At 45.0% G+C, this 245,574-nt stretch overlaps 1 protein-coding gene across 1 annotated transcript; it reads right to left on the bottom strand.

Annotated features, from left to right (window-relative positions):
* Positions 1-2,356: 2,356 nt before the first annotated feature.
* On the bottom strand, positions 2,357-145,018 carry LOC116739114 (antizyme inhibitor 1-like). The gene is given in 3 exon segments (XM_032603268.1): positions 2,357-2,413; positions 144,073-144,307; positions 144,309-145,018. Coding segments are annotated over 3 exon segments (1,002 nt in total).
* Positions 145,019-245,574: the final 100,556 nt, after the last annotated feature.

The raw sequence follows: 245,574 nt of genomic DNA, 5'->3' as shown, positions 1-245,574 counted from the left end.
GTCACTTAACTTCCCTGTGTCTCGTTGGTTAAATGTGGACAATAATCGTACCTACCTCATAGTAATGATGAGAAGTAACGTGAGTTAGGTAAGGTGCTTAGAATGTTGCTGGCACTTAGAGAGCTAGGTAAGGTTTTTAAAACTAAGAGCACTGGAAGATGATTAACAGGAGAGAAGGCCTGTTGAGTGCTGAGTGCCCAACTCCTCTCTGAATCCCAGGAGCCTGGTACATGTCATTGAATGAATGAACTAACAACCATAGGAAGAGACCACCAGAGATCAGTTAGTCTACCCCCATTTGCACCATACAGGATGTCCACCAAAAGCAGGTAGGTAAATTCCACCATGACCGGCACCGTCAAAAAGCACCTGTTGCTAGCCTAACATCTAACAACTCAGTCTAAGGCAAGAGAGAGAAAGACATACAGATCACAGGACATGCAAACATGCAGAATAAACACTGGCATCCGAAGGACAAAGTCCCTGGGTGGGATGTAAATCTGGAGTGACTGAGAATTAAATAAAATACTATTTTCCTCTACTTTATGACTCCTAGGAATAAAATCCCAGTCCCCAATAAGCATCAATCAGGGTAAAGGTAGCCCAAGACAGAACACAGATCCTTTTGCTCTACACAAAAAGATCAGAAATAAAGTCATGGGGGGGGGGGGGGCAGTGGGGAAATCCTGGTCAATCTCTTCTATCCACTGAAGACCTGTCCCCAAAAGTAATCATTCACTCAAGAATGACACCAGAAAGAGGAGGGTTATAGCAGCAATTCCGGAGGGAAAAACGAGATAGATGCTTCCCAGTTGGGTGGATTCTCCATGGTTTATAGAGCTCCTCTTCTCAGGGAAGCTCAGGGTGTGAATCAGAACCCAGTGCTTTCTGCCCAGGCTCTCGGTAAATTAGGTGTACTTCGTGGGGGGATGGGGAGGGCGGGCTCCAAGTGAACCAGCTGTAGGCCTCAGTGAGGCTCCGTGCAGCCTAGGGCTGATCAGTGAGCTCAATCGGGTCTGACCTCAGGGACCTACCTCGGAGGGTCAAGCCCCTCTTTGGCGGGAGCAGCGATAGATCCATCTGCCTCGCTGGCCCATCCGTTCCCGCGGGACCACCGACCCGGTCCCCACGCCCCCTCAGCTGCTCCCTGGCCACCAGCCGGGCTGACGCCGTGCTCCCCAATCCCGCCCGCCTGGTACTCACTCCCACTCCTTGCGCCGCGCCTGCGGGGTGCTTTGCATCTTGTGCGCCTCGTGGGCCTTGATGATGTCGCGCTGCTCGATAAGACCCCCGCGCCGCCGCTTCATCACCTCGGGGCTCACCGGGAGGAAGGGGCTGGAGCCGCCCTCCCAGCCTGGGCCCTCGCCCTCCTGCACCGGGAAGAAGTTGTCGAAGCCGGCGGCGGAGGCGCGCGGGGAGGCCGGCAGCATACCCGCCTCGTCCGAGGCTTCGGCCTCGAGCAGGGCGCACTGCTGGGGCCGCCATGCCTCCTCCTCGGGCAGGGCCAGGACGTGGCGGTGGCGGCGGCGGCCCTCGGCCCCGGGCTCAGGGCTCCCGCCCGCAGCCGGGCAGAGGGCGGGCTCCAGCAGCCTGCGGCCGGGGCTCAGTCCACGCATGTCGGGCACCATCACAGAACATTGCTCTGCGCGGGAGGTGGGCGAGAGATAAGGGGAGGGAGGGCGGGGAGGGGAGGGGTGGGCACGAGGGAGATAGAGAAGAGAAAGAGGTTAATGACTTTGTCGTCCAGGGCAAGGCTTCCAGCCTGGCCCAGAAACGGGCACACAGTAGGAACTCAATAAATGATCGCTGAACTCAGAAGCATCCATTATGGACCAGGCTGTGTGCCACGTGCTGGGTGTCTAGAGTCAAACACAGTAGACTGGATTTTTGCCCCATGAACTTCAGTCTACCGCAGAGGACAGACGTTCAAGAAATAACTATGCAACTGTGATAAATGTCTCAGGCTGCTGCTATCAGGAGAGGAGAATGCCAAAGGCTGTCCTTCTCAGCCCCTACCTCGACAGCTACCTGGCTCTCCTGGCCCGTTGTGGTGAAAGAATCCCCCTAACCCTCTCCCCAACTCCTCTGGGGAAGTCCTACCCACCACCCGCTGCCCTAACTCTCACACTGTCTCCCGCAGGACTGCCACAGGCAGGCTGTTCGGGAGAACTGGGTCCCGTACGCGGGTTCCTTCCTCCTTTCCTTATGCTCATTCGCGCAGGATCTGGGGAGCGTGTGTGGAATCAGGTGCCTCGGCGGGCTCCGTTGAGCCTCATTCTCCTTTTCCATGCCAAGGAGGATGTGGCCGGATTTGCCTCTGAAAGATGCACTCATTCAATCAACGTTAACTGAGGGCTTACCACGTGCCAGCCGCTGGGCACGCCAAGATGAGCTGGATGTAGTCCACATCCTCCTTGTGGGAGAAAGAGGAAGAACGTGAATTTGACCACACAACGCGATGTGCTAGGATTGATCGCTACGTGAGCTCATAGGAGGGGCCCCCCAGTCCACTTGAAGGCTTTGTGGAGGAAGGGACCCTCAGTCTGGGTTTACGCAGAGCCTGCCCGGCGAGGAAAGGGAGAGGATTACAGGCAAAGGGGAGAGCATGCGCAGAGAGGATTTAGGGAAACTGAAGGATTCAGGAAGAGTTCCCATAGCAAGTCCGAGGTCTGGGGGACAGTCCTGACTTGAACTTAGCACCTTTTCCAGATCTCTACCGACTGTCTCCCTCCCAGCCAAGAGCCCAACACCTGAATTCCCAGCCTCCTCCCATCCATGTTCCAAACCACGCCCCTAGTGACACAAGTGGCACACACATGCCCCCTTGGCTCCAAGAAGTGCCATTTGCTCTACACGCTGGGAGGAACCCTGGCATCCAAATCACTCGTACAGGGCTTAGTGAGCACCCACTACGAATTGAGGGCTATGCTGAGCCCCCAGGGGAGGCATCTTCCCAGAACGCTGCCCTCCAGACCCCGCCCCACCTTCCCCAGTCTGGACTGCCTATCAAATCGCAAGTCACAAAAACAAAGAATATTAAAACGGGCAGGAATCTTAACGGTTGAGCCATATCATTTTACAGGTGAGGGAACTGAGGTCCAAAGAGGCAGACAGTCTTGCCCAGGGTCACACTTAGCAATAAAAGTCAGAGCTGGGCGGGGGCTCAGGTTTCAAATTTAGCTCATAGTTTTTCCACCGTATTGATCACACTGCTTCTACCCCATGAAGCAGAATCCCTAGCTGCCTCTCCAGTCCCCTCCTCATTACACTAAGGAAGCAGGTAGAAAAGAAAAAGGAAGGATGACCTTGGCGCATAGGTGATCAAGCCTGACGCAAACATTAAATAGACCCTGACCTCCCTGGAGAGAGGGTGGGAGATAACTTCTTTATTTGTCTCCTCCTGCATTTCTAGCACCTGGACTGGTCGACCCAGCCCTACCAGCAAACATCTTGGGAATACTGGGCTGGAGGCCCTGGGAATGTGCTGGTCGGCGCTAGATACTCAGCCACCAAGCTGGGTCAAGAGGACAGGGCCAGGGGAGGGAGCTTGGTAGGGAGGAGAAAAGGAGAAAATAATTTCCAATCCTGCACGCGGTTGGGTGGGTCCCTAGAAAGAGTGACTCATGTTCCTCACGTTGTCATTCTGTCTCAACTCTGCTTGATGGATTTTAAATTTATCCTTCATTCCTACAATGTTTAAATGTCTCTCCTCCACCACACACACGCACGCACCCCTCCCGGGCAGCTCCCACTCGCTCCGCAAGCTTCAGCACCGCCAGAAAACCAAGCAGTCTCAGGTTCTGCGGCCTGCAGCCTCCTCTTCCTCATGTCGCCCTATGGCAGAGGCTCCTGGGCCACCCTCTCAGCTCCCACCAAGGCCACCAGGACCTGGCTCCTTGTCTCCGCTTCCTGGCCCACCCTCTCCCTCCCTCCTGGATTTCCCCTTCCCAGACACTCTGCCAAGTTGAGTCACATCTTTGCCAAAATTACAGCAGCAATAATATGCACCACAGCGCTCCCGCTTCAACTGAATCAATTTTACAAATATCAAAACATGAAATTATCTCATCTTTCCTTTAAGAATTCCTGTTAAACAACCCTTCTATTATTGATATAAATGTTCATCAGGGGAATCTGTCGCTCCCACTGCCTGCCAAGCTGGCCAGTCCCCAGGTCTGGCTATCATCAAGCTGAGAAAACATCTTTCATCTCAGGCAATTTAGACAAGACACAGTCTACATCTTCCAGGGAAGGACATTTGAATCTACTCTATACTTAGATTTCCCCCAACCCCCCAATTCTGGCATTCCTTGAGTTCCTTGAGATCAGGGATTTTGTCTTATCTTTCCATATCCAGCCCCTAGTACTGAGTTCAACACATAGTAGATTGCTGTGGTGGTCATTGGTACTGTTGGCCCAAGAGTCTGGTTAGGATATAATAGGATGCACTTCCGGCCCCCTATGGTTGAGCAGGGTCAAGTGACCGTGCTGCCTGGTGAGTTGTGAGTGGAGTATGCACGTCACTTCGGGGCTAAGCACTTAAAGCCAGTGCGAGATCTCTAGATCTAGAGGGACAGGCAAACTTTGTCTGTAAAGGACCAGATAGTAAAATATTTTAGACTTCGCAGGCCATGCGATCTTTGTTGCAAATACTCAGATTCTGCTGTTGTAGCCTGAAAGCAACCAGACAATATGTAAATGAATGTTTGACTGTGTTCCGATAAAACTTGACTTATAAACTTCTGTAAACTTTGCCCTTTCAAGTGCACCTCTTGGACACCATCATTGTCACTCAGTCTGTGCCCACAGGAGCAGGTTCTACAGAGCAGCAGGCAAAAAGAGAGGATGGAGATCCACAAAACAGAATCAAGGGTGGACACACCAAGTAAGAAGCTTCCTGAGGGCAAAGTTGCCGTCCTGTGGGCCCCAGCCCCAGTCCCTAGGGTAAGGAAAACAGGTCCCGCTGCTCTGAGATACTGACCTAAGAATGAGCTCATGAAAGCCCCGAGGGCACCTGTCTTATTCCTCTAACGTTGCTTTCCACTTACCTCTCTTCTCTTTCTTTGTTGCTTTTTTTTTGGCTAACGCGCAGGGGATGGGATCTTAAATTATAGGGGTCCTGAGGAGGAAGAGGGCTTAGTGACACATTTGCAATCCAGCAGCTCCATTGAAAACTCTTCCTTTGCTTGTCAGGCCACATGGGGTAGCAGGGTAAGTGTTCTCCTTTCCACCCCTACCCCCAAGTACCCTGCACTGCCAAAGATGCTAGAGCCAGTAGTCACACTCCGGCCTGCCTCTGAAACCTTCTCCCCTCTCTCCCCTCAGAGCCGAAGTCGAGATCTTCCTCCACAAAGGAACATTATGTTCTTTGCACCATCTTTCCCTTTATATCCTATCAAGAGTTTTAATTTTATTCATCTATTTTTGATTGCTTTAGTAATAACGGCCCAGGCATCCCCTTGGCCTCTCAGGCCCAGCAGGTGAGTCTGCCATGTTGAAGACATGCATCTTCCTCTCATTGGGTTCATGCCCATCCCACCCTCACCCCTCACTTTCTAATTCTTCCAGAACATGTGCATCTTCCAGCCACCTTCTGAGAAATGGATACACTAGGAAGTCACAATGTTCTTATGAAGGTACTGCCTTTATACCCTGAAAGTTTTGAGTTCAGCAAGGAGGAAGAAATCACCATGGAACACACCACCCAGCAGCATGGGTTGGGAGACAGTGAGCAGAAATGGGACTGACAGGCAGTAAAAGGTGAGTGGTGGGCACACATATGTGCCTGAGCTGGACCTGACATATCCCAGCCCTGTGCCCTTTGTCTGCCCTGGGCAGGAAGAGGGCAGAAAGGTCCCCATCCCAACTGTAAGAAATGAACAATCCCAAGAGGACAACACTTTTCAAAATAAGATACTACACAATTGAGATACCGTTCTGAGTTCTTTTCTAAAAATGATGCTCTACAGAAGAGAACTGACACAATGAATGGGCTTCCTGCCCAGTGAAAGAAAAGGCAAGGAATATCTACTCTTCATCTTCACCCACCTGCTCAGAGAGGAACATTCCTGGTATAGTGATAACTATTCATCTAGGGATTCTTATCTGAGCCAGCTTGTTACCTGACTACAAAGGAGGAGTAAAAGCTGGGTTAGTTCATTTGCTGTAACCTCCCAAGGTTGTGGTTCTCAGGCTTTAGTGAACCTCAGAATCATCTCCATTGCTGGTTTTACAACAGAAGATTCCTGGGACCTCCCTCCAGAGATCCTCATGCAATAGGTCTTGGGTGGGCTCAGGAATCTGCAATCTTAATAAGCACCACCCTACCCCCGCCACCCCCAGGAATCACGTCTTGAGAAACAGTGTCCTAAAAGCAGCCTATAGTCCTGAGAGGTTGTGCTGAGTTGGTAAGAAGTAATGAATTAGGAGGTTAAAGGCCCGGTAGGTAGGACAGTGTTCCTTTCACCCATTTTCAATCTACATCATGAAGTGAAGGGACCAAAAAACATCCAAGATGAGTTCCTTGACCCACCCACACTCCCTGCAAAACTCCATTCTCCCCTCGACTGGCGTCAGTTTTTGCCCCTCCCACATCCCTCTCCATATGTCTGTGTTGTTATGGTGACTGTTCAAGGATGGGCTAATGTCCAACAGCATTTGACAGCTGGTGCATTTTGAACGGAAACCAAGACCCAAGGAAAACACACGACTTCAAACATGGAGTGATCGCTACGTCTGCTGCACTGAAGGAGGGAAAAGAGCCTCGATTTGGTGTCAGCAGCTCGGGGCTCGGGGTATAGTTCTGCCATTTGCTAGTCAAGCAAGATTGCTAGGTCAGTTTCCTCTCCCGAACAATGATAATAATAATCATTATGTAATTTATGTTACATTATACAACAGTTAATAATAAATATATTCTATAATTATATAATATATTGTCATGGATAATCATATAACCTGTCTTACAGAAGTCTGTGGTGAGAATCAAATAAGATAGCCCCTGGGAAAGAACTTGGAGATGGGAATTATGTAAATATGGAGCAAAGAAGAGAGTCTAGGAGTTAGCATGCTGAAACCAAGCTGCCTGCGTATGAATCCCAGCTCCCCTCTGACCAAATGAATTCCTGGGCAAATGACATAGTCTTTCATTTCCTCATTTTTAAGATGTCACTAAGAGTAGATACTTCATAAGGTTGTTTTGGGAACTGAATATATAAACACGTAGAACAGTACCTGGTAGAAACGCCCAATAAATGTTAGCTCTCATTTTTTATTATGCAAATGACACTTTATTAGCGTAAGTAATGCTAGTAACAACACCAAAATGTCTGTGGTTTAATACAGTAAAGGTTTCTTTCTCTCTCATGTCATAGTCTAATAATGCGAGTTGGCCTAGAAGATGAAAAAGAGAGACTCTGCTCCGTGGTGTCATTCTGGGACCCAGATTTATTTCATTCAGGGGCTCTGTCATCCCCTAAGGATGGCATTTTTTTTATTAAAGGTCTGGAAAGTAAATATTTCAGGCTTGGCAGGTCGTGAGTTTCAGCTGCGGATACTCACTGCTGCCTTTGTAGTGTAAAAGCAGCCATAGATGATACATAGGCAAACGAATGTGGCTGTTTCAATAAAACTTTATTTACAAAAACAGGCAGCTAACACCTGAGCCTAGAGCCTCAGTCCTCCATTAGACTTTTTCTCTCCAGCCTGGAGACAAAGAAAAAGAAAAAGAAAAAGCACTTGGGGGACATTGCAAAAGGTCTTGAGGCCAGACCTGGAAGCGATGGATAGCACTTCTCCCCTCTTGCATTAGCCAGAACTGTCTCCTGGCCCTCCTCAGCCGAAGAACAGCAGAAATGCTGTCTACCTGAGTGCCAAGGACAGGGAGGAGAAAACAGTATTGATCGTCTGCGTCACACTATCGCTACTTGCATTGTGATATAACCACACAAGCGAATCGAAACGCAAATGCTCACAAGTATGTCAAATACATGGAATATTGGCCAATCCAATGAAGTATTAATCAATTGCTGAAAATCAGCCACATCATAATGTGCACAGAGAGAGATAAACAGACATATTTTACACAAAAGGAAAAGGAGAAACCCTAAGGGGTGTGACAATCAATTCACCAAAGGATCCTGATGATTCCGAAAACAAGACCTCAACAGTGCCAAGTGTTGGTGGGTCCTAATCAATTATGCAGCAGGCTCATACCACAGACACATCTATCTTTACAGTCCTTTGATGAATGACCACGCCCCCTCACACACACACTGGTCTTCAAGCTACATAGAGGCAGAGGCCACAACGACTTTATCCACCGCTGTATCCCTGGCACCCAGCGCTGTAAGCATTCAATAAAGATTTATAAAAGGAAGGAACGGGGGTGGGGGGAGAGGAGGGAAGGAACGTAGGGAGAAAGAAAGACACTCCGCAATTTCCCATACCATAATTTTGCTATTGTGGTAAATTAGTCCTCTTAAAGATCTGGCTTCTGCAGAGATCCTTACAACTACATTTGAGTGGGTAGGAGTGGGTTTAAGGGGCTTTTGCTTGCAACTTTCCAATCTGCTTGAATATTCGCCTTTACTGTTCTGCTTTAAGAACTGCTTACAATCTCTCCAGGACCTGCCTGACTTGGAGAAGGGAAGGGAGATGCTTTAACATGGGAGGGGAGACTTAATACACCCCTGTGCCCATAGAAATGCCCATAGATTCATTCAACAAACATTTATTGAGCACCTACTATGTGCTGGGGAGTGATAAAGGCACTGAAAATTCTTTACGGTACCACAGAAAGAATCCAGAAAGAAACCCAAGGGGTGAGGCCCAGTACAGGCACTTTTTTTTTTTCTTACTTTTTTTTTTAAACACAACTACTTTGGAATGTAGACCAAAAATTACTTCCACAGGAGTATCTTAAAATTCCTTGAGCATTTGTGACTTTTCCAGGGTTTGTTACTTCTGTCACTCCTTCTACTTCCCTAAGGCACCCAGACATAAACAGACAGACAAAGCTAAAAAGGAATGCATATGTTTTCTGAAGATTTTAAGGGAAGTAGAAATCTAAGGACAGAATACTGTTCTTTGGATAGGATCTGGAAGGAGTCAGTTATGATGACAGCTGGAAAGAAAGCAAATGCCACAACCCCTTGGACTTGCAGAAACAGAGTTGAGATGCCACAGTTGTCTAGCCTGGGATGGAGAAGGGCTGGGGGGCTTCCAGGAGACCACACGTATTCCCTGAAAGGTATGTGGCCAAGCCACTGCAGCATCAGGCTTGGACAGCTGAATCCAAAGTGCTGCAAAAACTCCTCCAGTACCCTTGTTTCCGTCAAACACTTGTCAAGTGTCAATTCCAGGAGCACTGTGGGTCTCCAGCTAGCGCCTAATAATATCCCTCCTGCCCACAGAGACCAAGACGACTTGAGCTGATTTCCCTGGAAGCTGTCTTGTAATGAGGAGTAAGTTACTGCCACAGCAGAGTTTGGGGTGGGAGTCAGCACTATTTGTGCAGCCAAACGGCATCTCTTCTCTGAGCAGGATTCCAATTTCGTTACAGGCTCTCAGAGGCACTAGCCCAGGAGCAGTCCCTCACTCTGCGGATTTAAGCAGGGAGCATGGTTTGCACTGAGAGAGCCGGTCTGAATCACCACCCACCCAGAGAAATAAGCACAGAGCCCCGAGTCTGCATTCAAGGCTTCCACAGTGTGGCCCCAGGAAGAAGGACAGGCCTACAGCCCTCAAGGCCTTGCATTTTGGCCAGCTGTGAGCCCCTGTGGTGGTGGCTGTCCCTTCCAGATGCTGAGCTCTGCCCCATCTGTCTGCCAGTGCTGGCCCCTCCCAGGGGTCAGGCCCCCCGATGTCAGACCTGTCTCAGAACCCAGCCTTTGTCCGGCCACCCACTCAGCTGTGGTCAGACACATGGGAAGTGACAGTGAAGCCTGCCAGCAAGTGCAAAGTCATGGCTTCTGAGCTGGATGCTTAGGCGCTGACGGAAACAGAAGGATGAACTGATGCCTTCCAAGCGTATCTGGCCTCTGAGAGCTTTGACACTCTTTCCTTCATCCCACCTTCATCTCTACACTCTCTGCACTGTTCATTTATGCTTTTTTCCTTCCGGTCACTTACTGTATATTTTGCCACATAATTATTAATAATGATATTATAATTAACTTGTTTTTTAAGCCAAAGAATTCATTGAGAACAAAATTTGCGTTTCCAGGGATAACATGACGTGAAGGATTTTATGCTCAATACACACGCACAATGCACAATGTCGGCAAAACCAGGTGCGCAGCTCAGACTGGTGGCCCCTGGAGTTGTGCACTAGGACACAGGGCACTTGTGAGATTAGACCAACAATTACAGCCACGCTGAAAGTGCCTGCGCACCGACAACAAGCTAAAAAGAAAAACTGTAGTGGGCATTGTGGTTAATCTTCCAGATCCTTCCATGCCCCACCCTCATGCAGTCTCTATTCAACCTGGGCAATGGGCTCCAGCACCAGGGTGGGTTCTAGTTAGTCTATGCCAGTCAAGGTAACCCTAACCCTTTGCCAGTGACTAGTTAAGGGGAGGGCACGTGACTTACTTAAGGCCAACGAAGGAAGAAGACAAGCTTACTGGGGCTGTGGAGAGAATTCTCCCGGCTTTTAAGGAAAGCTTTTAAGGGAATTGCCTCTGGACAGTGCCCTACACAGATGTGAACCATGGAACTGCTGCCACCACCTCACTGCCAACCTGAGGACAAAGCTGCCACATGGAGGAGGGCAGGCCACAGGAATGGAGTCACCAGATTCTGTCAGCCTGGAAGCCACCCACCTCTAGACCACTAGCAAGATGAGGCATCACAGCTCCTGCCTGATGGCTGCAGCCCATGCATCTGAGTTAGATTTTCTGTCACTTGCATCCTAAGGCTTACTAACTGTAGAAGCCCCGTAACCACCCGTACAATGATAAGATGTTAACTGTTCCACGAGCCTGCAAGACCACTGAATTGTTTTGGTCACAGCAGGGCGAAAGTCACCTCATGCTCCTCTACATGTTTTCTGGTTGTAGTTCATCTTTTATACATAGACACTGGGACTTCAGTCTTGCATAAAATTCTTGAGAGTGAGATTCTAATTCTAAGATTCCCTGGTATAATGGGGAAATGACTCAACTTAAACGGAATAAAGTTAAATTCAACTGAGCAAGCAGTAAGTTTTAGGTGGGGAAGGGAACTGAATTACGTGGAAAGGACTTATTGCAATTAAGTGTAGTAGAAAAATATTTAGTGGTCCTAGTGGACACTGTCATCATGATAAATATCAATAAATACAATGGTTAATATTTATTGGATTTTTATTTTATTTATTTTATTTTATTTTATGCTGGATACTGTATTAAGGGCCATTCATGCAATAGATCCTTTAAGATTTCATTTAATTTTTGTGAGAAAACTGAGACTTCAAAGGGTTACGTAATACTGCAAGGTTAGGGTTACATAGTCATTAAATGGTATGGCCTCTAACACATGTCTGACTGACTCCAAATGCCCTGTCGTCATCCACTTCATTGCCCTGGCTCTAATGACAGTAATAATACAACAGTAATAATGCTTTATGACAATAACTTTCACTTATTGAACACTTACGCAGAGCCAGAAATGCATGTTTATTAACCACCGTATAAGGTAAGAATTATTACTATTCTCATTGAATAATGGAAACTCACCCAAGGTCACATCACCAGTAAACACTGAATCTGGACTTCAATATCAGATTCCTCCCCCAGTGTCTCTCTGGGCAGCTGTACTTTGCAAGTGGAGCAGACCTCACATGGGCCTATCCCCAGGCCGTCTGCATGTTTTGGTGATTGCATATACATGTATGTGTCGTGATTGCATATACATGTATGTGTCGTGATTGCATATACATTATGTGTCGTGATTGCATATACATTATGTGTCGTGATTGCATATACATTATGTGTCGTGATTGCATATACATTATGTGTCGTGATTGCATATACATGTATGTGTCGTGATTGCATATACATTATGTGTCGTGATTGCATATACATCTATGTGTCGTGATTGCATATACATCTATGTGTCGTGATTGCATATACATGTATGTGTCGTGATTGCATATACATGTATGTGTCGTGATTGCATATACATTATGTGTCGTGACTGCATATACATTATGTGTCGTGACTGCATATACATTATGTGTCGTGACTGCATATACATTATGTGTCGTGACTGCATATACAGTATGTGTCGTGACTGCATATACAGTATGTGTCGTGACTGCATATACATTATGTGTCGTGACTGCATATACATTATGTGTCGTGACTGCATATACATGTATGTGTCGTGACTGCATATACATTATGTGTCGTGACTGCATATACATGTATGTGTCGTGACTGCATATACATGTATGTGTCGTGACTGCATATACATTATGTGTCGTGACTGCATATACATTATGTGTCGTGACTGCATATACATTATGTGTCGTGACTGCATATACATTATGTGTCGTGACTGCATATACAGTATGTGTCGTGACTGCATATACATTATGTGTCGTGACTGCATATACATTATGTGTCGTGACTGCATATACATTATGTGTCGTGACTGCATATACATGTATGTGTCGTGACTGCATATACATGTATGTGTCGTGACTGCATATACATTATGTGTCGTGAGTGCATATACATTATGTGTCGTGATTGCATATACATGTATGTGTCGTGATTGCATATACATTATGTGTCGTGATTGCATATACATTATGTGTCGTGATTGCATATACATGTATGTGTCGTGATTGCATATACATGTATGTGTCGTGATTGCATATACATGTATGTGTCGTGATTGCATATACATGTATGTGTCGTGATTGCATATACATTATGTGTCGTGATTGCATATACATGTATGTGTCGTGATTGCATATACATGTATGTGTCGTGATTGCATATACATGTATGTGTCGTGATTGCATATACATTATGTGTCGTGATTGCATATACATTATGTGTCGTGATTGCATATACATGTATGTGTCGTGATTGCATATACATGTATGTGTCGTGATTGCATATACATTATGTGCCGTGATTGCATATACATTATGTGCCGTGATTGCATATACATGTATGTGTCGTGATTGCATATACATTATGTGTCGTGATTGCATATACATGTATGTGTCGTGATTGCATATACATGTATGTGTCGTGATTGCATATACATTATGTGTCGTGATTGCATATACATTATGTGTCGTGATTGCATATACATTATGTGTCGTGATTGCATATACATTATGTGTCGTGATTGCATATACATTATGTGTCGTGATTGCATATACATTATGTGTCGTGATTGCATATACATTATGTGTCGTGATTGCAGATACATGTATGTGTCGTGATTGCAGATACATGTATGTGTCGTGATTGCAGATACATGTATGTGTCGTGATTGCAGATACATGTATGTGTCGTGATTGCATATACATTATGTGTCGTGATTGCATATACATTATGTGTCGTGATTGCATATACATTATGTGTCGTGATTGCATATACATGTATGTGTCGTGATTGCATATAAATTATGTCGTGATTGCATATACATTATGTGTCGTGATTGCATATACATTATGTGTCGTGATTGCATATACATTATGTGTCGTGATTGCATATACATTATGTGTCGTGATTGCATATACATGTATGTGTCGTGATTGCATATAAATTATGTCGTGATTGCATATACAGTATGTGTCGTGATTGCATATACATTATGTGTCGTGATTGCATATACATTATGTGTCGTGATTGCATATACATTATGTGTCGTGACTGCATATACATGTATGTGTCGTGACTGCATATACATTATGTGTCGTGACTGCATATACATTATGTGTCGTGACTGCATATACATGTATGTGTCGTGACTGCATATACATTATGTGTCGTGACTGCATATACATTATGTGTCGTGACTGCATATACATTATGTGTCGTGACTGCATATACATGTATGTGTCGTGACTGCATATACATTATGTGTCGTGACTGCATATACATTATGTGTCGTGAGTGCATATACATGTATGTGTCGTGACTGCATATACATTATGTGTCGTGACTATGTGCATATACATTATGTGTCGTGATTGCATATACATGTATGTGTCGTGATTGCATATACATGTATGTGTCGTGATTGCATATACATTATGTGTCGTGATTGCATATACATGTATGTGTCGTGATTGCATATACATTATGTGTCGTGATTGCATATACATGTATGTGTCGTGATTGCATATACATTATGTGTCGTGATTGCATATACATTATGTGTCGTGATTGCATATACATGTATGTGTCGTGATTGCATATACATTATGTGTCGTGATTGCATATACATGTATGTGTCGTGATTGCACATACATGTATGTGTCGTGATTGCATATACATTATGTGTCGTGATTGCATATACATTATGTGTCGTGATTGCATATACATTATGTGTCGTGATTGCATATACATGTATGTGTCGTGATTGCATATACATTATGTGTCGTGATTGCATATACATTATGTGTCGTGATTGCATATACATTATGTGTCGTGATTGCACATACATTATGTGTCGTGATTGCACATACATTATGTGTCGTGATTGCACATACATGTATGTGTCGTGATTGCATATACATTATGTGTCGTGATTGCATATACATTATGTGTCGTGATTGCATATACATTATGTGTCGTGATTGCATATACATGTATGTGTCGTGATTGCATATACATTATGTGTCGTGATTGCACATACATTATGTGTCGTGATTGCACATACATGTATGTGTCGTGATTGCATATACATTATGTGTCGTGATTGCATATACATTATGTGTCGTGATTGCATATACATTATGTGTCGTGATTGCACATACATGTATGTGTCGTGATTGCACATACATTATGTGTCGTGATTGCATATACATGTATGTGTCGTGATTGCACATACATGTATGTGTCGTGATTGCATATACATGTATGTGTCGTGATTGCACATACATTATGTGTCGTGATTGCATATACATTATGTGTCGTGATTGCATATACATGTATGTGTCGTGATTGCATATACATTATGTCGTGATTGCACATACATGTATGTGTCGTGATTGCATATACATTATGTGTCGTGATTGCACATACATGTATGTGTCGTGATTGCATATACATTATGTGTCGTGATTGCATATACATGTATGTGTCGTGATTGCATATACATTATGTGTCGTGATTGCACATACATTATGTGTCGTGATTGCATATACATGTATGTGTCGTGATTGCATATACATTATGTGTCGTGATTGCATATACATTATGTGTCGTGATTGCATATACATGTATGTGTCGTGATTGCATATACATGTATGTGTCGTGATTGCATATACATTATGTGTCGTGATTGCATATACATTATGTGTCGTGATTGCATATACATTATGTGTCGTGATTGCATATACATTATGTGTCGTGATTGCATATACATGTATGTGTCGTGATTGCATATACATTATGTGTCGTGATTGCATATACATTATGTGTCGTGATTGCATATACATTATGTGTCGTGATTGCATATACATTATGTGTCGTGATTGCATATACATTATGTGTCGTGATTGCATATACATGTATGTGTCGTGATTGCATATACATTATGTGTCGTGATTGCACATACATTATGTGTCGTGATTGCATATACATGTATGTGTCGTGATTGCATATACATTATGTGTCGTGATTGCATATACATTATGTGTCGTGATTGCATATACATGTATGTGTCGTGATTGCATATACATGTATGTGTCGTGATTGCATATACATGTATGTGTCGTGATTGCATATACATGTATGTGTCGTGATTGCATATACATTATGTGTCGTGATTGCATATACATTATGTGTCGTGATTGCATATACATGTATGTGTCGTGATTGCATATACATTATGTGTCGTGATTGCATATACATTATGTGTCGTGATTGCATATACATGTATGTGTCGTGATTGCATATACATGTATGTGTCGTGATTGCATATACATTATGTGTCGTGATTGCATATACATTATGTGTCGTGATTGCATATACATTATGTGTCGTGATTGCATATACATTATGTGTCGTGATTGCATATACATGTATGTGTCGTGATTGCATATACATTATGTGTCGTGATTGCATATACATTATGTGTCGTGATTGCATATACATTATGTGTCGTGATTGCATATACATGTATGTGTCGTGATTGCATATACATTATGTGTCGTGATTGCATATACATTATGTGTCGTGATTGCATATACATGTATGTGTCGTGATTGCATATACATTATGTGTCGTGATTGCATATACATTATGTGTCGTGATTGCATATACATGTATGTGTCGTGATTGCATATACATTATGTGTCGTGATTGCATATACATTATGTGTCGTGATTGCATATACATGTATGTGTCGTGATTGCATATACATTATGTGTCGTGATTGCATATACATGTATGTGTCGTGATTGCATATACATTATGTGTCGTGATTGCATATACATTATGTGTCGTGATTGCATATACATGTATGTGTCGTGATTGCATATACATTATGTGTCGTGATTGCATATACATGTATGTGTCGTGATTGCATATACATGTATGTGTCGTGATTGCATATACATGTATGTGTCGTGATTGCATATACATTATGTGTCGTGATTGCATATACATTATGTGTCGTGATTGCATATACATTATGTGTCGTGATTGCATATACATGTATGTGTCGTGATTGCATATACATGTATGTGTCGTGATTGCATATACATGTATGTGTCGTGATTGCATATACATGTATGTGTCGTGATTGCATATACATGTATGTGTCGTGATTGCATATACATTATGTGTCGTGATTGCATATACATGTATGTGTCGTGATTGCATATACATTATGTGTCGTGATTGCATATACATTATGTGTCGTGATTGCATATACATGTATGTGTCGTGATTGCATATACATGTATGTGTCGTGATTGCATATACATGTATGTGTCGTGATTGCATATACATGTATGTGTCGTGATTGCATATACATGTATGTGTCGTGATTGCATATACATTATGTGTCGTGGGTTGTTAAGTTCATGCACGTTTGTGCCAGATTCTCCCTGGCCCCTCACCCGGGTCTGGCTCTATGTCTTTACGCAGGACTGTGCAGAAGAAGCAGAGCTATGGGCAGTGGCACTTTCTAAATAAGCACAGCATGGCACGGGGGCAGAGCACACTCTTGGCAGAAATGTCCCAGGCCTCCCCAGGCAGCACCAGGCAGGATCATCACAGAGCAGGCTCTGGGACTGCCCAGAGGTACGGAAAAGAGGAAGTGAGTCATCAGTTGTGATCGTGTCATCACCTGACAAAAATCAAGTAACAGCTCTGCTCTGGGATGAAACAAGGAAAAAAATGGACAAAATGAGTCTTGGGACCTTTCCACCTCCTTTCCTGGTCCCTAGGCTCTCTCTTGCCACCTTATAACCCCATCCTCCGGCTGCCAGGGTCCTTATACTGCCCTTTGGCTGTTGCCAAATTCCTGTCTTCACCATAATTTTGTCCCAGAAAATCCACTATGATTATGGCAACCTTACTTTTCAATCCAAAAATTAAAACTGGTCTGAAAAAAAAGATTTACTCGAAAAATTATGTATAAGAAACATCTCATATAGTTACCTATACTGGAAAAAATATAATTATACAAAATTGGGAAGCACCAGAAAGGCTGGACCATCTAGGCATCAGACACATGCTCCAAGATAGTCTATCCCGCCTTTCTTCTACCTCTTTTTCCCACCTTAAACTTGAGTTCCCCCAGCAGCAGGCTCTTAGAGGTAAAATGAAAATCACTTAAATACATTAGCACATTCTAAGATGCCAGTGTTGCAGGGAGCTGGGCTGCATGACAGCCAGTCAGTGATAACAGGAGGTGAGGCAAGAAGAGGGGCCTCTGCTAGTCGTGTGTAAGAAAGACTTGATGCTGTAGAAACGTGGCACTGCCCCTTCCATCCAATGCACATTTTCCAAACATTTTAGTCTGATATTTTTATACAGTTCTCCGGTATAAAAATCAGTGCCATTTTCTCTGGGACTAGCTGAATTCTAGACAATACAGAAGTTCCATGGCAAGAAGCCCTCCCTTATCATACAAATTATAAATTCCCTCTTTTTGAGCCAGGCACCATGCTGAAGGCTTTACGAGCCTTCCAGTTATTGCAACAATCTTTTTTTTTTTTTTAATGAACTGAGTCATTCATTCATCCATCCAATCATTTATTTCTTCCACACACGTATAATGAGCACCTAGTACGTGCCAAACATTGGGCTAGGCGTCAGGGATAAAAACAGACCAGTAAATAGATTCTGACACAACACTATGATAAGTGCTTACATGAGAAAAAGAATAACAAGCTTTGGGAGTCCACAGAGGGCACTGGGGAGTCAGGGAGGCTGCTTGGAGGACAGGATATTTATTTAAGCTGGGAACTGTACCTTAGGTAAGAGACGGCCATGTGCAGGGTGGGGAGAGTTGGGGTGGGCTGCAATTTAAATAGCCTGGTCAGGGTAGGCCTTCTGGGAGAGGTGACATTTGAGCAAACTTGAAGGAAGGAAAAGAGTGAGCAATTCAGATCTCTGAAAAGACAGAAAAGGCAGTGCAAAGGCCCTAAAGAGGGAGCAGGCCTAGAACATTCCAGGAGCAGGAAGGAGACCAGTGTGGCTAGAGCAGGAATATAGCAAGAGATAAACTGAGAGAGGTAACATGGAGGGACTTTGCTTTTGCTCTGAGTGAAACGGGAAGCATCGGAGGGTCTTAAGCAGAGCTATGATACTATCCTACTTGGCTGGTATTGAGAATAGGCTCTAGAGAGCAGGGGAAGAGACCAGGAGCCTATACTAGTTGGAAGCTATTAGAGCAATAATACTGTAAGTGTGCCTGCTTCCTCTCTGGAACCCTGGGCAGAGACAGCCAGTAGAAGTTTCCTGATCAACAGGAGCTCAACGTGCCACAAGGAAAAGTAGAGGCAAGGCAGGACAGAGGAGAGGCAGAGGGAGGGCCTGGGATGGCCCCAGCCCACCCCTAAAGCTCGTGTGTCCTCCAAGCGGTGCAGGAGAATCTCTGAAGATTTCCCATCTTCAGCACACACTCCTGCCCACAGAGAGGAGTGGGGGAATCTTGCCCCTGTCCTGAAGGGGCCTCAAGGTTCGGGCAAGGAAGAGACAGGAGACTAGAGGCATGGCAGGGCACGCAGAGGCTCCAACAGCTAATGCAGTGACACCAGTGCCCCCCCACCGGAGGACACCTACACTCCAGTCACAGCCAGTCTGCAGCCAGCCCCGCAGGCCACATACCCCACACCAATGTCAGGCCATGTAAGCTCCAGGAAAGAAGGGGTAGGAGACAGAATATTAGTTAACTGTATATTTAATCAAAAGAATGATAAATCTTGAGCTAACTAGAAAATCTCTGGCTAGAACCAAGGAAAAACATGACTTTGGAAAATTCAAGTTGCTCTCCATTAAAGTGACTGGGGATTCAGAAATCAAATAAGGTTCTAGAAATAATGCAAACCATTTCTGAGTTTTGTGGCTGTGCAAATTCAAATCTGTGTCACAATGGACCCTTGAAAAGAGCACTGAGATACAGCACAGAAATGCTGTACATACAATTCTGTATTATTTATCCAGATCATCTGTACAATTCACCCTTTGGACTAGTTAGAGCTGAAATTCATCAACGAAGGTTTTAAATGTTCAAGGTCATGCCTTAGGACCCCACCTGTAATTTGTGCAGTCTTAATGTGGGTTACCATGGCATTGATTGTCTTAGCTTCATCCTAGGCAATGATATCCATAAAATCTTGATTTGATGTGCTGATTCTATTTTTACTTTTTTTTTCAGTTTTTTAAAAAGACTTTTTAGAGCAGTTTTAAGGTTCAAAGCAAAATTGAGAGGAAGGCACAAAGAGTTCCTACATACCTCCTGCCCTCACATATGCATAGCCTCCCCCATTGTCAACATTCCCCACCAGAGCGGCACATTTGTTACTACTGATGAACCTACAATGACGCATCATTATCACCCAAAGTCCAGAGTTTACATTAGGATTGATTCTAGTTGTCCTGCATTCTATAGGTTTGGACAAAACGTATAATGACAGGTATACAGCATTATAGTATCATAAGAGTATTTTCGCTGCCTTAAAAATCCTCTGTGCTCTGCCTATTCATCCCTTCTTACCCTTTTGACCGCTGGCAACCATGGATCTTTTTACTGTCGCCATAGTTTTGCCTTTTCCAGAATGTCATATAGTTGGAATCATATAGTATGTAGTCTTTTCAGATTGGCTTCTTTCACTTAGTAACATGCATTTAAGCTTCCTCCATGCCTCTTCATGCTTTGACAGTTCATTTCTTTCTAGTACTGAATAATATCCCATTGTCTGATGTTCCAGTTTATCCATTCACCCACAGTAGGACATCCTGCTTCCGAGTTTTGGCAATTACGAATAAAGCTGCTAGAAACTTCTGTGTGCAGGTTTCTATATGGAGATAAGTCTTCAACTCCTTTGGGTAAATACCAGTGAGCATGACGGTTGGCTCATATAGTATGTTTAGTTTTGCAAGAAACTGCCAAACTATCTTCCAGAGTGGCTGCACCATTTTGTATTCCTATCAGCAGCGAGTAAGAGTTCCTGTTGCGGGCTTCCCTGGTGGCGCAGTGGTTGAGAGTCCGCCTGCCGATGCAGGGGACACGGGTTCGTGCCCCGGTCCGGAAAGATCCCACATGCCGCAGAGCGGCTGGGCCCGTGAGCCATGGCCACTGAGCCTGCACGTCCGGAGCCTGTGCTCCGCAACGCGAGAGGCCACAACAGTGAGAGGCCCACGCACCGCAAAAAAAAAAAAAAGAGTTCCTGTTGCTCCACATCCTCGCCAGCATTTGGTGGTGTCAGTGTTCTGGATTTTGGCCATTCTAATAGGAATGGAGTGGTATCTCGTTTTATATTTTTCCTGTTTTTAATAGTAAATTCTTCACCAGTGAAAATCCTCTAGCATACCACCACGTGGGAAACATTGTCCTGGTCAAGATGCAGGCTCTACCTAAAGCGATTGTCATCCAGGGTTTTAATGTTGAACACGAGACAGAGGACATTAAGGATTACCCAAGCTACCCTCCCAGTCATCACTTGAGACGGCCCTAAATATTCCCTGCACAGTCACTCAGCCTATATTTGAACACCTGTATTGATAGGGATCTCACTGCTCCCAAGGCAACTCTTCCAATTTTAGACAGCTCTATTAGGATGCTCTCTCTTATCCTGAGCTGAAATCCATGTGCATCAACACAGAAATCAATAAACTGTGAGGAAGAGTAATTCATTCACCTCTACCCAATGCTGACAATCTAGAAAAGGAGGATATAATCAGCCATAAAAACAATGAAGAGAAGCCAAAAATCAATGTGTCTACTGTTGGAAGAGCTCTCCACTAAAATAATTCAGAATTTTCTCAATTGACTCAGAGGACAAGATTTTTCAGTTGCTTCTTTTTTCTTTTTCCACCTCTTTTCCTTTAAAAATACATCTCTTTGATCTTTCTTCCCAGTGAAAAGCTAATTGTAACTTTCCTAAAAGCCATTACTTTTTGATTCAGGATATTTCAGGAAGAGTCAGCTCCCACAACTTCAGAAGAGCAGAAAGGTCACAATATGAGGACAAATCTTTAAGCGATTTTGGATGTGGGCTGAGGGGGCTCATTGAAGAATCAAGGTTCACCTAGAATCTGCAGAGGAGGTTCTCCTAACATGTATGTCCTCTTGGTGTAAACAGAATTTCTGAAGTGCTGTTTTTGCACAGCAGGACCATGTGAAGGGGAGGAAGGGATTCGTTTCTAGTTGGTTCTCCATTGCTTTTTGCCCTTTGATCAAGCTAAAAGGCTGATTTTTAAAGATGGGGCTACAGACTTCAAAGAGGTACTTGGTTTTGCGCGATGAAGTGAAACCCCTTAGAAACATACTAGAGTAGGTCCAGCAGTGCTGCTAAGACATTTTCCTGAAAATGAGACAGAATGAAAAGCTGACACAGTGAAAGGTGATCCAGCTGAGGCGTGGGGGAGGCACAGAGGTGCTGGTGCTCCAGGAGCCCCACTCTCCTTCAGCGAGGTCTGTGGAGAGAAAGCACTCTCCAAGCTGCCTGGCTCCAGCTGCCAGGAGGCTTTCCTCCAGCATTTACCTTTGCTTTGAATCACCTTTTACTGGCCTTTTATCTTCTCCTTCCTCTGTTCCTAGCTTTGTCATTTACCAGCTTAATGTCATTGAGCAAGTCAGCAGCCTCTTTCGGCCTCAGTTTTCTCATCTGTAAAATGGACATAATTGTCCTGGCCTCCAATAGACTTATTATGAGGATTAAATAAGATAAAATGTGAGAAAGCACTTTCTAAGCTATTAAGCGTACGGAGGAAAATGTTGTTGTTGTTGTTATCATCTAATTTAAAGTTTTAGCACAGCTTTGTCCTATTTTTCAGGAAATAGGGAGGAAAAGAATAGCTGTTCCTCACACTCCAAAGACTGCGTGAGAAATGGGAATTAAGCTGCCCTCTGTCAGCTGAAGCATCCGGGTAGGGCCTGTGGTCTTCACAGATGTTGAGATGGCAGCAGCTTCATTTTACAACTGACCTCAGAATAGACAGAGGTCAAGAATCAGCCTGCTGCAGGAATCCTGTGGTCCGTGGACCTTCCAGAAGCCGGGGGTTGACGCAACAATGGAAAATTGAGTGCCAGAGCAGGGATAGAAGGAAGAGGCAGCTCGACTGAGACATGTACCAGCTTGAAAAGGTGGCATTAGTACATTAGCATCAGGCTGGCTAATTGATTTGTTCCTCTTACAGGAGCATCTGTCTCTGCAAAAATGAGGTGGCCACCAGCTCTGGCACGGTTGCTAGGAGAGCATCCAGGATCTCCAAGGTTACTTTCTGCCCCAGCCAATGGGATGAGGGCTTTGGGGGAATCAGGAGGGCGCCCATGGGAATTGCCTACAGGACAAGAGGAGCAAGGACTGACCTCATGCTCAGGTCTGCACATGGAGGTCGCAGGGCTGAGGAGCCAGGCAGGGGGGAAAGAGGACGAGGAGAAGGTAGAGGGAGGGGTGCCAGGTCTTAAAAGCTGGATTCTAAGCATCACAGGTGTGGTCCATTCAAAAGCTTCTCTCACTGTCCTCCCTCCTCCTAGAGCCTTCCTAGTGGACTCAAGAGGAGACCAAGTCACTTGGCCCAGGCCGGAGGCTGGTCTGCTTAGGGGTCCAAGGCAGAGTCCTAACCACTATTTATTCCAGTGAGATCTAATAAGAGGAGAGGATTTGATCATGTAAGCCCTGCTGGGAGCTTGCGGCGGGGGCGTGGGGGTTAGTTGATGCTCCTGCTTCTTTCAGAGACATTCTGAGAACTCCAGCAAGTCCCTGTGCTTTTTCATTATGCAGTCTATTTGGTCAGCTCTATAATTCCCTCATCTTGAAACAGAAAGCCTGTCTATCTTCAGGGCTCTGAACTACCCTAGAAGTCCCAGCCAGTCATTCGCTAGGTTGACTACAGATATTTTCCAACCAGGCTGCAGGCTGACCAGATATGTTCTACTCCTGAAATAAAGAGACTCCAGTCTTCTCCTGATTCCCAGAAAATAAATTGGTTAATGAAAAGGATTGCCTCAATATTAAGATTTCTCCCCTGTAACTGTTTTCTTAAACTCTTGAGATCTGGTACCTCTTGTCTATGTAAGAATGTGTAGGTGATTTTATCTGTTTTAGCATAAACTATTTATTTGGAGTTAAACAGACCTTTGTTTCTATGTTAATTTGCAAAGAGTACCGTGACTTTGCAGATGCCCCACCATCTGGACAAGTTATGAGAACATAAGTTCTACCTTTTGACCACAAGCAAAAGGAATCGTGAGGAAGGTGCCTTAACTGCAGCCATAGTTACCCACCATCATCAAAGGTATCAAAGCCGCAATTTTTAAAAATATATACCATCTAGCCAGCCTAGCTGATGACCTCGCTTCCCACTTCACTGAAGAAAAAGGAATGATCAGAAGACAACTCCCCATGGTGGGATGAATTGGGAGATTGGGATTGACATATATACACTAATATGTATAAAATAGATAACTAATAAGAACCTGCTGTATAAAAATAAATAAATAAAATTTTTTTTAAAAAAGACAACTCCACAAACTCCCATAACCATATCTGCCCACCTACCACGTGGTTTGTCTTCCTGAACCAAGCATGCTTCTAGCTAAAGTCCACTCTTCCTTGACACAAGCTCTTATCTCTCTCTCCTACTCAAGGACAATGCTCCAGTAATTCTTTCTCTTCTATAATACATCAACAATTTTTCACTCTCTGTTGGACTATTCCCATCAACATACAAACATAGTGCTATTTCTCTCACCTTATAAAAAATACTTTCTTCACCAGCTGTTACCCCCTTTCTTTGCTTCCCTCTTCAGCAAACTTCAAAAGAGCTGTATACTGACTGCCTTAGTTCCTCTCCTCCCATCCTTTCTCATACCATCTGTAATCAAACATTTCTCTTTGTGGCTTTTGTTAAGGTCACCAATGACCTCCACGTTGCTAAATCCAATGATCAAGTCTTCTTGTCATACTCGATGTGGTAGCCAACTTCCATGATGTCCCCCTCCTCCTGGCATTCACACCTTGTGTACTCTCCTGCACATTGCGCCATGTTTGGTCTGTGCGACCAAGAGCATCCAGAGGTGATGGTATGACATTCCAAAATTAGGTTATAAAAGGCTATGACTACCATCGTGGATGCTCTCTTGCTTGATCTCTCTCTCTTTCTCCCTTGGATCACTTGCTCTGCGAGAAGCTGCTGCCATGTCATGAGGCCACTCAGCCTACAGAAAAGCCCACATGGTGAGGAAATGAGTTGTTTGGCCAACAACCAGTGAGGAACTGAGGACTGCTAAGAACTGTAAGAGTGAGCCTGGAGTAGGATTCTCCAGCCCCAGCTGAGCCTTGAGATGACTGCAGCCCCAGCTAACAGCTTGATGGTAACCTTGCAAGAGATCCTGAGTCAGAACCACTCAGCTTAGCCACTCCCAGATTCCTGACCCTCAGAAACTTTATGAGATAATACACATTTGTTGTTTTAAGCCACTAAGTTTTGGAGTGATCTGTTACACAACAGATAACTACTATACTTGACCCATCACATTATTTGACACAGTTGATCACTCCTTCCACCTTGAAGCCCTTTCTTCCTTTGGCTCCCATTACAGCACACTCCCTTGGTTTTCCTTCTACCTCATGAATCATTTCCCCTCAACTTCCTCTGTTGGTTCTTTTAAAGTTGGAGGCCCTAAAACTTGGTCCTTGGTCCTCTTCTCTTGTATGTCTACACTCTCCCCCTTGGGGACCTCATCCAGTCTTTAATGGAGTTAATTATTACCATTTATATATTGTCAACTCCCAAATTTATATCTCAGCCCAGATCTCTCTCCCAAACTTCTAATGAATGTAGCCAGCTGTTTACATGACTTCTCCACTTGGATATTTAATACACAGCTCAAATTCGACATGACCAAATGTGAACTCATAATTTTTCCCATCCAAACCTGTTCCACATTCTTCTGAACTGAGAGCAGTTCCATCCTCCTAGTTACTCAGTCTGTCCTTAATTCCTATCTTCCTCTTAGTCCTCACATCCAATCATCAGTGATTTCTACTGACTCTACCTTCCAGAATATAAGAAGACCTAGTTGCTTCTCACCAACTACTCCTACCACCGTGGTTCAAGCCACCATCATCTCTCAGCTGGACACAGCAGTAACCTTCTAACTGGTCTCCTTTCTTGCATCCTTGCCTCTCTCAGTCAACTTTGGACACAGTAGCCAGTGTGTAGTGCAATCCTCTTAAATAAGCAGATCACACCATTCCTCCCTGCTCAACATCCTGCAATGCATCCTCACTTCACTTAGGGTAAAAGCCAAAGCCCCACCCCCACCAATGGCAGCAAAGCCCTACACAGTCTGGTTTCCCTGTTACTCCCTGACTTCATCTCCTTCTCTTCTCCCTTTACTCTGTTCTCGCCACACTGGCCTCTGTGCTCTTCTTGCAACACGCCAGGCACAGCCCCACAGCATTTGCACTTACTGTTTCTTCTGCATGGAATGCTCTTCCCCTAAACATCATCATGACTAAGTTCCTCATCTTCTTCTTCAAGTCTGTGCTCAAACACCACCTTGTCAATAAGAGGCCTGTCTTGGCCATCTTATTTAATATACACACTGCCCCCCACCCAGCACTCCCAAGCTCCCTGATCCTACTTTTTGGTTGTTTTTTTTTTTTCCACAGCACTTAACATCTTTTTACACACCAGAAACTTTATTCATTTATGTTAGTTTACTGTCTATCTTCCCTTGCTAAAATTTAAACTACCAAAGGGCCAGTATCTTTGCTGTTTTATTCACTGATATGCCCTAAGCCCTTAGGGCAGCATCTGACACCCAGTCAACACCAAAAAAAAAAAAATATCTGTTGAACGAATGAATAACTATTATCTATAATTATGATAAAAATCCTCACAAGACTTTTTTAATCTACATTTCACAAATGATGGAACCAAGGAAAAGGGAATTAACACTTAGTCTTACTATGTGCCAGGCTCTCTATATACATTATCTTAGATATTCCTCCCGTGTTCCAAGGCTCAGAGAAGTTAAGTTGCTTCCTAAAGTCACATAAGTGGTGATAAGCCAACCCCGATTTGAACCCAGGTCAGGCTGGCACTAAAGGCCCGAAGGATGCCCCTACCACTCTTCACTCTCTTCCACTGAACACCCACCACATCCTGGACTGGTTGGGGATCTACAGTCACCTGAGACAACAGTCTTTGGCCCAGAGAATCCACTGCATCACACCCTCATGGCATCCCTAAGGGTCCTGTCTGGAGACCAGCAGCCAACCTCTACCTTTCCTCCTGTCCCCAGGTGCAGGCATCCAGCCCACCAGTGACACGTGGTGACGGACAGTCACACAAACAGCACCAGCCCCTCAAACCCATAAGCCCAGGATGAGGTTCTTGGTATTCACCTTTTGAATGTTGCAAACATTTTTGCAAATATTTGAAATATCGGGGTTTTCTAAGCCTTTGAGGCCAGATGAGTACACATTGGTCCATGACTTCTCACTGCCTCCACCAGGAAAGAACACCAGCTCTTCCGTCAGTCCCATCCTCAAAGCCTTGAAGACACTGCCAACTGATGGTAATGATAACTAACAGTATATTGGCTCCTGCAACATGCTAGACACTCCTGAATGCTTTACGTAAATTACACCTCATTGAATCCTCACAGCACTATAAGGGAGGTGCAATTATTAACCCCATTTTACAGATGAGAAAAACTGAGGCACAGAGAGGTTCAGTAGCATTCCTAAAGTACCATAAGTGGTAAGTAATTGAGCCAGGATTTCAGCCCAGGCAGCCTACCCCCACATCCTGTGTTTAACTGATGTACCACACTTCAGCATGGAAGCGTGTGGAACGTGTAAACAATACCTAGGGCTGTTTAAGGCTCCAGCACTCCACAGAGCAATTCCATTCATAGTCACAGACAACACTGAGGCTGGTAAACAAACTGACATTGTATCTTCCAATATAGCTACCCACAGTTAACTTCCTTATCACTTCACAGACCCCATTTTTACCTTCCTAAAGAACCAACCCTGCATTTTCCACTAGATCAGTCATCTATTACGCACTGCTAACTGTAACATTTTAAAATTGCCAACATCACACAGTATCTTCATTCTAAGCTTTCTCAGCCTGCTCCCCATCTCAGCCTCTCACGCTGCTGTCTTTTCTTTTTCCAGCTACCCATTAATTAAGGGCAGCCTCCCTTCTCCCCGAGGGCCACAATTTCACATTTGCTGCCAATGACAGTGTTGCTCTGTCTTGTTCCTAAAGCACTCTCTTTGGGGGGCTCATTAATCATTGACCACACACATTTCTACCTGCCTCACTTTTTTTCTTCTTTTTAAAACACTGATTGTTTGATCTTTAGGATTGCATAAATTTCCACTCACCAGATGCTGGTCAGACATCCACTCTGGGCCTGCATATAGTGGTAACATCTCTGAAATATCTCTCTTGGGAAAAGCTGATTTAACCAAGTAGTGAAAGCAACTTTAATCCTTTGAAGAATTCTGAAAAGGAGAGAAAGATCTCTGTGGGCTAGAGGAAACCAGGAAGGCTTCATGGAGGAGGTGAGGTTTGAGCTGTTCTTGAAGGATGGATAGGATCTGGCCAAAGAGATTCTTATATGCAAAGGTGAGGAGGTTGAAGTTAGTAAGGCTTAGTCTAGTATCAGGGAAAAGATTCCAGTTGGAGAAACATGGGAGATAAGATTGGATGAAACCCAAAAAGGCTTTAATGCTGCCTGAAAAGTCACTGAGATTATATTCTGGAAGCACCAAACTGTCTGTGTTTTGTACTTTCTCTGCTAATCTGCCATAGAATTCTCTTGAGAATAATAATCGCTGCTTATCGTCGCAGGGTCAAAAAGAGGCTCTCCATCATTTACTCAGCTCCTGACCAGGAGATACCTGTCCCTCCACTAGACACACACACACACTCGCATGCATGCACGCACATGCACACACGCATGCGCGCACACACACACACACACACACACACACAAAGAAATGTGAAGAGCTGAGCAGATTCCTGGGCTATGGTACTTTCTGACAGACAAATTCAGCAGCTTTCTGTTCCACCCACGAGTCAGACTCAGTCTGCACCAATAGTTCAGCCAGTGCCTGATATTCCATAAGCTAGCAGTTTACCGCACACCCTCCTCCAGGATACAGTTTGGCTCCCAGGCCACCTGCCTCAGCCATCAGCCCCCAGTCCCAGCCTCACCTGTGTCCTGACCGCTGCAGGGCATTTCCAAATACCAGTGGTGAACAGCTTGGTTCACCACTAGCTAAGCTTAGGGATCACCATGTAGGGATCTTCAGGCAGGGTCTCCAGGGTCTTTTCAGTTTCCATCTACATGGTGATTCCCTAAGCTTAGTTAGTTCTCACACTGTGACCAGCCCTTGTTTCACCCCATGTGCATCCCAGACCCAGGTTAGGTGGGAATAAACCCACCCTGCTTTGCCATTCCAAGAGTGCCTTCCTCCACCTCTCCCTACAAATGGACAGACTGCCTTTTGAAGAAGGTCAGTGCCAGCTCCCAGCCGCAAATCTCCAACCTCTCCCATCCCTGTGCCTTGCCCTTGGCCACCAGCCCTGCCCCCAAGTAGAAAGAGCCAGTGGAACGGGGGCGAGGCTGCAAAAGAGAGAACAGAATGCGAAGCTTGTAGAAACTGTCATCCCTGACATTTCTTGGTATTTTTTTTCATTGTGGTAAAATACACATAACACAAAATTCACCATTTTAAAGTTTACAATTCAGTAGTATTTAGTACATTTATAACATTGTGCAACCATCAGCGCGATCTAGTTCAGAACTTTTTCATCACTCCAAAGGAAACTCTGGACCCGTTGAGCAGTCTCTGGACAATCCCCCTCCACCCCACTCCACCCCCAGCCCCTGGCAACCACTACTTGGCTTTCTCTCTCTATGGATTTTTTTTTTTTTTAATTTATTTTTGGCTGTGTTGGGTCTTGGTTGCTGCATGCGGGCTTTCTCTAGTTGCAGTGAGCGGGGGCTACTCTTCCTTGCGGTGTGCGGGCTTCTCACTGCGGTGGCTTCTCTTGTTGCGGAGCACGGGCTCTAGGCACGTGGGCTCAGTAGTTGTAGCACACGGGCTTAGTTGCTCCGCGGCATGTGGGATCTTCCCGGACCAGGGCTCGAACCCGTGTCCCCTGCATTGACAGGCAGATTCTTAACCTCTGTGCCATCAGGGAAGCCCCTCTCTCTATGGATTTGCCTATTCTGGGTATATCATATAAATACAATATGTGTCCTTTTGTCTTTGGCTTTCCTGATGATGTTTTGAATCCACCCTAATGCGTGTTGAGGACCCTGAGGGTCTAGGCTCTAACGACAAGAAGAACAGGGTCTTGTCTAGTGGACCCATGACACCAACCATATAGAGCCTTGGGAAACATGGTCCACCTGCCTCTGCACATAGAAGGTGAGCACCCTCACCTCAAGGAGAGCCAAGCCCACCTACACAGTCAAGGCCCTGTGAGGCCCCAAGAGATCTAAATCAGAGGCAAAAGCCAAAGCTTCCCCGAGCAACCCAAACAAAGGGCTTCAGCTCAAAGGAAAGATAGGAAGGCAAAGGAAAGGCCTGGGATGGTCAAGGAAGGCTTCATGGAAGAGGCAGCACTGACTCTGGTCCTGAAAAGGTGGTCAGGACAGAGACAGCATTTAACTGCCATTTATATTCGGACACCCAAATGTCTACTTCCACCTTTGACTTCACCCCGGAACTCCTGGCTCCTGCAACCAGCCGCCCAGATGGCATCTCCACTTGCGGGTCTGACAGGCTTCTCCAGATGAAAAGTCTTCACTCCCCTGCTCTCTACCCCCTGCTCGGTTTTCCTGTCAGTGTCTCTCATCTCAGTAAATGGCACCACCAGTCACTCAGTTACTCAAGTAAAAAACACTGGGAACCACTTTTGACTTCTCCCTTTCCCTAAAACCCCACTTTCACTCCATCAGCAAATTGTATTGACTCCACATGCAAAATATATGTGGAATCTAACCATTTCTCACCAACAGCACTGCTGCTCAGCTGTACCAAGCCACCATCATCTCTCACCTGTACCACAGCAACTGTCTCCCAACTTATCCCTCGACCGCCACCTGCCCCATTAAGAGTCTACTTCTCAGAAGAAGTCAGCGTGATTCTAACACAATGTAGGTCACATTACATCAATCCCCAGCTCAAACCCCTCCAATGACTCATCACATTTAGAATGAAATCCATAACCTAGTCTGTTACTTACAAGCCTACCATGATTGCTCCCTGACTTCTCCCTCCATTCCCACCCCTCTGCCTTCATGCATTGTACTCCAGCTTCCCTGTCCTCCTTGCTCTTCCTGGAATATCTTCTGTCTCAGGACCTTTGCACTTGCTGTTCCCTCTGCCTAAAACACTCTTCCCCACGATATTCACATGGCTTGCTCCTCACTTCAGGTCTTTTTTACATGTCACTTCCCACAGCACAGAAAGACCTTCCATGACCACCTAAGCTAAACAGAAATCCTCTCACTCCACATTTTAATTCTTACAAAGTTTGATTTTTCATAGAACTAATCATTAACTTGTCAAAAAAAATTATATATATATACACACACACACACACGTTTTCATGAAATTAATCATAACTTGGCAAAAAATAAATACACACAAATAGTATGTATACATATATATATATATATATATATGTATATATACACACACATACAGGCATGTGTCTTCCTCGATAGACTATAAACTCCACAAGGAGTTTACCTTATTTACCACCATATCTTCAATTCATAGAATAGTGTGTGGCATATAATAGAATCTTATTAAATACTTTTTTTGGAAAAAAATGAACAAATGGGGGAAAATTGGGTGTGTCAGTGCCACAAAGAGACCATTTCTGCTAAAAGCGGAAGTCAGGGAATGGTAGGAAATAGTCCTCCTCTTCAAACTCCTTACGTCACCTGGCCCCTCCCAGCTTATTGACCTCTCACCTTTCATCATGTCCGGGTCCCTTGCCCATCTCCCCACCCCCATACGCTCAGCCCCCAGAGCCACTGCTTCCTGTTCTCCAGACAGCCATGCTCTTGTACCCCTCTGGATTGCATACTGTCCCTCGGCTTTCATTTCCCTTCACCTTCCAAGCTGGCCCCGGGATGTGAGCAATCTTCGTGGCACCCTGGGAAGAGCTGGCTGATCCCCGGCTCTGGCCCCAGCGTCCTGCACAGAGCTCTTAGCACAGATCACACTGTACTGTAATCACTGGTTTATAGGTTTGTCTCCCATATTAGACAGTGAGCCCAAGGTAAGGGACCCTGGTTTTCCATTTAAATGTCTCCCCCCTTACACTGGCAGAACCTGGTTCTTACCAGGCACGCCAATCCTTGATGAATAAATGATTCAATCAATGAACCACACTAGAATTCCTCTTCAGTTCACTAGTCTTCGCTAATGGCATCCCTCTGTCTAAACCAATTGTGACTAGGATAGTTACAAAATTTTCACTGGAGTTAAAAATGTAGTAACTCTTTGGACACTTTTTTATGCATCCTTCAAAGTACAGTTCGGAACACCCTGCTCAACAGCTTTCCAGGGTTCCCTATTACCTAGCTGAATACACCCATTAACATAGCTTTTAAGGTCCTCCATGATCTGGCCTCAATCTGCCTCTCTTGACCTAATTCCTACTTACCGCCCATCACTTTCTTTACACTCCAACAGACCAAAGTTCTCATCTTTCCTGAAATACACACTTTCCAATATCTCTGCTTTTATTTTTGTTATTCCACTGTTTGAGAATGTTCTTTCTTCTCTCCCATCACTGCTTATTGAGATTCTACTCAATTTCAGCACTCTTCATTTATTCATGCCACAGACATTCATTGAGTGATATTACAGAGTAGGTGATATTATAGAATAAGGTGAGGGGAGCTCCTTTACATGGGGTGGTTGGAAAGGCCCCTCTGGGGAGGTGCCATTTGAGCTAAGACTGAGGATGCAAAGATAGGAGCCAGCCAGGAGGGTGGCCAAGGGATGCATATTTCAGAAAGATAGGACACTGTCCAAAGGGGTGAGGAACCATCAGCCTGGGGAGCCCCACGACTAGAAAGAGGGCTAGCAGAGCAGGCCTGCTAGGAGGAAGGCTACAAGGCAAGTTGGTACAAGGCAAGGGTGGACAGGTAGCCAGGGGCAGATGGTGCGAGTCCCCACAGGCAATGGCAGAGAGTTAGGAGGGTGCCATTCTTTGCCTATTGTCAATCTGCTTCCGCCCTTCCGCACTTCACCTTCAGCATTTCCCAGGCTCCCTTGACAACGAGCTTCTGGCAAAGTTCAGCCATTGGGAAGCCCTAGAGAGAGACCGCAGATAGGGAGAAGGGAGAAGCCAGAGTATTTCTCCCTCTCCTTCTTGGCGCTAGCCAGCATTTATGGCAACAGCAGTGTCCCCTTTGTCACTGCAGCTTCCCACCAGACAGCCCCTCCCTCTGAGGTCCCAGCTCCCGCCACAAGGGACCCACCATAGCTGAGTAACTTCTGGGTTCTGGGCTTGGGTCCCTCCAGTCTAGAGTTGGTAGTGGCTTCCTGCTCTGGGTTGCCTCATCCTCTGTCTGTTTTTATGCAACAAAATCCTTGTATTCGTATTCCCTGTTTGAAATACCTAAAGTTGTTTCACTGACTAATACAGGAAGCCACAAAGGTTTTTGAAGAGGGGAGTGGCAGGATCTGGAATTATCTTTTGGAAAGATAACTCTGGCTGCTGCAAAAACTACTGATAGGAGGGGAGGTTGGGTAGAATTTTAAACCACCCAGGAAGCTCTTTCAATAGCTCCAGCAACAGGTGGTTGTACCCAGGGCTTCGGTGGTAGCAATAAATAAAGAGTGCAAGGGATAGACTCGAGCTCTACGCCAGAGATAGACGCTAAGCAAACTGAAGAAGGATTGGATGTGGGAGATGAGGAAAAGAGAAGAAGTTGTGATGGATCCACTAGCGTTTTGGCTTGACCAACTGGGTGGGAAGCACAGAGGTGGGACTAGAAGGGCAGGGGCGGCATGGGGGTCGAATACCATGTCAAATCAACCCCTTCTTCAGGATGCATCCAACAGCCCTTCCAGTAGGGAGTAATTTTTCCCTCATTTGTAATCACATGATGGTGGGAAAATATTATAATTATATAGCTATATGTCCATCTGACTTACTTCCCCTGCCAGACTGTAATTTGCTGTAGCTCACTGTATCTAGTTCATCTTTGTGACCTCCCTAGCACCTCTGCCATAGGGCAACTTTGCCATAGGACAACTTTGCCATAGGACAAAGCACTGAGCTGACAACCTAACAGAACAGAATCACCCCTAGGCAGCAGGCCCCAAGTTCCATCTCTTACTATACAAAAGGGTACGAATTTCAACAACCACTTTGAGCCCTTGCCAACAGTCCTGGATGTCCTTCCCCAACTCACAGATGAAGCCCGCTCCCCTGTTGATGGGCAGCTGTCCCTGACCAGATTCTATCTCTGCCCAGCCTATGATTCCATCCTTTCCAGCAGGAAGGATATACAGAGGCTCAACAAGTGACTACCGAACTAAATCAAACTGACATCACCAAACAGCATGAACAGCACATCTTCTTTTATAAGCTCTCAACTTCCTCCACTTTCCTAACTTCTCATTTAAAATAAATAAAATAGTGTCCTCTTGTCTGGCCATCACAGAATTGAGCTGAAGCCATTCAGCCTATGGTCAGGTCAGTGATGCTGGGAGCCCAGGTTCCCGTTCCCTTGAGAAGGTGGCTTAATCCCCGCTCCCCACCCCAGGCCCTTTGCTCATCTGAACAGTTGGCATCACAGCCCGGCCGTCTCAGGGAGCTGTCGCGAAGAGCAGCCATCCTTTATGTGGAAGGGATGCCTCGTGTTTTCAAGAAGAAAGTCCTCCCAGGGAAATGGAAAACAACAAGCCTCTGCCTCACACCAGCCCCATCCCAACACTCAGAGTCTGTTTCTCCCCACATCGTCCTTCTGCGGCCGCAGCCACTTCAGTCTCCTCCCACAGGTCCTTCCACTGCCTCTTCATTTATTTTTTGAATCAATCTTAAGCTTTGTATACTCACTCTAAGTGCTCCTTAGGTCCTCCGTGCATCCCTTGTCTCACTTCATTCTCTCCCTCTACTCCCTCTGCTCTGAACCGGCGCTGACAACATCCCCACCGCCCTCGTAGCAAAGAGTCACCCAGTGCCCACTCTGGGCCAGATAGTGAAGATGCAAATGAGAGGTACGTCCTCCCCAAGCTGAGGCCATCCAAGGACATGGGACAAAAAGTAAGACTCACTCAATATACGGTCAGGACCAATACTTTAGACCTTCTTGCAATACACACTTGCATAGGATGTCATACAATTTCTGCCCGGGCATTCACTCTCCACATCTCTACATAAAGCTAACCATTTTTCTACTTCTTCCTCTTGTTTACGATATAATCAATCCTCATTATTCACAGATTCCATATTTATGAATTCACCTACTCACTAAAATTTATCTGTAACCCCCAAATCAATACTCGAGGCACTTTGGCAATCATCCACAGACATGCCCAGGTTGGCAAAAGATTTGAGTCACCCAATGCAGACTTCCTAGCGAAAGTCAAACAAGGTGATGCTCTGCCTTCTCATTCAGCTCCTACTGTAAACAAGTCCTTTCCACTGTCTCTTTTTTTTTAATAAATTTATTTTCTTTTAATTATTTTCAGCTGTGTTGGGTCTTTGTTGCTGCACACGGGCTTTCTGTAGTTGTGGAGAGCGGGGGCTACTCTTCGTTGCAGTGCACGGGCCTCTCGTTGCGGTGGCTTCTCTTGTTGTGAAGCATGGACTCTAGGCACGCGGGCTTCAGTAGTTGTAGCTCACGGGCTCAGTAGTTGTGGCGCACGGGCTTAGTTGCTCCACAGCATGTGGGATCTTCCCAGACCAGGGCATGTCCCCTGCATTGGCAGGCAGATTCTTAACCACTGCACCACCAGGAAAGCCCCTCACTGTCTCTTTAGGGCCATGGTTTTTACAATTCTGTGCTTCCTGTTGGTGATTTCACTGTTTAAAATGGCCCCCCAAGTCTAATGCTGACGTGTAATCTGGTGTCCCTAAGCACAAGAAGGCTGTGATATGAAATACGTTTGGTAGATAAACTTTATTCAAGCATCACTTTATAGCGCCGTTGGGTGTGAGTTCAATGCTAATGAATCAAAAATACATATTACAGGGCTTCCCTGGTGGCGCAGTGGTTGAGAGTCCGCCTGCCGATGCAAGGGACACGGGTTCATGCCCCGGCCCGGGAAGATTCCACATGCTGCGGAGCGGCTGGGCCCGTGAGCCATGGCTGCTGAGCCTGTGCATCTGGAGCCTGTGCTCCGCAGCAGGAAAGGCCGCAGCAGTGAGAGGCCCACGTACCACAAAAAAAAAAAAAAAATTAAAAATATATATTACATAAGGTGTCTTTAAGCAGAAATGCACATAAAACAAGGTTATGCATTGATTGGTTGATGAAAATATGACCAGATGCTCACAGGAACCCTAACCCTGTATCTCCCCTAGGAACAGTGCTCTAGTATTCACTAGTTCAGCAACTCTATAGAACATAACTACTGCAAGTAACAAGGATGGACTGAAATTGAAGTTCTACAGTCTCCCAGGGTGTGTTAACGAAGGAGAGCATCTAGAATAAGGGAGGACCTAGTTCTACTCTACGTGGTCTGCTGAGCCCACCAGCGGTCTGTGAAGTTTTAGCTCCGGGTGGTCCACTCTGGGGAGAAATAAAAGACTGCCAGCCAAGATGACCACGGGGCTTGATCGCTTATCCTCCAAGAAACAGGGAGCCTATCTGGAGAAGGAAGACTCAGACTATCATCAAACAGCCGGCGGTATTCACGTGGAGGAGGGATGATCAGGCTGGGTTTATAGCGTCCCCTGGGGAAGGTCAGGATCCAAGAGTGAAAGCTACAAAGGGGCGGATTTTAGCTCAGCCCCGTGAAGTGTGTTCCCAACGTCAGAAGGACCTGCAGATATGAGGGCAGCCTCGTGCGGTAATGAGGTCTCTGTCACTGCAGATGACAACAACCAGAGGGGACCCTGAGAAAATGCAAGCACTGACAAAATGATATTTGAGAGTCTGTTATTCTATGAAAATAAATTTCCCAAGTGGGAATCAGGACTCTGCCAGGGCAAAATCCCAATTCCATCACTAAACTTACCACGTCTCCAGTCTCTGTGTACTCTGAAAAGGGGGCGACGCTATCTGCACTACGAGAGAGAGGAGGACGAGCCCCGGCCACCGTGTCACATGGGCCTCCTGCTGACACACAGAGACCTGCGCTCAGGAATGGCTCTCCCTCGGGGCAGGAGCTCTACCATCTTTGGCTCTGATGGTTGGGGGAGGCTACAAAAGTGGCAGATCATTGATTATCCCCAGATTGATTGAGAGCAATTACCACAAGAATGTTTCCTTTTATGACTCAAGCTGAGCCGAAAACATAAGCGTGGAAATAAGACTATTTCCCAATCATTTTAAAACTGTAAATCTCAGCGGGAAAGTGATTTGACTGTCAAGAGAAAATGCAGGAATGGAAAGCAAACTCCCTGTCACCATCAGGCTTTCAGAAGAGCAGCCCAACAGTCCTTTGGGGGTGGTGACAAGGTCTCATGAGGTGACACCTCGCCATTCCCTGAGGAAGCAGAGAATCCCTCCACCCCACTGCACTCACAGCACTGAAGTGTCCCAGGGATGGGCAAGCGAGAGAGTCTGGGGCTCCCCGGAAGGGGTCCCAGAGGCCCTGCAGTTCAAAGGCAGATTTCTTCCACGCACCCTCTGGGGGCTGGGACACAAGCCAGTATCTGCAGCCTTAGAGCTTTCTATCCATTAGCTCACGAAGGAAAACAGGAGCCAATCAGTGAAACAAAAATTATTCGATGAATACAGGCTATGTGGCCTGCCATGGGGTGAAAACAAAAGCCAAGAGCAGTCCCTACTCTGAGAATATACTCATTGAAGAGGAAGGGAGACACACATAAAAACTGATAGAAAATGGTTACCCAGTTAACCAGGAGATTTGACTGGTACAACAGGCCTCAGTGGCTGGGGAAGGGTTGAGAGAAGCAGAAGGGCCAGCATGGGGGTCCTGTGCAGAAGAAATTCCATTATATTTCTGGGTATGATGAGCAGACAATACAGATATGTACTGTCCAATATGGTAGCTTCTAGCCACATGTGGTTATTTAAATGTAAATAAAATAAACATTAAAACTCAGCTCCGGTCTTCCCCGGTGGCGCAGTGGTTGAGAGTCCGCCTGCTGATGGAGGGGACACGGGTTCGTGCCCCGGTCCAGGAAGATCCCACATGCCGCGGAGCGGCTGGGTCCGTGAGCCATGGCCGCTGAGCCTGCGCGTCCGGAGCCTGTGCTCCACAATGGGAGAGGCCACAACAATGAGAGGCCCGCGTACCGCATTAAAAAACAAAAAAAAACAACTCAGTTCCTTGGTCACGCTAGTCACATTTCAAGTATGCAACAGTTACTGTGGCTAGCTGCTACCATATTGGCCAGAGCAGGATTTCCACCATCAGAGAAAGTTCTATTGGACAGCTCTGATCCAAACTGTCCATACCCTCTCCAGCATCCTTCAGATGCCCTAGAATGAATGCCAAACTCACTATCGTGGCTTAGGTGGCCCTTAGCAATCAGCCCCTGCCTGGCTCTCAAGACTCATTTTTGCCACTCTGGCTCCACAGGCCACAGGCACCAGCCATGCTGAGCAAGCTCCTTTCCATCCTTCTCACAAGCTGCTCTCTCCAGCAGCAGCTAGCTGAACCACGATCCCTTTTGCCAACCTAATTTCTTCTCAACCTGCAGGGTTCAGTCAAAGAACCCTTTCTCTGGAGTCCCTCCTGAACCCTTAGATGAGACAAAGTCCCCTGCTTTGCAATCCCAGAGAAGTCTGTTCTTTGCTCATCACGGCCCTACTATCAGTTGTTCATGGATGTATCCCAGGGCCTAGTACACTGCCTGGCTCACAGTAAACTCTCCGTAATTATTTGTTGAACAAATGAACAAATGAATAACTCTTTGTTAGAATTCCTTGTTTCATTGTTTGTCAACCACTGTAGTTTGCAATTAAAAGGGACCTTGTTTATTTCATTTACCACCTTATCTCCAGTCTCTTCATTATAGTGAATGATGAAAATTATTAAAGAATTATAGGTAAGAAAAGAAGGGCTGGAGGGAGGGAAGGAACAAGAGAAGGAGAGAGGGATGGAGAGGAGGAAGGAAGGGAGGGAGAAAGGGAGATAAAAGTAAGAAAAACAAAAGGAAGAGGCAGGTGAATAAACGATGGATGTAGTTTCTGCCTTAGAAGACAGGGAAAATTATGGCATTATTGAGTAACAGAATAGCTGGGAGCTAATGGCACAAAGCAACTAAGCTCTGACTATACAATGCAGGAACGATTATTTTCCCATCACCGACTAAAGGACAGGCTTATAGAGCCTCCCTGAATAGCCCCATCCTTGCCACCCCTACTCCCCAACCCAGTGGAATGAGAAATAGAAGCGCAAATTCAGCTTTTTATTACAATTAGCAGCCTAACACAGGCATCGCCTGTCCTGCTGAAATGTGATATTTCATCTAAGACACTCATAATCATAGCCCAATGGGGGAGACTGTGAATCAATTCACTGCCTATTTTTCAACAGCTTTATGTGAAATGATTTTTATTCTTTACACTTGCTAGTTATCCCCAAGGAACTCAGGCAATTTACAAACTTTTAATTCTCCTGACACCCAGGGAGTGCAGGAAGTGAGAGCCTAGAATGTAGAGGTGGGTTAGAAAAGCCATGTGACAGGATTAAGGCACCCAGACAAAAGAGACTCACCCGGTCCCCAGAGCCCACCCTTCTGAAGTTGAACAGAGAATCATTATAGCGATATTCCTAAAAGCCACCTCAGCAGAGAAGTTGAGGCAGAAGCTGGGCTGGAGAGGCTGAAGGTGAGCAAGGCGTGAGGCGGTAGCGATGGCAGGTATGCACGTAATGGTTGGTAAAGAAAGCAAAAGCAGTGAACCAGGCAAGAGGGCTAAGTGCTAAGGCTGAAGACAGGGGCACAAAACAGAATGTGCAAGGGCCTATGGTGGGGTGGGCGCAGGGTGGCTGGAGCCAGGGCCACTGGGACTGAGAACACTTTCAAAGGAGGAGGAGAAATAGAGGGGGCAGAAGGAAGGCAGATATTTATCATTTTTTCCTTTCTGTGTGTTTATTTTTAATTGTGGCTTTAAAAAAAAATCATTGGTGGTCTTCCCTGGTGGCGCAGTGGTTGAGAATCTGCCTGCCAATGCAGGGGACACAGGTTCGAGCCCTGGTCTGGGAAGATCCCACGTGCCACGGAGCAACTGGGCGCGTGAGCCACAACTACTGAGCCTGCGCGTCTGGAGCCTGTGCTCCGCAACAAGAGAGGCCGCGACAGTGAGAGGCCCGCGCATCGCAATGAAGAGTGGCCCCCGCTCACCGCAACTAGAGAAAGCCATCGCACAGAAACGAAGACCCAACACGGCTAAAAATAAATTAATTAATTTTTAAAAAATCATTGGTATTAAGTACATTTAGTGCCATGCAACCATCATACTGTCTATTTCCAGACTTTGCCAACATCGCAAACTGAAACTCCAGACATAAATGGTAACTCCCCTCCCCAGCCCCTGGGAACCTCTAGTCTACTTTCTGTCGTATGACTGGACAACTGGGATACCTCATAACTGGAATCACACAGGATTTGACCTTCTGTGTCAGGCTTATTTCACGCAGCCTAACTCTTCAGCGTGCGTCATGTTGTAGCATGAGTCAGAAGTTCCTTCCTTTTTAAGGCTGAATAATATTCTGTTGTTTGGATGGACCACATTTTGTTTATCCATCCACGAGAGAGCAGACATTTAAAAGAAGCATTTTAGGGACAAAAAAAAAAAAAAGGTTGGTGAGCACACCCAGAAATCACAATTTTATGGGTAAGGAAGTCAAACCAGAGAAAAAATGCGACTTGCCCGAGCCCACATGGTGAGCCAGGATGGAGCAGTCTCTGCTACCCTGTGCAGGGTAAGGAAGTAGTGTTTGCCTCCTGAGCTCCATTCCCACCCACCCCCACCCCACCCCCGGAGCAAGATAGGGTGAGGCAAGATTGGGAGCTCAAGAGAGGAGAAAGGAGACTGGATTGCCCATTTAAGAATGACACTAGATAACTGGGTTTGATATTAGATATTGAGTTTGTCCAGCCACATTGTTGAGCAGCTAAAGATGGATACCACATGAATTTTTAATGTAGCTGAATCAGCAGGTATCCCTCACTTCATGGAAGAGACACTGTACCTCAGTGTCTTAGCACAGTAAATATTTATTTCTCATGCACTTTACCAGGTAATGCAGATAGGCTGGAACTCTGCTCCACCCAGCCACTCAAGGACCAGACTCCCTCTAAACAATACTGGGCTATCCAGTATGGTAGCCATAGCCCTCTGTGGCTATTTAAATTCATTAAAAGTAAATAAAATAAAAAATTCAGTTCCTCAGTCAGACTAGCTACATTTCAAATGCTCAGTGAGCACACGGCTACCATATTGGACAGCAGAGAGTTAGAACATTTCATCATCGTAGAAGGTTCCACTGGATAAGGCTGCTCTCCACTGGAGCTCTGGCGTGCAGCCAGCAGGCAAAGAAGAGAAAGAGCTTGGATAAGGATGCAGGAGTTTTATCAGCCAGGCCAGAAGGTGCCACACAGCACTTCTGCCCCTATTCCACTGGCCAGAGCTCAGTCACACTGCCACACATCACTGCGAGGGGACCAGGGAAATGCAGTCAAGCTGTGTGCCCAGGTGGAAGAGGAAATGGGTTTAATGAGCATTTGCCAGCTTCCTCCACAGATACATTCTAAAAAATTCCTAAAATAAAAACTCATTTCCCAACTACAGTTCTGTAATAAAATCAGGCTGATGATCCTAAAAGGAGACTATCTCTCCATAGGCTGTTTTAAATTTTAAGCAAGTTAGAGTTAAGATGGTGCTCAGAGTCGTGGTTCTCTAAAGGCATTTCAATACACATACCTTCCTAATTCAAAGCACTCCCAACTGCTCCATTTGTGCCCTCTATTTCCTTTGTGCCCCCCACTCCTAACCCATCATTTATACTGGATACAGAGATATCTGAATCAACATTCACGGGGGAGGCAACAATTCAAAAATAAACAAGCAAGACTACATCAAACTAAAAAGCTTCATTCTGCACAGCAAGGGAAACCATCAACTGAATGAAGAGGCAACCTACTGAATGGGAGAAAATATTTACTAATCATATATCCGATAGGGAATTAATATCCAAAATATATAAAGAACTCATACAACCAATAGGAAAAAAAACAAAATCCAATTTAAAAATAGGCAGAGGATCTGAATAGACGTTTTTTTCAAAGGAAACATACAAATGGTCAACAGGTTCAGGAAAAGGTGCTCAATATCACTAATCATCAGGGAAATGCAAATCAATACCACAATAAGATATCAGCTCACATCCAATCAAAAGATAAATAACAAGTGTTGACAAGGATGTGGAAAAGAGAACGCTTGTACACTGTTGGTGGGAATATAAATTGGTGCAGCCACTAAGGAAAACAATATAAAGTTTCCTCAAAAAATTAAAATAGAGCTGCCATATGATCCAGCAATTCCACTTCTGGGTATTTATTCCAAGCAAATGAAATCACTATTTCCAAAATATATAGACAGCCCCATGTTCACTGCAGCATTATTTACATTGGTCAAGACATGGAAACAACCTGTGTCCATCTATGGATGAACGGATAAATAGGATGTGGTATATACACACAATGGAATATTATTCAGGCAGAAAAAAGGATACCCTGCCATTTACAACAATATGGATGGAAATTGACAGCATTATGCTAAATGAAATAAGACAGAAAGACAAACACTGTATGAACTCACTTGTATGTGAAATGTTAAAAAAAAAAACTCATAGATACAGAGAACAGATTGGTGGTTGCTGGAGGTAGGAGAGGGGGTGGGAGCTGGGAAGGCCTCAAAATGAGTGAAGATGATCAAAAGGTATAAACTTCCAATCATAGGATAAATAAATCCTGGGGGTGTCCTTGAACGAAACTCACTGCAGCCTTCCAGCCCAACCAGGTCGTGCTACCTTCCTCCTTCCTGACCAACACAAGCCACACTGGTCTCCAAAAACAGCTCCTAGAACACATCAAGGTCTTCTGGAGAGGCCATCTCCAGGCCTCTGCAGTTGCTGCCCCTCAGCCTGGAAACACTGTTCCTTTTTTTTTTTTTTAACCCCTTTATTGGAGTATAATTGCTTTATAATGGTGTGTTAGTTTATGCTGTATAACAAAGTGAATCAGCTATACATATACATATATCCCCATATCCCCTCCCTCTTGTGTCTCCTTCCCACCCTCCCTATCCCACCCCTCTAGGTGGTCACATAGCACCGAGCTGATCTCCCTGTGCTATGTGGCTAACACATATATATGGAGTCTAAGAAACAGTTCTGAAGAACCTAGGGGCAGGACAGGAATAAAGACGCAGATGTAGAGAACGGACACTTTTCCTTTTGATCTCCACACGGCTGGTTCAGCTCAAATGTCACCATTTCAGACGACCTCTAATTGCCCTATCCCAACAGCCCCTGTCCCCAATTACTATTACAAAAGTTGCTGGGAGTGTCCGCAGACTTCTACTCTTCCCTTGCTCCCTGCTGTCCTTCCAGGTATCTCCTCCACTCTCCTGTCTCCGGCTCTCACCTCTGAGCCCATCTACACACACACGTGGCAGCACTCACCTCTGGCTGCAGCGCCACATTCCCAACTAGCTCCTGGGTGTTCCCACCTATAGGTCACGTTTGGCAAAACAGAAATCACTATCTTTTGCAAACCAGTTCCTATTCCTTTCTCCCTTATTTCTGCTACTCCTACCATCACCATTCCAATTTCCTAAGCTTATAAACACACGGTCTTCTTTAATTAATTCCTTAAATATAATTAAAAACTAATTTTTCTGTAGTGTTATACAGTATATAAAAGACTTTCACATGTCATCTTCTTAATCACTTAGGTGGTCATTATTATTTTTAACAGGCTTATTGAAGCAGAATTGAATAAATATGAAACCATTACCAAAATCAAGATAATCAACACATCCATTATCCCAAAATGCTGCCTTGGGTCCCTTGGTAATCTCTAACTCATCCCACCCCACTTCTCCATCTTCTCCTGGAAACCACTGATCTGTTTCCTGTCACTACACTCGTGTGCATTTCCTAGAATTTTACATAAATGGAATCATACTTTATATACTCATTTTTGTCTGGCTTCTTTCACTCAGCATGATTATTTTGAAATTCATCCCATGTTGTAACTTGTGCCAATATTTCCTTTTTATTACTGAGTAGTATTCCATTCTATTGATGTACCAGTTTGTCCATCATCTGTTGATGAATATTTGGAGTTTCCACCTTGGGGCTATTACAAATAAAGCTTCTAGGAACATTTGTATGCAAATCATTATACAGATATGAGGAAATAAAATGTATATTCTAAGGCACAACAAGAATAAATTAAACAAAATTCTGTGTGTTTGTTTCGGCCTCCTCCCTCCCTAACGTGCAATGTGCATTTGCATTATACATTAACCAGAGCTCCTCAAAGACGGGAGTGCCTGCTCAACCACAAAGATTTTCTTTTTCTTTCTTGTGCTCTAGCAATGTAACTTCTTAAAAGAATAGCGTTCTTTCCCAGCTCTCATGGTGACTTGCTGCTCGCTTTGTATGTGCCTACCTGGACTAGGTATCCTTGGTGACCTTTATGTAACATATCAGTATGTCACTTTGATGGACGATCCTTTGTCTCAAAAACGTATGGCTGTGCCTTCGACTTCTAACAGGTGGAAGAATTCTCAGAGTTTTCTGAGAAGCTGCTTCCTGGGTTATAATCCTCAGTTTGAGTTGAATAAAATTCCCCTTTTTTCTTCTTAGCTTGATAGCTAGTTGAATTTTCATTGACATAAATGCTTTCATTGCTCTCGCATAAATCACTAGGGGTGGAATGGCTGCATCATATTGTAGATATATGTTTAGTTTTTTTAAAAAAAACACTGAACTCCTTTCTAATGTCATACCACTTTACATTCCCACCATCAGCGCTTTAGAATTCCAGTTCTTCCCCATTCTCACCAACACTTCATATCATCAGTCTTTTTAATTTTAGCCGTTCTTACAGACATGTAGCAGTGCCTCACTGAGGTTTTAATTAGCCTTTCTCCAGTGATGGATGATGTTCAGCATATTTTCATGTGCTCATTTGCCACTTGTCTGACTTCAGTTTCCTAAAAATTTTTTCAGAATTTTTGCAACTATGTCTATGAAGGATATTGATCTACAGTTTTCTTCTCTTGTGATGTCTTTGGTTTTGGTATCAGTGTAATGCTGGCTTCACAAGATTAGTTGGGAAGTATTCCTTCCTCCTCAATCTTCTGAAAGAGTTTGTATGGAATTCTTATTTAAATATTTGGGAGAATTCACCAGTGAAATTATCTGGGCCTGGAGTTATCTTTGTGGAAACGTTTCTAACCAAATATTACATTTTTAATACCTATGCAACTTATTCAGGTTATCTATTTCTTTTTAAATTAGCTTTGGTAGTTTGTACCTTTCAAGGAATTTGTTGATTTTATCTAAGTTGTTGAATTTATTGGCAGAAAGCTGTATCCTTTTAATATTTGTTGAATCTATAGTGACGTCACCTTTCTCATTCCTGATATTGGTAATTTTTGTTTTCTTCTCATTTTTTTCCTGATCAGTCTGCCTACAGGTTTATCAGTTTTAATGACCTTCTCAAAGAACTAGCATTTGGGTTCATTAATTTTTCCTTATTTTTCTGTTTTCTGCGTAATTAATTTCTGCTCTGATCTTTATGATTTATTTTCTTCTGCTTACTTTGGGTTTACCTTGCTCTTCTTTTTCTAGTTTAAGATGGAAGCTGAAGTCACTGCATTGAGACCTTTATTTTCTCATATAGGCATTCAAGGCTATCAAGTTTGTGCCTTTATATTCAGTGGATTTCTCCTATGTAATATGAGCTAGCTCTTGCCTTTTCCTGCAGTCTAACGATCTCTGTCTTTTAACTGGGATGTTTATTGATGTATCTGGGTTTGAATCTATTATCTTGTTTTTCTTTTTCTATTTGTCCCATCTGTTCTTTGACTCCTTTTTTTCTTTGTCCCGTCTGTTCTTTGACTCCTTTTTTTTTTTCTGCCTTCTTTTGGATAAACTGAATATTTTGTATGATTTTTTATTTCTGTGATTAGTTTACTAGATCTTTGTTTTGTTATTCTAGTGGTCACTTTAAGATTTATAGTATACATATTTACCTTAGGACAGTCTACCTTCAAGTGCTACCACTCACATATAAGAACCTTACAATAGTACATTTCCATTTCTCCCCTCCCAATCTTTTTTGTTGTTGTTATGACTTAGATTTTTATATATATTACAAACGTCACACTACATTGTTATTACTTTTGTTTAAACACTTTTTCTTTTAAAGAGATTTAAATAATAAGTAAAAAGTCTTATAAATTTATCGATGTAGGTACCTTCTCTGGTGTTCTTCATTCCTTCCTGTAGATCCAGAATTCCACCTGGTATCCTGCTCCTTCTGCCTGAAGAACCCCCTTTAACACTTCCTATAGCGTGGTTCTGCTGGTGAGGAATTCTTTCAGCGTTTGTATGTCTGAAAAAGTCTTTATTTTTCCTTCATTTTTGAAAGATACTTTCTCTGGACGTAAAATTCTAAGTTGACAGGGATAATTTTCTTTCAAAGATGTTCCACAACCTTTCATCAGCATTGTTTCCAAAAGGTATCTGCTGTCATCCCTATCTTTGTTCTTCTATACATATCTTTTTCCTCTGGTACCTTTTAGTACTTTCTCTTTACCAGTGGTTTTGAGCATTTGATTATGATGTGCCTTGGTATAGTTTTCTTCAGGTTCCTTGTGATTGAGGTTTGTGAGCTTCTTGGATTTCTGAATTTATCATTTTCATCAAATTTGAAAATTTCACCCATTATTTCTTCAAATATTTTTTCTGTCCCTTCTCCCTCTCCTCTCCTTTGTGGACTCCAGTTACATGTATGTTAGGCCACTTGAAGTTGTTCACAGCTAACGAATGCTCTGCTCTTTTTTAAAAAATTCTCTCTTATTCCTGTGTTTCATTTTGGATATTTTCTGTTGCTAGGACTTCAAGTTCACAAAATTTTCCTTCTGCAAAGTCTAACTTACCATTAGTCTCATCCAGTGTATTTTTCGTCTCACACATTGTAGTTCTCATTTTTAGAAGATGGACTTTTATATCTTCCATGTCTCTAATTAACTTGTTGAACATATGGAATACAGTTATAGTTATTTTTAATGGCTTTGTTTGCTAATTCTAACATCCAGGTCAGTTATGGGTCGGTTTCAGTTCATAAATTTATCTCATTGTGGGTTGTATTTTTCTGCTGCTTTGCATGCCTGGTAATTTTTGATTAAATGGCTGATATTGTCAATTTTACCTTATTGGATGCTGAAAACATTTTCCCCATAATTATTTGTGAGTTTTTTCCTGGGATGCAACACCTTGGAAACTGTTCAATCCTTTTGTGTCTTGCTTTTAAAATTTGTTATGAGGAACCAGAGCAATGCCCTTGAATCTTGAAGTTTCCAGCTGGGCTACTGAGAACAGGTACTATTTCTGGACCTGTGTGAGTGCTGGGCACTGTTACCTCTAATCCTTTCGGTGATTCTTTCCCCAGCCTTGGGTAGTTTCCTCACACATGTGTGCTCATAAGTACTCAGCTGAAAGCTCAAAAGGGATTCTCTACAAACTCCTGGAGTCCTCTTTTTGCAACTTTCTCTTCTCTGTTACTCTGTCGTGAGAACTCTAACTGCCTTCCTCTCCCTGGACTCTCAGCTTTGTCTCTTCAATTCAGGGAGTCGCCTGGGATCTGCCTGGGTTTCCCTTCCTTGTATGTGGCCTGGAAACTCTCTCAAGACAGTAAGCTGGGACAATGATAGAGTTCACCTCATGTGTTTCTCATCCCTCAAGAATTACTTTTTTCTCATGGAAGCAAACTAAATGTCCATCAACAGATGAATGGATAAAGGAGATGTGGTATATGTGTGTATACACACACACACACACACACACACACACACACACACACACACACTGGAATATTACTCAGCCATAAAAAAGAATGAAATCATGCCATTTACAGCAACATGGATGGACCTAGAGATTATCACATTAGGTGAAGTCAGCCAGAGAAAGGCAAATATCATATGATATCACTTATATGTGGAATCTAAAAAAATGATACAAATGAATTTATTTAAAAAATAGAAATAGACTCAAAAACACAGAAAACAAACTTATGGTTACCAAAGGGGATAGTGGGGGAAGCAGGAGGAGAGATAAATTAGGAGTTTGGGGTTAACATATACACACTACTATATATAAGATAGGTAAACAACAAGGACCTACTGTACAACACAGGGAACTGTACTCAATATCTTGTTTAAAAAAAAGAATTACTGTCTTTTTCTGCCTGGTGTCTAATTTCTTGCAAATAATTATTTCATATGTTGTTCCTGAATTTTGGTGTTTCAAGTGTAAGTTAAGTATGATCCCTTTTACTCCACCTTGACCAGAAGCAAAATCTCTGTCATTATTATTATACCCATATTATGAATGAGTAAATTGAAGAAAGGATCAGCCCAAGATTCCAAATTTTAAGTGTTCTTAAGCTTCCCAGCAAATCTAGCACCAAGTTCTGTCCATTATTCCCTTTTTTAATTACATAGTTTAAGACTTAATTATCATCTGAACTATCAAAATATTTACCTCTTAACTAAGTAATGAAGAACAAAACTATGTGTATTTTATTTACATTTATATGTTGCTAGCAGCTCCTTGCGCATTGCTGGGGTTCAATACATCTAGGGAAAATATATAGTGCAGTATTAAGAGTACGTAACACTGGAGGCCGACTGCCTGTGTTCAAATCCTGACTCCACAACTCACTAGCTATATGACCTTAGACAACTCACTTAACTTCCTTATGCATTTGTGTTCTTGCCTGTAACACAAAGATAAGAGTATCAAACACAGAGGAGTGTTGTGAAGATTAAATGATTTAATATATGTGAAATACATAGAACGATGCCTGGTACGCAATAAGAATTGTGCAAGTGTTAGCTAGTATTACTGACTTGAATTGGTCTCCTTGCTTTCAGTTTCTCCTCCCTTTAATTTATCCCCCTGAAGATACTTCTAATAGAAGATGCTTCCTAAAATCCAAGTTTTATTCTAATGCATCCCTGCTGTAAAATCCTCTATGGCTCCCCATGTAACCCGCGAAGTATTCCCACTGTCTAGCCCCAGCCCTCATCTCTAAATTCATCTCCTCACCACCATTACCACATCAACTCTTCACTTCAAGAATATTGATCCTGTTGCCTGACCCCAAATACATCTTTCTCCTGACCTTTGCTCACACAATCTCCTCCACCTGGAATTTCATTCTACAGCCCCCTCCACCCAAGTCCACTCTAATCAAGATCCTATCCATCCTTAAGAGTCTAACTCAAACTCCATCTCCCTATAAAGCCTATCCCGATCACTCTCAAAATATTCAATCTCTGTGTCCTCTCAACAACCTCGACCACACTGTCCATGATTTTCATAGGACCCCTGCTGACTTCCTTTTTTAGTAACTGTTACAGACCTATTCATCTAGCAGGCACTCGATAAACAACCACTCACTGAACAAATAAATTAATTTGACTCAGAGGACTAATGGGGACATTCAAGGCAAAGAACTGTACAGTCAATTCTTTCCTTAGCCAGTTCTTCCTGAGAGAAGCTGAGCTCCTCATCATGCAAATGGCAGGAAGAACTGAGCCCAAAATAGCCACATTATCCCTGGCAGCCCCCCGGGGTACAGAAGTAGCAAAGTCCACAAAACTTCAGTTGCCAGTTTCCGGGCTCTTGAACTTGTCTAATTAACACAGCCTCACTGAGTCAAATATGCCAAAGAGAAGCAGAACATCCCACCAAATACAGACTGCTGCCATCCTCCCCTGGAAATAGAAAGTAGGAGGCATCAGAAGCTCAGGACGCAAAGGAAAAATGACATGGTGTCACAGGACGGGAAACCAGCCCATTCCTGCCATCCCTGCAGCAGCAAGAGAGAAGCATCCCCTCCCACATCGAGCTGGAGGGACTTTCCCGAAAGGTTGGGAAAGGAGGGAACAAAGGAAGGCATGTCACAATCCACCTCCCAGCATGAGGTCCTTTCTGCATCTGTCTCCTAGAGACTAAAGGAGGAAAAGAGAATTAAGATATCAAAATATGGAATCTAAAAAAATAATACAAATCAACTTATTTACGAAACAGAAACAGACTCACAGATAAAACAAATTTGTGGTTACCGATGGGGAAGTGGGAGGGGGAGGGATAAATTAGGAGTATGGGATTGATAGATACACACCATTATACGTAAAATAGATAAACAATAAAGATTTACTGTATAGCACATGGAACTATATTCAATATCTTGTAATAACCTATAGTGGAAAATAATCTGAATATATATATATAACTGAATCACTTTGCTAAACACCTGAAACTAACACAATATTGTAAATCAACTATAGTTAAATAAACATCTAAGAAATAAAAGATATAAAAACCTGTTCCTGCAGGTTCTGCACCCCTAATCTGGTTCAGGAAACATCCGATAGGCCAAGGCTGTCAAAGAATGCAAACTGGCCCTGTCCAAGATCCTTCCCTGTTTCTCGTCTCTGTCCCAGCAAAGTAAACAGCTTACCTTCCTGGGTGGGTCATCCAGGCTGAGGTTTATTTTAAAGCAAACAACAAAAAGAGAGGCATCCGTATAGGTGGCAGGCATAATTTGTAGGCTTGTCCCAAGTATCTCCACAGCCTGCTCCCACCTCCCTGCCACCTTGGGTTTTGACCACACATTGTTCATTCAGCTCAGGCCCTTTCCAGGCTCCACTCACTCAACGAATTTTGCTGAGTGCCTTACGTGTGCCAAACTCTTGCACTAGAGATTAAATAGAAAAACAGATGCACACACAGTAATTCTGCCCCAATGGAGATTGTGGTCTACAGGGAGAAGCAGACATTAGATAATTTCACGGATAAGTGTGTAGTTATGTAATGAGTTCTAAGAAGGAAAAGTATACAGTGCAGTTAGAGCCTGCAGCCGGGAAGCCCAGCCTCATCTGGGGTCTCAAGAGAAGTCACCCAGAGGAGACAAGAAGGATGAGGGGCTCCAGGCTTGAAATCACTTCCCAACAAGGAAATCCAGGGCACGTTGCTTAGCTTCCCTGTGCCTGCGTCTCCTTATTTGTGAAATGGGTGGGGATCATGGTCATACCTACTTCACAGAGATGTTGTGAGGATTGTGAGTTAATTCAACACATTTTATATGCACACAGTGTTTTTTGAGTAGTTCCTGACAAAGTAAGTACCAAGTGTTTGCTGTTGTTCTCTGGGTTGCTCCTGACCCTTCAGCTCAAGTCTCTCCTCTTGGTAGACCCCTCCTTGACTCCCCCTGAGAGAATCAGACATCTCCAGAAACCTCAGCTTGTACCTCTGTAATAGCACCCACCATAATCCACTCTGATACACCTGCCTATGTGTGTTACCTTCACGGCCACGGGAGGTTCTAGAAAGCCTTGACTCCATCTGGTATTTATCTTTATGTTCTCAAGGTCTCCCATAGTACGACACAAATAAGGGCTCATAAACATTTAAGGAAGAAATGGATTCCTTTTCAGTTTCATAGCTGCTCCTATCAACTTTAAATACCAGACAAGGGCTTCCCTGGTGGCGCAGTGGTTGAGAGTCCGCCTGCCGATGCAGGGGATGAGGGTTCGCGCCCCGGTGTGGGAAGATCCCACATGCCGTGGAGCGGCTGGGCCCGTGAGCTATGGCTGCTGAGCCTGCGCATCCGGAGCCTGTGCTCCGCAACGGGAGAGGCCACAACAGTGAGAGGCCCGCGTACCGCAAAAAAAAAAAAAAATAAAATAAATACCAGACAAGATGGTTAAAGAGCTACAAATGCAACCGACATGAATGCGACCCCTCATAAAGCCTCTTTTGCCAGAACTGCTTTTAAGGTTTGTGCCCCCAGCCTGCATGGACAAACCTATAGGAAACAACTCCCTGAAACTCAATCCAACTGTGAGCTCTGTGAGGGCAGGGCCTGAGCCTCACTCTCTGTTTCATCCCCAGCATCTGGCATGGTAAGCGTGTTGTGCACATCCTATAAATATTTGTTGAATGAACTAACAAGTGCCCATCATATCGTTATTCATCCACTACATCACTCAGAACCTTCCGGTCTCCCCATCTTCGGTACCTGGAAACCTTTCTCCAGAGCAACTGGTCTTCTTTCACCTCATGAAAATGTGACACCTATGACCCACTGTGCTTCTCTTTTTACTCCGGCTACAGAGAAGGTCAGAGCCAGAACTTGAAGTCCACTCTCTAACTGTGAAGGCATTTAGGGTATGCAGTATACCAGCTTTCTGTTTGGTCTTAACTATGTTGTATTATTTTTCCCTTCACTCTAGTCATTCTTTTATGTCTTTTACCTTTATTACTTGATATACCCAGAAGTGCAAAAATTATATACAAATCCTAGGTGTGTAAAAAGTATTTCTTTTTAATTTTTTTTAACTTTATTTTATATTGGAGTATAGTTGATTACAGTGTTGTGACAGTTTCTGGTGCACAGCAAAAAAATATACCTTTTTAATTTTAAAACTGAATTCATTTTTATTATTGAGCCCCAACCCCTTGGATAGTGGGGGAAATTTTTTTGGGGGGGGGGAAATTTTTAACTTGCCATTTCTAGTTATTTTAGACTCTACTGACATAAAACGTTTCTTTCAGGCTATCTCAGGCCTTTAGGGGCAAAATCTGAATCAACTGAGAGTTGAATTTCCTACCAAGGCTATTTCTACTAATCAGATGATGTCTGAGATGGAGGAGGCCATTCAGGCATCTTGATGGCCTTAGAGAAGGGACCCGTGGTCTTCACAGGTCTCCAGTGCAATGTGGCAGCTACAGCCTGGCTCTGGGGAGCTGGAATTTCTTGGCTCTTCTGGGCTCATGTTCCATGCTGACAACAGCTGCTGAGGGAGTCCCTCCAGGAGTGAGGGCCCCATCTTTGAGGCCTATGTATTGGAACTATAGGACAACTTTCATTCAACAAATTCACTGGAGAGAAAGTTCTGTGATGTGGCTTTTTGAGCTTCATGTGACTTTTGCATCCCAGAATGCCTTAGTTAACGTGTGGAGAATTCCATTTCTTCTTAGGGGAACTCTGATCGACAGTCAGAGCAAAGCTTGTGACATAACAGGCATCAGTTTTCTCCTGTGGCCCAGTCAGACCGGGAAACAGAGACTGGAGAATGCTGCCATTGAAAAGCCTCGGTCAGTGCTTCCCTGGTGGCGCAGTGGTTGAGAGTCCGCCTGCCGATGCAGGGGACACGGGTTCGTGCCCCGGTCCGGGAAGATGCCACATGCCGCGGAGCGGCTGGGCCCGTGAGCCATGGCCGCTGAGTCCGCGCGTCCGGAAAAAAAGCCTCGATCAGAAGCCACGTAATTTCTCCAGTTCTCAACCACCACACTGAATTTTGTGCAAGGTTTAAATTAGTGGAAATCTCCAAGCTAGAAATATCTCAGAGTCAACTAGCTTTGAAATGTTGACACGCAACTATTTACCCGTGTACTTGCAGGCCTTTCTAATTAAGTGAGGAGTGTCCCAACTTGACCTAGAGAACCACTTAGACAGAAGGATCCCTCTCTTCTACAGCATCTGCTTCAACCTGTCTGCATGATGCTTCCTTTAGTATAGAGTCAGAATCGTGACAAATCAGCATCCATACAAATCCTGATGGTAATTTAAAATGAACCTACTGTGTGCTGAGTACTTTACATACATCATCTGTACTCCTTGAAGAATCCACAGGGACAGTGTTATGAGATCCACTCTATGGACGTGGAACTAAGCAATTTGACTCCAAAGCCCACGCCATTCACACCACTGCCTCCTCCAAAATATTTCGATTCTCTCCCCCTTGGAAAGTTGGAAACAAATTTAGTGTAAATAGAGACTGAAAAAAAAAACTTTTTTTTTTTTTTTTTGCTTTCTTTATACAAAAACTTTTTCAAAATTGGTTCCATGCAAACTTACGGATACCAAGGAGGAAGGGTGGAGGGAAGGGATAGTTAGGGAGTTTGGGATTGACATGTACACACTGCTATATTTTAAATGGATAACCAACAAGGATCTACTGTATAGCACAGGGAACTCTGCTCAATATTATGTAACAACCTAAATGGGGAAAGAATTTGAAAAAGAATAGATACGTGTGTATGTATAACTGAATCACTTTGCTGTACACCTGAAAAAAATTAACTTAAAAAGAAGAAGAAAAACAAAATTGGTTTCACAGCCTCTTGTATTAATGATGACTGTGGGCAAAATACTACCACTCTCCTCACTGGTCCTGTCTCCGCCCCCATCGGCTTTTCTCTGTCCTCAGAAGACACAAGAGGAAAAACATCAGATGTAAATTTTGAAAAGTGGCTTTTATTAAGGCCCCATAAGGTTGTCTGAATTGTTTCTGTCACACAACTGAACCACCTTTTTCTTGTTCAAACTGATATTCTTATTTCAGGCTAACTGATTTTCAGCTAGCTTTTATTACTTCTAATTCAGATGTCTTTAATAACTTTTTAGAAATCTTTTTGACAATAAAATTTGTACCCCAGGTTGTCTGTGGAAATAGTTTTCATTTGTCACCTAGTTATAAATATCTCCTTTTCAGTTACTCTGGCAGATTTGTGATGCATTTTCTCTTTGCCAAGAGCTTCACACGGCTATCTATCAAAAGTGGCACATATATACAATGGAATATTACTCAGCCATAAAAAGAAACGAAATTGAGTTATTTGTAGTGAGGTGGACGGACCTAGAGTCTGTCATACAGAGTGAAGTAAGTCAGAAAGAGAAAGACAAATACCGTATGCTAACACATATACATGGAATTTAAGAAAAAAATGTCATGAAGAACCTAGAGGTAAGATGGGAATAAAGACACAGACCTACTAGAGAATGGACTTGAGGATATGGGGAGGGGGAAGGGTAAGCTGTGACAAAGTGAGAGAGTGGCATGGACATATATACACTACCCAACGTAAAATAGCTAGTTAGTGGGAAGCAGCCACATAGCACAGGGAGATCAGCTCTGTGCTTTGAGAGCACCTAGAGGGGTGGGATAGGGAGACGCAAGAGGGAAGAGATATGGGAACATATGTATATGTATAACTGATTCACTTTGTTATAAAGCAGAAACTAACACACCATTGTAAAGCAATTATACTCCAATAAAGATGTTAAAAAAAAAAAAAAAAGCACTGGTAAGGATTTCTGAAAGCTCTATGAGAAATAAAGCCCTATTTTCAAGGAAAGCAAAGTAAATTACAAATAAGTAGTCATATTTCTCATGGTTCTGGAGCAGAATCGTATTTGTTGCATTTGAAAATAATTAAAATATAAAAGCTAATTTACCACATCTTACCCATCCCTTATGAAACAATCTGTGAAGTAGTTAGCTAGTGACTCTCTGCTATTTTCACTTTTAACTGTAAGGCAAACTGGCCCGAGGCAGGGGAACACAATCAGACTCACAGGTTGCATCAGACGGACACTTTCCGGACCACCCAGTTCCAGAAACTGACCTGGGGACTTTCCACCCGGCCCAGCCTTCCCGCCTTTCGAGGGGCTGGATTAATGGTCCCAAGACTGATGCAACCGGCACCAGATATTGCCAGATACCCGTAGAGACCACCAAATAAGGAATAATCTGCGCCCTCCCGGATTCGCCACACCCTTCTTCCCCTATAAATTTTGTTCGGGCCCACACCCGGGCGCGACTTCTCTGGCCCCTTTCTCTCGGACAAGTGAACCTCGCCCGGGAGCGTTCCCAAATAAAGCTTGTTTAACCTCTCCTCCGTTTTTGGTGCCATTCCTTACACTAACTAGTACAAACATAATTATTATCCCAAACCAAGTTCATCTGGAGAGCTTCAAACTTTGATTTATTTTTTATTCATATTTTTCTACAACTGTACATTCGGTACCCATCTGAGGGGGCAAGCTTCCTAAATGGTTTTCAAGGTTGCAGTGCACAACAAAAACAAACGTCCAGGTGGTCCTGGAACAAACTAAGGGAAAAAATCTTGAAGTCCAAGATGGGAAAGAGAGAACGTGAAAGGAGCGATGAGATGGTGACAGTTCAACTCAAAGCAGAGTTTCTGAAGCAGCACTTTGGATCGGGCACCAGGCCAGAGATTTTTGACAAATTCTAAATTTTGCTATGAATCTGCCTCAATCCTGAGGAGCAACAGGGTCTCCACAGGCTGAAGGTGATACCGCAATACCCTTGAACGACAACTCTCCAGGGATGGGGGAGGCAGGAGATGCAGATCCATCCCAAGAAGTCGGGGTGTCCTGGGACCAGGTGGGGCTCACCCCTGGGGTAGCCCTAAAAGGAGCTAAATAGGATGTGTTAGGGAGAGGGGTACCTCCTTCAGTACAGACACAGGATCACGTAATGGAAAGAGGTGGAAGTTTTAAGGGATGCCAGCCTCCAAACCATCATCCTTTCACTTATAAACTTGAGCTAAAAGTACTTCAAATGGCTGTTGTGAGAATTATAGAGGATACAGGTAAGCACCTGGCACAAAATAGGCCTTTAAGGGATGTTAGATATAATTACTATTATCAGTATTAGTTTATCATCTCTTCAGTTACCCAACCTAAAGGCATATGTTTTCTCTTCCATTTTTGTGAGAAAAAGTCTCCGGTTCAGAGAAGTGAGGTAAATTGCCTGCGGTCACACAGCAAATGGGTGGCAGGGTCAGGGCTCACACTGCTGCTCCTTGCCTTTGCAGTCTGCCCCTTAGCCCACCCACGTGCAGGATGCCCTCTCCTCCTGCAGCACCTCCTGTGAATGCCGTCCCTGCAGGATTAGATTTGTGGCAGCAGTGTGGTGGCTCACCTCTCAAGAGATGGGAGAAAAGCGGGGAGATTACTGGAGAAAGCAGAGGAAAATGACTAGATTATGCTGGGAACCCTCAAAGTGCCATAGGTCAAATCAGTCAATTGGAGATACTGAGTCCTACCCTTGAGATAACTGGGTCTCATGCAACCTGCAACCCAAGTGGATCTAGTCAACTTATAGCACAGGGCATCACCCAGTGTCTGATAACAGGGATCACAGAACATCAGAGCCCCTGTAGTAAGAAAAGGGGAGGGGGAGGGGAAGATGCAACACAACAGCTGTAACACGTGCAAGGTATCAGTCCTCTCCCCCGACCCTAAAACAAAAGGTGTAAGATGGGAATAAAACATCCACAGAGGATAGTCAAATGAGACTATGGTCCAGGGCAGGGAATGGGGAGGCTCATTCTCTGGGGACACCAATCCCAGGCTCCATGTGACAGCCTTTACTCCAGCTCTCACCAGCCGGTGGATGTGGAGTCAGAGTGACAACAATAACCCCAAGTTCAAAGGCTCTGGCAGGCCTCTGGTCCTCACAGGGTCTTCCCAACCACAGGGAAAAGGCTCCAAGAGCCATCTCGACTATGCTCACCAGCCAGTTTCCACAGGGCATCTGTCCCGATCTTCCCCTCCCACTCTGGCCCCCTCAGTCACTTCCTCCCATGACGATGCTTGTGGCTGCGAGCATTGCCAGTGACTGCCTCAAAAGACTCTCCCCTGTGCCTGCGGTGCCATTTCCTGCTAGATGTCAGGGGCTCGTGGCCCCCAGACACGTGGGGAAAGCCCTCTCCTGCTACCAAGGCAAATACAGCTCCTGGAGCTTCTGCCTGAGGCACCCCTCCCTCTGCTGTCCAGACCATGTGTCCCGGGTTTGGGGTAGAAAGAAAGATCAGTGACTGAGGCAGTCTCTGAACTGTCCACCCCAGCGCAGGACTCCCCTTGCTAATTTTTCAGGAGAACAGTAACAAACCATGCCACCAGGCTGCAGCTGCCCCACCCCAGCTCCTCAGACTTACCTGAGGCTTCTGAACTCCAGGTAGCTCCAAAGGTGGGTATCCCCGTCCCAGTAGGGGCTGTCCCCAGCTTCCCTCATACTCACACACACTCACTACTAGCCGGCTGGATGCTCAATGCTGCTCCCTGACCATGCCAGGGGGCTTGGCTGATGGTGCCAAGGGCTGTGTACAGAGGAAAGGCCCCGGGGGCCACTCATTATCCCAGCAGCCCCTCCAGCAGGAAGGAGGCCACAGGCAGGAGGGTGGGAAAATCCTCTGTCCGCCCTGCTGTGCACCTGGCTGTCCCCAGCACAGGAGTCAGACTCAGGCCCCAGTGCATCGGAGAGCAGACTTCCCCTTCCCCACTCCCCTGCCCACTCCTGGGAAAACCTGCTCCCTAGGCCATCACTGCATTGTGTATTCTTCCAACATGCTCCACCTAGAATCCTGCCCCGGGGCAGAGCCACGCACCAGTGACACAGCATCACTCTACTCTCCTTGCCCAAATGTTCATGATCCTTCTTGTATTCTCCTTCCACTCAACCCTTGTGTCGACCCATTCCATCCCTGTTACTTCTTCCCCAGGATATCTCTGAGGTCCAAGCCTTCCCATCTAGCTCCTTCCCTGGCAGCCTCCATCCTATCTCTGGTGAGCAAAACAGAGGTCCTTGTCCACACAGAGCTCCCATCACAAGGAGAGTCAACTAACAATAGATGCAATAAATAGGTAAGTTAAAAAGTGTGTTGAAAGCTCCCAAGTGCTACGGAAAAAGGAAACTGCAGAGCAGAATAAAGGAAACTGGGAGCATAGCGTACAGGAGAGCACAGTGCAGAAATCAGGGGAGGGGTCAAGGGAGACCTCGGTGAGAAGATGGAATCTGAACAAAAATCTGAAGGAGGTCAGGGAATTCACCAATCCATGGGGGAAGAACATTCCAGGCGGTGGGGAAGGCCGTAAAGGGAAGCACGTGCCTGGCCTGCCCGGCCTCTGGGCTCTGCCACCTCCATCTCCTTGAACATCCCCATTGGGTTCATCTTTCTGTTTCCCTGTGCCATCCAGCTGCTCAGGAATTTATAAGGGCTTCCAGTTGAACAGAGGACCCAGTCTGGACTGCTTACTCGGGTACTGAAGACATCCCATGCCCTGCCCCGCCCCGCTATCGGTAGGTGCTGTTGGCGCTCTGCCCGGATCCCTGTGCACCGCCCTCCTTGTCTTGTTTCTGACAGCTGGTACTTGTGATATTATGGACAGCCCTGCCACCACCACGCAGAAAGTCAGAAGCACCTGGGGTCCAAGTCACCTGCCTTGCAACAGCCTACAGACACTGAGTGGGACTGTGAAGGGCCAGGTCCCTGCCTAGAGCTTGGACAGAGTCAGCCGTGTCATTTATGCTCCAGAGCTCCCAGAGGGACCAGGCGGAGGCTGGGATGTCACCTGGAATAGCATCCTTGCTGGGTGCCTTCCCTGCCCTGTCCTGCTCCCCCTGGTCCCTTACTAGTTTCTCCTGGAAGCATTTTCTTTTCTTTTTTTTTTTTTTTTTAAGGTATTTTCTTTTACTTTTTTTTGTGTTCAGGTATAGTTGATTTACAATATTATATGTCTCAGGTGTACAACATAGCAATTCACAATTTTTTTTTTTTTTTTTTTTTTTTTTTTTTGCGGTACGCAGGCCTCTCACTGTTGCGGCCTCTCCCATTGTGGAGCACAGGCTCCGGATGCACAGGCTCAGCGACCACGGCTCACGGGCCCAGCCACTCCGCGGCATGTGGGATCCTCCTGGACCGGGGCACGAACCCGTGTCCCCTGCATTGGCAGGCGGACTCTCAACCACTGCGCCACCAGGGAAGCCCGCAATTCACAATTTTTAAAGATCCATTTACAGTTATTATAAAACATTGGCTCTATATTATATTCTCTGTGCAGCAGTATACAGTATTCCGCTTATTTATTTTCTACATAGTAGTTTGTACCTCTTAATCCCCTGCCCCTACCTTGCCCCTCCGCCCACTGGTAACCACTAGTTTGTTCTCTATATCTGCAAGTCTGTTTCTTTTTTGTTATGTTCACTAGTTTGTTTCATTTTTTAGATTCCACATATAAGTGATAACATACAGCATTTGTATGACTCTATCTGACCTTCCTCACTAAACATAATACCCTCCAGGTCCATCCATGTTGTTGCAAGTGGCAAAATTTCGTTCTTTTTTATGGCTGAGTAGTATTCCATTGTGTGTGTACATACACACACACACACACACATATACCCATATATGTATGTATGAATCTCACATCTTCTTTATCCAGTCCTCTGTTGACGGACACTTAGGTTGCTTCCGTATCTTGACAATTGTAAATAATACTGCCATGAATACTGGGGTGCATGTATCTTTTCAAAGTAGTGTTTTCGTTTTCTTTGGATATATATCCAGGAGTGGGATTGCTGAATCATATGGTGGCTGTATTTTTAGTTCTCTGAGGAAGCTCCATACTGTTTTCCACAGTGGATGCACCAATTTACATTCCCACCAACAGTGTACGAGGCTTCCCTTTTCTCCACATCCTTGCCAACACTTGTTATTTGTGGTCTTTTTGATGACAGCCGTCTAACAGGTGTGAGGTATCACACTGTCACTTGCGTACAAATCTTTAACTCAGGGTCTGTCTCCAGAGAAGTAAAAGTGACCTAAGAGACTGTCCCAATTTAGTTCCCACTACTTCCAAACATGGATTCTCTCCTTCCTTCCTAAGCCGTTCTGGCAGTACTATCTCTCCCCTGTGGATGACAGCAATAGACATCTCACACACGTTTTGACAAGTGTTCACAAAGGGGTGTGTTTTGTTACAGTTTTCATAGATCTATTTCTTATCTTCCTAAAGAGATTGTGAGTGCCTTGAGAGCATTCCTTGAAACCTTCAGTACCAGACCAGGCACAAAATATGCCCTGGAAACTTACTGAATAAAACTTGAAATGAATGCAGATCTATTTGTCTCCTGTTCATGGCTGCTTTGAAGCAATCTGGTTTCAAAGAAAGCAGCAAGAGGCGACCATCTGCACAGCTCACCTGTCTTAGAAACACAGCTGCATCCCCCCAGGGAAACTGTGGCCTTTGCGGGCCTGTAAGAGGCCTGATGCCAGACCTGAGATGAAAGATTTAACCCCTGCAGTCTCCTCCTGGCCTCTCTGGTACACTCATAATGGGGTGTCTGAGGAGGCCTCAGGCCAAGGGTTGGGTCAGTATAGAGACAAACTATACAGTCAAAAGAGTCTCTGGATTCTCCCATCCATTCTTTCATAGTCCTTCCCAATTCCCCAGTTTCCCTTCCTAGATGTGCACTTCTAAATCTTATTCCTACCATGCCTTGCTCTAACCTACTGATACAAGGCTTCAGGTGAGGTGCCTCTGGGAGATATTTGTGTTTCAAGAGGGGTGGCAAAATCGTCGGTAGTCAGGGAGTCTAAAACAATAATCCCTTACAACTGTACAGCATTTTACAAAGTAGGTAATATTTTCACATTCAGTGTTCCACTAGATGCCAGTAACAATCCTGTAAGGGGGGCAAGGCAAAGATAGCATCATCACCCCATTCTACAGATAAGGAAACTGAGGCCTGGAGAGGTTGGGAGCCTCGCCTCAGACTACACACACCTACCAAGCAACATAGCTAAGGCTAGGTGAGGAACAGCAACAAAGGCGAAGATTGTTCCCATAATGAGGAGGTCTTGCTGTCATCCAAGGCAGACAGGACTGCACGTGAGTCCATTTCTCCATTTCTGCAGCTACTGGGAAAACACATGAGACTCTGGGCCTCTGGGAAAAAAAGAGTCTGGAGTAAAACAGACCCAGAGTTGTGAGATCATGGTGGACACAAGGAACCTCCCCTTTCTGTCTCTGCTGAGAAAGGACCAGAAGCTGTTAGAGAAGACGTGGGAAAAGGTGGATTAACATTCATCTGACACCTGCGGAACACCAGATGCTGGCATGCAACCAGTCTTCAAAACTCTCCTGTGAAGTAGGTAATATTAGCCCCATGTGACAGATGAGGAAACAGGCTCAGAGAGGGTAAATGAGCAGCTCAAGCTCATGACGCAGCTAGTAATAAGTCAATATCATATCAGCCATTTACTGACACTTGCCGTGTGTCAGGCACTGTACTGAGTAATAAAGATACTTAATAATTCTAATAATCCTTAATCCACAGGCCGGAGAGTCTTGAATGCATTAAGTAATCGAATTACCATTTCCAGATGTGGAAACTGAGTCTTGTCAAGAAATCTGCCCAAAGGAGCTCAGCTTGTGGGTAGCAGAGCCATCCTGAAGACTTCAAGATCAAGTCGAGTCCCCTTCCTTCCCCATGACATCCTCAGATACGTATAGAGCAGTGATCGGTCACAGGCTGCTCTGTCACACCTGCAGGAGGGGACAGGTGGCTGAGGAAGACGTAATTACAGGTGAGGGGGGAGGAGAGTAAACAGCTGTCTCCATGGGGCTGGTTTCAGGGGCATTAAAAAGGCTCTGTTCATGTTGCCTCTGCCCAAGGCCAGCCCCTCCCAATGACAATCCTTGAGGCTTCCAGGGGGTCATGGGGAAATCTAGCAGCTGAATCTCCTGGCCTGTGAACCTCTGAGACCTTCCCTGCTACATCGGGCAGGGGCCTCACACAAAGTAGAAGACTAGGCGGCATGTGGTAGGATGATATTCTGAAATGTTAACCGAGGTTTCCAAACCCAGCTCCGTATCTCCCTGCACTGCTCAGTCCTTCCCTCCCTGGGTCCGCTGAGACAGTCTGTGTGCGCTGCCTCGGGAAGGACAGAACAGAAGAATCACAGAGGAAGAAAGAGTTAGTTCCAGCTTTTGAGTTTTCCAAGCCCAGCCCTCAGGAAGGAGCAGATAGGATTCAGCAGCTAGACCACAGACAGAAGGGAATTACACGAAGAAGCAGCTCAGAGCTTCCCATGCTGGGGGATCTGGGAGACATCAGGGGTGAAGCAAAGATGGAGAGATGCAGTGGGTCCCTGAGAAAGGGGAACGCTGTGCCCTGCTCCCACCACTTGAAGGTCCTTGTACCACCCTCCCCATGAGTTTATGGGATTTGAGAACATCAGGGGTCCTTGCCCCCTTACCCAGGTAGAGTCCTAAAGAGGCTACAAGATCTCAGAGAAGAAATAGTTGCATAGGGTATGCAGAGAGAGAGTGGATTTTTCACTCTCTCTTTTTTTTTAATCTTCAAAACAAAGATATAATTCACATAAGATTCACCATTTAGCCTGACCTTATTTGGCCAAAAAAAACATATGAGAGATCTGTGGTTAAAATGAAAGTGAGGATGACTCTACAGAAAAATCTTTTGACTTCAGGCAGTGACTTGTGATAATTTGTTACAGATGAAGAAATAAGTAGAAAAAAGTTGCTTTAAGGGTTTCGATATTTCACTAAAAATGATGGTTTTTCTTAAGAAACACATGGCTCAGGGCAATCAATGATCCATTAAAAATTGCCACCTGTTATTCCATAGAGATTTATTTTGCACACAATTATGCACTGATATCAGAAAACGTTATTAACATCTCTGGGGTTTTTTTCATCATAACCTCAGTAAAAACGATGTGTCCACACACTTAAAAAACTTCACCATTTAAAACCGTACAATTCAGTGGTTTTTAGTATGTTCACAATGTTATACAACCAACACCACTACCTAATTCCAGAACATTTCCATTCCCCCAAAAGAAACCCCACACTGTTAGTAGTCACTCCCAATCCCTCCCACTCCCCGTACACGCAGCCCCTAGCAACCGCTCATCTACTCTCTGTCTCTATGGATTTGCCTATTCTGGACATTTCATAAAAACGGAATCATACAATATACGACCTTTATGCCTGGCTTCTTTCATTTAACATAATGTCTTCAAGGTTCATACCCAGTTATAGCATGTAAGCGTACTTCATTCCTTTTTATGGCTGAATAATATTCCATCGTATGGATAGGCCACCACTTGTTTATATATTCATTAGCTGATGGACATTTGTGTTGTTTTCATTTTTCGGCTATTATGAATCACGCTGCTATGAACATTCAAGTACAAGATTTTGTGTGTCCACAAAACACACAAATTCTATTGGTTATATACCTAGGAGTGAAACTGCTGAGTCATAGCTCTATGTTTACCTTTTGGGGGAACTGCCAGGACTCCTTTCCACAAAAGGCTGCACCAGAGATAGGGCTTTCGACAGCCCGTGGAGCTACCCATGGCCTAATGAGTCATGGATGCAGCAAAATAACTATGATTCCTATTTGCCAAGGGAGAGAGCCAGACATGAAGAGGTCTTATCGTTGAGAGAGGGAAAGTCAAAACCACTCAGCAGTGGGTTGCAGGGCTGGTCAGCAGTGCTGACATTTCAGCAACTACCAGGGTGGATGTTTATGCCAGCTCCCTCCATGTACCCCAGATTTAGCTATAACCCTAAAGAAAGGAGAGGGCTCCAAATTAAGTAAGATTAACTTTCCTCTCTAGCAGAATGGGAATTTATTATAGAAATTAAGTTCAATTATAGAGAAATAAAATTACATTTCTTGCATACCTAAATTGGTGAATAGAGATAAGTAACTACTACACAGCTGAACCCTGGAAACATCTCAGAGAGGAAGCCAGGGAAGCCCATGAGGAGTTGTAAAACCCTCCACCCCCCAAGCCTCTGCTCTGTGAGCCACCTGGGTATTTATCCAAAAGGGAAGAGTAAGCTCAGATCCATAGCCTATCAGAACTAGAAGGCCCTTAGTGGGAGTGCAAGCCCACATGCCTTAGACTGGCCTATTCAACCCAGCTTCCTCTCTGGCATTACGTCCCCCTTCAACCACAATGCACTGTTTGCTGCTCCCCACATCCATGATGTATGTTTGAATTTGTGTGTCTTTGCCCACACTGTTCTTTCTGCCTTTCCCCCTTGTATACTAAAAGAAATCCTACTTCAAGGCCAAGTAGAAATGTTACTTCCTGCAGTGACTCATTTGCTGTCCCACTCAGGCAGAATTAATCCATCCGTCATTCATGCCCCTTAGTATGCTGCACGCTTGGCACTGTATTTATTTGTTTATCTGTCTCTGTCTTCTGTCTAAAGCCCCTCCAACCACCACCACCTGCCCACCCAGCTAAAGGGCAGTGTATTATTTGACTGGGCATCCCATGCATTTAGCACATAGCTGATGTTCCATAAATACCTGTTGAGTGAATTAATCAGGCTAAGCCTCTATTATGCAAATAGGGGACTATGGCCAAGAAGGGTAGGGGACTTATCAAGGATTCCAGCAGTTAGCGGGTGGCTGAGCCAGTGCTCGAACCCAGCACATTCAGGGTGATTTCCAAGGAATGGCCAGAAATTGCATCCAAATAAGTACTCTAGTGTCAGCCAAAATACCGGTTGGTCCCACAATTGCTTCCCTGAGTTTCTGATAAAATGATAAAAGGAAGGAAGTGTTATAAGTGGGGAACATTGCTGGCATATGCGTCAGACTGGTATTTGAGGAAGAGATATATGGGGGGAAATGTTACAAGGACATTATGTCGTGTGCCGGGTGTACCTCTGAGGGAGGACAGTTTCTAGAAGCCTACTTTACATTGATGTGAAATGACAGCTCGTTATGAATAAATCCGATCTAACACACAGCTCTGTAATGGCCAGATTCTCCACTTACCAACACTCCTTCTGCAAAACAGGACACCGCCATTCAACTCATTCCAAAAAAGCAACTCTCTAGGCTTTTCCAAGAAATCTCCATGGAAGGATTAGCCTTAGTTTTCCTTGGTTCACTTGATCACCAGCCCACAATAAGAAAGCTCTTTCAAACATCTAAAACAACTCCTCCCTGCAACCTTGTAAACTTTCATAAGATTTCACCAAATACTCTTTCAAATGTCCCTTTATACACTAGAGTAGAAATCGTCACAAACCCCACTGTTGCATCTTGCAGCAAAACCAAACTGAGTGTGTGACCTTTGGCATGATTCTGCATGCTTCCAAGGTCTTAGCTAAATCTCAAGAAATAGCTGCTGACCAAGGAACAGGAGGAATGGGTAGAACTCACCCATTCCAAATGAAAGAAAGGCTACTTCTCCCTGGTCCCCGCAAAATGTGAGGAATGTGAGATTGCTCGGGTCATGCACTGAAGAAGACGTGGCACCGACCCTCCACACGGAGAGCCGTCTGTGGACAGATGCAGTCCAGTCTGTTTTTAGAGCCAGCACTTTCCTGTCCTCCTGAAAGTCATGTCAAGCCCTCTCTACTCCACCTCCCCTTCCACTCAGCAGATGACCAGACTTCCCACTCTGTGAGAGCCCTCTACCAGCAAATCTCTCTCTCCCTTCCATGGCTTTCCATGACATTTGTCCATAGCCCACCTCTCACCATGAGAGGCAGATGTCCATAGCCCACCTCTTACTTTCCTCCTCTCACCATGAATGAACTGCAGGAAAACACCCCTCACTGGAGTGCAATCGACCTCTCTGCCCTGTAATAGACAACACCAAGGGGCAGAGATTCCAGGGATGGTATCTAACCGGGACACCTCAGGGGCTGGGCGTTCATAGCACATAGGTTGCAAATGTCATTCAGGTGTTTGGGGGTTAACCTATATAGCTTCGAAATCCAGGAAAAACCAAATACCCTCTTATTTGCCTCAAATTGAACAGTGATGGTTTAGGCAGGGCTGAAGTACCCGGTAGAGCAGGGGGAGGTGTCTTCTGGGGAACACACAGGCAATCCTGTCTGTGAATTATCATCACCAGCCGACTCTAGCTGAGCTCACACAGGGTGCCTGGCAGCGTCCTTTATTTCAAATTGAGAAACAAATAAAAATAGGAAAACCAGAACAGGAGTCTGTCCCCACCACAGAGGCTAACGGCCCCGGAGGGTCAAGCTCTGATCACCGGGGGCCCTGAGAAGAGTCAGAATTATGCACCTTTGGTTTTCTCGTACAGAGATGGGAATAAATAATGGTTTGGGCGTTAAGAGGACTTCTGAGCATGGCAGTGGGAGGTCGTACCCATTCCTGGGGGCCCTGAGCCCAGCAAAGGAGGAGTGGGCGCCAGCGCCGTCAGCCAGGGCTCCCAGGGACCTGCCCATCTTTCTGCTGAGCGAGCTGTTGGGGTTAATCCAGGAACATGAACAAGAGTAAAGACTCCTTTCAAACAGTGGGCGGTGGAGGCAGCAGCAGGTGGGAAGGCAGGAGGTGAGCAGCTTCAGTGGAAACAATTACATTTGCTGCTAAAAGAGAGGCAAAGAAGGAGAAGCCTGGGAGAGGGCAGCTCCAATGATTGGTAAGATAATCAGAAATAAACAGTCGTTTACCCAAGTACAACTTCTCCATACCCCCTAGCTGAGCCTCTTTGCTGCACTGGTTATATTTAGAACCAATTTGAGCAACCAGATAGTTTGTCCACTGGAGCCAGAGAAGCCTCTAAGGGCTCCCACCAGGGCTTGGGAGTAGAGAGGAGGAGGGGACGGGGGTCGAGATGCCAGCCTCCCCCGACCTGGAGCCCCGGGTTGAGGAAACCCCCAGGATATAGCAGGAGTCGCCCTGGGAGGAACAGAGCCCAGCAGCGGACCCTGGAATAGCCTCCAAGGCGGCGCTGACTGAAGCCAGTGGCAAAGGAATCTAAACAAGGCTGAGGCCTGCAGGGCCTGGATATCTTCTCCCAGCAAGGCCTGGTACCAGGCAGTGCAAAGGCCAGAGCACACATGTCTTCTAGCTCTAGCAGGGCTCTGGGGAGGGTCCAGCCACTAAGAGACCAAATCAAACCAAGAGTCTATCGTGCATCTTTGTGCCCCAAGCACCAGGCACAAAGTCATACGTTAAACTAGGGGTAGGGGAGATGCTACGGGTTAGATACAGAGCAAATAGATGATATAGGAACCACTTTCTATGATGTCACAATCAACCTGGATACACACACACACACACACACACACACACACACACAACTGGAAGGCAACAGCCAGGGAATAAGATGACTAGAGAGTCCTGCTAGTCTTCTCCATCCCTGTACTCTCCTGCTCCACTTTCCAACAGTTCAAGGAAACATAACTCCGCCATAAGCACCTCTAAGTCATCCCAGACATTCTTGATAAATCTGTCCGCAGGTGCACACCTGCATGAGGGAAGGAACTCACAAGTCGGTCGGTAAGCCAACAGTCTCCGCGCATTTTCAACATGCCTGCTACCACTGGGTGCCGCGACAGCCCTGGGAGCACAAGGTGAGAAGACTTGCCCGCACCTGCTTTTGCTCACAGGCCAGCGCGTTGTCAGGTAAGGGCTGTCCTTGAACTTAGCAGGGTAGGGTCAGCTCAGGTGCTCAGCCCACTTCTCACGAGAAACACCCATTCGCCCTCACCACTGTTTGGTTACGTCATAGGAACCCCTGCCTGCACAGGTGCCTGGGTTCATCAATAAATGTGTTCCTGAAAAATAAGCTGTGGGAGGTATTATTAAACGAGAAAAACGAGAAGCAGAAAAGTGTATATACGATGATCACCTTTTTATAAGACGCTGACGAAAACAATCCCCAATCTATACATGCCTCTGTTTTAAAAATGATAGCATCACACAGAGAAGGGCACAAAAGATGCATTTCAGGTTGTAAACACGGGGAGGGAGGGTGCTCCAATGGTGCCAATAAAAAGGTAAAAGAGGGGTACTGCAAAAAAGGAAGGAGGGAAACGAACCCCTTACGCCAACTCGGCATACCTCATGGGAAATTTTGGATCACCAAGTAGCGTGCAATTGTCTTATGAAGCAGGCCTCAATGCCCCACTGGTTTGCCGCACAGTCTTGGACGTGCTGCACCTTCATTTCTGATGCTCCAGACTTGGAAATGCCTTCTGTCAACTTAGCTTTAACATCCTCCGTCCTCTAGCAACTGTCAATCAGCCTTCCTCTTTCCATAGGAACTCAGCCCCCGGCCCTCCCACGTCACGCCCCGCGATGCTATCTCCTCGCCGGAACACTCTGGGGCAGCCAGGGCCTCGCGGCTTTGCCCTTTCTCCCTAAAACTTACGCTTGGGGTGGGATACGCTGAATCTTCCACACTGAGCTCTCACAATCACAGCTCCGTGTCCCTCTAAAAGAACAGGGTAAGGTACAGACAACCCAAGCTGCAGGAGGGAATCTCTAATTGTGACTTTTCTGACCCTGGGAAGCTGGCAAGGAGGGTATGGATTTTGATGAGGTGGGTTCCCACTGCCCCAAACAAACCATGTAAGCTCATTCATTCATTTATTCAGATCTTCACACAAAAGTCACCTCCTCATCAAGGCCTTCCTTGAGGGCCCTATTTGAAAGAGCAACTCTTCCCTGGCACTCCCCGTTCTCCTGCCTGGGTTTTCTCCGTAGCACTTATCAGCATCTGACATGTTACAGATTTTACTTATGTATTCTATCATGTGTCTCTTTCGATGCCCATAATGTGGCTGGCACATGGTAGATATGTATATCTACCATGATAGATATCGATTTCACTCATTTTTTTCATTGAGCAACACTGATTAACAACTAACTGTGTGGCAAACGTGATTACAATAGACATTGGTTTTAAAAAAGAAGTTTGCGCCCTTATTCAGCTTCCAGTCTGATATGGAGATAAATATCACACTTGACAAATACACAAATAAAGTAAAATTGCAATTTCTGTGTACAGGAGAGGGACCAAGTCAGCCAGGGCAGTTAGACAGCACTCAGGAGCTCAGGGAAGTGGCTCTTTACCAAATATGTATGGAAATATTTCATTTTTAACAACCCAGTATAGCATTACTGGTGCCTACCAATTAACTATCAACTTTAGGAGTCAGGGGATCTCTTCAAATTCCTTACCCCTAAATAAGGGTAGCCCTGCCATCACCTTCCGTCCTCAGTACGGTGGCCACAAATGTGAATATCTGACACTCCTCCAGTCAAGAAGCAGAGTTTTTACCACATACCTTGAACCTCAGTGGGTGGCTCTATGGCTGCTTTGACCAATGAAATGCATTGGCAAAAACTCTCTGCCAATTTCTGGGCCTGGGCCTTGAGAAACTGACAGTTTCTAATTCCTCTCATGGGATACTCTCTCTCTGGGGATCCTGAGCTTCCACGTAGGAAGTTCAGCTACCTTGAGGTGACCTTACTGGAGAGTCCCAGCCAAGCCTGACCTTCCAGCCGTCTCCCAAGGTGGCAGATGTGTGAGTGAAGCCTCTTGTACCTCCAGACCAACACATCTGCCAGCCGAATACAACCAGTAACCTGTGTCAACCCCACAAGGAACAGAAGAACTTTCCGGCTGAACCCTGCCCAAATACCTAACCCACAAAACAGTGAGATATCACTGTTGTTATGTTAAGCCCTTAAGTTTCTCTTTTTTTTTTTTTTTTTTTTTTTTTTTTTTTGTGGTACACGGGCCTCTCACCGTTGTGGCTTTTCCCATTGTGGAGCACAGGCTCCGGACGCGCAGACTCAGCGGCCATGGCTCACGGGCCCAGCCGCTCCGCGGCATGTGGGATCTTCCCAGACCAGGGCACGAACCCGTGTCCCCTGCATCGGCAGGCGGACTCTCAACCACTGCGCCACCCGGGAAGCCCAAGTTTCTCTTTTTTTATACAGCAATAGATGATCTCATCTCCTCTCACTCAGTGCTATTCCTGGAAGATCTCATCTCTCTATCGGCTTCAGCTACCATCTACATGCTGAGGATCCGAGTCTGCCTCTTATGTCCTGCTCTGTCTCCTGTGTTCCAGACCAGTGTCATCTCCACTTGAAGCATCTCAAGCCCAGTATCTTTCCTTAAAAGTCTGCTGCACCTCTTGTATTTCCTATCTGAGCAAATGAGATCATCATTCAGGCCTTTTGCTCAGAAAATGAAGTCTGGGTGTCATCCTCTATTCCTCCTTCTCCCTCACCCTCCACAACTGCAAAGCCCTGTCACTCCTTCTCTTTTAACATTTCAAATATCTTGTCTTCCCACCATCCCCCCTGACAAGACCTTAGTCTATCCCACTAATGTCTTTTGTCCAGATGACTAACAGCCCTTGAACTGGTGTCCCTACTAAAGAATCCTAACGCTTCCCCAAGCCATTCTGCACACAACAGCCAGAGTGGTTTTTCTAAAATAATAGTAAGTGTGAGTCTGATCATGTCACTCCCATGTTTAAACCCTTTTATTTTTTTGTGTGTGTGTGTTTTTTTTTTTTTTTTTTTTTCAATACACGGGCCTCCCACTGCTGTGGCCTCTCCCGTTGCGGAGCACAGGCTCCGGACGCGCAGGCTCAGCGGCCATGGCTCACGGGCCCAGCCGCTCGGCGGCATGTGGGATCTTCCAGGACCGGGGCACGAACCCCTGTCCCCTGCATCGGCAGGCGGACTCTCAACCACTGCGCCACCAGGGAAGCCCTAAACCCTTTTATGATCCATTGCCCTAATGCCCCATCCGAAGAGTCTGTAACTGGTTCACCCTCAACTCTTCCCACCCCCGTCCCTCACCCAACACTACATTCATGCCAAACTGTTTATGGTTGCCCAAACACATCATGCTCTCTCTCTCCAGACCTTGGCCATATGTTATTCCCTCTGTCTGGAATGTTCACCTCCATCTTTTACTTGGCTAATACCAAATTCTCTCTCGGACTTCACAGTAGACATGACTGCCTCCAGGAAGCCACCCTTGACTGTGTGCTCTCAGATCACCCAGCACTCAGGCCGGTAGCAGCCCTTATCCCACTCTATTATGATTGCCTGTTACTTGTCTGTTTCTCCCATTAGACAAAAGCTACTTGGGGACCAAGCTCATGCCATGCCTTGTGGTACCCCCAGAACCTGACCCAGACGCCATTAAATGCTTGTGGGATATATAAGTGAAGAACCCTCACAGGACCTCAGAGAGATGATCTCCTGCAGGCCCTTCTAGATTAGCAGAGGAAGCCCCTAGTTCTTCAGAAGCCGAACAGCTACGTGTCCCATTAATTCCGAATATGTGTAGCTGGCAACGATCTGCATGAAACAGGACAGCGGCACAGCCAATAACAAGCCGCTGTGTGGAAGCCAGGGCAGCATGACTGAAGCCCCAGAGACAACTCTGACAGGGGCACTGAGAGTCAGTCCAAGTCCCTGTCCTGCCCTCCCTCGGGTCAGAGCAGTGCTCACAAGTCCTGCCTGGGGACAACCCCAGCCTGCACTTAACCCCACCCTCCTTCTTCCCAATCAGAAAACATGCCTTATTTTAAAGGGCTCACCAACCTGAGTCCTGCACTGAGACAGATTAACAGGGAGCAGACATTGGCACAGACCCCCAGGAGCTTAGAGACGAGGACCCTCACCCTCCAATCATAACCACCACCTCGACCTGCAAGCCAAACGAGCCATTTAGCCGATGTCTACAAATTGAGCTGCCACATCTCTGATCTCTTTCCGCTCAAGCACCTTCAGATGATATAGATGCTAACAAGTGGCAGAGGAGGCAGTGAACAGAGAGACCAATGCATTAATTATTCAAGTGTATTCTTGTTTAACTTCAGAAATAATAAAAAGAAATTCAATAGTTCTGGAAAGACTATCTAGGTAGGAGAACTTAATGCTTCTTTGACAGCTCTAGGAAATACAGCGTTCTTATTTACTTAATCGTATCTTACGTAATTATTCAAGTCCATGAATTCTCAGAATCTAACAATAAAAACTCAGAACTGAAGGCAACAAGGACCCCCCCCTGTAATGCCAGTGGAAGTTCCCCCCGCCCCTGCCACCGCCCTCCGTCCTCCTCATCACCCGCACTTGCTTGGACACCGTCATTCCCCACTGCTCTGTGCCCTTTCATTCCATGTCAGGAGGTTTTTTATTTAAAACATAAAAAGTTGATGTAACTGAGAGGCCCAGGGTTTCTGCCACCCCAAACTTCTCATCCCTCCTTCCTGCTGGCCAAATCCTCTCCTGGGAATGACAGGATTAAGATATAATGAAAAATTAAAGTATCATAGCTGGAGGTATAATTAAGTATTTTTATCAATACTCTCTGGGGCTTCAAACCAGGCGCCAAGCATATCCACTTCAGACACTGGTGCCCGGACCCTGCCCACGCCCTCCCCAACCTCCTCCTTCTCCTTCACCGTCACATCTTGAGTAGGCTAAATAGTAGCCTCCAAATATGGCCATATTCTAATATCCCAGAACCTGCAAATGTTACCTTATATGGCAAAAGGGACTTTGCAGATGTGATGAAGGGAAATTCACCTGGATTATCCCGGTAGGCCTAAATGCAATGATAAGTGTCCTTATAAGAGAGAGGAGGGAAATTTGACACAGAAGAAGACAGTGAGACCAGGCAGCAGAGATGGGAGGGGAAGTGGCTCCAAGCCAAGGAATGCCAGCAGCCACTAGAAGCTGGAAGAGACAAGGAACAGACACGCCCCTGCCCCCCGAGAACCTCCAGAGGGCGATCAGCCCTACGGACATCTTCATTTCAGTTCAGTGATTCCGATTTCTTACTTCTGGCCTCCAGAACTGTGACACAATAGATTTCTGCCGCTCTAAGCATTCTGCCACTGCAGAAAACTGATACAACATCCAAATCACTTTTTCTCCAAAGTAAAATCCAAAGCTCTGCAGCTCCAGGACTGAGGCCATTTTCCTCAGTCTTGGCGAGTCCGGGATGGGACCATTCTTTACCTGCCATGTTCCATGATACACCGTGGACCCTGAGCACTTCTTGTGGGCCTTGGGACTTCAGTCCTAGAGGTGGTCCCGGCTGACACTCAGTACATTCCCTCCCTACTGCATGAACCACCCGCCCTGCCTTAATTCCATCGCTGTTCATGAGTGAGGAACCCAGGCACACCAGTCCTCCTTCAGGTATTCCAAAGTTCCCGGCCACTCCCTCTATCTGAAATTCTCTTCATCCTGCTTTTCAAATGGCTGGCTCCTTCCTCAAATCTAAATTTAAATGTCACCTCTTAGAGAATTCTTTCCTAACACAACATCCAAAAGAGTTCCCCTCCTGGATGGACCTAGAGATTATCATACTAAGTGAAGTAAGTCAGACAAAGAAAGACAAATATCATACAATACCACTTACGTGTGAAGTCTAAAAAATACTACAAATGAACTTATTTACAAAACAGAAACAGACTCACAGACATAGAAAACAAACTTAGGCTTACCAAAGAGGAAGGTGGGGGGGAGGGATAAATTGGGAGCATGGGACTAACAGATGCACACTACCATAAATAAAATAGATAAACAACGATTTACTGGACAGCACAGGGAACTATATTCAATATCTTGTAAAAACCTATAATGTCAAAGAATGTGAAAAAATATACAAATAACTGAATCACTTTGCTGTACACCTGAAAGTAACACAATGTTGTAAATCAACTGTACTACAATTAAAAAAAAAAAAGAATTCCCCTCCCGTTTCTCTCTTCCAGCTCCTTGTCTGCTTTTTTCATAGGACTTGCCACCAATTACAGTTATTTCATTTATTGGTTTCTTTGGTTGGTTTTTTTACTGTTTGGTTGCTTCCCTCCCAAAGTGTAGGAACTGCGTTTGTCTCGTTCTCCCCGGTACCCTCAGCACCAGCACGTACCTAGTAAGTGGTAGGCACTTAACAAACATTGTTGAATTAATTAATCCCTTAACTGTAGAGGTTATGGATAGGAAAAAATAGGGACATATAAGGCAAAGGAGGTGGGGAGATATTTCTGACCATTTCCAAGTCTGAGACATGGGGGATGACTCTGTTGAGACAGGAACCCAGTCTGGATGGCTAAAGTTGTATGTGCGCCCTGACTCTTACTTGCATGCACGTCCTAACCCTGTGCCTTTCTCCACCTTCCCTAAATCCTCTCCACCAACCTTCAAGGCCCATCAGCTCCCAGCTCCTCCAGCCCCTTCAGCCTGTCTCCTATATACCCCCAGGGTTGGCCTCACAGGCTCTCTGGACTGGCAGTGTCCCCTCTTCCTTTGCTAGACTTTGGTGTAATTTTTAAGGCTACCTCCATTTCCTGATTTGCACTTTAGTCCCTGTCCTGCTCCAATCCAGACAGCTGACCACAGGAACCACGGCACCTGCACACACTCACCCCTACCTGATGAGCACAGCCACTGCCTAGAAACTCTTGCTGCAAGGCCCACACACTCATCACATGCTCTTGGACCCAGATCAGAATCGAAGTCATCAGACCCCTCTGGACACTGTGATGAACCTGAACCAGGGGAGTTTCTTTCAGCCCAAATCACCCAGTCCCAGTTTTCCCTCCTTCCCCTCATCCGATTCTGCTTGGGTCCCAGGGCACCTCAGAGCTGAGTCACTATCATTACCTCTGGGCCACTGAAACCCCACAGTGGGCATCTTGTGCTATTGTCTGGCCAGCACCCTCTCTTCTTTAGAGGCACCCTCCCAGCACCGGGTAATGGAGGGCTCTCAGTGCCAGGAGCCATCACTTACATCTTCCACTGGGGCTCCAGGGACGTGTTTCCAGCCTGAATGATGACAGATCAAGAGAAGAAGAATATCACATACCTGAGTTTCCCAAAATTAAAATGGAGAATAGGGCCTCAGGGAAGGCTGCCTGGATAATTAAGGCATTAATTCAGGCTCTGGTTTGCCTGAGAGCGCCACTGAATTTCTCCCAATAAATATTGGCGGCTCCAAGGCAGTCTCTCGGCCAGGGTACAGGATCGTAAAAGACCCCCTTCCTCTCTGTCCCCGCCTGTCATCCTCAGGGAAGATCTCAGAAGCAGTAAAATCAAGGAGGGTCTTTACTCAAAATGCCTCTCTTACAAGTGAAGGGTGGATAAGGTCTGGAAAGGCAACTAACTACATCCCAGAAAACTGAGGAACAGAGAAGGGACAGGATTTGCCTGAGGTCACACAGCTGTTGGTAAGTGAGAATGGAATCAAGAATTCGATATCCTGATATCAGGATAATACATTTCCAACTTGATTCCATCAAACATTTCTTGGAGCCTCATTCACAACATGCCAATATGCACACACACACACACACGTATACAAGCACACACATACACATGAATCCATCCTTTCTACACAGGCCTGTCTCCTCGTTGTCACCCAGTAACTCTGCGCTTTTGTTTGAGATGCTTCCCCCAGCCCCCCACACACCCCTATCCCCCGCAGCCCTCACATCTTCCCTCTCTCTCCAATTTCACCCATCAGGAAGCTTTAGTTCCAGACCTCTCTTCTATTACCTGCCAGGGCTCCGCTCCCTTGTTTGAACAACTCCAGCATTTGGAGTTTTCATACAACACATCTTAGCCCTGAATCCCATGGTGCTGATCTCATCTTCCCAACAAGACGGCAAATTCCCTGCAGATTCCTCTCGGTAGCCCTCACTCCCCGCTCCCTGGAAATCAGGGATCCAAGTCCAGACCAGGATTTGCTGACTTTCATGGCCTTGGATAAACCCCACGGTGCACCTGCGCCTCCGTCCCCACCCAAACATGGGCATCAACTCCACCGAGGGCCAAGTTTATGCCACACTGTGATGTCTCTCTGACCTTCGCTCTGTCCCGTAACAGCATCCAGCCCAGTCCTGCCACCTCCCTGCTCTCCCCACGGGTTCCCAAAAGCCTCCAAAGGATGCTGCTGTCTGCGGAACTCTGTGAGGGCACGTTCACCAACAGCTCTGTCCTCCCTGCCCGCCTTCAGGGCCTTCTCTGGACTCGCGCGGGAGATGACAAGGAGCGGCGTACCCGGTGGAGGCACTGGACGGGAGCTCTGGGTTGGATCCTGGGTTCTGGTCCTGTCCCCCCACCCACTGCCTGTCCACGTGCCCTGCCCACTCTCTGTAGGCTCACTTCTGTTAAATGAGGATGCTAGAGTTCACTGCTGCTCCCTAAAGACTCAGTGCCCTGTATTTTTTGATGTCTTTAAGTAGACATCAGTGTAAGTAGACATCAGTGTCTCCATACACAAATGACAAGCAGAGCAGCTGAAAGCATGGCCTAGGCGCGTAAGAGGAGAAGAAGGAAAATTAGCCCTTTTCTTGGAAATCTGGTTTGCATCTCCCAGAAGAGTGTGTGCAGTCAATGCTAGAAGCTACGAAAATCTCTGAGGCAACAATACACCCACCTGACACATATACACACTCATCGCCACCATGCACGGCTTCCCAGGAGCCTGGCAATGGTTAATCATATCTGGGACCCAGCAACTTGTATCAAGGCCCATCATTCAGATAGTAACAAATAGAACTGCCACGGAGCAAACCACATTGACTCTCTAAGTCAGCTCTTCAGATCACAGATGTTTTCTTCAACTGTAAATGAGGGACGGACAAGACGTGGGGTGGGGAAGATGAGATCCAACCTCCCGCAGGATAGGCAGACCCTGGGTTCTGAAGCTCCAAGTTATATATGCCCCTCTCTTTCCCCTGGTGTCCGAGTATGCCCAAGTGCGACCCTTCATCTCCACTGCAAGGCTGACCTGTCCACCTAGACTTCACCTAAGCTCAGAGGATAGTTCAGTGCTGGGAACAACTGGCATTCACATCCTCCCTCCCCGAAACCAATGACTTCGAGGAGTGGGACTGAGTCTATTATTACAACTATCAGTGCCACTGCTGACTTTAGAGCCACAAGTCACCGGGATGGAAGGCACCTGGAGAAGGTGACCCTGCCCATCACCCTCCCACACTCCAACCCCACCAACTTAAGTATCAGTGACCAGATGGCGCCAGTCCAAAGAGGTGGTCCAGCAGAGAAGTCAGCCCATCTCAATAATAGCCAAATATCACCTGCTGGTCACCTGAGCAGGTGAGAACCAGGCTCCTATTCCCACCGCCCCAAGCCTGGCCCTGAGTAGGTTCTCCCTGAGGGCTGCCTTTTCCCTCCTGGCTATAAAGTGAGCGGGTGTCTCCGGACCAGCACCCTGAGGTGAGTTGCTGTCCTGCAGCATCGATAATTAACGCTCTGCAAAATGCCTTTTCTGCCTTCAGCTGGGATTTTTTTTGTTTCTTGATAAGAAGGGGAAGTATTTACTGTCATGGAACACTTCTGACTAGAATCCCACAGAGCACAATACCGAGGAAAGCCCTCTGTGGTGAAACGGCCACTCCCTGCTCCACCCAGCAGGCTGCGGCCATTTGCTGTCACCAACTCCATCGCCCAGGACAGTGGACACAGTCACACTGAGTTTAGACTTCACGAGCCCACAAATGACTAAAACATGCAAAGTAAGTGAAGGCTTGAGGCCCAAAGACCCGGAATTATGGATGGAAGAGGAAGAGGTTCAGAGGTGACGATGGGTCCTTTTATCCCCGCCCCTCATCCCTGAACCTGTGGGGTCTTTAGTTTGGGGATGGAGATGTAAGCAGGTCTCTGAGGCTGTCTGGATGGGAGCCTTCTTGAGAAGGAACCTGTCTGCCTCCCCGTACAAAAACAAGCCGCATGTTGATTCGGGGGCCAAAGTGCAAGACGACCATATGGGGATGGGAAGAAAGAAAAGGCAGGGTTGGAAGAACATTCCGATACGTTCTTATTCTTTCATTCCCTACTTTGTATCTCTTCAGTTTGGGAAGTTGCTTGGAACTTTCTGGCTTCCTAGACAGGTATGCTTTAGAGATAATTAGACCAATCCTAAGAGAAAGCAGGTTAGAGCTAAAATAAATGAGGTTGTGAGTCAAGCCTGTGGGATGTTTTATTTCTGTGCAGGAAGGTAGTGGCCTTTCTTCAAAGTCGAGGAGAAGGGAACTGAATAAAGGAATTTGGGAGAGGAAATATTTCCTTGTTTTCAACTATAAGGCAATACTGGGAAGTTCCCATTAAGAGCTGTGGTCCTCCTCGATTAGGCCACATTCAGTCAGCGAGCATGTCTTGGGTGCCCGGCTCTGTTCTCAGGAAGTCTGTAAAGAACTCTGTACCCCAGGTGCAAGGCAGGCTGCCCTAAGAGTGCACTGCCCAAGGTCTGCTTCCATAGAATGGAACAGTCCAAGCAGTGGTCCCGCAGCAGGTGGGGTCAGCAGCCACTTCCTTCCGGCATCTGAGACGAAACCACTGGAGGCCTGGAGTCAGGAAGGCCCTATCCTTGGCTGTGATGCCTGAAATTCCCACCATTAGAGATCCAGCCCTTTGCATGGAGGGAACATGGTCCCAAGAGTCTTCAATTAAAAGCCAATAGAAAGTAAAGGCATTAACACACACCCCAGATTGGCTGACTCCCCAGGGGGAAGCATCTTGAGCAAATGGAACCCTGTCCGGAGGGTTGCAAGAAGGGATTTAGGAAAGATTAGAGGAGAGACTTCCTGGTGGTCCAGTGGTTAAGACCCCACGTTCTCAATGCAGGGGCACGGGTTCAATCCCTGGTTGGGGAACTAAGATCCCGCATGCCACACAGCAAAAAAAAAAAAAAAAAAAAAAAAAAAAATTAAAGTAACCTGCAGTAATTAGGAAGAACAGAGTCTACAATAGCAGCCTGTAGCAGCCAAGGTTGGTGACACCCATGGTGGCCCTCTGCCTTCGACCACAGGCTGCCAGGCAGTTTGGGCTTATATAAAGTAACACATCAGACACAGATCCCCGACCTCCTATCACCTACATTCTAATGGAGGATAGAAACAATATCAAAAAAATTTTTTTTAGGTATAACAAATGGCATTTCAGATGGTGGTAAGGGCTAAGGAAGAAAAATAAGGCAGGGAGATGTAGTGGCCTAAAGTTTAGAAAGAATGACCAAGGAAGATCTTCCAGAGAAAGTTACTTTTGAGTAAACTTCTGAAGGGAGTGGAGGATAGAACTATGGAGATATGCGAGGAAATACATTCCGGACAAAGGGAAGAGCTAGTGTAGGTGCCCTGAGGTGACAGCAGGTCTGGGGAGAAAGGAGGGACAGGAGACTGCTGGATGGAGCACAGGGACGGCAGGGTAACGGATTGATGCTGCATGTATACATGTCCCTCACTGACCTCTGCTGTCTTCAGCCTTCAGCCTTCAGCCGTGCAGGAGTCTCCAGCACACACCCTACTAGAGCTTGCCTACTTTGGGCAAAGCCCCAGGCTTAGCCCTTTCGTGCCCAATCGCCAATGGAAAATGTCAGATGGGCTCTCCCTCAGGAACACCTGGCTCTGCATTCAAGAGAGGTGTGAGCCAATAAGGACCTACTGTAGAGTACAGGGAACTCTACTCAATACTCTGTAATGGCCTATATGGGAAAAGAATCTGAAAAAGAACAGATATATGTATAAGTATAACTGATTCGCCTTGCTGTACACCTGAAACTAACACAACATTGTAAATCAACTAGACTCCAATAAAAAATTTTTTTAAAAAAGAGTGAGGTGTGGGGAGGCGGACCTAGCCCTGCAGCCCCTCCTTCCTGTGACCTCGCTGCCCCCCAGTATCACCTGGTGGCCCCAAGAGCCCACTCCTCCCCTCTAGTGGAACCAAGAAGGTGTTGAGAGGGCTCCTGGCTGGGAGGAAGATCTAGGCTCAGCACCAGCTCAGCCACTCAAGAATCAGGAAGACGTGAGCAAGTCATCCGATGTTCCTGGACCTCAGTGAGGACACTGGGTAACTCCTCTCTGACATCTCTTCCAGCCCCTGGTGAACCCCCTGCTCTACTGATAGACCAGCCTTGCCCATGTGTCCATTTGTGTCTCCTCTCAGACCGTGAGCTGGCATTCTAACAGTAGCCCTGTAGTCACACAGCCAGATGCCTAGGGAGCCTCTGTAGCCAGCAGACCCTGAGGTGCTACTTTAGGCCCCAGACCTTCTCAGTGGCACGCTCACACCCCAGGTACGGCCACCTGGCCCGCCATCTCAGCTTGTGACCACACCCAACAGTGAGGAGGAATGAAGCAATTCCATGTCTTGCAGGCCCCCCACCAGTGGTGTTTTCTATTGCCCAGGCTCACAACAACTGCAAGGGACCTCAAGCCCAGGGTCCGCAGAGCTCTTATGAAAAGGCTTTACAAGGAAATAAGCCACCAGCTCTCCAAGGCGACCACCTTCAATCAGGATGGCAAGTGGTCACTCACCCTGCAAGGCAGCTGCTCCCCAGCTCTGCTCACCAGGAGCCCAGGCTGAGTCTGCAGTCTGTGCCGGGGCACCCACATGGTTCCCTACTCTGGCACCTCTGCTGAGGCAGGTAACGGGGAGCTGTCTGGGACTATGGCCAGTTCTGCCAGCCTCAAGCCACTGTCTTTCATTCCAGGGTCTGGGTTGGCTCGTTTTTTTCTTACAGGGATGAAATTCAGTCTATCATCCCTAGGGATGGTAGGTATCAGTGGAACAGGAGGAAGGAAGTAGCAAAATTGCAAGAATGACCTCAGATGTGGCTAAATCCTTAGGCTGAACTGGCCAGTGTGAACCGCAGAGGCATTCAGGGCTCCGTCAACAGATTTTTTTTTTTTTTTTCCAGAAAAATCACAGTTTTATTAATTAACCACTTGACAAACATTTATACTTTTTCCCTATATTTTTGGCTGCATATTCTTTGGTCATTTCTTTTTTTATTAATTTTTATTGGAGTATGGTTGATTTACAATGCTGTATGCCAACAGATTCTTAAAAAAAAAAAAGACTTAAGGTTCCCAGGCAAACAGCACAGAAACCTCACCCCTATCCTAGGCCCACGAAGGCCACCGTCCAGCGCACACTTTGTGGGGCTCTTCTTCCGCTTAATGACTCCTTGAGAATTCATGTTGAATGGAAGTGGGAGTGCTGGGCAGGGAAGATATACATAATGTCATTTGATTGGCTTTGCCAGATGTCTGGTAGAACAAACAGCATTTGTGGCCACTTAGACCCAGTGTTTCCCCCAAGGCAATTTTTGGATCATTTTGTCTGGGAGGCACCAGAAAAGCTGATTTCTGTTCTCTCTTCTCTTTCTCACAGCTGCTCCGGTAACATCTGTGCCTCCTCCTTGGTGACCTTTCAAACCCTTAGGCAGAAAAGCATCTACACTCTCGGAAGACTTGGGGGGGCGTCCGTAACCTGAGACAGGATGCTTCTGAAAGGAGCAATACGAAGTGTGCCTTGGCACGGCCAGAGTCCAGGAGGAAGTTTTGTGGGTGGAAGAGAAAGAGCAAGGGCCTGGAACGTGTGTGGGAGAGGGTATGCATTACATACTAGTTTATCAAGAGGTGTTTGTTGGGCATTTGCCTTAACAGGTGTGGCACAGCTGTGTGGGATGCAGCTGTGACTAGGACCTGGCCATTGCCCTCGGCTAGCTTACAGTCGACCAGAGGAGATGGAAATGAAGAGCTACTTCAGGGCTGTGGGGTGAGCGCTAACAGGAGAGCTAAATGAAGGAGGGGTTTGAGAGTACACAGGACGGCACCCCACTGGGTCCTGGGGGCTAAGAAACATGGAAAGGCTGTCTGGGGGAACAGGTATCCAAGGTGAGACTTGAAGACTGGGCACAAGATGAAGGGTGAGGGCTAGGGAAGAAGCTGGAGACAAAGAGGACAGTACATGTAAAAGCCTGCCGTCCTTTTATGTGGCCAGTATGGGATGATGGAGGAGCCACTAGAGACAAAGTTGGAGAGGCAGGACCCGACTGGGCATGGTGGCTTGAGGCGACAATGAGAAATTTAGCCTCTACCCACTGGGCAAGAGTCACTGGGAGGATTTGGGGAAGAGAAGCTGCATCACCAGATTCATTCTTTAGATAGATCTCTTGAACCACGCGGTCAAGAATACAATGAAGGGAACCGGGCTGGAGGTCGACTAGCCAGTTAGGAAACTGTTGCCTACTTGATTTCTCCATTAAATGCATAATATGCATCTCAGACTTGACAAAACCAATGCAGAATTCTTTATCTCCCCTTCAAGCCCACCCCCCTCCCCAAGTCTTCTTTCTCAGGAAATGGTACCAGACATGCAAGCCAAATACTGAGGGGGCATCCAGATGGCTATTTCCCTCATCACCATCACTTACCACCCAACCCGTTGGCAAGTCCTATGGACTTCACCTCCAAAGCACATCCCAAACCCATTCCATTGAAACCACCACAGTCCCAGCACCCTCGCCACCTGCCGGGATGTCTGCAGTCAGCAAAGTGCTAGCCCTCCCCCGACTCTTGGTTCCCATCAACCCATTTGTCACACGGCAGCCAAAGTGCAATGTGTACACATTTTTATCGTAAGATATAACACATATGCAGAAAAGTACAAAAAACGAAAATATGTAACTCTGTGGTTTGTCACAACATGAGCATACGTGCAATCACCCCCAATGTCAGGAAGTAAAACATTCCCAGTCCTACCCCAAAAGCCCTCCTTGTACTCCCTCCCTATCACTGCCCGTCCTGTCCTGCCAAAGACAAGCCCTATCCTGGCCTTTAAGGTAATCCCTTCTTCAACTTCTCTTCTATTTTACCACCTAACCACAAATCCCTAAAAGCTACTGCTTTGATTTGGGCTGATATCTGAACTCTACACAAATGGGATCACACTGCACGTATTATTTTGCATTGGACTTCTTTCACTCAGCATTTTCTTTATGGGATTCATCTGTGTTGTGTGTGTAGCTCTAGTTTATTTTGATTGTTCTATGGCAGTCCATTATTTATCCATTCCACTGTTGATGGGCATTTGGGCTGCTTCTAGTTTTTCAGCCAATGTGAATAATGTTGCTATGAGCCCTTTGATATCTGTCTCTTGGTGCCAGAATGACCTCTGGAAATGACAAACTTTCCCAACTACTGCCTCAGTAGACATCCAGGGAGCAACAGAGGCCGGCACCAGACTCCGTATCTCACAGCTGGGCGCTGGGGTACGCTCTGAGCGGTTCCGGGTCCATCCCTGTACAGACCCAGAGCAGCCAGGCTGGGGTTTCAGTAGGGAAGACTGGGATGGAGCACAACCCTGAAGGAGAGACAGAAAGACTCCTCCTGGAGGTGGGACAGGAGTGTGGGGCTGCGAGGCAAGGACAGTGATTGGAAGAGCCCGGATGAGAATGGGGTGGGGGGGGGCAGGTCCAGCCCCACCCGTATGAGCTCAGGAGAGCATCTCAATCTGCCTGACTGACAATTACTTCCTCCTTAAAACGGACATGAATAAATACCCTTTGTTAACATCTCAAGGTTATTGTAAGGATCAAATGAAATCACATACATAAAAGAGCTTTTTAGTAAGATGATAATAATGGGCTTGAAAGAGGCCCATTACTCAGAAAGTAAAAACAGATAGGAAATCATAGGCCAGATTTGGAATACGTGGCAACGTCTGGGAGGATATTTTCCTTTCAGGACACTGTAGCACCCCAGGCCAGGAGGGTGGGAAACTTGTAGTGACTAAATGTCTAAGAGCACAATGAGATCTCTAGTAGTAAAAGAGGAAGGATCCTTAAAATAACAAATGAAAACACAACTAAAATGCTAGGAACAAATTTAATAAGAAATATGCAAGATGTATGAAGAAACGTTTCATTTAAAACACTACTTAAGGACAAAAAAGAACTTGAACAAATGGAAAATCATAACACGTTCATGGATAAAGAAATTTAACATCCTGAAGACGTAAATTCTCCCTAAAGTTTACTTATGAGCTGAATGCATTCCCAACATAATCACCAATAAGTTTGGGAGAGAGCTAGATAAGTTTAATCTAAAGTTCACATGGAACAATAAATAAGCAAGAATATCCAGGAAGGGCTTCCCTGGTGGCGCAGTGGTTGAGAGTCCGCCTGCCGACGCAGGGGACGCGGGTTCGTGCCCCGGTTCGGGAAGATCCCACATGCCGCGGAGCGGCTGGGCCCGTGAGCCGTGGCCGCTGAGCCTGAGCGTCCGGAGCCTGTGCTCCGCAACGGGAGAGGCCACAGCAGTGAGAGGCCCGCGTATTGCAAAAAAAAAAAAAAAAAAAAAAAAAAAAAGAATATCCAGGAAAATTCTAACAAAGAAATGTTATGAAAGATAACTAGTCCCCACATATTGAGGCACATTATAAAACTGCATTAATTAAAACATGCATTCTAGCATATGAATGGACAAATGGATCAACAGAACAGAATTAAAAATGTAGAAAGAGACCCAAATATCTATAAGAAATATTATATTTCAGATCACTGAGGAAGTATGAATAGTCGATAAATGGTATTGAGACAACTGAGTAGACATATGGGAAAAAATTAAGTAGGATCCTTCCCTCAAGTCTTATGCCAAAATAAATTCTCAATGAATCAAAGAGCTAAATGTAACAAATGAAACCATAAATAGCATTTTTAATGTCCAATTTTTGTAGTTGTGAAGGACTTTGTTAGCAATATAAAACCAAAACACAGTAATAAAAAGGCTGATACATTCAACTACATAAAAACTGTCATAAAAACATAAACAACTTCAAAAGCCAAACGACAAATTAGAAAACTATTTTCTGCATCTCTACTGCAAAGGACAAATTTTCTTAACATATAATGACAAATTAACATGAAAAATGTACAAAGGATATGAATGACCAATGCACAATGAGGAAACATAAAGGGCTCTTAATATCTGAAAAGGTGTTCAATATCACAATAAGAGAAATACACATTTAAACTAGGAGATACCATTTCTAATATCTTAGATAGTCGAGAACCGAAAAAGTTTGATAACACACTATGTTGCCAAGGATGCAAGGAAACAGCCACCATGTTGGTAAATGGATAAACTGGTGCAACTTCCATGGGAGGCAATTTGGGACTACAATGCAAAGTTTTAAACTCACTCTTTGGCTCCACAGCTCTACTTTTAGGAAATTTTCTTCATGTATATTTGCATATGTGCAAATGACATCTTTATATGTCTATTCATTGAAGCATTAATAGCAAAATATTACCCCAAAACAGAGACCTATATGTCCTTCAAAAGAGCATCAGCTAAATAAATTATGGAATGTATATAGCCTTTAAAAAGAGAGAGGCAGATTTCAGTGTCCTGATCTGGAAGGATCTCCAAGATCAATTCTTAAGTGGAAAAATACCTAGGTGCAGAACAATAAGTTATGTATGTTACTATTTGGTTCTGAGAAACTTACACGTTAAAATTTTATTTAGACATATATGGAAATGGAATGATACATGAGAAAGTGGTAACAGTGGTTACTTTCTAGGAGGGGAACTAGGTGGCTGGGGGAAATTTTAAATAAAGAAAAAAATTTTAAATAAATACACTGAAAACTATAAAACACTACTAAAAGAAATTAAAGAAGATACATTAAAAGACTTAAGAGTCTCAAGATCTCAATACTGCCCAAAGTGATCTACAGATTTAATGCATTCCCTATCAAAATCCCAACAACAGTTTTTGCATAAACTGAAAAATCAAGCCTAAAATTTATACGGAAATTCTAGAGGCCTTGAACAGCCAAACAATCTTGAAAACAAGCAAAGTTAGAGGTCTCACACTTCCTAATTTCAAAACTTACTACAAAACTACAGTAACCAAAACAATGTGGTACTGGCATAAAGACAGACATATATATCAATGAAATAGATTAGAGAGTCCAGAAATAAACCCTCCCATATACGGTCAGACGATTTTCAACATGGGATCCAAGACTATTCAATGGGGAGAAGACAGTATTTTCAACAAATGGTGTAGGGAAAACTGGATATCCACATGCAACAAATGAATTTGGACCCTTAGCTTACACCATATACAAATATTAACTCAAAATGGATCAAATACCTAAATATAAAACTCTTAGAAGAAAACATAGGAAAAAAACTTCATGACATTGGATTTGGCAATGATTTCTTAAATGGGACACCAAAAGAAAAATAGATAAATTGGACTTCATCAAAGTTTAAAACGGTTGTGCATCAAGGGACACTGTCAACAGAGTGAAAAGACAATCTACAAAATGGTAGAAAATATTTGCAAATCATATATCTGATAAGAGTTTAGTATCTGGAATATATAAAGAATACATACAACTCAACACCAGCAACAAAACAAGCAACTCCATTTTTTAATGGGCAAAGTAATTGAATAGACATTTCTCCAAAGATATACAAATGATCAATAAGTGCACGAAAAGATGGTCAACATCATTAATCATTAGGGAGATGTGAATCAAAAGCACAGTGAGATACTACTTCATACCCATTAGGATGCTATTAATAAAAAAATTTTTTTAAAACAGGAAATAACAAGTACTGGTAAGGATGTGGAGAAACTGGAACCCTTGTACATTGCTGGTGGGAATGTAAAATGGTGCAGCCACCGTGGGAAACAGTATGGCAGTTCTTCAAACAAATTACACTTAGAATTACCATATGATCCAGCAATTCCACTCCTGAAAGTAGGGACTCAAACAGATATTTTTATACCCATGTTCATAGCTGTATCATTCACAATAACCAAAAGATGTAAGCAATCCATGTTTCCATTGGTGGATAAATGGATAAACAAAATGTGGTATATATACATACAATAGAATATTATTCAGCCGTAAGAAAGAAAGAAATCCTGACACATGCTGCAACATGAATGAACCTTGAAGAAATTATGCTAAGTGAAACAAGCCAGTCACCAAAGGACAAATATTATATGATTTCACTTATATGAGGTACCTCAAGTAGTCAGATTCATAGAGACAGAAAGTAGGATGGTAGTTACCAGGAGCTAGGGAAGGAAGGAATGAGGAGTGATTGTTTACTGGGTATGGAGTTCCAGAGTTTGGGAAGATGAAAAATTTATAGAAATGGAAGATGATTATGGTTGTACAACAATATGAATGCATTTAATGCCACTAAACTGTACACTTAGAAATGGTTAACATGGCAAACTTTATGTTATACATATTTTACCACAATAAAAAAATAAAGAGAAAGAAAGAAACCTTAAATAATATACAAAGAAGAGTGGACTCTAGAGTCCACACTGCTGGGTGTGAATCCTCACTACTTCCGTTCATAGCTATGTCACCTTAGAAAGGTACTTAACATTTCTAAGATTCAGTTTCCTCATCCAAAAACATGGTAATAAAAGCACTGCCTACTATATAGGGCTATTTGGAGGCACATAAAGGGCTTAGAGCAGTGCCTGCCACACTGTTAATGCTTAATAAGCAGTAGTTCCTCATTCATAATGGTCTTAGACATTTATTGAGCATCTATTAGATTCAGACGTTATGCCAAGTGCTGGGAACACAGAGAGGGATAGGATGGATTCCTGCCTTTAAGAACTTCACCACTTGGTAAATGGGACCTTAACTGATTCTACCTTCACGCAGCCCTTACTGTAGGAGTAAGCGTTGAAATAGTCACTATGGAAGTACCCTTCAAGAAGAGAAACAAGAGACTCAGTTAGACTGAACATTCCAATTAGACCTATCTGAAAGTAGATTGAGCTACCCTGGAAAGTAGTGAGGCAGCCTGAATAGCCGCTTCTCAGACACGTAGCAGAAGAGACTTGGAGGGTTAGACTAGGTGATCGCTGGGGTACCATCTGGCTCAGAGAGTCTCTGATGCTACAAAGTGAGGACAAGGACTGACTGATGAGTGGCCTGGCTGGGGACAGGCTCCAGGGCATCAGCCTTGCAGACATCACCCCTTCATGACATCATCCAAATTCCCCCCAGCAGGCACCTGAAGTCTCCAGATGGCAGGTGTGGATTCAAATTCAAAATGACAGACACAATTTTCACATAGATGAATGGAGAGGCACCAAGGCATACTCATCCCCGGATGACAGACAGAAGGGAAGAAAGGCCCAAAGAGGTCACTGCGGCCTTTTTCTGGGCCAGCATGAGCTCCAGAATAAAACACTGAAGCAGGATTCATCAGTGAAGACGTGGAAGAAAACACCCCAATGCTGGCTGTGAATCCACTGAGGGTCCCCACACCAGCCCCCAGTTCTGAGACACCCCAGCTGGTCTAGCAACCCAGAGGAGTCAGACAGCTTATTTTTTTTATTTTTGGCCACAGTGGGTCTTCGTTGCCGCACGCAGGCTTTCTCTAGTTGCGGCGAGCAGAGGCAACCCTTCGCTGCGGTGCGCGGGCTTCTCATTGCAGTAGCTTCTCTTGTTGCAGAGCATGGGCTCTAGGCGCGTGAGCTCAGTAGTTGTGGCTCGCGGGCTCTAGAGCGCAGACTCAGCAGTTGTGGCGCACGGGCTTAGCTGCTCCACGGCATGTGGGATCTTCCCGGACCAGGGCTCGAACCCGTGTCCCCTGCATTGGCAGGCAGATTCTTAACCACTGCGCCACCAGGGAAGCCCCCAGAGAGCTTATTTTTTAAGGAAAGGGAACAGAGGTCTGTTTCAGAGGGTGGAGGGGTTCGAGGGTGTTCTGCATGGAGGGAGAGGGAAAGGCAGGACTCTCCTCACCATCTTGGAGCTTCACCTACAGTCCAGACCAGCTGCAGTGGGAGTCGGGGTGGAGGAAGAGGACAGGCAGGGAAACATTCCTGTGCAGTCTCAGCCGGGCAGCTTCCCTATTAGGGTCGCAGAGTAAAGACAATCCACCTTCTCTTGGCTGAGATCTTGACTTTCTTCTTTCCTGGCGTGCAGGGGTGGAGGGAACAGTAGTGTGATCAGGTAAGGCCTCACTGAGCAAAGACCTGAAGGTGGTGAGGGGCAAGCCACACAGATATCTACAGAAGAGCATCCCAGGCAGCAAGGGCAAAGAACCAGAGGCAATGAGTGTGCTTAGCACAATGGGTACAGCAGGGAGCCTGTGTGACTGGAGCAGGGAGACACATGGGAAGAGTCATAGGACATGAGGTTAGAAAGGCAAGGGGTGGAGGTGGGGTTCAGGCCCTGTAGGGTTCTGCAGGCCACTTTAAGGATTCTGGCTTCTACTGTAAATGAGATGGGAAGCCCATTGAAGGGTTCTGAGCAGAAGAGTAAGATACCCTGATTTATGGTTTTTAAAGGGTTCCTTGGGCTGCTGGGTTGAGAATGCACTCCAAGTAGGGCGGCATGACCACCTGCTTCAGTTAGTAGCTGGTGGTTGCCGCAATCCTGGGGAGGGGTGACAAAAGCTTGAACCAGGTTGGTAGCAGTGGACGTGGTGAGAAGCAGATATACTTTGAAGGAGGATTTGCTGACAGATTGGATGTGGGGAGTGAAAGAAAAACAGGTATTAAGGATGACACTAAGATTTTTTGGCCTAGATCCTGGAAGGATGGAGTTTCCATTAACTGAGATAGGAAAGACTGAAGAAGGAGGTTTTATGGGGAAGATCAAGCATTCATATTTAGACATGTAAGGTTTGACATTTCTCTTAGACATCCCCAAGGGAAACATTTCATGGGCAACTTGGAGAGACACATGCAGGGTTCACAAAGAAGACCAGGCAAGAGCTACATATCTCATATCATATTAAACATAATATTTAATATACATATATATTTAGCTAAATATGTACATATTTAGAAGTCATCTATGTCTAGAACCCTGGAGAAGCGATTCAGATAAAGAAGAGAAGAGGTCTAAAGACTCAGCCTAGGGGATCCAAGACTCACAGATTGATTGATTAGGAAAAATTAACAAAAGCCACTGAGAAGGAGTTACCAATGGCAAAGGAAGAACCGAGGAGAAGTGGTGGGTCATGAAGTCAAGTGAAGCATTTCACAGAGGAATGAGTGATCAGCTACGTCAAAGGCTGCCAGTAGGTCAAGTATCTCAAGATGAGAACTGGAAACAGAACAACGGATTTAGCAACAGGATGGTCACTGATGATCTTAGGACAATTTTGGCGGAGTGGGGCAGAAGGGAGCCTCATTAAAGAAGGATCAAAAAGAACGGAATAGGGCTTCCCTGGTGGCACAGTGGTTGAGAGTCCACCTGCCGATGCAGGGGACACGGGTTTGTGCCCCGGCCCAGGAAGATCCCACATGCCGCGGAGTGGCTGGGCCCGTGAGCCATGGCCGCTGAGCCTGCGCATCCAGAGCCCGTGCTCCGCAACAGGAGAGGCCACAACAGTGAGAGGCCCGCACACCACAAAAACAAAAAGAACGGAATAGCCAAACAGTGCAGGGAAAAATCTCTCTTTGTAAGTGATTCCAGCTAATAAATGAAGAAGGAATGACAGGATTAGGATATCGGCATTGTGCAAGCCCTGTAAGGAAATAAACAATCCAGGCAGGGATCAGCAAACTATAGCCCTTGGTCTATATCTGGTCTGCTTGTTTTTGTAAGTAACGTTTTACTGGAACTCACCCGCGCCCATTCACTTATGTATTGACTCTGGCTGCTTCCACACTACAACCACAGTGTTGAGTGGTTGTGATAGAGACCGCATGGCCCACAGACTAAAATATTTACTGGCCATTAAGAGAGAAAGTTTTCCAACTCTAACCCAGGCAAATAATCCTCAGTGACTGCTGACATCACATGAAGGGAAACAACCAGACATTATGTGCCTCTGATGGAAATACCTACCACCCCCTAGGAAGTAATCTTACAAAGTGACAAAAAAGCAAATCTGAACCAGATGGGACTAAATGCCAGCTCACAGGAACTACAGGGAACAAAAGCATTCAACAACCGATGGGGATGCAACCAGCTAACTCCAGACTGTGGGAAAATCCACAGAAAATATGACCAAGTTTCTTCAACAAATAAACCATGAGGCTGAGAAACAAGTGGGGTGAAGTAACCTACAGATAAATGACTTAAGAAACCTTTCAACAAAATATGAGGTGTGGCCCTTATTTGGATCCTGATTTAAACAAACAAACCGCTTCTTAAAACATAATACAATTGGAGAAATCTGAACACCAACTAGGTATCTGAAGATACTAAGAAATTATTGTTAATTTGTGGGAGTGTGGTAATGCTATTATGGTCTTTTTTTAATCCATTATCTTTTAGAGTCTAGTACTTAAATATTTATGGATGGAGTTATATGATGACTGGGATTTGCTTCAAAATAATCCAGTGGGGAGGTAGAGTAGGGAGATTGAGGTAAAACAAGTTGGTTATGAGTTGATAATTATTGAAGCTGGGTTGTGGTCACTTGTAGGTTCATGACACTACTCTCTCTACTTTAGTATATGTTTGAAAATTTCCACAATAAAAAGGTACTTTAAAAAGAAGAGAATAAAGGGAGAGAATTTGGACCCAACAAGTACAAGAAACTCTTTGGAGGAATTGTACTGCTTTTTTTTTTTTTGGAATTGTACTGCGTTAAGAAGCAAAATGGAGCAATTTCTGGAGGAGGAAAGAAGAGTTTTAAAAACATGGTCGTCTCCTTAAGTTGGGAATTTGGGATTGACAGATACATACTACTGTATGTAAAACTGATAAACACCAAGGACCTACTGTGTAGCTCAGGGAACTAAATTCAATATCTTGTAATAATCTTTAATGGTGAAGAATGGAAAAGAATATATATATACACACATATACATATATATATATAAAAACAAAAAGAATTTTTTTTAAACAGTAACATGACTGGGATAAGAACACAATTCTAGACTTATTGTGGTGGTAATTTCTCAGTGTATACAAATATCAAATCATTATGTTGTATACCTGAAACTAATAAAATGTTATCTGTCAATTATAAAAAACAAAAAACAACCCACGGTCATCTCCACTAGACTCTCCCTTCACAGTCCCCACAGCTTTCACTGGAGCTTTCTTGCCCCTCCCTGGCTGCTCTCCTAAGTAACATATTTGGTTTCTTCTGAGACTTCCCACTCTGAGCCTCTAGGGAGCCAGTCAGAAGGTGAGTCTCTGATCTTGAGAAGCTGCCCTCTAACTGCACAGTCAAGTCTAACCACAGCTGAAAAGTTAACTAAAAGACAAGGAGTGTGGGAACATGTAACTCAGAGGATGTGAGGGCCTTAAGGATACTCTGTTTCCTTAAGAATAAGGCAGGTAGGGGCAAGGGCTGGGAAAGATGCCAAGTACTTGCTGGAGGAGATGAGACGCTGGAAGATGGGCAAAGAGGAGAGAACAGTGCATTTTAGGAAGGAAAGTAATGCGAGTAAAGGCTGAGACCAGAAGGGAAGCCCCTTCCACAGAGTTCATGCTGGAAAGGACTGGGAATGGTGTCATCCACCCTCCACGCCACCTTCTGATGTGTCCCTGTGAATTACTTCCCATGGGCCACAGTGACCCACAGCCAACTTTCTGGGCATCAGGGCCCACAGCTGTGGAAGGGAGACTCTGTCCCTGTGCGAGGCGGGAGGCATCCTCAGAAACGGAAAGTCTGCACGATGAGAATGGAGACGCCCCTGGTGAGTCCTGAAACCAGAGAGGTGCACTGGCAAAGGTGGGGCCCAGGCCGACCTCTCCATCTGGTATCTCTGTCCTCTGAGTTCTGCCCAGTCCTCTCGTGGATGACTCACGATGCTGAGAATATTCTCCATCTGACGTGATCCACTCAGACTCCAAGTAGGATGGGCTTCATGAGGCTCTGGCGTCCTGATATTGTATGAATATTTGAGGTATCCATTTTACCAGGTCGAGTCCACAGCCTTCATCAAATTTTCAAGGGATTCTATGACTCCAAAGGTTAGGAATCACATGACTAGAGGCTTAATAATTGTTTGATGTACTGGATTTGGGGTGAGGTCTGAGGTATAATTACATCTGTTGGGACTCCTTCAAAGGTCCTCCTACCTCTCAAAACAGAAGATTGCTTCAGGATCAATGAAATCAAGAATTAAAATTCTTCAATGGCAGGCTAATAGCAATGCAAACCTCAAGTACCCTCTACCTTTACAGGCCAAACAAAATAGCAACCTTATCAGGAGCTACTTCCCACATAATAGCTGACATTATACACATTTCAGGCCACACGGTTTACAAAGCAAGTATTTTACTGGTACTTGCCACGTCATGCGGGATCTTAGTTCCCTGACTAGGGATCGAACCCAGGCCTCGGCAGTGAAAGCGCCAAGTCCTGACCACTGGACCGCCAGGGAATTCCCCTCATTTGTACTTTATATTTGGACTTTGAGAATTTTGCTCTGAAAATTTTAAAAAGCAGACTAAAACAATAAAATGGAGTGCAATTTGTATTTTTCACAGAATTGTGTTTGTCTTAATGGTTTGAACGGCCTCTACAAATTGGCATCCCCCAAACCCTCACAACTTTACGTCCCCATCAAAGGTATGACTAAAAGGATATGGGACCCAAGACAATCTTGACTCTCTGCCTCCCTCAAATATTTTATATGTTCATTTAATCAACTTTTATGGATGCCTAGTGGGCTTGAGGTTCTGAGATGCCACAGGATAGCAGAGGAAGAGGGTGGGCCACGGGTACCTTGGCAGTGCCCAGCCAGATCTCTTGCCTACCGTTCTGCCTTCTCTCCCCTCCCCACAGAGCTCAGCACCATCCCCTGATCTTAAACAAGTCTCAATCATCTCTAGCTAACATTTGTTGATCGCTTATACTGATTCAAACTTCACACAAATCCTATGAGGTGGGACCTACTCCTGTATACATTTAAGGAAGCTGAGATTCAGAGAAAGTAACTCACCTGCTCAGAGCCGCTCGGGAATGAATGGGGGAGCCAGGACCCGATCTGAAAGCTGCCTGACCCCAGGTTGGTGCTCTAAGCCCAATACCACAGAACTGAGTCCCCATCCACTTGGTTACTACTCGTCTGACACCCTCTGGACTCACCCATCCACAAAGAAACCCTGTCACAGCGACCTGGGCAGCTCTATGTTTCAACAGCAGAGTTTCAACAATTCTAGGATGCCAGCAAGCCTCGCCCCACCGCACAGGGGAGAGAGCAGGACAAAAGCAGGGGCCCGAGCGGCTGCAGCCATGCGTCACACTTGGGCTGTGTCCGCCCAGTTCCCCAAGCACCTTTCTCGGGCTCACCTGGCCAGGTACTCCACCCTGCTTACTCCCTGGCCAGCCAGCCTTACCACAATGAGTAATGCCTGTTGTGACATTTCATTTGAGATGCCTCCGCCTTTCATTTCAGTCATAATGAGCTGGAGGCAGGCAGAGAAGAAGGAAAGGGACAGAACTGGGAGGAGGTGGCCACGGCAGGGAGAGGGGGCGGGCAAAAGCCAGATATTACAGGCCTGGTTCCAGACCACTGCAATACAGCAAATATTGCAGGGGAGGGATAAATCAGGAGTTTGGGATTAACATATACACACTACTATATATAAAATAGATAACCAACAACGGCTTACTGTATAGCACAGGGAATTATATTCAAGGTCTTGTAATAACCTATAATGGAAAAGAATCTGAAAAAGAATAGATTTATATAATATGTATAACTGAATCACTTTGCTGTACATCTGAAACACAACACTGTAAATGAACTACAGTTCAATTTAAAAATGAAGGGAAAAAAATAAAGCAAATATTGCAATAAAGCAAGTCACCTGAATTTTTTGGTTTCCCAGTGCGTATAAAAGGTATGTTTACACTATGCTGTAGTCTATTAAGTGTGCAGTAACATTATGTCTAAAAAACAATGTACACACCTTAATTAAAAAACACTTTATTGCTAAAAAAAATGCTAACTATCATCTGAGTCCTCAGTGAATTGCAATATTTTTGCAACAGTAACATCAAAAATCACTGGTCAGAAATAGAGACACAGAAGTAGAGAATGGACATATGGATACCAGGGAAGCAGGGGGAGGTGGGATGAATTGGGAGACTGGGATTGACATATATACACTACTCTGTATAAAATAGATAACTAATAAGAACCTACTGTATAGCACAGGGAACTCTACTCAGTGCTCTGTGGTGACCTAAATGGGAAGGAAATCCAAAAAAGAGGGGATATATGTATACATATGGCCGATTCACTTTGCTATACTGTATAAACTAACACAACATTGTAAAGCAACTATACTCGAATAAAAATTAATAAGAAAACAAAAATCACTGGTCACAGATCACTACAACAAATATAACAATAATGAAAAATTTGAAATATTGCAAGAATTATACCAAAACGTGACACAGAGACACAAATAAGCAAATGCTGTTGGAAAAATGCTGTCCAAAGACTTGCTCCACAGGTTGCCACAAACCTTCAAATTGTAAATAACACTCTATCTGTAAAGTGTGATAAAGCGAAGTGCCATAAGACAAGGTATGGCTAATGAGAGATGAGTTAGGAGGCTGCTGTGTCATCGAAGTAAGAGATGATGGTGGCTTGGTCTAGGTGGGGGAGCGGGGGAGGGGTTGTGTAGATAAGAGTATGGATCCAGAGGTATTCAGGCAGTTACACTGTCAGGATTTCATAATGGATTGCCTAAGGGCATGTAGAGGTGCAAGTATCAACAGTGACCCTGGACTTGTGACTGGATGAAGGTGCCACTCATCGAGACAAGAAAGCTGGAGGAGTAGATTTGGTTGTAGAGATCAAGAGTTCAGCCTGAAAATATTAAGTCTGAGACAGCCAAGTGGAGACATTACGAAAGCTGATGGATCTAGAGGTCCAGCTCTTAGAAGAGAAGTCTGCGCTGGAGGCATAAATTAGAGACTTGCAATAAACTGTTTGAGTAATGGCCCTGTAGGTGGCTGTGAGAATGTGCCTGGCAGACGTCTAACTACAGGGTGCTTAATTGACCAAAAACCCCAGCTGCTGGGCTCTGAAATCCATCACCGAATTTGCACAGAGGGAACAGGACAGGGACACTAAGGCAGGCCCACTCCTGGGAGACACGGGACCCCTCTGATGGCTGACTTGGACTGGAGAGCTTCCCAACAGCCTTGCCGAGCATCCTCAGATTGCAGAGCAGGTTGATACCCTGGTACCGACCTTCTTCTCTCTACCCATCACTCAGGGTCAGACTTGCACGGTGCTCTGATAGCTCTTCCAGCCTTTCCCAGCTCCCTCCCCATTACGTTTCATAGGAGTTTCCCCCCAACAAAATCTTTGCACATTTAATCTGATCTTGGTGTCTACTTTGTTGGAGGACCTTCCCACAGCGAATCTCACCTTGACCCTGTGACTTGCTTTAGGCACTGAAACAATAGCAAATGTGATACAAGCGGAGTATTGAGCAAGGCCTGTGCATTGGGGATTGCCTTCTCTCTGGCTTCTGGGAACCCTTCCACAACCATGTGAACAAGCCTTGGCTAGCCTTTCTGAGGATCAGTAACCAAGAGGAGAGAGGCTCCAGCCATTCCAGCTGTCTCACTGCCTCAGCTGATGACCCATACATGTAAGTGAGGCCAAACTAGACAATCCAACTCCAGCCACGTTGGCCCAAGACAAGCAAACCTACCCAACCAACCCAGGGAATTGTGAGAAATACTAAATGTTTGCTGTTTTAGACTACTGAGTTTGGGGATGACTTATTATACTGAAAAAATAAACTTACATAGGAGTCTGGGGCATAAGATGGTACTCAAAGCCATGGGAATAAGTTGGTCCTATCATGGACTCACGGATCCTGTCCTCAGGCTCCCAATCCAAAACCTTTCATAGGGCTCTTTCCATTGGCTAAGTCCCTTCTGAAAGTTTATTTAGCACTTACTATGTTCCAGATAGCATACTGAGGAGCCATGGGTATACAGTTATAACTGAAACACACTCTTTATCCTAAAGGAGAAAAATGGGGGAACCGAAGAAAACCCTTTTTCAACTTTCTATATATTAAAAATTACTGGATACAAAGTTAGCAGGACTATAGAATCTACCTGGATTCTTCTACTTCAGGCTTCATGGGACCACTTTCAAACACACACACATATACACACACTCACACACACACATACTCACACACACTCCATGGTACCGCAGCCTTCAGTCAACTCACCACTTTCTCTGAGAGAAGTTGATGGGTTCTTGCTGTCATTTCAAAGTCAACAAATGATAAAAACTCTGTTGAAGTCACAGTTGGTGAGTGTAATGACCCAATCATAGGGAAGATGGTACACAAAACAGAGGGAAGGAGAATCAGGATTGGTCGAAGGTTCCAGAGTGGCTTCTCGACTTGTTTACATATTCAAGAAATTTAACAGTCACCTGCTAAGCGCAAAGCTCTGAGGAGACATAGATAAAAGAAACAATTCCTGCTCTCAAAGATTTCACACTCTAGGAAAGAGGCTGGCAATGACAACAATACAGCACAAGACACTGAGAGAGTACAAAGGAAGAGGTTCTGGCACAGCTTGAAGAGAATCAAGGAAATCTTCCTGGAATAAGTAACTGAGTTTGGTAGAATAGGCAAGGATGAGCCAGGCTCTTTGAGGAGGGGCTAGGAAAGGCCACATTGAACTAGCACTGGTGAAGGTATTAAGGCTTAATAGAGGAAGGCAGATCTAGGTAACTGAAGTAGTCCAGTAGGGCAGAGTACAGGGAGAAAATGAGTGGAAATATCTAGAAACAAGAACTGGAGAGACAGGCAGGGGGTTAGACCATGAAAGGCTTTACACATCATGCCATACATACTTTATTCTGAAAAAAGGAACCATGGAGTGGTGTCAAAAGAAAGCATGACATACTCACATCTGCATATTAGAAAGACGGTTGTGGCCACAGTACAGAATATGGAGATAAGACAGGTGCAGTAGACCAGGAGAGAAATGATGAGTGCAGTGGTAGTGGAAGAAGGGAGAAGGGCCGGAATTCCATGGCATTAAGGAGGAACAGTCAGCAGACTGTCCTCACTAACAAGATGTAGGTGAGGAGACAAGGCAAAAAGGAGGAAGTCGAGTCACAGATAACATCCATATTTCTGGCCTGGTCAACTGAATGGATGGTGGTACCACTTGCTGAAAGAGGCTCTATGAGAAGAAAACGAAATTTTGTAAATGATGATGGGTTTAGTTTGGGACAAGGTAACTTTGAGATACTGTGAGGTGTTGAAACAGAAATGCCCAATAGTCAGTTGGAGAGAAATTCTAACATACAAAAGAGAATCCTGGGTTGAAAAACAAATTTGGAAGTCATCATCATATGGGTGATGGCTGAAGCAAAGGGAGGGGTTAGAGTCCCTCTAGGAGAGTGTACGGGGACCAGGGAGCTCCTGTATTTAAGGATCAGTCACTCAGTTCTCATCTGGAGGAGGAACCCAGCCAGAGCTAACCAGAGGACAGATTACCAAAGCAGTGAAAGCACCCACAAGGTACCACCACCTACTGAGCTGCTCCAGCTCTCTTCTCAGAAGTCTATTGTAAATGGCCAGGGGAGCAATTAGCACTAAGGTGTTAATGGTGAGTAATAGATGTCTCCAGATATATTTGCATTTTAATTAGGGGTATAAACTTCATAGTGATTCTGGCTTTGGAGCCAATGCTTGGATTCTAATCCAGAGCTCTACCACCTACTGTGATCTTGGATTCTAGAGGCCTTTGTTTGCTCCTATAAAAGCAGGAATAACAATGTTTCTATCTCAAAAGGTGTAAGATGTACCAAGTTTCTGGTGCATCCCTTCATCTATGCCTCTAACAGTGGTTCTCAAACTTATGTGCATCACACTCACCCAGTCCCAGGTTCTGATTCAGGATGTCTGGGATAATGCTGATGCCGCTGGTCCAGGAACCACACTTTGGGACGGGACGTTCTACTTAAAGGACTCCTACCACATGAGTGAATGCCCGCTCATATGTACCCCATAAACTGGTCTTGAGGCCCTAGAGAAGGGCTGTGGGATGGGAGCTCTAGGTCCTCAGTGCAGAAAGCAAGACAAAGCAATGGGAAGGTGAGGGACAGGGACAGGCACCCAGTCTTCTCCCTCAGCTGTCACCCAAGACATCTCAAGGGCTACAAGTTGAGTGATTCACACCTGCATGTTTGAAAAGCCGTGACTCACAGGATTCGGTAGGTGGGCTGCATTGACTCAACCCCCAGGGAGGGTGACAGGGAGGGGAACAGGTCTGTAGAGTCACAGCCACCAGTCAGCAGAATGGACAGAGGTCCCCTGGACACCCAATGAGCCAGGTTCCAGACTGGAGGGAAGAGAGAGATGCAGCGGGGCTGGGGGAAGGCAAAGGTTTCGGACACATGGGAAGGGAAGCCTTCCAGCCAGCTGTGGAGGGTGAGAGGGAGCCTATGGCCTCTCTTCACAATTTCAGATAAGTTAGCCTCTGCTCTGGGTTAAGAAGATGCTGAAAAGCAAGAAAAGCGATCTGGAATTTCCCTGGGAAGTCTACACTCACAGTACTGCCCGTTCTTCTCCATCCCTCTGTGCCCTAGTGATGTCCAGGGAACCTGCTCTGCTCTCCCCAGGGCATCATGGATGGAAATCACCAGCAAAGCCCAGTAGTGGTGTGGCAAGAGTGGATGGAATATTGTCTTCTTTCAACAAAGGCCTGTCACAGACATCATCTTATTTTATTTCTTAAAAATCCCCTCTGAACTCCCAGTTTTAGATACATAATTTTTTCAACCTGCAATTACTACCCTGCTAGGTACTGAGATTGCAAGTATTAATTAATCACAATGCTTGCCCTCAAGGAATTTTGCCAGATGAGATATAAAATGTGCTACATTTATTACATAGTCTATAAAACACTTTCATATACAATGGTACTTATTCCTCATAATGGCCACATTATGAGATTTGGTGATATGGATCCTATTTCATTTTTTGCCATTCTGATCTCCAGCTTAAATATTACCTCTTCAGAAGCCTCCCTGACGTCCAATCTAAAGAGCTACCCAATCAAGTGCCTCGTCACCCTATATTAATTTTCTGAGTGACATGTATCACAGTGTGATTTTTTTAAATAAATTTACTAGTCTATTTATTGTCTCTCTCCCTGCAATAGAACAAAAATTTCACAAAAGTGGGAAATTTGTCTGCCTTGGTCACTGCTGTATTCCCAGTACCCAAAGCAGTGCCTGGCCCGAACTGGCACTTAGGACACATCTGCGGAAGGAAGGAGGGTGGAGAGAGCAGGTGGGAGCGGAGGAGGGAGGGGAGAAGCACTAAGTGGCAGAGCTGAGGCTCACATCTGGGGCTTTGTCCCTTCCCCCCCCCCCCCCAGCCCAGCCTCCTTCCCATCCTTGGGGAACCTTGGAGGGCCACTCTGGGCCAGTGCCAAGGTTCTGAGGTTGACAGGCTGACTTTCTTTGCCTGGGCACAGAGGCAGAGGTACCCAGGGCTCTCAGACTTCAGCACTTAACAGCTCATTAACCCCGAGTCAGAGATCTGACAAAAAGAAAATCAGGGATAAGTGCTCACCTGTCATTACACATCCCTTCTCTAAAGAAGGCCTGGAACTCCGTCTGTATTTAGGATCCTTACACTCAAGAAAACATCAATCAAGGACCAAAGAAGTCAAGAGAGATTCAATTTACTTTCTTTTCAGAGGCAGAAATATAAAATGATCTCCAGTACTTTTTAAATTAAGAACTCCTATTCAGTAAATACAGCAAACAAAAAAAAATCTATTGTATGACTAGGTAAGAGGGAGACACAAAGAATAAAGAGAAGTGGAGAGAGAAGGGATGGAAAACAAAATCACAGAACAGTCATTGCTCTTAAAATGGAAAGGGGCCTCAGATGACTGTTGGGTCCAGGCCCCTTCTCTCCAAGATGGGCTACCGGGACTGTTTATTGATAAAGTAGCTGAGGCCTAGGGGGTTAAGTGATTTGCCCATGGTCTATAGCCAGTAAGGACTGGGGCAAGACCAGATAACACATAATTTGGTAAAAGAAGTCAAAATTTCTTCAAAGGACTGTACTTAGAGCTAGAAACCAATTATTTGAGAGAACCATGTCATTTTCAGCTTTATTTTCCCATTTCTCCCAGCAAAAGGCCTTGTACACATCTGATTCATGGGGGAACCCCAAAAGATACATAAAGGAGGCATAAACACAGATACCTTCTGCCAAGAAGATACAGAAAGCTGCATCAAGTTACATTTCTGCAACTACAGTGATATTTCCATCATTAAAAGTTGCGTCCATCAGTGTAGCCCTAGATTTTGTTACTCAGGTTAGAAATTACATAAAAGTCCACCAGGCTGGATGCCCTGCTCTGCCACAGGCTGCAGTGCCTGCCCCATATCCAAGACAGCATCACACCTTCCTCTTCGGCCCCAGTTCTGTGCCCTCCCCCAGCACCCATTCAGCTGCTGCTGCCACCCCTAACCCTACAGTGAGAATCTGGATCATTCTCTCTCTGCCTCAATCCCAGGCTAGCATTTATAGGGGGAAAGATTTTTTTTTCAAGTGAGGTCAATGTAGTTGCAAAATCTCTGTGATTCCAGAGGATGTATCTTTCAAAGTGCTACTATGTGAACATAGAAGGGAAGGCCTTTCCTTGGTAAAGCCCAATTCTGTTCTAGAATCTCATTCATTGCCATTCCCCCAAGTCCACACATGTACAGCAGACAACAGAACCCTTTAGAATCCTCACGTCAGAGATGAGGATTACACTCCTAACACGTTTTCCAGGTTACAGGGAAAGAGGTACCACACTTCTTTGCTTCTGCCAGGAAGTGTCTTGATTTGCATGTAACCCACTCTGTACTATAACAAAGAGCTTTGTAATGGGCTTTCTGGTTCCAAATGGCTTTAGTTTGTTACTATACAATGGCCTAGATCCAGGCTCCCTACCATACTGCAAGTGCCATAAAGACCAAGACCATGTCTCCTTTCTCTTTCTTTTTGTAGATCACCTTCTTCCATCCTCCTGCCTACCACCGCTGCCCTTCCCCCAGCGCTCAGCTCATCATTCAGGGAATACTGCAGATGTTGGTTAGCACAGTGTGGTATTTCCTGCTCTTCCCAATCCTCTGTCGCTTACTGCGGGTACAAGGAAATACAACTTCTTGGGGATTCAAGACAACACAAGGCAGACAGGAGGGAAGGCCAGATAAGCCACCCCATTTTTCCAGACCAGAACTGGGCTGAGGCCTGCCCACAGGAGGCCAGGGGCAGTCACTGCTCCTCCCCACGGTGTCTCTTTCATGGCCCCTCCACCTAACTCCTATCCATCAGCCTCCTGTGCTTCCCCAAAGCAAGGAGTGGCTCCGCCCAGGATCTATGGAGCTCAGAGCCCAAAGCTACGCTGAACTGTGGGATCTTCAACTGCTGGAGCTGGGACATACCTGTGGAGCATCTGCCCAGTCTTCATTTTCAGGCAAGTGAAATGAGGCCCAGGGCAGTTCGTGACTTGCCCAGGGTCACACGGCTCCTTAATGGGGCTCAGTTGGGCTAGAAGTCCAGTCTCCCAGACCAGTGCTCCTTTATCCACCCCACCCTCACCTGATAACGCCGTTTCCCCCAGGCATGCTGTTCTTGGTCTGATTACATACTACGGGATAAATAGGAAGGATGAGCAGGTGAAAACAAGGTCTAGAATTACCTACTTAAGGCTCTATTTTTGCCTCAATGATAGAGAAAGGATCTAAAGGACCGAACCAAAACACTTTCAGCTGGGAACGGTCAGGTTCCCCTGCTAGTCTACAGAGTTACTTCTGGGCAAACCAAGGGGTGGGGAGGCTTTCTCCAATTCTAGGCCATTGTCAGTCTCTGAGACAACTGGACTCAGTCGACTGCGATCCTGAGAAAGGCAGGCTTCAATAACTACGGTGTAGACAGACCCTCAGTACCAGGTGGTGACACATGCTCTGCATCCATAAGACAATCCTCTCACCACAGGCATTCACAGGCAAACTGGAGTGGGATCTAGGTGAGAGGGTCCTCCAGTGACGGTCCAAGCGGCAGGGCAGGGGTTGGAGCACACAAACTTCACAGATACCAAGAAAGGACGATGTGGACAGAAAGAACAGGGGCAACACGCGTCAAGAGCCAGGCGGGACGGACAAGTGGATTGTCTAATCCACCCTACCCTGAAACCATCCATCGCCCCCAGGCCCCCAAACCGGTTGCACCACATGTGTGAGCCAAACACTGACCACATCAACTTCAACACAAGGAGGTACCCATTGCACGGAGAGAGTCAGCTAGCCTCTGGGTGAACCTGAGCAAGTTACTTAACTTTCCTGAGCTCCAGTTGCCTCACCTATAAAATGAGGATACCTACTTAATAGGATTGGATACGGATTAATTATGATAAAGTCTGGAAACTCTTTGCTCTAGTATCTGGAAAATAACATGCACTTAATAAATGATAACTAAACTGTTGGCAGCCCTGCAGGGACTCGGCTGTCTGACAGACTCTTGGGCTCCTAAGGGGCTGGAAGTGTTACTGACACATCCCCTTAGAATCCTCATCACTCCCTCACACAACCCAGGAAGTAAAAGCCGGGCACTTCCCTGCAATAGGATGCTTCTTGAACATATATATGTTCAAAACCTGTACGTGTTCAAAACCCAGACACATATAGGATTCTTTCCTCTCCTCTCTCACACCCAACACACACACCACTCCCAGCCTCAGGACAGCTGAGGAGTTCTGACAGCAGTGATCCAATCACTCAACCGTGGGACTCTGAGGGTCACTGTATATCATCCTGCCATCAACATAACACTCACAGATCCTGGCAGAAGGATGGCCTCCTGGGAGCCCAGGCTCATAAATATCACAAGGAAGCAGTCAGAGGGACAGAAACATGTAAATCATTTCCATGGAAATCACCCTCTACTTGTAACTCCTGCAATCAAAGCATGAAGTTCCCCTCTGGAAGTGGGATTTTTGAAGGGTTTCGTGGAATTGAGGAAAGAGGAGTTGTCACGGGAAAGAGATTTGTATTCAGCACTGGTTTCTCAGAGGCAACGGAAATAAAGTCCATTTGCAATTTGAGTCAGGAAGAACCACGCCAATAAGGAAGGTGCAAATCCAAATGACATGAAAGCATGGCATGTTGCCTCATGAACTGTCCCTCACTCTGACTGTATAGTCACTCTCAGGGCAATCATTCATCCCTATCTGTCTAGACAGTCTCTCTTGTCCCTGTCTAATTATTACTAATGTCTCTATCTACTCTCAAAAGTGTCCCAGCTTGGACAATAAATTATATGATTACCCAATACTACAAAGTGGTTAAAAAAAAAATACATCTTAGCTGGCCAGAGACAAAACATGTGAGAGAACAGCAGAGTGGAATCAAACAAGAAAAGGTCATCTCCTTCTAGGCTCTAGAGATGGCTGCACAACCCGACCAGACCCACACATTTGCAGAAGGGGAATTTCTATTATTTTCCATTAGTAACTCCTCGTGGAACTGTCAACTGGGGAAGTTTTCCCCAGTGCCTACCCTAGCTCCTAGTCCCAGTAAAGAAAACCCCTTTTTTCTAGCTCAGGTGTCAGTGGAGTTAAAGCGATGCTCTTATTTAAGCGTCAGAAACATCTTTCCTTTCATGAAAACATTTCTCTGAGTGCAGGTCTCACAGTCTCTAGTCTGGACTAAACTGCTTGGCTTCTCCAGCCTTTCCGCTGACCGTGATGTCTCTGAGACACAGTGTGGTTCTTGAACCCCAAAAGTAAGAAAGAATGTTCCAACACCATGGCCTCCAAAGGTAAGAGAGAGTGAATCATTACAATCCCCCAGATCTCGGTCATTCACCCACCTACGCAGCGTGAACCACCTGCACACAGAGTCAGGCCTGGTGAGAGGGAGGATCCCTCCTTGGGCAAGTGGCCAAAGTGCCACCTCAGTCCCCAGAGTGAGACGGCGGAAGCCTCGATCTCAGGGGGATGTGGTAGAGGAGGGAGTAGTGTCCCCCATCATTCTCTCCTGGGCACGGGCACAAAGCAAAGAGGCTCAGAGAACTGGGTGTTCATCCCTGGAAAAGGACATGCAACTCACCCTCTCGTAGGGAGACCCAAAGCCGGTCAAAAAGCAAGTCACTCTAAATAGCCCGGCTTCTTCTCCGCACTCCCCTTCCTCCGAGGCCCAGTTCCCGGCTCTCTCCCAGGATAGGGTCCGCTCGACAGCCCGTCCGCCTGGTCGACCCGAGGCTCCAGAAACACCCCAGCCTAACCTGCACCAATCCCGGGACGCTTCCAACGGCGCACACAGCTTCCTTCCCAGAAACTTCGCTGGAAGCTTAGCCCCTGCTCAGCGAGCCTTCCCCAGGAGTGCCCCCCGACCCCCGCGGAGAACTTCCCGGCGGCGGGGACTGGCAGAGCCCCGGCTGCCGGCCGGCACCCCCTCCTCCGAGCTTGGCTGCGCTCCCCTGGCGGCACGAGGCTCCCTCGCTGCCGGCTGAGCGAACACGCAAGCACGAACGAGGTGCCAGCCCCGGACGCCCTGACAAGGAGCACACCCCTCACACCCCAAAACGCCCACCGCGCGGGGGCTTTCTCACGCCTGGGAAACGAACACGGAAGTTGCAAAGAAAAGGGCAGCGCGTGGAGAGGAAGAACCGGCTCAGGGGAAGGTTTGGGCAAACTAGGAATCTCCACGGTCCCTGCAACGCCAACAGGTAGCAGCACCGGGGACACGGAGCTGGGCGCCCGGCGCCGGGGAGGGTAGCACAGCCCCAAAGACTGCTGGCGCCAGGGCGCAGACGACCATTTCCTGGGTAGCAAGAACCGGGGCTTACCTTGAATTAACGCAGAGTCCCGCGCTCGGCTGAATGAGGAGAGTGTGCTAGTATTCCCGAGACATCACTGAATTATTTTCAAAGGGCACACGGGGAGCGGAAGGGGCACGGGGAGAGGGGGCAGGAGAGATGGTGAAATTGAAGGGGGAAGGAGGAATCAGGAAAAAAGAAGAGGGGGGCGGGCGGGAAGGCAGGAGGAGGGAAAGGAGAGAAACAGAGAATAAAATGAATAAAAGAGACGGGAGACAGTTCGCGGGGAAAAATCTGTCTCCTGCCCACACAGTGGAAAAGAAATGTCTGACAATCAGAACGAGAACTCGCACACATGCCCCCCAGAAGGGTCAGACGGAGACGAGAAGACTGGCGCTGTACCCAAACAGAGAAAGAAATAGCAGTCGGGCCGGGCAGCACCGCGAGGCGGGAGAGTGCGGAGAGGGACGCCGGCGGGAGCGCGCACACGGGCTGCGGGCGGGGCCGGGGGCTGGATCGCGGGCGGGCGGGCGGGGCTCGGTGTGGTAAAAGGGCCTGGAGGCGAGAAATTTCGGTCGGGGTTTCTGTGGAAAAGTTCAGTGACCTCAGACTTCCACGGGCGACTTCCACTCGAGAACACCGTCCCCGTTTGTGGGCAGGAGCGGCACCTCCCAAGGTTCCGCCGGTGGACCTCACCGCGGCCCCAGGGTCCTGGCCGTTTGCCTCGCTGGCCCGGGAACCTTGATGGAAGAGCGTGATTCCCCCTGACGGGAAACAGAAGCGAATGGAGGCTTTACGGATCAAGTTGAGGGAGAGAGGGAAGTGTGGGAGGACCAGTACCTGAGCCAGATGCTGCCCAAGGAAAGGGGACCCCAGCCCGAGTGGGGAGCATCTCTGATGCCTCTGGGGGGACGTAAAGGCTCTCCGAGGGTGGCCAGGGGCCAGACGCGAGACTCTGTTCCCCAGGGGTAGTTCAGGGGCACAAAAAATTAACAACCCTAAAAACAGTCGGACTGGCATATCTTCAAGGCTTTCTAGACTTGAATCCCTCAGAGGGCTCCCTCTCCCCCCATTTATCTGGCTCTTTGCCTATCTTTTCCTGGATAGTGGCAGAAAGGCCTCCCAGAACCCTTGCTGGTGAAGACCTCAGGTCCCACCAGCCTACCTCTTCAATCCATGTAGGTCCCCAGAGGGGCTTTGCCAGGTGGCTATACTCAGCTGCCCACCTTCCACCAAAAACTCAGAATCAGAGGGCACAGGGCCCCAGAGAGAGAAAGGAGAGGCAGTAGGACTGAAAGGGCCAAGAAGAGAAACAGAAAGGAAGAAGAGAAGGAGGAGAAAGAGAAAGAAAGGAGAGCATTCTCTCCCCTGTAGCTCTGGTTCCTTAGGCCTGGTCTTGGCACAGAAAGATGGGGCAGGTTTTCTGAAGACTTCCTTTGGGGTTTGCCAGAGTTGAATGAAGACATTCAGCCTTTCCAACTTAGCTGTGAGCTATGGCTAAGAGCAGGGATTTTATTTAATCAACTTTGTATGCTCTACACCCACCTACCCAGGCCCTGGCACATCTCAGAAAACATGCATTGACAGGAACTAAATGATCACAAGGCCAAAGGCTCCTCTCCCCTTCCTCTTAGCTTGGGATGGGGAAAGGAAGTGAAGACCAAGGGCAGTGCAGCCTTCTTAGCTACTGCCTACTTCACCACACCCCCAAGAGGCCTGGTTGGGAGATTCCAGAACCTCAGCCCCAGCATCAGGTAAGTCCTAAAAATTGTCAACCCTGAAAAGAAGTGAGTCTGGTCTCTATGAAATAGACTTTGGAAAACCAGGCCTTTAGCGTTGATATTGAAAACTGCTCCAGCTGGGCATTAGGGGGAAAAAAAGCAGGGCTTTACGTCAGTTTTTTAGAGGCTGACAGATTTTTGGGAAGTCTTACAGATCTGGTTTCCCTCATGAAGATTTTTTTTTTTTTTTTCAGTTCAAGCATCAGTGGGAGCCACACTCATAGAGGAGATCATGGGCGCTGCACAAAGCGGGGGTCAGAATCCTAGGTCCTGGGGAATTAACAGCCCTCCCCTCAAGGGAGAAGAAACACAGAGTGGGGAGGACACAGGGAGAGATTTTCCCACTTTAGAAAACTAACCTCAGAATCTATTGAATCTATTAGAGGGAAGGAGAATGACTCCATTAACCCCAAAGTGGACTCTTCATGACCCCACCGCACCCCAACATATGTACACACAGACACAAGGCAGTTACCAGCCGCTGAAGCCCTTCTTCCATCAGCCCATAAGCAGGAACAGTCACACTACAATGTTTGGGTTTCTTTTTATAATGAAAAAGTTTAAAGAGCTGGGATACCAGAAGGCCGATGGTTTTCCTGGCTTGGAATCTCCTTAAGAGAAGAGAAGCCACACTCACTCCCCTCAACCATCAAAACAAACAACAATTGTGCCCACAGACAAGACTCTCCTTGACAGACCATTCTTATTGCTGGGAGTGGGCCATGCCGACCAACCGCGTGACCCCACGACAGATTCCCTTTACCTATCCGAGGAGGCATCACAATCCCAGATGCCCCAGTACAACCCCACTGACACACCTGCCATTTTATTTCTTGCCTCTCTGGCTACATGTAGCAACTAATTCGAACAATATGGTGCCCCTTCAGACATAACAAAACATTGGTTTTGGTTCTTCTTTCATTTGAATGAGTTGTGGCTGTTTTCCAGTGCCTTTTGCTGGAGGAGGTGGGGGCAGTAGGCTGGGATGCAGGGATTCAGTTCAGCACACAGGGCCTGTGTCTCTCCAACTCTTCACCCCGGCAGATGCACCTCCTCCCCACTCCCAGACCTCTACTCTACTCAGTGAGGCGGGGCAGGAAGGGCTCAGTGCTCAAGGCACCACTGTCCTCTCTTGAGCCAGACCATCAAGGGAGCACCCAGGCCTGCCCCGGCACAGACCTATGGTCCATACTGCGTCCTGCGCCCCCTAAAGGGACTTCGTACTGGGGCCCTGGCTTCAAAGACCCTGGTTTAATAATTCAGCCTGCTTGAATGCCATTTGGTAGCCATGGCAACCAGTTCCCTGACATCTAGTTGTAGGAAGGAATGTGGTTAGATGGGGAAAAGAAAGGGAGAAAAATGAGGAAAAGGTAAAGGGGAAAGGAAAAGAAAGAAACCCAGCTCAGATTTCATCTAAACTTTCCTTGCTTTCACTCCACGCAGCAATCCCGACAGTGTGCCGCCCAGGAATCTCTATCTGTCTGCGCCTCTCCCTAGCTCTCGTCCCTTTTTTCTGACTCCTCTCTCTCCCCATCTTGTCCATCTCTAGCTCTTTCTCTCTCAAACCTACTGGAAACCATGAGATCTAGGTTTCTTACTCAGCATTTTAACTAAACACATTTGTGACTCTGGCAATGCCTTTCTGTGTCTCCGTTTCCTTATCTATAAAATGAGGGGATTTTAGATGTTCTCTATGGCTTCTTCCAGCTCTGACAATCCACGATTCTCTGGTCCTCCCTCTATTCCTTTCATCTCTCCACCTTCCAGCCTTTCTTCTCTGTCCAGCTGTCTCTGTCTCTGTCTCTCTGCCACTTTGTTTCCTATGTTTCTCCATCTTTTTCTCCTCTGCTTATTCTCTCTCTCTCTCTCTCTCTCTCTCTCTCTCTCTCTCTCTCTCTCTCCCCACCCCCTCATGAATACCGTTTGCCATCAGGTTTCACCTGTGAGGCAGTTTTTTTTAAAATAACATTCCATTTCCACTTGCTGGAAAGTATCCCATCACCTCCCTTTACCCAGCTAATTCCCCCTCATCTCTCAGGTTGCAGATCAGACATCAGCTCCTCTAAGAAGCCTCCACACCCCCCTTATCAGCCCCCATAGTGCCCTGGATTGACCCCACTGTACCTTTTCTCACCATATTGTTGGTACCTCAGCTGCCGTGTGAGCTCACCAGGGGCAAAAATAACGCCTCCTTCATTGCTGTACCCCCAGTGGCTGCCATTTGGGGGGCACATAAGAAGTAGTGGTTGAATGAAAGGGTAAATCACCTCAAACCAAGGGTTTCTGAATCACTGCTCATTAAAGACTCAAGGCACACCCCAGAAATGGCATGAGGAAGCCACAGTGGGAGCCCATTTGAGTCCCAGCCTACCCCATACTACAAGCACGGGGTGAAGGAGACCTACCTCCTCCCCAGACTGTTCTGATGAGATGGGCAGCCAAGAGCAAGGGTCCCTTTCAGACATTTTGGTGGGACGATCCAGAATGGAAATAGGTCCTGGAGGGGTTGAGAATAGACTCCAGAGGGAATGGGGAAAGTGAACACCTCCAAGTGGGAGATTCCCTTCTGCCCATCTCTGAGGTTGCTCAGGCACCATTTGGGTGAACTCAAAAGGTAACTGTACCTGTGCAGAAATGGGAGCTCCCTTCAAGGTGTCAGAGCTTCAGGCAACCACCTGACACCAGATATCTTGCAGCCTTTTAGCCTAACTGCTTTCTTCCGGGAGCAGGGCCATGAGGAAAGCAGACGGAGGCTGGAATGATGCTGCTAGAGACACATGGGCCAGCAACAGAGGAGGCAGGGAGGATATGCACAGTGTTTCAGGCCCCTGAGGGGAGACACCAGGGTGGGTTCCTGTTATCCAGGAAGTGGCTACTTTAAAAAGAGAAAAGAGGGCTTCCCTGGTGGCGCAGTGGTTGAGAGTCCGCCTGCCGATGCAGGGGACGCGGGTTCGTGCCCCGGTCTGGGAAGATCCCACATGCCGCGGAGCGGCTGGGCCCGTGAGCCATGGCCGCTGAGCCTGCGCGTCCGGAGCCTGTGCTCCGCAATGGGAGAGGCCACAACAGTGAGAAGCCCGCGTACTGCAAAAAAAAAAAAAAAAAAGAGAAAAGAGGGCTTCCCTGGTGGCGCAGTGGTTGGGAGTCCGCCTGCCGATGCAGGGGACGCGGGTTTGTGCCCCGGTCCGGGAGGATCCCACATGCCACGGAGTGGCTGGGCCCGTGAGCCATGGCCGCTGAGCCTGCGCGTCCGGAGCCTGTGCTCCGCAATGGGAGAGGCCACAACAGTGAGAAGCCCGCGTACTGCAAAAAAAAAAAAAAAAAAAGAGAAAAGAGGGCTTCCCTGGTGGCGCAGTGGTTGGGAGTCCGCCTGCCGATGCAGGGGACGCGGGTTTGTGCCCCGGTCCGGGAGGATCCCACATGCCACGGAGTGGCTGGGCCCGTGAGCCATGGCCGCTGAGCCTGTGCGTCCGGAGCCTGTGCTCCGCAACGGGAGAGGCCACAGCGGTGAGAGGCCCGCGTACAAAAAAGAAGATGACTATCAAAAGAATATTTTCTTTTCTCTCTCTCTCTTTTTTTTTTTTTTTTTTTTTTGCGGTACGCGGGCCTCTCACGGGCCCAGCCACTCCGTGGCATGTGGGATCCTCCCGGACCGGGGCACGAACCCGCATCCCCTGCATTGGCAGGCGGACTCCCAGCCACTGCGCCACCAGGGAAGCCCGATAGTCATCTTCTGATGGACAAACAAGGTCTACCCATCTAAGAAACTTTAGCTATAAATATGAATGGAAGACAACGGTTTCTTCCCGGTGCTCCCTAATAAGTTCTCTTTTATTCATACATTACATAGAGGGGGAGGGACAGAGGTGAGAAACACACAGACACGCAAGCCCTGTACTTGTATGCACGGAGCTCCCATTAAGTTGAGACTCAAGTACAGGGCCAGACTCTAACCCAGAAATCTAGGCCTGCTGATCTGAAGCCTCAGCCTTCATATAGCTTTTTCCCCAAATAATCCTTAATCCAGATGGAGCTGCTGTACTGTCAAAGATCTGCCAAGTGACACCCAATCTTCTTGACATCATGCACATACTGAATGACACATCTCATCAGCAGACTTCCATGAGTTGTCCCCACCGCCCCCCAAGTGCCCCATTCTCAACAACCCTCATGCCACAGGCAGGCTAGCCCAGGCTTCAGAAAAAGGGAAAGCTTTAAAGCAGAAAGCTAGAAGTGAAAGAAAGAAAAGACCAGCACATACTCTGAAAAAAAAAAAAGACACTTCTTTGTAAAAATGAGACCCCCCTAGACCTGATTTGCATCCACACTAGATTATTTGAAAAGCTCAGTACGGATCCACACTGACTTTTCCCGAACCCGGGGAATCATACCTCCCAGCTGGTGAAAAATCCAACCCCTGTACACCTTTGTGCAATAGAAACCTGATATAGGAAAAAATAAGTTAACAACCGTCTTGTATGCCCAAACCATGCCACCACATCACCCTCCACTAAACTGAAAATGCACGTCCTCTCCCACATGCTCTAACCAGCTCCGAGTACAGCACCCAAACATTAGGACAAACCTACGCTCTTACATCACTCCGAGAGCAGAACCAGAAAGCATGTGGTAGTGAACGCCCATGCTAGTTCCATCTGATACGCACACAAACTGTCAAGGCATCACACAAACACACCCCACATACACAATAACTGAAACATGCACGCATACTCATACACACACATTGCCCTCCCGGGGCGTGCGTGCGTGTGTGTGTGTGTGTGTTTTGTTCAGAGACTGATGATGCTTTGGATTACGAGGTTTCCATGGTTACCTTCTGTGGAGGGAACTGGGGTAATTGAACTCTTGGGGTGCACCATTCAACAGATGCGGCTTGCTCACTCCTGCATGTTCACTTGCTAACTGGCTTGCTCTGTCTGCGTTTTATCACCATCAGTGTTTAGTTACAGTTTCAAGTTGAGTACACTGCAAGAGTGGAATCTTCTGAGGGCTCTGACTTTACCTTGGAAGGAGGGTATTGAAAACTCTGACTTCGGTATGTGGATTACCCTGGAAGAGTCTCAGACTAACTAGGGTCTGGGGGCAGCCATGGTCCTATAGACCCACCCTTCCTCCCCTATGCAGAAAGGACAACCACCCCAGAATGAGTGAGAAAAATCATATCTACTAGTTCATAGAAGGCTCTAAGAGAATAAAATCTAAAGACCCGGGCCAGCATAAACCACAGGGGTGGGGACAGGGCTCCAACACCCATGTTTCCTCCCCTTTCCACAGCCTTTCCCAAGAGGCCTCCCTAAATGGTTATCTTACATCAATTTAGAGCAAAGTAATTGCTCAAGATAGTGTTAGCATCAGAGATAACCCCATCTATATATATGAGAAACTGCCCAAATTGGCTTGTCAAATAAAATACTTCAACACACATTACATGCTGATGTCTCATTTCCTCTGATGAGTCTAAAAAAACAAACAGAACTGGGAGTCTATTGGAAAGTAATTGCCAGACTCTTCCTCAGACTTTGCTGACCTAAAGGAGCAAAGAAATGAAATAATTTCATTGAATCAATAGAGCCATATGGTTGGGGGCTCAGGTAGGGGATGGGACCAGGGAAACTCTTTGCACTGAGTAGTAAATAGAAGCATGGAGGCCTCAAGCAAGACTCTTAGCTTCCCTCAGCCTCAGCATCTTATGTTTCTGTGATTCTTGGTTTCTAGAAGTTCCAAATTGTTTTCCACATATAGGAGTAACCCTTTGGCCTGTTAATTCAACACGTGGTACAGGACAAAAAGGACCAGCTCAAGTGCTAAGGGGGCAGCTGAATGGTAGATTAAGATAGAAATCAGAATTATTTTTTAAAGGTTCATCCTGTTTTCTACTCTTTTATCTCCTCAATCTCTGCACTAAATTTTCTCCTCCAACCCAGAATGGGCAATATTTCTATGAACCAGTAAGAGGAAAGAGAAAAATTAGATGTAAATGAACATAGTATGCTTTCAATTTGGATCCAGCTGTTTACAAAGCACAACATGAAATTGGACACATCTATGGGCAAAAGAACCATGTAGATAGTCAACCAGTTGTAAAAGAAGACCTGGGAGGCAAACAGCAGAGGTGGGAGTATTTCCTCATACAGAAGAGAAGAACAAGAGGCGATCTAATCATTATGGACTTCAACAGGACCCACACTCTCCATCACCCTGTGTTATGGGCTGAATTGTATCCCTTCCCAAAATTCACATATTGAAGTCATAACTTCCAGTACCTCAGAATGTGACAGTATTTGGAGATAGGGTCTTTAGAGAGGCGATTCAGGTTAAATGAGGTCATTGGGGTGGGCTCTAATCCAATATGACCAGTGTGTCCTTATAAAAAGAGAGTAGGACACAGACACAGAGGGAAGACCATGTGAAGACAGGGGGAGAAGACAGCCATCTACGATCCAGGGAGAGGGGCCTCAGGGGAAAGGAACCAACCCTGCCAACACCTTGATCTCAGAGTTCCAGCCCCCAGAACTGTGAGAAAATACATTTCTGTTGTTTAAGCCACCCAGTCTATGGTACTTGGTTACGACAGCCTGAGCAGACTAACACAGCCTGAGGCCAAACTGAAGAGGTGCCCTGAAATGAAACAGTGAGGAGTGAGTCCCATGCAGTGGCCCAGAGGGTGGGCCCTGGTGTCAGACCACCTGGGGTTCACCACCTGCTCAGCCACCAGCTAAATAACATGTGAGCTTGGGCCGGTTGTTTAAGCTCTCTGTGCCTCAGTTTCCTTGTCTGCATAATTTGGATAATAACAGTAGCTTTCTTATAGGGCAGTTGTGAGGCTTGAAGGAGATAATGCCTGTCAAGTACTTAGAACAGTGCCTGGAACATAGAAAATGCTCAGTAAATATTATTACAAGCCAAGCAATTTTTTTTTTCATTGAAGTTTTTTTTTTTTTTTCAGCTGGAATTGAGTCAGGGGTCTGGGTTGGTCCTGCCTGCCGATAAAGAAATGGGTAAGATAACTTCCCATGCACCCACCTGGCTCTGAAATTTTGCAGCTGTCTGAGAACCACCTTGCTCCCTTTCAGAGAAAGCTGCAAATTTGAATCCTTCAATCCCACACATATTGATTACTTCAGAAAAGATCAGTAAGCCAGGATTATCCATCATTTTTCAAAACCTTCACAGTCTGTGAACTGTTTCCCACAGATGGTCTCATTCCTCCCCCATAGGCCCCTGGAGGTTTCTCAGGTTCTCACCTTCCATCCTTGTGACCACATCATCCCTGACAGATCTTTCTTTGAAGGAAGCCCCTCAGGTCTCTTCACTCCAAGGACAACTGATCTGATTTGTTCTCCACTCTGTCCCTGTGGGATGTTCAGAATCAGAGGAGGCAGGACCAGGGATTTAACCTAATGACACCAGAATAACACAAGCAGGAATTCATTTTCATTGATTGGGAACAGATGGCAGCTACAGGATCCTGGAAACAGTAGGTGGTACTCCCAGCAGCCTCTGCCTGAGCCTCATGGACACCCTGATGATGACTCACCAAATGCCCCCTCACTTTCCATCACCTAGACCCCAGGCTGCCCAGTCAGTTGTCCACTTTGGGGCCTTCCATTTGGTTGCTCCTGATTCTGCCCTGCAATCTCTTCAGCCTCTGTTGCCCTCAGAAACCCTGGCAGGAAACCCAGACCTACAGTTCTTGAGCCTCTGGTAATACGCAGACTTCCATGAGCCATATTTGCCCACGGAGAAGTCCAAGGCCAAAGAAGCAACGTTTAGTTCCACATCTCCAGGGAATGCCGAAAATGGCAGTTCGTCCATTCATAGAGACCAGTGGTACCCAAGTTATCCAGGCCCAGCATCCTTGAGCAAAGAGCAAATGTGTTACCAGAGGAAGAGTTTAAAATGTTCTCTTCTCATGCCCAGAGTATGCACTTCCCTAGAGCCCGTCTAATCAGACAACCCACTGCTTCTCCAGTGTGTGCCACTAGGTGGACACTCTTAAAATGTAGTTACATGCAAAGATGACAATTTTGAATCTGTGGCTTTCCATGTCCATGGAGGTTGAGAACAGGAGAGAGAGGAAGAAATAACAATAAAGGCATGAAACCTCTGAGCATCGGGAGCTCTCCTCAGTTGTTCGTGTACAAGACAAACACCACCTCGCTTCTCTCACCAGGCTGAGATATGAATGGTATCTGGCATATTTTCAAAGAGCTTTTGGGGGAAGGAAGAAAAGGGAAGGGCAAATATTGGGACAGGTGACTCTAGCTTCTTGTCCACTAGAAACTGGGAGTTCCTGAAGCACCATTAGCTTTTTCTTCCCAGAAAAAAAAAAGGAATAACCCATGGACTTCTTTCCATCACATCTTTACCTCGCTTCTCCCTGTCTCTTCAAGTCTTATAAAGCACCTGTTTGGGCTTCAGTGTCACTTTACTGGCTTTGCTGTGTCCAGCACCTTCCCCCTTGCATCAGCTGGCTCTGTTGTGTTCATTTAATAAAAAGTGAGGAAAGAGACCCATACTCTCACCAGCCCCCAAATTATCCTAATCTATACTTCCCCTGGTCCTGAATCTTTCTAGTCCCCATGGCTTGTTGTATGTAATATTGAGTCAATTTACACAAAGTAAGCCAGCTTCTAAACTGATCAAATGAATTTAATTCTGCAAATAAAATTCCGTTAGGACATTAAATGCAAAGATTCCAGGTTTCTGCTTCCTTCTCTCCCCATCACTGAGATACAGAGGACTTCATGCCAGAGAGACCTCATCAGCTCAGCAACTCTGACGCCTCCAGGTCTTTCTAAAGATCTGATGACCAAGCCTAGCAACCACATCCTCTCGCTGTCTTCTTTTACTGTGGTAAAACATACATAACCTAAAACTTAACCCTTTTTATCATTTTTAAGTCTACAGTTCAGTGGCTTTGAGTACATTCATGTTGTTGGGAAGCCATCACTACTATCCATCTCCAGAACTTTTTATCTTCCCCCAACTGAAACTCTGTACCCATTAAACAATAACTCTGCTTCCCCACTACCCCTGGTTCCTAGTAACCTAGTAACCTGGTTCCTAGTAACTTCCTAGGTTATAGAAGTCATTCTGTATCTATGAATTTAACTACTCTACATGCTTCGTATAAGTGGCGTCCTACAATATTTGTCCTTTGTGACGGTTTATTTAATTTAGCACAATGTCCTCAAGCTTCATCCATTTGTAGCTGGTGTCAGACTATCCTTTCTTAAGATTGGCTAACATTCCACTGTGTGTATATAGCACATTTTGTCTATCCATTAATCTCTTGATGGACATTTGTGTTGCTCCCACCTTTGTCTTGTTATGAAAAATGCTTCTGTGAACATTGGTCTACAAAGTATCGAGTCCCTGCTTTCAATTCTTTTTTTTAATTGAAATATAGTTAATTTACAATGTTGTGTTAGTTTCAGGTGTACAGCAAAGTGATTCAGTTTTATATATAATATATATATTCACATATATATTTTTTCATATTCTTTTCCCTTATAGATTACTCAGTATTACAAAATATTGAGTATAGTTCCCTGTGCTATACAGTAGGTCCTTGTTGGTTGTCTATTTTATATATAGTAGTGTGTATATGTTAATCCCAAACTCCTAATTTATCCCTCCCACCCTTTCCCCTTTGGTATCCATAAATTTGTTTTCTATATCTGTGAGTCTATTTCTGTTTACTTTCAGTTCTTTTGGACGTCTACCTAGGAGTGAAGTTACTGAATCATATGGGAATTCTATGTTTAACTTTTTGAGAACCACCGAACTGTTAACACATTCTCTTTTAAAAAGTCCTCATCTGCAGAACCTTCCCAGGGACATAAATAACACCATGTTTCCAATTCCAAATTGGGCCTGGGGTGCATTGCTTTAATGTCCTCAGTCCTTCACCCTCCTGCAACCTATGCCCTCTACTGTGTAGCTTGATGGGCCCTCCCACAAGAAGACAGGGAACTCTTCCAGGCCTTTGACGTTGGCTCAGCCATGTGACCTGCTCTGGCCCCTGGGACGCAGACATGACACATTAGGGCTGTCCCTCTGCCACCAGCATGAAGAGAACATGCCCTGCTTGGCCCGGCGGTCCCAGGAGAAACAGGAGGGGCATGTGACACAGAACCAGCCCGGCCACTGCAACTGGAAGCAAAGCTGCCCCAGTTGACCTACTGCTCCTTGAGAAGAAATGATTGTTTTTAAGCCTCTAAGTTTGGGATTGGCTTATGACTGTTATCATGGCAACAGTTGACAGTACAGGGACAGGCCCATTTACTATTTAGCCTGAATCTAGGTGAGAGTGAAATTTCTGTAGAATAAATAAATTGGCATAAAAATCTCATTGGCGGGAATTCCTTGGCGGTCCAGTGGTTAGGGCTCGGGGCTTTCACTGCTGTGGGTCGGGTTTGATTCCTGGTTGGGGAACTAAGATCTCGCAAGCTATGTGTGGCAGCCAAAAAGAACGAAAATCTCATTGGCTCCAGGATTTTTTTTAAATTCACTCAAACCTGAATTAAAAGCTAGGTACCCCCTCTGTCTCTCAGCTCTCTAGGACTCTCTTAGTCTGTTCTCTACCTGACCTTATCATCAAGCCTTGTTAGTACCAAACCCAGCTTGTGAAAGAATTTTAACTTGGCATAAAATGTGCCAAACAGCAAACGCTGATTAAGTAACTCTTTGGAAGGTTGTGATTAGTTGGAGCTGTTGCAGTTCAAGAAATCTTCATAAATGGCCAAGAGGGAGGAGGGCTGCTACCTAAGATGTGCCCCACAAGGCAGTCATGAGAGTCATGGGCTGTTTAGAACCTGACCTCAGCTGGGCAGTTTCAGAAACTCAGCTTTGTTAGTTTCCTTGAAATTAACCAGCACCAGGGGGAAAGTCACATAAACCAAAATGTCTAGAGGCTGGAAAACTGGAATGCCAGTTTATTAATTTACACACAGGAGGTTGTCCTTTCTGGGTCCTGGAGTAATGGACTTAAATTCTGTAGCCAGCATACCTCCTTCTTGCTGTCAGCATATCTGCAAGACCAAATTAGTCATCAGAGGCTGCTGCTTGGTGAGCACAGAATCATTACAAAGGAAGGAGGACAGTGTTGGTACATTTTAATCCAGGCTATGGAAAATCCTTGTAAGTATTCCTATCCCAAAATAGAGCTCGATTCTAGGAACCACATATTAGCATAGTATAGCCCACCTTAGGGGCTAGTCCTCTAATCAAATCAGTATTATCTTGGTAAAAGTAAAAAAATAGGGCTTCCCTGGTGGCGCAGTGGTTGAGAGTCCGCCTGCCGATGCAGGGGACACAGGTTCGTGCCCCAGTCCAGGAAGATTCCACATGCCGCGGAGCAGCTGGGCCCATGAGCCATGGCCGCTGAGCCTGTGCTCCACAGAGGGAGAGGCCACAACAGTGAGAGGCCCGCACACCGCAAAAAAAAAAAAAAAAAAAGTAAAAAAATAATAATTGAAGAAATAAAGCATAAGCTCTAAGCATAAAGACCTGAGCCACCTCTGGATTTCTAAAGTTAGGACAAATATCACATTTTTCAAATCCCCTCTAGAACGTCTGGAATCCAAGCCCTCTGCCACACCTGAGGCCAGGCCACTGTCATCTTGCCTGGGCAACTGTACCCCGGTCTCCCTGCTGCCACTTTGTGCCCTCCACTCCATTCTAGAACCACACTGCACCCCTAGAGTGATTGTTCTAAATCACAGCCCAGGTCACACCCTTGCTTAAAATCCTCCAAGGTATGAATGGATAAAGAAAATGTGGTATGTACATACAATGGAATATTATTCAGCCTTAAAAAGAACAGAAATAAAGCATAAAGCATTATACAGAAGTATCATATTATTATTGTTGTTGTTATTATTATATGTTTATAATAATAAGTGTGAGCAGTGCCATGTAGGTAGAAGTATACTGAACTTTCAGTGAAGACTCAGATTCTCATCACGGTTTTGTCAATCAAATTACTACATGACATTGGGAAACTAACTATGGCACCCTGGACCTTGATTTTCTCATGAGTAATGAGAGTGAGTTGAACTAAGTGGGCATCAAAGACAGAATGACTTGAGTGTGTGGGCTGTATGGACAATAAGTGTTGGGATTTCAGAGAAGGGAGAAATCAGTGAGCTTTATTCACAAGATGGTCAGAAGAAAAAGTACATGGAGTAAAACACGGCCAGTAGCACTCCTAGCAAAACAATTTAAAGAATATACCCTGTTGGGTCAGGAAGCAAATTTTGGACACAGAATGTCCAAAAAACACTTGCGACTAAAATAACAATAATGTAACTATAGTTGCTGAGTTAGAGGTACCCAACTCGAAAAATCCTTGGGTCACAGAGCCTCTGGGGTAAAAAAAAAAAAAGTCAAGTTGACATTTAGGGTCAATATTGTATGCTTACTTTATTGATGTTAAATTTTAATTTCAATTAAAGTGTCAGGATCATGCCCCAGGATTTAACTTGGTTAAATCCCTAAGCTGTTGAAATAGCCATGTTTACTTTCTCAATAATTCTCATCTTGGCTTTAAGCCCTTCAACCTAAGTTGAAATCTTCAGATACTCAGGTCCATTATTTACTTTTTTCTTTTAAAGCTTCACTCCTAATATCCAGCACTGCAGACCCTGCATACTTGGGAGCCTTGAACTGGTAAAACTGCCCTGGCCTTTCTGGTGTGCCCTCAGCATGATTTTAAGACTACCTACTGTGAAATTTACAGACATTATTTTCTGCTGCAAACCCAGAGCTCTGAGCTGTCAAAATTCATCCCTGGTTTCAAGTTCAACTCAACTCTACTTTGACAACATGTCTTGTGCTAGCACTGCTGGGTAGATAAATTGTGTTAGAAATAGGACTCAGACCCTCAGAATGATTACAGACTGGTAGAAAAGACGGACATGTACATATGAAATTATTAGAAGACAACACAGGGGACAATATAGTTCACAGATTCTCCATTCCTCAAGAGATTTTAAAAGAATGCCATTAGTGACACCTAGAAAAGGCTTTACGAACAAAGTCGGAATTGAAAGACACCATAATATAGCACGAATGTTATACAAAAAGCAGAAGATATGTGTTGGACTCAGTGACTGCATTTCTCAGGATTCAAGAAATGGAACTCCATCCCTGATCCCCCTTCTCTGTGCTTTTGTGGACACAATATTCCTCTGATGAAGATGAGGTGGTTATCTCACTGTCAGACTGAGGGACATCCTCTAACATGGGAGATTTAAAGAGATGTTGCTCATGTCGGCTATACACCTGCATGCTCAGAGGTGGGAGGTGGGACACCTGACCCTGTCCTGATTCCATCTAACTCCGTGGCATGCAAAGGAACAAAAGGGGCAGGAAATACTCCTTCAGGGACACCCTTGTTAAACAGAAAGCCTCAACCAGAGCCTCAACCCAGACAAGGCCAGCTTTGTCATAGATGGAGTTGAGAAATCACTGATGAAAGACACTTACAACCAAAAACAATCCCCACTGGGCCTGCCCCAGGCTGGATTCCCCCATGAATTTCACATTTCCAGGGCCTTTTCAAGTACTAAAAGAAGTTCTGCTTCTGGTATGGAGGAGTAATCACTAACCAAACCGAATAACAGCTCTAAACTGTGGAGAAAAGTGCAACAAAATCTACCTGGATAGCTAGTGGGAAGCAGCCGCATAACACAGGGATATCAGCTCAGTGCTTTGTGACCACCTGGAGGGGTGGGATAGGGAGGGTGGGAGGGAGGGAGACACAAGGGGGAGATATGGGAACATGTGTATATATGTAGCTGATTCGCTTTGTTGTAAAGCAGAAACTAACACACCATTGTAAAGCAATTATACCCCAATAAAGATGTTAAAAAAAAAAAAAAAAAAAACTACCTGGAAATTCTGAAGACAGAGCAAAGGCAGGCCTATTTTGAGGGGAGTAAAACTTGGAGCAAGTGACCAGTATGGAATGAGCTCCCTGCTTACTGTGGCTCTGCCCTGGGAGAGACCACGGTTACAGCAATGCTGGTGTGGGTGGCTTAAATTCTGGTGGAAAGCCCCCCATCTTTCTGACCACAGGAACCATGCAAAGGAGCCAGGACAACCAGGGCTGCCAGAAAGTAAGGCGGGAGCTCTAGAAAGGAGAGAGCAAGCAAAGGAGAATCTCAAATTCTATATATAAGCCCAGCCTAAGTCTCTGGCTGACAAAAGCTGATTATAGGTATGGCTTAAGGAACTGAAGATCTGTGCCACCACCCAGCACAGGCATGACAACTGGCCATCTGAGTCTAGATCAAGTTAATCGTCTGCTAAAAACAAAACACTGCCACTCCTTGGAGGAATATAACAGAATGCAGAGTCTCTACAATATAACATTCACAATGTCCAGGGTACAATCCAAATTTATTCAACAAGAGAAGACTCAGGAAAATGTGACCCATTCTCAAAGAAAAAGAGAGTCAACATATGCCAACCTGAGATGATCCAAACGTTAGAATTCACAGACCAGGACTTTAAAGCAACTAGTATAACCATATTCACTAAGGTAAAGGAAAACTCACTTGCAATTAATCAAAAAGTAGGAAATATCTATAATAGATGTGATTGTTTATAGAGAAAGTCCTCGGGAAACTACAAAATACCTCCTAGAACTGATAAATGAATTATAGCAAGGTTGTAGGATACAAAATTGATATACAGAAATTCTACTTTTATACACTAGGAGCAAGCAATTTGAAAATGAATTTTTTAAAAACATTAAGTGTATATTTATTGATAAATCTAGACCAAATTATAGTTACAAAGGACAGTATGTAAGAATATGTAAGGCGATACGAAGTCTGAAATTCTCATGCACTAAAACCATTACAAAACAGAGGGAGGCTGGAAAGAATATGTGAAAAGTAAAACAAGCTCACTGAATGCCTTACGGGAATTAACTGGGAGTAAAAGGATGTTACTTCAGAATAGCTTTAGTGGAGGGAAGGGGAGGGGAAAGAAGAGATTATTAGATGATTTCAGTGTTGAGCCAATAGAGAAAGAAACCAAGAGACAAAAATTCCAAATCCAGCATTTTACAAATGAGGAAACACCTGCTAAAGCCCTGGGATGTATACCTTAAGACAATAAACTAGCTTCTTCCTTCACACACACACACACACACACACACACAAGAAGACAAGCATTATCTCTTCCTCTATTTAATACTGTCTTGAAACTGATGCAATTAAATAAGAGAAAGCATCTAGAGGAATAAGAATTGGAATGAAAGAGGAAAAACTCTATATGCATGTGATATAATTTTGAAAATTGAAAAGAAACGATGGAAAAACTACTACACATAATAAGAAAATTTAGTAAAGTAGCAGGTACTAAAATTATCATATAGAAAGAAACCTGGTTAGAAGTCTAATGGGAGAGAAAAAACCCATTTCAGTGTAACAGAAGAAGATAATATACCTAGGCACAAACCTAAAAGAAATGCCCAAAATCTATATGAGGAAAGCTATAAAATAATCAGAAAGAAACAAAGTAGACTTGAACAAATGAGATGACTCAGCATCCTAAAGATGTCAGTTTTTTATAAGATAATTTGTAAGTGTAATGCAATCTCAATAAAAATACCATCTGATAATTTTTTTTACCTTGAGTCAGACAAGTTGATTATAAAGTTCATTTGGAAGAATAAACAAGGGAGAATCACCAGGAAAAATATTAAAATGAAGAGCAATGCCTATGTGGGTGGAAAGGGGCTAGTCATGTCAGAATTCAACCCTACTCTGAACCTCTAGAATAAAATATTTTGATATTGTTACATGAACAGAAAATACATATCTGAAAAATGACCCAGATATAAACATTTTATTTATTACATGAACATTAAGTATATGGTAATGAAAGCATTTCAAAGTGGAGAAAACATGGTATAAAATTACTGTATAACCACATAGGAAAAGATAAAATCAGATATATTGCTCGTACTCTATATTCCAGAATAAATTCCAAATGGATCTGAGATTTAAATATAAAATTAAGTCATGTGGGTACTCGAAAAAAATATTTGTAAATTCCTCTACAGTCTTGGAGGAGGAAAAACCTTTCTAACTGTGACTTAAAACCCAGAATCAAGAAACATATTGATAAATTTTATTACATAAGAAATTTTTTTAAAACATTTGCATGGCAAAAAAAATTATTCTAAGTAAAGAACAAAGGCAAATGACTAAGTAGGAAAAATTATTTTCAACTTATTCATAAACAAAGGCTTAATGTCCTTAATATCTAGAGACCTTTTAAAAGCAGAGAAGAGGCCAGCAACACTTTTAAAAATATAATATGTAATAAAGATATGAACTGAGAGTTCACAGGAAAAAATGCAAATGGCTCCTAACCACATGAAAAAATGTTTACCCTCACTCATAATAAGAGCAAAGCAAATTAAAACTACACAGATACTACTCAGCCATAAAAAAAGAATGAAATTTTGTCATTTGCAACAACATGGATGGACTTGAAGGGTATTATGCTAAGTGAAATAAGTCAGAGAAAGACAGATGCTGTATGTTATCATTTATAGGTGGAATCTTAAAAAATAAAACAAACTAGTGAGTATAACAAAAAGAAATAGACTCATGGGTATAGAAAACAAACTAGTGGTTACCAGTGGGGAAAGGGGAGTGGGGAGGGGCAATTTAGGGGTAGGGGATTAAGAGGTACAAACTACTATGTAGAAAATAAATATGGTACAAGGACATATTGTACAGCACAGGGAATAGAGCCAATATTTTACAATAACTACAAATGGAGTATAATCTTTAAAAATTGTGAATCACTGTTGTATACCTGAAACATATATAATATTGTAAATCAACTATACTTCATTTAAAAAAATAAATAAAAATAAAAGTTTTTAACTACACTAAGATACCATCTCCCACCAGTCGGGTTGATAAAAATCTCGTGTGACATCATATTCTCTTGAAAATCTGGTGGGAAGGCAAGACAATAAAACCCCTATGGTTAAGAATTTGACAACATCTAGCAAAATTTCCAGAAATCGCGGAAGATGTCAAAGACTACAAGAGTCACGTCAAATGGATATAGAAGCCAACTTGAAGAGGCTCCTACTAGCCAAAGATGGGACAATCCAACTACCGGTAAGAACAATTACAGTCAATTGAAACACATTAAATAAGTTTACATCCACAATTCATTATGATACTTAAAAAAATAAACCTTTATTGATCACACTGGTAAATCAACTCATTCTTTGGAAAATGGGTAATAAAAGAAAAGAGTCAAGCATTTATTCTGCTTTTTCTATACAAACTGATGAAGGGAAGTTGATGAGGGAAAGTCTCTATACATTAAAGAGTTAAGGATATTAACGCTTTGTTTACGAATAACTTGCAAATATTTTTTCTACTTTGTCATTTTATCTTATGGTAATTTTTTGCCATGCAAAAGTTTTTAAAATGTTTTATGTAATAAAATTGATCAATTTTTTTATTGCTTCTGGGTTTTAAGTCATCGTTAGAAAGGTTTTCCCTACTCCAAAAAAGATAGAGGAATTCACCCATTTAAAACAAATACTTGTATGGTTCAATTTTTTATATTTAAATCTCTGATCTGTTTAGAATTTCTTCTGGAGTACAAGTGTCTACTGCTCTTGGAGCGCCTTCAATCCATTTACCATTTAAATTGCCCATCCTGGGGCTTTCCTGGTGGCGCAGTGGTTAAGAACCCAGCTGCCAATGCAGGGCACATGGGTTCGAGCCCTGGTCCGGGAAGATTCCACATGCCGTGGAGCAACTAAGCCCATGTGCCACAACAACTGAGCCTGCGCTCTAGAGCCCATGAGCCACAACTACTGAGCCCACATGCCACAACTACTGAAGCTCTCACGCCTAGAGCCCGTACTCTGCAACAAGAGAAGCCACCGCAATGAGAAGCCTGCACACCGCAACAAAGAGTAGCCCCCACTGGCCATAACTAGAGAAAGCCCACATGAAGCAACGAAGACCCAAAACATTCAAAAATTTATTTATTTATAAAAATAAAATAAAATAAGTTGCCCATTCCCCCCATAATTCAGCCCAGGAGATAGGGACACTGAGGTTCTTCACAGAAACTCCAAGTTCTATCATCTATGTCCCAGCAATAACCATTTGGCTTCCATTCTCCTCCCTTCCCTGAGCTGGTCACATTTTCATCTCCTTTTGAATAGGAAATAAATTGTGTCATCTTGCCTTTTAAAACTTCAGCTCTCTGGAATTTGGCTCTTGATATTTAAAACCAAACATTTTTAATGTAAAGCCTCAGCTTTTAAGATTTTTGTTCATGCCAGGCAAGTTCAGGTTTCATCAGAAATCCAACGGACGTTTTTGTTCTAGCTCCATCCATCTGCCCCCTGAGAACAGTGTAATAAAAGCTCTCGGTGTACTCTGAATGTGAGTGAGAAGGAAAGAGAAAAGGAAGTTTGGGGATGGGAAGCAGGGACTCAAATTCTGAATACCTGAATTATTATATTTATCACTAGAACAACTTGGGCCCCTCCCTTCTCATGCTCAAGTCTGGCTCCATCCTGTTGCCTCTGAGGTTCTATCTCTAATCCCCTCTCCCCCAAGCCAAGACACGCACCACTTTCAGAACATTGCTGAAAACCTGCCTCCTCCAGGGAGCCTTCCCTGACTACATTACCCATCCTGGTCACACCTTCACATCAGCAGCCCTCCCCACAGTTTTGGCGTGTCCAGACAGGGCTTCTCTGCAAAAGCATCTCGGGCCTCAGGACTTCTGAGGCAGGCTGCAAGGTGCCCTGTTTGCCTGCGGGCCCCTAAGCCAGATGAGAGAAATAGAAAAGAAGAAGGCTTTGGGACTGACAGGCTCTCTGAACATAGCAATATGAGAAGACTTAAGAAAAAAGGAAGGAGAGAGCTAGGCTACTCCGATCTGTGGTGGGGAAAAGTGTTACTGTACCAAACTTGGGTCCACTCGCCCTGCACAATAAAACCGATCTACTGACACCGGGTTGTGGTGAAGGAAAGTGCAGTGTTTAATGCAGGGCGCCAAGCTAGAAGTTCAGGCCAGCTAGTGCTCAAAACACCGGAACTCCCCATGGGTTTCAGGAAGGCAATTTTAAAGGCCAGGTGAGGGAGGGGAGTCCCAGGGTGTGTGATCAGCTCATGTACAATTCTCTGATTGGTTGATGGTGAGGTAACAGGGCAGAGCCACAGGGGTTAACAGTAGGCCTGGGGGCTACATGCTTAGGGTCATCAAGTAGTTAATTCCTTCCATTTGGTGGTGATCTTAGCATCTGTAAAAACAACTCAGGATATGTGCATCAGATACTATATATCTAGGTGCTTCAAGAGAGGAGATAAAGCAAAGGGTATGAGGGAGAGGTCTGTGCAGGGAAGGCCCCCGTAGGGTCCTGCTTGGTTACAAAAGGAGTTGGAAAGGAATAAGAAACCTGAGAGATGGAAGGCTGTCCCTAGCCTGTTGCTCAAACCCTCCTCCTGTCCAATCTCTCACGTGCTCATAATTTTCCTGTTTTTATTTTCTATCTTGATTTTAAAAAACATACATTCCTGTATAGCAAATGAAACCATGTTTATGTGACCCAGTTTTTATAGCTCTTTTCACGTACTTTTGACACTTCCATCATAGCATCAACTATTATAATTCTGAGTTCTTTTGGGAAATTGAAAATGAATGCACTGTGAACTCAGGGAGCACGCACATGTGCTCTCCTGCATCTCCCCAGAGGGAGTGCTCAGTAAGTGCTATCAGCTCATCAACTCACTAAATGCCGGCAAGAGATATTTGGATTCAGCAGAATGAAGAACTTCAGAAATTGGCTAGGAACTAGGGCAAAATATGGAATTATTCCTTGGAGATCTTTTTTTTTTTTTTTTTTTTTCGGTACGCGGGCCTCTCACTGTCGTGGCCTCTCCCGTTGCGGAGCACAGACTCCGGACGCGCAGGCTCATCGGCCATGGCTCACTGGCCCAGCCGCCCCGCAGCATGTGGGATCTTCCCGGACCGGGGCACGAACCCGTGACCCCTGCATCGGCAGGCGGACTCTCAACCACTGCGCCACCAGGGAAGCCCCCCTTGGAGATCTTTTTAAAAGAGGATTGTCTTCTCACTAAAATGAGTTTGGTATCATTCTCCTCCACTGTCCACTCATTTCCCCTTTCCTCAGGCCAAAGACTGTCAAGGGCGTGGACTACTGCTGCTAAGTTTCCCTTAAAGCCCTAGAAAAGAGGCCCCATGCTTGAGGTCCGTTTGCCATTTCCAATAATCCTATAATAGCAACACTTTGAGAAACCAGCTGTACACCTTGGGATGTGCTCAGCTGTTCCCCCACAAATTAGACCCTGAATCAGCCATTTAGAGCCCCAGGTGCCCAGACCCACCTGGTGATCCTTTCTAGATGATCCCGGCCAAGGTTAGAAAAAGACCTTTCTAGGCCCAGGAGAATGAGTAGAGGACCCTGGAGTTAGTAATCAAGAGTTAATATTCCAAGAGAGGGATTTTGGGAAGTACTTAAAGAGGAACATGGTGTGGTCACACCGGCCATCATAAAAGATTTAGCAGCAGGTAACTTCTTTCCTCACATATTTTGTAGTTTGGGGAGTGTGTGTTTGTTTGTGTGTATGTGTGTGTGTGTGTGTGTGTGTGTGTAAACTTAATGAAAAGCTTAGGATATAAAGTTAGGTTTACCCGCTTAATAGTTTCATGGTTTTAAATAAAACATTTAGTATATTCTCTGTTTTCATGTCTGATTCAAAACAATGGTGTTGGTGGTAATAATGCTTAATAATAATATAAACAATAATACTAGCTCTACCTACCTCACGGTGCCATTAAATTAGGCAGGAAAATCACTTTTGTAAATGTAAAACACTATAAAGATGTAAAATATTATTATTGCAATTTCTGACACGCTATTAGAATATTTTTCTTGGAATTGAACTTAAATCGGTCCAATTTCCATCAATAATGTACTCTGAAAGCACAAAAACAAGCCTAATTCTTCTTCCAAATGACAGTCCTTTAAGTACTGGGAAATTGTTCCAATGCTATTCCCAAGGCTTCTCCTTTCCAAGTTAAAGGTTCTTAGTATTCTTTGTTTCCCTAGTCACATGTCACATGGTACCATAGGACTTAACTGGGCTTTTATTAAGTTTCCTTTGGCCTCTCCACATCTCCGGATTGCTACAATGGAGGCTGAGGAATAGTGCACGCCCCAGGTAACTTTGGCGCCCAGGTAACTCTGGTGCTTCCGTTGAGGCAAGCAGGCTCCGTCAGCAATGTGTGCCCAATGCCAGGCTACTGTCCTACCCGTGGGACACCACACAGCCCTAGACCAGCTTTGGCCCTCAGTTGCTCCTTCTTGCTGTACTTCAATTAGAAGGAGCCTTGAGCAACACAAAAACCAAAAGGGTGTGAAAAAACTACACCCCAAGCTTGAACACCAATGAGATCTCACTTTAGCCTAACGAAATCCTATGAATTATAATGAGAGAAGAATCATTTCCATATTAGATTTCTATAGCTTCTTTCCTCTAAAATGCTCAGGGCACCGTACTGGGAAATTTTCATGCATTAACGTATGATTTCTTCAGTGCTACAGGGCGCAGCTTCTCAGGGCTTGGCAAAGGCCATTTCACTCACTCAGGCTGAGTTCTCCCTCCCTTGAAATGCAACCATTTCTTGTCTATTGCACACCCAGGGTGCCCTGTGGTACAGAGCATGGGTGGAGAAAGCCAAGCTGCAGCAGAAACACAGATGGAACTCTAGACACAATCCAATCCACTCCTCACCCCCCAAAAATGATAACAAATGAACTTATTTACAAAACAGAAACAGAGTCACAGACTTAGAGAACAAACTTATGGTTACCAGGGGGTAAGGGTTGTGGGGGGAGGGAGAGACTGGGAGTTTGGAATTGACATGTACACCCTGCTATATTTAAAATAGATAACCATTCTGGCCAATCAGAATGGCCATTATCAAAAAATCTAGAAACAATAAATGCTAGAAAGGGTGTGGTGAAAAGGAAACCCTCCTGCACTGCTGGTGGGGATGTAAATTGATACAACTACTATGGAAAACAATATGGAGGTTCCTTAAAAAAACTAAAAATAGAATTACCATATGACCCGCTACTGGGCATACACCCTGAGAAAACCATAATTCAAAAAGAGTCATACAAAAAAAACAAAAATACATCGGGCTTCCCTGGTGGCGCAGTGGTTGAGAGTCTGCCTGCCGATGCAGGGGACACGGGTTCGTGCCCCAGTCTGGGAGGATCCCACATGCCGCGGAGCGGCTGGGCCCGTGAGCCATGGTCGCTGAGCCTGCGTGTCTGGAGCTGTGCTGTGCTCCACAATGGGAGAGGCAACAACAGTGAGAGGCCCGCGTACCGCAAGAAACAAAAAAACAGAACAAAAAAACAAAAACAAAAAGAGTCATGTACCACAATGTTCATTGCAGCTCTATTTACAATAGCCAGATGTGGAAGCAACCTAAGTGTCCATCGACAGATGAGTGGATAAACAAGATGTAGCACATATATACAACAGAATATTACTCAGCCATAAAAAGGAATAAAATTGAGTTATTTGTAGTGAGGTGGATGGACCTAGAGTCTGTCCTACAGAGTGAAGTAAGTCAGAAAGAGAAAAACAAATACCGTATGCTAACACATATATATGGAATCTAAAAATAATGGTACTGATGAACCTAGTTGCAGGGCAGGAATAAAGAGGCAGACGTAGAAAATGGACTTGAGGACATGGGGTGGGGAGGCGAAGCTGGGGCGAAGTGAGAGTAGCATCGACATAGATACACTACTGAATGTAAAATAGTTGGCTGGTGGGAAGCAGCAGCATAGCACAGGGAGATTGGCTCGGTGCTTTGTGATGACCTAGAGGGGGTGGGATAGTGAGGGTGGGAGTGAGGCTCAAAGGGTAGGGGATATGGGGACACGTGTATGCATATGGCTGATTCTCTTTGTTGTGAAACAGAAACTAACAATATTGTGAAGCAATTATACTCCAGTAAAATCTATTAAAAATTAAAAAATAAATAAAGTAGATAACCAACAAGGACCTACTGTATAGCACAGGGAACTCTGCTCAATATCCTGTAACAACATAAACAGGAAAAGAATTTGAAAAAGGATAGATACACGTATAGGGAAAGGAAGGGAGGGAGGGAGGGAAGAGAAGAGAAATCGTGACCCTGAGAAATGACTTCCTCAAAGTCACAGCTACTTAGGGACAGCATTAGGCACTTTATTTTACTTCCTCTCATCTGAAAAACGCAAGAAAATCAGGTAAGGCTGCACAACACCCCCGAGAAAGAGAGAACTGGGAACAACAGGAAATTTGCTTACAGCTGTCTTAGCTTTTACCATAAAAACCTGTAAGTTTCCCAAAGAAGAACAACCATAATGACTAGGTGAGTACATGGGCCAAATGAAGGCAGGATCAAGTCGCCCGGGTTAGCTCTGTCAGTCATGATTTAAAAGGGTGGGACAAACAATGTCCAGTGTTTCACAGTTGTTATGTATCAAGGAGAAAAACTAATTTGAGAGGCAAGGGGAAGATTAATTGGGCAACAGAGATGAAGAAGCTGAATCAAGAGAGGAAAAGTTAAGGTTGATCATTTGAGAATGCTGCCCAGCACAGCCTCCCATAAGGACCCTGGGCGCTTTATTGCAGACAATCTTTGTTTGGGCAGGAAAATGAGCTTGCCATGCTGCTGCTTTAGTTTTCGTGATGATTTACAGGACATATATATATACACACACACACACAAAGATAATGTTCAAACACTCCTACGGTCATGAAAAGTCTTCCCTGAAAGCCTGTTCTATCTTTTTAAATTAATACTCAAAGCAATTAAATCATGGCGTGCTCCCATTACCTGCCAAGTTTTGTTATTTTAAAAATACAACAACACGGTTTTGGATTCTATTCTTTGGTCTACATGCAGCCTTTCAAAGGTGGTTTCCTTGGTGGCCCCAAACATGAACTTTCATCCAGGCAGTAAAAACAGCTTTGAGATGGCTTGCTTTTGCTTGAGAGGCTCTCCTTCAAGGGGTGCCACACTCTCTGCCCTTTACGGGAAGAGGAAAAGAAAAGGACCAAAGGGATGTAGTGTGCAAGGTCGCCATCACGCTGCAACCCACACAAAAGCCAGCACTTGATAATGGCTCTAGCTGCCCCCCTCTAGGCTACTTTTCCTTTTGGACACTTAGGGACTTAATAGGCATGTATAGCTTCTTGGAAAACTTTCTGTTGGCTGTGCTAGAAGAAACAGTCCAAATCATGAGGGGGTGAGTAGTGTATTGTTGACTTTGAGTAGACTCATGTCATCAGCAGTAGAATCCCCAAAACTCACTGTAACAAACAGATCCAAAGAGACCTCAAAGGTGATCCCCAATGCTGGGCCAGAACAGACCTCAAGGTGTCCAATACCTACCCCAATGGCCAGAATTTTCAAATGATATAAGCCACCTGAAGGATTTTTTATAAAGAAAAGACGTGATATTCACTGATTAATGTTCATAATGAAGAGTCCACAACATCTCTAGATAAAAACTAGCCAACATCATGTCCTTTACAAAAAGATCTACTTTGACAAATTGGTATTTATCCTTAATGCTTGAGTAAGCACCTTCATTACACAAGGGTGCTGAGCTAGGTGCCATGGGGGACACATATAAGTATAAGCCAATCCTTACCTCAGGACTGTTACAATTTATTGGAGATAGAAGACAGGTCCACGTGAAAAGAGAACCACCAAAGGCAGTGAAAGAGGGTTGCATTAGTGTCAAGTGAGTGAAAGCATCAACAGCAAACTCTAGGCAACTCACCTGTACTGGTGACAAGGCCCTACATTCTAGAGACCAGGAAAGTCCTCACAAGCCAAAGGGGGAGAAAACAACTGTGACTATCAGGAAATATCAAATACAGCTTCAGAGCTACTGTAAGCTCTGTCTCCTATTATTCACAACAGACCTATATTCATTTCACCCACCAGCCCAGGGGCTAATTACGCCCCCCTCCAGATGCAGAAGAGAGGCTGTCCAAGATCAGCCTCCTGCCTCGGGAAGTACAGACAGATAGAAGGACCAGGGCACCAGAGGCCATTCTCCCTGCTGGAGGGCTGCATCAATCTGGTGGTGCTGTGTCAAATGTTTGCCAAGAGCAACAGAAGGTGTTTTCCCTCTTGGAATTTTTTTCTTCCTCCCTCCACCCTGCCCCTAAAGGTAGCTCAAATATGACTCATAATTGGGGCATCTGGTAGTCACCCTCTTTACCCACTTATCCAAAGTCCCCTGGGTTCCTATAAGCTCAACCTCTCACCGTTCAGAAGGCACTGAGGTATGATGGGATTCATCACAGAGTACAGAATCATAGAAGTGAAAAATCTTAGGGTCTTTCAGATATTGGAATCCTTCCACAACATTTCCCCCAGATGTACATCAAACCTATGTGTATCAGCAAACTTCCTACCCACAATGGGCAAGCTAGCCCATATTGGAACTGTTCTAATTGACTTTTTCCTCCCCTACCTGAATTTCCCCGATACTTCTTTGAGTTGCTCCTAATCCCATCTCTTAGGTTCACCCAGATCCAGTCTAATTCCTGTTCCACAAGACAGCCCATCAGATATTTGAAACCTCTCAGATCCTTTTGAGACCTTTCTTCCACTAGATCAACACAGAGGCTTCCTTCAACCATTCCAGATATCACCTGGTTTCAAACCCTTTCATTTTCTCATTTAGTTACTTAAGACTATAAGAGATCAATTTGCCTATTTCTCTCTTTAAACTTAGCCCCTAAAAAGGAATAAAACACTCTAGACATAAACTGGCCAATAACAGTAAAATGGAAACTCTTTATTTTAGATTCTTAGATACTCTAATTTATATAAACTAAGACTGCATTCAACTCTAAGTTGTGGTCACATGGCATGGCACGTGCTTATTTGTAGACTAAAATCCTTTAGCTGCAAGTGCTTCCCACCTGTGGGTGAAATCATTGATTACGCCTCCCTCACACAGCTGGGTGTTATCCCCAAAACTATGTAAGAAACTGACATCTTTCATGCTCTTTCCACTCCTTCTATTTGACCCCCAACTATAGATTTAAATGACTGTTTCAACAATCTAGGAAAAGAAACCTTTCCTCCCAAGAAATCTCCCTGGGAAGATGTCAACATGGAGTTCTGAGATACAAAAATAAAAGCTTCAGCAGCTTCAGAGGACCCCAAAACTGTTCCTGATTTCCATTCTGAACCTTTCCTTCCAGTGTCCCTAAACAAATCAGAAAGCCCTAAGGAGAGTCCCTGAGACGTGAGTGAACCTTTCCCATAGCCAAGGGAGAAGGGAGGGGACCTGCATTCAACCAGGCATTTAGTTCAGTCCCTTCTTTTTTGTTTTTTGGTTTTTTTTTTAACATCTTTATTGGAGGATAATTGCTTTACAATGGTGTGTTAGTTTCTGCTGTGTAACAAAGTGAATCACTATACATATACATATATCCCCATATCCCCTTCCTCTTGCATCTCCCTCCCACACTCTCTATCCCACCCCTCTAGGTGGTCACAAAGCACTGAACTGATATCCCTGTGCTATACAGTTGCTTCCCACTAGCTATCTTTTTTACATTTGTTAGTGTATATATGTCCATGCCACTCTCTCACTTCGTCAGCTTACCTTCTCCCTCCCCGTGTCCTCAAGTCCATTCTCTACATCTGCGTCTTTATTCCTGTCCTGCCCCTAGGTTCTTCAGAACCATTTTTTTCTTTTTGGGATTCCATATATGTGTTATCATACGGTACTTTTCTCTTTCTGACTTACTTCACTCTGCAGGACAGACTCTAGATCCATCCACCTCACTACAAATAACTCAATTTCGTTTCTTTTTATGGCTGAGTAATATTCCATTGTATATATGTGCCACATCTTCTTTATCCATTCATCTGTCAATGGACACAGGTTGCTTCCACGTCCTGGCTATTGTAAATAGTGCTGCAATGAACATTGTGGTACGTGACTCTTTTTGAATTATGGTTTTCTCAGGGTATATTCCCAGTAGTGGGATTGCTGGGTCGTATGATAGTTCTATTTTTAGTTTTTTAAGGAACCTCCATACTATTCTCCGTAGTGGCTGTATCAATTTACATTCCCACTGATAGTGCAAGAGGGTTGCCTTTTCTCCACACCCTCTCCATCATTTATTGTTTGTATACTTTTTGATGATGGCCATTCTGACCGGTGTGATGGCCATTCTGACTACCTCATTGTAGTTTTGACTTGCATTTCTCTAATGATTAGTGATGTTGAGTATCCTTTCATGTGTTTGTTGGCAATCTGTATATCTTCTCTGGAGAAATGTCTATTTAGGTCTTCTGACCATTTTTGGATTGGGTGTTGTTTGTTTTTTGATATTGAGCTCCATGAACTGCTTGTATATTTGGAGATTAATCCTGTGTCAGTTGCTTCATTTGCAAATATTTTCTTGCATTCTGAGGGTTGTCTTTTCATCTTGTCTATGGTTTCCTTTGCTATGCAAAAGATTTTATGTTTCATTAGGTCCCATTTGTTTATTTTTGTTTTTTTTTCCATTTCTCTAGGAGGTGGGTCAAAAGGATCTTGCTGTGATTTATGTCATAGAGTGTTCTGCCTATGTTTTCCTCTAAGAGTTTGATAGTGTCTGGCCTTACATTTATGTCTCTAATCCATTTTTGAGTTTATTTTTGTGTATGGTGTTAGGGAGTGTTCTAATTCATTCTTTACATGTACCTGTCCAGTTTTCCCAGCACCACTTATTGAAGAGGCTGTCTTTTCTCCATTGTATATTCTTGCCTCCTTTATCAAAGATAAGGTGACCATATGTGCGTGGGTTTATCTCTGGGCTTTCTATCCTGTTCCATTGATCTATATTTCTGTTTTTGTGCCAGTACCATACTGCCTTATTTAGTTCAGTCCCATCTGATCACTAGATTGTAAGACACTGAAGATATGGACAGGTTAAGCATCATAAGATATTGACTGAACAAGTGAATGAACAAATGCTGAAGCTTTGTGTAATGGTTACGGTCTTAAAATTTATTACAGGTTTTTGTGGTGATGATCTAATTTTATGGCTTATTTAAAAAATAAAATGTAAGCATAAAACTTATTTAAAAGTTCTTTAGTGTCAAAAGTAAATTTAAAATTAAGCTCACATGAAAGTGGAAGAAAAAGAAGGGGACAGAATACATAGGACAAAATCTTCCATCACTTTGCTGCAGGCGAACCTCCCATAAACTCTCTCTCTTTGATTGTTGTTGCATCAAGTCCACATGCCTTGGACAGGCCTTAAAGATTTCTATTATTTGGGGTTCTCCTTTTATCCAGTCATATTTCCCAAATATGACTTCTACCGTGGTTGGGTCAGCCTGAACTCCTATGATGGTTGCCAGGAGATTTCTGTAGCCCAAAGGAACCTCCACCTCTTCTTTACCATATCTTTCAAGAAAACACCCATAAAACCTCCTCTGAAAGTCTTCTCTGGCTAGTGCCATCCCACACTGACTATCCTGTTTCTTTCTCTAAAGCATATGGACAATGTGTAAGACAGTATGTGGGTTATCTTCTGACTAAAGAAGGTATAAGAATTCACTTTAAAAGAGTAATACCAAAATAATGAATTATTATTATGATTATATTTTAACTTATATGTTTGTCTCCCTTCCCCAGGGGGTTCATAAGCTCCCTAAGGGTAAGAGCAGTAGTCTTTATTTTGTATTCCTTAAAAATGCTAGATAACAACAGTTAAATAAAATAGATGCTAGATGACTAAATGAATGAATAATGCATTTCAGCTTATGAGTCTTTGAAGACTTCACTGCTAGAGTGGTCTGAGGCTCTAGTGCTGAGATAATGATAAGCTTGGTCACAACCAACTAAGCAAATGACTAGTGACAAATTCTGCTGACCCCCAACCCTGAGAGAACTCATCAGCTGGTGACCATAATAATCATTAAATAACCTGCTGTCCCTGTCACTCTCCTACATTTAGTCCTCTATACTTCAACACCTAAATCACCATTTCATCATGTCAACTCCCTGCTCAAAAACCTGGATGTAAGGACTCCCTATTGCATGCAGTAATTCTCAATCTGCATAGTACTAATAGAATAGAAGGTGGGAGTTTTGTCACTTAAGTCCTAAAACACATCTTAGCAGAGCGGCTACCACATAAGTTGGAAAATTTTATTGTGCGTAACGAGACATATTTCTGAGGAATGTGTGCCATGGACCGAATTGTACCTCCCCAAATTCATATGCTGAAACCCCAACCCCCAATGCGATGTTATTTGGAAATGGGGCCTTTGGGAGACAATTAGGTTTAGATGAGATCATGAGGGTGAGGTCCTCATGATGGGATTAGTGCCCTTATAAAGAGAGACACTAGAGCTCTGCTCTCTCTCTCTCTCTCTCTCTCTCTCACATTTGAGGACATAGTAAAAAGGAGGCCATCTGCAAGACAGCTCTCAACAGAACCCAACCATTGTGGCACCCTGAAAATGGACTTCCAGCCTCCAGAAATGAGAAAAATAAATTTCTATTGTTTAAGCATCTAGTCTATGGTAGTTTGTTATGGTAGCCCAAGCCAACTAAGACAACATATATGACCCATATTAACTGTATGAAGGCACACACAATAAACACATACATCTCATTACACAAACTCAACACACTGATAAATACTGTTCTAGACTTCAGTTCCACCCATGAATAAATAACTGCTATGGAAATTGCTCTCCTGACTTAAAATATATTAAAGATAAAATATATTAAGCAACTATGTTCAGATATTGGACTATAAGCAATGCAAGATTATGACCCTGAAAAAAGGGAGTTAAATATAATAAGTTTTATATTCATCCTGACTATCCACCTGCAAGGAAATTCCAAATTGCAGCACAAGGAGGGGGAATCCAAACAAAGCTTGCTGGTCTTGCCAAGTTGAGGAGACAGAGATTGAAATTTGAGAAGCCCAAAGAAGCTAGAAGTTGCAGAGTAGAATACTGAAAATAAGGGAGCTATATGAAGGTAGAGCTCCAGGAATTTGCATAGGGGTTCCCTCAAACTTTGCCTGAATACTAACCTGTACACACATAGGGTCAAGTTCCAACATGTCAGGAAAGAACAATTAGCAGAGAGCTGTAAGCCAAGAAATTCCCAGAGCTCAAACAGATCTGAAAATCATTCGAGTTTGCATCAGCCAGAGTGGACAGATCTCACTTAATTCAGGAATCATTCAGTAAAGTCACCAGAAGAGTCAGAGCTTAGTAATGCGGCAAATAGACCCTACTATATTGGAGCTGTAGACCTGCCCTGAAAAACCTTTAAAACAAACTTCAAGAGGATCAATCTGATGTTCAAGCAACTTAGCTGCCTGCCAAAACAAAACCATCACTCTTTAAAGAAATACAACAAAATCAAGCACTCAACAAAGAAAATTCACACTGCTCAGTTTCCAAAGAAAATAACTATTCAAAATGCAAAAGCAGAATATTGTGACTCAAAACCATGAAGAAAATCAGTCAATGGACACAGATCTAGAAATGACAGATTTGACGGGGAATTTTCAGACAAGGATGTAACACAACAATTATAAATGTTACAACTATGTATAAGTATTTAAAAGGAAACATGAACGTATGAAGAGAGGAATGAAACATATAAGTAAAAATAACATAAATCATCTGGAGATTAAAATGCATTATTTGAAATGAACAGTTCACTGAATGGCATTAAGAGCAGATTAAATACTGCAAAAGAAAATATTAATGGACTTGAAGACATAACAGTTGAAATTATCCTAATGAAGTACAAAAAGAAGAAAAAAATAAGACAAAATACCCATACCTCAGTAACCAGTAGGACAATATCACACTGTCTAACATATGTGTAGTTAGAGCTCCAGAAAGGAGGAAGGGAAGAATAAAAACAAATTTGAATACATAAATGGCTGAATGTTTTCCAAATTTTGTAAACATTATAAATCTACAGATCAAAGACACTGAATAAATGGTTTAAGCATATAGTCGAAGCAGTCTAAACACACCAGAGAACTGTCATATTCTATCTCTCAAAACCAGTGACAAGGAGAATATCTTTTTAAAAAGCCATAGAGAAAAAAAAATGCCATATGGAGGAACAAAGGTAAGATTTATGCAGACTTCTTTATTTTTTTTAAGTTTTTTTGATGCGGACAATTTTTAAAGTCTTTATTGAATTTGTTACAATATTGCTTCTATTTTATGTTCTGGTTTTTTGGCCATGAGGCACATGGGATCTTAGCTCCCCAACCAGGAATCGAACCCGCACCCCCTGCATTGGAAGGTGAAGTCTTAACCACTGGACTGCCAGGGAAGTTCCTATGCAGACTTCTTATCAGAAACAATGCAAGCCAGATGACAATAAAATGACATTTTTAAAGTGCCAGCCTAGAATTTAAAATCCAGTGAAAATATCAAAATGAAATTTTAAAATGAAGTGAAAGTAAGTATTTTTCAGACAAAGGCTGAGAAAATTTGTTGCCAGAGACCTTCAGTCCAAGAAACGTAAATCCAAGTATTCAGGAAGAAGGAAAATAATACCAGATAGAAACTTGAAGCTACCCAAAGGAACGAAGAAAGTTGAAAATAATAAGTATGAGGATAAAATGTAAAAATCATTTTTCACATATTTTTAAGATAACTATTTTAAAAACTAACATGAATGTATTGTGAAGTTTATAATATATGTTGAAGTAAATATATGACAACAATAACATGGAGGACAGGAAGGGAAACACAGAAGTATATTATTCTAAAGTTCTTGTACTATATATGAAGAAGTATAATATTATTTAAAGGTAGACTATGTTAAGTTAAAGATCCATATTGTAAACCCTAGAGCAAACACCCACACACATATATACATACACACAAGAGGTATAGCTAGTAAGCCAATAGTGGGGAGAAAAGAGAATACCACAAAATATTCAATTAAAAAAAGGTAGAGAAAGAGGAAAATATGAAAAAAGAACAGAGTAAAGAAAATATAAAGAGAAAACAAAGAGAAAAATGTAGATTTAAACCCAACTATATAAATAATTACCTTAAATGCAAGTGATCTAAATTGTCCAATTAAAAGGCAGAGGTTGTCAGACTGAATAAAAAAGCATAACCTGGGACTTCCCTGGTGACACTGTGGTTAAGAATACACCTGCAGGGGACACAGGTTTGAGCCCTGGTCCAGGAAGATCCCACATGCTGTGGAGCAACTAAGCCTGTGAGCCACAACTACTGAGCCCGCATGCCACAACTACTGAAGCCCGTGTGCCGAGCCCGTGCTCTGCAACAAGGGAAGCCACCGCAATGAGAAGCCCACATACCACAACGAAGAGTAGCCCCTGCTTGCTGCAACTAAAGAAATCCTGTGCACAGCAACGAAGACCCAATGCAGCCAAAAATAAAATAAATAATTTTTTAAAATTAAAAAATAAGAGTTTCTAGAAAAAAAAAGCATAACCCAAGAGCATACGCCATCTAGAAGAAAGCAACATTAAATATAAAATCAAAGATAAGTTAAAACTAAAATGATGTCAAAAAGATATATGATGCAAATACTAACAAAAAGAAAACTGGAGTGCCTATGTCAATATCACAAGGAATATAGCCAGGGATAAAGAGCCACATTTCATAATGATAAAAGGGTCACTTTCTCAAGAAAACATGATAGTCCGAATTCCTAAAAGCAGAGTTTTACAATACAGGAAGCAAAACATGAACTGAAAGGGAAAAATGAACACATAATTATAGGTAGAAATTTCAACATGTTTCTCAATTGTCTTAATTTGAGAAATTAAGAATTTGACAAACTTCTCAATTTATCTTAATTGACAAAATAAGTAGACTAAAAAAATTCAATAAAAGTAACAGAGGACTTGACCAACACTTGAACCAACTTGAAATAACTGACATTTACAGAACATTCCACTCCACTCAGTAGCATGTACTCAGAGAACTTATAATGTTCTCTGACCACAAAAAAATGAATAAATCAACAATAAAAAAATTAATTGGTAAATATCAAAATGTATTAAAATCAAACAAAATGCTTGAAAATAATCCATCGATCAAATAAAAATCATAACAATTTTTAAAATATCTTGAAATGAATGACAATGCAAACACATATATAAATATACGGCATGCAACTAAAACCGTGCTAATTGGGAAATTCCTAGTTTTAAACACTTATATTAGAGAAGAAGAAAGGTATAAAATAAATTATCTAAACTTTCACCTTAAGGAGCTAGAAAAAGAGCAAATTTAAACTAAGAAGGAAAAAAAGGAAATAATAAAAATAAAAGCAGAAACCAATGGCATAGAAAATGGATAAAAATAGAGAAAAATCAATGAAAAAATAATTGTTTTAAAAGATCATTAGCAGCAGCATCAATTAGCATGAAATGTTCAGGGAGAATTTAAACAAAATATGTGCAAAACCTGTACACTGAAAAATACAAAACATTTTTTTTAAGAAGGAATAAAAACATTTTATCTGTGTATTCAGAATCACACACAAGTTACCTTTACAGTTCAATTTACTATATAGAAATCATTTGGGTTTTATAGTTTCAGCTAAATTCTGAACTGAGATTAATATTTTTTTTAAAAAAAATATTGTTACATAAATTCAGTATTTTAAGCATACCAAATTGAAATACATAAGTTCAAACTTCAGATTTATGGCAAACAGTCTTCAAGTACAACGCAGATATTTCTTAAAGTTACCGTATCATTCACATGTCTTACTTGCAACTCTGAGCTGTTATACACAGAATAGCTCTCCTATAAATATGGCAAAATCAATATGCCATGAAGCTCAAAGTTGTATAGTCAGGCCAATGACTCGAAGTTGTACCATCTCTTAAAAGATGTGGCATTTCTGGACCAAAAAGCACAATAAGTAAAGAAGGTTAGGAACAATTCCTCCTCCTTATTACAGTTTAAAAAAGTTGCATGGTAGCTTGGAATTTTGCATAAAACACCACATTACACCTTGGAAAAGTCCAAGGGTAATTAGAACAACAGATTGGGGTCCTTTTTTTTTTTAATTAATAGAACCCACAAAATTCAAATAGGAATTAATCAAATCAAAAATATTAAGCACCTACTGGTTTAAGAGATTGAAATTTATTAGAGATTCATGACCAATCTCCTTCCACCTTGAAATCAAGGTGTAAAAACCAGCTATTAAGTGCATTCCAAACTTCTCCTATTAGCACAGGTAGAATTTTCTGTCCATTGCCACCAAGGTGAAGTCACATTTCCTTGGTAGACAGAAATTCCACATCTGAACATAGAGTAAGTTAGGAAAAAATGACCCCTGTTGTTTATTACTATTGTGACTCTGAGATCTAGGATAACAAATATACTAGCAGTGAACAACGCAAATTCCTGGCAACAACTGTCAGGTTAGTGACTCTAACTCACTTCCCCCAATCACCATAAAATTTTAGTATGAAAAGAATTAAAACTACACTAAGCTGAACAAATAGGAAATAACAAGAAGCTAATAGCTGAAACAAAACAAACCCTAAGTTTGAAATCACTGCAACTGAGAAATTGAAAATAGGTGTGCTTCACCGCACCCCACCTCACAATTTTCAATTTAAATAATATTCTGTGCAAAGGAGCATCAGGTTTCTGGATATAGATGTAGCCCTTCTTTAAGATTTAGTGAGCTGCAGAGTTTTCTGCGATTTTATTTCTCTCACCCAAAGTTTATTCAAGGTACTTAAGAGAATCTTCCGTTTCAGCCAAAAGATATGTGATTCAAAGATTTACTAAGGTACTCTATCTGTACAGAAACAGCTGTTAATTATTACAATTGGTTTATGCAGGATTAACATTTTTGGTGTTAAAATTGTTAAACGTCATGCTTACTGCACATCAACTCTCCATAATGAATCTCAACTTCACAATGATTTACCGAACATTTTACTTAAATTACTAATTAAATAACTGAAAAATGTACTGAGCCAAACTAAATTTAAATGGGCTATAAAGGAAAATAACCTTCTAAACAGTCCATATACACATCTCTTTCGAAACTGCCTTTGCTAGCTAGCCCCTTTCCCAAAGTTTTAGCCTGAAAAAACAGTAAAATCTACACAAAATTTTATTGCAATCATACAAGGGTAACATTAGGTCAAATACAACAAATACTATGATGCAATTTTACGTTTATTAAACTACAGTTCAAAGCACAAATTTACACATTCTAAATACACTAAACATATCTAATGAAATCACACTGGTCTTCCACTGATATTTGATATATCTGGGTGAAAGACATTAACTTTACAAGACTTTTTAACACGAATCCTTAGTATAAAAACTGTGTCCTTGTATGTAAACGTTTTAATGAGGAACCCAATTAATGGGCTTCCACCTCCACTAAGTCATCCTTTTCTTTTTTTTTTTTTGCGGTACGGCATGTGGGATCCTCCCGGACAGGGGCATGAACCCGTGTCCTCTGCATCGGCAGGCGGACTCTCAACCACTGTGCCACCAGGGAAGCCCAAAGTCATCCATTTTGTTGCATATTTTATTTTAAACGCTTAAGGGGTAGGGCAAACTGGTAAGTTTAAATGTGGATACATTCTCTTCATCTCAATTACCCCCAGTGAATTATGGATGAGAGCTAATTTTGTCTGGTCCCAAATAGCTATTACTAGTAGTTTTTGTTTCCAAGAGAATTAACTGAGTAAGATTGTTCAAATTTTTTCCACACTGGAATGTAGACCAGCTTAACCTGCAACTTCAGATCTAAAAAAGTGTTAATGCCTGCTAAAGCTTCAGTGGAAAAGCTGTCTTCTTGGCTCAACTGAATGCAAGAAGGCACAAAGAAGAAGTTCTCCATCATTGTGTCTGAAGTAATTCCAGAATCTTGCATCTCATACCAATCACCATATGACATCATATAATAAATAGCTGGCCTTCGAAAATCATTAAAACAGATGGTTTGTGAAAGAATCTGCTCCCATGTTATCAAAGATAAGCCAATCTCCCACAGTCCGCTCAGGAAGAAGACAGTTTTCCACAATTTGATCAAGCTCATCACAGGATGGACCCCAAAGGCTGCTTGTAAACAGAGGCTCATCTTCCTTGTATTTCTTGTGAACCTCTGGAATGGTATTTAAGTCCTCAGACAGTTTACTTGCAAAAGAACCATAAACACCGTTGTTCATATAATACATGAAGGTTGGTTCATCACTTCCGGTTTTTCCTACTCCAGAGGAAAACTTATTTTCAACTTTCTTTGCAATGATATTAACTGCAAGTGTAAATGCAGAAGACACATAGTAGCTTCCGGGTTCAGAAATTATCTTAGTGTCAGATCCTTCAGGAAAGTAGACATCCAACAAAGGGCTGATAACATGATTAACCTCTTCCAATCGAAATTCGGTTCCTGTGAAGCCAATGTCTAACATGTTCATTGTGAAGCCAAATTCTCCAGCCATATCAAATACACATCGAGCATCAGATAGAGCATGTACATATACTTGAGAATCTTTGCAAGCACTTGAAACATGAAATTTAACCCCAATAATTTGGACATCAAGTTCCTTAGCACATTCCAAAAGATGCCTACATTTCTTCAGGGTAGTGCCAAACTTTGTTACCCTCTTCACCTCTAATATTATCTTCTGTTGTGATATGTAGTAAGACCTTGGCATTTGGGTGATCACGTGCAATTGTCTTCAATTTGACTTCATTGCCACATGTCATGATATTCACTCCAACTTTTGCCGCATACTTTATCTGAGACACTTGCTTGCAAGGACTTATGTAAATGATGTTTTCTGGAGATACACCCAATTCTTGCACTAAAGCCATTTCAGTTTTACTGGAACAAGCAAATCCAGTTCCAAGAGCTGCCCAAATCTCAAGTACAGCTGGAGTGGAGTTGCACTTTACCGTGTAGAATGGCTTTATCTGAGCCACCATGTTCTGCCAGTGACTGTGTTTCTTCACAATCTTTCCAAGATCTCCCACAAAAAATGCATTTTCTTTGTCAGGGTATGTCCATAAACATAGTTATCAACAACATTTGGAAGGTTTGTTCCTTCATCCAACGGGCCAACGGAGTAGTTTGCATTGTCAATAAATCCTTTCATCTCAGCCGTATTCCACAAAGCCGAAAGTCATAAACCAGGAAAAACAAGAGACGGGCCACCAAGCCTTACATCTGGGTCCTTAGAATATGCAACAAAATGGACAAGTTAGGAGTTGGAACCCGCCTATCATCATCTAGGTTCCCAAGGTGGCTCAGCGTTGAAGTCGAACTGCTCTCTATACAGCACTTCTCCTAGGCCCTCTGGGTAGTTGTATACTTGGTCAGAAAGTTCGCCGTGAGATAACGGCCCAAAGAGTCGGGTAAAGCGTCTTCTCTTTTTAGGCGGAATTTTAAAAGAGGGATGTGGTTACCTTGAGCAGAAATACCCAAGGCCGCCTGGGCCATAGGCTGCGGGGACGACGTTGGAGGAAAAGCGCGGCACCGACACCAGCTGTGCAGCAGTGGTGGTGGCGGCCGAAGGAGAGAAACAGAACAACAGTGCGGGGAGAAGAAGAAAGGCGAGGGCTGGATTCAGCCTCGTCACACCGCAGAGCAGAGAGCGAGAAAGGATGAGAAAAGGCAGAGAAGGTGAAAAAACGAAACACTGCAACTGAGTGAAGAGCCACGGAGCGTGGGGAATACAAAACATTTTTGAGTAAATTAAAGTAGACCTAAATAATTGGAAAGATATGCGATATTCATAGATTGGAATTAACATCTTAAAAACACTATTTTTAAGATGTTAATTCTGCTTAAATTGATATGTAGATCCAGATTGGGATTCTGATGAAAATGCCAACAGGCTCTCTTGCAGAACTTGACAAGTTGACTTTAAAACTGATATGTAACTTCAGAGAAATTAAAATATCCAAAACAATTTTGAAAAAGAATTAGGTTGGAAAACTTAAAGTAAGGGACTTCAAGACTCACTGTAAAGCTACAGTAATCAAGACTGTGGTTTGGATATAAGGATAATCATATAAACCAACAGAACTGAATTGAGGGTCCAGAAATAGATCCATACTTACATGGGTCAGATATCACTATTGACAGAAGCGTCAAGGGAATACAGTGGGGAAAAGAGAGTTGTTTCAACAAGTGCTACTGAAACAGCTGGATATCCATACGGAAAAGAATGAATCTCAACCCTTCCCTCACATCATATATACCAAAAACTAACTTGATATGGGTCATACACTTAAATGTAAGAGCTAAAACTATGAAACTTCTAGAGGAAAAGATAGAGAAAATTTTTGTGACCTTGGGATAGGCAAAGACTTCTTAGAGAGGATACAAAAAAGCATGAGCCATTAAAAAATAAACTGACCTTCATCAAAAATAAAAACTTCTGCTCTTCGAAAGACACCATCATAAACATGAAAAGCCACACAAGAAAAAATTCATAATACATATGTGTGACAAAAGGCCAATATACAGAATATTTCAGGAATGTCTTCCGGCCAATAATGTCTTCCGACAAACAACCAATTTTTTAAATGGCGATACATTTGCACAGATACTTCACAAAATAAGATATAAAATCTCAAATACGTGAAAATATGTTTAAGAGCATTTATCTCAAAGAAAATTTAATTTAAAACTACAATGAGGGGGCTTCCCTGGTGGCACAGTGGTTGGGAGTCCGCCTGCCAATGCAGGGGACACGGGTTCGTGCCCCAGCCCGGGAGAATCCCACATGTCGCGGAGCGGCTGGGCCCGTGAGGCATGGCCGCCGGGCCTGCACGTCCGGAGCCGGTGCTCAGCAACGGGAGAGGCCACAACAGTGAAAGGCCCGCGTACCGCAAAAAAAAAAAAAAAAAACTACAATGAGATACCGCTACACATCCATTAGAACGGCAAACATTTTAAAGACTGACTATATTAGACCAACTCTATTAGCTGTTAGGATATGGAGCGACAGAAATTCTCACACATGGCTAGGGTTAGATAGAATGTTTCAACCACTTTGGAAATAGTTTGGTAGTTTCTTAAAAAGTTAAACATACACTTATCTTATGACCCAGCAGTATTACTCCTAGATATGTATCCAAGAAAAATGAGAACATATGTCCACAAAAAAGAGTTGTACGTAAATGGCCATAGCAATTTTATTCATAATAGCTCAAAACTGGAAACAAGCTAAATGTTGTAAGAAGAGGCAGATGGATCCGCAAATTTTGGTATATCCATAAAATGGAATATTGTTCAGCATTTTTTAAGAAACTCTATGCTATATACAAAGTGGCTAAACCTCAAAAACATTATGATGAGCAAAAGAAGCCAGTCTCATAAGAACACTTACTGTTTGATTTATATAAAATTCTGTAGGAGGCAAATTGATGCCATATCTTTTGCCTAGTATCATGAATGATAGGAGTGTTGATTGCAAAGGAATATGAGGGAACATTTCAGGGTTGTAGTAATGTTTTATATCTTGATTGTGGTGGTGTTTACATGTGTCAAAGTTCATCAGACTATACAGTTAAAATGGGTGCATTTTACTTTATGCAAATTATACTTCAGTTAAGTTATTTCGTTTCTTTTTCAAACAACTGGTCTAAAGAACAAACTCAGATTCTCTCAGACTAATATTCAGGACCCTCCACACTACTTTTCTACTCTTATTTCTCATATGCCTCAGATTCAATATTACCCTGAAATGCAAACAAGTTGGCTTTCAACCTCTCCTCCCCAAACAAGACTAATCCTCACTCCTACTCTTAGCTTCCTGGGTCTACATATACCCTCTTCATTCTGCAGAGCCCAGACACTTATGACCACCGCTTTCACAAAGCCTTCCTCTAGCTTGCCCTGAGTTTTTTGATTCTTTGGTATTTATACCACGTATACTGGTTTCCGTTGTTCATTATCTGTTTGTGTGTGTTCCTCTCATCTCCCAAAAGGCAAACTGTCACCCTTTGATATACAGCCAATTCTGGTTATTCCTGCTGGTTACGTTCCATATAGTTGCTGTAAACACTGAATTAGCAAATACTGAAGCATTGTTCCTAGGGAAAATACAGGGTTAGATTTTTTCTTTTTTTTTTTTTTGCGGTACACGGGCCTCTCACTGTTGTGGCCTCTCCCGTTGCGGAGCACAAGCTCCGGACGCGCAGGCTCAGCGGCCATGGCTCACGGGCCCAGCCGCTCCGCGGCATGTGGGACCTTCCCGGACCGGGGTACGAACCTGTGTCCCCTGCATCGGCAGGCAGACTCTCAACCACTGTGCCACCAGGGAAGCCCCCAGGGTTAGATTTTTGTGAGACTCTGGTCACAACATTTTCATCAACCAATCCATACGTAAGCTTGTTTTATGTGTGTTTCTGTTTAAAGACACCTTATTTAATATATGTTGTTGATTCACTGAACTCAGCCAATAGCACTATATCTCATGACTGAATAAAGCTTATCTAACACACATATATTTTCCCTAATGCACCTCAAAGCTTTCTTGTGCTTTGGAACACTAGACAGCACTTCAGCACTACCCCTGGGGGCTATTTTAAATAGGGAAATCACCAAGAAAAATGCAAAAACATGGCATTAAGTGCATTGCACAAAGGATGCTTATTTAGAGTATGAGAGATAAAATAGAGCAACAGCTTGTTCTGCCTCAGCTGGGAAAGTGCATTTTGAGCAATTCAAAGCTTCCCTGTACTACATATGTCCACAGATAGCCATAAAAGAGCCATTGATTACGATTACAATAAATTTTAGCAAGTAAGCAAAGTCATAAATATGGAATCCCTGAATAAGGAAGCTTGCCCATACTTCACAGCATCTTGTACAGTGCAAGACACTTAGCTGGCATTCAATAATTAATTTATCCAGACAATTGGAAGGACAAACAGAAAGAACTAACTCATGACTTTACTTAAATCTCTATCAAGAACCCTTGTTTAAAATTCATTTTAGGAGGCGTGTTCAAGCTTGAAGACAAGTTCTCCAAAGTAAGATTTTGAGCCTCTTGCAGAGACATATTGGGGGTCATTGCTAAGGAGAGGCTCAGGAAAATCTCATAGGACCATCTGCTATTTGCAACATCCATTAAAAAGAAGGGGTTTCTTGTTCTTTATTAGCAACTTAAAAGTTTTCTACTTCTGACTGAGGAGAATGGATAAAAGAAAAAAATTGATTGTCATGTTTCTAAAGCAAAGTGATATTTCCCACCTTACTTTTTGAAGAGAAAACAGACTCTTTAATTTAGCCCATTAAAAGTTACTTTCTAAGAATCAGTTGTGTTTCTATACACTAACAACAAAATATCTGAAAAAGAAATAAAGAAGACAATCCCATTTGCAATAGCCTCAAAAACAACAAAATACTTAGAAATAAATTTAACCAAGAAGGTGAAAGATCTGTACACTAAAACCTATAAGACTTCTGTGAAAGAAATTGAAGAAGACACAATTAAATAGAAAGATATCCCGTGTTCGTGGGTTGGAAGAATTAGTATAGTTAAAATGTCCAGTCTACCCAAAGCCATCTATAGATCGTGGGTTGGAAGAATTAGTATAGTTAAAATGTCCAGTCTACCCAAAGCCATCTATGGATTCAGTGCAATCTCTAACAAAATTCCAATGGAATTTTTCACAGAAATAGAAAAAAACAATTATAAAAATTGTCTGAAACCACAAAAGACCTTGAATAGCCAACACAAGTCTGAGAAAGAACCAAGTAGGAGGTATCATGCTTCCTGATTTCAAACTATATTACAAAGGTTTAGTAATCAAAATAGTATGACATTGGCATAAAAAGAGACACATAGACAAATGGAACAGAACTGAGAGCCCAGAAATAAACCCTCACGTATATGGTCAACCAATATTTGACAAGGGAGCTAAAAATACTCAATGGGGAAAGCATAGTCTCTTCAATAAATGGTGCTGGGAAAATCGAATAATCACATGTAGAAGAATGAAGTTGGACCCCTTTGTTACACTATTCACAAAAATTAACTCAAATGAATTAAAGACTTAAACATAAGACCTGAAAATGTGAAACTCTTAAAAGAATACACAGGGGGAAACCTCCTTAATATTGGTCTTGGCAACAATTTTTGGATATAACACCAAAAGCACAAGCAACAAAATCCAAAATAAATATGTGGGACTACATCAAACTAAAAAGCTTCTGCATAGCAGAAGAAACAATCAATAAAATTAAAAGGCAACCTACAGAATGGGAGAAAAATATTTGCAAATTAACCTGATAAAGGGTTAATATCCAAAATATATAAGAAAATCATACTCAATAGCAAAAGACCAAACAATCCTATTTTAAAAATGGGCAGAGGACCTGGATAGAGACTTTTTCCAAAGAAGACACAAAAAGGCCAACATGTACATAAAAAGATGCTCAACATCACTAATCATCAGGAAAATGCCAATCAAAACCACAATGAGCCATCACCTCACACCTGTTAGAATGGCTATCAACAAAAAGACAAGAGATGATGGCTGGCAAGGATGTGGAGGAAAGGGAAACGTTGTACACTGTGGGTAAGAATGTAAATTGGTGCAGCCACTGTGGAAAACAGTCTGGAGGTTCCTCAAAATATTAAAAATAGAACTACCATATGATCCAGTAATCCCATTTCTGGGTATATATCCAAAAGAAATGAATCCAGGATCTCGAAGGTATATCTGTACTCCCATGTTCATTGCAGCACTATTCATAACAGCCCAAATATGGAAACAACCTATGTGTTCACCTACAGATGAATGGATAAAGTTTTGATACACACACACACACACACACACACACACACACACACACTCATGCACACAATGGGATATTATTTAGACATGAGAACAAAAGAAATTCTGCCACTTGCAGCAACATGGATGAATCTTGACAGCATTATTCTAAGTGAAATAGGCAGAAAGACAAAGACAAATACTGTATGATACCAATTTACATGTGGAACCTAAAAAGCTGAACTCGTAGAAACAGAGAGAAGAATGGTGGTGGCCAGGGGCTAGAGTGTGGGGGAAATGGGGAGATGTTGGTCAAAGAACATGAGCTTCCAGTTATAAGAAGTAAATTCTGGGGGTCTAATGCACAGCATTGTGATTAAAGAACAGACCTTAAATGTTCTCACCACAAAAAAACAAATGATAATTACGTGAGATGTTAGAGGTGTTAACTAACACTACTGTGGTAATCATTTCACAATATATAAGTGTATCAAATCAACATATTGTATACCTTTAACTTACAGATGTTATATGTCAATAATATCTCAATAAAACTGGAAAATATTATTTCTAAGAATAACCTAGAAAAAGAGCAAAGAAAAAGTAAGAAGAGAACCAATAATTCTTTTTAAGTTAAAATGCCCCATGTTGTCAGACACGTGGGAACATGAGCGATCTTGTACACTGCTAATGAGAGTATAATTTGGAACCAATTTTCTAGGAGCAGGTGGTTAGTAATATATGTCAAGAGCCCTAAAAATCCTCCCTTCGCTGATCCGGTAATTCTACTCCTGGGAATTTATCCTAAGGAAATAATCCTAGATGCAGACTGGGATTTATATGCAATAATGTCCACGCAGTGTCATATAATAGAAGGACCTTGAAACAAACCAAAAGTCTCACAAAGGAGAAATGGTTCAATAAATAAATAATGGCATACTCACGTGTAGCTCAGGTGTTAGACTGTCCTTCCTCCCCAAACTCCTCTACCCTTTATTTTTAAGGTCACCTTTACTATATGATGGAAGGAGAATGTTTTATCCTAAGGGTACTCATGGTACTTGCCATGCCATTTCCCATTCCACCTTGGACCGTCATTCACTTCACAGATGTTCTCCAAAACTGGCACAATGATCACCCTCCCCAACCCCTGCTGGGCCTGCCCCTTTTCACCTTCCCCTGCAGAGGACTGAGCTGGTGCAGAGGAAATAAATGTCTGCTGGTGAACTGATGTCAAGCTCTGGCCCAAGGAGATCAAGTTGCTGAAACAGGCTGCAGGGTATGGTTTTCCCATTTTACAGATAAGGAAACTGAGGCTCAGGGGAGCAAGTAGCCCAGTGTTACTTAGGTGATAAGCAGTGATGCCAAGATTTGAGCCCATGTCTGTCTGACTACAAATCAGAATCCTTTTCACTACAATATTCCCCTCTTCTGCACCTCTACCACTTTAGTCCTCTTCAACTCTCCAAGTAGAAATTTACCCCATTACTTCTAGGAATTCACCTTCCTGAATTGGTTATAAGGATTAGTCTCTCCACTAACTTGCAACCTGTGAAAATTTACCTCAACCACAAATGTCCTCATACTTTCACCACCTCCAAAATTCACTTCTACACATACACCCGTGTTACTGCAGTTTACTGGCGTTTTCTTTTCTTCTCTTTTCTTTTTTTTTTTTTTTGGTTGTCACAATTTTTTAAAATTCTACCAAGTGGACGGGGGGGTGGGGAAGTTAAATAGTTACTATATTTATACTGAGAATGGATTTAGGTGATAATAAAGGCAGATGTTGCTATAGCAACGAATGTTCTAGGATCACATACACATCTTTTTGCATTTGTGCAAAGTGCACTGGATTGTAGCTAACATCTCCCCGAATGGTCTGTGCAGAGCAGGGCACATTGACCATTGTGTGGTCAGGTCAGGGCCAGCTCACACACATGGGTCTCCTCAGCTACCAAAACACTGGCTGCTTTGTGACCACCTAGAGGGGTGGGATAGGGAGGGTGGGAGGGAGGGAGACACAAGAGGGAAGAGATATGGGAACATATGTATATGTATAACTGATTCACTTTGTTATAAAGCAGAAACTAACACACCATTGTAAACCAATTATACTCCAATAAAGATGTAACAAAACGAAACAAAACAAAACAAAACACTTGCTGCAACCTGGGGCTCCAGGTAGATCTGGATGCCAGCACAGCTTCAGGGAGAGCCATCGGGAAGCTGTGCTGTCTCCCGCCTGGGTAAACTCTCTCCCTCGCTCTCCTTTTCTTTCGCTCTTTTTCATGCTGGTTCTAAATTATGCTAACTGTTTAATGACAGCCTGGGTTATTTTCTGAACACCAGTGGCAGGAGAAGGTTAGGGTATTCACTCTGACGATAACCCACCTTGGTGTGAGGGAGGGAACCCCAGGGTATGCCCTGTGTGCTGTGCAGCGAGAATAGCCCGGGGCCCCTTCCCCTGGGACCCCTCCTCTATTGGCTGGGAGTTCTTGCCCCAGGATCTTCCTACAATCCTCCTGACCCCAGGCTCCCAGTAAGACAGGTGCCCTCCTTCACCTGCCCAGTCAAAGCCATCCCTCTGTGCATCACACAAAGGGGAAAAGACCTGGCTGGAATGTAAAGGATGTGTGTTCTAGCCTGCTCTGCCACCTAGGAGCTGCCACCTAAGAGTTGCCACCTAGGAGCTTGTGGGACTTCTCTGAGTTGTAGTCCCCTCCCCTGTGAGAGAAGGCTGCATCTCTGGAGAAAGTGCTAACCTGGTATACTCATTCATGAGTAGGTGAAAATGATAACACCTGGCAAATGCGCTGTATTCACCATTCTTACACAAAATATGAGCCTTAAACCAAAAGAATAAATGCCAAATTGTAGAAATTTAGCCATCAAGTAACAGGCAAGGGATATGCTCTCACAGCAATGGGCTCCCATGGTGACCATCTACACACAGGGCCGTCATTTAATGACATGAACTACATCTGCCCACCATGAAGCCACTAGGTGCTCAAGAGCTCAGAGCTGGTACCAGAGGCAGGTAGGAAAATGGTGGTAGACATACCTTGTGATGGATGCCGTGGTGGGTGTGTGCTTTGAGGAGGGACACCAAAACCACAGGGAAGTACTAGCTGTGTGAACTTGGGCAAGATACCCAATCTCTCTGAGCCACGGTTTTCTCATCTGTGAATTGGAAAAATGTCTGACCCATGAGGCTGTTTCTGGGTACACTAACCTTCGAAGTTCTGCTGGATCAAAGATATTCCAAAGGGGAGCACACATAGGAGCTCTTCAGATGTCTCCACTTTATAGTAGCTTTGCAGCGTCCACGAGACGTGGGAGGCTGGTGAATATCGTGCTCCCTTTGCTCCAGGAGAACCTCCGTTCAACAGCTTTACAAGACGACATGCTGGGACAGATTGTCAGGTATCTCATCTCCACGGCCAGGGCTCCCCGACAGACCAAGTCTGAAGCGTCAGGAATTTGTATTGATGAGAAGAAAAGGCTGCTGTAGATGATTGAACTTGGCCAATTAACAAGTAAACAAACACGCAATTGCAAGCCAGAGCCCTGGCTAACACAATGTACCTCGCTTATTTAATACGACACGAGTCGTTTAGTTTTAATTAGGACAATACTTCACGGTCTATTAGTAGGAGTCCTGTAGTATATGTTGTAGAAATAATGAAGGCTTAGCAATGAGACCTATTTCAGCACTCCGCTATTAAACCTTCACTGAGAAGGGATGTGGGGCTGCCAGGCTCTTTGTGGAAATGATTGGGTTTGGAAATTAGCACTGTTAGAGAGATCTAGGTGAGACAGAGTCTGGCAAAGCCTCCAGGCTCCAGCAACCCAGGCACGCTCAGCTCACGGGACTGAGGACCAAGCCCACTGCTGAGCCCCAGGATCACCCAGCTTTGCAGATCTCAATAAGGCCTGGAACACAACCCCACTCTCCCACCCGCAGTGGTACACAGGACAGGATGGATGCTGCCCAAGAGAGCACTGAGGCCGTCACCAGAAGGAGAACGTCCCAACTCAGTCACACTTGACTCCTCGAACCAGAACCCTCCTCAGCAGACCACTTGTTCCCCTAATGGGAGAAGATTCAAGGTTCATACCCCACTCTCATTAGCTGGTTGAGAACGGGGCCTCTCTCCCTTTCTTCCGCCTTCTCAATGCGCTCAGTCCAGTCGCTCCATCGTGAAATGGTTCGATTCACGCTCAGAAGTTAGATAGCTAGTTTGCTCCCCTCCCTCTCACGTAGGAGCTCTTCAGATGTCTCCACTTAGCCATCAAGGAACAGGCAAGGGATTCAATTTCAGTTTGAATTCCACACCTCTAGCCTTTCCTTTCTATTGTGTTCGCGCTCTCCTCCCAGCAGGCACTGGGATAGCTCCCCCTTTCCTGCCTCCCCTAAGGAACTGCCATCCTTTACCCCTCAGCAGAGGGGCATCCCCGTCACTGTTCTCTCCCTATCATTTGCAATTTCAGCCTTTCTCCTCTCATTTGTGGAGCAAGAAGCTTGTCTTTTAAAGCAGTTCCATGTGTCACTGAATAAGTAGAAGATATTTGCCTGGAAAAGGAGACAACTATTCCTGTCTCTAAAGTTACCACCATGTCATAAAAAGTGCACGGAACTGACAGACACAAGGAATACAGTCTAGGCCAGCTCTGCCACACCACCAATGCCAAAATCTTGAGTAAGTCATTCACTTCTCAGCCTCAACTTCCCTTTTATAAAAAGAGGGGGTTACCTAAAGCATTTCTGAGATGCCAGAGGAAAAGAAACTCATTTCCCCAAGGCCACCTCTTTCATACTTACTGTGCCACTACCCCTGTCCTGGGTCTCTCTCCTTCCCCCTCCCTCCTTTCCTCCCTCTTCCTCTCACCTCCTCCTCCCCACTTCTGTCTCTCTCTTAGAATTCAGTAAGTTATCACCGAGGAAGACACTTTGTAAATCCATATCTCTATGTTTCTGCAGCGCCATCCCAGGGTACCTAGGTTGCTCAACCAGTGAAAATAGTCCCAGAGGTTCCCAGCAACATAAGCAGGAGGAACATTGGTGGGGCCCCAACCACTATAATGGAAATGCTTAAAAGGAGCCCACAGATCTTCAGTCCTCTGCAAGGTGAAAAAAATAGGAAACTTCAGCTCTTGGGAATAAAATTTGGAGCCCTGGACAGTGAATGTATTTGGGGCGGCCGCTGGGGGAATGAATGTGTACATCATCTTGATTGATTCATGGGGGTTTTTTTGTGTGTGTGACTATGTTAATTTAACTCTACTAAGTGCTTGGCATTGACTTCAGTGTGATTCATGAGTAAGACACCAGCCCAGCCCTCAAGGAACTGTGTTCAGTCAGGGACAGCGACATGGCAGAAGGTAATCACAGTGCAGAGGAGAGGCAGTGGTGTATGAGAGCACATCACAAGCTCCTGAATCCACTCTGGGGGTTAGAACAGACTTCTTAGAGGAGGGCCAGTCAACCTAAGACCTGAAAGAGTGTCTTCATCTAAATCAGTCTCTCAGCAGTATTTGATGCACTTAATACCCCCTTCTCCCACCTGAAACACTTGCTTCACTTCATTTTCCTCCTGTTTAGCTAATCCTTCTGAATCTCCTTAGCTGGAGGCTCCTTATCTTCTGAACATTTTAAATGTTAGAATGGGGCTTCCCTGGTGGCACAGTGGTTGAGAGTCCACCTGCTGATGCAGGGGACACGAGTTCGTGCCCCAGTCCGGGAAGATCCCACATGCCGTGCAGAGTGGCTGTCCCGAGCCTGTGCTCCGCAACGGGAGGGGCCACAACAGTGAGAGGCCCTGCTTTTGATCCTGAGACCTCTTCTCTTCTCTACTGCTCTCACTCCCTAGGAGAACTCCTCCATATCTTGGCTTTAAGTACCACCTACTACTAGAAACCAGCAAATTTTTGTTTCTAGATCTGACCTCTCCCTCTCACCACTAACTCAACAGCTCACCTTCATGGTCTAACAGGTATCTTTTTTTCTTTTTTTTAATAGATCTTTATTGGAGTATAATTGCTTCACAATACCGTGTTAGTTTCTGTTGCACAACAAAGTGAATCAGCCATATGCATACACGTGTCCCCACATCCCCTCCCTCTTGAGCCTCCCTCCCACCCTCCCTATCCCACCCCTCTAGGTCATCGCAAAGCACCGAGCCGATCTCCCTGTGCTGCACTGCTGCTTCCCACCAGCCAACTCTTACATTCGGGAGTGTATGTATGTCGATGCTACTCTCACTTCGCCCCAGCTTCCCCCTCCCACCCCATGTCCTCAGGTCCACTCTCTACATCTACCTCTTTATTCCTGCCCTGAAACTAGGTTCATCAGTACCTTTTTTTTTTTTTCAGATTCCATATATATGTGTTAGCATGCGGTATTTGTTTCTCTCTTTCTTTAACTTAATATGATGGAAACTGATCACAATTTCACCTCCCCCCAAAATACCTCCTCAATCTTTCCCTCTCAGGCCAAAACCTGGAATCATTCTTTAGTTCTCTTTTTCTCTCACACCAACATTCAAGCAGTCAGCAAATCTCGTATCATCTCTACCTCAAACACGTAACACTAATTTGGCCCCTTCTCACCACCTCCACGGCTCTCAACTTGGTCCAAGCCACCACATCTCCCTCTGAGACTTCTGCATTAGCCTCCTAACTCATCACCTACACTTTGTCCCCAAAATCAGAATGATCCTTTAAAACTGTAAGTTAGGTCGCGTCGTTCACCTGCTCAAAACTTCCCGTGGTTTTCTATGTCACTCAGAATAAAATCCAAAATCCTTCCCATCCCCTAGAAGAGTCTGATGTAATCTGGGCCTCCACCTCTCTGGTCTGGACTCCTCCCACTTCCCCGCCAGTCACACCTCACCACTCTCACGGCTCCAGCCACACAGGCCTGGCTCCTCTCCCCTGAATGTGCCAAGCACCACCCTCCACTCCTCCCCTAGGTCTTCCCTGTCTGCTTGACCATCTTCTGCCAGATACCTGCTTGACTTTCTCCCTCCCGTCAGATGTCATCTCCTCAGAGGGACCTCTGTGGCATAGATAGTTTTACCTATTGTATCAGGGGGTCCTAGCCAGATGTAGATGGAACACCCATCTTTGAAAAGATCTTTTTGGGATGGTATTCACAAAGGAAACCAAGAATAGGTTTTAAGGCCTCAAGGACTAGCAACGCTGGGAGGCTGACACCACCCTTGCTCACCCTTACTCCTGAAGGGGGAAGACAAGGAAATGGTGCTACCAGAGCCCTTCCGAGAGCTGGAGCCATGGGTGTGAGAGTGCCTGGTGGAGCTGTGGCTATAGGAGAACAGTCACTGCAGAGCTCTGGCAGAGCAGGGAGCACAAAGAACATGGGCCCGCCCTTCCCCACCCTTGGCTCTCCTCCTGGTGTACCCTTTTGGCCAAAGCCAAGTGGGAGTCAGAGGGCCGGGGAGCCCTGGTGATACAGTCCATGGAGTTTAGACACAAGAGCACGGAGCAGGGCAGAGAAGGACAGAGAGCAGATCTGGGGTAAATGAAGTTACTCAACACATCAGTATTTCTGGCTCCTCTCCTTCCAGGCACAGGGTAGGTCCCCACATTCCCTGCTACCCTTGAAGTCAAGTACAGCATGCAACTTGCCTTGGCCAGGGTCACTTCCAGACATAAGTCTTTATGTTCCCCCTTCCACCTCCTATAATGACCAGGGACAGTCCAGAGGATGAAGACAGTCAGCCTGGGCTCCAGAGTGATAAAGATGTGGAGTAGAATCCCCGCTGTCCCACAGCAGACAAGCAGCATATGAGCAAAAGGAAGCCCCTGAGATCTGGGAGCTCTTCTGTCATTGCACTTTCACCTAGTTTATCGTGATCCACTTCTTCCGCTGAAATAGCAAGCTGCCTCACCACGATACCTTCCTCTGTCTTGCTTTCCTCATCCAATGGATCACCACCTGATAAACTGTGGTATTTATTAGTTGTCTGTCTCCCTCCCCTCGTTTGTAAACCATGGGGGCAGGACTTTGGTTCACTACCAATTCTCAGCGCCTAGAGTAGCACCTGGTTGACAGCAGATGCTAAAATTCTTTGTCAAATAGATGAATGAATAAATGAGCGTGTAATGACTAACATATGTTATTAGTTATATCCTAGACATATTCTCAGGAATGATGTCTAGGTGATTCTGAGGAAGTGAAAGATTAAACAATTCGCTAAGGTCACCTGGCTTAAGTCATGGAGTGGGTTGTGAAGGCATTTTGACTCCAGAGCCCAAGCCTGTGACAACTTTGCCACTTCCCAGTATGAAGGGGGCTTGGTGGGGAAGCACAGGAGAAGCCATTCTGGCCAGAGACTGGAGAGGGCCAGGCAGCCTACCTACTGCAAAGTGTTAGTTACTTCTGGAGCCAAGAGTGACAACCGATAAACTATACAGGGTAACAAGGGACAATTAAAACTATGTTGGCTATGTACAAATAATACTAATTACAGTCATTTATGTGAGTTGCTTACCATTTCTGCCTAATTACCACGCAGCACAACAATTATGTAGATCTTTAATGTCAACCTAAGTTTCCTGGAAGTTTTATTTGATTATAACTGTAAAAGCTAAAAACAAGTAGTCCATCCATGAGTTGGTTGCTCATGGAGACTGGTTCTCTGTCCAGAATTTAAAATTAGAGAGGAATTACCTTGTCTTTACCAGCCACTGCCTGTATTGTTAGTGATCTTCCAGGTATAAGCGTTTCACCTGGACTAGAAACTCCTTGAGGCTGGTACTATCTCATTTTTCCTGGTATCATTATCCCCTCCCCACTTGGAGCCCAGCTCAGCCCTGAACAGAGTGGGGGCTCCTACACCATTGTTCACCTGTTGGAGCTCTGTCTTTGGAAGAAATGGTCCTGCTTCCTGTGCCTCTGAGTCTCTTCTCATTGCCTGGAGGCTGAGGAGTGAGATTGGCTGAAGGGTGCCATGTCTATATCAGCTGTGACCATGGCAAGAGACTTTCCTGAGCCCTGTAACAGGCCTTCAGAAGAAGGAGGGCAAGGGTGGGATAGAACGCTTAGTGGCCTAGGGATAGCTGAGAAGAATTCAGGAAATGTAATAACAGAGAGCGCCAGCTGTCCGCCTAGTATCTACTCTCTTTCTTGAGTGAAGAGAGTTTTAGCTGGGCACATGGCAGCCCAGATAAAGGCCATATTCCCAGGATCATTTGCAGTGAGGTGTGGCTAATGGGATGTCAGCAAAAGTGATGTATGCAAATTTAAGACCATGACTTCAGAAGGAAAGGAGTGAACCTCCTCCCCCACTTTCCCCTCTTTCCTCTGCCTGGGGTACAGGCAGGATGTTAGAACTTAGGCAAGCCTCCCTGGACCCAGGATGGAATGCAGATGTTGAGATGCCGGAGCAGCAAGATCAAAGGAGCCTGGATGGTCAGAACCGTGGGGCTGCAGTACCACACCATTGCAGAGCAGTACAACCACACTCATGCAATAGATGTATGTCACTGTCAAAGCACAGGAAATAGTAAAATGTAGTAAAATAATTAGGAGGTGGTGAGTTTTCATTGCCTTTGTTTTTAGGATAATTTATTTCTTTTTAAGTTTATATAATTTTTTTTTTTTTTTTTTTTTTTGCGTTATTTGGGCCTCTCGCTGTTGTGGCCTCTCCCGTTGCGGAGCACAGGCTCTGGACACGCAGGCTCAGTGGCCATGGCTCACGGGCCCAGCCGCTCCGCGGCACGTGGGATCCTCCTGGACCGGGGCATGAACCCGCGTCCCCTGCATTGGCAGGCGGACTCTCAACCACTGCACCACCAGGGAAGCCCCTATATAATTAAATTTTTAATGATGGCTATGCTTAACAACCAGCTCGTAAGAATTCTGAAAATTTGTGACAGCTCCAGCTTCAGGTCTTTGTCAGACTAGCAAAACCTGCATCCTAACTGATACAAAGGTAATGCAGAAAGTGGGAGTTGGGTTTGAGATCATATTCTCAGATGTATGTGATATGTAAATCAGTCCATGGATGACTCAGGGTTGCCTGAAAAATTATGTTGCTCCAGGGATAACTTCGAACCAAAAATTCTAAAGCTTCTACCAGTTATTATTGAAAAAAATTCTTGTAGCCTAGCCTAACTCCAACTTGAACATACCCATGTCTGTGGAGGGCCATGGCTCTAGATGATGGCTAAGGCCCTTCCTGTCCAAGGCCTGGTGCTCCTCCTACACAGCCCAGTAGAGCATTTCTGCCCCTTTTCCACCTGCCTCTCTTGGGACCTTCTCTTGCCAGTTTAAGGGCAGAGAGGACATCTCTGGTGAGAGACATAGGACCCGATCTAACCTCTCACTTTTGCCAACACAGGATGAAAGGCAAGTAAGTCATTGATTCAATAAATTTGCACAGATTAAGTGGAACAAAACACATCTCAGTGTAATGTGCTCTGTAGAATCCTATGTTGTTGGAAGGAAGGAAGGAGGAAAGAAAGAGGGAAGGAGGAAAGAAAGAGGGAAGGAGGGAGGGAGGGAGGGAGGGAGGGAGAAAGAAAGGAAGAAGCAATGGTATCTATATATGCTGTATATATGCTTGTCTGAGCCAAGAGAAAGTTGTGGAAGGACACCCACCAAACAGGTAATCTCCTCGGTTACCTGAGGAAATAGAACAGGCTGGGGGGAGGGTAACTTTTCTTTATATGCATCTTTATTATCCAGATTAATGTAGCAAGTATTACTTTTAACTTGTTTCTTTTTTTTATTTTATTTATTTTATTTTTGGCTGTGTTGGGTCTTTGTTACTGCACACGGGCTTTTCTCTGGTTGCGGTGAGCAGGGGCTACTCTTCCTTGCGGTGTGCGGGCTTCTCATTGCAGTGGCTTCTCTTGCTGCAGAGCACGGGCTCTAGGCGTGCGGGCTTCAGTAGTTGTGGCACGCGGGCTCAGTAGTTGTGGCTCACAGGCTCAGTAGTTGTGGCGCACGGGCTTAGTTGCTCCACAACATGTGGGATCTTCCTGGACCAGGGCTCGAACCCGTGTCCCCTGCATTGGCAGGAGGATTCTTAACCACTGCACCACCAGGGAAGCCCCTAACTTGTTATCTTAAAGCACAAAAAATATGATATGAAATACTGTACACGAGTTAAAAGTGAATGAACTAAAGATAAGCAAAATGAGAAGACAGAAAAACACACAGCAGATGAAGGAGCAAGATAAAAACCACCCAGACCTAACAAATGAAGAGGAAATAGGCAATCTACCTGAAAAAGAATTCAGAATAATGATAGTAAGGATGATCCGAAATCTTGGAAGTAGAATGGACAAAATGCAAGAAACAGTTAACAAGGACCTACAAGAACTAAAGATGAAACAAGCAACGATGAACAATGCAATAAATGAAATTAAAATCACTCTAGATAGGATCAATAGCAGAATAACTGAGGCAGAAGAACGGATAAGTGACCTGGAAGATAAAGTAGTGGAAATAACTACTGCAGAGCAGAATAAAGAAAAAAGAATGAAAAGAACTGAGGACAGTCTCAGAGACCTCTGGGACAACATGAAACGCACCAACATTCGAATTATAGGGGTTCCAGAAGAAGAAGAGAAAAAGAAAGGGACTGAGAAAATATTTGAAGAGATTATAGTTGAAAACTTCCCTAATATGGGAAAGGAAATAGTTAATCAAGTCCAGGAAGCACAGAGGGTCCCATACAGGATAAATACAAGGAGAAACACGCCAAGACACATATTAATCAAACTGTCAAAAATTAAATACAAAGAAAGCATATTAAAAGCAGCAAGGGAAAAACAACAAATAACACACAAGGGAATCCCCATAAGGTTAACAGCTGATCTCTCAGCAGAAACCCTACAAGCCAGAAGGGAGTGGCAGGACATACTGAAAGTGCTGAAGGAGAATAGCCTGCAACCAAGACTACTCTACCCAGCAAGGATCTCATTCAGATTTGATGGAGAAATTAAAACCTTTACAGACAAGCAAAAGCTGAGAGAGTTCAGCACCACCAAACCAGCTTTACAACAAATGCTAAAGGAACTTCTCTAGACACGAAACACAAGAGAAGGAAATGATCTATAGTAGCGAACCCAAAACAATATATAAAATGGAAATAGGAACATACATATCAATAATTACCTTAAATGTAAATGGACTAAATGCTCCCACCAAAAGACACAGATTGGCTGAATGGATACAAAAACAAGACCCTTATATATGCTGTCTACAAGAGACCCACTTCAGAACTAGAGACACATACAGCCTGAAAGTAAGGGGATGGAAAAAGATATTCCATGCAAATGGAAACCAAAAGAAAGCTGGAGTAGCAATTCTCATATCAGACAAAATAGACTTTAAAATAAGGACTATTAAAAGGGACAAAGAAGGACACTACATAATGATCAAGGGATCGATCCAAGAAGAAGATATAACAATTGTAAATATTTATGCACCCAACATAGGAGCACCTCAATACATAAGGCAAATACTAACAACCATAAAAGGGGAGATCAACAGTAACACATTCATAGTAGGGGACTTTAACACCCCACTTTCACCCATGGACAGATCATCCAAAATGAAAATAAATAAGGAAACACAAGCTTTAAATGATACATTAAACAAGATGGACTTAATTGATATTTATAGGACACTCCATCCAAAAACAACAGAATACACATTTTTCTCAAGTGCTCATGGAACATTCTCCAGGATAGATCATATCTTGGGTCACAAATCAAGCCTTGGTAAATTTAAGAAAACTGAAATTGTATCAAGTATCTTTTCCGACCACAACGCCATGAGACTAGATATCAATTACAGGAAAAGATCTGTAAAAAATACAAACACATGGAGGCTAAACAATACACTACTTAATAATGAAGTGATCACTGAAGAAACCAAAGAGGAAATCAAAAAATACCTAGAAACAAATGACAATGGAGACACAACGACCCAAAACCTATGGGATGCAGCAAAAGCAGTTCTAAGGGGGAAGTTTATAGCAATACAAGCCCACCTTAAGAAGCAGGAAACATCTCGAATAAACAACCTAACCTTGCACCTCAAGCAATTAGAGAAAGAAGAACAAAAAAACCCCAAAGCTAGCAGAAGGAAAGAAATCATAAAAATCAGATCAGAAATAAATGAAAAAGAAATGAAGGAAACAATAGCAAAGATCAATAAAACTAAAAGCTGGTTCTTTGAGAAGATAAACAAAATAGATAAACCACTAGCCAGACTCATCAAGAAAAAAAGGGAGAAGACTCAAATCAATAGAATTAGAAATGAAAAAGGAGAAGTAACAACTGACACTGCAGAAATAAAAAAAATCATGAGAGATTACTACAAGCAACTCTATGCCAATAAAATGGACAATCTGGAAGAAATGGACAAATTCTTAGAAATGCACAACCTGCCAAGACTGAATCAGGAAGAAATAGAAAATATGAACAGACCAATCACAAGCACTGAAATTGAAACTGTGATTAAAAACCTTCCAACAAACAAAAGCCCAGGACCAGATGGCTTCACAGGTGAATTCTATCAAACGTTTAGAGAAGAGCTAACACCTATCCTTCTCAAACTCTTCCAAAATATAGCAGAGGGAGGAACACTCCCAAATTCCTTCTACGAAGCCACCATCACCTTGATACCAAAACCAGACAAGGATGTCACAAAGAAAGAAAACTACAGGCCAATATCACTGATGAACATAGATGCAAAAATCCTCAACAAAATACTAGCAAACAGAATCCAACAGCACATTAAAAGGATCATACACCATGATCAAGTGGGGTTTATTCCAGGAATGCAAGGATTCTTCAATATACGCAAATCTATCAATGTGATAAACCATATTAACAAATTGAAGGAGAAAAACCATATGATCATCTCAATAGATGCAGAGAAAGCTTTCGACAAAATTCAACACCCATTTATGATAAAAACCCTCCAGAAAGTAGGCATAGAGGGAACTTTCCTAAACATAATAAAAGCCATATATGACAAGCCCACAGCAAACATCATCCTCAATGGTGAAAAACTGAAAGCATTTCCACTAAGATCAGGAACAAGACAAGGTTGCCCACTCTCACCACTCTTATTCAACATAGTTTTGGAAGTTTTAGCCACAGCAATCAGAGAAGAAAAGGAAATAAAAGGAATCCAAATCGGAAAAGAAGAAGTAAAGCTGTCACTGTTTGCAGATGACATGATACTATACATAGAGAATCCTAAAGATGCTACCAGAAAACTACTAGAGCTAATCAATGAATTTGGTAAAGTAGCAGGATACAAAATTAATGCACAGAAATCTCTGGCATTCCTATATACTAATGATGAAAAATCTGAAAGTGAAATCAAGAAAACACTCCCATTTACCATTGCAACAAAAAGAATAAAATATCTAGGAATAAACCTACCTAAGGATACGAAAGACCTGTATGCAGAAAATTATAAGACACTGATGAAAGAAATTAAAGATGATACAAATAGATGGAGAGATATACCATGTTCTTGGATGGGAAGAATCAACATTGTGAAAATGACTCTACTACCCAAAGCAATCTACAGATTCAATGCAATCCCTATCAAACTACCACTGGCATTTTTCACAGAACTAGAACAAAAAATTTCGCAATTTGTATGGAAACACAAAAGACCCCGAATAGCCAAAGCAATCTTGAGAATGAAAAAAGGAGCTGGAGGAATAAGGCTCCCTGACTTCAGACTATATTACAAAGCAACAGTAATCAAGACAGTATGGTACTGGCACAAAAACAGAAAGATAGATCAGTGGAACAGGATAGAAAGCCCAGAGATAAACCCACGCACATATGGACACCTTATCTTTGATAAAGGAGGCAGGAATGTACAGTGGAGAAAGGACAGCCTCTTCAATAAATGGTGCTGGGAAAACTGGACAGGTACATGTAAAAGTATGAGATTAGATCACTCCCTAACACCATACACAAAAATAAGCTCAAAATGGATTAAAGACCTAAATGTAAGGCCAGAAACTATCAAACTCTTAGAAGAAAACATAGGAAGAACACTCTATGACATAAATCACAGCAAGATCCTTTCTGACCCACCTCCTAGAGTAATGGAAATAAAAACAAAAATAAACAAATGGGACCTAATGAAACTTCAAAGCTTTTGCACAGCAAAGGAAACCATAACCAAGACCAAAAGACAACCCTCAGAATGGGAGAAAACATTTGCAAATGAAGCAACTGACAAAGGATTAATCTCCAAAATTTACAAGCAGCTCATGCAGCTCAATAACAAAAAAACAAACAACCCCATCCAAAAATGGGCAGAAGACCTAAATAGACATTTCTCCAAAGAAGATATACAGAATGCCAACAAACACATGAAAGAATGCTCAACATCATTAATCATTAGAGAAATGCAAATCAAAACTACAATGAGATATCATCTCACACCAGTCAGAATGGCCATCATCAAAAAATCTAGAAACAATAAATGCTGGAGAGGGTGTGGAGAAAAGGGGACACTCTTGCACTGCTGGTGGGAATGTGAATTGGTTCAGCCACTGTGGAGAACAGTATGGAGGTTCCTTAAAAAACTACAAATAGAATTACCATATGACCCAGCAATCCCACTACTTGGCATATACCCTGAGAAAACCAAAATTCAAAAAGAGTCATGTACCAAAATGTTCATTGCAGCTCTATTTACAATAGCCAGGACATGGAAACAACCTAAGCGCCCATCATCGGATGAATGGATAAAGAAGATGTGGCACATATACACAATGGAATATTACTCAGCCTTAAAAAGAAATGAAATTGAGCTATTTGTAATGAGATGGATAGACCTAGAGTCTGTCATACAGAGTGAAGTAAGTCAGAAAGAAAAAGACAAATACCGTATGCTAACACATATATATGGAATTTAAGGGAAAAAAATGTCATGAAGAACCTAGGGGTAAGATAGGAATAAAGACGCAGACCTACTGGAGAACGGACTTGAGGGTATGGGGAGGGGGAGGGGTGAGTTTTGACAGGGCGAGAGAGAGTCATGGACATATACACACTAACAAACGTAGTAAGGTAGATAGCTGGGGGGAAGCAGCCGCAAGGCACAGGGATATTAGCTCGGTGCTTTGTGACAGCCTGGAAGGGTGGGATGGGGAGAGTGGGAGGGAGGGAGACGCAAGAGGGAAGACATATGGGAACATGTGTGTATGTATAGCTGATTCACTTTGTTATAAAGCAGAAACTAACACACCATTGTAAAGCAATTATACCCCAATAAAGATGTTTAAAAAAAAAAAAAAAAAAAAAAAAAAAAGTGAATGAACTAGAGCTATAGTATATCAACATTAATAAATTTCAAACAGTAATTTCGAGCAAAAGAGCAAAGCTAAGGAATAATACCTACATTATGAAAACAATTACATAAAGTATTAAAACACAATTTATACTATATATTGTTTATGGATACATTTATACAAAGCAATAGTATATAAGAATATACATGGGGGGGGCTTCCCTGGTGGCTCAATGGTTAAGAATCTGCCTGCCAATGCAGGAGACACAGGTTCGAGCCCTGGTCCCGGAAGATCCCACATGCCGTGGAACAACTAAGCCCGTGTGCCACAACTACTGAGCCTGCGCTCTAGGGCCCATGAGCCACAACTATTGAAGCCCACGAGCCACAACTACTGAAGCCCGCATACCTAGAGCCCGTGCTCCACAACAAGAGAAGCCACCGCAATGAGAAGCCTGCACAGTACAACGAAGAGTAGCCCCTGCTTGTCGCAACAAGAGAAAAGCCCACGTGCAGCAACAAAGACCCAAAAGCAGCCAAAAATAAAAAAAAATTTAAAAGATATACATGGGGATAATAAACCCAAATTCATATTAACAAGGGAATGAGATCTGAAAAAATATATAGATTCTTTCAGCTGATCTGCAGTGCATTTGTGGTGTATGTTTTCAGGTAATATGGCAAATGTTAAGATTTGATAAAGTTAGATGGTAGATACACAGATGTTCTTTATCAAATTCTTTATATTTGTATGCTTGAAATATTCCACAATAAAAATTACCTTAATTTTAATTTAAAATATGTATTCATGTAGATAAATTTAATAAGAAGAAAATGTGCACATTATACATATGTCCATTAAAGTAAGTATCTCATTGTATTGTCTTTACATAGCTGTATTTCCCATATCACCATTAGATTGTGAGTCTTTGCGAGCAGTGACTATATATTTCAATCCATCCACAGATCCCGTGCTAATCCCTGGTCCAACATCTCTTGTGCCCCTGTTATATACCATATGTTCTACTAGACTCTAGGAATACAAAAGGTCATTCAGAATCACCCCCTGCTTTTGAGAATCTTACATCTTGCAGGAGAGACGGATGAATAACTAACTGTAATTCACCAGGCTTGCTCTATGGTACACACACATCGTCCTGGCGGTGCGTCTTCTGCTCATAAAGTGGCAAACAGCCATGGAGAGGCAGCATGTTGGGGGAGGCAGACTTCAGCTCAGCTCCCAGCTCCCTGGCTCACAGACATGGGACCCTGAGTAAATTACACAACTTCTCTAAGTCCTATTTATGTACAAACTCTTCACAGGGTTTTAAGTAGTTAATAAGATAATCTCATTGAAAACACCTAGTACTTTGACAGGGCAGCCAGGGCTCAATAACTGTTAGAACAGGTGTGGCAACTGAGGCTCAAGAAAGGTGAATGATTCATCCCAGATCAAACTACAGGGGGTGACGGATCCAGGATTCCAAACCAAGTGTGTGTTCCCAAAGGTGCCTCGGACACAGTAAGTTTCCTGGGTGCTCAGTAAATGCTTATTGAATTGAGACTTCATGTCCCGCTTAAAGTCAAGTCTTTAAGCATGGGATCATTTAAAGCATTTAACTGTTACGGTGATCATAACAGTTAGGAAGGTCAAGACAGAGAGGTCCACGGACTCCAAGACCTCACAGCAGGTGGGGCTGTCTCCAGGTCTCCCTCCTTCCACCACAGCTCACCTCCCAGGTCCACAGGCGCTCTTCTGCTCTCCCTGTATGGCACAGCTCCCTGCACACTAGCTCCTGACACTGGTGACCACTCCTCTCTCATCAAATCCATCCTCCTGGGGCATTCGAGACACGACTTGCTCCTGGTTTCCTCCTACTTGACTGTCAGCACCCTCCCATCTCCTGCCTGGATGTCTCCTTCTCTACCCATGTGGTATTTTGCGTGGCTTTGGGGAACTCTAGACATCCTTGTGCCTCTGGAAATCCAGATCAGGCCAGGTTGGGGGCCTGGAGAGAACACCTGGAAGGGCCAGGTTATGTCACCAGAACAGAAAAGGCTCCACTGAGAGAAATGGGGCATCTACCGTGTACCTAGTGGTGTTCTTGGCTTACATCATTTTACTGAATCCTCTGACTAATCTTATGAAATAGACTTGATGATTCTTCTGCTTCACAGGTGAGAAAACTACCAGTAAACAAAGTCAGAGTTCCGGCCCAAAGTCACAGAGTAAGAGGTAGAAGCCGGGATTTGAACTCCTGAGGCCAAGACTTACCCACTGTGCAACTACCTCTTTGGGACAGGGTATACAGCATATCAGCATATCCACAGCACTGGTGAGTCCTCCGTTTGACATAAACCTGCAAGATGGAGAAAATAAATCCGCACACGAATTTACCTTCTTGCATTAACATTCAGGTTCCATCGTTTGGGGCCCAAACCCTGAGCAGTTGGGTCTAGAGTCTACAGTCACATTCCCAACCCCTTCCTTCTGATTTTCATTTGAAAATTTATCAACTGCTTCCATGTCGCTGCATATGCCATTGATCATATTGAGATTTCCGGGTTTTTTTCTGGGCCTTTTTCTCCACAGTCTCAGATGCCCCTTTAAAGTCTTCGAGATGCGTTTGGCAAGCATCCAGGCCAAAACCCACACTTCCTGGGTTTTCACTCCGTCCCTGCCAGCAACCCATCCCTCTAGTGTGTCAAGTCCACTGATCTCATACTTCAAAACCCTCCCCAGAGCCAGCTGTGCATGTCCCACAGCCCCCTCTCTCTTCCAAGGTCACAACCTTCGACAGGAAGGAGGGATGAAAACACATCGTTTTCAAGTCCTCAAGTCCTTCTATCTCCTGCTCAAAATGTCAAAGTCTGTGGAGACACGTTCAAGGTTGTCTTTTACTCTGACTAGATCATTTCTCCTGCGTGAGTCAGCAGAAGTGGGCAGTTGTGTGAGACCTGAACCAGCAGGCTAAACCCTGTCACTGCCCAAATTAAACGAGATGATGAAGATGCACGTTGCGTAAGTGGTAGAACACTAGTCAGACGTTAGATGGTGGCGGTTATTTGGGACGAGTCATCCAGGAAGAGGGTGCATATCTCCTTTTTAGTCCTAGCTGATCAGACACAGCTGACTTCGTACCTCATGGGAGGGGGGTCACAACACCACCTCCAGGGAGCCCACCAGGATACCGCCTGCCTTGAGACAGTGCCTAAGGACACTGTTCTGCTGGGGGAGCATCTGTTCAGCATCAACACAGCTGCTCTTGGATGAGCCTTTGTTGGCTCTGATTTGTAACTCTGAGGCCCTTGGGCTCTGGCACCAAAGACCTGCCCCTCCCATCACTGGCTATCTGGCCCAGACCTTCCCACCCAAGGGTTTCTTACTTTTTGCTTTTCTTCACGTGTTTGCAAAATAACAAATGCAGTTAACATTTATAAAACAATGTACATATTTTATCTCATTTGATCCTTGCACCTGTGTTGTGACGTCATTAATACATTCTGTTTTGGAAAACTGAGGCTGAGAAAGGATAATTGCCTTATTTATTTATTTATTTATTTATTTTAGCTGCACAGCTTGCGGGATCTTAGTCCCCAACCAGGGCTTGAACCCATGCCCTTGGCAGTGAAAGCATGGGGTCCTAACCACTGGACCACGAGGGAATTCCCTAATTGCTTTGGGGGTTTTTTTGTTGGTTTTTTTTGTTATTTTTTTTTGCAGTACGCGGGCCTCTCACTGTTGTGGCCTCTCCTGTTGCGGAGCACAGGCTCCGGATGCGCAGGCTCAGCGGCCATGGCTCACGGGCCCAGCCACTCCACGGCATGTGGGATCTTCCCGGACTGGGGCACGAACCCGTGTCTCCTGCATCGGCAGGCGGACTCTCAACCACTGCGCCACCAGGGAAACCCCCTAATTGCTTTTATTAACGCCCCAAGATAATATGTGGCAGAGCTGAGATTTGAACCCGTAGCTATATCATGTAACAGCCCATTCTCTTAATCATTTTGTTAACCCCCCCTCATCCTCATAACTTAAAAGCTAGGAACACAAACAGTTTACAGCTTAGAACTAGGCACTTGCACTTTATTCTGGAATACTGGGAAGGGGGCAAGCTGCCCTGCTCACACTACAAGCCTCACTTAGGTAGCTCACAAAACATCTGATGCTTCTCAGACTTTCAAGTACATAGGAATCACCTGGGGGTCTGGTCCAAGTGCAGATTTTGAGTCTAGGTTCGGGTGAGCCTGAGAGCCATAGTTCTAACAAGCCCCCTGGCAATGCCATGCTGCTGCTCTGTGGACCACACTCCAAGTATGAGGCCCTAGAATTCTGGTGCTCTGACTTACCCGGCTGTGAGTGGCTGATCAGACCATCCCGAAGGCCAGCTCGGGAGGGGCTTTCTGGGCTGAAGGTACAGCAAGAGGTAAGGCATTGAATCTTGACCGTGTGTGGGGCAAAGTATACCAGGCAATCAGCAGAGCTGGGACCCAGGGCATGTGGGAGAATGCAGTAGAACACAAGTCTTAGAAAACAAGTCTGGAAGGAAAATCTGGAGTTAAACTGTGAAGAGCCTTGAATATGATGCTAAGACATTTAAGAGTCCAAATTTACATCTCTTTTTAACCACACCTCTTTTATGGTGAAATTATCCATTTCTAGCTTCTTAATACCTATCCTCCTTATTAGAAATAAGGAGTGCAGTCTCTGAATCATCTTTTTATGCCCTAAAATGCCTTGCACCTGGGTCTTCAGTAAAGACCAGAGAATGGGGAACACCGGAGTTCTCTGAAAGGAGGAATGATGGGACTCGGTCTGTGCCTCAGGCATTAGGAATGGTGGATTGGAGATGCAGAGATGTGTTAAGAGACTATCCCAACATTCCAGGGTTGGGATAATGAGGCTGGAACAGAGACGATGACTGTGGGGATGGATAGAAAGGGGGGAGGCACTCTAGAGGCAATTGATCAGACTGCACACTGGTTATTCTCCATTGCTGCCCTCCCCTTCCCCCATCCCTCTGGCTCTCTTTGCCCTGTGTTGTTCTCCAGAAGACTGACCCCTGTGGGCTGCACCATCCAGGCCACCTTCCCTTCTGCTTCCAGTTGAGTTCAGCCAATGAAAGGCACCAGTCGGAGATTGTAGAAGGAAGAAATAGAGGACAGAGGTCGAGGTCTGTCTTTCCACACCCCCTATGCCCTCACTTCTTCCCTACCTCATTGAGGTCTTGGCAGGTTGTATTCATCCATGACCAAAGCTTCAGTAGGGCAGTCCCTTTTCCATGGTGCCAGCTGGGGGGCCACTTTCTGTAAGGTGCGGATGCTATCCTGCAAGATGAGGTACCGTGGCCAATGTGTATTCTTTCCCCTAAAGTCAGATAACCCAGGTCCCTGAACCAAGAGTCAAAGGTAAGAATGACTCGTCTTACTGCCCAATAACCCACTTTAGGGATTTTTTTTCCTTCCCTTGGGCTCAGTGGTGGTGACACACACCACTCAGGCTATGCCCCACTTCCCCTGGCCCACCTGAGACACCCCGAAGTGGGGGCAGGCAGATCCTAGCATTCCATAAGGGCCAAGTGCACACCTCTCTTCTCTGCCAGAGGGCTTTCTCCAGCACTGTGGGAGCTTGTTCTACCACAGACACACCTAGAAGTCAAGGTCGAAACCTCTACCAATGGTGGATGGGAGTCCCAGCCCCAGCCTCCCTGTTCTCTGGTAGGATGATTCTGAAGTGTGTTTCACACTGTTCCTCAGAGTCTCCAGCAGGACCAAGCCCAGTGGCCACAGTCATTTGATCATTAATTCACCTTTCACTGGCTCTTCTCCCTTCCTTGTCTCATTTCCCCACACCCTCACTCGTGTTTCCTGAGATCACCTCCCAGATAAACTACCTACACCCTAGTCCTTGTCCCAAGGTCAGCTTTTGGAGGAACCCAAAATAAGACAGTGCATTTGGAGCAAGGCTGCCACCAGAGAACACACTCTGGGCTACATTTGGCCATTTGGAGCTCTCATGGATGGTCAGAGAAGGGGATGATTAACGAATTAATTTAATGAAAACAAGAGGAAGTTGGTTGCTGCTACATGGGGCAAAAGGGACTAAGATTGCAATTGAGAGGATTCCCTGGGACATCTCTCAGCGCTCCCATGGCCAGTAATAAGGGCCAATGGGAAGCCACGGCAACCCAGTAAAGATGGGACCACTAAAATTGTGGATCCTGCAAAAATGCAGGTTTGGATCATCCACCAGGTGCCCAATAGTCAAGGTGCGGGCAGGGGCTTGGGGGAACACAAAATGAGTGGTGGAAAAAGAAAAGCTTTATGTTGTCTCTTTCCCCTACTTTTTTTCTGCTGCTTTATATGAAGAGCAATGGCCAACATGATAGCTTTCGAGATTGGAGTGTTATTGAATCAACATCATGCTATGATGATAGAGGGGTTCATGGGACTTGGGGCTTTTCCTGTGTTGGAGAAACACATTTCTTCACTAAATAAAGGACAAGAAAGATGCCAAGTGACAAACAGGTTACACTGCGCTGATTATTCTTGATTTGTCCCCCAAATCCCTTCCCCACACTCTCTGTTCTGCTCTGACCTCAGAGGCTGGCCTCCATGGGCTGCTACACTTGGCATTTCTGCCCTCCCATTTCTGGTTCAACCAATGCAAGGCACCAGTAGGAGATGTGAGGTCAGGCGAGAGAGATGCTCGGGTATTCATTTCTCTGCTCCCTCCACGTCTTGCCACAGTTTGGGAAATGCTACGGCTGCATTTCTATAAGCCTCTGAGCGGTGACCCCTCCTCCAGGCTCCAGCTCTTCCTCGGGCTCCAGCACTATGGCTCCTTGGAGGCCTGTGGGTGGTAACAGCTTCCAGATCTCACTTGTCCCTGATGGGTCACCATTCGTGGGGATTCCCTGAACCCTGTCCACACAGAAATAGAACCTTTATTAAACGTCCTTTAGTTAAACCATCTCTTTCCTACTGGGAACTGGGCTGATCAAGACAGGTGGTGAGGGCTTCCCTGATGGCGCAGTGGTTGAGAGTCCGCCTGCCGATGCAGGGGACGTGGGTTCGTGCCCCGGTCCAGGAAGATCCCCCATGCCGCGGAGTGGCTGGGCCCGTGAGCCATGGCCACTGAGCCTGCGCATCCGGAGCCTGTGCTCCGCAACAGGAGAGGCCACGGCAGTGAGAGGCCCGCGTACCGCAAAAAAAAACAAACAAAAAAAGACAGGTGGTGAAAAGCAAGTGGAGAGAAAGGAGGAGGAGGGGATGAGGACGGCCGAGGTCTCCAGCCACCAGCTGGAGGGGACACTGCAGAGCAGGTTTGTCTGATACACGCTTTCAACCACATCCCGTGTGCTATCAGCTTCCTATTCTCCCTAAAACTTCCTTTTCTGCAGTCACTCAGGCAGATTTGGGTTTTGCCTGAAAAGTCTTCTTAGAAGAGGTAGGTGGCACCTTAGGCTTGCAAAGTTAAATAAAAATTACTAGCCATTAAAAAAAAGGAAGAGGGCTTCCCTGGTAGCGCAGTGGTTGAGAGTCCGCCTGCCGATGCAGGGGACGCGGGCTCGTGCCCCGGTCCAGGAGGATCCCACATGCCGCGGAGCGGCTGGGCCCGTGAGCCATGGCCGCTGAGCCTGCGCGTCCGGAGCCTGTGCTCCGCAACGGGAGAGGCCACAACAGTGAGAGGCCCGCGTACCGCGCAAAAAAAAAAAAAAAGAAAAAAAAGGAGGAGGTAGATGGCTTCTAAAAGAAAGAAACAAAGCAGTAATATGGAAGCACATGGGGTCACATTTACTCTGACTCGGCCCCACTGAGGTTATCACGGAGGGCTGAGGCGCTGTGTCCACAGAAGGTACCTAAGTGGGCGACACTGCATTTCCTTCCCCTCCCAGACAACTGAGAGTGTCCATCCGCCAGTCCAGCTCCAAGCCTCAGCCCGAGGATAGCAGTAGCAGTTCATATTAGACACTGTTTATTCAAAGACAACAGTGGTTGTGCGAGCCATGCACCTGTTTGTTCTTAGACCCATGCCCTGCTCTGTTCTGCATCACAGAAGACTCATTTTGCAGGTTCCTTTACCCTCGAGCAGCCTCAGCCAATGGGGGCATCTCTCCTCATCTCTCTGGATATGAATGGCATGTCCAGCCACGGCTCTGCCTCCCCTATGATTCCAGCTCCCCCTGACATTCCCTGTCTCTGTGGTCCCAGCTCCTGGGAACAGCAGCCTTGGCTTCTGAACTCTGATAAGTCCACTGGCTCCCTGGGTCCCAGGAATGGCAGCTTCCTGCTGTGCTGGTCCCATGTTCCCCACCCACTGCTTGTCTCTTTGGCTCTTCCATTCCCTGTTTAATTAATTACCCTCTATTGAAAGATTAAGAGTGGCTTCTGTTTTCCTGACTGGACCCTGACTGATACAGTGACTTGTCCAAGATCACATGACTGGTAAGCAGAAGAGTCGAACCAGTTCTGCTGACCCCAAAGCCCCCGCGCTCCCCCTGCCATGCCGTCCTGCCACATCACTGCCTCAGAGGACTCCAGGCCCTGGCATCTCACCGAAGCTTCTGCTCTCCATTGCAGCCGTGTCTCTGTCCTGGGGGTCAGGGTTTTCATATTTGGATTCAAAGGTTCTTGTGCTGGTGACCTGATTTGCCTAGTTCAAAGCTCACTCAGGACCTAAGACACGGCAGCTACCAGGCCTGGAAGGAAGGCCTCTCTTTGCTTTTATTTCCTTATTTTTGTTTATTGGTGTGCAAGAAAATCTCAAGTGAATTTAGGAGTCCCCACCGAACCACATATGAATGTACTTCAAAATCTTCTCAGTTTGAGGGAGCTCTGGTGGTCCAGTGGTTTGGATTCAGCGCTTTCACTGCTGTGGCCCCAGGTTCAATCCCTTGTTGGGGAACTAAGATCCCACAAGCGGCGTGGGCACAGCCAACAAAAAACACAAACTTCTGGGTCTGAAAGAGAACTTACTTACTGCCAAGTAAGGAAAAGACGGTGCCTTGGCCAGTGCAACCACAGAAGGGCAAGGCCCGCTCCACTCCACTGTGCGTGGAAGATTACACAACAGCCCCAAAGTATTCACCATAATTGGCTTGGGTGTAGCTCTCTCTCTCCGATTCCCTTGCTGGGTGGAAATGATGAGAAACAGCACATTCCAGCTTCCCTAAGGTAGCTCCACGGGAACCCAGACCTGAAGTGCACCACACTGTGGGATAATAAGACCTCATCTAGCAGAGAGGAGGTTATGTAACTAGAAATCAGCCCATCAGCCATAACAAAACAATCAGGGAGGGTCGGAAAGACTGACGGCGCCATTCCAAGTGACCTGTTCTAGTTCTGCGGGTGGGATGGGGGGTGATGAACAGAACCCCCTGAGATGCGATTCTGAATTCTTCAACGTGACCCTCCTTTCAGCAGCAGCCGCGGGCTGTAGGACGCAGAGGAGGGATTCTCCTTTCTCCAGAAAAGAAAGTCTCAGAAGCTCTCCTGTTCTCCTCACAGTAAGCTCAGGCCTCATCTTTCTGCTTCGCTCTCTGACCTCCCAGAGCAGCTACTGTCAGTACTGCTGGCCCTCAGATATTTCTACCTGACTCAGAAAGGGATGCAGGCGACGGTCAGGAAGGGCGCATCAGGCCCGCATACCTGCTGCACATGGAGGGGGCTGGGAGCACAGAGCAGGAAAGCTCTCTACATCCTGACAGGGGCACTGGAACCAGAAACGAGCTTTATTCACCGACCTAACAATGGAATGAGCTTTGGTACAAAAGCCCACATCCAAGCCTGTTGTTCCCAGAGCTCTGTCAGAGCAGGTGGGTGACAAAGGATTACCTCATACACATATGCACACTCTCCACAGACAAAGGTCAAAATTAAACACAGGCAGAAAAGACAAGTCATTACTATCTGTGAGTGCCATAGCTAGTTAGATACCAAACTCTCCCAGGCTCCTTTTAAAAGCTCAGTCCCAGTTCCTGTCCCCAGACACTGGGCTGCAGTAGTCAGGGGTGGAGCCAGAGGCCACGTGCAGATGACCACTGACCACTGGTGTCCCCCCAGGAGCACTTGGGACCCCTCTCTCCTTCGTTCATCAGCCCTTCAGTTCCATTCACACCCAGTACAAGGCGATTCCAAGAATTGAGAGAGAACCTCACAAGATGAGGAGACATCCTTGGAGATTTCAAGCTTCATGCTTTTCATGCACCAAGCACTTATGTGACATACCTCTGCCCCAGGCATTGCTCTAAACACTTACAAATTCATGTCGTTTAATGCAACCCTTCTAGCAATTTTCTGAGGCAGGTACTCTTACTATGCCCCCATTTACAAAAAGGAGCCCAGGCACAGAGGGTTCAGTGGTTTGTACAATGTCATGCAAGTAAGTGCCGGAGCCAAGATCTCAACCCACAGAGTCTGACTTGACAGTACACACACATACACACTCTCACACACACATACACATGCACACATGTGTGTTTGTTGCACACGGGCTATTGGAAAACTCCCATTCAACAAAACTGTGAACTCCTTGAGGCAGAAATGGAGTGGTGGTCACCCAGCACACAGAGCTAGCGCTCAATAAACATCACCGGTTCGAGGGCCTGCTCTGTGTCAGGCACCGGGCTAGGTGTTGTCACATCGAGTTCCATGTTAGTCCTCACCACCCCTGCCTCACACACGCGTCCTCGTGTTCTTTCTCTCTCCCTCGGGGAGCACTGACAAGGCTCAGAGACAGATGAGTGGATATTCACAGGTACATCCCTGCTGTGCTTTTCACACTGCTTCTGCCTTCCACGGCTCAGAGCCATTGCTGCCTTCCCTTCTATGGGAGCCAGTGACACGTCTTTCTTGACAGGGAAAGAAGGGGTGACAGGAGGTGCTCAGACGAGGGAGGAATGGAGGCGCTGGCCTAAGCCTGAGCTCGCAGGCTCTCCAGGTGTGTCACCTGCCCCGCCTGGCCCCGGCATCCTCAGCTACTGCAGACACATCACACTCACCTCCACTCTGCCTCTTGCCCACTGGTAACCAATGTGCTGGTTTTGTTTTTTGTTTTTTTTAGCCTCTTTATTGGAGTATAACTGCTTTACAGTGGTGTTAGTTTCTGCTGTATCACAAAATGAATCCACTATACATATACATATATCCCCATAGCCCCTCCCTCTTGCATCTCCCTCCCACCCTCCCTATCCCACCCCTCTAGGTGGTCACAAAGCACCGAGCTGATCTCTCTGTGCTATGTGGCTGCTTCCCACTAGCTATCTATTTTACATTAACCACTGTGCTTTTAACTACTGGCAAATCCTTTCGCAGGATGAGGCAGACGTACATCAGAGCCATTGTGCTTTAGTGAATCTAAAGTTTCACTTGTTCCCCAACTCAGGATGCTACCACGGCCCCTTCAAAGCCCAGGATCCCCAGCGAGGCCTCCAGGCAGTCCCTGGGCAGGCGGGAGTCTCAACACGTACTCTCAGCCCTCTCCAGCCCAACACCCCACTAGGCCTCCTAACTGGTTACCTTGTGTCCATTTATGCTCCCCTCAGTCTATTCTCCATGCAGAACCAGAGTGATCCTGCTGAAACATAGGCCAGACTGTACCCCTCCCCTGCTTGAAGCCCTCTCTGGTAGGCAGAATACTAAGATGGTCCCAAGATTCCTGTCCCTGGTATGGGTGGGCCTGGTTTAATCAGGCGAGCCCCTTTAAAAGAAGGTCGAGAAGTCAGAGACAGAGGAAGTCAGAGAGATTTGAAGCAGCAGAGATGCCCTGCAAAACAGCCACACTGTGGAGAGGGCCACCTGGCAGGGAATAGTGGCCTCTGGGAGCTGAGAATGGCGCCAGGTGAACAGCCAGCAAGAAAGCACAGATCTCAGTCCTACAGCTGCAAAGAACTGAGTTCTGCCAACAGTCAGTGAGCTTGGAGAAGAGTTCCATGTCCCAAATGAGACTGCAATTTCAGCTGACACCTTGATTCAGCCTGGGGAGACCCTGAGTAGAGGACCCAGTGAAAGCATGCCAGACTCCCAACCCTTGGAAATGGTGAGGCAGTAAATGTGCGTCGCTTTAAGCCATTAGGTTTCTAGTCATTTGTTGCACAGCGATAGGAAACTAATATACCCTCCCACGCTTCCCCTCTTGCTCAGAGTAAGAGAAAAAGCTTGAACCCAATCTCCTACTATTCTTGCCCTAGTTCTCTCTGAACCGACTGCATAGACCAGGCATACAGGCGCCTCAGGGTCTTTGCACTTGCTGTTCCTTCTGCCCACAAGTTCTTCCCCTACAGATCTGCATGGCTCCCTACCTCGCTTCTCAGGGAGTCCAGCCTTTCACCCACTCCAGATGCTGACCCTCTGTATCACTCTTCTTTGTCTTATTCTTCTCAAAACACTCTATGCCTACTAACATACCATAAACATTTATTCTTTGTTATTGTCTATCTCTCCCCGCAAGAACTAAACTCCATGAGAACAAACACTGGATTGGTCTCTTCCATTCACTGCTGCATCCCAGGCACCAAGCACAGGACCTACCACATGGTAAACACCCAGAACTTATATGTTAAATGAATGAATGGGTTTGGGCCCCTCTCAGCCCCAAATGTTCTCAGTTGTGTGGACATTATGTACTGTTCAAGGCCTAGAGGAAATTCCACCTTCTCCGGGAAGCCTATGCTTCACTGATCTCATATACCTCCGACCTCCAAAAGCAGTGACAGTCTGCGCCACAAACTTCACTTAGCAGTTAAGTATATCCTGAAGTTTTTATGTAGCCCAATAATTGCTTCCCAGATTTAAGTCTTCTCCTGTCCCCCCTCATTTCCATCCCACAGCTCCATCCCTGCACTAGGCAGTGGGCTTCTTGAGTACCAGGATCAGTCCTTCACTTATTTTTGGAAGAATAGTTGATTTACAATGTTGTGTTCATTTCTGCTATACAGCAGAGTGACTCAGTTATACGTATATATTCTTTGTCCTATTCTTTTCCATTATGGTTTATCACAGGATATTGAAAATAGTTCCCTGTACTATACAGTAGGACCTTGTTGTTTATCCATTCCATATATAATAGTTTGCATCTGCTAATCCCAAACTCCCAATCCTTCTTTCCCCCTTGGGAGAAGATGGAGGGAGAGAACTGGGTCTGTTGAAAGGGATAGAGACAGGGATGAAAAAGTTAATCATTATCCTTAGTGGAGAGTCAATAGATAATGTCTCAAACTGAAATATCAAGAAATAGCAGTACACACATGTCATTTAGAAACACGGAGGCTAAAAACCAGAATAAATAGCTAACAGAGTTGAAAGATGTTGTCTCTGAATTTGAGATAGGAAGAAGTAGGATGGGGACTGATGACTGTCATTATAATCCTTGCAGTGCTTTTTTTTAACTTTTAAATTCATGTATATGTATATGTATATATATATATGTGTGTGTGTGTGTGTGTGTATGTATATATGTATATAACTTTAATGAAAATAAGAATTTAAGATACGGCATAGCTCTTACTGAGCTCAGTTCAAAAAACATCCATAGGCCCAGACTGTGGTTCCAACTCCGGCTGCATATAAGAGTCGCCTGGAGAGTTTTATAACAATACCTTGCTTGGGTGCTCACCTAACCCCAAAGATTCTGATCTTATTGAGGTGAAGTCTGGGCATATAGGTATTTTTTAAACTCCTAGGTGATACTAATGTGTAGCCAGACTGGAAATCACAGCGCAAAATACCTCGGCGAACTGGAAAGCGGCCTCGGGTCTCCTTTCGGAGCCTGAGCTCAGCCTCTTTGTCCTGATCCATCAACAGACCCAAGAACCCCAAAGCCTGGATGAAGGTGGGGACCAAGCAGAAGGCTCAGTAGGACTTATCCTTTTCCAACCTGGCTGCCTGGAGCCCCACACCTGCCCTCCTCCCAGAATTCGGCTGGAGTCTTGATTCTCCCAAACACAGATCTAATTAATGCACGTCCAGTAGGAAGGGAATGAAAAGGAGAAAAGACCAGTGGGAGACCCTGGAACAGAAGAATTATGGAAAAGCATAAGGATCTTTAAACCCATCGTGGTCTATCCAAGAAGAAGGAGAGCTTCACAGATCCCTGATCATATACACCCTGGAACTGTCCCACCCCAGTCTCTGCCCACATTTACACACGCACCTGTACGCATACGTGCAAACTCACCCCTGGCTTCCTGGCAGGGGTTGGCCCCCTGGCCCACCTCTGGGAGAACAGGTATGCAAGTGATGAAGCTGGCAGTGAGAGGGCTAGAGTAAGATAATTAAATAGTTTAAAAATCCCACTAGGGGATTAAAGACACAAAGGGAATTTTAAGCGTGTTTGGGAGACTGTTGTAAGCTAATGACCATTCAAGAAAAGAATCCAGTAACCTAGCAACAATCTACACCACCTTGAAGGAAGACCAGGTGCATCCAAGTGCCAAACACACCCAAGCCACAAACCCTGATAGTTAAAACGCAAGACAGTAGATATGGGGTCTGAATCTTGTTACATGAAGTCAGGGAGTTAAAAGTCCTTGAAGAGTAGCATTTCTGCATGTAGCCAAGACAGAAATATAAATGAAAGGGGAAAAAACTAGGTGAAAAGGGACATTACACTGAAACCTGAAATGAATTACCATATTTTAGTATACGTTACCACCCTTCTGCTAACATACACATGATTTAAATAGCACCATGACAGTCCCGGTTAAACCATATAGGGTCAAAGGAGGAACTAATGATGTAAGCCTTGACATCTGCCCAAGAATGAGGAAGAAGATGGTCTTCTCCCCCTCCCCACTTTTCTTTTGTTTATAAAAATAAAGTCCTCTAAGTCCTTGGGGCATAGGCTTCTCACCTGTCTGCTTGTGTCTCTCACAAGCGTCTTATGCTAATAAACTCACTCTTTGCCTGCAGCTCTGCCTCACGCTGAATTCCTTCTGCGATGAGACAAAAGAATCTGAGCTTCAGTAAGTCCTGAACCCAGGTGAGTGGTTTCAGTGAAAAGACAGTGGTTTGGAGCCTTCTCCTAGTCAGGGATCCTGGGGTTCAAGTCCCAATCCGATCTCTGGCTGGATTCGAGTCCCACCTGAGAAGCAGTGCAGTTGCAGCAGCATAGGAAGACACAAGCCAAGGGTTCTATACCATGCGCGCTCTACAAAGGAGCGCTCCTGGGCCTCCAAGGGCGGGGAAATGCCGGTGCCTATAGTGTAATCCGACTGCCTGAGGCCATGTCACAGTTTTCTGGGAACAAAACCAATTAGGCATGACAGAGCTCAAAAGTGACCTCTGGGAGGCTTCCCTGGTGGCACAGTGGTTGAGAGTCCACCTGCCGATGCAGGGGACACGGGTTTGTGCCCCGGCCCAGGAAGATCCCACATGCCGCGGAGTGGCTGGGCCCGTGAGCCATGGCCGCTGAGCCTGCGCATCCGGAGCCTGTGCTCCACAAAGGGAGAGGCCACAGCAGTGAGAGGTCTGCGTACCGCAAAAAAAAAAAAAAAAAAAAAAAAAAAAAAAGTGACCTCTGGGGCTTAGCAGCCGCAGGCAGCAACCAGCTACCATTTGGAGCCAGGAGAGCCCTACTGAAGGCTGGAGTGGTCACTCTGGGACTGGCCTCCTGCTTTAAGGCTGTTTACTCAGTCTCAGACCCTGAGGCCAAGAGGCTGCAGGGTTCAGAAGTTAAGAGCATGGCTATGGAGCATACCCCACCCTTGACCTTCACCCACATGCTCAGACCCCCACCTGCCCAGTGTGCCTGTGTGAACCAGGAGGCAGGCAGGTTTGCAGGCAGGAGCCTGAAAGGGCCTGGGCCTGAGAAACAGGACTCTTATTCTCAAGACAGCTGTGTGGCCAGGAACAAGTCACTTCACCTTTCTGGGACTCCAATTCTTCACCTGCAGGACGAAGGGGTGGGACTCAGCAGCCCTGAGCCCCTTCCTGAGCAAAGGTCTGTTCAACCAAATTTCTTACTTTTTTTCTTTTTCTACATAATATATTGAGTTAGTTTTTCAGGTACTGGTACTTTATTAGCTCTTCAAGTACCTCTGTATCTGTAAGCTACCACCAGCAGGCTACTGCTTACCAGCCACAAAACCCCAGTGGCACACAAAAGTAAACAATTCTAGCTCACATGGTGGTGCAGAGTGGCTGGTGCAGGCTGGCTCCCCAGGCGTCTGTAGATCTGCTGGGGGCTCTCTCTGGGATGCCTGGCTGGTACCTTAGCTAGGACAACATAGCTCCACACGTCTCTCATCCTCTTCCTCTCATCAACCAGCAGGTGAGCCCAGGCATGATCTTCCCAGGGAGAGAGCGAGAGGGCAAACCCAAACACGCAAGGCCTCTTGAGGTCCAGGCTGGAAATTATACTTCTGCCTTATGCTATTGGCCAAAGCGAGTCACATGACTAATCCCAGATTCAAGAAAAAGGAAATGAAATACACAGAGTTACATGGTAAAGGGCATGGATAAAGAGAGAGGGAAGAATCGAGGCCACTCTTATAGTCAAAGAATAGGAGCATTAATGCAATGGACCACATCCTCTCTGGGAAAAGAGGAATGCCATCCAAGTCAGGTCAGTGGTCCACCCTGACCCTGAATGAGGTTTTGGTGGTATCAGCCAATTCTTACAAACATATAGGCTCTCCATCCCTCTGATGGCGTAGCCTGAGACAGAATGCTTGACTCCAGAATCCGTCATCTTTCTCTGCCCCAAATCTCACAGTCTGGATCTCTTGGAGTGCCTGAGTCCAGGGTAAGGAGGGTTACCTCAGGGACTGATGGATCAGGGAAGCAGAACCTGCTCAGGCTTGGGTCCTTTGAAGCCTCTCGGTGCCTGACTTGATTGGAAATGAAGATGATGGGCTTGATTTGGAACTGAGGAGGAAGATACAGCAAGGGAGGGTGGCCATACCCCCCAGGGGGGACTCCAAAGCTCACAAAACACCTCTCTGGCTTAGCAGAAAGGATCAAAGCCTGACCTCAGCCTCAGAAAACCCAACTACCAATCCTGGTTCTGCCACTCACCAGCCAGGGGCCTCAGGTAACCCATTCAGCCTCTCCAGGGCCTGTTTCCATATACTGGGAAATGCAGATGATACATTTCTCCTAAGGTTAAATGAGGCTGTCTACATGAAATGGGCTTTGCCAAGCACCACTGAATATCCTTCAAAGTCACATGACACCCACCTCCCACAGCAGCCCCAGGCGTCCATGCCCACCCAGCTCTGGGGTGGGAATAACATTTTCCATCCCCTCCCCAGACACTGCTGTCTTTCTGCTGGCATGGCTTTCAGGCCTAGTGTGGCTCCCACTGTTTCAGCACCCCAGAAAAGCCCTCTGCATTCACTGGTCCCACTGCAAACATTTGATTGCTGTTTTTTATTTCCAGCTCTCGGGCCGCCCTCCCCACCAGGCTGTGCCCCCTGGCTGTTCCACCCTTGGCTGATTTAGATTTGCCATCAGTATCTCTTGGCTTGATTCTTCTAGTCTGTCCCAGCAGGTTGGCCTCACACACCCACATTAAAGGTCAGCTCTTGGACCGTATTATGACTGAGCAGCTGGAGGAAGCCTCAGAAGCTGATTTCCCTTTCTCTAGCTACTAAATCATTCTTTTATCCACAAACTCCCAAGCAAGACCCCCGGCCCTAAAACGGGCTGTTCTCTATCACCTCAGACAATAGCATCTTTGAAAATCTCATCTGGACTCATCTCCCTGAGTGATCCCACCTCCCTGGAGACGACAAACCGCCAAATCCATTCTGTCGCTAAGTGACAACGCTCGCACTTGGAGGCCTCAGGAAAAGATGGGGCTGCGAGGGGCAGTGCCAGGGTCTCCCAAACCACACTTTTTTTTTTAACATCTTTATTGGAGTATAACTGCTTCACAATGGTGTGTTAGTTTCTGCTGTATAACAAAGTGAATCAGCTACACATATACATACATCCCCATATCTCCTCCCTCTTGCGTCTCCCTCCCTCCCTCCCTATCCCACCCCTCTAGGTGGTCACAAAGCACTGAACTGATCTCCCTGTGCTATGCAGCTGCTTCCCGCTAGCTATCTATTTTACATTTGGTGGTGTATATAAGTCCATGCCACTCTCTCACTTTGTCCCAGCTTACCCTTCCCCCTCCCTGTGCCCTCAAGTCCATTCTCTACATCTGCGTCTTTATTCCTGTCCTGCCCCTAGGTTCTTCAGAACCTTTTTTTTTTTTAGGTTCCATATATATGTGTTAGCATACGGTATTTGTTTTTCTCTTTCTGACTTACTTCACTCTGTAGGACAGACTCTAGGTCCATCCACCTCACTACAAATAACTCAATTTCATTTCTTTTTATGGCTGAGTAATATTCCATTGTATATATGTGCCACATCTTCTTTATCCGTTCATCTGTCGATGGACACTTAGGTTGCTTCCGTGTCCTGGCTATTGTAAATAGAGCTGCAATGAACATTGTGGTACATGATTCTTTTTGAATTATGGTTTTCTCAGGGTATATGCCCAGTAGTGGGATTGCTGGATCATATGGTAGTTCTATTTTTAATTCTTAAGGAACCTCCATACTGTTCTCCATAGTGGCTATATCAATTTACATTCCCACCAACAGTGCAAGAGGGTTGCCTTTTCTCCACACCCTCTCCAGCATTTATTGTTTGTAGACTTTTTGATGATGGCCATTCTGACCGTTGTGAGGTGATACCTCACTGTAGTTTTGACTTGCATTTCTCTAATGATTAGTGATACTGAGCATCCTTTCATGTGTTGAACCGCATTTTTTTCAGCCATACAAGCAGCACCTGCTGCTCACCAGCTCCCCGCTAGCCTTCCCAGACCTGCTGGATGAGGCCACGGAGGGGATGAGAGGAAGGCCTATGACTCAGTCTAGACAGGGGCTAGAGCAGTGAGAGAGAAGGAGACCACTGTCCTGCCAGCCAGGCCAACTGACTGCCTTCATCCAAAGATGGGCACCTGTCATCAGGTGGCCTCTCGATCTCAACTGAGCCTCTTATTACCAAACTCTGAGAGGTGGGTCCTGTGCTCTCTTTTACCCCAAGATCAACAAATGACTTACTTCTGTCCTCCAGCTGACAAATATATATTGAACCCCTGCCATGTGACAAGTAGAGGTGGGACTGGGGGTAGTGCAACAGTGAACAAAACAGACAGAGTCCCTGCCCTCACAGAGCCCACTCCTGGGGAAGACAGATCATAAACAGCTGAAGTGAGCAATAATCAAAATCATTTCAGACTGTGAAAAATTCTGTCCAGGAAATAAATCCAGTGCTGTGATAGAGTCTAGAAGAGCAGGGATGTCTTCGTGATGGGTGGTCAAAAGGTCCTTTGAAAGGAGGATCCTTTGATATTTAAGCAGAGACCTGAAGGATAAGGGACAGGAGGAAGAGTGGGCAGAGGAGCTGCACATGCAAAGCTCTTGGTGTGTCCTAGGAAGCGTAAGAAGCGCCGTGTGACTAGAGCAGAGAGAAGGAAAAGGAAGGCAGGAAGAGCCAGGGAGGCAGGCCAGGCTGACTCACTCAGGGTGGAAAGTCACTACACGCTGGTTTTCTTTCAACTCAATGGAGGATTTTAAGCAGGGGGCTGACACAGTGTTTCGAAAAGATCTCTCCAGGGGTGTAGGGAAAATGCAGGTAAACGTTGAATCAGAACAGAGGAGGTTTAAAAAAAAAAAATAGAACAGAGGAGGTTTAAGGTAGCCAGAAGGGAAGGCTCTCTGATAAACAGGACCTGCTGGAAAGGGACTTGCTGGAAATGTCTACTTTTTGGAAAAAACTTAAAAATAAGATGGAACCATCTATCTGAAATGATTTAAAATTGTCTTACCTTGGAACAATAGTTCCTACATGAGCTGTATCTCGGCTGAATTTTTCAATTATATAAAACAGAAAATATCTACCTATTTTGCCTCTTTTAATTGAGTAAGATAGTAAATTTTGGAAACATTGTAGGCATTATTCAAGCAAACTAACAGGTGTGTGTTGAGAAGTTTACTCCGAGCCAAGCTCTGTGGAAAATACAATTCTTTTTTTGAAAGCGGCCCCCTGTCTTCAAGGAGCTTACACTCTGATTTGGGGAGACATGACAAAATAACATAGAACATTAAATAACAATCTGGTACTGGACTTTCAATCCAAGACAAACAACAAAAGAAATATCATAAAGTTGTACATGAGAACTCACTAAATGGACTTTAAAGAAAATGTCCAGAACTGTTGGAGGTGTGGAGAAATCACATCTGGCCACACCTGGAGTGGCTGGCTCAGATGTGGGCTTTGGAGCCCCTACAAGGATGGGCAAGGCACTCTGGAGGGGGAATGGGCTGGACCAAAGCACCAACAATGGAAAGTACAGGGTGTATTTGGGAGAATCCTGTACACACTCCTGTCTAGTCACTGATGGTTGCAAACATATACCAAACACACGTGTGTTAGCATAAGCAGGGACAGATCTGGGTTTTGTGATATCTGAAGCTTACAATATTTTTGTGCCCTCTGCAAGAAAAAGGACACACAATAACTAATATAAAATTAGGTATAAAAGAGTACATTTATTTCAAATAAGGTAAGAAATAATAGCAAGTTATTCTTGGAGCCTTAGAGATTCAAGACCTTTCTCCCCAAATCTCTCTCTTTTTTTTTTTTTGCGGTACGCGGTCCTCACTGTTGTGGCCTCTCCCGTTGCGGAGCACAGGCTCCGGACGCGCAGGCTCAGCGGCCATGTCTCACGGGCCCAGCCACTCCGCGGCATGTGGGATCTTCCCGGACCAGGGCACGAACCCGTGTCCCCTGCATCGGCAGGTGGACTCTCAACCACTGCGCCACCAGGGAAGCCCTCCCCAAATCTCTTTATGCTTCCATAGAAATTCCCCTCTCCACATAGAATATTCTTCAAATCCAAGTACCTCCCAGAACCTGGTGCCACAGCCTCATGAATTCCAGGTAAATCTGTCCCAGAGCACAAGCAAACCAGCCAGCGATTGACTTGGATTCAAGTTCGAGAGAAAAGGCAGCGTCAAGTCTGTGGAGTAGGCCCTGGAGAAGACCTTTGTGCCCTGCTGGCCAGTGAAACACAGAGGGCAGCCAGTGATGTGACCAGGCATATAAACACCTCTAGCTCACGTATGCATTCATGTTGTTAGTATGACCTCACAGGAACCCCACCTGAGCCCCCGGTGGGGCCAGTGGCTCATTTCATTTGCAGGAGCTGTGCCTTTGAGTAATGGCACCAAAGCTGGAGAGTTCAGCTGGCCTGGCGGGTCAAACATATAAATTCCCGGAGCATTTCTAGGTATCAGCGAATCAGTGCTCGTTCAAGCAAGCCAGGATCCAGGTTCTCCAACCACACATCCAGCTCTGCTGCTCCCAAAGTCTCATGTACACTCTGTGAACTGGGTTCCAAATCTGTAGGAGGAACCTTTTAGACTCCCCAACTATGGCTGAACCTCTACAGTTTCCACAGATGTGCCCCCTGGTACAGAGCAGAGCTGGGGAGGATGTAAGAGGATTTCCCCCAGTTGGAGACACTTACCACCTTTAAGTCACCATTAAAAGTACAGTGTCATAGACTGTCTGCTCTAGAAAGAAACTCAGAGGTCATTCAGTAGAGTGGGTTGTAAATGTTTAGTTACCGCTTCTCTAAAAGGACTTTTATCTAGAAGGGCAAACAAGCAGGGCAAAGGAGTCTCTCCACATCACTCACATTCCTTATTCTTCTAGAGTACACTAAGTTGGGCACCAAGTGTCTAATCGTGGTAGCTAAGGAGTCCAGTATGAATAACAGCCAGTTACTGAAGCACCGTCTCCCGCATCTCATCCCTTGGGTCACTGGGGCTGGGGCTTCATCTCCACATCTACCGTTGCTCCTTGCACAGAGAAGACCACCCTCCACAACTCTCTTCTAGGTTCACTCATCAAGACATACTTGACCACAGAGACCCACCCATGGCTATTCTCAAGGCCAAAGCACTGTCTCCAAAAGCACACAGCAGCCATCCAACCACCAGTACCGTTACCTTGGCAGGTGAGACAGGTCTCCACCCCTCACTGGCCGCTGCCAGCCCTGCTCTCCCAGGAAGGACCTCCCCAAGCCCAGATTCTCTCTCCTCTCCTCCCACACAACCCACCTCCAAACAAAACTTAGGCTGGGTAAGCTGGGACGAAGCGAGAGAGTGGCATGGACTTATATATACTACCAAACGTAAAACAGATAGCTAGTGGGAAGCAGCCGCATAGCACAGGGAGGTCAGCTCGGTGCTTTGTGACCACCTGGAGGGGTGGGATAGGGAGGGTGGGAGGGAGACGCAAGAGGGAGGAGATATGGGGATATATGTATGGCTGATTCACTTTATTATAAAGCAGAAACTAACACACCATTGTAAAGCAATTATACTCCAATAAAGATGTTAATAAATAAATTAATTAAATTAAAAAAATAAAACAGGTTGGGGGAGAGTGATCCACCCTGTGCACCTTTTTTGTCCTGAATCTCAAATGCTGTTAACAAACCCCTAGGGCCAGGAGACCGGAATTCCAGATTATGGGAGGAAAAATCCTCACCTCATTCTTTGGAATCTTTCATGAGAGCCAGAACAAAGTATGAATTAATAAATAGAGTAGTTAATGCATCGATGGATTATCCCACCACACAAACGACATAAATAAAAGCAGGGCTTTTCTAGCAAAGAGAGTCAGTGTCCTATGCCCCCATTACCCGGCCCTATGATCCCTGAGGGTCAGTGGTTTGAAAACTACTAAGTATTACATCACCCCACCCCCACTCACACACTTCATTTCACACACGAGGAAATGGGAGTGGCTTGCCCAAGGTCAGCCAGCTAGTCAGACCCTGAGGAAAGCAAGAGATCCCCTTCAGCACTAACAGGATCTGTCATTTGACAGCAGCCCCCGTACCCCAGCACAAGCCCCTTTTCCCTCAGCAGCTACTACAGAGAAGGGCCTCCTTTACCCTTTAAATCAGGGGTCCCCAGCCCCCGGTGCTGGTCGGCGGCCTGTTAGGAGCCAGGCCACACAGGAGGTGAGCAGCGGGCAAGTGAGTGAAGCTTCATCTGCCGCTCCCCATTGCTCCCCATCACTTGCAATACCGCTTCACCCATATCCCCCAACCCCCGAACCCCACCATCCGTGGAAGAATCGTCTTCCACTAAACTAGTCCCTGGTGCCAAAAAGGTTGGGGACGGCTGCTTTAAATGACTGTTTAAGGGATTTTTTTTTTCATCTGCTGGGGGTCTAAGCCTTTCAATTCTGAGTCTTCTGAATAATTGGAGGCAATCAGGGGCTGAATGGGACGTGTTTTCTGCCCCAACTCACCTGGAAGAGGTCAGATTGAAGGGTGCGCAAGACACTCCAGGGATTGGCCAAGCAGAACCTCTCTTCCATAAGCTGTCAGAAATTCCACGAAGGGCTGGAAGATGTTTACTTAATATGAAACATTGCTCCTGGAGGAGGGGAAGGAACCTGTATCGAGAGACCGATGCAACCAAATGTTGACAGGATCTATGGTGTCTGAAAATCATTGGTGGGATGCCTAGAATTCTTAATACAAATTTCAGAAAGTCTGAAGCCATCTGGGTAACAGGGATGAATTTAAAACGAAATAAATATTTTGCTTTTGAGAAAACTGAATCATGAGGACGCTTTCACGTGGCGAAAGAGTATCAGTCAGGACAGTCTATGATATGCCGCAGTAACAAATAAATCCTGAAATTTTAATAAGATTAATCTCAGTCCTAAAGGTTTACCATAACAAAGATTTATTTCTCATTCACAAAAAATCGGCCACATGTCAGGAGGCCCTTCTCCATCTTGCAGCTATGTCCTATGGACACATGTTCTTCAACATAAGAGAAGAGAGAGATGAAAAAGTCACATGCATCTTAACTGCCTCCCCGTGGAAATGACTCCCATCACTTCCATGTGGTCCATTGGAAAGAACCAGGCACATGGCCCCAGTATAATTACAAGGGATGCCAGTGCATGTAGGGAACACATGGATATTTGATGAGCTCTAACTATCTCAGCCACATCGAACTCCCAGCTTCTGCCCAGATATCTGATCTTTCACCCAGGGCCTTGAGCTCCTTACCCCTAAATATCCCATTCATTTCCCTTTGGGCCAGAGCTGTTGTCAAACATGGACTAAAACACATGTCCTGACAGGCTTGTCTAAGCTCAGGTTTTGCAAAAGCACAAGCCAAAGAGTCATCAGAGGAGAGTGTGACTTCTACTTTCTGAGGTCCCTCACAGTAACAGCACATCCAAAAAGGCTGGAAAATTGTGATTCATGATACTTTGCTCATGTAACAAACGTTTATGGAGCATTCACTATGTGCCAAGCACGGTGCTCCCTGCTGAAGGTAAAGCAATGACTCAACAGACACGGTTCCTGCTCTCAGAGAGCTTACAGTCTAGTGGAGAACCATTCACATCACTTCACAAACGTGACGGTAAGCTGAAGTGTGTGCTATGAAGGGAGAGAACAGGGAGCCATGGTAGGATATAATCTCGCCTGGGAGGGTCAAGGAAGATTTCTCTGAGGAAGTGATGTTTAAGCTGAGCTCAGAAGGATGAGGAAGGGGAACTGAGGCAAAAGGTACAAGGTGAAGGAAAAATGTTCCAAGGGTGAAGGCACAGCACATGCAAAGGCCCCAAGGAGGGAGGGAACACAGAGTCTCTGAGGAGCTTCAAGGTGGCCAGGGTAGCTGAAGCTCAGAGGGCAGGAGTGCCACTGGGTGTCACAACCCCAGAGGACATAATTCATGTGGAAAAATGTGTTTTATTTTTAAATGAGATTTTTGTTTCAAGATTGCTTCAGTGCGGGGTGGCTAGAGTTTGGCACTGGCTCTTGGGTCTGTGGATCCTTCCTGGCGTTGGCACTACGTGGTTCACGATCAGCACCCCCTGCTCCTACACAGCCTTCTCACCAGAGTTCAGGGTCCAGCCACACCCTCAGCAAAACTTCCAAAGAAAACGTGCAGGGAAAGATCCAAACTTACTGGGAAACTAAAACTGTGCAATTATAAAAGACACCCTTCATATCATCAAATGCCTCAGACGCCTCAAATCCCATAAACATCTCTTCAGGAAAGAAATGGTTAAAAGAAAGAAATTAGGGGTGAGCAGTTTCGCAGCAGAGGCCAAATATAAAGGGGTACTCCAATGGCCCAGAAGACAAGAGGGCCTGAGCATAAACTAAGGGGGACCTGGCCTGGCTGATGAGGACCCTGAACTTGGGCGTGCCACCCCCAGGCTAGGGTCTGGCTCTAGGGGCACCTCACTCTCTAAGGGGTCCCAAAGGCCCTGGGTCTCCCTGTCCCCAACCAGACTTCATGGCCTATGACTCTGGTAAGCTGTCCCCTGCCTAGATTTCTGCTTCCCCTCATCCCCGACCCTGCTGCCCCTCTCCTTCCCAGCTCCAGCCACTTCAGACCTTTCCCAGTTCCTCACAGCTTCTCAAAGGCTCTTCCCTGGCCCAGAACATCCCTTCCTTCCCTCCTCCTCCCTCCTTCAACTCAGCCTTCTCCTCTCAGGAGACCGTCCCTGACCCTCAGACAGGGGCAGGTCCCCCATGCTCTGCCCCCCAGCACCCTAGCATTCCTGCTTTTCACCCCATCACAATGCAATAAGGACCCTTTATAGTGATCACTTCTTCCCTCTCGGACTGCAAACTCCCCCAAAGCAGCACCCACTTCTACATGGGCCACCACTGTCTCCCCAGTGCCCACACAGTGCCCGGCACATAGCGGGGGCTTAACCACTAATTCCTGCGTGAATGAACGATCCAACTACAGAACTAGGATTTAGGTTTCTCAAAACCAGGAGTTTGTGTCTAATTTATTCAAGGCTACATCCCCAGCACCTAGAACAGATATTTGTGGAATGAATGAATGACCTTCTGAGCTGGAAAGGACACCTTAAATGCCTTCATTTTACAAGTGAAGAAATGGAGGTCCAGAGAAACCAAAGACCTGCCCACGTTTTCACAGCTCAAACAGCCGGGCTGGGCTCCGGGTGCCAAGAAGTGAGGTCATCTGTAACACTCTGCCCATCCCTCTTTTTTTCCGAGGAAAACACGCACAGGTATTAGTCCTTTCCAGAAGCAGCTGCCCAAAGTATTTATGTAGATGTGAATGATTCTATTTGTTTATTCCCTGCCCTACCCTAAAAGAACTAGAGGCAGTTTGCCCACTGTAGCTCACGGCAAGTCTGTATTTTCCAAAGTCTAGAACAAAACGTGAGCAAAAACAACCTGTTCCAGAAGGAGGGGAGACAGCACCTTAAGCAGAACAAGTTTCCTTGGCCAGAGCACAAAAGCTCCAACAGAGAGGGTTTTCCCTGTAATCAAATTACCAAACTTAGTGACTAAGAGGAATAGAACAGATGTGGAAGATTTCAGTTTTGCTGAAGGAAGTGGCACAGTGTCTCAAGGAACTGAATTTGCAAAATTCTTGCGTAAGAACGGCATCACGTGGAAGAAAAATCTGGCTGTGGGACCACAGATGGGGGCGATGCTGACAGCCAAACCCTCCAAGTGATGTCAAGGTCATTGACACAAATGTTATCCGCCTCCTGATCTGCAAGGGGCAGCAGACAAGCGCCTTGAGGAAGCTGCAGCCACGGTAAGAATAAAACACCATCTATTTCTATACAGCAGTTAACTTTCTAAAGCCCTTTCAGCCACACCATCTTATCTGATCCTCGCCATGGAAAGTAGAGGCTCAGAAAAGGTAAGTGATCTCTCAAGGTCACCAAGCAAATGAGTGGCTGAAGCCCAGCTCTGTGGTCCACTGCTTCCCGCCCACTCATGGTCGTAATAAGGATTGAGGGAGTGGCTCGTTGTGGGAAGGACATTTAACTCTTCCAGGAAACGAGAGCATCATATTTTTTAATGCCACATGGCACTAACTGCTAACCTGACAGATCAATTAGTCCCCCTAATGAGCATGTTTTCAGTGATCATTTCTTACAGGGGTTCAAGTGGACCAAGGTAAAGAGGAAAGAAAGCACAGTGGCTCATCTCTGAATCTAACCACAGATGCTTCTCTAAAGAGCCCGATGTTTTTCCTGAGCAATGCCCCTCCCATGAGTCCCAGGAAATAGGTGCAGTCATATCCAAACTGAACTCCTATGCTTTTCCCCCAAACCTGGCTCCCATACATGACAGATGCCACCACCAGATGTTATAAACCAGAAGCCTCAAGTCATCCTTGACACCTCACTCCCCTCACCCCCCAAATCCAACCCAGTGCCAAGGCCATCTGACCTCCCAACTACTACCCATATCCACCTTCCTTGCCCCATCTCACTCCCTGCACCTCAGTTCAAGCGATCATCAAGTTTTGCTTGAGATGATTCCAGCCGTTTCCCACTGCTCTCCTCATTTTCCTTCTCGCGCCCTCCAATCTCTCCTCCACACTGCAGCCAGAACGAGCACTTGAAGATGTAAATTTGGACACGTCACTCCGCTGCTTAAAATGCTTCCGTAACTCCCACTGTACCCAACATGGGCAACGAGGCCTGGTGAGGCGCCTGCCTGCCTTTCTGGCCTCTCCATCACCACCGCCCCGCTCCACTCTCCAACCTCCAGACACATGGACCTTCTCTCTGCTCCTTGTTGAGGCTACATCTCTCCCACCTCAGGGCCTCCATGTGTCCTGTTCCCACCATTCTCTGTCCCCACATATCTCTACCGACCAGATTCCTAGCTATCCTTCAAAGCTCAGCTCAAATGCCATGTTCCAAGGAAACCAGCCTTCCTCGTGGCTGGGTCAGATCCTCCTGACAGACATGATCATAGGACCGCGTGTTTAGCTTTTCCAGCACCTATCACGATTTAAATCAAATCACACTCCATGACAATGGCCCGTGTTCATTCAGTCGCTACTTTATTCCTAGCAACCAGAACGTCACCTGGCACGTGATAAGAACTCAGTAGATGTTTACTGGGAAATATTTTAATGAATGAAGCCCAGACATGGTAGATGGGGAAACGGAGTCTCATTCAGATGAAGGACCTTGACCAAGGACATGAAATCTGCCAGGATTAGGCAGAACATGGGCATCATCCAACCCCTGGAGATATATCTGGGGATTATACCCTCCTGAAATTAAGTGAAATGTTTCTATTGAACAGGATTGAAAGTTGAGGGAAGGAAACTCCAAAACACACACAATGTCAGGCTAGTGGTGAGAATGGCTGTCAAGGGAGGGGCCCAGCTCTCCATTTCTTCTCAATTATCCACCAATTAAGGCTCAGTAGACCTAGAAGAGTCAGAAGCTGTAGCATTCAAGAAAGTAAAACTGCAGCTTTGGGCCTCCAGTGGCACAGAGGAGGCAGGCAGGAGGGTAACCCCATCCTGGTTATAAAGTTGATTGGGCTCCCTCAAGCATCATCAGCTCCTTAAACATTTACTAAGGGCCAACCATGTTCCTAGCTGAATATCTGGATGAAAAGCACAGTCTTTGGCCTTATGGAGCTCTGTATCTAGAGAAGAAACAGATCTGTAAACTCTTCACTACAGTTTAGTAATTAAGTGTTAGAATTGTTACCGAGTCCAAGCTCATACTGCTCCCCACACAACAGGCCAATAAATTGAGAGACAGACGGATGGGGCAAGGAATGGCAACTTTATTCAGAAAGCCATCAGACAGAGAAGATGGTGGACTAGTGTCCCAAAGAACCATCTTGCCTGGGTTTGGATGCTAGTGCTTTTATAGAACAAAGAGGGGGAGGTGAGAAGGTAAAGTAAAAAAGGCAGTAAGTTGTTGCAAATATTTCCTAGTTACAGCCAGACTCTCTAGGGGATGTGTTAATTTCTTCCTTCCTGCAACCATTCACAGGTGGGCCTGGTTAGGATGTTTCCTGTGAGCTAAACAAAGGTATTTTAACTTAACATTCAGGCATGAGAAGCAGGGTCCCCGGAGGTGGGCCGTCATGATACTTTAAGCTATAGGCAACATCCCTTCAGTGATTAACTTGTAGCAAAAAGCAATAGAATAAAAAGGTCAAAGTAAAAGAAACAGATCCAATATGGAGTCAGATTTGTTCCCCCCTATCACAGAATAAAGGTATGTCTCAAGTGCCGTGAGTGCTCAGAGGAAGGACAATTGACCTCTGGGGGTAAGTCAGGGAAGGGGCTGCTCAGAGACAGTGCCACTGAGAGCTGCATCAGACCCAGAAGAAAAGTACATCCCATAGGCAGCCTATGCCCACCACAGCCTAGGGCAGCATCAGTTGTCCTGCAGTGACACACGGAAACAAAAAACCCAGAAGAACAATGATTGTCCCCAAGGTGGTCCTTCAAGTAGCCAACCAAGACCAGAAACTGTGGTGACTCCTCTTCACATCCAGAGAGCTGAAGGAGGAGTGAAATGCCACCAAGAGGAAGAAACTTGAGGTAGAAGTCAGGAGGGCAGCAAGTCTTAGAACACAGAGCCACTGGTCCAGGGTTGCCCGTCCACATGCTACATTGGGCTGGTAGTGTCCCCCCCACCCCGCCCAGATTCATGTCCATCAGCGACCTCAGGCTGTGACCTTATTTGGAAATAGGGTCCCTTGCAGATGTAATCAAGTTAAGATGCAGCCATACTGATTAGGGTGGGCCCGAATCCAATGATTAGTGCCCTTATAAAGAAACACACAGATGCATAGGTGACAATAGAGGCGGAGATTGGAGTGATGCATCTACAAGTCAAGGAGCGCCAAGGATTGCTGGCATCCACCAGCAGCTAGCAAGAGGCAAGGAAGGATTCTCCCTTAGAGCCTTCAGAGGGAGCGTGGCCCTGACGACAACTTGATTTCAGACTTCTGAGTTCAGAGCATAAATTTCTGTTGTTCTAAACCACTTAGCTTGTGGTAATATGTTACGGCAGCCCTAGGAAATTAAACTGGTACCTAGAGACCAAACATATAAAGCAATGAGGTGAGCCAGCGTGGCAATCAGAAGTGGGCCCCAAAGTGGACCCCACTGCAGAGCACTGCCTGGGGCAGCAGTTACTCAGTACTAGCCAGTTGCTGCCAAGAAGCAGTGATGTTGCCAAGTATGCCAATTTTTTCTAGAGAAGGAATAAAATCCATACTTTTACATGAAACCTCTAACTTTCAAATGTTAGCTCTAATGGTTTAAACGTTTGTTTGATTCATTCTTTTTTTTGCTTTTTGGAATCAGTGTAGGCCAGAAAAGTTCAGACCAGCCTCCCCATTTTGCAGATAAAGAAACAGACCCATGAGACAAGGTGATTTATGTCTTAAGTGAGAATCAGGGGTGAAACCCACATTGACATCTACTGCGCTGCAGCCCTGCCGTCTGCCGTCTGCCCCACCACTGCCTTCTCTCCCCACTGGAGAAGCAGACATTGGCTTGCCCTGCTCAAGATACACATCCCTCATGAAAGGGGCTGACTCCTGAGCTGGAGGAATGGGCACAGACCAAAATATGCCCTCATTGACCCAGCTGTCATGGTGTCCAGCGGTTCCTCCCAGTCTGGGTTCCCAGCAAGAAGTTATATGTGTTCACAGTAAAGTCCTCAGCCACAGAGAGAGAAAGGGATGGGTTGGGGTCTGAAGAGGCATGAGACAGTGGTGGTGGAGACTGGACAGGAAGGGCATTTTACAAGTGTGACATCTACTTGGCAGCATCTGTGATGCTCCAGCAGCAGGTGTTTTCCCACCAGGTTATGGGGCAGGCTGGATAGACAGAGGGAGCTGTTCTCAGCAGTGAGCACAGAGACATCCCAGCAGCTCCAGCCAGTTACTGGGGGAGATGGGGAGGGGCAGCAAAACTGTGCTAATGAGATGTCAGGGCAGACAGGCCTGGAATCACGTCAGAAGTGTGTCTCCGACTCTCTCAAGAATTCCATGCCTGACTTCAGACTATACTACAAAGTTACAGTAATCAAGACAGGATGGTACTGGCACAAGAACAGAAATATAGATCAATGGAACAGGATAGAAAGCCCAGAGATAAACCCATGCACATATGGTCACCTTATCTTTGATAAAGGAGGCAAGAATATACAGTGGAGAAAAGACAGCCTCTTCAATAAGTGGTGCTGGGAAAACTGGACAGGTACATGTAAAAGAATGAAATTAGAACACTCCCTAACACCATACACAAAAATAAACTCAAAATGGATTAAAGACCTAAATGTAAGGCCAGACACTATCAAACTCTTAGAGGAAAACATAGGCAGAACACTCTATGACATAAATCACAGCAAGATCCTTTTTGACCCACCTCCTAGAGAAATGGAAATAAAAACAAAAATAAACAAATGGGACCTAATGAAACTTAAAAGCTTTTGCACAGCAAAGGAAACCATAAACAAGACCAAAAGACAACCCTCAGAACGGGAGAAAATATTTGCAAATGAAGCAACTGACAAAGGATTAATCTCCAAAATTTACAAGCAGCTCATGCAGCTCAATATCAAAAAAACAAACAACCCAATCCAAAAATGGGCAGAAGACCTAAATAGACATTTCTCCAAAGAAGATATACAGAATGCCAACAAACACATGAAAGAATGCTCAACATCATTAATCATTAGAGAAATGCAAATCAAAACTACAATGAGATATCATATCACACTGGTCAGAATGGCCATCATCAAAAAATCTAGAAACAATGAATGCTGGAGAGGGTGTGGAGAAAAGGGAACACTCTTGCACTGTTGGTGGGAATGTAAATTGATACAGCCACTATGGAGAACAGTATGGAGGTTCCTTAAAAAACTAAAAATAGGGCTTCCCTGGTGGTGCAGTGGTTGAGAATCTGCCTGCCAATGCAGGGGACATGGGTTCGAGCCCTGGACTGGGAGGATCCCACATGCCGTGGAGCAACTGGGCCCATGAGCCACAGCTACTGAGCCTGCGTGTCTGGAGCCTGTGCTCTGCAACAAGAGAGGCCGCGGTAGTAAGAGGCCCGCGAACCGCGATGAAGAGTGGCCCCCCTCGCCGCAACTAGAGAAAGCCCACGCACAGAGACGAAGACCCAACACAGCCAAAAATAAAAAAATAAAATTATTTTAAAAAGAAACTAAAAATAGAACTACCATACGACCCAGCAATCCCACTACTGGGCATATACCCTGAGAGAACCATAATTCAAAAAGAGTCATGTACCACAATGTTCATGCAGCTCTATTTACAATAGCCAGGACACGGAAGCAACCTAAGTGTCCATCAACAGATGAATGGATAAAAGATGTGGCACATATATACAATGGAATATTACTCAGCCATAAAAAGAAACGAAATTGAGCTATTTGTAGTGAGGTGGATGGACACAGAGTCCGTCATACAGAGTGAAGTAAGTCAGAAAGAGAAAAACAAATACCGTACACTAACACATATATATGGAATCTAAGAAAAAAAAAAGTGGTCATGAAGAACCTAGGGGCAAGACGGGAATAAAGACACAGACCTACTAGAGAATGGACTTGAGGATATGGGGAGGGGGAAGGGTAAGCTGGGACGAAGTGAGAGAGTGGCATGGACATATATACACTACCAAACGTAAAATAGCTAGCTAGTGGGAAGCAGCCACATAGCACAGGGAGATCAGCTCAGTGCTTTGTGACCACCTAGAGGGGTGGGATAGGGAGTGTGGGAGGGAGACGCAAGAAGGAAGAGATATGGGAATATATGTATATGTATAACTGATTCACTTTGTTGTAGAGCAGAAACTAACACACCATTGTAAAGCAATTATATTCCAATAAAGATGTTAAAAAAAAAAAAAAAAAAGAATGCCGTGCCTGTTTGGACAGGTTTTGGCTTTCCTATCCACGTTCTGAAAACTCTGGGAAATGAGGAGAGAGGCCTTTTCAATTCTGTTTGGACAGTGCCTGGTATGGCACTGAATGTCAACAGCTCCAGCAAGGGGCTCCTCTGTGCCAGTTAAGGTAATGTGCCAATACCAAAACCACACACACCCAGACCTCACACCCTCACACTCCAAGCAGCATCTTCCCTTGTCTGGTGGGGAAGCTTCTTGGGAGAACGGCAGAGAAAGGAAGACACTGCTTTGCTTTGCCTATTTTTGTGTGTGTCCTTTGACAAGATGCAAAAGAACTTTTGCTAAAAGTTTTTCATGAAGACCAGAAATGACATTCACAGCATTGCTTGGCTCTAGCAAGCCTGTGATACCATGTAGTTCAACAGCCCTGGCCTCCCACCCTGGCTGGTCCTCACAGAGCTCCGTGAGGCCGGGCCCAAAGCAGACGGGGGCAGGGAGAGGTCTGTGACTTCCACAGGACCTCTGGCTGCTATAGATGCTTGTTTCATGACAGGGTGGCTTGCTGAGACCCCCCTCCCCCCAGACACACACACACATCCACACGCACAAACACGCTGGCCGCACAGTAACTATTAAAGACGAAAAACAGGGTTAGGTCCGAAAGGATGGCAGCTCCTGTGTTAAAACATGAGTGATAGGCAGAGGCACGCCTCTCTACTAAGCCCTCATCCCCCTGGCATCTGGAGCCTGCTATTTGCATAAGTAAATGGCAGCTCATTAAGAACACATTAGTCGCTCTGTAACCATGTAAGGAAACCCACCCACTGAACCCTAAGCCACTGGAGATTTCTCTAATTCAGTTTCACAGCCTTGGAGGCATGAAGCAGAACAGTCTTCTGCAGTCTGTCTGTCCAACCAGAAGAGGAAGAATAGACCCTTATGGAAACACAGAAGAGACTTAATATTTGTTGAAGAATGAACGATGGTAGGCCAGCTTTGCAAGGGGCAAATCTTACTAAAACTAGAGGAACGTTTGAACCACACTGGCTTAGGAGAAGCGTTTCTCGCCGTGTCTAGCCACCCACTAAAAGCCTGAGGATGGTAATTACAAATCACCCGTTAGCTTTTCCGACATTGGCCGTATGATGACTCTGATTCAGGGATCACAGGCAGAGCCCAGGAATCTGGAGTTTTGAAATGCCTCCCAGGGATTCTTATTTACTCCCCTGTTTGAGAACCATTGCACCTGAGCCTTCCAGGAGCTTGTCAGAAATGCAGAGTCTCAGGCCCCATGAAGCCCTGTGGAGTCAGAACCTGCATTTACAAATGCCCTGGGAATTCTTTGGCACCAATCTAGAGGCCGTCCAGGCGGCCTCTGTGTGAGCTGGGTAGGCCCTCTGACAGCCAGCAGACTCCTGTTTGAGACCTGCCAGGGGTGGCCCGTCACCAGGTGTGTGGCCCTTTGGTCACAGCCTCAAGTCTCCACATCACCCTCCTACAGGGCACAGAGGTTGTACTCAGTGGCCCACCTCAGAGGTCCTGGTTCACAGTGCAGACCTAAGTAATCCTCCTCTTTCACCATATGTAGACCAGAAGCAGGGCTGCCCTCAGAAGCGCAGGCTGGAAGCCCGGGAGTAGCAGGGCCTCGAGCTCATGTCTCTGCTACGGTGTGTGTCCCTGCCACATGGAACAAAACAGCAGGAAGCCCAGGGCCAGCAAATCTCAGGATGGACTGGGCCCAGGCCCAGCAGTGACTGGGAGGGCCTCTTCCACCCTCAGCAGCCACTCAGGGAGGGTGGGCAGGCTCAGAGCATTTGTGCCTGTCTCCGGTGCCCTCCAGAGCCACCAATGGTTTGATTATTCCAGGCAGGCTGCCCAGGGTGACCAAGCTAATGACTTTTGTGCAGTCAAAGAAGCAAGGCCCTGTGTCTGCCAGGGCAGCAGCTGCCCCCTCCTCTTCACACCAGCCCTAACTCACGTCTGCCTCCGCACCAGGGCCATCAAGGTCATTGTGGGTTTTCTCAAGTGCCTGCCCCTTTCACCGTAGGCAGGACCGCCCCCCACCCAGAGGATCAGAACAGAGTAGGGGAGTGAGACACACAAGGCAGAGACTCCCAAAACCATGCAAGTGCCAATTGTGGGAGTATTTTTAGCCCTGATCCCTCTGGAAAAGCATCTCATGAAATCCTCTTCTGTCAGCACTCTCTCCCTCCCCTGGCCCAGGAGGGGCGAGCGTTGCCTTGGTAACCACAGTGTGGATCTGCTGCTTTGGGGACACCTGAAACCCGCCCACAGGTATCAGCAGAGGGACCCCAGAAACCTCACATTCGGGCTCTGGCCTCCTTTCCCTGTGCAGAGTCCCCAGGGAATGGGGCCCCCATGGCTCCGGGATCCAGGAAACCCATGCAGACGTCACAGGGGCCTCCGTAGGCAACGCTGAGACTTCGGGTTTTCAAAGATGCCCAAGCCACGGTGAAGACAACATGCAGTGCCTGCCTCAGCTCCAGTCTTTAAATTTTCATGAAATCCCTGCTTGCTTAAGGCCAGCCCCTCAGCTCGTTGGGGGGTTAATTATTCTTGCGAGGTGATTCTGCAGGGAGCAGGGCTCAGACAGGAGTAGGCCTTGTCTATCCCCTTCTCCTCACTCTGCTTTTTGAAGACCTTCATACTTTTTCCTTGAAAGGGGCTGGGGGCAAGGGGCCAAGTGTTGCTCCGAGGCCCAGAATTTTTCTCAGTGGTGTTTATTCCTTCCTTATTGCTTCTTTGCGCTCCATCAGGCGCCTGGTAAATTTCGGCCCTAAATCTCCGGTTCATTGCCCTTACGTAGCATTGCACCTCTCCACAGTAATGAACTGGGGATGGTGCACATCGGCTGTTAGTTAACTTGCAGCACAGGGAGGAAATGCCCGAACCCGGAACAGACAGGCATGAATGCTCCTGGGGCAAAGCAACGGCAGGTTCCGATGTGCATTTAGCCGTGTGATCAGTTGAAGAAGAAATCGTCACTGTCCGCATGCAATTAGTTACAGCCTGTTTTTGAGGGCCTGAGTCATAAAATGTACTAACAGAACAAACCACAGAACCTCCAGTAATCACACTGATTCTCTTTTATTCTTCCACGATGAAAATAGCTCTACTGGATTTTCTTCATGGTTATATAAATAATACCTGCTTATTGTAAACAAAAATTTAAACAGTGCATAAATGTGTCGGGGAATAAAGTCAGGATCGCTTGCCACTCAGACGTTACCACTGCCTGCTTTTGATGAGCGGTCTTCACACTTCTTGCATACATACACGTGCAATTTTCCATAGATGGAATTGTTTCATGCGCACTGCAGTTTTCTTTCTTTCTCTTTGTCACAGTGTGTTTATCTTGCCATCTCCTCACCTGACCTCCCTGCCCAGGTACCTAATGTTAGTAGCCCATCCTATCGTCCAGGCTCAGATATGACTTGAAGGCATCCTCTCCTACATCAGGGAACCATCTCCCCACACTCCCATAGCTGGGGCCAAACACTATTTCAGTCTCTCTTCAACATCTCAGGGAAAGTGACCTTGTAAAACCCTAGGTCACTTCTCTGCTAGAAAGGTCCAACAGCTTCCCATCTCTCATCAAGATAAAAACAAAGACTCTGGACTTCCCTGGTGGTGCAGTGGCTAAGAACCCGCCTGCCAAGTTCAAGCCCTGGTCCGGGAAGATCCCACATGCCGTGGAGCAGCTAAGCCCGTGCGCCACAACTACTGAGCCTGCACTCTAGAGCCTGTGAGCCACAACCACTGAGCCCGCATGCTACAACTACTGAAGCCCGTACGCCTAGAGCCCGTGCTCTGCAACAAAGAGAAGCCACCGCAATGAGAAGCCCACACACCACAACAAAGAGTAGCCCCCACTCGCTGCAACTAGAGAAAGCCCACGCGCAGCAACGAAGACCCAACGCAGCCAAAAATAAATAATTAAATAAATAAATTCAAACAAGCAAATAAAAAAATAAAACAGAGGCTCTGAAGTGACCCACGAGGTCCTGTGTGATCCTCCCCTCTCTCCATATCATCTCCAACCAGTCTCCCTTTTGTACCCCCTGCTCTGGCCCTACTGGCCTCCCCACCACAGGGCCTTTGCACCTGCCATTCCCTCTGCCTGATCCATTCATTTTCCACACATCCAAAAGGCTCATTCCCTCACCTCCTTCCAATCTTCAGTCTAATATCAGCTTCTCAGTGAGGCCTTTATTTGCCACTCCATTCAAAACTGTATAGCCTTTCCCCCAACATTCCTTTCCTGTCCCTTGTTTTTCTCCAGACACCTATCTCCAGCCAACATGCCACACATTTTACTTACTTATGAGCTGGGTCACCCCACCAGGAGGTAGACTCAATGAGGACAGGGTTACTGATTCTGTCGGTGCACTGCTGTATCTCCAGCACCCACCACAGGTAAGGACTCAATAAATATTTGTTGAATGAGTGAATCATGAGATCTTTAGGTTTGAGCAGGGAGCCTGGGTAATCAGCAAGTGCTTCAGTAGTTGCAAGTTTCTCCTACAGCTATACTTTCAAGGTCAAACGGTTTCATGAGCCTTGCTGTTCGTAAGAGCAGGCACATGCCTTTTAATTCCTGGGGTGTGCTCTCTGCTTCCTTGATCCCAGAAGCAACAGGTTGCTCCTCTCCAGCTGAGTTAACAGTCCAGATGTTCCAACATGGGCTCCACACAAAATCTGGGGAGACCCCTGCCCCTGAGTCCTTGGAAGGGCCTTGAACTTCCCCAACAGTGTTCCTAACTTGAACCCCTCCTTCCCACCCCTCCCGTGGGTATGGCTTTCATGGCTTTCTGTGAAAGCTGGACAGTCTTTCAGCTCAGCCTTGGCTGTGGGCTGCTCTCTGGTGGTCCCCAACACGGGCATCCTGGACTCTTGACCAACACTGCAGTTCACTGCATCCCCTCCTGTTCCCTGACTGCAGAGGCTGACCCAGAAATGTCAGCCTCCTTCCTAGGGCACCAGGGAGGTGCCTGGAGCAGACAGCTTGAGCCTGTGGTTGCTTGGTTTGTCTTATGTTTTGGTTTGTGTCGTTGTTTTACTATTGATGATTATTATATAATATGGACTGTCTTTTAAAAGCTTATTACTTGGATAATCTATGTAAGGCAATACATGTATAAAAATTCAACTTCCTTTGAATTGTAATCTGTTCTACATTTAACTTGTGGGAAGTGGCAGGAACAGGGTATGGTTAGGGAGACAACTAATCAAGGTCTCTCCTGCCCTTGGTTTGAGACCTTTTGACATTTGGTCAGAGAGTCTGCCTATGGGAACACACACACACACAAAGACATACACACACACAGCATTCACAACCCATACGGCAGGAGCCTGAGTGCCAAGTTCTGTCTGGCAAAAGACTGTCTACTTCCACTGCCAAAGCATATCCAGGATCAGAGTCACAGGAGACTAGAAATTTCTAAATGCTGGCCCTGCTGTGGCAGATGCTCCCACCGTCACAGGAGGGGAATGGGTGGCCAAGGTGGACATCGGCTCCTTAATCAGTTCAATACTGGGAGGATTATCTTCTCCCAGGGTGTAGCATGATTAGATTTTTTTAAAACTAAAATATAACTGTTTTAGAATAAACATGAAGGTGGGAGCGCTAGTGAATCTTCAGTTCTACCAGTTGTAGAAATTTTTCAATGTAATTATATCTCTTACAACTACATAGAGTAATATGAACTCCAGGCTAGACGTTAGACATAAAACAGCTCATGTAATACTCACAAGCGGTCTGAAAATATTATAATGTCATTTTATCCTGGTGAATGAACTGGTGTTCAAATAGGTTAGAAGCTAACAGCTGGTGAGTAGTATCCCTGTAACTATTTACATTGCACTGATCTTGGATGGATGGATGGATGGATGGACGGATGGATGGATGGATGGATGGACAGATGGATAAGCAAATGGATGGATGGACGGATGAAAGCATAGATGAAGAGCCGAAAGAAAATGCAACTAAACCACATAATTTCCCAGTTAAACTAATGAAATAGTGGGGCTGTTTAAAGGAATGAATTAGACTGATTAGTAATTAGCATTTCAGCAGTCAAGAAAAAGAAAAGGGAGACAGGAGGAGGAGGAACTACTATTATTAGAATCTGTGCTCTAGAGCCAGACTGCTCAGGTTCAAATCTCAGACCCACCATTTGCTAGCTGGATAACCTTGGGCTAGTTATTTAACCTCTCTCTGCCTCTGTTTCCTCATCTGTAAAATGGGACTATTATAACATAAGGTTGTTGTGAGAATTAAATGTGTTAATAAAATAATGTGTAAAGCATTTGGAACTTTGCCCAGCACCTAGCAAGTGCTCAATAAACGTTGCTATTGTCATCCCCATTTTGTAGGTGGAAACAGAAGCTGAAGGAGGGAGATGATGCTTATTCTGTAATTACTCCAATCATGCCACTTTCAATACTGATGGTCGGTAACCCTTTTATTCAGTCATGGGGCTGCAAGAACATTTGAGCCAAGTCTAGCCAGACGATCTTCAGTTGTGCTAAGGATCTAGATTTTAAGGAAGATCTAGGTTTTTCAACTATAGCTTTTTAGATAACTTTTAAAAGGTGATGAAACAAGGCAGAGACCTCGCTTCTTCAGAGACCGATACACAGTTTCACCATTTGCTATCACAGGAGTTAGGAGAAACTTGATAGTGATTGAAAAAAAGATGGATCTGCATATTCTTAAACTGCCAAAAACGTTTGTTGGGTGAATGAATGTTATCGACTATCATATTACTCAAGACTCCTTATTCAAAGACTATGATAAATTCATCTCAAAATTTAAGGAATTTATTTCTTCTCAAGAAATTCCTAAAACAGATCTGGAATTCCATATCAGAAACCCCTGGAACAGATGCATTTCAGAACTGAGAATGTCTAGAGTTTTGAGAGATACTAGAGTGCAGCTGATTTATACAATGTGATTCCCCCTGGAGGTGTGGGCTGGCACCTCATGGTCAAGCAGCCTGATAGTCCTGCAGAGAACTGTATATGTGAACTGAACATTTACATTTAGTAAATACAGAAACACTATGAGCACGTCAGCATCAGCTCAGCTCAGGTTTCGCCACCAAATTAGTTTCTTGCAAACAAACAGAAAGGCCTTGGGCTTTCAGAGCCTTTGGACGTCAGATGGCAGAGAGGGGATTGCGGACACGTAGTGAATAGGGAGCCCAAGCTGCTATGAAGAGCTTGGTTTGTGTCTCACCAACGTTGGCTGAGCACTCACCACATGGGCACTGTTCTAAGCCGGTTTACGCGAATTGTCTCATTTGATTCTCGGAATAACTATAAAGGGTAAGTAACAGGCCCAAGGACAAGCACCAGTGAGGCGGAGCTGGTATTTAACCTTGGGCACCTGAGATCAGCCGGTGAAGTTTCCCAGCCAATGGGTCATTTCCAATATTTTTTTCTTCTTCCCTCACTTTTAATTTTTTGGCTCCTATCTTTCAATAATAGTTTTTGATATTATTTTCTCTGTGTTTTTCATTGGAATTAGTAGGTAGAGGAGGTATCGCAAAAATTTTTTTTAATTATGGACTTTCATCTCATACTTTTAACAACATGGAGTTTCAATCCTTTGTGAGGTTTTGGGATGTAGCAGAGTCAGCTTCTAACAAGCTTCAAACACATATGCCGGACTCACCAAGACAATCTCTGGTAAACAGAATCCTACTGAGAATAAAGCACGGGCAAAGGAAGTGAAGCGTTTACTCCAGAACCTCAGGTGGTTTGAGAGGGTTGAAATCAAGGTCTCTCTGCTCAGTTTTGCAAATAAAGGGTCTCTTTTGGTTTTCCTGATCGAGGGATCCCATTTGACTCCATCCATTTTAGGAAGCACCAACCACACGAGCAGCACAGTGCAGGATGCCAAAGCTGTTACTTTGGAGCTGGGGGCTATGAAGTAGATGGAGAAGGCAAAGGAGGACATTCCAGAACAAAGGAATTGCAAGGTGTATTTGGAGAATGCAGAGTGGTCTGGAAGGCTGGAGCTGAGTGCACAGGCAAGAGGTGGAAATCAAGGGGTTACAAAATAGTCTGGGGCTGATACTGAGGTGCTCCTAACACCAGACTGAGGGGTGTGCCCCTCACCCCAGGGGTCCTGGAAACCCCCTGGAGGCCATAGGACAGAGCTGCCCAAGGACACTGGAGACCTGTCTGTCTTGCTCATGGCCATACCCCCAGTACGTGGAAGAGTACCATACCCCCAGTACTGGAAGAGTACACAGAGCTGGAGTTTGATGTACATTTGTTGAAAGAAGAAATCAAAGAATGAATACATGAATAGACTTACATTGGAGAACATACCTGAATGTAGAGGATGGGCAAGGAGGAGAGAGGAGGCCCTGCTAGGAGTTCACAGCAAGAGTCCAGGTGTGAACTGATGAGGGAAATCAGTGGTGATGGGCATGGGGAGGAGAGGACACAGCCAGTGAACAGCGATGGCGGACGCCACAGGACTTGTCGACCAACGGGCTATGGTGTCCAAGGGCAGGAGGCCTCAAAACCACCAGACCAAGTGTCCTGATAAAGAAGAGAGAAGAGGGAGAGGGCTCTTCCCAATGGGCTTCCTGAGAGAAGAAACCTTTCAGACTTGGAGATGCAAATACCCCGGGGCCACCCTGGGGGACAGAATTTTCATGCTCCACTAAGTTGCTGTGCGGGAAGAGGCCAGAGCTGGTGAGCAGAAGTACATAGTAGCCAAAGTAAGAATGTAGTTATATGGCAGCCACATGCAGAGATCAATCTCCCTGTGTCTCTTTTCCCTGATCACCACACTGTCCAGCCCTTCATCTTGGAAACGTACCCCTGGAGACAGTGGGGCAGCTAGAAAGTGGGAAGGGAAGCAGGGATGGAAGAGAGCTTCAGGCTCGTGGGCAGCAGTGAGCGCTGCCAAGCTGGGCGCTGCTGGCAGCAGCAAGGTGTTAGGGAACACAGGAGATTCAGGGAGGGCCCAGCTCATACCAGTGGAAGTTCACAGGGAGGCTTTCCAGCTGCAACAGAGCTAGAGTGGGCGGGACTGATGATAGATTTGATGCTTCCCGGGGAGAAGGCCAGAGTGGCTCCTTTTCCCATGTATAGGCATGATTCTTAGGTTTGGGGTGGCAATGTCATTACCTTGGTGTTCCCTCCACCCTGTTCCATAAACTTTGAGAGAGCCAGGGAGGAGCCAGGGGAGCCTCATGGAAAGAGCTCCTTATAGCTGTGACCCAACCCCCAGCAGCCTGCAAGTCTACAGGCCTGCACAAGGGGCTCCAGGTAGCTCAAGAGAGACATTCAGGGTGATCCTTCTGACAACCATCTTTCAGACTTGGTCCACAAACCTCAGAAAGCTAAAATCTGATCCAGCAATGCTGGCTCCTCCAGAAAGATCCACACAGAGTCAGCGGTTCAGCCCTCCCCAAATTTATGGAGAAAGCCCAGGCTGAGTAGTGGGTGGCTCACCCAGAATCACAGAAGGAGCTAAAGAGCCCAGAGACGAACCCTAAGGAAGGGTCCTCTGTAGGAATGGCTGTGATTCATAAAACATCCCCACCATAAGATCTGCTCTCATAGGACCATACCTTTGGGTTTTAAAGGGACACATTTATTGAGCTGACTATGTTCCAGGCTCTGTACTGAACACTGAGGATACAAAGGTGAATGTGGCTACTTGGGGTCCAAGATGGTGGTGTAGGAAGACTCTGAACTCACCTGTTCCTATAGACAGACCAAAGCTATACCAATATATAGAGCAATTCCTCCTAAAGAAATGAGGGTTGACTGAACAGCTTCTACACACACACACACACACACACACACACACACACACACACACACACACCAACAGAAGGACCCATAGATATGAGTAGTAGAGACAGAGACACAGTATTGATGGAAACCCCACTCCCAACATGGTGACCTGCAGTATGGAGGGATATCTCTCAGAGACCTGTGTGCAGACTTGCCCACCCTGTGCTGAAGCAAAAAAACCCAGCAGTTTAAAGAACACCTAGACTAGATGTGAAGGAAATCCACTTACTAACCCTAGCACATATGTCAAATGGGCAGGGAACTGCTGGAACTCTCTCCAGGTGAAAGATGCTGCACAGCTCATTTTTTGCATTCACCCTCCACCTCGATAGCATGAGTGGGAATATGGTCCAGGTGCTCTAGCCAGCCAGCCAGGGCTGACCAACTGAACCCAAGGCCCCTGGCCCACACCAGCTACAGCTGTCCTCTCAAGGTGGCCCTGGCATGGTGTGCCCTGGGTCCACCTCTGCCTGTGCTCATCCCAACTCCAGCCATCCCACCAAGGTAGCCCCAGCACAGCATACCTCAGGACCTCCCTGGTCTACACCCACTTCAGCTCCAGCCAGCCTGCCAAAGCCAGCTGGTACATGCAGTCCACACAGGGGACATTCCTATACAAGGCCATGCCTTCGAGACCAAGAGAGGTAGCTGTTTCATCTAATTCATAGAAACAAAGACAGAAAGTCAAACGAAATGAGGAGACAAAGGAACATGCTCCAAATTAAAGAAAAACATAAAGCCCCAGAAAAAAATTAAATGGTGATAAATAATTTACCCAATAAAGAGTTCAAAGTTATGGCCATAAAGAGGCTCACCAAACTCAGGAGAAGAATGGAGGAACACTATGAGAACTTCAGCAAAGAGTTAGAAAATACAAGAAAGAACCAATCAGAGCCGAAGAATACAATAACTGAAATAGAAAATACTCTAGAGGCAATCAACAGCAGATTAGATGATACAGAAGAACAGATCAGTGATCTAAAAGACAGAAGAGTGGAAATCACCCAAACAGGACAACAAAAAGAAAAAAGAATTTTTATAAATGAGGATAGTTTATGAGACCTCTGGGAAAACATCAAGCATACTAGCATTCACATTTTAGGGGTCCCAAAAAGGTAAAAGAGAGAGAGAAAGGGACAGAAAACTTATTTGAAGAAATAATGGCTCAAAACTTCCCTAACCTGGAGAAGGAAACAGATATTCAGGTCCAAGAAACACAGAATCCCAAACTAGATGAACCCCAAAAAATCTACACCAATACACATTCTAACTAAAATGGCAAAAGTCTAAGAGAGAATTTTAAAGGCAGCAAGAGAAAAACAACAAGTCACATACAGGGGACCTCTCATAAGACTATCAGCTAATTTTTCAGCAGAAATTTCACAGGCCAGAAGGGCATGATATATTTAAAGTTCTGAAAGGAAAAAATCTGTAACCAAGTATACTCTACCTAGAAAGGTTAACATTTAGAGTGAAGGAGAGATAAAGACTTTTCCAGACATGCAAAAACTAAAGGAGTTCATCACCACTAAACCAGCCTTACAAGAAATGTTAATGGTCTTCTTTAAGCAGAAAAGAAAAGGCCATAACTAGAAGAAAATATATGAAAGAAAAAAATCTCACTGGTAAAGGTAAATATATAGTAAAGGCAGAGGATCAGCCACTTGAAAAATTAGTATGAAGGTTAAAAGAAAAAAATAGAAATTTCAACTATTGTAGCTCCAGTGGTGCAATTGATTAGTGTGCGGTACTTATAAGAAATTTCAACTATAACTACAGTAAGTAGTTAAGGGATACACAAAATAAGAGATGTAAATTATAACATCAAAAACATAAAATGTGGGTGGGAAGTAAAAATGTAGTGCTTTTAGAATGCATTCAAACTTAAGTAACTATCAGCCTAAAATAAACTGCCATATATATAGATATAGATATTGATATTGATATACATGAGTCTCATGATAACTACAAACCAAAACCCTACAATATATAGACAATAAATAAAGAGAAAGGAACCCATAAAAAAAAACATAAAACTAAAGGATATTATCAAACCACAAGGGAAAAAACCAAGAGAAGAAGAAAGAAAGAGAGAAGAACTACAAAAACAACCAGGAAACAATGAATAAAATAGCAGTAAGTACATATGTATGAATAATCAAAAGATGCAGGGTAGCTGAATGGATTTTTTTTTAAAGTCCCATCTATATGCTGCCTACAAGAGAATCACTTCAGATTTAAAGACATACACAGACTGAAAGTGAAGGGATGGAAAAACACATTCCATGCAAATTGAAACAAAAAGAATGCTGGAGTAGCAATACTCATACCAGACAGAATAGACTTTAAAACAAAGACTATAACAAGAGACAAAGAAGAGCATTACATAATGATAAAGGTATCAATCCAAAAAGAGAATATAACATTCATAAATATTTATGTACCCAATAAAGGAGCAGCTAAATATATAAAGCAAATTTTAACAGACATAACGGAAGAAAATGACAGTAATACAATAATAGTATGGGACCTTAATACCTCAATAACATCAGTGGACAGATCATCTAGACCAAAAATCAATAAGGAAATATTGGCCTTAAAGGACACATTAGATGAGATGAACTTAATAGATATGTATAGAACATTTTAACCAAAATCTGCAGAATGCACATTTTTCTCAAGTACACAAGGAACATTCTCCAGGATAGATCACAGACTAGGCCACAACAAAAGTCTCAATAAATTTAAGAAGATTGAAATCATATCAAACATCTTTTTCCAACCACAATCAACTAGAAATCAACTATAAGAAGAAAACTGAAAAAAAAGAAAAACCCACAAACACTGGAGGCTAAAAACATGCTAGTAAACAACCAATGCATGAATGAAGAAATCAAAGAGGAAATCAAAAAATACCTTGAGACAAATGAAAATGTAAACACAACTTTCCAAAATCTATGAGACACAGTAAAAGCAATTCCAAGAGGGAAGTTCATAGTGATACAGGCCTACCTCAATAAGCAAGAAAAATCTCAAACAATCTAACCTACCATCTAAAGGAATTAGAAAAAGAAAAGTAAATAAAGTCCAAAGTCAGCATAAAGAAGGAAATAAAAAAGACCAGAGCAAAAAATAAATGAAATAGAGACTTAAAAAAAGTTGAAAAGATCAATGAAACTTACTAAGAGCTGGTTCTTTAAAAAGATAAACAAAATTGACAAACCTTTAGCCAGATCATGAAGAAAAAAAAGAGAGAAGACCCAAATAAATAAAATCAGAAATGAAATGGAAGAACTTATGACCAATACCAGAGAAATACAAAGACTCATAAGAAACTACTGTGAAAATTATATGCCAACAAATTGGACAACCTAGACTAAATAAATTCCTAGACATACAATCTTCCAAGACTGAATCAGGAAGAAATAGAAAATCTGAACAGACTTATTACTAGTAGTAAAATTGAATCAGTAATCAAAAACTTCCCAAGAAACCAAAGTTCAGGACCAGATGGCTTCACAGGGGAATTTTACCAAACATTTAAAGAAGACTTAATACCTATTCTTCTCAAAGTATTCCGAAAAATTGAAGAGGAAGACACGCTTCCAAATTCATTCTATGAGGCCAGCATTACACTGATACTAAAACCAGACAACTACAAAAAAAGAAAATTACAGCCCAATATCCCTGATGAACATAGATGCAAAAGTCCTCAACAAAATATTAGCAAACTGAATTCAATACACATTAAAAGGATCATACACCATGATCAAATGGAATTTATTCCAGGGATGCAAGGATTGTTCAATATCTGCAAATCAATCAACATGACACACCACATTAACAAAATGAAGATAGAACTCATATGATCATCTCAATAGATGCAGAAAAAGCATTTGACAAAATTCAACATTCATTTATGATAAAAACTCTCAACATAGTGGGTATAGAGGGCTTATCTCACACAATAAAGGCCATGTATACCAAACCTACAGCTAACCTCATACTCAGTGATGAAAAGCTGAAAGCTTTTCCTCTAAGATCAAAAACAAGACAATGATACCAACTATCACCACTTTTATTCAATACAATATCAACACTCCTAGCCATAGCAATCAGACAAGCAAAAGAAATAAAAGGTATCCAAAATAGAAAGGAAAAAGTAAAAATGTCACTATCTGCAGATGACATGATACTATATAAAGAAAACCCTGAAGACTCCATCAAAAAAAATTAGAATAATTCAATAAAATTTCAGGACACTAGGGAATTCCCTGGCAGTCCAGTGGTTAGGACTCTGTGCTTTCACTGCCAAGGGCATGGGTTCAATCCCTGGTCAGGAACTAAGATCCCTCAAGCCATGCAGTGCAGCCAAAATATAAAAATAAATAAATAAAAGATAAATAAATTTGCAGGATACTAAATTAATATATAGAAATGTACTGCATTTCTATCCACTAATAATGAATTATCAGGAAGAGAAATTAATAAAATAATCCCATTTACAATTGCATCAAAAAGAATAAAATACCTAGGAATAAGTCTAACAAGGGAGGTGAAAGACCTATTCTCTGAAAACCATAAGACACTGATAAAATAAATTGAAGACAACACAAATAAATGGAAAAATATACCACGCTCATAGACTGGAAGAATTAATATTGTTAAACTGTCCATAATACACAAAGCCATCTACAGATTCAATGCAATCCTTATGAAAATACTGAAGGTGTTTTTCACAGAACAAGAACAAATAATCTTAAAATTTGTACAGAACTACAAAAGGCCCTGAATAGCCAAAACAATCATGAGGAAGAAGGAAAAAGTTGGAGGTATCACACTTTTTGGTTTCAAATTACACTACAAAGCTACAGTAATCAAAAGAGTATGGTACTGGCACAAAAACAGACATATAGATCAATGGAACAGAATAGGGAGCCCAGAAATAAATTCTTGTGTATATGGTCAGGTAATCTATGACAAAGGAGGCAAGAATATACAATGGGGAAATAACAGTCTCCTCAAAAATGGTGTTAGGAAAACTCAACAGTTACATGCAAAAGAAAGAAACAGACTACTTTCTTGGACTAAAGACTTAAGTGTAAGACCTGAAACCATAAAACTCCTAGAAGAAAACAAACGCAGTATGCTCTTTGACATTTGTCTTAGCAACACATTTTTGGATCTGTCTTTTGAGGCAAGGACAACAAAAGCAAAAATAAATGGGACCTAATCAAACCAAAACTTTTTTGCACAGTGAAGGAAACCATCAATAAAATGAAAAGGCAACCTACTGAATGGGAGGAGATATTTGCAAATCATATATTCAATAAGGGGTTAATATCCAAAATATATAAACAACTCATACATCTCAATATGAAAAAATAATATCTGATTTAAAAATGGGCAAAGGGGCTTCCCTGGTGGCACAGTGGTTGGGAGTCCACCTGCCAATGCAGGGGACATGGGTGCGTGCCCTGGTCCGGGAGGATCCCACATGCCGCAGAGCGGCTGGGCCCGTGGGCCATGGCCGCTGAGCCTGCGTGTCCGGAGCCTGTGCTCCGCAACGGGAGAGGCCACAACAGTGAGAGGCCTGCATACCGCAAAAAAAAAAAAAAAAAAAAAAGAATAAATAAATAAAAATGGGCAAAGGACCTGAATAGACATTTCTCCAAAGAAGACATACAAATGGCTAACAGGTATATGAAAAGATGCTCAACATCACTAATAATCAGGGGAGTACAAATCAAAACCACAATGAGATATCACCTGACACCTGTCAGAATGGCTATTACCAAAAAGACAACACGTAACAAGTGTTGGTCTGGATGTGGAGAAACGGGAACCCTGGAGCACTGTTGGTAGGAATTTAAATTGGTGCAGCCAAGATGGAAAACAATATGGAAATTCTTCAAAAATATAGACCTACCAGAGAGCACCGGAATCACAACTAACTGCTGAAATATCATCGACAGGAAGACACTGGAACTGACCAAAAAAGATACCCCACAATCAAAGACAAAGAAGAAGCCACAATAAGATGGTAGGAGGGGCACAATCACAATAAAATCAAATCCCGTAACCACTGGGTGGGTGACTCACAAACTGGAGAACAATTATACCACAGAAGTCCACCCACTGGAGGAAGGTTCTGAGCCCCAAATCAGGCTTCCCAACCTGGGGGTCCAGCAACAGGAAGAGGAATTCCCAGAGAATCAGACTTTGAAGGCTAGCAGGATTTGATTGCAGGACTTCAACAGGACTGGGGGAAACAGAGACTCCACACACAAAGTAGTGTGCGCATCAGGACCCAGGGGGAAGAAGCAGACCCCATAGGAGACTGAACCAGACCTACCTGCTAGTGTTGGAGGGTCTCCTGCAGAGGCGGGGGGTGGTTGTGTCTTACTGCGGGGACAAGGACACTGGCAGCAGAAGTACTGGGACGTACTCCTTGGGGTGAGCCCTCCCAGAGTTTGCCTTTAGCCCCACCAAAGACCCTGTAGCCTCCAGTGCTGAGTCCCCTCAGGCCAAACAACCAACAGGGAGGGAACTCAGTCCCACCTATCAGCAGACAAGCAGATTAAAGTTTTACTGAGCTCTTCCCACCAGAGCAACACCCAGCTCTACCCACCATGAGTCCCTCCCATCAGGAAGCTTGCACAAGCCTCTTAGATAGCCTCATCCACCAGAGGGCAGACAGCAGAAGCAAGAAGAACTACAATCCTGCAGTCTGTGGAACAAAAAACACATTTACAGAAAGATAGACAAGATGAAAAGGCAGAGGGCTATGTACCAGATGAAGGAACAAGACAAAACCCCACAAAAACAACTAAATGAAGTGGAGATAGCTACCCTTCCAGAAAAAGAATTCAGAATAATGATAGTGAAGATGATCCAGGACCTTGGAAAAAAGAATGGAGGCAAAGATCAAGAAGATGCAAGAAATGTTTAACAAAGACCTAGAAGAGTTAAAGAACAAACACCTAGAAGAATTAAAGAACAAACAAACAAAGATGAACAATGCAATAACTGATATGAAGAATATACTAGAAGGAATCACTGGACATTTACCCCAGAGAAATGAAAACTTATTTTCTCACAGAAACTTGTACACAAGTGTTCACTGCAGCTTTATTTGTAATAGCACAGAAACTTGTACACAAATATTCACTGCAGCTTTATTTGTAATAGCCCATAGCTAGAAACCACCTCAATGTCCTTCAATGAGTGAATAGGTAAATAAACTGTGGCTCATCTAGATCATAGAATACCACTCAGCAGTGAAAAGAAAAAAGTAGAAACAACCCAAGTGTCCATCAACTGATGATTAGATAAACAAAATATGATATTACCCATACAATGGTATATTATTTGCCAATAAAAAAAATGAAGTGTTAAAAAAAAATACACTAGAAGGAATCAATGGCAGAATAACTGAGGCAGAAGAACAGATAAGTGACCTGGAAAACAGAATGGTAGAAATCACTGCTGCAGAGCAAAATAAAGAAAAAAGAATGAAAAGAAATGAAGAGAGCCTAAGAGACCACTGGGACAACATTTGCGTTATAGGGGTCTCAGAAGGAGAAGAGAGAGAGAAAGAACCCGAGAAAATATTTGAAGAGATTATAGTCTAAAACTTCCCTAACATGGGAAAGGAAATAGCCACCCAAGTCCAGGAAGCACAGAGAGTCCCAGGCAGGATAAACCCAAGGAGAAACATGCCAAGACACATAGTAATCAAACTGACAAAAATTAAGACAAAGCAAAATTATTAAAAGCAACAAGGGAAAAACGACAAATAACATACAAGGGAACCCCATAAGGTTAACAGCTGAGTTCTCAGCAGAAACTCTATAAGCCAGAAGGGAGTGGCTCGATATATTGAAAGTGATAAAAAGGAAGAACCTACAACCAAGAGTACTCTATCCAGCAAGGATCTCATTCAGATTCGATGGAGAAATCAAAAACTTTACAGACAAGCAAAAGCTAAGAGAATTCAGCACCACCAAACCAGCTCTACAACAAATGCTAAAGGAACTTCTCTAAGTGGGAAACACAAGAGGAGAATAGGATCTACAAAAGCAAACCCAAAACAATTAAGAAAATGGTAATAGGAACATATGTATTGATAATTACCTTAAATGTGAATGGATTAAATGTTCCAACCAAAAGACACAGGCTGGTTGAATGGATACAAAAACAAAACCCATCTATATGCTGTCTACAAGAGACCCACTTCAGACCTAGGGACACAACAGACTGAAAGTGTGGGGTTGGAAAAAGATATTCCATGCAAATGGAAATCAAAAGAAAGCTGGAGTAGCAATACTCATAACAGTTAAAATAGACTTTAAAATAAAGAATGTTACAAGAGACAAGAAAGGACACTACATAATGATCAAGGGATCAATCCAAGTATAAGATATAACAATTATAAATATATATGTACCCAACACAGGAGCACTTCAATACATTAGGCAAATGCTAACAGCTATAAAAGAGGAAATCGACAGTAACACAATAATAGTGGGGGATTTTAACACCTCACTTACACCAATGGACAGATCATCCAGACAGAAAACTAATGAGGAAACACAAGTGTTAAATGACACAACAGACCAGATAGATTTAATGGATATCTATAGGACATTCCATCCAGAAACAGCAGACTACACTTTCTTCTCAAGTGCACACAGAACATTCTCCACGATAGATCACATCTTTGGTCACAAATCAAGCCTTGGTAAATTTAAGAAAATTGAAATCATATCAAGCATCTTTTCCAACCACAACACTATGAGATTAGAAATAAATTACAGGGGAAAAAACATAAAACATACAAACACATGGAGGCTAAATAATACGTTACTAAATAACCAAGAGATCACTGAAGAAATCAAACAAATCAGAACATACCTAGAGACAAATGACAACGAAAACACAACAATCCAAAACCTATGGGATGCAGCAAAAGCAGTTCTAAGAGGGAAGTTTATAGCAATACAATCCTTCCTCAAGAAACAAGAAAAATCTCAAACAATCTAACCTTACAACTAAAGGAACTCAAGAAAGAAGAAAAAACAAAACCCAAAGTTAGTAGAAGGAAAGAAATCATAAAGATCAGAGCAGAAATAAATGAAATAGAAACAAAGAAAACAATAGCAAAGATCAATAAAACTAAAAGCTGGTTCTTTGAGAAGATAAACAAAATTGATAAGCTTTTAGCCAGACTCATCAAGAAAAAGAGGGAGGGCTTCCCTGGTGGCGCAGCGGTTGAGAGTCCACCTGCCGATGCAGGGGACACGGGTTCATGCCCCAGTCTGGGAAGATCCCACATGCTGCGGAGCGGCTGGGCCCGTGAGCCATGGTTGCTGAGCCTGCACGTCCGGAGCCTGTGCTTTGCCAGGGGAGAGGCCACAACAGTGAGAGGCCCGCGTACAGCAAAAATAGAAAAAGAGGCAGAGGACTCAAATCAGTAAAATTAGAAATGAAAAAGGAGAAGTTACAATGGACACTGCAGAAATACAAAGCATCGTTAAGAGACTACTACAGGCAACTCTAGGCCAATAAAATGGACAACCTGGAAGAAATGGAAAAATTCTTAGGAAGGTATAACCTTCCAAGACTGAACCAGGAAGAAACAGAAAATATGAATAGACCAATCACAAGTAATGAAATTGAAACTGAGAGTAAAACTCTTCCAACAAACAGAAGTACAGGACCAGATAGCTTCACAGGTAAATTCTATCAAATATTTAGAGAAGAGTTAACAGCCATCCTTCTCAAACTTTTCCAAAAAATTGCAGAGGAAGGAACATTCCAAACTCATTCTACGAGGCGACCATCACCCTGATACCAAAACCAGACAAAGACACTACAAAAAAAGAAAATTACAGACCAATATCACTGATGAATATAGATGCAAAAATCCTCAACAAAATACTAGCAAACAGAATCCAACAGCACATTAAAAGGATCATACACCATGATCAAGTGGGATTTATCCCAGGGATGCAAGGATCCTTCAATATACACAAATCAATCAATGTGATACACCATATTAACAAATTGAAGAATAAAACCCATATGATCAACTCAGTAGATGCAGAAAAAGCTTTTGACAAAATTCAATATCCATTTATGATAAAAAAAACTCTCCAGAATGTGGGCATAGAGGGAACCTACCTCAACATAATAAAGGCCATATATGACAAACCCACAGCAAACATCATTCTCAAAGCTTAAAAACTGAAAGCATTTCCTCTAAGATCAGGAACAGGACAAGGATGTCCACTCTCACCACTATTATTCAACATAGTTTTGGAAGTCCTAGCCATGGCAATCAGAGAAGAAAAAGAAATAAAAGGAATCCAAATTGGAAAAGAAGAAGTAAGACTGTCACTGTTTGCAGATGACCTGATACTATACATAGATTATCCTAAAGATACCACCAGAAAATTGAAATCATATCAAGCATCTTTTCCAACCACAACACTATGAGATTAGAAATAAATTACAGGGGAAAAAACATAAAACATACAAACACATGGAGGCTAAATAATACGTTACTAAATAACCAAGATAACTAAGCTAATCAATAACTAAGCTAATCAACTAAGCTAATCAATGAATTTGGTAAAGTTGCAGGATACAAAATTAATGCACAGAAATCTCTTGCATTCTTATACACTAAAAACGGAAGATCAGAAAGAGAAATTAAGGAAACAATCCCATTCACCATTGCAACAAAAAGAATGAAAAACCTAGGAATAAACCTACATAAGGAGGTAAAAGACCTGTACTCGGAAAACTATAAGACACTGATGAAAGAAATCAAAGATTTCTTTGACACAAACAGATGGAGAGATATACCATGTACTTGGGTTGGAAGAATCAACACTGTGAAAATGAGTATACTACCCAAAGCAATCTACAGATTCAGTGCAATCCCTATCAAATTACCAATGGCAGTTTTTACAGAAGTAGAACCAAAAAATCTTAAAATTTGTAGGAGACACAAAAGACCCCAAATAGCCAAAGCAATATTGAGGGGGACAAAATGGAGCTGGAGGAATCAGACTCCCTGACTTCAGACTATACTACAAAGCTACAGTAATCAAGACAATACAGTACTGGCACAAAAACAGAAATATAGATCAATGGAACAGGATAGAAAGCCCAGGGATAAACCCACGCACCTATAGTCAACTAATCTATAACAAAGGAGGCAAGGATATACAATGGGGAAAGGGCAGTCTCTTCAATAAGTGGTGCTGGGAAAACTGGGCAGCTACATGTAAAAGAATGAAATTAGAACACTCCCTAACACCATACACAAAAATAAACTCAAAATGGATTAAAGACCTAAACGTAAGGCCAGACACTATCGAACTCTTAGAGGAAAACATAGGAAGAACACTCTTTGACATAAATCACAACAAGGTCTTTTATGACCCACCTCCTAGAGCAATGGAAATAAAAGCAAAAATAAACAAATGGGACCTAATGAAACTTAAAAGCTTTGGCACAGCAAAGGAAACTATAAACAAGATGAAAAGACAACCCTCAGAATGGGAGAAAATATTTGCAAATGAATCAACGGACAAAGGATTAATCTCTAAAATATATAAACAGCTCATGAACCTCAATATTAAAAAAACAAACAACCCAATCCAAAAATGGGCCGAAGACCTAAATAGACATTTCTCCAAAGAAGACATACAGATGGCCAAGAGGCACATGAAAAGTTGCTCAACACCACTAATTATTAGAGAAATGCAAATCAGAACTACAGTGAGGTATCATCTCACACCAGTTAGAATGGGTGTCATCAGAAAATCTACAAACAACAGATGCTGGAGAGGGTGTGGAGAAAAGGGAACCCTCTTGCACTGTTGGTGGGAATATAAACTGATATAGCCACCATGGAGAACAGTCTGGAGGTTCCTTAAAAAACTAAAAATAGAATTACCATATGACACAGCAATCCCACTAGTGGGCATATACCCAGAGAAAACCATAATTCAAAAAGACACATGCAGCCCAATGTTCATTGCAGCACTATTTACAATAGCCAGGTCATAGAAGCAACCTAAACGCCCATCGACAGACAAATGGATAAAGAAGATGTTGTACATATATGCAATGGAATATTACTCAGCCACAAAAAGGGATAAAATTGGGTCATTTGTAGAGACGTGGATGGACCTAAAGACTGTCATACAGAGTGAATAAGTCAGAAAGAGAAAAACAAATATCGTATATTAACGCATATATGTGGAACATAGAAAAATGGTAAAGATGAACCGGTTTGCAAGGCAGAAATAGAGACACAGATGTAGAGAACAAACGTATGGACACCAAATGGGGAAAGTGCGGGGGGGACGGGGTATGAATTGGGAGGTTGGGATTGACATGTATACACTAATATGTATAAAATAGGTAACTAATAAGAACCTGCTGTATAAAAAAATAAATAAATAAACTTAAAAGAAAATAGAACTACCGTATGATTCAGCAATTCCACTTCTGGGTATTTTTCCAAAGAAAATGAAAACACTAAATCAAAAAGATGTATGTACCCCAATGTTCACTGCAGCATTATTTACAATAGCCAAGATATGGACGCAACCTAAGTGTCCACAGATAGGTGAATGGATAAAGACAATGTGGTATATATATATATATATATATATATATATATATATATATATACAATAGAATATTAATCAGCCATAGAAAAGAATGGAATCTTGCCATTTGCAATAACAAGGGTGGACCTAGAGGGAATTATGTTAAGTGAAATAAGTCAGACAAAGAAAGACAAATACCACGTGATTTCACTTACATGTGGAATCTAAAAAGCAAAATAAATGAACAAACAGAAACAGACTCATGGACACATAGAGAACAAACAGGTGGCTGCCAGAAGGGAAGGATGGGGGGAGGGGTGGACAAAATAGGTGAAAGGGATTAAGTACAGACTCCCAGTTACAAAATAAATAAGTCACAGGGATGTAAAGTCCAGCATAGGGAATATAGTTAATAATATTGTAATAACTTTGTATGATGATAGATGATAACTAGACTTATCATGGTGATTACTTTGTAATATATAAAAACTATTGACTCACTATGTTGTACACCTGAAACTAATGTAATATTGTAAGTCAGTTATACCTCGATTTTTTTTGAAAGGCAAAAAATAGGACAAAACAACAACTATAACAACAACAACAACAGAAATAAGTGTGGCATGGTCCCTACTTTTAAGGAGTTCATAGTCTATTGGAAAAATAGACATGGACCCAAGTAAGTAGAATAAGTAAGGGCATCATAAGGATTCAGTGAGATAGGTAGGGATAACAGTAAGTCACTTAATCTACACACCAATACTCTGGGAGAGGTATCGTTAGCCCATTTTACACATGAGGAAACTGAAGTTACAATGGTTAAATCACTTGCCCCAGTTCATACAGCTTGTAAGAGACACCACGACCAGTGGGCTGCTGCGTGCTCACACAGGCTGTGAAAGTCAGTTTTGCGCATCTCTTCCCAATTCCTTATTCAGTGACATCACATTGGTAACTTGAAATCCACCAACAGATGGACCACAGAAATTGGCAAACACTACAAATCAGGTGACAGTCTGGATTCAAACCCAAGTCGGAAACCAAAGACTTTTTCCAGTCTCGCCCAGAATTTTTTCTGGATTAAAGCATCCCTTTCTAAAAAGCCTGGCTCCCCAAGAGAATCACGCCAGGCAATCCTGGATAAGGCCAAACAAGATAATGGATGTGAGCTGCCTTCTAAGTCACAAAGGGCTGTGCAACTAAGTTTAGTCACCATCTGTCCCCTTAGCTCCTGAGCAGACACACAGGGGCTCAGACATGCCCAGCAGGCCTCAGGTAGGGGGCAAGGAGGGGGGCCAGGAGGAAAAAGGAGCCTTCTCTAGAATACTGATCTCCGTACGTGTCATTGGTATGATTATTTAATTAATCCCTGTCTCCCCGACTAGCTCCACAGGGATAAGGTCTCCACAAGGACAAGGATTGTGGCTGGTTTTGCTGACCACTGTAGCCCAAGTGCCAAGCAGCATGCTTGGCAAACAGGAAGCCTTACATCCACATTGGTTGAAAGAATGAATTAATAAAGCAGGAGGGCATCAGAGCTAAACTATACACAGAGCCCAGGCACGCCTCCTTAGAGTCTGCAAGGAGAAGGGGGTCTGATGCCCACCCCAGCCCTGAGAGGAGACTGCAGGAGAGCCAGACTGCCTGGGTGGGACCCCCGTTATGCCACTTACTAACTGGGGAAGCTGTGCCCTAGTGTCCTCAGCTGCAAAATGAGATGTGGGGTTGTTCTGAGAATTAAAGGCGTTAACATTTGTAAAGCGCCTGGCATGTAGTAAGTGCTGTGTGCTTGTTACTAGGTTAAGAAACCCCCCTCCCCAAATCATGTGCATTGATATTTTCTCCTCTGCTCTTGGAATGCAATTTTCTGGCCTATTCTAATCCTGAGATGGCTTCCCCGGGGAAAAAGAAGTTCCAACAAGTCCTCCTATCCCCACCCCTCCCTACCCTACCCTGCCCCACCCCGGGCATCCAGACCCGCCCACTTCTCCTTAAACGACCCTGAGCCTTGTTCAGCTCCACCTGGCCCCAAAGCCTGGGACCCGCGCCCAGGTTCCGGGAAGACACCCCCTTCCCTTTGCCTCCTCTCTCCAGCGCCCCTCGGAGCCCGGCTCCCCGCTGGGGTTGGAGGAGATGGAAGGCAGGATGCGCCACCTGCAGCCAGAGCCGTGACCCGAGCCCGCACACCCTGGGCGGCTGCGCCACCCAGTGGCGACCTGCGGAATCGGCGGTGGGGAGGCCAGTGGAGTTGAGGGTCCAGAGCGTCGGGGTCTAGCTGTCCTGGGCCTCTGCAGGGACGAAGGTAAGAGAAGGCAAAAGAAAGGGAAGGTTGGTGGGTGGAGAGAATGTCACCAAAAGGACTGGTAGAATCTAGCTCACAGGAAATTAATTCAGTTGGAAAAGCAGGGCTGTCTGCAGGGGCTCTTTTCTCCCTTGTCTGTTCCTACTGGGGTCTTCAGGCTTCTCCTCCCATAAGAGAGTATTTGGCTGGGGGTGGAGGCTCCTGTCCCATGAAATCCCTGACTACCCTGCACTGCCCTGGGCTGATGAGGAGACAAAGATAGAGGGCGTCTGCAGCCCTGAGGCCGGGAGCAGCCTCCTCACCCTGTGGGTGGCATCTAGGGAACAGGACCCAGGGAGAGTCCAGATTCCAACCGCAGCTCCGCCCTGGTTCCTTGCGGCCCGGCCCCCATCAGCCAGTGCCTGGAGAGAAGATGATAAAAATAAACACCTACCCAACTTCCCTCACAGAGGGGTTGTGAGACTCAAACAAGATAACACTGGGGAAAGCATTTGCAAGAACAATAGCCATCGCTATTGGGAGTTCCTGATCCTTAATAACTTTAGCAGCCATGTGACGAGAGGCAGATACAAATACACTTGCTTCAAAAGTAAGACCCTCAAGTCCTCACTGTTAAAAACTCCTCAAACAAGGGATTCTTATTTGGAGGTGCAGGAAAGGAACATGCAGTTGAGATCCAAAACCACAAAGTTCCATATGGGAAATTTAAAGGATCAAGAATGTCTTGTGGATTTTTTCCACATTGAATTTAGAAGGCAGCTTGCTCTTTAGGAAACCTGTGGAATAGACACTATGATCCCCCAAAACATTTGGAGGATGAGGAAGCAGCCAAGAGAGTTATCTAGGATCCGACTCAGAACCACCGCAAAGGCAGAATCACAGAAGCCCTGGCTTTCACCTTGGCCTGGGACATCACTGGCAGCTCTATTCAGAACTTGAGTGAACACCTCCACTAGGCAGCCGCATCGTCCTTGTAGGAGAACAAATCCGCGTGCTGGTCCCATTCTGATCTCCCTAGATGTGGAGTCCAGGCCCCCCGACCACTGGCCCAGTATCACGAGAATAAGGCTGCCCCCACCTCAGAGTCCAGGACTGGGAACCTCTAGACACGATGGGAGTTGACAGCAGAGTAAGGGAGAGAAATAAGAGGCGGCCCTGACCCCAAATCCCACCCGCAAGTGAAGCAGTGAGCCAACCAGCATCACCCACTGCCTGCACACGATAGGCAGAGCCAGAAGACCCACTTTAGGAGAGAGGGTTGGGGCAAGTTGACCAGAGCCCCAGCACCTGGCAGGGCAGACACGAGTTTGGGATTTCAGTTCCCTGGTTGACACATCTGTTCAAAGTTCCCTCTGATACAGGGTCCCTATGCAGGTCCCCATGGCCCCTTCCTCCCCTCTGTCCTCTCTCCCTAACCAGAGAGGGTCACATTCACTCTCACAGCCCATGTATTTCCACTGCCCAGTGGCTTTGTCCTGACTTGCTCTGCTTCTTAGACTTTCCTTACTCTTGGCTCCATGTTGTCATGCAATATCTATTTCCTCTGTGATGGTCTCCCAAAGAGAGCCAGGATCTTTGGGTGTAAACCTTCACGTACACCTCCTCTGAATCCTCCTAGCCCAGGGGGCCATGGGCACTTATTGTGCACCACTGTATGGGTACTCGTGGGGAGGCAGGGAGAGGGCTCACTCTGATGTCAGTTCCATCCTGTCTAGAGATTCCAGGTCTGTACCCTGACGGGAGGGCAGACCCAGACCATCGCTCACTCTGGCAGCACTGGCTTCAAATTCGTCCAACAGGTCTCTGTTGTTCCCACTCTGTCTCCAGTGCTATGCTGGGTGTTGTGGGGGAGGACTCCAGAAGTAAGAGGAGACATCTCAGGGCTCCCCATCTCTGCATACGTCCCATCATTCTGTCCCGAGGAGGGAGAATGCTCATCTGATTGGTCAGACTGCAGGTCACCGACTGGCCCGTATTTGCAGGTGGATGTGGCCACTGTTCCTGAAACATGGGCTGGGGCGGGGCGGTGACTGGCCATCCCTCTCCTCTGTTCCTGCAACAGATCGGTTCACTGGCCCAGGCTGATGCCCTCTCCCTGTCCTTCCATGCAGCTGCCCAGAGCACAGGAGGAGCAGAGATTCGGGGAGAACAAGGCCCCCAGGCTCAGCCCAGCTGACCCCAGTTCGCTGTGTGAGGCGTGGGGACCCAAACCCAGCTGCATCCAATCTGACTCTTCTTTCGTCTCTGCTCTTCCTCTAACTGTCCCTCTGGGACTTTGTGGGTAGTGGATGCTAGGGTTTGGGGTCTCCCTGGGTCCTCTGGCCATCAGGCACGTATTAGCCCCTCACTGCTGCCAACCTTGGTGACGACCCCTCACGCTCCAGGAGAAGCAGTTCAGCGGGAAGTTTAGAACTGTGCTGTGACACGAGGTAAGAGCTAGACAATCAAGTTTACTGGGGAGCGGCGAAAGGCTTCACGGGGAGAGCGGAGCTGGAGACTGGCCTTGAAAGATGTATAGGATCCCACTGACATTTGGGGACGTGGGGACAGACAGTCCAGGCAGAAGGAACTCAGGCACGTCCGGAGAAGAGTAAAGAGTCCAGTGTGGTGCTGGCCACGTGAATGTGGACAATGGAAGAAGATTCTAGAAGGTTAGGTAGACCTACAGGTTGGAGTCCCGGCACGCTCAGTCAAGAAGTTTTCACCTAATTTAGTAGACACCTGCGAGCCACTGAAAGCTACTAAGCAGGGAGGACTGCCGTCAGGACTGAGCTCTAGAAAGAAGAATTTGGTGGAAGCGTATGGGGGTGGATTGGAGCCAAACAAGACAAAGGGCAGAAGGACCAGTTCGGCAGCCTGCACAGTAACCCAGGCAAACAGAACATAAACGCAGGGCGGTGGGACCAGGAGGAGGTCCCAGGGTGAAGGGCGAGCACAGAACCCAGAGAACAAGAGTCCCAAGGAAGACAGAAGATGGGCTGTGGAGGGTTGCCGGAAAAGTCTCCAGGAGAACAGAGAGAACAGGTCTCCTCCGGGTGCCTCCACGGAAACTGGGAGGTCAGGGCAGGCGGGGCTGATTCGCAGAAAGATGAGCTTGTCCACCTGCCCTGGGCCTGCTACCCTGCCGCGTTCCACTGCCCCAGAATACCATCAGCTGGTGCCCTGCGCTGCTTTGTCAGTGTCTTTTCCTCTCTCCGCTTCCCCTTTCTCCCACTTATTCTTCAGTCCTCAGCTCAAGATCGCCTCCCCCTGCAAGCTGTCCCTGAGCGCCACCCCGGGGACATAGTTAAGTGCCCCCCTCCTGCTCCCCTCCACCCTAACACGTGTGCGGGGTGCACCGCAACTGCTGGTTCCCTTCTCAGCTTCCCCCATCAGGTGTTTCATTTATTCGACAGGTAGGAACAAATGTTTATTGAGCACCTACTATGTGCTAACCCCCAGGTGCTGAGAACTTCACACCGGGGAGCAAAAGCAGCGCCTGCTCTCAAGGAATGCTTGGTCCAGTGGAGGAAGGAGGAGACCAGATCAACAGAGACTAGGGCTTCCCTGGTGGCGCAGTGGTTAAGAATCCTCCTGCCAATGCAGGGGACATGGGTTCAAGCCCTGGTCCGGGAAGATCCCACACGCCACGGAGCAATCAAGTCCATGCGCCACAACTACTGAGCCTGCGCTCTAGAGCCCACGAGCCACAACTACTGAGCCCGTGTGCGATAATTACTGAAGCCCGCGAGCCTAGAGCTCTGCTCCACAACAAGGGAAGCCACTGCAATGAGAAGCCCGTGCGCCGCAACAAAGGATAGCCCCTGCTCGCCGCAACTAAAGAAAAGCCCACGCGCAGCAACGAAGACCCAACACAGCCATAAATAAATAAATAAATAACAACCAAAAAACAGAGACTGGCCACGTAATAGGGCGTCATCTCTTCTCTGACTCTTTATCTCCACCCCTCGTGGGCCTGGCATGGAGAAGACTCTAGAAATGATGCTTGAGGGAAGGAAGACACGTTGACTTTGAAGTGTGGCAGGACGTCCAGAGAGCAGCTGGGAATGGGGTGTGCGTGGTGCGGGGGGCTGGAGGTCAGGAGAGATGACTGGAAAAGGGCTCTTTTTGGAATTCTGCCCTCTCACCTGTAAGTTACCGTGAGTGTCACTAAACCTGGCATGCAGAGTATGTGGGGTCCAAGCGCTTACCTGAAACATGTAGAGAGTCAGCAGGCTCTGCACTCCTGATGCAGCTTAGATTAACAGGGGGCCTATTCTTGAGCCCAGGCTGCTCCCGCTCAGAACTCATCCCGTTTAAGGAATCGGGACATCAGGTCGCCTGCTCCGGAGGGCCAGACAGCCATCAAAGGGAAAACGCTTACACTATGGAATGTTCCTAACTCAGGAAAGCGCTAGTGTCAGTGGGGAGAAGGGAGGCTGCCTCTGCACAGTGCCCCAGACAGCAAGTCACGTCTCCAGACTCCAGACCAACCAATGATTAGGTTTTTCCTCGTCTGACACAAGACTTCAGCTCCGTCTGAATGCCTGTGGCACTGAGCAAATCAAATGTAGATCCCAAAGGGCCATCAGAAATGGAAAGAGCCTGTTCTGGGCATGGTTTCTGCTGGTCCTAGAAAAGAATTATCCACGTTGCCACCCAAGAGCTCCCCTTCTGGCTCCCTGAGGGCAGCCAGCCCACTAAGGGCTCCTTCCCCCTCCCTCCCTCACCTCTGAAATGCACTGTATCGAGTCCTGCCGACAAATGACTGCTACCAATGGCTTCTAGCTGTCTGGAAACACCTGCAGGTAAACAAGCCTGTCCCAGTCACACTGTATGACTTAGCTTTGCAGGCCGCTGGACTCCCCGTCCTGAGTTTTTCCCCACCCCACGCCAACTCTGTGGTGCCTGTGACCTCCAGCTGGTCCTCCAGTGAAGCATCCATCATCTAGAATCCAGACTGAAAGCTCCATGTGGGCAGGGCCGTGTCCTTCTGCTCACTAGTGCATCCCCAGGTCTGGGACATTGCCTAGCACACAGTAGGCCCTTTATAAGTATTTGTTATGTAGATGCAATAAACTTTGGTCAAGCACCTCTCCTGTGTAAGGTACCTTCAGGCCTGTCCTTCTTCTCAGGACACAGAGCAGAAAGGGCGACCAGTGCTCTTCCCACCAAGAGCCCCCTCTGCAGATGAGCCAGCATGTTCCAGAGGGGTCCCGGGGTCAGAGTGAAACGGAGCAGGACCCTGTGGTCCTAGCCCCTCATGTCCTCTGCCTGCCTTTCGTCTGTGGAAAAACTTTAGCCGAGGAGTAAGTTTAATGAGAGAAGTGAGAAAATGCAGAAGCAAAGAAAAGCAGTCAAACAGGACAAAATAATAATAGTTTAGTCATTAAGCAAAGTCAAGGACCTTTAGTTCCTCCTCAAGGGCTACAGATAATATTCTGAGCCATGTGAGCTGTCTTATAGACACTGAAACCCCCGCCAGGTGGAAGAAGTTAACTACTTGGTGACCAGACTGTAGCCATGGCATAAGCTGACACAATTCTGAGAACTGGCCTTAAGGAAATGGGAACAAACCACCCTGGAACTGAAGATTAAAAAAATCAAGATGACACTGGTCAAACCACCACATGACCAATTGCAAGATGACTGTCAGAGCCGACTGTGCTGTTTCTGCACGTAGCCCCCTCCCTCTGTCTATAAAAGCTCTTGCCCACTGATTATCAGTGGGGGGAGGGGGGGAGTCAGCCTTTGGACAGGAATCCACCCTCCCCTCCCCACCCCCGCAGTTGCCAGCAACCAAAATAAAGCAAACTCCTTTCCACCAACCTTGCCTCTTTAATGGCTTTTGAGCGGCGAGCAGCTGGACCCCGCTTTCGGTGACGAGAGGAACACATGTCCAGCCCCTGTGGCTCCCTCTGCCTGAGCACAGGTCTACATAATCCCCTCTCTTTAAACCTACAGTGAATATGGGCCAGCCTCCCCCCTTCCCACTGTCTTCCTCCCCATCACCCCAACACTCTTGTTCCCTCCGGGATGTTTCCAGGAACATTTGGCACCATTTCAGAGAAGTTCAAATAGCATGGCTTCCTTAGTAATCTGGGACACTTACGCCACCCAAATTACTTCTGCCTTTGCTTCGGACAACAAAGTAAGAGAGCTGAATCCTGTCCTCATGAAAAAGGGTCAATGCACATTCCACAGAGATAGACATCGTAGGTAAGAGGCAGGCTTCATAGCCAGCATACCTGCGTTCCAATCCCGGCTCTGCCATTGACTTTCTGGTGACAGGGAAATTTCCTTGTCTCAGTTTCCTCACCTATCAGGTGGGGATGACCTTAGTAGTTCCTACCTCATTGGGATATTATGAAGGGTAAATGAGATAATCCATGTAAAGCACTTAGAAAAGTGAGTCTGCAATAAAAGTTAACTTTTATTTTTATTATCATTATTATTATTATCTTTAACTACAGTTCAGGAAGGATCCCAGTAGAGGGTGTTTACTGCAATTTTTACACATTTTCTCCTAGTTTGGGGTGGCTAATGAAACCTCACCCCTCTGATGCTAGGAGGCTCCTCCCCACCTCCTCATGGAAACACCTCTGCCAAATATCTCTCTCTCAGCCCCAACAAAAGGGATCTTATCACCTACCCTCATGTACGCTCTGTATAAGTCAGCACAGCCTAACTGCTGTAACAAACACCCCCAAAGCCAAGGGCTTGACACAACAAAGGCTTTTCTCACTCGTGATCCAGTATTATCAAGGGTAGGAGATATTCTGCTCCACAAAGTCATTCGGGCACCCAGGCTCCTTCCCATGGGCTCCACTATCTTGCAGGGCCATGGACCCCCACCCTGGGTCCTCTGCATCAACCAGCAGGTGGGAAGAAAGCACATGGAGATCACATGCAGGTTTGGGGACCATACTGGGTGGGGGAGTTTATTCCTTTAGCCACATCCATTAGCCAGAAACTCAGTCCCATGACACCACCTTACTGTAGTAGAAGCTCTGAAACAGTCTTTCCACGTGTTCAAGAGGAAAATAAGATCAATTCAATGATCACATAGTATTTTTTCTGCTACCTACTCCTTCTGAGGCTTCTCTAGGAGGGAACTTGCGTTTCGTGCTTCCCCTCAAATCCTATAGCAGATGATGTCATTCCACCTGGGCAGCAGACATGGGAGAAAGAAGGCGATCTTCAGAATGGGACAGAGCTGGGCCTAAATCGCAGCTTTGTCACTTACTAGGACAGCTCAGCCCTCTGAGTCAGCTTCCTTTTTTACAAAGTAGAAGCGGTAACACAGGGTGGTTACCAATTGGAGACGATACTTATAAAGGGCGGCCACGAGTGGAATTTTCTTTGGCCCTCCTCTTGTTCTCCCATCCCCCAACCAACACCACACCATCCTCTCCAGGCTAATTAACGTTCCTCCAAGCCAACAAAGTGAGAGTCAGGGCCACGACGGGGGCGGGTGTCCTGGTTTGTTTTTCAACCAGTCAACCTGACTGACTCGTCCCTAACAACTGGAAAGAAGATGGAGGTCAGAATGGTCTGTGAATGTAATTAAGTGAATGTAAAATCTGGAAACCCAAATCCCTCTCGGCCCCAACCAATGCCAGTTTGATCCGTTGGTGTTCAGACCCCGTCCCCAATCCACTCGCACATTTTACGCTCTGATCCAGATGGCCTACGGATGCTGGAAGCCAACCAGCACGGGGAATTGGTTGCTTCATAAGCTCCTACAGACTCTGTCCCTAATTGCAAACCCATTTGGGACATTTTCTGAAACAAGAGGCTCTGCACGAACCACTAGCTCCTAAACAAACATACTAACAAACAAACAAACATCAGAGTTTATGCTTTTCCCCCTCGTTCTCCCACTCACCTGGGTCCTCCTGCACACCTTGCTGTAAAACAATTACTGGGGAAACAAAAGGCACCGCCCAATCCACGCCCCTGGTAGTACCACGGCAGTCAGGAGTCCCTGTTCTCCTAGTAACGCGCACTGCCCCAGCTGTGCGTATTTGGTGCTTGGATTACACGAGCCAGAAGCCGGGGGTGGGCATGTTGCTAGGAGAACCTGAACTTGAGTTTAAATTTGCAACCTTTCTTCACTGCCACAGCTTTTTCTCAGCTGCAAATAGACACACACACTCAAGAGTAGGACCCAAAACCCTGGGCTCCCCTGGGAAATCCCAGCTCAGATAAGACTGTTGTGGGTCTTTTTTTTCCCCTTGATTTTCAAGCCGAGCCAAAAACCACACAAATAAACAAGAATTATAAAGAACTATCCATTGGGCAATACTGACTGAGCCCCTACCACTGCCGGCACTGTGCTAGGCCCTGGGACACCGCTGTGAAGGAAACAGGCATCTGGGGGAGGGGACAGTAAATAGACAAACAGAACCCGTAGGAGATATATATAAGTGTGTGTGTGTGTGTGTGTGTGTGTGTGTGTCTACATATGTGTATGTATAAAAGTAGATATAGAAAGAGATTTATTTCAAGGAATTTGTGCATGTGGTTGTGGGGACTGGCAAGTCTGAAGTCTGCAGGGCAGGCAGACAGCCTGGAAACAGACAGGAGGCTGCCGTCTTGAGGCAGAATCTCTTCCTCCACAGGGAAACTTCAGTTCTGCAGTTAAGGCCTTTCCACCGATTAGATGCTATCAAGAGTAAGCTCCTTTCCTAAACGTCAACTGATTGTAGATGTGTACCATATCCTCAGAATACCTTCACAGCAGCACGAAGTTGGTGTGTGATTGAATAACTGGGTACCGTAGCCTGGCCCAGAGGACACAGAAATTAACCACACAGCGGTATATACCTGCCTGAGTAGTGAGAAGTAAGCACAATGGAAAAGAAGAAAGCAGGGTGAGGGGATCAGGGAGCCCCGTGGAAGGCAGACGACAACAGGAGACCCACCTGTGTGAAATACAGTATGTCATTCAATGCAACCTAAATGAAAAATAAATGAACATACCTAGGCATTGCGCTCAAAAAGCAAGACAAAAATCCTCACCTAGTTACACACCTGCTTAATCTTGACCGTGTTGCATGGTAACCGAGACCAGAGGTAAGTCGTCTGAATAACTCTCATTAGTATTACTTGACACAGCCAAAGCCAGGCTGTCCAGTCTCCTCGACCTGTTCACTAGGCAGCAGTGAAACCCTGTGACCACAGCCTCCTGGCCGCGCCTCTACGCATGCTCCCTCCCCTGCGCTCCTCTGCCCCGCCCCTCGGGGTTCCCAGGGCTCCTGGTCCACGAGACTCCCTGGGCAGCCTCCTGCCTCTTCTGCCCTGACCTCTTCCCCTGCAGGCCCTCTTCCCGCAGCTCCATCCTGCTGGCCTCTTGCCGGTTCCCCAACACTCCAGCCTGCTTCTGCCTCAGTGTCTTGGTCTTTCCTGCTCCCTCTTCCTGCAAGGGTCCCCTCTCAGCCATCTCCTGGGCTCTCTCCCTCACATACTGCTCAGAGGGGCCAGCAGTGAACACCCTGTAAAACAACACCTCCCAGTCACTCTCTGTCCCCTTAGCCTGTCTTGTCTTCACAGCACTTGTGTTAAATGTATATCTCTTTGTTAATCGTCTGTCTCCTCCCACTTGAATGCAGAAGGGCAGGGACTCTGGGTTTTGTGTGTCTGTGTAGTACAATAACATAAAATTTACTGTTTTAAAATGTACAGCTCAGTGACATTTAGTGCATTCACAATGTCGTGAGCCATCACCACTACCTAGTTCCAGAACACTTACATCACCCCAAAAGGAAACCCCATACCCATTATGCAGTTGTCTCCCTTTCTTCCCTCCTCCAACCTGTGACCGTGGATCTACCTATTCTGAATGTTTCATATAAATGCAATCGTACAATATGTGGCCTTTTGTGTCTGACTGCTTTCAGTTACCATGATGTCTTTGTGGTTCATCTCACCGCATCAGATAGCTGTACTTCTTTTTTCTTTTTTCTGGCTGAATGACATTCCATTGTGTGGATATGCCGCGTTTTGCTTGTCCATTGGTCAGCCGATGGACATTTGGATTGTTTGTACCTTTTGCTGTCGTGAGTAATGCTGCAGTGAACACTTGCGTACGAGTGTTTGTTTGAAGGGAACTCTGTTTTGATCGCTCTGTATCTCTGGCCTGTGAACAGACCTGCACAGGGAAAGGCTCAGTAATTAACAGCTATGGATAGTTTAATCCTCAGACAAATAAATAGTAGTCAAGGTTTGAGCATCTAATGTCCTTGGGCTCCAGGCCCCCTTCATCCAGCCTCTGCAACAGTGCAGGACTGAGACCCCCATGTCTTCCTCTTCCCAAACCCACACTCTCAGTGTCCTGGAGCCAAACTCTACCCAGCAGTGGGGCAGCGGTCCAGCTGGCCTACTCCCCAAACATAAGCACCTCCAGGCAGTGGAGAGAAATGGGCCCTTCTGAATTCTCATGGAGCCCTGGGATTCCCCCCAAAAAACAAAGCCTTATTGCCTTCAGGGAAGGTCTGATTGGTAGGCTAATAGAATTCAGAAATCTTCTTTGGATAGGATAAAATCTTAAATTTCACAATTAGGCATAAGATCCTAAAAAAGATAACACCCCTGTATTGGTTTCCTAGGGCTGCCATGACAAAGTACTACAAACTGGGTGGCTTAAAACAATGGAGACGGAAATTTATTCTCTCACAATTCTGGAGGATAGAAGTCTGAAATCAAGGTGTTGGCAGGGCCACTCTCCCTCTGAAGTTTGTACGGAAGGATCCTTCCTTGCCTCTTCCTAACTTTGGGTGGTTTCCAGCAATTTTTGGCAGTCTTCAGCTCACAGCTGCATCCCCCCAATCTCTGCCTCTGTCTTCACTTGACATTCCTTTCTCATATCTTCACATCAGTTTCTTATGACACCAGTCATACTGAACTAAGGGCCCTCCCTGCTCCAGTATGACCTCATCTTAAGTAATCACATCGGCAATGACCTTATTTCCAAATAGCATCGCATTCTGAGGTACTGAAGATGAGGACGTCAACATGTCTTTTGGGGGATACAATTCAATCCACAGCCTTGGAGAAGGTAACGGGATACATATCCTTGATTTCACTAAAGTGTAAATGACTGATAGGGTATTGGGGGGCAGGGAGCTGTTGTGCAAATGAAGAGAGGAGAGGACCATGCATAGGCCAGTGGGTCCACTAATGAGGAGAAATGGGGTAAGGAAGAGGAGGATGGAGCCCTGAAGAGTGGTTTCTTTGTCTTTCTAGTGATGTAGCTGAGGGCCAACCCTTCAGCGGGCCCAGTAGCAGAACAGGGAAAGGAGATGTCTCGGGTCTCCTAGAGGGAATCTTTTAACACTCACACCAGCTCACTCCTCTGCTAAAAATCCTCCAGGGGCTCCCTTGTCCCGAGGGCCCACACCATCCACCCTCTGCTTCTGCACACACTCCACGTGCTGTCACTGCCCCACTGTTCACTCTGCCACCCTGGGCTCCTTGCTACCCGAAAGTGCCTGGCATGTTCCTGCCCCAGCCTGGGTCCGGCTATTCCCTTCCTTCAGAGAGCTCTGTGGCTCAAACTGCATCTTACCAGGCCCCCACTGAGCACCCCATCCCCACTCCACCCAGCACTTTCTCTGCGCTCACCTTGCTAGTTTTCCCCACAGTGCATACCGCCACCTGATACACAAGTATTGGCCTATTTCCTGCCTGTCTTCCTCCGCTAGACTATGAACACCGTGAGGACAGGGAGTTTTGTGTTAGTCGCTGCTGTATTCTGGGTCTGCAGAGCAGTCCCTGGCACGCATTAGGCGTTCGATAAGTTTTCATCAGCTATATCCCTTATATGCAGAATCTTAAAAAAGGCTACAAATGAAATTGTCTACAAAACAGAAATCGAGTTACAGATGTAAAACATAAACTTATGGTTACCAGAGCGGGTAAGTGTGGAGAGGGATAAATTGGAAGATTGGGACTGACACATACACACTACTATATATAAAAAAGATAACTGGGCTTCCCTGGTGGCGCAGTGGTTGAGAGTCCGCCTGCCGATGCAGGGGACATGGGTTCGTGCCCCGGTCCGGGAAGATCCCACGTGCCGCGGAGCGGCTGGGCCCGTGAGCCATGGCCGCTGAGCCTGCGCGTCCGGAGCCTGTCCTCCGCAACGGGAGAGGCCACAGCAGTGAGAGGCCCGCGTAACGCATAAAAAAAAAAAAAAAAAAAAAAAAAAAAAAAAAAAAAAAGATAACTAATAAGGTACCTACTGTATAGCAGAGGGAACTCTGCTCAGTACTCTGTAATGACCTATATGGGAAAAGAATCTAAAAAGGAGTGGATGTATGTATATGTATAACTGATTCACTTTGCTGTATGGCAGAAACTATTGCAACATTGTAAATCAATTATACCCCAATAAAAATTTTTTAAATTTCTTTTCATCCGATGAACGAAACTTCTGCTACACTACATGCTTGGGGAGGCTTGCAGCTACTGAGAGGACCTCTGTGATTAGCTGGGGCCCACCTGGATAATCCAGGATAATCACCAAGACCCTTAACTTAATTGCATCTGTGAAGTCTCTTTTGGCGTGTAAGGCAGCATTCACAGGTTCAGGGGGCTAGGACGGGGACGTATGTGGAGGCCGTTATTCAGCCTCCCACAGGCAGGCGAGGCAGGCCTGCTTCTTATCTGTTGTCATGACACCCATTGGCTGCCATGTCTGCAGTGCCAGGCCACCTGCCCCGCCCACCCTGAGGTAGAGCCCCGCCTCCCAGACTCCTTCCATCAGCCTTTCCCAAGCCCAGCTTCTGGGACCTGTGACCCGATGCCCTCACTCCCACCCCAGGCTTTCACACCGTCCCTGACCAGCTGCAGGCCCCTGGTCACGCCTGCTTTCTCCTGTTAAAGGCACAAGGCTGGGCAGTCCTGGGAACCAGTGTCACTGAGGCCAGGACAGTGGTACCTTCTTTGAATTGTTTTTTGGGGAGAGAAGAGCCTAGAGGGGACAGTCAGGGTATGTGTGTGCGAGGGGGGGTGTCCCTCTTTGTCTTCTGCACTTTTCTTTCCTTCTGTTCTTTCACCTGCTTCTTCTCACCCCCGGGACACACTCTGACTTTTCTGCCTCTTATTCTCCATCCTTCCCACCTCAGCTGGTGACATCCAGTGGCATCAGGCGCACCTGCCATACTCAGTGCACCCAGGAGAGTTCACTGAGCCTTTTCTGGGTGTCTCTCTCTCACACACAGGGATCGCATTCTGAGTCACCTCCTAAACAACGCTTAATGACCAAAGAGGCAAGGGCACGGACCCTGCCCCGCCTCAGCCCAGTGTGACGACAGGAGCTATGGAGCCAGAAGGGCCTGCCCCCAATGTCATCCCTGACTGGCTGGGAGACATGTCCCCACTGACACTCAAGGTCCACATCTTCAAAATGGGTATAATAGCCCTCTTGGGATGGCCCCCCATTTGTGGTCCCCAAGATCCTGGCATAACTTTACAAAATATCCTTGATGTGGAAGAATCTTTGTAACAATTGAACAAGGAAGAAACAGATCATGGCTGCAGGAACCTCAAGAGGTGCACTAGGCACCTGGTGTCAGAGGTCATGGGGATCCACAGCACCCAGCCAAGCCTTGACCAGAATTGGCTCCAGCTGTCGTGACACTACTACACGCTTGAACAGTCCCAGGCCTCTCTCCGCCCTCCCCTCCTCGCCCCCATACAGCCCAGAGGGGCAACAGAAGGGGTCTCTAGAGCAATCTGTCTCATTTCACCACGCACCGGTAAGCCCAGCATCGTCCTTCGAGGAAACAGCTTCCCCAGGCGGTCCAGTCAGTACCGGCTGGTTCCAATCAAGGCCGTGAAAAGCTGTAGGTATCTGACCTCCTTCGTATGGTTCTGCCTTGAGAAGCTAAGTAAAGACGGGAGAGAGAGGTGAGAAGAGAGCGTCCTTCCTACATTCAGTTATCTGATTAGAATGACTGTCCAGCAACTAACCTCAGGTTGGTTATGGGTGGGGGGCTGTCCTGAGGTAATGTGAGGGAAGCACACAACAAGCCCCCGGTAGCACTAGTCTACCCCCACCTCACTGCTTTGTGGGGGGACCTCGTGCAGGTCCCCCAAAGTCTCTGAGCCTCAGGTTAAATGAGCTGCCCGCTGGCTTGACTACCTCACGAGACCCGAACACAGTAATGTGTGTGAGGGTCACCTTGAAATGAGTGGAACACACATACAAATACATTACATAAAAGAACAATGAGGAATAAAGGAAACAAAACAAAATAATTGGCTAGGTGGTGTATTAGTTTCCTAGGCTGTCATAACAAAGTCCCACAAACCTAGTGACTTAAAACAACAGAAATTTATCGTCTCACATTCTGAAAGCCAGAAGTCCAAACTCGAGGAGTCAGCAGGGAGGGAACTGTTCCCAGTCTTTCTTCTACCTCCTGTAGCCTCAGGTGTTCTTTGGCTTATAAATACATCACTCCAATCTTCCATCTTCACATGACACTCCCCCTATGTCTTCACACTATTTTCCCTCTGTGTGTGCCTATCTCTGTGTTTTAAAATGTACCTGGTGCTTTGTGACCACCTAGAGGGGTGGGATAGGGAGGGTGGGAGGGAGACGCAAGAGGGAAGAGATATGGGGATATATATATATGTATAACTGATTTACTTTGTTATAAAGCAGAAACTAACACACCATTATTAAGCAATTATACTCCAATAAAGGGGTTTAAAAAAAAAAAAAACGTACCTGGGATTTCCATTTTTTTCAGGTATGGTGAGACCAAGCGCTCAGAAGATGATTGCCATTGAAAAGAGAGTTTGTTACTCGTAGTTCTCAAGAGGAGGGGGCAACCCACATCACACAGGGCCACATGGGAAAGCACCAGGATTGGTCAGGAGGCAGAGGAGAGGAGAAAGTGTGGGCGGGGTCCTTATTGTGGTTTTCGAGGGAGGGAATGAAGAAGACATAGTAAGCAGGCTGAGTAGGTTTAGGATTGGAAGGTTCAAATAATTTCAGCAGGCTCTGGGCTGTGGGGTGGTCCCTAGTTGTCCAGGACGTGGCCCTACGTTGATTAGGAATATTGCCTCCTGAGTGGAGGAGCCAGATAGAGTGTGGGCTCTGGATTGGTTAGTTTGCGTACGAAAGACATGCTTCTGTGCAGGTCCTTTGCTACTTCTGGGAACCACTTAGCCCTGGGAGAGACAGTCTCTCCCCAGTCACTGAAGCCCCAGATACCAGAGGACCAAGAATACAGAAAATAAGGCTTCCCTGGTGGCGCAGTGGTTGAGAGTTCGCCTGCCGATGCAGGGGACACTGGTTCGTGGCCCGGTCCGGGAGGATCCCATGTGCCGTGGAGCGGCTGGGCCCGTGAGCCATAGCCTCTGAGCCTGCGCGTCCGGAGCCTGTGCTCCACAACGGGAGAGGCCACGGCAGAGAGAGGCCCACATACCGCAAAAAAAAAAAAAAAAAGAATACAGAAAATAAATAACCAACAAGGACCTACTGTATAGCACAGGGAACTCTGCTCAGTATTCTGTAATAACCTAAATGGGAAAAGGATTTGAAAAAGAATAGATATAACTGAGTCTCTTTGCTGTACACCTGAAACTAACACAACATTGTTAATCAACTATACTCCAATATAAAATAAAAATTAAAGAATAGAGAAAATAAGAAAATAGAGTTAATAAACTGAGAGTCCAAATTTCCCCTGTTGATAAGGACAAGAGTTATCTTGGATTAGGGCTCACCCTAATAACCTCATTTTAACAACTTGATTACCTATAAAGACCCTATTTCCAAATAAGGCCACATTCTGAAGTACCGTGGGTCAGGACCTCAACGTATCTTCTTCACAGGACATAATTCAATCCATTCAGACAAGGAAGAGTAAACTTTTTCAGTAAAAGCCCAGATGGTGAATGTTTTAGACTGTCACGGGAGAGCAGCCACAGACAATAGGTAAATGAGTGAGCATGTCTATGTTCCAATAAAACTTTATTAACAAACTAGGCAGTGGGCCAGACATGGCTCACAGGCCATAGTTTGCCAAACCCTAAGTTAGGAGACAGATTTCCAAAATAAGAAAAAAAAGAAAGGGTTCGTGCAGCCTTTCTGAAAGAGGGAATTCCGCCCAGGAAATAAAAGTCAGGAGCAAATTTTGAGTGTCCAGAAGCGCTAGGGGTAGAGTCAATGCAGGTCTAGCCCAGGGTCTGGGCTCAGAGACTTGGATTCGCAATGAGGGACGGCAGAGGGCCGGGGAGGATCCCTCACAGGCCTTGGAGGGGCCCATCTTACAGAAAGACCCAGTGACTTGCCTCACAGCCACTAGAGGTAGGAAGAAAACGCAGGTGTTCTGATTGGAGGCTGAGTTTGTAACCGCACGCCTCCCGGGGGGGGCGGGGCCTGGCTGCTCCAGATGACAAGGGCCGGAGAGCCTGGAAGGAGCTGGTGGCGAGCCGAAGTGGGCGGGTCATTAGAGTCATGGACATCAGGCTCACCCCTGAAACGTCTTTAGGGAGAGTCCTTATTAACACCCCACCCACAAAAGCGGCTGAGATGCGACAGCTTTACTCTGAATTGGCAAATGCTCTATGAATTCTGGTAAACATACGTTAATAATTAAACATCCAGGGAATCAGTTCACCAGGACCGTAAGGAAATAAAAGCAGAAACAAGGTCAGGAGACTAAGGGCAAGACACTAATTGTGCCTATTTAGCTGCGTCATAGAATTTCGCCCTTATTGGCTCGTCATCTTCACACCTCATTGAAAATCCGTTAAACCAATGGCTGGGCCCTTAACCCTGACTTTCAGGCAGAAGTTTCCCTTGGGCACAGTTTTTGACTAGGGTCCCTTCATTAATACTGGCGTAATTGCTTGTAGCTGGAGGATTGTGATTACATACCACTATTTAAATATGGAGGAGGCGCACTAGAGGCTTAATCTTTGCATCGTTTTAATTTTTTAATACGAATGGACTTACCTCCCTGGGGCAAGATAATATATTAAAACTTGAATTTTTAAAACAGCGGGTGATGACTCAATTTATAAGAGAATTCACTATAGGATTTCTTAAATAGTGAGTTCCCAGAGCAATAAAAATTCTTTGATTTACAAATTTTCAATTTGCCAGCACCTTTTCCATATTATAACTCGAGTGTAGAGGCTGTATTTGAAAAAGAAACACAATTGTTAATGAGTACCCTAGTGACAGCAGCTGAGCAAGAAAGAAACATTTGCATTTATAAACAGGGCGGCTAGAAGGCATATTTTAAGGACCCCTTGCAGATGTCTCAAAGCCTGAGATAGGGCTCTGACCTGCTAGGACACACAAGGCAGACAGGTGAACCAAAAAGGGAACATCAGTCAGAGAAGAGGAGACCCAGAGGCCAGACTGCAGTTTGGAGCTACTGCAACTAGAAGCTCTTTATGTGTGTACAGACGGTAAAGCCCCAGGTTCTCAGAAAAGGAGCTCTTACCCCTCCATCCCTCAGCCACACTCAGTGAGACAGATTTACCCAGCACCACTTCAGATACTGCCTGTTATAAAGCCTGGGAGAATATTAAAGACCTTTCCCATAAAACAGTGGCTTCTCTTAGCATTTCATTACCTCCATTGTTCTGCATTTAAAACCAGCCATGTGACATTGCAATGCCGTCTTCCAGACGCATGGCAACCAAGTCTGTAGACTCAACTGAGTAGTAATTGTTGCTAATTATTGCTAAGGTCCAGATTTGACTAATGACTTACTCTTTTAGTTGTGGTTTTTAGAGTAAATTCAAGGTCACCCCTATATTCGCATCACGCTCACTCTCTTGCATTTTCTTACGTTTTCGCGAGGCAGACAGAAAGGTGTAGAGTTGACACGCTGAGAATTGCCCAGTAGCCTCACCACACAGACGTGTGTCCCACTTGTAACCATCAATTGTCCAAGCTGGGGCAGGGCAGGGTAAGGGGGTGCCTGGCATGTGGTTCCCAGAATTTAATACATCACACACCAGTAAAATGTGCACACAGAGTGTGGGCTCCTGGAGAGAACTGAGAATTTTCATTTACGAAATAGGAACACTTAATCAATAGTCTATCATTTGCTATGACCATCACTCCATAAAAGAATAAATACATTAACAGCAACAAAGTCAGAAGGACAACCTCCAAGCATTCCCTCAAGCAAGATAGGTGATAATCTGACATTGATTTTATATATTAAAAAACATGATTCATATTTGTCTTATTCTGCTGCACTTTGGTGGAAATGTTCCTCACGGACGTACAAACATCAGTACAATAACAAGGACAGACAGTGTGGAAACCACTGCCCCAGACCTTTGCTGTCCGATTCAGTGGCCACCAATCACACGCGACTATTAAGCACTTGCAATGTGGTTGGTCTGAACTTAGATGTGCTGTAATTGTAAAATTCACACCAAATTTCAGAAACTTGGTACGAGAAAAAAAAAAGTATATCTCTTGGTAATTTTTATATTGAATGTGTGTTAAAATGATAATATTCTGGATATATGAATATATCATTAAAATGAATTTAACCGTTTTTTCACTTTTTGAAAAATGATGCTACTAGGAAATTTTTAATTACTTTGTGACTCACATTGTATTTCTACTGGACAGTGCTGCTTAGATGAGCAGCACCCACCTGAAAATGTTAGATGCCATCGAGGTAGTTTATAGCTTTTGATTATATTCTTATATATTTTATATACTTGGCATTGAAATACCAAAGAAAGAGGACTTGAATTTATGTTTCCATGCAGGGCAGGGAAGTTATGACTATGAGAACCTTAATGTGTTTAAGACGAACTGACTGGTCTTGGGGCAACTTAAAGTTGCTATTCCAGGGGACTTCCCTGTTGGTGCAGTGGTTGGGAATCTGCCTGTCAATGTAGGGGACACAGGTTCAAGCCCTGGTCCGGGAAGATCCCACATGCCGCGGAGTGACTAAGCCCGTGCGCCACAACTACTGAGCCTGCGCTCTAGAGCCTGCAAGCCACAACCACTGAACCCACGTGCCACAACTACTGAAGCCCGCGCACTCTAGGGCCCGTGCTCCGCAACAAAGAGAGGCCACCGCAATGAGAAGCCTGCGCACCGCAACGAAGAGTGGCCCCCGCTCTCCACAACTAGAGGGGGCCCGCGCGCAGCAACGAAGACCCAACGCAGCCAAAAATAAATAAATAAATTTATAAAAAAACAAACAAAAAAATCTTGCTGTTCCGGACTATACAAGTTGATGCCCATTGTGGCCACTAGAGGGCAGTAGCGTATATAAAATGTGAACTTCCGCACAAACATTACCTGAGAAGACGCTGCAGGCAAAGCCATTACAAGGGAGACACTCAGTAATTAGAGCTGATCCTCTTTCCCTTGCTCTTAAGTGCCATACGCCTCTAGAGGAGCGAGAGGCCGCAGAGGACTGGGTAGAGCTTGAGTTGGCCCTTAAACCGTGAGTGAGGTTCAGACAGCAGCAAAACAGAAAAGCCATTCTGTATGAGAGAAATCATGTTCAAGGGCAGGTGTTCCAAGACCCAAGCTGTAGAGTCAGGTTAACCTTCCTGGCTCTGCTACTAACAATGTGTGGAGCCCAAAGCAAGGCACTGGGCTCAGTTTCTTCCTCTGTGAAATGAGGAGGCAGAGAGAGGTGAACTTTTTTTTTTTTTTTTTTGCAGTACGCGGGCCTCTCACTGTTGTGGCCTCTCCCATTGCAGAGCACAGGCTCTGGACGTGCAGGCTCAGCGGCCATGGCTCACGGGCCTAGCCGCTCCGCGGCATGTGGGATCTTCCCGGACCGGGGCACGAACCCGTGCCGCCTGCATCGGCAGGCGGACTCTCAACCACTGTGCCGCCAGGGAAGCCCCGAGAGAGGTGAACTTTAAGGCAACCTCCAACCTCAGCATTCATTCCATACTTTCAAATGTAAACCCTGTGGGCCTGGTGTTATCACAGGCTTGGTGAAAAGAGTAGTAATTATAGGACTTACACACAGGTACAATAGTGCTGTAAATCCATGCTTTAAGGTCCCCTCTGCTCCAAACACTTAACAATAACAGATAAAATACAAAAAATTAAAAGTCAAAGAATTACTCAAAAAGATCAGCATCTCCAAGGGTTACAGCAGAGACACAGTGCTGTAAACTGGGATGGTGCTTGGGATTGTGAGCTCCAGGGCGGGGAACAGGCAGAGGTGGTGAGGAGCTTTTCTCCTGTGGTGACATGGGGAATACCACATGAGGAGGGGTCCCCAACTCAGGGACTGTGTGGGGCTCCCACACCCAACAACCAGGGGTATAAAACACATAACAAACTGCTTCCAGGGCTGAGGCTTATACAAAGCTTCATACCCCCAAATGAGGAGGAACCTGGTCCCTGGCCCAGTGACAGGATCACAAATATCCCCAAATCATGACAGCATGGATACCTGAGCTGATGATAGAAATCTGGTTCTGAACTGGGGGCTATGGAGGCCAAGAGGAAGTACCTTCAAAACCACTAGGATGGGAACGGGTGAGCACCAGAGAGACCAAAATTACTAATAATAAGTCCCCCCAAGAGAAAGACTAAGAGAAGCAGTCCAAAATTGCAATTAAAAAATGGAATTAATAAATGCAATAAAAGAAGATGTGGTACCTATATACA

The sequence above is a fragment of the Phocoena sinus genome, chromosome 1, assembly GCF_008692025.1.
Source record: "Phocoena sinus isolate mPhoSin1 chromosome 1, mPhoSin1.pri, whole genome shotgun sequence".
Lineage (NCBI taxonomy): Eukaryota > Metazoa > Chordata > Mammalia > Artiodactyla > Phocoenidae > Phocoena > Phocoena sinus.
Note: the sequence above shows the minus strand (reverse complement) of the source record. Positions and strands in the feature narration are given on the sequence as shown.